This window comes from Gossypium arboreum, chromosome 5 (assembly GCF_025698485.1).
Source record: "Gossypium arboreum isolate Shixiya-1 chromosome 5, ASM2569848v2, whole genome shotgun sequence".
NCBI classification, from domain to species: domain Eukaryota; kingdom Viridiplantae; phylum Streptophyta; class Magnoliopsida; order Malvales; family Malvaceae; genus Gossypium; species Gossypium arboreum.
The window spans coordinates 7,838,955-8,082,218 of record NC_069074.1 but is presented as its reverse complement, the minus strand read 5'-3'; the positions used below and the strand labels follow the sequence as shown (position 1 = coordinate 8,082,218).

At 32.0% G+C, this 243,264-nt stretch overlaps 19 protein-coding genes and 3 long non-coding RNA genes across 45 annotated transcripts; 17 read left to right on the top strand and 5 right to left on the bottom strand.

The window, feature by feature from the left end:
• Window positions 1-4,742: 4,742 nt before the first annotated feature.
• On the top strand, window positions 4,743-13,158 carry LOC108485130 (BEL1-like homeodomain protein 2). The gene is made up of 5 exons (XM_053028927.1): window positions 4,743-4,990; window positions 6,065-7,720; window positions 10,738-11,171; window positions 11,248-11,308; window positions 11,490-13,158. Exons 2-5 carry the CDS (start codon window positions 6,266-6,268, stop codon window positions 12,000-12,002), a joined length of 2,463 nt encoding a protein of 820 aa, XP_052884887.1. The 5' UTR covers window positions 4,743-4,990; window positions 6,065-6,265; the 3' UTR covers window positions 12,003-13,158.
• A 4,802-nt stretch (window positions 13,159-17,960) lies between these two features.
• On the bottom strand, window positions 17,961-20,222 carry LOC128293321 (uncharacterized). The gene is made up of 3 exons (XR_008283496.1): window positions 20,078-20,222; window positions 19,527-19,610; window positions 17,961-18,316 (listed from the first exon to the last, which is right to left on the bottom strand). It is a non-coding gene; the product is annotated as an uncharacterized LOC128293321 (long non-coding RNA).
• A 3,830-nt stretch (window positions 20,223-24,052) lies between these two features.
• LOC108485873 (alpha carbonic anhydrase 7-like) lies at window positions 24,053-25,974 on the top strand. Its single transcript, XM_017789720.2, has 7 exons — window positions 24,053-24,225; window positions 24,320-24,537; window positions 24,795-24,901; window positions 25,074-25,176; window positions 25,285-25,452; window positions 25,563-25,616; window positions 25,715-25,974. The coding sequence occupies exons 1-7, from the start codon at window positions 24,138-24,140 to the stop codon at window positions 25,799-25,801; spliced, it is 825 nt and encodes a 274-aa protein (XP_017645209.1). The 5' UTR covers window positions 24,053-24,137; the 3' UTR covers window positions 25,802-25,974.
• A 35,535-nt stretch (window positions 25,975-61,509) lies between these two features.
• LOC108466737 (alpha carbonic anhydrase 7-like) lies at window positions 61,510-63,447 on the top strand. Its single transcript, XM_017767108.2, has 7 exons — window positions 61,510-61,637; window positions 61,732-61,949; window positions 62,204-62,310; window positions 62,476-62,578; window positions 62,687-62,854; window positions 62,965-63,018; window positions 63,145-63,447. Exons 1-7 carry the CDS (start codon window positions 61,550-61,552, stop codon window positions 63,229-63,231), a joined length of 825 nt encoding a protein of 274 aa, XP_017622597.2. The 5' UTR covers window positions 61,510-61,549; the 3' UTR covers window positions 63,232-63,447.
• Window positions 63,448-63,608: 161 nt separating this feature from the next.
• Window positions 63,609-65,635, bottom strand: LOC108466877 (lysM domain receptor-like kinase 4). Its single transcript, XM_017767230.2, has one exon. It carries the CDS (start codon window positions 65,633-65,635, stop codon window positions 63,773-63,775), a length of 1,863 nt encoding a protein of 620 aa, XP_017622719.1. The 3' UTR covers window positions 63,609-63,772.
• Window positions 65,636-69,615: 3,980 nt separating this feature from the next.
• Window positions 69,616-71,080, top strand: LOC128292760 (uncharacterized). The gene is made up of 3 exons (XR_008282669.1): window positions 69,616-69,696; window positions 70,160-70,246; window positions 70,873-71,080. It is a non-coding gene; the product is annotated as an uncharacterized LOC128292760 (long non-coding RNA).
• Window positions 71,081-76,078: 4,998 nt separating this feature from the next.
• LOC108466923 (helicase protein MOM1-like) lies at window positions 76,079-93,972 on the top strand. Of its 2 annotated transcripts, XM_053027825.1 has the most exons (21): window positions 76,079-76,366; window positions 76,744-77,205; window positions 77,311-77,523; window positions 77,731-78,250; window positions 79,950-79,998; window positions 80,844-80,989; window positions 81,383-81,573; window positions 81,808-81,938; window positions 82,054-82,332; window positions 82,628-82,765; window positions 83,492-83,746; window positions 83,998-84,138; window positions 84,222-84,533; window positions 85,224-85,397; window positions 86,094-87,018; window positions 87,115-87,347; window positions 88,009-88,113; window positions 89,330-91,180; window positions 91,515-92,093; window positions 92,171-92,396; window positions 92,656-93,972. In XM_053027825.1, the coding sequence occupies exons 2-21, from the start codon at window positions 76,746-76,748 to the stop codon at window positions 93,780-93,782; spliced, it is 8,055 nt and encodes a 2,684-aa protein (XP_052883785.1). In that variant the 5' UTR covers window positions 76,079-76,366; window positions 76,744-76,745; the 3' UTR covers window positions 93,783-93,972. The 2 variants fall into 2 exon arrangements, with proteins under 2 accessions (XP_052883785.1, XP_017622787.2); XM_017767298.2 differs by having other exon boundaries at window positions 76,744-77,523.
• A 15,008-nt stretch (window positions 93,973-108,980) lies between these two features.
• LOC108467042 (E3 ubiquitin-protein ligase WAV3) lies at window positions 108,981-113,951 on the top strand. Of its 3 annotated transcripts, none has more exons than XM_017767501.2 (2): window positions 108,981-109,635; window positions 111,453-113,951. In XM_017767501.2, the coding sequence occupies exons 1-2, from the start codon at window positions 109,381-109,383 to the stop codon at window positions 113,379-113,381; spliced, it is 2,184 nt and encodes a 727-aa protein (XP_017622990.1). In that variant the 5' UTR covers window positions 108,981-109,380; the 3' UTR covers window positions 113,382-113,951. The 3 variants fall into 3 exon arrangements, with proteins under 3 accessions (XP_017622990.1, XP_052884433.1, XP_052884434.1); XM_053028473.1 differs by lacking the exon at window positions 108,981-109,635 and adding an exon at window positions 109,652-110,401; XM_053028474.1 differs by lacking the exon at window positions 108,981-109,635 and adding an exon at window positions 110,411-110,777.
• A 714-nt stretch (window positions 113,952-114,665) lies between these two features.
• On the top strand, window positions 114,666-121,420 carry LOC108466973 (receptor-like serine/threonine-protein kinase NCRK). 14 transcript variants are annotated; one of them, XM_053028470.1, is made up of 12 exons: window positions 114,666-114,843; window positions 116,080-116,140; window positions 116,613-116,699; window positions 116,960-117,070; window positions 117,896-118,006; window positions 118,225-118,506; window positions 118,660-118,901; window positions 119,020-119,316; window positions 119,423-119,656; window positions 119,747-119,974; window positions 120,068-121,061; window positions 121,172-121,420. In XM_053028470.1, exons 3-11 carry the CDS (start codon window positions 116,630-116,632, stop codon window positions 120,404-120,406), a joined length of 1,914 nt encoding a protein of 637 aa, XP_052884430.1. In that variant the 5' UTR covers window positions 114,666-114,843; window positions 116,080-116,140; window positions 116,613-116,629; the 3' UTR covers window positions 120,407-121,061; window positions 121,172-121,420. The 14 variants fall into 14 exon arrangements, with proteins under 14 accessions (XP_052884430.1, XP_052884426.1, XP_052884428.1 ...); XM_053028466.1 differs by having other exon boundaries at window positions 116,608-116,699; XM_053028468.1 differs by having other exon boundaries at window positions 114,666-114,888.
• Window positions 121,421-126,308: 4,888 nt separating this feature from the next.
• LOC128293017 (uncharacterized) lies at window positions 126,309-128,205 on the bottom strand. Its single transcript, XR_008283035.1, has 2 exons — window positions 128,170-128,205; window positions 126,309-126,537 (listed from the first exon to the last, which is right to left on the bottom strand). It is a non-coding gene; the product is annotated as an uncharacterized LOC128293017 (long non-coding RNA).
• An 8,991-nt stretch (window positions 128,206-137,196) lies between these two features.
• On the top strand, window positions 137,197-140,359 carry LOC108450595 (exosome complex component RRP41-like). Of its 2 annotated transcripts, XM_053027690.1 has the most exons (8): window positions 137,197-137,456; window positions 138,108-138,186; window positions 138,333-138,435; window positions 138,578-138,698; window positions 139,023-139,111; window positions 139,743-139,892; window positions 140,082-140,185; window positions 140,294-140,359. In XM_053027690.1, the coding sequence occupies exons 1-7, from the start codon at window positions 137,318-137,320 to the stop codon at window positions 140,169-140,171; spliced, it is 771 nt and encodes a 256-aa protein (XP_052883650.1). In that variant the 5' UTR covers window positions 137,197-137,317; the 3' UTR covers window positions 140,172-140,185; window positions 140,294-140,359. The 2 variants fall into 2 exon arrangements, with proteins under 2 accessions (XP_052883650.1, XP_017603772.1); XM_017748283.2 differs by having other exon boundaries at window positions 137,202-137,456; window positions 140,082-140,359.
• A 6,413-nt stretch (window positions 140,360-146,772) lies between these two features.
• LOC108457247 (putative cyclic nucleotide-gated ion channel 15) lies at window positions 146,773-151,321 on the top strand. The gene is made up of 8 exons (XM_017756205.2): window positions 146,773-147,330; window positions 148,071-148,165; window positions 148,292-148,871; window positions 148,972-149,184; window positions 149,350-149,642; window positions 149,845-149,956; window positions 150,151-150,387; window positions 150,480-151,321. The coding sequence occupies exons 2-8, from the start codon at window positions 148,137-148,139 to the stop codon at window positions 151,155-151,157; spliced, it is 2,142 nt and encodes a 713-aa protein (XP_017611694.1). The 5' UTR covers window positions 146,773-147,330; window positions 148,071-148,136; the 3' UTR covers window positions 151,158-151,321.
• A 12,777-nt stretch (window positions 151,322-164,098) lies between these two features.
• Window positions 164,099-168,018, top strand: LOC108452071 (cytokinin riboside 5'-monophosphate phosphoribohydrolase LOG1-like). The gene is made up of 7 exons (XM_017749809.2): window positions 164,099-164,571; window positions 165,180-165,277; window positions 165,405-165,435; window positions 166,155-166,254; window positions 167,237-167,307; window positions 167,394-167,537; window positions 167,662-168,018. The coding sequence occupies exons 1-7, from the start codon at window positions 164,260-164,262 to the stop codon at window positions 167,752-167,754; spliced, it is 849 nt and encodes a 282-aa protein (XP_017605298.1). The 5' UTR covers window positions 164,099-164,259; the 3' UTR covers window positions 167,755-168,018.
• Window positions 168,019-171,502: 3,484 nt separating this feature from the next.
• LOC108452203 (uncharacterized) lies at window positions 171,503-175,536 on the top strand. Its single transcript, XM_017749971.2, has 4 exons — window positions 171,503-171,631; window positions 171,729-172,865; window positions 173,485-174,155; window positions 174,287-175,536. The coding sequence occupies exons 2-4, from the start codon at window positions 171,760-171,762 to the stop codon at window positions 175,309-175,311; spliced, it is 2,802 nt and encodes a 933-aa protein (XP_017605460.1). The 5' UTR covers window positions 171,503-171,631; window positions 171,729-171,759; the 3' UTR covers window positions 175,312-175,536.
• A 1,026-nt stretch (window positions 175,537-176,562) lies between these two features.
• On the top strand, window positions 176,563-181,932 carry LOC108489921 (uncharacterized). 4 transcript variants are annotated; one of them, XM_017794669.2, is made up of 15 exons: window positions 176,563-176,807; window positions 177,775-177,886; window positions 178,147-178,258; window positions 178,338-178,442; window positions 178,730-178,834; window positions 179,150-179,233; window positions 179,338-179,453; window positions 179,634-179,735; window positions 179,828-179,941; window positions 180,058-180,114; window positions 180,259-180,325; window positions 180,750-180,803; window positions 181,041-181,115; window positions 181,423-181,458; window positions 181,600-181,932. In XM_017794669.2, the coding sequence occupies exons 2-15, from the start codon at window positions 177,867-177,869 to the stop codon at window positions 181,690-181,692; spliced, it is 1,140 nt and encodes a 379-aa protein (XP_017650158.1). In that variant the 5' UTR covers window positions 176,563-176,807; window positions 177,775-177,866; the 3' UTR covers window positions 181,693-181,932. The 4 variants fall into 4 exon arrangements, with proteins under 4 accessions (XP_017650158.1, XP_017650157.1, XP_017650155.1 ...); XM_017794668.2 differs by having other exon boundaries at window positions 176,565-176,807; window positions 177,737-177,886; XM_017794666.2 differs by having other exon boundaries at window positions 176,565-176,807; window positions 177,732-177,886.
• Window positions 181,933-182,381: 449 nt separating this feature from the next.
• Window positions 182,382-185,777, top strand: LOC108451854 (UDP-xylose transporter 1-like). Its single transcript, XM_017749545.2, has 9 exons — window positions 182,382-183,129; window positions 183,232-183,274; window positions 183,705-183,825; window positions 183,960-184,144; window positions 184,234-184,301; window positions 184,400-184,532; window positions 184,651-184,812; window positions 184,922-185,188; window positions 185,419-185,777. The coding sequence occupies exons 3-9, from the start codon at window positions 183,705-183,707 to the stop codon at window positions 185,503-185,505; spliced, it is 1,023 nt and encodes a 340-aa protein (XP_017605034.1). The 5' UTR covers window positions 182,382-183,129; window positions 183,232-183,274; the 3' UTR covers window positions 185,506-185,777.
• Window positions 185,778-190,636: 4,859 nt separating this feature from the next.
• Window positions 190,637-198,029, top strand: LOC108449969 (protein ENHANCED DISEASE RESISTANCE 2-like). Its single transcript, XM_017747370.2, has 21 exons — window positions 190,637-191,130; window positions 192,128-192,202; window positions 192,319-192,372; window positions 192,461-192,526; window positions 192,618-192,676; window positions 192,927-193,057; window positions 193,131-193,177; window positions 193,256-193,353; window positions 194,001-194,096; window positions 194,185-194,249; window positions 194,351-194,422; window positions 194,865-195,011; window positions 195,179-195,489; window positions 195,714-195,777; window positions 195,897-196,072; window positions 196,429-196,530; window positions 196,681-196,731; window positions 196,828-196,971; window positions 197,078-197,173; window positions 197,382-197,483; window positions 197,603-198,029. The coding sequence occupies exons 1-21, from the start codon at window positions 190,975-190,977 to the stop codon at window positions 197,693-197,695; spliced, it is 2,205 nt and encodes a 734-aa protein (XP_017602859.1). The 5' UTR covers window positions 190,637-190,974; the 3' UTR covers window positions 197,696-198,029.
• Window positions 198,030-198,684: 655 nt separating this feature from the next.
• Window positions 198,685-202,088, top strand: LOC108450221 (GATA transcription factor 11-like). Its single transcript, XM_017747745.2, has 3 exons — window positions 198,685-199,047; window positions 199,665-200,000; window positions 201,081-202,088. The coding sequence occupies exons 2-3, from the start codon at window positions 199,698-199,700 to the stop codon at window positions 201,759-201,761; spliced, it is 984 nt and encodes a 327-aa protein (XP_017603234.1). The 5' UTR covers window positions 198,685-199,047; window positions 199,665-199,697; the 3' UTR covers window positions 201,762-202,088.
• A 526-nt stretch (window positions 202,089-202,614) lies between these two features.
• Window positions 202,615-207,026, top strand: LOC108450182 (auxin response factor 10-like). Its single transcript, XM_017747691.2, has 4 exons — window positions 202,615-204,693; window positions 205,491-206,380; window positions 206,488-206,553; window positions 206,667-207,026. Exons 1-4 carry the CDS (start codon window positions 203,644-203,646, stop codon window positions 206,746-206,748), a joined length of 2,088 nt encoding a protein of 695 aa, XP_017603180.1. The 5' UTR covers window positions 202,615-203,643; the 3' UTR covers window positions 206,749-207,026.
• Window positions 207,027-209,041: 2,015 nt separating this feature from the next.
• LOC108453372 (uncharacterized) lies at window positions 209,042-215,961 on the bottom strand. Of its 2 annotated transcripts, none has more exons than XM_053028052.1 (20): window positions 215,625-215,961; window positions 215,443-215,522; window positions 214,798-214,901; window positions 214,522-214,608; window positions 214,315-214,390; window positions 214,148-214,222; window positions 213,980-214,033; window positions 213,497-213,556; window positions 213,274-213,390; window positions 213,068-213,162; window positions 212,752-212,960; window positions 212,546-212,643; window positions 212,283-212,386; window positions 211,981-212,146; window positions 211,734-211,856; window positions 211,352-211,434; window positions 210,910-211,048; window positions 210,801-210,830; window positions 210,496-210,566; window positions 209,042-210,310 (listed from the first exon to the last, which is right to left on the bottom strand). In XM_053028052.1, exons 2-20 carry the CDS (start codon window positions 215,479-215,481, stop codon window positions 209,491-209,493), a joined length of 2,550 nt encoding a protein of 849 aa, XP_052884012.1. In that variant the 5' UTR covers window positions 215,482-215,522; window positions 215,625-215,961; the 3' UTR covers window positions 209,042-209,490. The 2 variants fall into 2 exon arrangements, with proteins under 2 accessions (XP_052884012.1, XP_017606926.1); XM_017751437.2 differs by having other exon boundaries at window positions 213,497-213,559; window positions 215,625-215,955.
• Window positions 215,962-218,346: 2,385 nt separating this feature from the next.
• LOC108450303 (CASP-like protein 5A2) lies at window positions 218,347-221,706 on the top strand. Of its 3 annotated transcripts, XM_053029160.1 has the most exons (5): window positions 218,361-218,446; window positions 218,572-218,614; window positions 218,892-219,226; window positions 220,169-220,301; window positions 221,198-221,706. In XM_053029160.1, the coding sequence occupies exons 3-5, from the start codon at window positions 218,982-218,984 to the stop codon at window positions 221,387-221,389; spliced, it is 570 nt and encodes a 189-aa protein (XP_052885120.1). In that variant the 5' UTR covers window positions 218,361-218,446; window positions 218,572-218,614; window positions 218,892-218,981; the 3' UTR covers window positions 221,390-221,706. The 3 variants fall into 3 exon arrangements, with proteins under 3 accessions (XP_052885121.1, XP_017603354.1, XP_052885120.1); XM_053029161.1 differs by lacking the exon at window positions 218,572-218,614 and having other exon boundaries at window positions 218,347-218,446; XM_017747865.2 differs by having other exon boundaries at window positions 218,358-218,614.
• Window positions 221,707-222,532: 826 nt separating this feature from the next.
• On the bottom strand, window positions 222,533-228,895 carry LOC108450068 (homeobox-leucine zipper protein REVOLUTA-like). The gene is made up of 18 exons (XM_017747512.2): window positions 227,782-228,895; window positions 227,535-227,700; window positions 227,003-227,082; window positions 226,821-226,911; window positions 226,584-226,679; window positions 226,375-226,488; window positions 226,201-226,284; window positions 225,911-226,066; window positions 225,753-225,827; window positions 225,517-225,623; window positions 225,209-225,392; window positions 224,896-225,084; window positions 224,549-224,629; window positions 223,984-224,118; window positions 223,526-223,860; window positions 223,269-223,374; window positions 222,990-223,139; window positions 222,533-222,887 (listed from the first exon to the last, which is right to left on the bottom strand). Exons 1-18 carry the CDS (start codon window positions 228,012-228,014, stop codon window positions 222,738-222,740), a joined length of 2,532 nt encoding a protein of 843 aa, XP_017603001.1. The 5' UTR covers window positions 228,015-228,895; the 3' UTR covers window positions 222,533-222,737.
• Between the last annotated feature and the right edge of the window lie 14,369 nt (window positions 228,896-243,264).

Here is a 243,264-nt window from a genome sequence, read left to right as displayed (position 1 = left end):
CATTTTCTTACTTACAGGTAAATGAAACCAACATTTATATATAAAATAATTTAATATCAATTTTAACCCTTTTATGTGTTATGAACTTATGATATAAATTTATTTAAAGTATTTTCATAAAATCAAAAATCTGAGTTATAAATATGATATATCAATAATACAATGAACAATAAAAGCATATCGATTAATTCAAAAGTTTCTCTATATATAGAAAAAATTTGCCCTTCAGAAAAATGTCTCTAAATTTTAGTGCATTTTTAGTATTGTAACTTGAAATTAGGTAAAACAACATAAAGTGACACGCATTGATTATGATCATAATACAAACATAATATTTTAATTAAATTTCAAGCAGGATGAAATATTATTTAATATTATTTATTCATTGCTTTCCAACACATTTAAATGCGCAAGATTCATTTATGAAATGTTAAAATCAAACTTACAAATGATGATTAAAATTCTATTAATCAATAATGGAGACAAAAGTAATGGATGGGAGGCTGATGAATTTTACAGTCATCTATTAACATTGGAACTACAAACATGAGATTCCTCCTGGGGTTAAAACCAATAGGTTTTATAATATTTAAATTAAACTAATGAACCCGTTTAATGATAATTACTGGTCGTCTCCAATCCTTCACTACTTATTCTATATGTAGTGTTTTATATATATATATATATATATAATAACAATTATTACTTGGCTTCGTTACCTTCTACTCCTATTCTTTTTGTTTCTCCCGTTAGGTGCACATATCATAATTCTGGGGCAAAACCTTATAGCCAATGAAAACTATCATCACATCCTATTTCACTTCACGCTTGCCAGCCAGTCAGCCCAACCCCCTTAGCTTTGCCCCACAGCCAGCACCTCATTATTTTGTCATTCCATTAATAAGAAAAAAAGGGGATTAGGGTGGGGCCATAGCCCACCCTTTCCCTTCATTTGGAGCGTGCAAATGCAAATTTCTTCATTATATATTTGATTCTCCATCTTGTTCCCCACGCAGACCAAGATGGGATAGGACCTGTATTTTCATCCTCTTTCTCTCTTTAACTGCCAAATGTGTGCCTCATTCCTCCCCAAACCCACACTTTCACTATATCCCTCTTGGATTTTATATCATCACTTTGCTGAATTTAGTATGTGGTTGTCCATTTTTAATTTGTTAGCCATTTTTTAGGGACTTTTTTCATTTCCTTTTTGTGATTCTCTCATATCAATATCATCAAGCACATGAATGGTCAATCTGACTTGTGACCTCTTAATGCCCTATAATTGCAACTGAAATTATACTTTCACAACATAGAATATTCTACTTCTTTTAAAACTAAAACCAGCAATTTAACTTCCTATAGTAACCCAGGTGGGTGCAGAAATTGAATTATGCTATAATTAAAATTTAGAATCAATCATTGAAAAAAAGAAATTTCAAGTTGACATATCTTTGTGGTTACAAAGTTAACAGATTTCTATCATGTGATTATGGAATCAAATCTTTTTTCCTTTCACGGGGAAACCAGTAAAAAAGTCGAAAGCACAGTGACAAAATGCTTGAATCAGAATAGTATTTGATTCCCCAAACCATACAATGAAATGAAATAACTATCATCATGATCAGCTTAGATGCTCCTCAAGGACAATTATGATTATTCAAGGTAATTTTTTCATCACTGTTCATAGATAAATTAACTATTATTGATCTGTACCAAGAAAAGGGGAACACTAAACATTCCTTTTTCTGATGATAAAAAGATAAACTATGATTGATCTGTAAGATCAACATATTACTCCTTTGGACTAATGTACAAAACCTAAAATGATGACTGAAAAGTAGCGCCACCCCCCAAAAAAAAAAAAGAAAAAGCCAGCGTTAAAAATTGAATCTGAACTCTCCTAATTTCATGGTACTTATGTTATTTAATTAATTTTTACATATTTTTCATTGTTCTGAACATTGAAATAAATCATGTACTTAGACCTCATCATTTTCTTCGTTGCATCCCCGCAATTAGTATTGTCTCTTGCGACTGAGCAACTGCACTGAATTTTCAGCCATATTGGACAATGAATCTTCATATCAAGTTAAAAAAAGAAAAGAAAAGAAAAGAAATAGGTTATCGGGCCAGCAATTGAATTAGATATATGGTTGAATGATTTACACAGAGGAGGCACATGATCACACAGGGGCAACACAATGGTAGTTGAGTAGTTTCCATGAAAGGCAGAGAGTCGCACGTAGAGGGCAGTTGAGTCAATTGAAAGCAGTCCGAGAAAATAGTGGGCAACTGAGTTTTACTGAGGAACAAGAGAGAAGGGGCAGGGCAGCTACGTTATTATTCCCCCACAAAGATAAAAACAAAGCTGTAGGGCATCAAATGATGTGACCGCCATAAATGAAGAGGAGACAACCCTTACAACAAAAAAAAAAGCAACAAGGAAAAGAAACCTAGGGACCGTAAAAACCAGTTTCTGTGCACTGACCACCTAGGTCAGGCTGATGTCAAACTTCAAGGGCTATCGTCAAGCTGCCGATTGTTCCTTTCGCACTTGCTTTTTCTCTATCCTTATATTATCATTTTGATATATATTTCATTCACTAAAAAACTTAAGATATTTATGGAGAATCGAGCCGTAACTCGGGCTTCGCAGTCGCCGGAGTACTGTTTGGTTCCAATATGTATATATGGTGGAAAACTTGGAAACAAAAACATGACAATTGTTTCTAAATGAGTAAGATTTTATGTAACCCAACTGTTTATACATCATATGATAAACCATAATATAAAGTGTCCCTGTTCTGCTGAGAGTGTCTAAATACCAGACAGAAATGGCAGAAGATTTGATTGGGATTTTTAATTATAAATCAAATCACAGATATATTTCCTTCAATGTCGTAAGTTTTTCTTCTTGTATTTTCTTTTCTTTTTATGATTTAACTCTTTCTGCCTTTTGTGTTTTTCATTATTTGAATCAGTTGCAAGTCGATAGGTATATTCCATATTTGAGTAAATACATTATATATCACTTCATGAACACCAATGCAGCAATGTTTGCAGTTTAGATTACATGACGTGAAATCTTAGGCTTACTTTGTCCAATTGTATACATATATTTTAATATGAATAAATTTATTAGTGGTAAATTCTTATTCGTAAAAATTGTTTTTCTTGAGGGTTCCACACGAAATGACGGTTCTATCCTTGGGATGTAAATTTGTGAAGCAGTCTTTTAAAAAGGTGTTGCTGCTAAATTAAATAAATAATTTAGACCCAAAATGGGCAACCCTGTTAATCTCTTTGATTTTGATTAGACCGTTACCCAGAGAAAAGCTATGGGCCGTAAACTTCAATCAACAATGGCATCACGACCGTCCACTGATATCTCTCAATATCGGCATTAAAATCAGACGGCTGATATGGCTTCTATAATCTGGTTAGAATGCTGACGCATGTGCAACAGAGAGAGTAGACTGAAAGGGGCTTAATATTGCCGTACTAGGAGGGGCAGTGATTTAGGGGTTGGCTTTTTTTTCCTCCCTTTAAATACTGACTGCTTTTATCGGTAATCGGTAAGAGGGAAGAGTTTATAAGCAAAAGATATGTGTAGTGGTCGGCATCGAAAGCGGGAGGGGAGAGGGAAAAAGGGCGGACAGTGGCGGCAGTTCCTAGGAGAAACACCGGTTGCTGATATCATCTCCAGTATTCCGTACAGATAATTGAACTCTATTCAATGAATTCCTATCCAACCAATGGCTTCTTTTCCGACTATTTTGTTTATTTTTTAATGGAGCTCGAGATAAATTCTAAGACTAATGTTATGTGAAGGTTATGAAATTAAATTTAATAAAAATATTTATTTTAAATATATATAAAATAGATGTATTAGTATCCATTTTGTTAATTTTTGGGTAATACATGACTGTTTTACGTACGTGTCACGAATAAATTTACATAAATGCTCATAACTTAATGTTAGATGTTCCTCGAGGTAGGGTAAGTGTCTTCATAAATATAGATTTTTGTCCTTGAATCTTTTAAAGAAAGAAAATTTTCTTATTTATGTATTAATTTTCATGCTTTACCATGCATGGATCACGATGAATGGGAGATTTCAACTTAAAATGCCACTACGTTTTGAATGAGAAAAAAAAGCCTAATAGGAAAAAATGATAACCTTCAGAATATCAGACCTTTCAGTGAGTATGTTGAATGTTTAATTCTAACAAAATTTCATATGTATATGTAACCTAATGTTTAAGTGTGGAAAGTAAGAGTTCAATATGGGCTATTTTAAAATATGAATTCATTGAAAAGAAGTCTACAAATGGTCTAGTCCATTTATGAGGAGGAAAGTGTGGTTTGTGCTTTTATTCTAGTTTAGTGGCTGTCATTGACTCAATACAGACACAACCATTGGTGGTTAAGTTTGCTATATATAGAAATTTGTATACACACTGTGAAGAGCTTTTTACAGGTTCATATAATCCATGGTGATTACAGTTCAGTGTTTATAACAAAAAAAAAAAAACAATGGGCAGGAAGACGACTTGCAACTGCAGGGGTGGGGTATTTTTAATGTGTTTTATGTATCTTTTCACTAAATCAAAAATTTTTTGGTAAAAAAGAAAAAGTTGTAAAAGGTTGCATGCATTATTGAAGATGAGATCTGACTCTTGAAACAATGATTTGATTGGTAATTAAACTGATTAAGTCAAGGCTGTTCCTTCTAAACCCGCCCCCACGTATTTAGCTTTAAGCTGGGAAAATTAGGTTCAAAGGGACCCTGTGGGGGGACATACAATTTATCACCTTCACCTTTCTCTGTTAAATCTAACCTTCCCTTATAAACCCTAAAAAGCATGCTTAAAACTACCCATGTTCACCATTCTCTTGCTGTAATACTCTCCAAACTTTGAGAAATTTTCGTTTCATATTTGAGATCTATCTTTGTACAGCTACTCAAAAAGATATTTTATAAGAGGTAACCTAATTTTTTTATGAACAGAATCAAAAAATTTATGTAGTTTTTATTTTAATACTTTCAAGTTAGGGGAGCTGTTGGTTCTTTTTCTTGGTTGGTGAAGCTTGAGTTAAACCTTTTTTTTTTTTTTTAAGTTGAACCTACAGAATCATGACATATATTGAAACCTTTAACAATATGAATTAATATTTCATTATTTTTATATAAACAAACATTATTATTAGTGTTTTTTAAACTTTTGTTATTGTCCCACATGAGACAGTTCCTTCCTACCAAAAAAAAAATCATACAGAACTGAAACATGCCATGTAGGAAGCTTCTCTTGATCTTATTTTATCAAAGCTAAGTTTTATAAGTTGGGTGTTTTAAGTAGCTTGAAAGTTGAAATTGACAGGAGGCTAGGGTTCTGGGTTCGTCAACTTTGAAATTTTAGGGTTTCCAGTGAGGTTGACGTGAAGCTTATGATTGCTATAAACATGTACTTTTGGGGTGTAAGCTTTAGCTGGTTTTGTAAAAAAAGCATATATAGCTTGCTTTGATTACTGTGCTTCTCCGTAAGTCTCCGATCTAGTCTCTGAGTTCGCTTTGTTTGTGTTTTATTTAGTTATTTAAGTATTTACTTTGTCTTTTTCTCCTATTTCGGGATGGCTGAGTTTTTTTTAGTTGCTTCATGTGAAGCAATAAAACAATTAAGCGTTGGCTTCTTTAATTCTGAAGATTGCTTTCAAAAAGCATAATCAACCCAAGAAATGTAAATATCTTAAAATCTGAGGAATTGTAGAGAAGTTAAGTAAATTTGATAGCTAATCCATAGATTTCGCTTTCAATGCCTTTTGTTGTTACTATTTATTTTCTGGCTTCGTCAGTAAAACTTAGTATGCACTGTTTTTACAACTTCAAATGAATTTCTGTTCATGTTGCGGGTACTTCTATTCGAGCATCCAAGCTCTCTCTCTCTCTCTCTCTCTCTCCCCCCCATAGCGTCGAGGGCTAGCTTAGTTTTTTGTCTGAAATGTGTGGCCTTCTGCTTTGACAATTATTTGTACGTATAAAAAATCTGTCATTCTTTCGCAGGTCATTGATCTTGAAATGGAATATTATTAAGCTCGATGAATTGCGTTGTTTTTCTCCTGAAAGCTAGCGTTGCCCAAGTTAATTTCTAGGGTAGGCAAATCCTTGAAAAGGCCTCATCTACTTGTCTGATGATTTGAGAGATGCTTACTGTGTGCTCCTTGTTATCTTAGTTAAATCAAAGGAGCAACTGTTATCTTCGTTATGGATATGAGTAAGTTCAGACCTGAATCGCATGTAGCCCAGCAACGCCTACGAGATAAGTTGAGGGTTCAGCAAAGCTCCAAACTGGTCCAGCAATTGGAGGACTTTCCTAACAATTTGGAAGACGGGTGTTCCTCAGTTCTTCCGGCCCTAAACCCAGGTCTTGCTCATGTTCGAAATGTTCGAAATGATAATTTGTTATACGATCCAGATGTTTTCTCTTCAGACATCATCCATGTCTCATCAAACTCTTCTGTTTTACCTTCGCAAAGAGATACAATGCTACATCAGGAAATGCAAACAGCTCCAGAAAACAGGCAATTGCTTGCCGAGGAGTCCTCGTTTCCCGGTATGTCACAATCAAATTTATCTAAATTCGATGGTTCATCTAAGGTCTCCGGTGATCCACATGATTGTGGTAATTGGAGGGGTGTTGATTCACAGCATAATTGTGATTGGATGGTGGGTTATGCAAGTGGATTAGCTGTTAGGGAGAGTAATCAGGACCATAGGTTTGTTGGGGAAGTCATGTCAAATAATGCAAGGATTCTCAACAGTGCGTACCAAGATGTTCAGTCTACTCACCCCAATCCAGGGAGTGAAATTTATAGTCTGGAGAGGAATTTGCATTTTGTGTCTCCTTCACTTTATCAGAATTCTCTACAGGATGTTGTCACTACAGCTCAGGGACTTGAGGTTGGTTCTCATGAACCTCAAAATGTTAGAGAGGCTGCCAAAGGTTCAAGGACTGATTACTGCGGGAATGAAGCAAACCCTTTGCATTTTGGTAACGCCGGTACTTGGATGAATACGCCGCTGGGGGAGCATTCTCAACAATGGGGTGCTGAGTTGGGGTTTTTGGCTAGTAAGAGTAGCGTCGAACTAGGTGCCGCTGCGAGTGATGCAACTACTCAGGGGCTATCGCTTTCTCTTTCATCGTACCCCACACCAAAAATTTGTGGTGCAGATCCAGTTCAATTCACGGGGAATCAGTATGGTTCTGATGGCTTTCTCTCTAAGCCTGGTGAATTCAAGGAACTTCGAGATTCTAAAACTTCAAATATGGGTCATTTCTTTTCGATGCAAAAATCATCTTCAACATGTAAGGCTGACGGAAAGTCCCTTCAGGATGCGGGTGGAACTTCAGCTTACGTTCATCGTCAAACGATTCCCCTTGGCCCTTTTACTGGATATGCAACTATTCTTAAGAATTCAAGATTCCTGAAGCCCGCACAAGAACTTTTGGATGAATTCTGCGATATATCCAACTCAAAGCCTGTTAAAGTTTGTGACACATCCGAGGGGATCCCCGGCGAAGTCAGTGCTTGCAAGGAAAGTAATTCAGGGGCTTCCGCTACTTTTTACAGTTCTAATGAATCTTGTAAGCACGAGTACCAACAAAAGAAGGCAAAGCTTGTATACATGCATGAGGAGGTTGGTAATTGTCTCTCTTTTTCCATTTCTAATTAATTTGTATTGCAGTTAATTTTATGTGCATTTTAATGAATGTTAATTAGGGATGCTATGACTTAGGTTTATTATACGCAATTTAACGTAAAGCTTTGGAGATTGGAACAAAGTTGAAAGATAGAAAAATTAAAAGAAAAGATGAGTCATTTTCTTTCCATTTTTTTTATAGAGTTTGAAAATAAGAAGAAAGAAAATGGAATTTTTATGAAGTTGCATAATGTTGAGCTAACTTATCTCTCTTATTATTTTATCATCATTTTAATTATAAATGTATAATTTTATAATAGATTTCTTTTCCTTTACATTTTGTTTTTACTCTCTTACTATATTCTTATATTTTTCCTCCAACATAAGGTAAGGTGTTTATTTATATTGATTACAATGCCTATATACATACCGCTGAAAATTCATGTGGAAAGTGAAAAACTTTAAATGTTTAATGATGTCACCGGCCAATTGAAATGATTTTACTTTAGTAAAACTTTAAACTCAATACCTTCAAAAATAAAAAAAGAAACTTTAAACTTAATGATGTAGTAAATGAAATCATAACTCATGTTTCGAGATTGGTATGGTGGAGATCATAGAGAGAGATTTGTAGGGTGCCATAATTGGGTGAACCGTTAACTTCTTACCTATGAATGGGTCTTTAAAATAACCACATTAGTCATTTCCCACAATATTTATTTGTCTAATCCGCAATTATCTTTTCAATTTGTTGTGGACAAGTTATGATGTCCTTTTGTTGGTGTAGTGCTGTCCCACTAGCAATTAATATTGTTGATTATGAACCTTTAGCTCTCCCATATTTGTTTTATCTCTAATTTCCTCTGCTATGAAGTTTGAATTTCTGTTGTTCCATAATATCTATTTTCTTCCATTTCTCTTGTGTGGCGTTTGTTTGTCTAACTACAAGTCCTGTCAAAAACCTTGTCAAAACATATTGCATTTTTTTCCAAGCTTGTTTGAAATGAATGTTTTTTTATAATTATATTTGATTCACATTTCGCTAAGATTTGATCACAAAGTTTTGTCCACTAATAAAGCAAGTAGGGTCTTGGGATTTGTATAAATCTCATACAGCTAGGCAATGTCTTTTCAAACACGTATAGGGCTGTGCATAGCTTGTTGCCTTTTCAGTGAAGTTTCTGATATTGCATGTAGTTTGACCCCTACCCCCAAGCACTGTAGTTGCCTCTTCTACTTGCTAAGGATTTGTATTCGTGCAAGTTTACGCAATTATCACTTAGAGATACTATTTAGTTTTTCTTGTTTTGGAAAATATGTCCCTAAGTATGGTTAGATATGTATTTTGTATTTTGATGGGATATGATATATAAAATGCTTGTTTGCTTATACTTCGTGTAAATGTCTGTAAAAAGAAAATGCATCATGAATTTGGAAGTTGAATCGACTCATTATTCTTTCTTTCTCACTCCCTCTATATATGGAAAGGTAAATCTTATCGATATGAGAACAAAATACGTGCAGATACATGTATATACAAATAAAGTGGCTAGGCGAGTATCGGTGTTGTCCAATAAGGTGTTTGTCAAGATTGGTGTTATTTTGTTTTAGGCGAGTATTGGTCCTTGTATTTGAAGATCTTTAGGTATATACCTATCCTCTACTTTTGTAACCCCACTTCTAGACTGTCAGAGTAAATAAATTGTATTGTATCCTCTTTGCGATATAACTTCAATTAATTAGAAGCAAGTTCAGAATGCAAACACGGTACAGACCCAGAACTTGATATAGGAAAGCCTTCGTGTAATGTCTAATTATTTAAGGATTCCCCTTGGCCCTTTGCAATATATATATATTTTTTTGTTTGTTTCTTGATTGACGAATGTCGCCTGGTAATGAGTATCAGACTTTTTTTGGATTTGGTGCCAAAAGTATGTAAATAATTCATGCTTCTGATGTTTGCCCGCATAAACTTGTAATACTTGTGCAATGTAATGCTAACTGATATTTGGGAAGTGAAATGGTCAAAGCTACATGCTACTCCTTTACATAGTTTTACTTCTGCTGTCTGGTGCATAAATGTTATGTTCTTTTCTTCTCCATTTTGGTGATTTGCTTGTTAGGTTTTTCTAGTGCAATCTCAAATGCTGCTACTTTGATCAAAAAAGTTCACCTTTTGTGCTTATATTTTTTAAGGGTGTTTTCTAGCTTGCTATTAGTTTTTTTCCCTTTCTGGTAAGAAATTAAGTTCATGCAAATTAGAGTTGATGATATGTGCAAATTATCTAACCTCTAGTCCGCACTAGAACAGTGAAGAGGATTGGTGTTGCTACTGCTGTTAGTTGTTGGCATAGTGCCGCTGTTTTCTTAAATTTCTTGTGTCAGGCTGCTATACAAGGGTTGGAATTTGAAACAATAAAAGTAGTCCGCATTGAATAACTTAACAGTTTTTTTTTTTCCCCAAAGAATAACTTTAAAGTTGGAGTTAGCCGCAGGCAAGGACAGACAATGAATGCGGGAGCCTATGCTTTCATTTACCGTCCAATAAATTCCAAGGATGTTTGTCCTAATTTAGGAACGACAGTTAATTGTTGGATGTCAATACAATAATCATCTTGCCATTTCAAATCAAGTTACATTTCAGTTAACAGTGCAGACCACTCTTTCAAAGCTACTTTATTAAAAAGTTTCAGCACCAATAGGTTGTTCTCTTGCTTTGCCCGAGGGTCCCAATCATAGGTCTAAACAATAAGTTGCGCAGTTGCCGAAACACCCATGTTTTGTATCTTTGTTACTATTGATTTACCTAATTTGGCGAAGCTGCATGATCAGATAATGAAGACTACAGTAATGTTGCTGTTCTCCAATAACTCCCACCATGTTTTCCTTGTTCTGAATTATTATTGTTATTGGTCTTACTCCAAAAAGCATCAGTTTTCATCATGGTAAATTAAAATTTGTGAATAATCTTCTCAATTATCAGAAAGTTGCCTATGTGTGTTGTATTTTTTGTTGATGGGTGATATTATTTTAAGTCCAAACTGAGGAATGACTTGTCTGGGACTTGCCATGGAAAGGTTTGTAGAAGATACAAGCTATACCATCAGCAGATGCAAATGGTGGTTTCTTCATTTGAGTCGGTAGCTGGACTTGGAGCTGCGATTCCCTACGTTCCCTTGGCTCTCAAGACAGTGGCTAGGGACTTTCGGTGCCTACGGAATGCTATACTAGACCAGATTAAGCACGTATCTAGAGCTCTTGGGGAGGACTTACTGTCCCCAACTACCGGTACTAGCGGCAGTAAAGGTGATATAAATATGTCTAGGCTAAATTGTTTTGGTCAGAAATCTGGTGGGGTTAACATGGGCTTCCTTGAAGCCCAACAACATAGCTGGAGGCCCCAGAGAGGCCTACCAGAACGTTCGGTGGCTATTCTTAGAGCTTGGCTCTTTGAGCATTTTCTTCATCCGTAAGTCTCCTGGCCTTCTTTCTAATTTTGTTTCCTTTCATTAAATGTTTAATCTGATGTGATTTTTCCTGTATAGGTACCCGACAGACACGGATAAGCACATGCTGGCCACTCAAACTGGTCTCTCTCGAAATCAGGTGAGTTATCTCTATCTAATTCTTTGATTGTTGTCTAATTATTTAGATCAACACTGTTTATGTGATTCGACTCGAATGTAGTACAGTTAATGCCTTGATTGAAGCATCTTTCCTTAAATTTGCAATTAATATATCTTGCAAATATCAAGTTTATGTGATCATTTTTTATTTGTTAACGTAGGTGTCTAACTGGTTCATAAATGCACGTGTTCGGGTTTGGAAACCGATGGTGGAAGAAATACATATGCTTGAAAGCAAATGCTTGCCAGAAGGCAACCAAAACTCGAGCAAAAGTGAGGGAAAGTCTACTAGTGAAGGACGTATTAGTTGGCCTAACGATGGCCAATCTATCAACAGGTCATGTGTAAATGCATTGTCTGACAAGCAATTGGCCTGCGCTGATATGCTCGTAGCTGATGCACATGATTTGGAACACTGGAATCATGAGAAACGTTCAAGCATGGATTTTCATATCCCAACCAGTATGGAGGGTTCGTTGATGGGATTTGCACCCTACCAGCAAAGCAGGCTTGAGAATGGGGGGCTTGGAGCCGTCTCACTGACCTTAGGACTTATGCATGGTGTAGAAAGTGCACAGCAGCAGCAGCGACAACAGCAACAACAATATCAACAGCAAGAGCATCATTCGAGGCGGCAATTTGGAGGTCATTTGATTCATGACTTTGCCGGTTGAGATTATATTGATTTTATTGAAGTTGAAATGAGCCTGTGATGAGGTAGCTGTTCTTTGTGACAATGTTTTAGACGAAAAATCCTGCTATGCGGGTCACCTTAACAGATTTTCTTTGTCACGTTCAATTTCGAATTAAAGTGATGGCACAACTCCATCGTTACTGCTTGGTATTGACATGGCAAGAGTAATTGGGAATAAACGTATGGTGGTGATTTTTTGTGAGATTCTGTTTGGATTTGTGTTGGTAGGATTTAGTTATAGCACAAATGTATAGAATTTTAATTTCCAGGGTCATATGGTTTCGACTTCCCTGATTCGTCATCAATAAGTTGCACTCTAGAAATTATGATTTTACTGGCAATCAACTTGGACTTGTTTTTTGCCTGGTAAACCAGACGCCCTGAAAGAACTGTTGCTAACAAAAGTGACCTGAAAATTCGATTTTTGAGCCGGAACTGTGGTTTTATTTTTGGGTGAAGAAATTGTGGTTTTCGCTGCATGTAAACTTGTAAAAGGTGTGGGAAATTGCCTTTGATATATACATATATATATAAATCAGTCATATTTAGACAACATTTTGAGGGCGGGGGGATTTTCTTAGGCTTTTAGACCAGCTGATATTTAGGCTTCTTGTTGCTGCTTGATATTATGGGCCTTACAAAATGGCTTGTAATTGAAGCAATCTTGTGGAAAACCTATCCAATCACAAATGGCAGATCATCGAAGTTATGAGGCCCAAGCATGAAAGCGGCCCTAGCAAACCCGTCTTTCTCCGACCCTCTTTCGGTAGTTGATGTAAATTTGGTCTTGTCATGCAAATTGCAATGCAGTGCAGCAAGCCATGCATGCAAGCAATATTTAGCAAATTCTACTTACTATAACAACTCGTGTATAATAGCAAAAGAGAACAATAGTACAAAGCCACAAAGAGAAGCTAATTAGATCACACACACATATATAGAGAAAACCTAATTAAGCATGAAACAGCGTCGTAGTATCATTGTCGATAATTATTCCATATAACATGACCATATAGGCGTAGCAATACTGATCTAATTATTTGAACCGCTTCCATCTCCAGTACCACCACCGGGGAAATCCTGCCTAGGCCTAAAATGATGGTTGTTTGTACTGCTCGATGGATAGCTGGCTCTGTCACTCCCACTATCATCAAGCAGCTGACGGCCATGGACACTGATTTGTTCATGCTTGAGCCCATCAACTTCTACTTTTATAACTTTTCTATTTGTTGCCAAGCAGCAATTCCCCATCATCAAAATTACTAAAGCAAGTGCCATAAGTTTCATTCTTGCCATTGCTGTTTTCCTGCCTACAAATTAAATTCAACTGAGATATCCAAATCCGCTATATATATATATATATATCAAAATTAGAAATGTTTTAATGAGAGCGATTAATTTAGATAGACGATTACTTACCCAAGTAGAGAAAATGGAAGAAGAATTTAGTTGATCAGCTTGGGGAGAGCCTGGAGGCGGGGAGAAGAGCTAAGCTTTATATATGGAGACAAGGTAGGTTCATGTCATTGATTTTTGAGAGAATTAATATAAATTTGGTGATGGGATGTCCACCAGATGAGGCAACATTAAGTGGGATGACCCTATTGTCTCATTCTAGTTTTTAGAAAAATATCTGAAAATGATGAGATTGAAAGAAACTTTTTGTCCACATTGGCACTAGCCATAAATAGGAAAATTCCACATTAGGAGTGGATTTATTTGGTTGCAAAAAGTCAATGAAGCACGATAAGCAGTGGGTGTTCTATTGCCCGCTGAATGGTGATGTCAAATTTAGCATAGCGACCTAAAAAACAGTAACCCTGAAGTTTCTTGAAGCTTGAAAAAGTTGAGCCTAGGTCTAATTCGGGAGAGAAGCTTGGATTAAACTTGATAATTAGTCGGATTCAAAACCATCTATTATTTACATATCTGAGTATCAATCTTACCATCAGGCAGCCTTACGTGCAACATATATATATAATATACAGCTTTCCTCATCATCAATATTGCCTGTAACTACAATCTTCTCTTATTTCCAGGCTTCATCTGAGAAATTACATGAGCGAGTTTTATGTATCACCCAGATAAAATAGTAGGGTTCGACATCCATTCCCCAAATTAAATTAAAAGAAAAAAAAATGTTATCTGCAAATTGTGCTGAAGTTCAGTGCTCATTGCAAGCATGGCGGGATCATATCATAAGTTAGTTCTCGAAGTTTTCATTTTATTAATATCATCCACAACTGATATATTAAAGAAAATTATCACTTTAAAGTCATAAAAGATCATTCTATAAAGTGAAATGGGCTGAATTATTGCAGCCAATTGCAATGCTGTAGTTACTTTAATCAATGACCTTTAAAAAATTTGGAAGATTTGATACTGTTGACTTAAAATTTAAAAAAAAAAAAAAAAGACAGCGCAAAAACAAACAAAACATTCTCAGCTCTCCATCATTCTATTGTCATTATACTTTTTATCTTTCAATTGAGGACATCTGAGGAAGTAAGAATCTATATTTCATGATTTGCACCAATAGGAGAAAACTGCATAATCAAGAGGCAAGAAAGATTAGCTTGTTTTCTGTAGTGTGTGGAGGTATGTGGTTCTGACACGTGGCCGGATCCGCTAAGCAGCACCTTTTCCACTTAACTTGTGTATTGGTCGAGTTGATATTACCTAGTTGCCCTTAGCTGGTCATGGATGCATCATCAAATCCAAGGGTCGGCAAATGGCAATTCCAGTAATTAATTAAAGTGAACTACTGTTATATCACTCCTGTAATAATGATCGACAATGTTGATTCTATCCTCGGGCAATTATTATACCTCTACTCTTACCACTAGTAGGCTAATTAGATTGCCTTTATTTATTGTGATGCAGCTCCCAATAAGATTGTTCCCAAAACCATGTACCCTCGATTTCGTGTTCCAGGGAATAATAATGTATCCATTGAATTTCTTGGGACTGGATCGATTTTGATTTTTGTTGATCAGAATGGATTACTTCTTCTCCAATGTTGATATGCACTAGCAAGAATGACTCTGGTAATGTAGTAGTAGTTCAATCACCAAATTTAACTTTGCCTTTGAATTTTTTTTAAAGTTAATAAATAATACTAAATACATCATTTTTACTGTTAAGTGTTTTCTTCTCAAACAAACGCAAACCATTAAAGCTCAAAATTAATCATTTATCCTTATTTAACGGTACTTTTAATTCTCATGACTATACTGGACACCACTTTCCCCTCTTCAAAGGTGTATGGGTCTATCTTTTTTAAGTAAAAAAATACGTTTAACCATTTTTATTTTTTTTCATTTCTTTCAACATATTTGGGTTTGTATTTGTTTAGTAGTAGACTGTATGTAATATAAAAATAATGAAAAGAAGATGAGGTGAATAATGAAAAAATGTGATATGGAGAATTAATCAATTTATTTGATTATGAAATAGAATTAGTAAGGATGTCATAGCTTATAGTGTAATGAATTCATTTTAAACTATAAATATTAAAGAGCATTTGATTTACTGAATTTTAGATTACATTCCTGATAATATTATGGGAATATAAGATTATGGATGGAATGTGAGATAATTTTGTTTGATTCATTTGGTTATAATGTAATATTCAAGTATTATGGTGATAGAATATAAGATTACCTAAAATAATTTTTACTATATTGTTATTGTTATAAAAATATGGACTCATTAACCAAATAATTAAGCTAAAGAATAAGTTAGTCTACCAAATTTCTAACCTTTCTATAATCTTAATAGTTGAAAAAATAACTAAAATCCTATAAATAAGAAAATAACTTGATTGAAAGTTATGAACTTAGTAAAATCTTCTATCAAAAAAGATGTTTATGATTAGATGACTGGATTGAGGATCAAAATCTAGATCTAGGCCTAGCCCAAACTTTTTGGCCGAACTCAGCCGGAGGGGCAATGCAGGCTCTAACCCGCCTGCGCCAATCGTGTATTGGTATTAAATAGAGGGAGATCAGACCATATTTTTGGGTCTAACACGATTTACATAACCCATACTTTAAACCCAAGAATTATCTCAATACATGGCATCTTTTTTTTTAATAGTGGTTAATTTCAATTTTGGTCCTTCTATTATGCCTACATTTGTGATTTAATATTTATACTCTAATTTCTAACGTAATTTGATTTCTATATTTTTATAAGGTTATTAATTAGCCGAAATAGTTGATATCATTAACTTTTCAACTAAAATATTATGTGGTTATATATAATTTGAAAGCAAAATTTCAAATATGAAAAGTAGAGGGATTCCATTTTTTAAATTAAAAATAGGACTCAATTTTAATTGTATGAAGTGTATAGAGAATTGTTTCAATCGGACTGGATCGAATCGGATGATTGGAACATTTGGATTGAGAACCCATCAGGGTGTCGATCTGAAGAGACATCAATCCAACTGACCCGTGAACTAGTACGAACCGTTTGAATCAGGGCAAAAACCAATTGAATCGAGTTTTTTTTGTGAAATTTAATGAATTATTTAATTGAACCAATGAACTGGTGGTTGATTGATATGTTAGTCCAATTCTGAAAACCTTGCTTAGTGTACTCTATAATTTGATGCAAACAAATAATCAACTCAGCGTAAAGTGTTACATAATAGAAGGGCTTTTATTATAATAATAATATATTTATATAAACGAGAATGTCAAGACTTTAAGGCTTTGTTAGAGTGACAAGAAAATTGAAATGATGAAAAATTATAGTATAGGGGCCAAAAATGCGATTTTGGAATCTCATTTTTGTAAACCGAGCCCGTAAAGATAAAATAGGAAGATGAACGAAGTTCATATGAAAATATATTGATGATCGTTCAAGTAATTTAACCAAGAAAATCATTAATTAAAGCTCAATGACTAAATTGTAAAAGTCTAATCACTATTAAGTTTTAATTTAGTAAATGCTTGAGGGCTTAATTAAAAATTATTCAAAGGGCCAAAATGATTATTAAACTATTTTTCTTTTATGAGCTAATGGGAAATGATTATGAAAGTCAATTAGTGGATGTAATTGCAATTAAGAAATATAAAGATGATTAATTAAAGAATAAACTATGATTAATTAAGTTAATCAATTCTATTAATTATAATGTAAATAGAAAAATTAGTGGAATGAAATATGAAAATATATCATTTTCTTCCTTCCAACTATCCAAGCTAAAAAAGAAAAATGTCTCTGTTTCGATTTTAGGTTCAACATTAGTTAAGGTAAATGACCAATTTCTTTGAAATTTGTATAGATTCTTGATCATGGAAGTTTGATTTAGCTAATCCATGTATCAATTTCTTGAATTGTTAAGTTTTTAACAAGTAACCATTAGAATGAAATTGAAGAGATTATTAGATAGTGAACTTAAATTATGTTAAGGATTAAGTTAAACTTGTTGAAAGATTTTGAGACATTATGTAACACCCCTCGCCCTCATCCGACGCCGGGACGGGGTTCGAGGTGCTACCTGACTTTTACTAACACTTCCATACTAAACAGGGCCATGAAATCTCAAATAATTAAAAACTTTTCTTTTCACATGCAATCTGTCCCTTATGCGAGCTTACGAGGCCCAATACATGCATTCAGGTTCAGACCCAATCGAGAACTCATGAAAACTTAGAAAAATCTCTTGCGTTAAGGCTTCACACGCCCATGTGCTCAAACCGTGTGGCCAGAAATAGGCTAATTATCAAGCCTTTTGTCACTCTCACACCACATGCATAGATACATACTTATCCAATAACATACAACGTGGCATAAATGAGCTCTTAAACATCTACAAACATGTTATGCTCAAGTTATTTTCTTATGCAATAAATATTATAGAATTTGCCCATATCATTACCACATACTAGACATAACTATCATTACATCACAAACCATTCATGAAGCATTATTAACTATTTACCAATCACTTAATCCTGCATTAGTTACTAGCTCATCAATGAATCTCAATTCAATCTCTAGGTATACATGTTGTAAGCCACATCACAAGAGATAATAACATACATGCATAAGAATAATCATATGGGCCCATAATGTCATTAGCCGACATAGGCCAATTTACATGACTAATACTACCTTAATAACAAGCCAATGCCTTTGGCTAAATCATAATATTACATACTCACATTAAAACCCTATACATGCCATAGACTCGAATCACTTGAGTTTACTTACTCCGATAACGTTAACTCGATAGGGTGATAATATCTCTGACGGCCTCCAACCCGAGCTAACCTGGAAACTCTAGAAAACATGGGAAAGAAGGGGGGGTAAGCTTTCGCTTAGTAAGTTCATATGAAAACAATAAGCAACTCATTAACTTGTTTTATCAATGTTTACAACATATTTTCAAGTTCACTACAAGCTGTCTTTCTGAGCAATGGTCACTAAATTATTTATATCTGGAGCTACGAAACTCTGAATTAAGTTCCGTTAATTTTCCCTGAAACTAAACTTATTTTCCTTTCTTCCATAAAATTTCCAGAATTTTTGGTTAAGCCAAATAGTACAGTTTATTAGTTAAAGGCTCCCCTATTTTAGGGTATGACCACTCTGACCCCTGTGCACTACAAACCGAATTTCTCCCTGTACAAAATTCCAACGACCATGCCGTTTATTTCCCATAAAAATAGACTCAATAAGAAATCCATTCATGTAAGGTATAACTCTTAATAATTTTTTTACAATTTTTGGTGAATTTCTAAAGTTAGAACAGGAGATCTCGAATTCATCCAGACCCTGTTTCACAAGAATTCAAATATCAAACAATATGGAATTCTTTTTCTTCCTCTGTTTCTTTCATGTGAAAATAGACTCATTAAGCTTTAATCCCATATTTTATTCTGCCTCTAACTCATTTTCCACTATTTTTAGTGTATTTTCAAAGTTACACTACTGCAGTAACTCAAATCTGTCAAGGCTAAATTACTCATTCATGATCATTGTTCATAATATTAATACAACACCATTTTATCCATCATGGTAAGAACACATATTATGCATCATAGATCATCACATATCAAGGCATTCTCATAGGATTAGTATACATACTTGCACAACTCATAACATAACTCGAAAGTGCATACTCACCAATGACTTACCTCATTGAGACCATCATTAACTCTTTCCTTGGATTGCCCGTTGAACACTTGGAATACTAATTAGATACTGGAAAAGCCTTTGCACATAAGTGCCTCAATTGTAGCTAAAGCTACCTCATATCTCATGACATTTCAATGCTCACTCGAGCTAGTCATCTAGAGTCATAATTCCTAGTGACATGTCACTCGTATCCTATTCTATTCCTAAGGTTCAAAGCGGATTTTTCCTCGTCTATTAAGGCTTTGTCTTATCATATTTCTATTAATTACATACACATTAATATCTGTACAATTCATGTAATGATAACATTTAAATACATGTATAGCATGGTATTGTTTACATACGAACTTACCTCGATACCACAAATGTGAAAAGGACATACTCGTCCATAAATCGATTTCTTTCCGTTCTAGGTCCAAGTCTCAATTTTCATCATCTATACCATCACATTTAGCCTACCAATCAGTCACAATATTCATATGGGTCTAAAAATCATATTTTTACAAATTTTCATTTTGACCCCAAAACTTTTACATATTTGCACTTTTGCCCCAATGCTCGTAAATTAATTTTTATTCAATTTCTATAAGGTTTAAGACATGCTGAACATTTTTCTCTTCTATGGCAACTCCAAATTTTCACTAATTCACACACTTATGACCAATTTGTAACTTTCACAATTTAACCCCTTTTTGACATTTTTACCAAAATTCATTGAATAAAACTCATATTTAACACATCAAACATTCATTATCCACTATAAATCATAAAACACAACCATATCATGAATGGGTAAATTTTTAAACTCTAATTGCTCTTCAATCAATTTGGTAGAAATAGAAAATTTAAGCTTCGGGGATCTCAAAAATACGAAAATCATTAAAAACGGGACAAAAACCGCACCTATATAAGCCATAAAAGCTTGGCCGAATGGAGCTCATCCATGGCTGCTATTTTCTGTTCTTTCCCACGGTTGAAGAAGAAAGAATGAAAAAAAATGATAGCTTTTATCATTTGTCTTATTAGGTTATTTTAATTAATTTACAAAATTACCCTTTTTATTTCAACCAAATTTCAAAAATACCAAACAAATATCCATTCACTAACTTATTAAAGGAATAATTGTCACATAAGGACTTTCAATTTAAAACTCATAACAATTAGGCACCTCATATATAAAGAACTCAACTTTTGCACTTTTTACAATTTAGTCCTTTTGACTAAATTGATCGCTCAAACGTCAAAATTTTCGAATGAAATTTTTACGAAATATTTTCATAAATTTATAGACTATAAAAATATAATAAAAATAATTTTTTTTTTCTCGTCGGGTTTGTGGTCCCGAAACCACTGTTCCGACTAGACCCAAAATCGGGCTATTACACATTAGGGATTAAATTGAATAAATTAAAAATTATCATGAAATAATAGTATAGAAATCAAATTTTAATCTAATGTTAGATATGGATAAATGTGTGTATCCCAAGTATAGGGGCTAAAATGAATAAAATGTAAAATATGTGATTATGTGTTGAATAAGATTTGAATATGAACTAATATCGATTTTATGATTGAATTATCGAACGTAGCTAAATATGACATTAGGTCGTCTCGAGAGAAAGGGAAAACGAGAGTTGTAAACGATTAACGAAAAATTTTGATATGTATTTTTATGATTCGAGTTCAATACATTAACACATATACATATGTATACATACATATATGATTGTTGCAAAACTACCTACCAAGGTAAGCGTATTAGTAATGCATGTCTCGGTTTATACATAATGATCTCAAGTGTCAAGAATTGAATTGAATATAGTTAAAAACGAGCATAATATGAAGTATGTTGTGTGATTATGGTGTGTATTGATTCATTGGTTACCCTATTAAGTGTCTCAGGCAGAGTTGGGTATAGTTGGTATACCATAGGGTCACCGGTATAATGATTAGAAGTCATCATTGTTGGGTAATCCGAGATGACATAAAAATACAAATCGAGTTTTAATTGCACGAGAATGTATATTGAAGATACGAGAAGTGCTTCACAAGAATCACATCAACTCTCAAAGTTTCAAAATCTTTTGATATATGATTTTGGGCTTTAGAGATGATATGTACTTAGGTTGGTAATGTAAATATGACCTTTAAATGTATATTAGAAATGTTATAAAGCAAATGTATGAATGTGATTTCAAAAGATAATTGTGCTTAAATGTAACATCTTTTGCTCGGATCTCTGTTATTGGATCGAGTGAGAGGTGTTGCATATTGTCTCTAAATTACACATAAGTAACTTTTTCTAACATCTCATCTTTAGAAAAGAGAGTCAACGACTCTAAAATATTTGTGTGTTAATTTTGACTGTCAAAATTACAATATTTGAAGGTTTTAATATATCAATGAATTTAAATACATTTCCACATTTAATTTTATTATTAATGATCTGACAGATTTTAATTTATTAAATTTGATATCAATGTTTTACCGTTGTAACACAATCATCATACAAGAACTCAATATTACATGATAGAAGATGTCTATATATAAAAGTCAAAAGTAAGAGGAAGGCAATGTTGTAATTTTCAACCTAATATTTTATTTTTCTTTTACTGTCTCAGCAATTGTTTGGTTAAGGCGGTTGTTGAAGACAACTAGTTAATTTTTTTAAAATTATTTTTAACCAGTCATTTTTTTTTTTAATATAAACTTGCGACATTGTCACCATTATAATCCAAAAAAAAAGAAGTAGCTTTTGGTAGATATAGTTGTAGTTTCTTTGCTGGAAACTTGGAATATTATATATGAATGAAAGGATTTGAGGCAGACTTAGTCGACGACTAGAAAGATAAACTTATTTCTTGTTTAGAGAGAGAAAAAGTGGAGTAATTATTTCAGAAACTTTGAAGGTTAATGCTCCAACCCCAATGTTTGAAACGTGTGCAATGACTGGATTAACGTCAAAGGCGAATCCCATTTTGCTTTCGAACCTGATGTCATGTACCTGCACTCACAAGAAGAATTCATTAATGAGGTATTTAAATATTAACACATTTTCCCTTGTTCTCGTCAACTATAACATAATCACCACTTTATTTTCAAATAAATCCGGCATTCGCTAAAACATTTCAGGAACCGCTAAATTTAAGGGTTTTGAATCCACCATTTTTGTCATAAACAATCGGATTTGTTCATCATTTTGACAATAACTGTCAATTTGTTTTCCAAGTTTGGTGGTTAATCATGGTTATGTTTGATTTTTTTTATATTTAATTTGTTCAATTAATAAACATTAATTTTTTTAAAGGAAAAATGGTATGAAATGGAGAAGTCACGTCATTTTATATCTCTTACTCATTATTTAATGCTATTTTAATTTTTTTTTCATATCATTAACATATTATCTTGATAATTTTACATTTTTTAACCTTTAAATATGAAGACAATGTGCTTCCTCCTATACTGACAACAATACTCTGATGTCAGTTAAACTAAGACTGAATCGATATTTATGTAACTTATCTCAATAAGCTATTTTATTATAATTACATATATATTTTATGCAAAATTGCAATGTTTTTTTTACTATTTAATGCTGATGTATACAACACACCGTATTTGAATTCGTACAATGGGGAAAACTAGTTGATATTGAAAAAGCAGAATTTTAGGATTATTGTTGAGGATATGACAATTAATATTCATATATTTACCAAGAATTATCCCATTCTTCACCACGATTCATTCAAATTGTTATAATCAGGTATTGATTTATTAATAGGTAAATAATTTGCAGCATCCGGTGTTGAAAGAGCTATATTTGACCCAAAATATTGGTATAAGATGCATTGCAAACGTAAATAAAATACTTCACAAAGGACTAAATACATAAAACACGTGATTTTTTTACTTTTTAAAAAAAAATTACTTGCAGCTTATAAGATATTACTTAATTTTAAAATCAAATATTCAAACATCTATGTTAGACTTTAAAATTAAATACAACGAATCCGTATTTTATACATGAATGTAATATTTCTCCATGTCTAATATATTAATTGATAGAAGCTGAATGTTTCTAATCTATATTATGGTATACAATTAGATTAAATAAATGCGATAATTGCAGAAGGTAATGACTTTAGCAATCAAAAGATCCAGAGATGAGAAATAATGTTGTTAATTTGAAATTAAATTCAAATTTTTATATCTGATGATATTTTGGTTAGTTGGAAATTCGCATTAAAAACAGCACTTTACTTTGCCAATTGGCAGCTCCTACTTCTTTTTTGACCCATAAAGTTACTACAATTAAAAAAAAAAAGTATATTAATATTTGAAAATTAAAATATATTTGAATTCAAACCATAATAAATTCAGATAAAATCTACTCATAATAAAATTTAAATAAAAAATAATCTAAAAGAAAAATTGATATATAATATTTGTATAGGATGAAACTTCCACCTCAACGCAAATCAAAAGTTTTGCTTAAATTTTGTACTTGTTAGCCTCTTAATTTTGTACATCATTTAATTTTAAACGACCAAGAAATGAACTAGAATGGTCTGAAAATGGAAATATGCCTACTTTTATGGATTAAAAAACCCATGGGTTCAACCGTCACCCAACACGTCAACCGAAAGATATAATATTTTTTTTAAGACAAAACAGAAGAAAAAGGCAGGTACTACGCAAAGAGCCAAAGACCACCTGAGTTTACTTCAAAATTGAATTCCATTTTTTAGTATGACTGTCTAATGCCCTGCTATCAGCTTTTTGATTTCTTGTGTTCATACGGCACAATTCTAGAAAGAAATTAAACCCCCAAGAAACCCCCTTTTTTCAACATTTTCAAACGATATGAAGTACAACTCAACCTATATAAATCAGTCTCCCCACTTTCATTCTTTAACCACAAATAATTTCTCTTGGACATTGTAAGCTACGTACCTTCACAAAGATGGTAAAGCTACCAACCCAGTTCTTGGTTTGCAGTTTCTTCATTCTTCTTGCCTTGCATTCGTTCTCGGTAAGATCCCAGGAAGTCGGTATGTGAGGCAACTTTGGCTTTTGGTTTCCGATTCCCATATTTACATCAGAAACCAGACTAACTTTTCATTTGAACTCTTGTTGTTGTTGCAGAGGATGAAAGTGAATTTGATTATGGAGCAAATAGTACAAAAGGGCCAGCAAGATGGGGAGAGATTCATGCAGAATGGGGTGCTTGTAGCAATGGGACCATGCAATCTCCCATTGATATGTCCAATGAAAGAGTTAACATTGTTTCCCATTTAGGGAGGCTTAAGAAAAGCTACAAGCCCAGCAATGCCACTTTACGAAACAGGGGCCATGATATGATGGTAATTGAACTCTCAAAATTTTCAACTACTCCCTTTCTCTTCCCATAGTCGTTGTTTAATCAGATGCTGTTAAAAGGCTATTGTTCACTTTTCATATTTAATCATTGTTAAGTATGACTTGAAAAAAGTTTTATTAGGCGAGATGTTGATGTTATATGGTGCAAAATCTGCCTATTTTTTCCGTCATTTACAGCTATAGATCATATTACTAAATTATCAAAGTTTTCCAATGATCTGAACCCAATTTGTGTATTCAGTTGAGATGGGAAGATGAAGCAGGAGCTATAGAGATAAACGGTACGGAGTATGTACTCCACCAGTGCCATTGGCACTCACCTTCCGAGCACACTATCAACGGAAGGAGGTAATAATGCAGACGAGGATCAAGTTACACTTTTTTTTTGGGGGGGGGGGGGATGTACGTTAAGCTAAGAACATAATTATGCATGTTGTGCATCGATCCCTTATCTATAATGAGAAAACTGTATTTTTGTCTTGATGATATATGATATAGGCATTAATTGTAAAATTTTCAGGTATGATTTAGAGCTACACATGGTTCATGAAAGTGCAGATGGCAAGGTTGCTGTAATAGGTATCATGTACAAGATTGGAAGACCAGATTCTTTCCTATCATCGGTAAGTTGAAACGAAAAGGAGTTTTGGTGCTTTGATATCTGAACTTCTTTTTTCCTAATTTAATCTAATATTGTAAGACTAATTGCTTATGGACTTGTGGATTACCAGCTGATGGATCATTTAGAAGCCATTACTGATATCACAGACGGAGAGAGAGCGGTGGGGGTGATCGATCCAAGGCACATTAAATTTGGCAGTAGAAAATATTACAGATACATCGGCTCTCTTACTGTTCCTCCTTGTACTGAAAATGTGGTGTGGAGCATTGTCAGAAAGGTTTGTTCGATTAACCTGCTCTCTACGTGATTTTTCTTAATTTAAATATGACGTGTGTAGATATACGTTATAAATTGGCTAATGTTCGTTAATTAACCATCCTTTATCAGGTGAGGACTGTAACCAGGGAGCAAGTGAGGTTACTTCGTGTGGCTGTTCATGATGTGAGTTTATTTCCATTTAATCTACTTAAATTTTCCAGATAAATTATCAGAACAGAAATTTTATATGATCTCACGTATGATCAATCTTCATTTTGCAGGATTCGGATACGAATGCAAGACCACTTCAGTCAATAAATAATCGATCTATTCAACTTTATAGACCAGATGATAAAGAAGAGAATTAAAAGATGAATCATGTATTAAACAAACATAGGTGCATGTCACCATTTGATTATTTTGAGGAACTATGCAGATTATATACTGACGGATTAATAAGCTTAGGCTGAGGTAATCCAATCGGTACCATATATTGTATTCATACTCTTCAATTTATATTATTTTTCCTATTTGCTATTGATTTTAACTTTTATATTTTTAGTAAGAGGTAAAAGTATAAAATTATGTTAAATATAATTAAATTGATAGATTTTATAATAATGTTAGTTAAGTTGAGATATATTAAATTAATATATTATTATTTAAATCCTAACAAGTTAGTATCATGAGTTAATCGCATTAACTTAATTAGAAAAGTTACGAAAATATTCCTCCATAATTAAAATATGTTATATTATTTAAGGGTTGTTTAGACTTTTTTTTTTCAAAAGCTAATAAAAATTTGCATGTGGTATTACATCGATAAAATATTAATTTTACCACTAAACTAACCTCTATTTTATTATATACATACATTTTAAATGTATTATACATACTTAATTGTCTCCATTAATTCTATATTCTTACTATTATTAAACTCCTAATCGAGTTGATGTCACAAGTCAATCGGGCATCAACTTGATTAGGAAAATTACAAAAATATCTTTTATAATTAAAATAAGTTATATTATTTCGGTACTATAATTTTTTTATTTAAAAACTAATAAAATTTGCATCGGTGAGATTTGAACCCATGCTATTTACATCAATAAAACACTAATTTTACCACTAAATCAAAACTCTATTTTATTTTTAAAAATTATATTTTCCTAAACCCTATAAAGATTTGAACCCATGACATTTGCATTGATAATAAAATTTTAATTTTACTACTCAACCACTGTTATATTTTGAAATGTTTTGTACATTTTAATTTTATTATGCACACTTTATTAACTCCATTAATTGTATGTATCGATAATATTGTTTTATTGAGTTTATGCTATAAGTGAAATTGACATTAACTCAAGATTAACGACTACATCATGATAAAAATTTATAGTATATTTAGTATTCTTAATATGATATATTTACATAGTTAAATTTCATATTATTCACAATTTAATCTTTTTTATATTAATATCGTATATATTTTATGTGTTATTATTAATTAGATTCAAACCATATGTTTCATTTTTATTGTATGTTATTTTTAAACTAGCATGTGTGTTCTAAGTACATAGTTTCCACGTGTGATATAATGTGTGATATAATTTTAGTATGGTTAATATATTTTCTAAATTTAATAAATATAAAATGTTAATGTTAATATATTTTAAAATAATTTTAATAGTGCTCCCAAACACTAAATGATCAGATTGAGATTTAATGGTAAAAAACTTTGAAACAAAACTAAAAAATGGTATGAAATTGATGAAGCCAAAGTGATGATTGAAACAAAAGACAAAATTTAATTTAAAAAGTCCAAGTCTATATCTCAACCTAAGTAACAAAACAATAATTTGTGTTTTCTCAACCTAAGTAGAATCATCAATTATTAATTTATTATAATACAATATCTCAAAACCCCAAAACTATTATAATAAAAATCAAACAATCTAGAATAACTGACATAATAAAATTATTATTAAAGTATTAAGACTTTAATTAAGATTTGACTAACACATACCTCTGGAAATAAAATTATTATCTAAATCAAGCATAGTATATATGAAGAAATTAATATAAAAATAATGTGTTTGTTTCGTGAAAACAATTTATGAAAAATGTTTTTTGTGTGTGTTTTGTTTCATGAAAACAATTTGGTAAACAGAAAATAAACTTATCTTTTTTAAAGTATATGTCATTTTTCGAATGAATAATTTTATTTTTATGTAGAAATTAATTTGAAATTAGCTTAATATTATTATATTAATAATAAATTTTAACTTTGATTTTAATAATATTAAATATTAATATCACATATTATAATGTTTAATAATATTAAACATACATGTTTAATTATTTATATTTAATAATAGTACAAATATTAATATAAATTATTTAATAATACAGTTTTATTTTAACAATAATAATTTTTAAGTTTAGAGTTTAAATATTCTTAATATATTATTGAAAAAAATTATATTAATATTTTAACAATAAATATATATTACGATTTATAAATAATTAATAATAATTAGGCCAAAATAAAATTCATGTATGAAATTAAACATTGAACTAAAATTTATGTGTAATTTTGATATTTATTTAAATAAATAAGACTTCAGTCTAAACTTAAAATAGTTTTAAAAATTAAATTCAAAGTAATATATAAAGATTTCAGGATATAATATTGAACCTAAAATTAGGTTAAATTTAAGGTTATAATTTATACTGATTTAATTAAACGTTTGAAATGGAAGCCATTAAAATCATTACACATGTAAAAAAATTGAAATTTCAAAAACAAAATTAACTTAATTTTTATAAAAAGAATTAACTTACACTATCTAACCTTAATACACACATGAAAAGAAACATGAATTTGTGTCAAAAAAATATGGCATGCACGTAACATTAAAATGACTATTAAAATTAATTTTTTGTAAATTTTAATGGAAAATCATAAACATTATTTTTTACGATATAATTTAAAAGTTAATACCCACATATATGTGATATACCACACACGTATATATTTATTTTAAAAGGAACTATTTAAATACAAATTTAGCATTTATTCTCTAGAAGACTCTTAGGCTAAAATCTATAAGATGAATCATAAATATTAACCGTCATACCAATGATTTTCAATAAAATAAAACTATTATTTAAAAAGAAATTTGTTACAATGTATTTTTCGTTAATTGACTTTTGGTTTTATATAGAAATCAAAATATGACGGATAATATTAAACTTAAGTTACTGTTATAAAATTATTTTCATATATTTGGTTTTCAATACAATCATTTTAACTGTACATCAAATTTTCAAAAACCTTTTCAATTTTCTTATTATACTAAAATTAATTTGAGTTTAAATTGATTATTTATTTATGTTAAATTATGGAATATAAATTTAAAGGTTAAATATATTTTATGTCTACTTTTATTTAAAAAATTTAAACCCTTTATTTTTCTAGATTCAAATATTTAGGTTCAATCATTACCATTATTATCTTTTTAATTCATTGGTGGGATATTTTGAAATTAAAAAAAATCACTTGATAATCATGAACATAAAAACAACATTGAAAATGTTTTTAGATTTTTTTCTTAAAAAATTCATTCAAACTCATAATGATAATTTTTTTTTTGTTGGAATAGTGTTCGTAAAAAAAATGGCATCAACATTTTGATTAAAATAGTTAACAATATAACTTTACATACACAAAAAGTAAAATTTAAAAACCCTAGCCAAGAGTGCTTTGCTTAGTATCCTAGAGAGAACAGATTTCTGTGGCTTAGGATGGAGGAGAGTGGTGGCGCAGAGGGTTTTAAAGGAGACGAGATCTCCCTGCTGGCTAAGGAATTAATCCAAGTACCAGTCAAAAGTTCGATGGTGGTACCAAGTGAAAAACCTACCTTATTGTGCACAAAATGGACGAAGAAATTCTATAATCTAAAAGTATTTGGAAGACAAAAAAGAAGTTCGAAATTAAATTGGAAGGGCAGAATCTATTTTTGACCATGATTGAAAATGAAGAAGATTTGGAATTAATTATGGAGGGGCAGCCATGGCTATTCCGAAAAAATTTAGTAATTCTTGATCGGTTGAATAGATCGATAGAAAAAAGTCAAATCCGACTTAACTTATCCCTTTTTTGGATTAAGATTGGACCATGTTCTCCAGAATTTGATGCATACTGTAGGGGTTACTTTTGGAGCCGTCTTCAGATCCGAAATAAATGGAGAATTCTGTCGGCTGAGAGTCAAGCTAGATGTACAAAAACCCTTGCGAAGGGGTATTTTCGTCTCAACAGAAAATCAAAGTAAGTTCTGGACTCCTTTTAAATATGAAAAATTACCTACATTCTGTTTCGGTTGTGGAAGGATTGGGCATGGGCTCATGGATTGCCAAGAGTTTTCACCTGAAGAAAGAAACAAAATCAAAATTGATCCTCCTTTTTCATTAGCTTTGAAAGCAGAATTAAAATTAATTGGAAGAGAGAGTCGTGTTTAATGCCAGTTCAAAAAAGATGCAACCCCAATGTTTATACGTAGGACATACTGAGATTTTTCCTGAATTAAATTTACAAGTGGAGGAAAATAATATTCTGTCCCAAGCTAATTCACAAAACACTGAGAAAGAGCTAGCGTTGAAGATACAGGAGGATAAAATAAATGCTAAAGAAAAAGCGATTGGGGCAATTAAAAACTCTACAGGAATTCTGAAATCAACAAAGAAAGTGAGTTGGAAACGAATCGAGATAGAAAGAGGGGTGGATGCTTATAATAGCGAAAGTATATTGAGGAAAGGGAAAGCGGAAGAGGTTGCTTTTGAAGGAGATGATCTAGAACTATCTCGTTAAGATGAAACAAAAAGAATGAAGTATGATGGCAAAGAAAACCAAACTACAAACGATACAATTTTGTCGGATGAATATTTCTCCCAGAGTTATGATTTTCACCAATATAGATCGGCGGCTGCCAAGAGGCATGCTGACCAGGCACAATGAAAACCATATGCTGGAATGTCCGTGGATTGGGGAATCCACGGCCAACACGAAGGCTTCGGTTTTTGCTGAAGCAACATAAGCCCCAAATGGTTTTCTTTATGGAGATCAAAATTGATGGAAGGCGTATGGAAAAAATTCGAAGGAGATGTGGTTTTGAGAATGGAATTGATGTAGGAGCAGAAGGTTCTAAAAGGGGAATTTGTATGGCGTGGAAAACAAGAATTATTGTAGCTCTTAAAAATTTTTCAAGAAATCATATTGATGTGTTGGTAAAGGAAGAAAATGTCAATGAAGAGTGGAGATTTACTGGATTCTATGGTTCGCCTTATGTTCAAGATAAGAACGCCTCATGGAATCTATTAAGGCAATTGGGTAAAAATCAAAATCATCCTTGACTAGTTTGTGGTGATTTAAATGAAATAATGTATTCTTTTGAAAAAAGTGGTGGTCAATCGAGGGAAGAAAAAAGCATGGAAGCTTTTCGCGAAGTTCTTAATGAATGTCAATTAATGGACATAGGGTACATGGGGGTTTGGTTCACATGGGAGCATGGAAACTTGTTGGAAACAAATATTAAAGAGAGACTTGATAGAGGTGTGGCAAATGAGAAATGGATGCAACTTTTTCCAAATAAAACTATTCATCATTTAACACATACGATTTCAGATCATTGCCCCTTACTTATAAGTACTAATAGTGAGAAAAGCAGTAATGGAAGTCAAAGTTTCAAATTCGAGGCATGGTGGATTATGGAGGAATCTTTCGAACAATAGATTAGAAGAGCGTGGGAGTCTTCGGATGGATCTATAGGCGAAAAGCTAGATAGAATACAATTTAGCCTAGCGAGGTGGGCGAATGTAATAAAGAAAAAACGAGTTGGTTTAAAGAATAGGCTTACAAAGGACCTTGAAGAATTATTGGCAAGCGACGGAGATGATACCACTATGGAAAAGCTAATCGATACTAGGATCCAACTCAATATGGAGATTGATAAAGATGAAATGTATTGGGAACAAAGGGCACGAGCTAACTGGCTTCAATTATGGGATAAAAACACAACCTTTTTTCATAAGTATGCGCCAGTACGTAAACAAATAAACACTATTAATAGATTGGAAGATAATGGAGGACAGGAAATCACTGATGAATTGGCAATTAATGAAACTGCTTCAAATTATTTCAAAAATCTATTCACATCGAAGGGTGTGGGAAATTTATCCCATATACTAGAAGGAATAAATACTAGTATTTCAGCTGATATAAATGCAATGTTGCTTGCACCATTTACAGCAGAAGAGGTTTTTTCAGCTCTAAAATGAATGGGGCCCACTAAAGCGCCAGGTTATGATGGTTTTCCAGCACTATTTTTTCAAAAATTCTAGCACATTGTAGGTAAGGATGTTGAGAAATTTTGTTTTTGGAAGTCCTGAATAAGAAAAAGAATTTTGATTTGGTTAATATTACCGATATTGTACTTATCCCAAAACTACCAAAACCTACAAGTCTAGCTAATTTCAGACCTATCAGCCTATGCATAGTTCTATACAAAATTATGGCAAAAACAATTGCTAATCGTTTTCAAGGGGTCATTGGAAGAAGCATAGACAGGGCCCAAAGTGCTTTTGTTCCAAGAAGACTTATTACAGATAACGTGTTAATAGCTTATGAACTCATCCACATATTGCGGAAGAAACGGATAGGGAAAAAATGGCTTATGGCAGTTAAACTTGATATGAACAAAGCTTATGACAGAGTTGAATGGGTTTTTCTAAAGGAAGTTATGCTGAGAATGGGATAGGCAAAGGAATGGGTGCCATTGATTATGAAGTGTATCTCCACAGCCTCCTACAAAGCCAACATCAATGAAAGAAGAGGAATTGTTCTTAAACCCACCCAAGGGCTCCGTCAAGACGATCCACTTAGCCCTTTTCTGTTTCTAATTTGCAGTGAGGGACTTTCGTCTTTAGTAAGAATGGCGACAACTGATGGTTTACTAAGAAGAGTAAGAGCAAGTCGAAGAGGGCCAACAATTTCCCACCTACTGTTTGTAGATGATAGTATAATGTTTGGCCAAACGACAAATAGAGGAGCACGAATCTTAAAAGGTATCTTGAAATAGTACGAACAGTGTTCAGGACAGTGTGTGAATTTCAGTAAGTCAACAATTTTCTACAGCTCAAATACAACGGAAAGAGACAAAGCGGAGGTATCAACAGTATTAGGGGTGAGATGCTCCACAAATCTGGAAAAATATCTTGGACTCCCTAATGTGGTAGGCAGACGAAAGAAAGAAGCTTTTCAAAATATAAAGGATAAAATTAAATTAAAAATCGATGGTTGAGCACAAGATTATTGTCACAAGAGGGTAAGGAGGTTTTTATCAAGTCAGTGCTTCAAGCAATTCCAACATATGCTATGTCATGTTTTCTCTTACCAAAATCTTTTTGTGAAGAGTTGAAAAATATTTTTGCAAAATTCTGGTGGCAAAAAGGGAAAGGTAGAAAAGGGATACATTGGTGTCAATGGAAATATATGTGCCGCTCAAAAGAAGAAAGGGGTATGGGGTTCAAGAATATGTTGCAATTTAATATCTCATTATTAGCCAAGCAAGGATGGAGGATTATTAATAATCAAGATTCACTGGTTACAAGTTTTTAATACAAAATATTTTTCGAATGAGCACTTTTTAAATTCTCGATTGGGAAAAACTAGCTCCTACATCTGGAAAAGCATATGGGCAGCAAGGGGAATTTTAGGAAAAGGTATGTGCTAAGGGTTGGTACAGGTTCAAATATTTCCATTAATGATGATGCGTGTATTCCAGACGCTATTAATTTTAAAGTATCTTCGGTTGTTAATACTATGCAAGATGCAAAAGTTAATGAGTTAATCGACAGTAATGCGCGAATATGGAACAGAGAACTCATCAACAATACCTTTTCAACGGTCGATGCTGAAAAAATTCTTCGGATACCTTTAGCATGCACACCTCATGACGATCTGCTTGTGTGGGGAGGTGATTATTCGGGGGAATTCTCGGTACGCAGCGCCTATAAACTATTACAAATTTTTGATGAATTTCCTAGAGCTTATGCTTTACAAACCAACTATGGAGATTTTTACAAAAAATTATGGCGACTAAATTTACCGACCAAAATAAAGATTACAATATGGAGAATTGCCTGGAACTATCTGCCTACGAAGGTGAATATGCAACATCGGAAACTAATTAGTAACACAGACTGTCCCCGATGTGGAGAAAGGAATGAAACTGTAATACCCCTACCCGTATGCATTACCGGAGTTTACGAATTAATTTTTTTTTTCAATTCAACATATTTTCATGATAGATTCATGCATTTATATAATATAACGTCATCACATATCTATAACCAGGTTTGTTAACCATACTAATGGCTAACTTTACATTCATTTCACGTTAACATTTACTCTGTTAGCTTATACATGCCATTGATTTCCAAAATAAAGTTTCTTTATATACCGAAATCTCGAGGTTGATAAAGGTGATGTGTCTCCACCAAATCCGACCTTCGAGCTCTTAACACTATAAAACAGGGAAAAAGGAAACGGGGTAAGCACTTTGTGCTTAGTAAGCTCATGTAACAAGAATTATACTTACCTAATATTTTCAATACAATACAATAAACATCCATATATCCATTCAATGCATTATTACCCTAATATGCACAAACTCAACATTCAAGTTAGTACAATAATTTCCATGTACCAATAATATATACTATGATTGATGAGCTCGTCAATACCATGATTTCCATTTCCTTGTTATTTTTCCATATTTATCCCGTTGAATTTATCAGAATTTCGATGGATTTTCAGAGGTACACTTTTAGTGTACAATTCGGTCCGTCAATTCATATTCATATGCGACATTTCCATTTCGAGAGCACACTCATGAACCTCAACCTTGCAGTGGGATTACCAGTCCAGGCTAAATCCCCTGCAATATAAACTCATAGAGTATTGTCGGGATTACCAGTCCAGGCTAAATCCCCTGCAACGATAATTACTCTAATGAGCTTGGATCTGAATTACCAGTCCAAAGCTAAATTCAGACCTAATTCGGATTACCCGTCCGGCTAAATCCATTTTACACATATTCTTCGGGAGGGCTATATCAGATAGGATCACCCATCCGGCTAGATCCTTTTACCGTCAATTCCTTTTCGAGATCCATCGAATTTTCCTTTCATTCAAACGGATTTCTTCCCATTTTATCAAATATATCAAGGTTTCATAAAGTTTCATACAATGAACATTCAAATCATATTCATATCAAAAACATGCATTTCAAGCATTTAAGAATATAATTCAAGTTACACGAACTTACCTTGATACTTGTTTGTAAACAAGAAAATCTATTAATCCCGAACTTTTTCCTTTCCTCGATCTAGCTTCAGATTTGAATCTTCTGGATCTAAATAAATAAATTTAATTATCAATTTAATACATTTCATGTTCATATGCAACATTCACTATAAATCAACTATTATTTATAGTTCATTCAAAGCTGTCTACTTGAGTCATAGTCACTAAATTATTTATAACTTGAGCTAAGGAACTCCAAATTAAGATCCATTAATTTTCCCTGAAACTACACTCATATATATTTTTACCATAAAATTTTCAGAATTTTTTGTTTATCCAATCAGTACAGTTTATTCTTCAAAGTCACCCCTGTTCTGTTGTCTAATAGTTCTGACCCTTCTTCACTAAAAATAAATTATCTCTTTATACAGAATTCAAATGATGTTCTTGTTTGTTTCTATTAAAAATAGACTCATTCAGAATTCTAGACATATAAATATAAGTCCCTAATTATTTTTATTCAATTTTTATAATTTTTAAAGTCAGAACAGGGGAACCCGAATTCATTCTGACCTTGTCTCACAAAATTCATTATATCTCAAAATTTACAAATCCATTGCTTACAATATTTCTTCTATGAGAAACTAGACTCAATAAGCTTTAATTATAATTTTGTTCATCTTCTAATTCGATTCCTATAATTTTTGGTGATTTTTCAAAGTTAGTCTACTGCTGCTGTCCAAACTGTTTTAGTGCAAGCTGTTTATTACCATTTTTCCCCTAAGCTTTTAATAAATGATAATTTCATCCCTACTCAATTAGCCTCTCAATTGAGCTGATTTTTCTCAATTAACATTTTATTCTATCACCTTAAACTAGTTTACAACCTTTAGGAATCAGAATTTCAACAATAGACTTTAATTCCAAACATTTTCACAATTAGGTCCCAAAAATCAATTTCCATTGAAATTGCCTAATAAAATCATCTCATAAACAAATTAAAGCTTTAATTTCATTCTATTTCATCATAAACTTACAGCACTCAACCATGGTGACTTTAAATTTCATCCATGAAATCAAAAACTAATGAATTTAATAGTAGAATCTAGTTGTAAAAGTCTTAGAAACACAAAAATTACAAGAAAAAGGCAAGGATTAACTCACTTGGTGCAAAATTATGAAATACCAGCTTAGAGAACCCTCCTATGGCGTTTTTAGCTGCTGGAATTGAAGAGAAATGAAGAAAATCTAGATATTCCTATTTAGTCCTAGTTTTATTTAGTTAATTTTGCAATATTCCAATTTTACCCTTAATTTATCAATTTTTCTGCTGATTTCATACCCTTGCCGTCCAGCCCAAATAACTTTTGGGTCTAATTTCCTTTATATCCTTTCTCATTAGACTAATAAGCTATTTAATCACTCTAGCAACTTTTACACCTATTACAATTCAGTCCTTTTCATTTAATTGACTACCCAAACATTAAAATTTCCTAACGAAATTTTAATACCACATTAATAACATTTCATAAATATTTATAAAATTATTTTTGACTCGGTTTAACGAGATAGAGGTCCCGATACCTTATTTTACCCAATTTCTTCAATAATTTATTTTTCTAACTAATCACTAAATTGATAAAATTTTCCTATCAATATTTTCATACGATTTTCCTATCATATAAAATTTCAAGCAAAAATATTGAAATAAATTTCTCTTTAAATCGGATTTGTGGTTACTGAAACCCTTTGTTCGATAACATTGAATTTACGCCATTACAACTCTCCGCCCCTTTTAAGGATTTTCGTCCTCGAAAATCTTACCAGTAAAGAGGTTTGGGTATTGTTTCCTTATTGCCTCCTCCGGTCCCCATGTTGCTTCCTCAATCCCGTGCTTTTGCCACAATACTTTCACCAAATTTATCTTTTTATTTCTAAGCTCTTTTGTCTCCCGTGCCAATATCTTGACCGGTTCTTCACTGTAAGTCATATCCGGTTGAATCTCTACTTCTGTCGGAGAAATAACATGTGAAGGATCTGATCGATATTGTCGTAACATAGATACATGAAAAACATTATAGATTCTATCAAGTTCCGGTGGTAATGCCAATCGATAAGCGACCGGTCCAATTCTTTCTATGATTTCATAAGGCCCGATAAATCTTGGACTCAATTTACCCTTTCGACCGAATCGAAGAACTTTCTTCCAAGGAGACACTTTTAGAAATACCTTGTCACCGACTTGAAATTTAATCTCTTTTCGCTTAAGGTCGGCATATGATTTTTGACGATCGGAAGCTGCTTTTAGACTATCTCGAATAACCTTTACTTTTTCTTCTGTTTCCCGGATCAAATCAACCCCATGTATCTTCCTTTCACTGAGCTCTATCCAATATAATGGTGTTCTACATTTTCTACCATACAAAGTGTAACGACCCGAATTTTACCGTTACCGAAAAAGTGTATTTTCGGGTCTCCGTTTCTGAAAAATGGATTCGTAAATATTTATTAAAAATATTTACGAAGTCAATTGAGTGGTTAATTAGAGTTTAATTAAGTAAATTTAGTTTAATTAAGAGTAATTAGGAAAAATAACTAAATTGAATAAAGGATGAAAGTTGAATTGTAGATTAAAAGAAAATGAAAAGGACCAAAACGGCAATTATGCCATTTGTCCTAAGTGGTGAGATAAACATAAAAATCTGCGATTTTATGTGTTAAAATATATATTAAATTATTATTATATTATAGTATAGTATATTATATATTATATTATATAAATAAGTAAAGAAACATAAGAAACAGAATGAAAGCAAACGAAACAGAGAAGAAACAGGGAGAAAGAAAGAAAGAAAAAGAAAAGGAAAATTTGGGTTTCAAGGCTCAAAGTTTAATTTGGTAAGTCAATTAAGTCATTTCTTCTTAAATTTTGATGTTTTAGAAGCTTTGGAACAAGACTTTGATGAAATTAAGTTGATATTTTGAGAGTTTATAGATTTTCAAGTATAGTTCATGTTGAATAAAATAGTGAATTAAGGGTTTAATTGAGTAAATTTCAAGCTAGAATTGATAATAGGATCAAATTGTAAAGTAAGTTATAAGTTTTATGTTGTAGGGACTAAATTGATGAAATTTTGAAATTAGGAAAGTATGCTGGAAATTTAATATTTAAATGAGAGTATGGATGAAATTTTAATAGAAATAAAGTATGAATTAAGATAGAAAAGTAAGTGAATTTAGTTAGAATTAAATTGAAATTACAAGAATCAACATTTTGTACTAAGACTATTTTGGACAGCAGCAGTAGTCTAAGTTTGTAAAATCACCAAAAATTGTAGAAATTGAATTAGAGGATGAATAAAATATGAAATTAAATATTATTGAGTCTAGTTTCTTATAGAAGAAACGATATAAGCAATTGAATTGTAAATTATAAGATATAATGAATTTTGTGAGACAAGGTCAGAATGAATTCGGGTTCCCTGTTCTGACTTTGGAAAATCACCAAAATTGAATAAAAATAATTAGAGGCTTAAAGTTATATGTTTAGAATCCCTAATGAGTCTATTTTCATTAGAAATCAACGAGAATGTTATCCGAGTTCTGTACTGTGAGATAATTAATTTTAGTGAAGAAGGGACAAAACTGTCAGACAGCAGAATAGGGTGAATTTAAAGAATAAACTGTACTTAATGGCTAAACCAAAATTCTGAAAATTTTATTGTAAGAAGATTTGTGAGTCTAGTTTCAGGAAAAATTAGCGGATCTTAATTTAGAATTCTATAACTCAAGATATGAATTAGTAATGTATTAATGATTATGAGTTGTATTAATTTCAGTAGTCAATGTGGTACCGTAAATCTCGGCTAAGAAAGGACAAGACAAAGTCAACGGAGTTAGCTCGAAAATTACGGTTTGTATTTCTATAATCCGAACCTAATACTTAATTGTTGAATTTATTTTTAATATGTATATTAAGTGTTTTGAAGTAAGAATTATTGTGTTTTGCAAATGAAATGGATTGATATAGTAAGTGATGAATTTATTGAATTTATATTGATTGAATTGGCGATATATATATAGATATATATATTGAATATTGAATATATATTGATTATTTGAATTGAATTGAAATATAAATTGTTTGAAAATTTTAAATATGAGATTTGTGATATTTGGATATTTGTTATTGAAAAGTGAATTGAATTGTATTGAATTATGAATTTATGTGATTAATTAAAATGTGTATTGATTGAAAAAAATTGAAAGTGAATTGAATACCCTATTAACAAAGATCGGGCTGAGTCGGATATAGTTGGCGTGCCATAGGATTGGAAGTGTTCAGGATTCTTCGACTCGAGTCGATGAGACACTTGGGTGTCACTATATTTCTTCGGATAGATTCGATGAGGTACGGGTACCAACTTTACTTGGCTAGGCCGATGAGACACTGGGTGTCAAATATTGCTTGAACTATCCGATGAGGCACTTGGGTGCCATATTGGTGTGTTTGGTTGGATCCGTGTATCCGCCAAGGTCCGAGTCTTGTTAATAGGGTAAATAAGTGAAAAGATAAGTCGAGTGAATTTGATTGATTGAGCTATTGGAATGAAACGAGAAATTGAATTGAGAATTGAAATTGAGATATGAGATTGAAAACATGAACCAAAAGGTTCATGAAATGAGTGGAGTTCAAATGGACGATGATTGATGTTAGAATGAATTAAAATGGTATATTGTTAAGAAGTAAAGTGTGAAAACAATTGAATTGTGAATATATTGTATAGAATTTATACGGTAAGTAAATGAAAAGAATTGAACAAATATGTTATTGTGTTTGTTATATGACTTGTATAGAATTTATATGGTAAGTAATTGAAATTTTATCTATAAAACAAATAAATGAATACTTAAAATTGTTATTGTGATTTTAAGTTTAATTGTTATATTATTAAGTGTTCGGATTATGGAAATACCACTGAGTATACCATACTCATTGACGGTTTGTTTCGATGCGCAGTTTAGTAAAGATAGAACGTTGAATCAGCATCCGATTCGATCCCGAATTCATTAAGGTAAAGTGTGTTAATTATTGGTAATGGCATGTACCTAGGATGTTTTATGAGAGTCATTTAGGTTGTAGATGTACTCATGAAATGAGTAAATTATGGTTGGCAACGGTATGTAGTATGAATTTTGAAATTTACTAAAAATTCGTAGTGATTCTAAATTAGTCCCGAATTGAATTTACTGTTCATATTAGACCGCGAGGGCCCATTAAAAGGACGATATCTTAAAACTAGGATGTGTGTAAATATTTATTTTAATTAATGACCGAAATTGGACTGTACTGACTGGTAATGTCTCGTAACCCTGTTCCGATGACGGTATAGGGTTAGGGGGCGTTATATTTAGTGGTATCAGAGCTATTCAGGTTTAGCCGATTCTCGGACTAAATCGAACTCGGAATTGAGTCTAGGGGTACATGCCATAATTGAGTCGAGATCGGATGCTGATATATTTGTTTGGTACTGTTTTATAGTGAAAATGTTAGACAAAAATATCGATGGTATTGATTATGAAATGTGTACTGGAGACGAATAGTCTCGTGAATTAGATGAAAACTGAATCAACAACACTGGGTATAAACTCAATGGGTAATTAATTACTGAATGATGACTGATGAAATAATAGAAAAAAAAAAGGATACATAATTATTTAGAATTATAACTGATGTTTTTCAGTGAATAGAAGAAATTGTATTTGTTATGATATCTACCCCTCCTGTTTCTCAATCGGTTCCTGAAGTGCTTCAAGGTATAGAGCTTGTCTGAACGGGTAAGTTATCTGCTGTTAATGATCTGGACATGTATATATATGGTGTGGATGAATTGAGAATTACAGTTGAGAATGATCTTGAAAGAAACTGAAACCTGGTTAGAGAATATTATCGGGATTGTAAATGAATTGTTCGATCACCGATTAAATGTTAGAAGGGTATGATATTTCATTAAAAGATTCAGCTTACCGGTGGTAGAAAACATTGATTATGTTGTGATTAATAAAGGGTTATTTGAAAGTTTTCGAGATGAGTTCGAAAGAAATATATATATATCGATCCGAGATTTCTTGATAAAAACGCATGTAATTCTTGAAGCTTAAACAGGATCATATAAGCGCAATCGTGTATGAAGGAATTTGTTTGATTAAATAAATATATCGAGGTATATTCCGATAGAAACTGTATGATACAAATGGTTTGAAGATGGTTTAAATGAAGATGTAAGTGAAGAATATAGAATAAGGAATGGAATATGTGTTAGACATGATTCTCCGATTATTATCTTAGTGATTGCTTGAAGAAAATTGAAAAAAAAACATTATTCGAGTTCAAGACCGAGTAATGTAGTTAACAGAGGTAGGTTACCTGTAATATCAAAAATACAGTGAAAGCCAAGTGTGACAAATGACTTCACTTGTAAAATCTGGAGAATGAACATCGGCCGGGGTATATGTTAATTATATATGAGAAGATTTATCTCTACGGATGTCATTACGGTAGTTTCTTCTTTATCGACACTAATATGATTATTTTAAATTGATATTGGTTTGACTATTCCTATGATTACATAAGTTCAAGATCTATTAAAGATTTGCTGTTGGGTTTGCTGAAATTTTGGGTTAAAGCATTAAATTTTCAGATTAGTATTTATGAGCTGATAAGATCTGCAGGAACTGTTTGATAATGATACTACTGTTTTCTGAACGATTTGATGTTCTTACTATTTGATATAATCTCAATAATGAAATGGTTAATTCTGCATGATATGGTGGTAAATTATAAGCAAAAGTATAATATGTTGCAAGATCAAGATGATGAAATGTTTTGTTGAATCAGAGAAGAGTGAGCTAATTGTCTATTGTGATATTGAACATGCCAACATAGATATATGCCGGAAAGGGGTCATGGTATTTACCTTGTTTATGTATTGAATATTAAAATATTTAAGTTAAAGTTTAAATCAGTGGCAATAGTGCAAGAGAATTCTAATGTGTTTCCAGAAGAGTTACCCGAACTCATGTTGATTGAAGAAGTTGAATGTGCTATAGATTTTGTAATCGAAATGATAGTGAAAAAAAATATATTTGAAATCAGAGGTTTTCTAAAACTAGTCGGTTATTATAGTAAGATGTGGAATTGGAATGATCTGATAGACGTTAGCAAGGTTCTGATTAGTTGAAAGCTCAGTTAACTGAAGCACTAGTTCTGGTTCAGTCTGAAATCCGATGAAGAAACTTGTGGTTTACAGAGATAGCAGTGTTTTGATGTAAAAAAAAAAGGAAAGAAAAGAAAGCGAAGTAATGGTTTATGTTACGAAATGTTAGAATCACATGGGAAGAATTATTTGATACCTGATTCGGAAGTGGTAGTTATTGTTCTTGCATTAAAAGATCAAGATATGATAATTAATTATCATCCAAAAGACAATGAATGTATGTATATTCAAGTTGAAAGCTTTGTTTTGTGTTATGAGCTATGAACATCTGGTCATTATCATTTGAAGATGGTTCAATTTTGGTAGAGATAAAAAAAATTAAACCGACTTCTTTACAGCAGATCTGCAAGCTTCGTAAATGTGGTAATGAGTTATCGATTAAATGGATATAGTATCTGAGACTTCGATTAAACATTTGATTGATATGATGGTTGTTTGCTATTTAGAAATAAAAGCTAAACAGAGAGATTCGAACTTATACTGGAGAATTTGCATGAAATTATAGTAGTACTATGTCTATGCATTTTGGAAGAATAAGATGTACAAATGATTTGAGGAAGATGTGTTGAAGAATGGAAAACAAAAGTAGTACTTTGAAATTGTATATAAATGTTTATATCGATATGATATCTTGTAATCTATACACTAGAAAGGATATCGAATGGAAGTGGGATATAATTTCTATGGGTTTGAATTGGAATTATCTCGATCTTTGAAAAGAAAGACGGTATTTGAGTAATCATCGAAGGTATGGTGAAGCTTGTATATTCTATTCTAGTATGAATAAGTTTCTTACTCAATAATTGTTTGAAATCTAGGTTTCGAGATTATCGATTACATGGTATGGTGGTTTCTATTATTTCGATTGAGACGTGGTTTATACTCTGATTATAGAACAAGTACAAGAAGTTCTGGGTGCGTAATAATAGTTTTCAACACTATATGAAGTTCTGAATAATGATTGATGTAAAACTGCATGGGATTTGATTAAATACAGTGAGAAAATGAATATGCAGAGTTGTTTAATTCGTGAAATTGAAGAAAAGTGGAAGTGATTCGAGATAGATTGAAAGTAATTTTGACAGATAAGAATCATATGTGGACTTGAAACGTTGGGATATTGAGTATTTAATTAGTGATATGATATTTCTTAAAGATCCACCTTGGAAGAAAATTTTAAAGATCAAGGTTGAAAAGAAATTGAGTTCTTGTTCATTGGGCTATGTGAAGTTGTAGAAAAGTCAAATTGGTAAAATATTGCTTGGTTTTGCTTCTAAAGTTACGAAAGTTTATGATAATTTTCATGATTTAAAGCTCGAAGATTATAGAGATCAAATCTCTTGCATGTTATACCGACAAAGGATATTGAGATTTGATGTAATTTATAGTATGAAAAAGAGCCGGTTGAGATACTAGCCCGAGCGGTAATGTCATAATATTGAAGAAGAAATATGGGAACCGAGAGGAACAGCGAGATCTTTGTACTTATACCCCCACCTCTCTCAGGTAAATTTTGAGGACGAAATTATAAAAGGGGGGGAGAATTGTAACGACCCGAATTTTACCGTTACCGAAAAAGTGTATTTTCGGATCTCCGTTTCTGAAAAATGGATTCGTAAATATTTATTAAAAATATTTACGAAGTCAATTGAGTGGTTAATTAGAGTTTAATTAAGTAAATTTAGTTTAATTAAGAGTAATTAGGAAAAATGACTAAATTGAATAAAGGATGAAAGTTGAATTGTAGATTAAAAGAAAATGAAGAGGACCAAAATGGCAATTATGCCATTTGTCCTAAGTGAGTGACATAAACATAAAAATCTGCGATTTTTATGTGTTAAAATATATATTAAATTATTATTATATTATAGTATATTATATTATATATTATATTATATAAATAAGTAAAGAAACATAAGAAACAGAATGAAAGCAAACGAAACAGAGAAGAAACAGGGAGAAAGAAAGAAAGAAAAGAAAAAGGAAAATTTGGGTTTCAAGGCTCAAAGTTTAATTTGGTAAGTCAATTAAGTCATTTCTTCTTAAATTTTGATGTTTTAGAAGCTTTGGAACAAGACTTTGATGAAATTAAGTTGATATTTTGAGAGTTTATAGATTTTCAAGTATAGTTCATGTTGAATAAAATAGTGAATTAAGGGTTTAATTGAGTAAATTTCAAGCTAGAATTGATAATAAGATCAAATTGTAAAGTAAGTTATAAGTTTTATGTTGTAGGGACTAAATTGATGAAATTTTGAAATTAGGAAAGTATGCTGGAAATTTAATATTTAAATGAGAGTATGGATGAAATTTTAATAGAAATAAAGTATGAATTAAGATAGAAAAGTAAGTGAATTTAGTTGGAATTAAATTGAAATTAAAGTAAATCAACATTTTTACTAAGACTATTTTGGACAGCAGCAGTAGTCTAAGTTTGTAAAATCACCAAAAATTGTAGAAATTTAATTAGAGTATGAATAAAATATGAAATTAAATATTATTAAGTCTAGTTTCTTATAGAAGAAACGATATAAGCAATTGAATTGTAAATTATAAGATATAATGAATTTTGTGAGACAAGGTCAGAATGAATTCGGGTTCCCTGTTCTGACTTTGGAAAATCACCAAAATTGAATAAAAATAATTAGAGGCTTAAAGTTATATTTTAGAATCCCTAATGAGTCTATTTTCATTAGAAATCAACGAGAATGTTATCCGAGTTCTGTACTGTGAGATAATTAATTTTTAGTGAAGAAGGGACGAAACTGTCAGACAGCAGAATAGGGGTGAATTTAAAGAATAAACTGTACTTAATGGCTAAACCAAAAATTCTGAAAATTTTATTGTAAGAAGATTTGTGAGTCTAGTTTCAGGAAAAATTAGCGGATCTTAATTTAGAATTCTATAACTCAAGATATGAATTAGTAATGTATTAATGATTATGAATTGTATTAATTTCGTAGTCAATGTGGTACCAGAAATCTCGGCTAAGAAAGGACAAGACAAAGTCAACGGGAGTTAGCTCGACAATTACGGTTTGTATTTCTATAATCCGAACCTAATACTTAATTGTTGAATTTATTTCTTAATATGTATATTAAGTGTTTTGAAGTAAGAATTATTGTGTTTTGCAAATGAAATGGATTGATATAGTATGTGATGAATTTATTGATTTTTATTGATTGAATTGGCGTATATATATATAGATATATATATTGAATATTGAATAGATATTGATTATTTGAATTGAATTGAAATATAAATTGTTTGAAAATTTTAAATATGAGATTTGTGATATTTGGATATTTGTTATTGAAAAGTGAATTGAATTGTATTGAATTATGAATTTATGTGATTAATTAAAATGTGTATTGATTGAAAAAAATTGAAAGTGAATTGAATACCCTATTAATGATGATCGGGCTGAGTCGGATATAGTTGGCGTGCCATAGGATTGGAAGTGTTCAGGATTCTTCGACCTCGAGTCGATGAGACACTGGTGTCACTATATTTCTTGGATAGATTCGATGAGGTCTTGGTACCAACTTTACTTGGCTAGGCCGATGAGACACTGGGTGTCAAATATTGCTTGAACTATCCGATGAGGCTTTGGGTGCCATATTGGTGTGTTTGGTTGGATTCGTGTATCCGCCAAGGTCCGAGTCTTGTTAATAGGGGTAAATAAGTGAAAAGAGAAGTCGAGTGAATTTGATTGATTGAGCTATTGGAATGAAATGAGAAATTGAATTGAGAATTGAAATTGAGATATGAGATTGAAAACATGAACCAAAAGGTTCATGAAATGAGTGAAGTTCAAATGGATGATGATTGATGTTAGAATGAATTAAAATGGTATATTGTTAAGAAGTAAAGTGTGAAAACAAGTGAATTGTGAATATATTGTATAGAATTTATACGGTAAGTAAATGAAAAGAATTGAACAAATATGTTATTGTGTTTGTTATATGACTTGTATAGAATTTATATGGTAAGTAATTGAAATTTTATCTATAAAACAAATAAATGAATACTTAAAATTGTTATTGTGATTTTAAGTTTAATTGTTATATTATTAAGTGTTCGGATTATGGAAATACCACTGAGTATACCATACTCAGTGCAGACGGTTTGTTTCGTCGCATGAGTTTAGTAAAGATAGAACGTTGAATCAGCATCCCAGTTCGATCCCGAATTCATTAAGGTAAAGTGTGTTAATTATTGGTAATAGCATGTACCTAGGATGTTTTATGAGAGTCATTTAGGTTGTAGATGTACTCATGAAATGAGTAAATTATGGTTGGCAACGGTATGTAGTATGAATTTTGAAATTTACTAAAAATTCGTAGTGATTCTAAATTAGTCCCGAATTGAATTTACTGTTCATATTGGACCGCGAGGGCCCATTAAAGGGACGATATCTTAAAACTAGGATGTGTGTAAATATTTATTTTAATTAATGACCGAAATTGGACTGTACTGACTGGTAATGTCTCGTAACCCTGTTCCGATGACGGTATAGGGTTAGGGGGCGTTACACAAAGCTTCATACGGAGCCATTTTAATACTCGACTGATAACTGTTGTTGTAAGCAAATTCAATCAAAGGTAGATACCTCTCCCAATTACCTTCAAACTCTAGTATACAACATCGGAGCATATCTTCCAATACTTGAATTACACGCTCAGATTGACCATCTGTTTGAGGATGAAATGCAGTGCTGAAATACAATTGAGTACCCAAGGCTTCTTGCAATTTGTCCCAGAAACGAGACGTAAATCGGGGATCTCTATCTGATATAATGGAGACAGGCACTCCATGTAACCTGACAATCTCAGATATGTATAGTTCAGCTAGTTTATCTAAAGAATAATCCATACGTACCGGAATAAAGTGAGCTGACTTTGTCAATCGGTCTATAATCACCCAAATAGCATCTTTTTTCCTTGGAGACAAAGGTAGCCCCGATACAAAATCCATAGTGATTCTTTCCCATTTCCATTCCGATATAGTAATTGGCTGAAGTAACCCCGAAGGTACCTGATGTTCAGCTTTAACTTGTTGACATATTAAACACCTTGATACAAACTCAGAGATATCACGTTTCATTCCCGACCACCAGTACATCTTTTTCAGATCATTATACATTTTATTACTCCCCGGATGTACAGACATAGTACTACTGTGGGCCTCGCGTAGAATCTTCTGTATGAGCTCTGAATTCTGAGGTACACATACCTTACCTCTGAATAATAAACAATCATCAGAACCAATCTGAAATTCAGAATCATTACCTGACTCACACTGTGTCCGCTTAACTGTAACTTCTCATCATTCTTCCGAGCTTCACATATTTCTTTGTAAAAATGTCGGTTTAGCTCTCAATTCAGCTAGGATTGAACCATCATCATCAATGATAACCGAGTATTCATAGCTCGTAAAAGCAAGCAGAGATTTCCTACCAAAGCATCAGCTAGAACATTAGCCTTACCGGATGGTAATCAATAATCAAATCATAGTCCTTTATCAGTTCAAGCCACCTGTGCTGTCTCAAATTCAAATCTTTCTGTGTCATCAAATATTTCAAGCTTTTATGATCAGTATAAATATGACATTTCTCACCGTACAAGTAATGCCGCCATATCTTCAATAAATACAATAGCACTAATTCAAGATCATGTCTTGGGTAATTTCTTTCATGTGGTTTAAGTTGTCTTGAAGCATAGGCTATTACTTTACCTTCTTGCATCAAAACACAACCTAAACTATTTAATGAGGCATCACCTTGTAAATAACAAATTCCTTACCCGGTTCATTTGCACTAATACAGTGCTTTCGTTAATAGGTCTTTCAATCGGTTGAAACTTTGTTGACATTCATCAGTCCACTAGAACTTTACATCTTTCTCGCAATAATCGAGTCATTGGAGAAGCTATCATAGAGAATCCTGCACAAATCTCCGATAATAACCACTAAACCAAGAAACTTCTAACTTCGGATACATTCTTCGTGGACTCCAATTGACAATAGTGAGATTTTACTTGGATCTACCCGATGCCTTCTTGGCAGATACAATGTGTCCAAGAAAACTCACTTCTCAAGCTAAAATTCACATTTCTTGAATTTAGCATACAACCGCTTCTCTCGTAGAATTTGCAACACAATTCTCAAATGTTCGCATGTTCTTCTTCATCCCGAGAATAAACCAAAATATCATCAATGAATACTACTACAAATCTGTCTAAGTACGGTCTAAATATCCGGTTCATCAAATCCATGAATCTGCGGGTGCATCGGTTAGCCCAAACGGCATAACTAGAAACTCATAATGCCCGCACACGGTTCTAAAGGCTGTTTTTGGCACATCCGACTCCCTTACCCGAATCGATAATAACTCGATCAAGATCAATCTTTGAAAACATAGTAGCACCTTTCAGCTGATCAAATAAATCATCAATTCGGGGTAACGGGTACTTATTCTTTATGGTTACTTTATTAAGCTGCCGGTAGTCAATACACAATCTCAAAGACCCATCTTTCTTTTTCACAAACAGAACCGGAGCACCCCAAGGTGAATGACTCGGTCGAACAAAACCCCTGTCAACAAGCTCTTGCAATTGTGTCTTTAACTCTTTTAATTCTATAGGAGCCACCCGGTACGGAGCTATGGAGATCGGAGTAGTTCCCGGAATCAAATCTATAGAAAATTCCACTTCTCTTTCTAGTGGCATTCTGGTAATTCTTCTAGAAACACATCGAAAAATTCACATACCATCGAATCGCTCAGTATCTTTGACTCGAGATACCTAGGTGTCGAGTACATAAGCCAAGTAAGCATCATACCCCTTTTTGTCATACCTCTGTGCTGCCATTACTGAAATCATATCAGATAACCCCTCTGTCTAATCAGATTTAACCCGGAGCAACTCACCATTCTGACATTTTAACACAATATATTTTTGCTTACAATTTACTACCGCATCATGTTGGGTTAACCAATCCATACCCAATATCACGTCAAATTCATCAAATGGCAGTAACATCAAATCAGCTGGGAAACAATAACCTCTTACCATCGGTGGACAATTTTACAAATTTTATCCACTAACACAGACCGCCGGGGGTTCGAGACTTTAACCACAAATTCAGTAGGTTCAACATAAATTTTTAACAATTACAAGTTTAACACATATATATGAATGCGTAGAACCAGGATCAATCAATGCAGTAATATCAGTATCAAGTAAAGAAAATGTACCAGTAATAACATCGGGTGCTGAAGCATCTTCTCTGGCACGAATGGCATATGTTCTAACAGGTGCTCATACCTCAGGCCTACCTATAGTATCTTTTGTAGCTCCTCGACTACCACTGACATTACCGGATGGTCGAGGTGGTCGCCCTCAAACTAGATTACTCGGCTCGATATATGTTCAACTTCTTTTCAACCCTTTCGGACAATCTCGAGGAAATGGTCAAAAGAACCACATCGGTAACAAGCCCCACTCTTAAATCGGCATTCACCAAAATGAGCTTTATTACAGATCGGCATCTCGATTTAGAGTGCCAACACCGCCAACACCGGTCACCGATGGAGTAGAAGGCCTTGGATTAGTGCGTTGAGAACCTCGTTCTTTACCCGAATACCCAATGGTGAAGTAGAACGATCTCGATATTTCTTCAATTTCTTTGAAGCGTAAAACGGGATTTTCCCATCGGTCTTTTACTAAAATTCGAGCTTCCTCTCATTTGTTTCTTTTCTTTGCTTAATTCTTCGCTTTATAAGCTCTCTCGCCAATGTAGCAAACTCTCAAATTTCAAGAATTCGATCAAGAACTTAATGTCTTCATTCAACCCTTCTTGAATCGTTTGCACATTTCAACTTCGACTGTACCCATTCTCGAGCATATTTACTCAATCAAACAAATTCTCTTTCATATTCAGACATCTTGATCTATTGCCCTGTTTTAGCTCAAGAAATTCTTTTCTTTTACGGTCAAGGAACCTCTGGTGATATATTTTTTTCGAACTCGATTCGAAAGAATTCCCATGTAATTTCTTCTTTCGGAACAACTGAAGCTTTAGTATTCCACCAATGGTAAGCTGTATCTTTTAGCAGTGAGACGGCACATTTCAGACATTCTTCTGGTGTACAAGATAATTCTTTCAGGCAGATTTAGTACCTGTACCTTGTGGGATCTCGAGAACCGGTGAAGGAGCAAGAGGGGGAGCTTGAACTTGCTGCACTACAGGGTTAGTTCTTAAGTATTGATTAAACCATTCATTCATCATTTGAAAGAAGGTGTTTTGCCTCCTCCCTCAACCCTCTGTCTCGGCCTTCTATCGCTAGTTTCTTCTCTTTGTCTTGAAGTCGGAGCATGACTCCCACTTCCTCAGATTGAGCTCGGTCGGATGACATTACTATAAGAAAAACACATTTTAAATGGTCGGAGATATCACACTATCAATAATAATTTAAATGGCATGTATAGCTAATCCGTATTTGCTACATCGGTCCTAGAACCGCTAAACCGTAGCTCGATACCAATAAATGTAATACCCTACCCGTATTCATTGCTTGGAATAGGTACGAGGCATTACCAAGTTTCTGAATTAATTTATTTTTTCAATTCAACATATTTTCATGATAAATTCATGCATTTATATAATATAACGTCATCACATATCTATAACTGGGTTTGTTAACCATACTAATGGCTAACTTTACATTCATTTCACGTTAACATTTACTCGTTAGCTTATACATGCCATTGATTTCCAAAATAAAGTTTCTTTATATACCGAAATCACGAGGTTGATGATGTGATGTGTCTCCACCAAATCCGACCTTCGAGCTCTTAACACTATAAAACAGGGAAAAAGGAAGCGGGTAAGCACTTTGTGCTTAGTAAGCTCATGTAACAAGAATTATACTTACCTAATATTTTCAATACAATACAATAAACATCCATATATCCATTCAATGCATTATTACCCTAATATGCACAAACTCAACATTCAAGTTAGTACAATAATTTCCATGTACCAATAATATATACTATGATTGATGAGCTCGTCAATACCATGATTTCCATTTCCTTGTTATTTTTCCATATTTATCCCGTTGAATTTATCAGAATTTCGATGGATTTTCAGAGGTACACTTTTAGTGTACAATTCGGTCCGTCAATTCATATTCATGCGACATTTCCATTTCGAGAGCACACTCATGAACCTCAACCTTGCGGTGGGATTACCGGTCAAAGCTAAATCCTCGCAATATAAACTCATAGAGTATTGTCGGGATTACCACCCAGGCTAAATCCGCAACGATAATTACTCTAATGAGCTTGGATCCAATTACCAGTCCAAAGCTAAATTGAGACCTAATTCGGATTACCCGTCCGGCTAAATCCATTTTACACATATTCTTCTGGAGGGCTATATCAGATAGGATCACCCATCCGGCTAGATCCTTTTACCGTCAATTCCTTTTCAGAGATCCATCGAATTTTCCTTTCATTCAAACGGGATTTCTTCCCATTTTATCAAATATATCAAGGTTTCATAAAGTTTCATACAATGAACATTCAAATCATATTCATATCAAAAACATGCATTTCAAGCATTTAAGAATATAATTCAAGTTACACGAACTTACCTTGATACTTGTTTGTAAACAAGAAAATCTATTAATCCCGAACTTTTCCTTTCCTCGATCTAGCTTCAGATTTGAATCTTCTGGATCTAAATAAATAAATTTAATTATCAATTTAATACATTTCATGTTCATATGCAACATTCTCTATAAATCAACTATTATTTATAGTTCATTCAAAGCTGTCTACTTGAGTCATAGTCACTAAATTATTTATAAATTGAGCTACGGAACTCCAAATTAAGATCCGTTAATTTTCCTAAAACTAGACTCATATATATTTTTACCATAAAATTTTCAGAATTTTTGGTTTATCCAATCAGTACAGTTTATTCTTCAAAGTCACCCTGTTCTGTTGTCTAACAGTTCTGACCCTTCTTCACTAAAATAAATTATCTCTTTATACAGAATTCAAATGATGTTCTTGTTTGTTTCTATTAAAATAGACTCATTCAGAATTCTATACGTATAAATTTAAGTCCCTAATTATTTTTATTCAATTTTTATAATTTTTAAAGTCAGAACAGGGAACCTGAATTCATTCTGACCTTGTCTCACAAAATTCATTATATCTCAAAATTTACAAATCCATTGCTTACAATATTTCTTCTATGAGAAACTAGACTCAATAAGCTTTAATTATATATTTTGTTCATCTTCTAATTCGATTCCTACAATTTTGGTGATTTTTCAAAGTTAGTCTACTGCTGCTGTCCAAACTGTTTTAGTGCAAGCTGTTTATTACCATTTTTCCCTAAGCTTTTAATAAATGATAATTTCATCCCTACTCAATTAGCCTCTCAATTGAGCTGATTTTCTCAATTAACATTTTATTCTATCACCTTAAACTAGTTTACAACCTTTAGGAATCAGAATTTCAACAATAGACTTTAATTCCAAACATTTTCACAATTAGGTCCCAAAAATCAATTTCCATTGAAATTGCCTAATAAAATCATCTCATAAACAAATTAAAGCTTTAATTTCATTCTATTTCATCATAAACTTACAGCACTCAACCATGGTGACTTTAAATTTCATCCATGAAATCAAAAACTAATGAATTTAATAGTAGAATCTAGTTGTAAAAGTCTTAGAAACACAAAAATTACAAGAAAAAGGCAAGGATTAACTCACTTGGTGCAAAAATTATGAAATACCAGCTTAGAGAACCCTCCTATGGCGTTTTTAGCTGCTGGAATTGAAGAGAAATGAAGAAAATCTAGATATTCCTATTTAGTCCTAGTTTTATTTAGTTAATTTTGCAATATTCCAATTTTACCCTTAATTTATCAATTTTTCTGCTGATTTCATACCCTTGCCGTCCAGCCCAAATAACTTTTGGGTCTAATTGCCTTTATATCCTTTCTCATTAGACTAATAAGCTATTTAATCACTCTAGCAACTTTTACACCTATTACAATTCAGTCCTTTTCATTTAATTGACTACCCAAACATTAAAATTTCCTAACGAAATTTTAATACCACATTAATAACATTTCATAAATATTTATAAAATTATTTTTGACTTGGTTTTACGAGATAGAGGTCCCGATACCTTATTTTACCCAATTTCTTCAATAATTTATTTTTCTAACTAATCACTAAATTGATAAAATTTTCCTATCAATATTTTCATACGATTTTCCTATCATATAAATTTTCAAGCAAAAATATTGAAATAAATTTCTCTTTAACTCGGATTTGTGGTTACGAAACCACTGTTCCGATAACATTGAATTTACGCCATTACAGAGACAACCGATCATATCTTCAGAATGTGCCCTGTCACAATGGAAGTTTGGGCACTATTAAAACTTCAGAATATTCTCAGCAATCCAGACATGGATTTTATACAATGGATTACCTGGACCTCTGGTTAGCTTAATACGTACCAGAACAGACTCTTCTGCTGTGGCCTTCAAGCTATCTGGGGTGAAAAAAACAAAAGAGTACATGAGAAAAAAACCAGCACGGGGCAAGAAACAGTGAATTTCATCAATAACTACCTTGCTGAACTTAATGGTCTTGAAAAGGCAAAGTCAGTAAGAGAATAGGAACATAAAAGATGGACTCAGCCACCTAGCCAGTTCGTCAAAATTAATTTTGACGGTGCCTATGATTCGACTCATCAACAATCTGCCTCAGGAGTTGTAGCTAGAAACATTGAAGGAATCGTTTTACTTACCTGCTCAGAGATTCATCACGATGTAACGTCAGCCTATGTTGCTGAAGCAATCGCGTGTCGAAAAGCTGTTCAAATAGGAGTAGAACAAGAATGGCCGATGATCATCATAGAAGGAGATTCCCTCACAACAATAAAGAAATGTTTGTCAGAAAATCAAGATCGATCATGTATTGGAACATATATTCACGATATCAAGCAGATACTAAACAGATCTAGGAGTGTCATGTTCAAGTTTACACCAAGATCGAAAAACGCTCTCGCGCATATAGTGGCAACAGAATTGTTAAAAAGGAAAGAAGAGTTATACCTAGAAATGACGGTCCCAGAATATGCTGAGAAACAACAACAAATCAACCAGAGAAAGGAACCAGACTGAGGAGGAAATGAAGAAGAAATACATAAGAAGAAAGCAAATGAGCAGAGGCATCAGTTTTGAAGAACACCTTTCCATAAAACTGAACCGTCAAAAGCAAAGAAAAGTAATTAGATTTTCAGATGAATAGACAAGGTTCGGCTGTCTTTGACTGGGCATTAATTAGAAGCAATAATGAGGAACTCTCTAGACTCTTAGGAAAATATCTAGTTTTTTAAATCTTCAGCTCCATTGCATTGGGCCAATATTAAATTGATTAAGTTTGGAAAATTGGCTTTTTCTTTATTAGGATCTTGTTTGTATTTCAATTCACATCAATAAAACCCAATTTGAAGTTTCAAAAAAAAAAAATAGTTAACAATATTAAATAATTAGACTAATTAATGAAATTATAAAAGTAGAAAGATCAAATTATGTCACAAATAAGGTATGTAGATTAAATCCCAAATTTCAGCATAATGTAAGGGCTAAAACTGAAGGTTTATCATTGTCTTACAATATATATTAACAAAAAAAAAAAAAAAGCAAAGCAAAGCAAACCTAAAAGGAATAAAAAGCCATGTACCCGTCTCTAAAACTTTTAGGCATTCAAATTGTATATAACCATGTAATATTTTAATTGAAAAATTAATGATATTAACTATTCAGACTGATTAATAACGTTATAGAACTACAGTGACCAAATTAAATTAGAAATTAAAGTTTAGTAGTTAAATCTCAAATTTAGGCATAATAGAAGGACCAAAATTGAAATTTAATCATTTTTCTAAAACTGCAAAAAGAGAACTGTAAGCACCAGCAAAAATCTAAAAAAAATGAAGTCACTTGTTAGTCTCTAAGATTTTAGGATATTCAAATTATATATAATCACAAAACGTTTTAACCAAAAAATTAACTATATTAACTAGTTAAACTAATTAATAATATTATAAAAATATAAAGACTAAATTATATTAAAATTAAAGTGTATATATATTAAACATGAATTTTAAATATATTAGAGTGAGTATAACTGAAAATTAATTATTTTTATAAAATAAAAAAAGATATTAGAGGGACCAAATGTAAAATTTAATCAATTCTTTTAAAATGAAAAAAGAAAGAAGTATGGTGAGAGAGCCGCTAGTCAGCAGAAGGAAGGTCAAAACATATAGGGATGAGTATGATTTCTCTCTTTGTGTTGCGTTAATTATATATTTGTATTAATTTATGAAGTGAAATTTTAAAAAGTTAAAATATATTCTAATCGTACTTTTATTTTTAAAGATTTAGACTCTCTAGTTTTTCAATTTTAAAGTTTAGGTTTAATTATTGTCACTGTTAAAATTTTTCCATTAAATTCATTCGTGTAATTTTTAAAATAGGTTGATTATTTGTTTGTATCAATTTATGGAGTAAAATTTTGAAGGTTAAAATATGATTTAAGACCTTATATATTTTATGCATTTGAAATTTAGTCTCCTTATATTGTTCTTCACAAATTTAGTTCATCTACTTTTCAAAATTAAAAATTCAAATTCAATTGTTACTATCATTAAAATTCTTCAGTTAAATTCAATAGTGTCACATTTTAAAATTTAAAAAAAATCACTCAATAGTGATGTAATATAAAATTTATGTTGAAAATGCTTATGTGAATTTTTTTTCTTCTTAAAAACACAGTTTCGAACTCGTCATGATAGAATATTTTTTGTTGGAATAGTGTTCTTAAAAAAAAGACTACAGCAGTGTAATTGAAATAGTTAACAATATTAACTATTTAGACTAATTAATGACATTATAAAAATAGAAGGACTAAATTATGTCAAAATTTAAAGTATATGGATTTAGTCCAAGTTTTAGCATAATAAAGGGCCAAAATTAAAAAATTACCATTGTCTCATAATGTGAAAAAAAAAACAAAGTAATCCCAAAAGATGTGTCTGTACCTAAGACCCTTAAAATATTCAAATTACATAATCATGTATTATTTTAAAATAAATTTTAATTATATTAACTGTTTAGACTAACTAATAATATTATAAAAATTATAGGACCGAGTTATGTTAGAAATTAAAGTATAGTGATTAAATTTTAAATTTAAATATAATAAAAACTAAAATTAAACTATTTTTGTAAAATGAAGAACAAAAGAGCATGGGTGTAGGAGGAAGGTTGTTTCCACCATCCTTTATATATATATATATATATATATATATATATAGTTATATTGATGTTGAAATTTCATTTAGAATCTCATTCCATTGACTTAGACAAATTTATAGATAATTAAAAGAAGCAAATAATTGTTATTTAATGCTAAACAGCGAAAAATAGTTATCGTGATTTTGATGTATATTATTTTAATTGCATATTTAATATCTTTTAAATATGAAAAGAGTTATGATAAGAAGTAAACTCCAAACCCTAAATAAATTAAATTGATATAACATAAAAATTAAATTAGCCTAATAATATATTAGTTATATAAATGTAACGAGTTAATAAGAAAATGTATTCATAATGATATATAAAACATTATCGACAGAGGCATATACATCAACATATAAACAGTGGCGCGCCCGGGGTTAGTAGGGGCTTAATAATGATAGAATAATATTTTTACTTTTAAAAAATATAAAAAAATAATTTAATTTTTAATAATTATAAAAATATAAACTACTAAAAATAAAATTATATTTTAACTATCATAAAAATATAAAATTTAATTTTAACCTTAAAATATTTTTCCTCGCTCTGCCACTACATATAAACATTATCCAATATCATTAAAACATATTGCTATCGAAAGAGCCAAACTAAGTTGTTTGTCAATACTTTTGGGCAGAGTCAGAATTTCAGCTTCAAGCAGCCACAACTTTCAACCCCATGGCCAACAACAACACAAAACACATTTAAGTTATCATTCCATCCATTAACTACACCCCAAGCTAGCAATTTTCCTTTTTTTTTAAAAGAATTATCATTAATAATAAAATGATGAGTTAAATAAAACAAGTGGCAATATTCGATTATGTAAATAACATAAATTCTCAACTATGAAATAAAAAATTATAAAGATTATAGAGAAAATTGTCTTTTCATTATTCTTCTATGAAATTTATTTGTTGAACATTTATAATTCATTTTTATATTTAATTGTAAAGTTATTTTATTTTTAATTTCATTTGGTTTTTATAAATTATGTTTTGTTTGAATTTTAGGTAATAAATTAATAAATAATTTAATTTTAAAACAGATAAACATGGAGTTTCTTTTTCAATTAGATCCTCACTAGTATGGGCACAGAGTAGAAAAATCAACAAATATTTGGATCGTAAATGAAAACAATGTTCAATTTTTGCCATATCGTTTATTTGTTAAAGAAATGAATAAGAATTTCATACTCGTTTATTAAATGAATCAATCATAAATAATAAATTTTTAATTAATTTGTATTTATGAATTAGTTTCTTATTTCATGTAATACAGAGTTAGTTATATATATTAATTCTCAAAAAATACAATACATTAAATTTATTTTAAAATTTTAAAAATATATCTTTTCACAAATAATATGAAATAATATAGTATAAATATTGCATATTGTTCAATCCACCAGTTGGTTGAATCAATGAAATCTTCTTGATAAATTTTCATAATGTTCTAGTTCATTTCAAGCTCTTTAACAATTTTTTCATTAACTTTAAGTTGCTTGTGTATAATGTCTTGTAGATCTCAACCTAGTCACGTAGTTGTTCAATCACTTTCTCGTTGAATTCATTACTCAAATCCTTGGTGGAAGATTCCCGTCCATGACCTTACTCTAAAAAATTAGAGAATAAATAATGTTAAAATTAATTATGTAAAATAGAGTTAAAAGATATGAAGTAAGATAAGATAATCTTTTAAAATAATATTTGAATCGGATTAATATTATAAATAAAAATATTTAGACTATTATAATTCTTTATTGCATTTCATTATCTCTACACAAATCCTATTTATAAGCCTTTATACATGCATAAAATGGAAGAATGGAAGAAGAGTGAATTGAATACTTAATTTTATTTAATATAAATTATTCCTTAATTGTTTTGGTTTTATTTCCCATAAAATTTACCTTAATTTTCATAATCAGATATTAAGGATTTTGTATTACCTTTTCACATTTGCATTTAAAAGTAAATATTTTTTAGGGTAATTGATATGTATTTTAATGTATTTATTATTGTATATGACATTATATGTTTATGAATATATTTATTTAATATTTATGAATTAATTCAAACAAATGAACACGTAAATATGTATTTTAAAAAATAATAAATAAATATAAATTAAAAATTAAGTAAATAAACATTAGATAAAATTTTATTCCTTAAAAAAACTGTGATGTGACATCCTTAAATTTCATCCCTTTGACTTCGTTAAATAATATATTTGTTTATTTGATATCTCAACAAAATTATAATGAAGATAAAGTGTATCTAATAATAATTTTTTAACAATCTCATTATATCTTTTCTTTTTAATACAATATTTAGAACTATATAGGAGGATATGCGTTGAAGCACACTCAAATACATATTTTTCCGACAACAATATTCATACCAACTGAATTAAGACTCAATCAATATTTAATAATAATGAATTTCTAGCCTATGTATTTCGCCTAAAATAAACATCTGTCGTATTTGTAGATAAGTCAGCAGTGGAGAAACCTTAAAATACTTGTATTGTTCTATTTCCTAATTCTAATAATTCTGCACAATAAATTATATATGGTAAGGTCTCTTTCCACCGTTGCTTCCTTCATACCATCATTCCTGCATTGACTTTATAGCTTTATGATATTTTAGAGCACCTTTCTATATTTAAGAATTTAGGTTATTTACTTTTCATATTTTTAAATTTGAATTTAATTATTAACACTATGATTTTTTTAATTTATTGGTGTAATGTTTTAAAAAAATATTTACTTAATAGTTATGTAATTAAAAATTAACATTATATTCTAAAAATTTATATTGTAATAAATTTAAATTGAACAAAATAATTTTAATAGTATTAATAATTAAACTTTTATTTTAAATTAGAAAAGTAATATGACTAGATTCCTTAAAATAAAAATAAGAAGATTAAATTTTAAACATATATATGAAAAGTACAAGAACTTTAAGTATAGTTTTATATTTTAGAAGATATTATTTACATAAAAGGTGGGATGTTGAAAAAAGAAAAAGAAAAAGTGGGATTGTGATGGTATATTTAGTTAATCGTTATAATATTGGGAAAAGAATTCTTAAACAATGTTATTTAAGTGCCAAATAGTAGCTTTACTTTATTTCAAACAAGAAAGATATTATTAGATTGCAACGCACTCACAATATGAGTAAAAAATAAATTTATGTAACAATTATATAAATTAAGCTTTGGTTGAAACAATAATATATAAATATTAAAAGGTTACAGAAGTTTAGGTTTAAATATTATTTTGTGTGTATATTTTCTGTTTTTCTATTTGAAAGGTATACAAAATAAAAACCCTCATAATAATATAATTTTTTGAAAGGATTCAAAATAATACAAATTACTGTGTAAAATAAGAGTACTTTTATTATTACGCACCCAACTAAATTTGATACTCGAGTGACTTGTGATATCAACTTAGTTAAATACTTAATGTATAAATAAAATATGGCGGTTAAATAATGTTATCGATATTTGATATTTTGGTCACTCTTTCGCTAAATTATTAATGGATCTTGATGTGGTCTTTTCATTGACATAATAATAAATTTTACTCTCTAATATTTATATATTCTATTAAATTAGTCATAATTTTTAAATTAAAATAAAAAATTTAAAATTCCTTTTCCATAAAAATACATAAATTATGCTGTAAGAATTTTAACCACAATAAAATATTAACATGCGGTAGGGGTACTTTTATTTTAATTTTTAGATTTGTTATAAAATATATAAATTTAAGAATTAAATTTATTAAATTTTTAAAATTAAAATAAAATTTATAAAATATATAAACGTTGGAAGGTAAAATTTGTTATTATGTGAATAGAAAAAATCACTAAATTTTTTAATTTCTTAATATTTAAGGATAATTATCAAATACATTATAAGCGAAAATATAAAATTTCATATTTGACGTGTCTTTATGAAGATATATTTAAAATATATATATATATAACTATAGGTAATGTTTTACTCTGTTCTTGACACTTTCAACTTACCAAATAATAATCATTTTAAGGAACACTTATGTTAGACATCAAAAAATAAATGTGCGGAATTTGTCTTTTATACATCGATGCATAGTTTCTAATCTATTTTATTGTATCCAATTAGATTAAATAAATGCATAATTAATTATCAGTATAATAATTTATTTGATTGTTCAGTTTTATAATAATATTATTTTAGTCTTTTATTTGATTTTTATTTATTTTAATTATTAAATTTATATTTGTTGTTATATTATTTTAAAATAGACGAAAAATTAATGTTTTTAACATTGCTGATATGGCATACATGTGGATTGTTACATGGATGACACATCAACATTTACTTAAAATTTTAAAATGTTAAAGAAATATTTTTTATAATTTATAACTATTTAATAATTTTAATTTTTTTATTTTAAAATATTTTTATAACTTTTTGAATTTTTAAAATTTAAAATTTTATTAAATGCTAATATGTCATTCATGTATATTATATCAACAAAGTTAAAAATATTAATTTTAATAAAAAATACAAAAAACTAAAATAGATGAAAAATTAAATAAAATTTAAAATAATTTAGATGTTAGGAGAGAGGGAGAGATACCGTATGCGATAGCGGTAGTTGATAATCACTTTGGTTATAAAATATTACAAAGATGTAAATGTTAAAATCAAGAATTGGTAACATCTTTTTTTTTGGAATCCAAGACTTGTTAATACTTTAAAAAAATTACTGTTACTACATGTGTCTGTCGTATTAATTACAGTGTAATTTAAGTATCGGAGTCGGGAATTGGCGTGCTTTACTAGTACGATTAAAAAGTAGTAATTATTATTAAAAAAGAAGAAGCAAATATTATACTTGCACTTAAAATATGACTCGAAAATCAAAATATAATTGTAACAAGTTTCATGTAGGATGAAATTTAAATCTAAATTAATCCCCCCAAACGATATGAATTAACTTCAGCCTTTATAAAGCAGTCTCCCCCGCCCTTTATTCTTTAACCACAAATAATTTCTCTTGGGTGATGGAAAAGCTACCAAACCAGTTCTTGGTTTGCTGTTTCTTCATTCTTCTTGCCTTGCATTCATTCTCGGTAAGATCTCAAGAAATCGGTACGTGAGGCTGCTTTGGCGTTTCGTTTCTGATTCCCACATTTACATCAGAACCAGACTTAAGTTTTCATTTGAACTCTTGTTGTTGTTGCAGAGGATGAAAGCGAGTTTGATTATGGAGCAAATAGTACAAAAGGGCCAGCAAGATGGGGAGAGATTCATGCAGAATGGGGTGCTTGTAGCAATGGGACCATGCAATCTCCCATTGATATGTCCAATGAAAGAGTTAACATTGTTTCCCATTTAGGGAGGCTTAAGAAAAGCTACAAGCCCAGCAATGCCACTTTACGAAACAGGGGCCATGATATGATGGTAATTGAACTCTCAAATTTTTCAACTACTCCCTTTCTCTTCCCACATTCGTTGTTTAATCAGATGTTAAAAGGATATGTTTCACTTCTCATATTTAATCATTGTTAGGTATGACTTGAAAGAAGTTGTATTAGGTGAGATGTTGATGTTTCATGGTGCAAAATCTGCCTATTTTCTGTGTCATTTACAGCTAAAGATCATATTACTAAATTATCGAAGTTTTCCAATGATCTGAACCCAATTTGTGTATGCAGTTGAGATGGGAAGATGAAGCAGGAGCTATAGAGATAAAGGGTAGAGAGTATGTACTCCACCAGTGCCATTGGCACTCACCTTCAGAGCACACTATCAACGGAAGGAGGTAATAATACAGACGAGGATCAAATTACACTTTTTTTGGGGGAGGATGTACATTAAGCTAAGAACATAATCATGCATGTTGTGCATCGATCCCATATCTATAATGAGAAAACTGTATTTTTGTCTTGATGATATATGATATTGGCATTAATTATAATATTTTCAGGTATGATTTAGAGCTACACATGGTTCATGAAAGTGCAGATGGCAAGGTTGCTGTAATAGGTATCATGTACAAGATTGGAAGACCAGATTCTTTCCTATCATCGGTAAGTTGAAACGAAAAGGAGTTTTGGTGCTTTGATATCTGAACTTCTTTTTTCCTAATTTAATCTAATATTGTAAGACTAATTGCTTATGGACTTGTGGATTACCAGTTGATGGATCATTTAGAAGCCATTACTGATATAACAGACGGAGAGAGAGCGGTGGGGGTGATCGATCCAAGGCACATTAAATTTGGCAGTAGAAAATATTACAGATACGTCGGCTCCCTTACAATTCCTCCATGTACTGAAAATGTGGTGTGGAGCATTGTCAGAAAGGTTTGTTCGATTAACCTGCTCTCTACGTGATCTTTCTTAATTTAAATATGAAGTGTGTAGCTATACGTTATAACTTGGCTAATGCTCATTAATTAACCATTCTTTATCAGGTGAGGACTGTAACCAGGGAGCAAGTGAGATTTCTTCGTGTGGCTGTTCATGATGTGAGTTTATTTCCATTTAATCTACTTGAATTTCCCAGATAAATTGTCAGAACAAATTTTATATGATCTGCATCAATAATATTTATGGTGAAGCCGGTTTTGATGTATACAATCTTGGTTTTGCAGGAGTCGGATAGTAATGCAAGACCGCTTCAATCAATAAATAAACGATCAATTCAACTCTTTAGACCAGACGATAAGGTTGAGAATTAAAAGATCAATCTTATATTAAACAAACATATGTGCATATCACCGTTTGATGATTTTGAGGAACTATGCAGATTATATGTGGGGTAAATAATCTGAGTTTCCCAACTCTTTTTTCAAAAGATTTTTATTTCTTCTTTATTTATTGTTTTCTGTATTTCTTATTATTGTAACTTGTAAGGTCATTAATAATCATTTACGGTAACTGTATGTTCACGATAATTCTTCTTCTATGACTCTACATCTACAAGATATATGCTTCCTGCTGAGGACAGTAACCAAGGTCAAAAGTACAAAGTGTTGAAATAATTTTAGGAATGCATATACATATATATATAAGATTTCTAGATGTAAATGTAATAAAAGAATCTTAGCTAAAATAGAAAGATGCTCAACATTTCAGGAATTCATTCGCCAATTAAGCTTTTTGGGGGAAAATTTTAATTATCCCATATACAAGCTACCATCAAGAAGACTAGTCAAAATTAAATTCCTGGTAGAAAATATAATATTTCTGATGTTTTCTACCATATTTGCTTACAAATTATTACACCATTCTTCCAAGAACTTTGAGGATATCATCCATGGATGGCCTTCTGAGAGGGTCATCCTCTATGCAAGCCTTGGCTAAAACTGCTAAACATAAAGCTTCAGCTATCAGATATTCATTTTTCAGACTTGGATCGATGAAACTCCTCAATTGCTCAAAACAACCTTCTTCATTTGCTCCCCCTCCCAAAAATCGAATTGAATCTTTAAGGAAAGTTCCTTGAGCGGCCTCTTTCCCTGAGATGAGCTCAAGCAAAACAACCCCAAATGCAAAAACATCCACTTTCACTGATGCTGCTTCATTCATGGGATTCTGTGGTGCTACCAACCCATTGACAGTAACAACCTTGTCATTCATTGTCGATGCGCTGACAGCAAGAGTCGATCCGATATTTGCTAGCTTTGCCCTCCATTTCGATGTCACGTAAATATTCCTGCTATTTACACTCAAATGAGCGTACGAAGGGAAAATACAGTAATGTAAGTAATTCAAAATGGTTGCTACATCAAAAGCTATTTGAGTCCTTCGACGCCAGCTGAGACGATTAGCCTGATTCGACAAACAGTTCCTTAAGCAGCCATTGGTAGGGAGTTCAAAAATCAGATATGACCAGGCTAAGTCATTTTCACCATAACAAACACCATGGAGGCTCACAATATTAACGTGATTTATCTTAGAATGCATATCTATAACCTGGCGGGTGTCTTCACATCTCATCTGCTTGATCATTACACTTTCATTGTCAATCAATCCCTTGTAGACTTGCTCTCCAATCTTATTGGTATCTTCATTGAAGTCATTTGTAGCTCTTTTTATATCTTCTATGCCATAGTTGTACAAAGAAAATTTAAGCCCGGCTAGAAGATCAGGTGATAAACAAGAATTTGTAGAGCTTCTACCAGTTTGTCCGGATCGAGGAGAGCTTCGGGCTGTTGAGCAAGAGAGTACAGAGTTTCTATCTGTAAAAGACTGTAGTCTCTCTCCCTTCCATTTCTTTACGGCCTTCACATAAAACCCACAAGCAAGCAATGCTACAACAATCAGGAAAAACCCAACAACTGATCCTGCAATATACAATTTCCTCAATTTTGTATTCTTTGTTTTTTCAACTGTGATGGTGGGAAGAAAACCTGGAGTTGGAGGTGGAGAATCTGGTACGTTGAGGTTTATTACAGGATCTGATTTCAAAGGAACTAAAACAGTTGTGTTGGGATAAACAGTCGACTTGGGTTCCAAATGGTTAGCGGCCAATAAATCTTCAGGAGCGATGCTAAACTTCATGCTTAATGGGGTTATTCCATCTCCTTCCAGGATAGGGTATGTTACAAGATATTTCACTCCATTAAAACGAGCAAAACCACCAGGACAGGCACATCTCAAAGGAACATCAAGCTTAACACCAGTCTCAACATCAGTCCCTTGAGATGGGTTTTCCTGGAGCAGCGTTAAGGATTTCAATAACCCTTCGAAAACTCCACAAGCAATCTCTGGAAATGAAGTTCTTTCAGAGACTATGTAGCTTAAACTAGCCTGAAAGTATTCTCCAGAACACGAACAGTTTATAGGGACAAGAACTTCTCTACCACGTTTCAGAGTTTCTAAAGGCGAAGCTATGTTGTTCAAGTCTAGCAACTCGTCAGATTCGACCTGAAACAAGGCAGAGATATTCAGCAGGTTCTGGTGTCCGAAATGTTGGTTGGCCCTGTAAACTAAGAATGTTCTGCATGGCTGTTGGGCAGAATCGCAGGTGTACCTTGAACCTTGATTACTGGTATCGGAAGAACAATCAGATGGGTCATAAAACTGTTGAGCAGAGCTTGAACTGGCAGCAACCCAGATGAGAAACAAGGCATAAATCATTCTTGCGGGTAAAAAATATGTGACATTTCCGTCAGGTGTTCAAAGCAACAAGGAAAACCAGACCTAACCTCAATATACTCGAAAAAAGACACTTCAAATGATTGAAGCAAAGACAATGGTGATCAAGGAATAGTTACTTTATTTTATCGTGTAGGGTGTTGTCAAAATCAATGGTTTTACATAAAACCAAACTTAAAAAGAAAAACCCAGTGACCAAATTTCGAATCAGAATCAGCTGCCGGCCTAAGAACTAGTGGCCAACTGCATGTTCATTGAAAAATATGATTCAATAACAAATTTTGGAAGTTTTCTTCTTGTCATTTATTGATCATCCATCCAAATTTGTTTTTCTTTAGGAAAAAGCTCAGCCGCTTTGCTTTTTAAGTAGATCATTATTTTCACCGACCTGCAGTTAATTCCTCTTCAAACTTCACCATTTCTTGTTTAAAATAATGGTACCCGGTTGGGACTTTGCATCTTCAATATTTTGACTCAAAAGTATACAAGGGTTTGACCAGTTTCTAAAACATGTTCAAAATATCTTAGAAATTTTCTTTTAAAAGTTACAACAGCTTTTTAAGTATATATTATTGGGATAATATCACATTTGGGGCTTGTATTTTTATAAAAATATCTAATGTGATATTTGTACGGTATTTAAATTATTGGTATATGTTTTTGTTATGGTACATGTACCTTCATAAAATATCCGATTTAATATTGTACTTTGAAAATATTTAATATAATACTTAAATCATCAATATATATTTTACTATGATACTTATATTGCAATAAACAATAAAAGTATACAAGTTAAAATTTATTTCAAAAACAATTGAAAGAAATTATAAAGCACAAACAAACAATTGATGGTCTTTTCTCTTAAATGGTTGAGGTAAAATCTTGAAATATGAAGCCAATATTGAGATTAATTTAAGCACCAATTTCGTTGGTTTTTCAACTCATAAATTCTTTTGCTTTTTCCTGCAAAGATAATTGCTTTTCGTTCGATTATGGGTTTTACGGGAAAGTAATGGAGACGTGGTAATATGTAAATTCACTTATTATAAAATAATGATTTAATTATTTGATGTTGTTCTTTTTGGTTATTCAAATATTTAAATTTTTCTTTTTGTTATCTGTAGTTAAAAGGATATATAACTTAACAACTTTTAAGATTAATATAATAATTACTTTAACCTTCGATATTTACATAATGGGCTAATTTAGTATTGATTCCAGAACAATTAATCCTTCAAATTTACACATTATGCAAGTTTGCCTTTTTTTTTGCAGTGTTAATTTTTTTGTGATATTGAGGGTTAATTTTAAAAGAATGAGAAAAGAAGAAATTTATTATATTGAATTTTTTGTGCTTCTATTTTTGTGTATATCTGATTAAATTTAGTAGATAAATTTATTTTTAAAACTTTTAGGTGAAAATGTTACAGAAAAAAATGAAAAAAAAACAATTTACACTATGTGTAAACATTAGGGGTTAAATTGTAATGACTCAAAATTTACGGGCATCAGAAAAGTACATTATCGAGCCTCCGTCTTAATAAACCGAATTCTTAAATAATTCTTAAAAATATGTATGAGTCTAGTAGTGTGTTTAATTAGACTTTAGTTAGGTGAATTTAGCTTAATTAGGAGAAATTAAGAAAAAAAGACTAAATTGAATAAAAGGTAAAAGTTTAATTACAGATTAAAATAAAATAAAGGGATTAAATAGGAAATTTTGCCTATTTCATTAGGCGAGGAGGCAAATGGTTGATTTTTCTTAGATATATAAATATTATTATAAAAATATTATTAAATAAATTAAAATCGTGACAAATGTATGGTAATGATAATAAACATGTGTAAAATACATGAAAATACACTTGTAATATATTTGTATATTTTCTTAAATAATAAGTAAAAGATGTTTATTAATTATTATTATATTATGAAATAAAATAAATAAAGATAAGTGTAAGGTGATGATAAAATACAAGTGTGTTAATTATAATATGTACATTTGTAATATATATATTTAATTTACTTATTATTTAAGTAATAGATATTTGTTATAATTATATATTATATTATTATTAAATTAATAAATAAATATAATATAAAGAAAGTAAAAAATAACTAAAAGGGCAATTAAACTAAAAGCATAAGTTGAGGCGGTTAATCCTTAAAATTTGAGATTTTTAAATTTAATATATATTATATTATTAAATAATAAATATGTTTATTATGTATTATTATATATTATATATTATATTATTATTATATTTTTATATATATAGTAAAGTAAAGAAAGCAAAGAAATTAAAACAACATAATAGTAGGGACGAAATAGAGTGAAAGAAAAGAAAAAGAAAGAATTTAGGGTTTTCAAGGTTCAAATTTAAATTGGTAAGTCAATTTAAGTTATTTTCTTGTAATTTTGAATTTTATGAACCTAGAACAAAATATTATTCAGTATATGCTGAAAATTTTGGAAGTTATTAGATTTTTAGACATTAATTTTGCTAGATAAAAGTGTGAATTAGAGATTGAATTAATAAAATTTCTAATTAGAATTGGGAGATGTATTAAATTGTAAAATAAGTTATAAATTTTATATAATAGGGACTAAATTGCAAGAATTTTGAAATTAGGAATTTATGAAAGTTTAGTTGAAATTTGAGTAGAAATGAGGTATGAATTGAGATGGAAAAATAAATGAATTTAGTTAGGGATTAAATTGAAATTGAGATGAAAGTAGAATAGAAATTCAAGTATTAGATGAAAAATTAATATTTTATTAATGATTATGAAATTTATCTTAATTTTTCATAGCCAATATCGCACCCGAGGCATCCGCGAAGAAATGAAAAGAAAAAGTGGACAAGGAGTAAAAACGAGAAATCACAGTTTGTATTACTATAATTCAAATCTATTTATTATTAATTGTTATATTTTAATTAAAATGCATGGTGAGTAAAATTAGGTAAGCAATTGAAATGATAATATTGATTTGAATGAAATTGATTAAAATTGTTTATAGCTATTAAAATTGAATGTGAACAAATTGGAAATTAAAAGTGATTTGAATTATAAATTATGTGAATATTTGAAAGTATATTGATTGGAAACTAAAAATGATTTGAATTGAATGAAGACAATATGTGAGTATTTGAAAAGTAATTAGTAATTTGAATTTGATTGGGATATGAATTGAATAAAAGTGAATTAAATTATGAATATGTGAATTGTGTATTGATTGAAAAGTGGTTTTAATTGAATCCAAGTATTATTATATCTGAATATCTTTAAATATGTATCGGTATTGAATTGTATATTGATTAAAAAGTGGAAAGTGAATTTGAAATAGAAAAATAATTTGAATACCCTATTAACTAGTCAGGCTGAGTCGGATATAGTTAACATGCCATACGATTGAAAGAGTATGGGAATTTATCGGCTTTGCCGATCAGGCACTGTATGTGCCATATTAAGTACCATGTGTGTTGTTTCAGGCACTTTATGTGTCGTATACTACTTCTGATATATTGATCAGGTAATGAGTATTGTTTTAGGCACAATGTGCCATACTGATGTGTTTTGTAACATTCCGAAATAGGGCCTAAACGGAACAGTGGTTGCGAAACCACAAATTCAGGGTAGAAAAAAAATTTATTTTATTATTATTTTGAGGTTCATGGTATGATTACATGATTGTGCGAAAATTTCGTGATAAAATTCTATGCATAAAGTGCTTAAATTGAGGTTAAGGACTAAATCGAATAATTTGCAAAACTTACATTCTAGAAGTTTTAGTATGAAATTATTTTGGAATATTAATTAGGAGATCTTAAATGGTAATTTGACCAATTTTAAGTTCATGGACAAAATTAGGACATGGAAGGAATTTTTGAAAGTTTAGTAAGGAGGGCATTTTGGTCATTTGGTTATTAACATTAATAAAAGGTAAAAGATGATAAATTTGTATCATCTTCTTCAAGTTACCAGCAGAACCTTACCTCTCTCCATAGCTGGGGTTTCTTCAACTTTCAAGCTTCATAGTAAGTGATTCCAAGCCCGCTTTTAATGATCTTTACGTTTTTGAAGTCCCTTAGCTCGATAAAGCTTATGCTAGCAATAATTTAAGTTAGGAATCAAATTTGGAAAAATACTCATAGGTAAAATTTGTGTATTTTGATGTTTTATGATGGAATATGAGGTTTTAAATTATGTTAGACAACTTGTGCTACTTGGTTTTAAGTGAAAAGCGAGTAAAAGACTTAATCGGTAAAAATACCTAATAGTCATAAGTACATGTTAGTGTGTGAATTTGATGTTGCCATAGAAGGAAAAATGATCAGCATGTCATAAAACATAAGAAAATAGGATGAAGTTTAATTTACGAGCCTTGGGGAAAAGTGCAAATATGTGAAAGTTTAGGGCAAAATGTAATTTTGCCAAAGTTTGAGTAAAGGGTTGTTTTGATAAATGTTGATATTAAATAAGCTAAATTTGCTATTATAGATCAAGAAGAGCGAAATTCGAGAGTAGATCGGGGAAAAGAAAAAGTAAAGGACTAAATTGTAAAGTTTAGTCACATTTTGTATCGAGGTAAGTTTACAGTAAATAAATGCAATATTATTTTATTTTACATTATTATTGTCAATTTCAGCATTTATATATTTATGTTATGAAAACATTTAAAGTCGAATTTAAGGTGAAGTGACAGAGGAAAAGTGTTAGAAAGCCCGGTTGAACCCTAGGAATGTTAGGATATTAGGGTTGACAGACGTAATGAAATGAGCCATGTAAGCCCATATTAGAAATATGGCTTTGGAGACAGGATTGAGCCATGTAAGTCCATATTATATATGGCATTGGAGACAGGAATAATTCATGTAAGTCCATGTCAAAGACATGGCATTGGCAGGATAATATTGATAGACAGGAACAACCGTAGTATCCTTAGTATTCCGAATGGTTCAACGGGTCAGGATAAGAGTTAAATTACAGTGAATTAGCAGCAAAGGAAAAGTAGATTATACTTATGAAAAATGAAAGGTCAGGTAAGAAAGAAGGTAAGGGAATAAAGAAGAAGATAGAAATTGAGAAGTAAAGAAATTTATGATGTTAGATGATATTATGCATAATTATCCATTATGTTGAATGTTGTGATTTATTTGCTTGTAAGCTTACTAAGCCTAGTGCTTAATCTCTTTATTTTCTTCTTCTTATAGTACTTATCTAGCCACTCGGGGATCGAAGGAAACGTCGGAGGCCGATCACACTATCAAAGAAATAACTCGGTATAATTAGACGTTTTGTTTTGTGTATGGCATGTATAGAAACTTAGCTACTTTTGGTATAATATAAACAATGAATGATGTGTAAATACTTGCTAGTGATTAGCTAATAAAAATGGCCGATGATATGCATGTTTATTAATATGTATGATTGAATGGTGATTATCACATGAAAATTATGAAAAATGTGAAAATAACCTAAAAACAGATTCAAGTAACAAAAATGACGTAACTTTGAAAAATCACTAAAAATTGTAGAAACATAGTTTGAAGATGAATAGTATATGAAATTAAAGCTTATTATGTCTATTTTCTTATGAAATAAGAAAAACAGGTAAAGGTATTGTATTTTATGATATATTTGAGTTTTAGTGAAACAGGGTCAGAGCGATTTCTAGATCCTCTATTTCAACTTTGGAAATTCACCATAAATTGTACAAAACTAATTAGAAGGTATACTTTATATGGTTATAATCCTTGTTGAGTCTAGTTTCAGGAAAAATTTACGGATCTTAATTTCGAGTTTCGGAACTCAAGATATGAATTTTTAGGCGACTACGACGCAGAATGGCAGCACATTCCGAAATGCTTAAATAAACAATTTAAAACTATTTAAGTGATAGATTAAGTTTAGTAAGCCTCATGCTCGATTCTGACAACAGTCTCGGGTAAGGAGTGTTACATGTTTGGTTGGAACCCGTGTATCTGCCAAGGTCCGGGTTTATTAATAGGGTGAATAACTGAAATGAGAAAATTAAATAAATTTGATTGATCGTACTATTAAAAATATGAGAAAGAAATTATGAGTTGAATTATGAATCGAATTAAGACGTGAGATTTGAAGCATGAACTTAAGGTTCATGAATTTGTTAAAATATCGAAATAAGAAGTGAAAATAGAGTGAATTGGAAATAATGAAATAGTGTATGAGTTAATTGAATATGATCATATGAATTTATTATAATTATTTTTATTGAAAATATTGGTTTAAATAATTATTGAAAGACTAATGTTGTAAGGTTTTAGATATGAAATAGAATAAGTTATTGAATTGAGATATAGAAATGAAATATATGAAATAATGATTTTATGAAATGATTATTGATGAAATGCATGAAATGAATATTGATATAGTAAGAAGATATATAAATTAAAAATGAAGAAAAGCTATTTAAGATACATATTACTAAGAAAATTTAAAGTTTTAAATACATGAATGATTTATTGAAAGTAAAATAGTGGTAAGATTAATTGTGCATATTTATTGTTTTTACTTTAAGTATTTGAATTATAGTAATACCACTGGATGTATACTCAACGTACAGTTTGTTTCCGCGTGCATATTAGAATCAGAAATTTTGAAGAGTTGTATTTGAGATTACGAGCCATCATCTTATCACATCTTCAAGCAACAAGAGGGTACGTTTTAAAATTTTGAATAGGATGCCATATATTTAGGAAAAATCAAGTAGGTTCCAAGTAGTAGTAGTAAGGACTAAATTATAAATTATTTAAATTTATTATTTGTCCGTTTTATGTTTTAATATATTAGTGATTAGCTATGAATTACTTTGGCACCAAATGTAATATTCCTATATCAGTTCCTTGAGTCGAACATGGTATAGGGGTGTTACATAATTTTTTAGAATTAAGATTAAATTGACACAATATATACATATTGAGGCTTAAAATTATTATTATGCTAATTTTAAAATTGTCATGTCATCTTTACGCCAACTATTTAATGATCAGTGACCAAAAAATATTTACTGATAATCGAGTGTTTAAAAGTACAATTTACCCTATATAAAACAAATTGTATGCTCATAAAATAAGTATTTAATATAGAATAATCTAAAAAAATTATCAAGTAAGTAAGATGTTTTGAAAAATTAGGTTTTAAATTATTATAATTTATTAATCAATGACATTATTGTTACAATCGTAAAATAAAATTTGGTATAAAACTTAATAAATTATAAATCAGGATCTATCATGTCAAACTATTAGTAATAAAATTAAATGTGGAAGCGTACCTAAATTTATGATTTATTGAAATCTTTGGATCCTCTGGTTTTGATCTTCAAAATTAGCATACAAGTAATTCAGAGAATGTGACTCTTTTTTTAAGATGAAAAGTTAGAAAAGTTAGTATATGCAATTTGCAGACTATAACCCTAATATATAACTTTTTACATTAACCCTAATTTCTAATTAATCATCATTAATTAGAAATTAGTTATTAGAGTATCTACACATATTTAGCATATACTTTATTTAATAACTAAAACCCAATAAACCTTAATCAAATCAAATCACTTTAATAACTAAAACCCAATAAACCTTAATCAAATTAAATCACTCTTAATTTAGGTTAATATTTTATGATAATAAATAATAACATGCAATTATGCTTATTATATATGTAATGTCTATATTTTTCAACAACAATAATAAATAGTCAAATGATTTGACCCGTCAAGATAAAAATTTTAATTTTAATATCTTTAATACAATAATAAGTTTGCATATTGATCTCTCAATATGACAAATTTTTAGTGTGATATCTTTAAAAATTTTGAAACAATAAGATCATACAATAATAAAATTATATTTTAACTCCTATTAAAATTTTGGCATGATCAACAAGTTTGCTTAAATATATATTAGTTATTAATAGTAGAAAAACAATTTAATATAAAAGAAAAATATTTAATATATTATTAGTAGAATTTTTATTTTAGAAAAGTATAATTAGAAGGATGACAAGTGCCTTATAAAATATAATATAATACTAAAAATATATATAAAAAATACATGATATTTTTTAAGCATATTTGTAAAATTAAAAAGAAAGTACATTATTAATGTACCAAATAATAACTCATAAAAGTAAAATCATGACAAATTTAAGATTCTATCAGTTTTTTTTAGCAAAAGATCCTATTAGATTTAGTATAGTTTAAATGTTTTAAAGATCCATGTACTCTTTTAAATTTTAAAATTTAGTTCTTATATTTTAATTTTAAGATATTGAGTCTCTATACTTTATTTAATTTAAAAATTTTGGTCCCTCCGTCTAATTTTGTTGTTAAAATTAATGGCATTAAAAGTAAAATAACTTTTTAACCTTGTATATTTTAAATAAAAACATAGAAATTATAATTTTAAATAAAAATCTATGAAATAAACTCTTTAATTTTCAAAAATAAAAATAAATTTTTTTAAGACATAAAATTTTCCAAAATCCATTGTCATCTTTCATTGTGTGTAGACACCAAAATAGAATTTTAAGTAAAATGTTAATCATCATTGAAGACTTTGAAATTCAAAAAATTATTAAATTCATCAACAAGTTCCATGATAATCCTTATTGGGTTGTGATTCATAAGTTATTGACATCTCGGCCGATAGTCAACTAACCCTTTCATGTATTTCATCCCTTGTTTGTATTTTAATTTAATGTTGATGAATCTCAATTTCTTTAACAGTCCACTTTTAGAACTTAATAAGAATATGCCATTTCAAAAAATTATGAAGATGTTTAAGAAGTTTAAGTTGGAGATAGAACCTTCTAATGAATTCAAGTGTTGTGGGCAAGTTGTGACATAAATTGGCTTCGTCTTCCCACCATGATATACTAGCTAGTTATTGATTCAACCAGTCTGATTTAGATAACAGTAAATTTTGAAACTTTTATATTTTTAAAATCGAATTTTATAAAAAGAAAATTTAAAAGTTTTAATTTTTCATAAAATTTTATTTTTAAATTATTATGTTTTTATTTAAAATATATAATTTTAAATTAAAAAATTATGTACTTTTAAAAGGTAAGGATCAAATTGACAAAAGAACAATAAATATTGAAGGCTAAAAAGTTATTTCACCTTTGACCGCATTAACTTTAATAAAAAAATTGGACAGAGGGATCAAGGCTTTTAAATAAAAAATACATAATTTTAATGTATTAAAATTAAAATATAAAAATTAAATTTTAAATTTTAAAAGAATACCAAGACCTCGAGCATATTAAAACCATTTTGCATTTACGTGGGTGTTATCTACGTTTATTTTGACTTGCCAGTTTGATAAAGAATGCGCTAGACCCTTTTTTCAAAAATTAAAAAAAGCATGTGATAGACTTTTGATCACTAAAATTTTAATTTTATTAGTAATAAAAATTATTTAAATTACAAGTAAGAATTTTAATTTTATAAAAATATTGCTAAATATATAAATTTTATAATTAACAAAAAGTTGAAGTTTGTATTAATTATTTTATTATTTAGATGTTAATTTTATTAACCTTAAAAGTAAATAAATTTATTTCATATAATATTTTTGGATAAATTTTCATATAAGAAATTAAAACTTCCATTGCATTTTATTTATCTCGCTGCATTTGATTTCACATTAATATTAAAAATAATAAGTTTCATACTATTTTGATATGATTTATACACAAAACAAATTTTATATGTTAGCCATTTTCAAAAAAAAAAAAAACAAAATTTCTATGTTAATATAGAATTCGTCATTATCAATTTTAAGCATATAAATAATATATTAATAAATATTAATTTAATTATCACAATGTTTCATAAAAATAGCTTTTAGAAAATAAATTAATTTTTTTGAGAAAGTGATATTTTTTATATTTTTCGTTTTATAATAAAATTTCTTAAAATTATTTTTAAAAATCTTTTTAGTGAAACAAACGCAACATAAATATATAATTAAACAAACGCTAAGTAAGATTTAAAAAATATTTATATTTATATAATTAAAGTATTCATATTTGATACTATAAAACATTTATTGTTAAATATTTATAAATTGTAATATAATTTATTAGGAAAAATTATTATAAATAAAATATTATTTTTAAAATTTATTAAAATAAATTATTTAATATTAATAAAATAAATAATAAAATAGGTATGTTTAATAATAATGAGTAGGTTTAAATCAACTTTTATATAAAATAAAATTACTATAAATAGTTTTTACATTTTTAAAAGCGTAAATCAAAATTAAAAGTTAATTAATTTTTCACTTAATCAAATTATATTTTACGAAACAAATAGGTAAAAAATAATTTCCGTAAATTTATTTTTTTTCATGAAATAAACTCACGCCATCGTTGTCTAATGTGGCAATTATAAGAATTAAAATTTGTTCAGTGTTATGTGTCTTCCGAATGTGAGTATACTTCCTTAAAGGATTAAACTTCCCAGGAGAACCCTTGTTCCAGAATCTGCAAAAACCTCAGGTGCCTGCCTTCTTTCTCATTCGTTTTGTCGGAGAAACAAATTGGTTTAACTTGCTAATCAAGACTGCCTGGATGGAAAACCTAACCAAACAATAAACCAAGAAAGAAAAAAGAAAATTCTAGAGGAAACTTTTTCGTCATTGGATTCGCATGCAGGTAAGTCCGTACTTCTCTAATTTGGAAAATCACAATCGCGTTAATTTTTTTTCTGGGTCAAGTTTTTCAGGGTTTTACTTTGAACTGGGTGCGATTAGATTGGAATAACTAAATTTGTGTATAATTGCTGGTGATTTTGTTTATTTAGTGTATTGGTGGCTTGGGTTAGGTTTTTACTTTTAAAGGTACAAACTGTGACATTGTTCTTATTCATATGTTCGTCCGAGTTTATGCAGATTTTATGTTATATTAATATATTATCGACTATCAAGTTTATTTTGTGAGCAGATTGACTTTTGATGTGAAATAATTGTGAATTTCTGCTTCATTCAATATACATTGTTGTTTTTAAGATCATCTTTTTATTTGCATTGAAGGTATGGCGAATGGCACTAGGTTGTCTAGTAGGAAAGCTAAGGATGATGGAGATGGTACTAGATCGTCTGATAGGAAAGCTAAGGATGACGGAGATGGTATTAGATCGCCTAGTAGGAAAGCTGAGGATGATGGAGGTGGTACCAGATCCTCTAGTAGGAAAGCTAAGAATGATGGAGATGGTACCAGATCATCTAGTAGGAAGGCTAAGGATGATGGAGATGGTACTAGATCTTCTAGTAGGAAAGCTAAGGATGATGGAGATAATGATTTAAAAGGAAGTCAAAATAGAGGTAAAAAGTCAGTGAATTTAGGTGCTGCTACAGCAGAAGCATCTGGTGTTAGGAGGTCACCTAGGGAAACCATATCTAAGAAAAACATGACTCCACCAAGTTCTTCTGGTACACGGAAGTCGGAACGTCTTGAGAAGCAGACTGCAAATTTGAATTCAACGACTTCTTCAGGTAAGAGGAAATCTGAGCGAATTGAGAAGAAAAAGAAGAAGAAGAATGCGAGTCCTTTGAGGAGATCTGACAGGGTTAAGATGCCCTCCTCATCTGCTTCTTCAGGTTCAAAGAGGTCTGATAAGAGCCTGGATCTGTTGAATACGAAAAGGAAGAAGGAGAAAAAAAAGAAGAGCGTGAAACAATTAACAGGAACTGTAGAAGATAACAAAATTGAGCGAGAAGTTGAGCAAGCCAATGAGAAACAGAAGAAAAGAATGGATGCTCGTGCCTACAAAGCATTGTTCAGGAAACAACCCAAGAAAGCTGATGAAACAGGTAACGGAATTCGTTTTATCATTCTTTTTATTATAAAGGAGTAATATAAATGGGACCATGCGCTGTGCTTTTTGTGATTTGCTCTGTAAATGAAGTTTTCTTCTGTTGCTTGCATGTTTATTTAAGATATTCCTGTTTTGTTCTTTTTGACTTGGTTTTTGTTTGATTAAATATATCATTCTTAGTTGTTTGTGCTTCTTTTTATAGATCGTAACGAAGATCTGAATGGAACTAATAGTGGAAGGAGGGAGGAGGACGTTTTAGAAGAATTCATTGAGAGAAGTCATGAAAGGACTGAGGTGACAAGTACAAGTCAACCTGCGGAGGAAGCACTTAAAGGAAAGAATGAGCATAACTTGTTTCTCACTAGCGAAAAGGATAGCTGCAAGGATATCTCTTCAAATGGGGGTGATCTACAAATTCCTAAGAATGGTTTGATAACAGAAGAAATGAATGATAATGCTGAAAAGGCTGCCCAGGATAATCTGCAAAGTCCTCATTTTGCAAAATCCATTATGCCAGGAGGGGTCCTTGGTTGTGATATCAGTGTGGAGATGGTCATGCCTTCTGAAAACAAATGTCATGATATAGACATTGATTCTGTTGCTTCTTCAAAAATCTCAAGTAATAATATTGCTACCTGCACTGCTCCTGGACCTTCACAATCGTCTGGTTGCAAAAGAAAAGATTGCAGTGAGACTTGTGGAATGAGTTCTAAAAGGCAAAGGTACTGATTTATTATTAGTTTGATGATAATTCAACATGTTTTTCATTGAGTTCATCGAACTTAAATGATTAATGATAATTTGCTTGCTATTATTGTATATTAGTATGTACATTCCTAGTTCAATTTGATTTGATGTCATTCATATGCATATACCGTTTAGCCATGTACACATGTAAATTCTTTTTTTACTTCCATCATGCTTTTGGTATTGGCTACTGTATATGTAGGTACAGCTTTTGTTGGTAAGTAATTATGTTATTCCTATACAAATATCATAATTGTACACATCTCTAAGTGCTTTGAGCATCCATCTTCTGCAGTTGTTTGGAGATTTGTTCAATCTCCTAACCATATCCCTACTAAATTTAAATCATTTACCCGGGTTAGATGATGATTGGCAAGTTATCATTAGAATATCACCCAGATGAGTAATTTTGATAAAGTGCCTCCTGAAGAACTACATCACATACAATCTATATGATACAAAATTGTCCAAATTAGTTGAAATGTACTTTTTTGCTCCCCTACATATATCTGAAACTGCCATAAATTGTTATGCGTTTCTTTTTCTTTTTCTTTTCTTAGATCATCTTATCATTGCAAAATAGTACAACCAAGATCTGCATGGATGCTGAGTTTGTATAGTGATTTGTGCTTTTTTGCCAATGGTGCCTTTTGTACATTTCTTTTAACTTTTCCAGGGGGAGTCCTGCCATGTTAGAATTTTTCTAGTTGATTGAGAATGCTAGTTTGGTTAATACATTGGTTGAGGACCTTTGAGGTAGAACTGCCTTAAATTTTCTGAACTTTGAGATAAATACTAAATAGGATGTTTTGCTATACATATTTGGGAGCATATAAGCTTGACTTTAAGGTTATGGGGATGCTTATTTCTAAGCAAGAGGGAAAGGAATTGGAACTTTTCCAGGTTTAATCTGTAAGATCTGGGGATTATTTGGGTTAGGAACATGATGCATATAAATGCTCAGTTCAGGGGCTGTTGGTGTTTTTGACTGGTCCATATCACACCAATATAAAAGTGCTCGACTGCTTGATGAATTTTGATTCCAATTGGTTGGGATCTATTCCGTTTGTTAGTTTGTTTTTGTGTTTTTTTTTTAAGGATGGGATTTATGTAAAACAAAAGCAGAAGTTGAAGGGCTTGATAGAGCTGGACAAATTTCTTGTTCTGTATCTATGCTTGCATGATAAAAAAGAGAGTAGATACAACAGATTCTGTTGTATCTTGCAATGATCTTAGAATTTGAATGGATATCATGACTCACTTTGAGAAGTTTTAATGACTTCTGGTGAATGATTTGTATGGTACCTGCTTCTGTTTTAGACTTTTAGTGCTAATTTTGTAATGTTCCTTGTAACTAATTAGACAAATTAATTAAAAAAAAAAAATTTACCACACCTACAACCAATCATCCATGGATTGAGGTACTGGCAATTCAATTTTTTGAATTTGGAAAAAGTATACCTGGTCACTTGATTATCAAATAGTTGCAGTTGTAAATTAAATGTCTCTTTCAATGCTGCCCATGCTTATTGTTACAAATAAAAGAACTCATAATAATGCTGAAGCCTTTTTTATGAGCACTTAGCTTACATTTCCAACATTTGGGGAATGCCTTTATAATCCCAGTATTTGGCCACATAAAGTATTAGAAAAATATATCTCCATGTTTTGCAGGGTTGACTGCAATTCGACAAAGCAGGAGATTTGCTCGTCTAATATTAAGGTTAGTTTTTGTCTCTGACCTTTCTTGTCTTTGAGTGTCTGGATTCACACACCTGTTTTAGAAACTCGTTTTCCTTTTTATATATGTTTGTATAAGGATGGCTTTGCGCATTAGAAACCAAGTAGGATTAACATTTTACTCTTCTAGTTAGCTAGGACTAAATATAAAGAAAAGGAAGCTTATAACTGAAATAAGTATTGTCTTGGTTGTACTAATTGGGAGAGCCTTGACTTTTCTTTACGACATCTACATCTTTTCCAAAAATGTCTTGATTGGAGAGTACTTGAGCGGGTTTTCAGTCTTTTTTTTATTCTCAATTATGACATAACAGCCAAGTTCACACTTTTTTTCTTCTTCCATTGATTAATTGATATATTGTCAACTGGAGAGTTACCTAAGCTAACTTAAATGGAGAGAATTTTCAGGTTGATTGATTAAAGTGGTATATATGGTTATCTGAGTTGGTCTCGGTGTTTGATTTATCTTTCATAAATGTAAAGCTGGATTTCTAATAATTGAAGTTAAAGAAATTAGAAACTAGCCATCTGATTATTAACTTATAAATGATCGATTTAGGAAGGTTTACTGTAAACTTTCTTGGCTGATCTTTTGGACATATTCTCCTTCTTTACCTGTCTGCCTCCCTTCTCCCCCCATCCCTACCCACATGTCTCTCTCATACTACTTGTCCATCTCTGCGCCAAGGAATAAGGATCTAGTTTTCTACTAAGGTCTCATGAATTTTATTGCCATTGTTACTATGTTTTTATCTAATATTAAATGTTTATACTTGCTGCCATTGACCTTGTCATAACTGTTTCCTTTGTGTTGCTGCATTGCATTAGGATAGAGAGAAACTTGATGTTGGTATGAGCACAGGATATGTTGAAAAGCCCTGTAACTATATACAGCAACATATGTCCTCTGCAGATCTTCAAACAGGCCGTGATCGAAATGCTTGCATCATATGCAGTCTTGATGGAAAGCTCTTGTGGGTAGCTCTTTTCTATTGCTTTATCTATATTGTAATTTTATATAGTTGATAGGTGAACTTGTTAATGAGCAATCATTGGCAGAGTGTGTTGTTTTGTTCTGTATTAGATGCTTTTATTTGTAGCATATTTGGATTCGATATGCTTCTAAATCTTTTGAGTTGCTCTTATTGATATATCTTCTTGTCCATCCTTGCTATAGAGGATTCATACCGTTCATTAAATTTGTCACTACCGACTTTATGTTTAAAAAGAATTTCACTCAATTAGATAAGAGACATTGGAAAGTTGCGGGTTTTTTATTGTCTTCAGTGTGTCTTCATATGTTGGACCACCCTTTGTGAGTATTTTAGATGTATTTTGTTATCTAACACTCTGCCATCCTATTTTAGATGTTGTTGTGGAAAAGGGTGCCAAAGAAGCTACCATCTTTCGTGTCTTGAACCTCCCCTTGAGGAGTTTCCTCTTGGAGCTTGGTACTGTCTAGCATGTGTGAGGAAAAAATTAGAATCAGGGATTTATTCAGTTTCGGAGGGAATAGAAGCAATTTGGGATTCTAGAGAACTGGAGGCTTCAGAGGATGGTATGGGCTCAATGAATAGTCAGCTTATTTCCATGACTTGTTTTTCTTTGCTGACATATTTCTATAAATTGTGCCATAGTTGTTTACTGACTGCTCTTGTGAATTATATTGCTAAAGATCTTAGCATGCTATAAGTAGTTAATTTGTTTGATTGCTATACCTTGTATTACTAACATGTAGGATGAAGGAGTAATTGCTGATAATAATTTCCCTCCATTTGGTATTGGGTTATAGGATTGCAAAGACAGAAGCAATATTTTGTGAAATATGAAGGTCTTGCTCACATTCATAATTGTTGGCTATCAGAGGATCAGGTGTTGCTTGAAGCTCCATCACTCGTTGCAAAATATAACCAGAGAAACCAGGTTTGCAGTTATTGAATATGATTATTTCAACCTGTCATATTCCTTTGGTAGAGTATCATTATATAAAAGATTACTTGAAATGCACTTAGTCATTCAGATGGGCTATGTTGTTCAGGGTTCTGTTTGGAAGCAACAGTGGGTGGTTCCACATCGTTTGCTACAGAAAAGATTGTTGATGTTTCCCAGGGAGTGTGATGAGCATCATAATAAAGAGCACAATGGTGATAAGTTAAACTGTCATGTTGAATGGCTTGTGAAATGGTGTGGTCTTGGTTATGAACATGCTTCATGGGAGTTCGAGAATGCTTCCTTTTTCAGTTGTCCAGGAGGTCAGACCCTTATACAAGAATATGAAACTCGCAAGAAGGCCCAGAAAGCTTCTAAATTTGATAAGGTGCCTTAAGAAAACTGTGGAATATGTTGAATTTTACCAGACTCAGTCCTGCATATATAGTTGGTAAATTATTGTAGTGAAGACTGAAGAGTCATCTGTCATGGAAGATTGATATAACCTATTTGTTAACTATTTTCATGCTTGAACTAGTGAACAAATAACTTAGGATTCACGCCATTTTTTTCTGTAGTGAAATAAGTATGTTGCAGGCAACTCGATGGTGGTAGTCCTCTCTAAAGACATATCATACTTTTATTTAAATAGTTTGTTTCTAACCAACTAGGAACATGTGCAGGAAAGAGCAGTTGCATCCCTAAAAATTTCTCAATTACCAGCTGCAGCTTCATCTGGACTGGATGCTAATCTTGATCCTGTTAGCAAACTATGCAACTATTGGCGTAGGGGCCAGAATGCTATTATTTTTGATGACCAGGTATGTCTGAAACTATTTTTTTATTTAGGTTTGTAGTGCATCTGTAAATAAGGTTATGCATTTGGAGTTAAATCGTGATAGTTACCTGGACCCATCGATATGTTGCTTGAAAATCTTATTTGTGCTTGGTAATATGGCCAAAAAATGGTCTCTGCTTATCTAGGCACTCGCTCATTAACTTTATAAAATTTCTGACGTAGCATATCAATTAAAAAAATATGAAAAATGCACCCTATAATGCTCTACATTTATGTATTCATGTACATGTATGCATGTGCAGTTATTAGGTTATCATGTCATAATCTGACATGTTACATTTTGCCAATGCAAAATCCTACCTGCTAACACAGTTGCATGCATGTACACAAACTTGGAAATAAAAAGATATAATACCTCACAAGATCAATATTACACCGTATACATGTATATGTGTTCATATAAGTGCTTTCATATATCATCATGGTCTATTATAAGAAGTTTGCACGTTTACATAAACATTAGCAACATAATGTTCTATATTAGGCTTTTCCTTGATGCACAAGTCAAATAATGCCTGTTATCTTCAAAATACTATTTATTGGTTTTAAAAGATAACGGACATCAACTATTTGATGTCTATGGTTGCTCAGACCTTCATATTGATTATCTCTTTGGTATAAATCCATGATGGTTGTAAACTTCATATTTTCATCTTTAGTGGTTCTGAATTATCCCTAATTTTTGCAGGAAAGAATATCAAATGTTATTTCTTCCATTCTAGCTTTTCCGTGTGATATCTCTAGTCCTTTTCTCATTATCTCTACCCCTGCTTCGCAATATTCATGGGATGAGGAGTTCTTGCATTTAGCACCATCTGCTGATATTGTGGTTTACAGTGGCAGTAAAGAAGCTCGGAATAGTATTAGGAATCTGGAGTTTTATGATGAAGGAGGTTGTATAATGTTTCAAGTACTTATAACCTCACCAGAAGTTATCAGTGAGGTATATCCCTGCTTCTGTGATAAATAAAGTTTTTGAAGTTTGTTGCATGTGTTTAACTTCGACAGGTTTTGCAAGGATCAAACAATGTATCCTTGTGTGTGAGGGTTTGTACTGCCTGTGCATCTTGTTTTAGGTTATGGGTTTACTTGAATTTTAGTTTTCCTATTATCAATTAGGGAAAAAAAAAAAACTGTTACAATTTTTATTTGTTCGACTTGGTTTTGGCTGTTAATTTTAATGTGCTTTTGCAGGACTTGAGCTTGCTTTGTTGTATAGGATGGGAGGCAATAATAGTGGATGAGTGCCAACGTCCAAGAATTGCTTCTTGTTTTGAACAAATTAAGATTTTAACTTCCAGTAAGAGGCTTCTAATAATCAGCAGTCAACTGAAGGTTTGACATTTCTACATTTTCGCTTATTGTTGCTGTTATATTCTTATGCAGGTTGATTTATATATGCTACATGGTTTCTGCAGGATAATGTGGCTGAGTACCTTAATCTTTTTTCTTTGCTTGATTCTCAAAGTGGTTCAAATGGTAGTAAGAGCTTGCTAACGGATTCAAGTGATGATATTGACACTTTGAAGGAGAGATTGGCAAAATATGTTGCTTATGAGCGCAAGCTAGAATCATCTAGGTTTCTAGAGTACTGGGTTCCTGTGCTCTTATCCCATGTGCAGCTAGAGAAGTATTGTTTTACTCTACTTTCAAATTCTCTCTCTCTTTGTTCCCCTTCAAAGAGTGATCCTGTTGGAGTTCTCCGTAACATTCTTATCTCGAACCGAAAGGTTGAGTTACTTAACTTTTTGCTTCATTCACATGATTCTGTGAGATTTGGGCTCATTTTCTTAATTTATACCTTCAATATCAAGTCATCTAATTAAAGTATTCATGTTGCCTTCCTGACATTTTGTGTTTGCTTGCTGTATGGACTTTGGAAACTAGGACTAGGTTATGTTCCAACTATAATCTTAGAAATTTTGGACGCTGTTATACTAAGGTTTTCCATTTGGAGTTATTAATCTGATGATGCTTTTGGAAAATCTCGAAATGCAATTCAATTTATTTATATTTTGGACTGCCATGGTTTGTGACAGCTAAAACCTAGGATCTTTACCCAATACTCATCCCAGTCTTACCACTTGAATTCTGTTGTTTGAAATTATTTTATTTATTTTGGATGTCCAAAAGCATAAAATACTACTTGGTTTGTCTTTTATCATAAACCTAGGATCTTTACCCAATACTCATCCCAGTCTTACCACTTGAATTCTGTTGTTTGAAATTATTTTATTTATTTTGGATGTCCAAAAGCATAAAATACTACTTGGTTTGTCTTTTATCATACTGTCAAATTAGATAATTTTTTCATTGAACTTTTTTAATGATACATTAGAATGAGGATAAGTTGTATAGAAATTATCACTATGACATCATATTATGGGTTGATATCTTCCTTCCATGGTAATTCTTGACAGTGTTGTGATCATCCGTATACTGTGGATCAATCCCTTCAATTGTTGCTCACTAAAGGCCTCCAAGAGGTTGAGTTTTTGGATGTTGGCATAAAAGCGAGTGGCAAATTACAACTTCTTGATGCAATGCTTTGGGAGATCAAAAAACAAGAGTTAAAAGTGCTTATTCTTTTCCAGGTACATTTTCATCACAATTGGTTTTTAACCAATTGTATTTAGTTATATTATGTATGCTGTAGATAGATTATTGATATTCTATAGCTTATGATGATAAAGTGATTAATGTACACGAAAAGCTTGTAAATATTTCTGACCGGGACCTTTATCACCATTTATGAGTTTGCAAAAAGCAGATGACTTAAATACCCTGGGTTCTATATGTTCAAGTTCTATATCTGCCACACTATTTTGTAGCTTTGACAGGTGGCAGTAAGGGAAAAAAGGATCTGATACTTGTCGAACACGTAAAAATAATGTGAAGTTTCGTACCTTTTTATCTTGTTTTTGGAGCAGCTTCTTGCTCCAAGAAGCTGAAGTGGCCAACAAGGTCTTGAGCATGAAATTTTAGATTTTGCAGAAGTTAAATATGAGCTTCTAGAGGCTATAAAGTTAAAGAGATCAATTTGACAATAAAGCAAAGCTGCAATGAAAAACTTATTGACAAATTTTGTCAGAATTTTAATGAACAAGTTATATTTTTAGTGATTTTAGATAAATTCTAGTATAACAGCTCTTGGAATAGTTGTATTTTCAGCTGCATTTTCTGATGATACTGCAGCTGGCCGAACTATATATGTGGACAATTTAGAAATTCTCTTGCAGGAACAGATTTAGGCTATTTTATGTTTCTCATGTAGATTGTTTGATTGACAGTACATTGGAGGCTCTGGAAGGGATTTAATGGGAGATATTTTGGATGACTTTCTGCGCCAAAGATTTGGTATAGATTCTTATGAACGTGTTGATGGTGGTGTCACCCCTTCAAAGAAGCAATCTGCTTTGAACAGATTCAATAATGAGAAGCAGAGATTTGTCTTTCTATTAGAAACCCGTGCTTGTCTTTCCAGCATCAAGTTATCTACAGTTGGTACTGTCATAATATTTGGAAGTGACTGGAGTCCAATGAATGATCTAAGAGCCCTGCAGAGAATAACACTTGATTCTCAGCTCGAACAAATAAAAGTATTTCGCTTATATTCATCATTTACCGTGGAGGAAAAACTTTTGATGCTTTCAAAACAAGATAAGACAATTGATAGCAACATAGAGTACATACACCCCAGTAGTAGTCATATGCTGCTTAAATGGGGGGCTTCATACCTATTTAGTCAGTTGGATAAGTTTCATGGTATTACAATACCGGATGCAAGTATCTTGTCAGAGCAATCACATTTAAAATATGTGATTCAAGAATTTTTTACCATACTGCACCAAACTGGGATTGATGATGATGCAAGCAAGTTGTCCCTAATTTTACAAGCCAAACAAAATCAAGGAACGTATAGGACAGAAATGCCATTGTTTGGTGAGCAGAAAATTCAAGTGATGAATGAAGATCCACCTCACACATTTTGGACAAAGCTTTTTGATGGAAAGAGTCCAAGGTGGAAGTATTGTACTTCTTCATCTCAGAGGAATCGGAAAAGGGTTAATTATTTTGATAATTTGCAAAAAGAACCTGAGGCTGAAAGTGCTGAAGTTGCAAAGAGGCGCAAGAAGGTTGTAAGTGATGGCAATGATCATCCCTCTCCAAAAGCTGTGTTGCAAGAGGGGAAATTGGCTGCTGGGTACAGGAAAGGTAATGGGCAATGCAAATGCAATGAAGTGCAGTATTGCTAGAAGAGAATTCTCCTTAACAAATACTCTTTCCAATTCTCTCTTTTACTTTTTGCAGGAAGCTCAGGAACCCTACCATATGATTTTACTCCTTTGAGTAGATCAATAGCTTCTGGGAGTGATACAATTCACGCAACCTCTAACTCACTTCATCTAGACAATAATGTCTCAAAAATACCAGCTCTAAAAATGGTTGAATGGGAGAGAAGAAAACAGCGTGACTCACAGAAGAATCTCCATGTTCTTTTGAAGCCACAAATAGCCAAACTCTGTGAAGTCCTTCATCTCACAGTATGTACCTTATTTACCACTGGAAGGATTAAATTTAGATAGGTTTGAAACTTGCTGTTAGTTTTTTACCTTGTCAGCCTATTTTGTTTACTGGAATGAAAATAAACCAAAGGAAAGGGTTTTGGCAGGAGGGGGATACTTAACTTCCTTAGAGTTTTCAGAATATGTTTTTGCTGAGATCGAGTTCCCTCTCAGTACCGAAAGTAGAACAAGAATAGGCAGCAAAAATCTGGTTATAGATATAGTCCTAATAAATACTCTCTATCTTGAACTGCAGTTATTATTGTCTATTATTTTCTTACAAAACATTCCTGGCTGAGTAAAATGGATCATTCATGTTTTAATTTATTCATTTGTCTTAATGTGATTAAAAATGGAAAAAGTTCTTCAACGGGGTTTTGCAATACAGAAAAGTTTAGCATCATGTTTTGTGCATAAGTTACCCTGTTTGTCAATTTCCCATGGAGATATGGTGAAAAAAAGGATCTTTGTCTATTTTCTAATACAAGGAGCTAGTAATTATAGATATTTTATTTGTATTTACTTTAACAGTGGCCTGCACTTCTCTTTATCTGCCGTGGTTTTACATCAATGCCTTACTATTATGTGAATGCAGTATTTATAGCAGCCTGCTTTATGGTACATTTTATTTGTGTTGCAGGAGGATGTTAAGGCTATGGTTGAAAGGTTTCTTGAATATGTTATGAATAATCATCTGGTCAATAAGGAACCAGCAACCATTTTACAGGCATTTCAAATTTCTCTGGTTAGAGACTTATTCTCATGTATTCTTAAATTCATACTGCAACTGTCGATAATGGTGTCTTTTATATGCTTGATTGAATGTTTTAGGCAGTCCTGTGTGCACTAGAGGATCATGTTTTGCTTTTATTTATGCTTGTCTGTTTCTTCAAGTTTCATGTACTTTGACTTCTATGTTCACTCATAGTTTTAATAGAAAGCTTCCACAGAATTTGCAATTGTACCTTTTTCTACAAGTTTTGTGCAATTTGACCTCAAATTTGTCCACTCATCTTTCTCATAGACAGCTTTTGTAGAATTTGCAATTGTGTCTTTGTACTGCAAGTCTGTACATACAGAACCCCTTGCTTAGGACTCAGAATTTGCATCTTTCAGGCCTAGATTTTTATGAAAATTGAGCTATTTTTCCTTGTTTTGGTAATATTTTTGAATCTGTTTTCGATTTTGTGGCGATTGTCCTGGTGGAATTCCTAATTGATGAGTTTGTAATTGGTGTAGTTAATCTGTGAAAATGTTTTTATTTTGTAATATCTGTGAAAAAAATTTGCTGTTTAATCTTGATGTGAAATGGTGCTAACACAATAAAGTAGATGAAACTTCTATCATACCTTTGAGAAAGTCGTTTTCTTAATTAGAGCTAGCACTCAAAATGTTCTACCAAGTTTTTGCTATTGAATTCTAGTGATCAACTCAAAAAAGTAAGACAGAATATAATTTTGTTGGAATGAGTTGATACATTGAGCTTCAATCTTGAGAACTATTTTAGATTTATATCAAGTATTTCATTTGTAGGCAAGTGAAAGTTAAGTTGAGGCAGAATTACTAATATATAGAGAGAGAGGGAGAGAGGGAGGTAAGAACTACATAGGTTGTGTATTTCTTTGGTCTAAAAAATAATCAAATGAGCTGGTATGTCTGTAACTCTTTTTCCTTCCCATCATCCTTTGATATAAACCACCTTGTCTGGATTTATTTATTAATATATTATTTATATGTGCTTATGTATGTCCCTCTATGAGTTCACTTTGATGCATAAAAATATTCATTGAACATTGAGCGCCTATTGGGGTTATGTACTGCTGCTGCATTTTTGTGTAATATGCTATTAGATATTCTAGATTTCCAAAACCTTTTCTGTTGCATGGTGCTTATACGTAAAGCATGCATTAATGGTATTCTGGTTTTTTAACATCTCATGCTTCTTGTCTCTGTCTATTCAGTGTTGGAGTGCTGCTTCTTTGTTGAAGCAGAAACTTGATCACAAAGAATCACTTGCACTTGCAAAGCAGCATCTAGGTTTTACTTGCAAGAAAGAAGAGGCCGACTATGTTTATTCAATGTTGCGGTGTTTGAAGAGAATGTTTCTATACCGTACAGGGTATTTGAAGGTCCCAAGCTCTCCTAAAGCTTCTGGATTACCAGGTAAATCTGTTGGAAGAGATTATTCCAGTGCAGCTTCTTACCAGCATAAAATAAAAGCAGAGACTGAAGATTTGTCGGATTTTCGAGAAGGTTCTGATATACAGGCCATTTCAGAGTCTAGACTTGCCCCAGAAATTCAATTGGCACAGAGAGATCTTCTGAAAAGCATAAAAGAAATTGAGAAAAAGTGTGATAAGCAGATAAGAAAACTAATTGAGAAACATAAGCAGGAAGTGGAACAATTTAACCAGAAGTATGAAGACGAAAAGGCACAACTGGAAAATAAGAAAAGGACAGAAGCTGCGGTTATCCGTTTGCATAGTAATGTCTCAATGAGGACTGATAAGCTCAAGAATTTGGACACTGAATATGCAAGGAAGTTTGATGAACTCGAACAGCAGATGGATTTACATCTCAAGAATCTTGAGGCACTGCAGGTGGCAGCAAGAAGCAATTTTCTAGAAAGAAAGACTCGTTGGGTAGAATCAGTTAAGTCCTGGGCTAGGGTTGAGTTAGTGAAGCCACCTGTAAGTCTGGCTAATCTTTCTGAAGGAAGGAGTTCTGCAGGCATTATTCATTCTGCTTCTGGAAGTGAGGTAAGACCATCGAAAATTGATCACATTGTGAATGACGAAGTTATGGCATACAGTGATCCCATCAACGAGGCTAGACCCTTCAAGGACAATTCTGAGGTAGCATCAGTTGAGAATCTTGGTTTCTGGGAAGGACAGGAGAACGTTGCCTCGTTGCGGGCATCATCATCTCAAAACTATTTTGATATAAATTCATTAAGAAAGGTTGATGGGGAGAACCCCTTGAGAGAATCAGGAACTATCATTTCTAGTGAAGGTCAACAGAACTTTGTCTCATTAGAAGCGTCTCCATCTGCTGAAATTCCCGAGGAATCCAATTTAAGGGAAACTGATGTGCAAGTTCCCTCAAGAGAAATTGTTGTTGTCAATTCCGGTGAAGGTCAGGAGAACCTTGTCTCAACAGAAGCACTTTCATATGAAGAAACTAGTGATGGAGCTGTATTAAGCAATTTTGATGGTGAGGTTCATTTGAGAGTACCTGAGATTGTCTGTTCTGGTGAAGGTTACGAGAATTTACCATCGGTGGTTGTCTCTTCAGCTGAAGAAGTTCCTGGTGGAACCACGTTAAACATGGCTGAGGGGGAGCTTCCCATTAGTAGACCTGAAGCTATCGGTTCTACTGAAGGTCAGGAGAATATCATGTCTGCTAACTGTTCATTTGAGAAACAGATTCCTGGTGGAGCCACGTTGAATGTGCCAGATGGAGAAATTCCAAGGAGCACAGCTATGATTGCAACTTCTTGTGATGGTATGGATATTATTGTCTGCACGAATTCCTCTACATCTAAAGAACAAATACCTGATACAGCTGCATGTTCTATGCCCACTAAAGAGGTCTCTTTGGTGGAACCTGAAACTGTTCCTAGTGAAGTCCTCGAGGGAATCAGTGTTCAAAGAGAGAATGAGGGAACAAGTCCCATCGAAAATGACCAGCTGGATGGCATACAATGCACAATGAACAGCGAAGCTGAATTCCGAGAAACATCTCTGGGGGATCTATCTTCAATGCAGCCCGTGCCTACCTCGGACCAAGGTGGTCTGCAGCCACCTGATCTGGTATGTAAGATTTTTATTTGTACCTTTTATTATATTAAGGTTCTGAGTACAGATTCTTTTGGACTATTCTATTGGGCTTTTTCTATTGAAAGCTTCACACTGTAAAAGTATAGCAAAATAGTAACAATAAGGTAGATATCTGCATTGTTATTATGGCTGCCGTACATTGTAGTTTTATTTAACCTATACTTGTGGTAAGGAGACTATTTTGAGATTTGGAGAGATTATATCTATACTTGTGGTAAGGAGACTATTTTGAGATTTGGAGAGATTATACTTTCAATACCTAGCTATGGCGAGCTGCCAATATAGTGACAATTTCTTGTTTGGGCAGGTATCCCCAAATGTGGGTCCTCTTCCATATGCTTCCTCTGAAGCGCAAGCAAGATGCATGTCAAACAATGAAATGCGAAATGCTTCAGAGTTAGCTGAAACTTCACCATTTAATGGCACCATTGCTGCAACCTGCAATATGTCCAATCCTGACACCACAGGTGTGGAGCTTAGAGAGCAAATGCAGCAGCTGAGATCCTCTGAATCAACTTCCAACCTCTCTCATCCCGATCTACCTTCTGTTACTGCAGTTGAACATCAATTAAACAATGAAGGCCAAACTGCCAACCAGAGTTCTCAGTCTCCAACTCAACCGGTGGCAAACCATATTGAGCTCTCCAACCAAGATGTCTTGCAGCCTCTGCATTCACCCATTGATGGTGCTGTTGACAGGCTTGTGAGACAAGCTTCAGAAACGAGGACAGCTTCAGTCCCTTTTGTTTCTAATGGCCTTCCCTTGCAGACTGCACCTGCTGTATCATCTCGGATGCATCCAACTTTTTGTCATGACCCACTTCAAAATGAAATGGAAAGAATACTGAAAGAAAAAGATCAAACCGCTAAGGTTCATGAAGAAATGGTTAGTTCCTGTTTGCTTATCTACTAACAGTGATATGTAGCTTACTCTCCGCTGAGAACTTCCTCTCTTTTGAGCAGAAGCTGCAGCTGAAATTGGACTGTGAGAACGAGATTAAGGAGGTTATCGTTCAGATTCGTCAAAAGTATGAAGCTAAACTTAAAGAGAAAGAAGCAGAATTTCATCTGCATAGAGCGGAGCTCAGTGAAACTTACAACAAAGTTCTCTTGCATAAGATCTTGGCGGAGGCTTTCAGGTCTAAATGTATGGATAATAGGGCATTTGGTTCAGCAGGAACAAATAAAGGTGAATATTACAGTTACTCGGTTGCTTTGATTACCACTACTTGTTATATTGCAAGTTTAAAGAGAGTGCCTGTTAACTCTCTCTGCGTGAGTTCTGGCATATAGGCTAATGTCCACAAGTGCAAGAAATGATTGCTAAAAAGTTAACCAAAGATACAAATACATATGCCTTATATGCATGCATGGATAAAATTTGCCTTTCTGTAATGTTTACCATACAAATTGGGACTAAATAGTTTCTTTTTTTTCCCCCTTGGCAGAGGCAAATTCTAATTTCATGCTGCAGCAGGTTCAACTTTCATCACAACAGATGGTGCAACAGCCTCCTGCTGCTTCTGGTCTCCCTTCAACTGGCTCAGCTTCTAGTATGCGAACTGTTTCACCTGCTGTAGTTAATGCACAAATATTGCAGCGTTCTACTGCTTCAGGGATCCCTTCAACTGGCTCAGCTTCTACTATGCAAACTGTTTCACCTGCTGTAGTCAATGCACAAACATTGCAGCGTTCTACTGCTTCAGGGATTCCTTCAACTGGCTCAGCTTCTACCATGCAAACTGTTTCACCTGCTGTAGTCAATGCACAAACCTTGCAGCGTTCTACTACTTCAGGGATCCCTTCAACTGGCTCAGCTTCTACTGTGCAAACTGTTTCACCTGTTGTAGTCAATGCACAAACTTTGCAGCGTTCTACTACTTCAGGGATCCCTTCAACTAGCTCAACTTCTACTGTGCAAACTGTTTCACTTGCTGCAGCCAATGCACAAACCTTGCAGCCTTCCACTGCTTCAGGGATCCCTCCAACTGGCTCAGCTTCTAGTATGCAAACTGTTTCACCTGCTGTAGTCAATGCACAAACCTTGCAGCCTTCCACTGCTTCAGGGATCCCTTCAACTGGCTCAGCTACTAGCATGCAAACTGTTTCTCCTGCTCTAGTCAATGCGCAAACCATGGGTCCACATTTGCAGGTTGTTAAGTCTTCGGCATTATTCTCAGGCACTCCAACTAGATCTCCCCATATCAGCAACATCTCTTCTACAGGAAACCTTAAAATAGGCACTGAGATTCGTGCTCCTGCCCCACATTTACAGCCATTTAGGCCTTCATCATCCATTTCCCCAAGCAGTCTCCCATTGCATTCTCATGTTAACCACCTTGCACGTAGGCAGGCATCAATTACCAGCCAATCTGGTAGGATCCAACATGAAGTTGTTGGAGGGTTGGCAGCTCCACCAAGTTCTTTCTCACCTGGTGGCAATGCAAATCCACCAGGTTTTTTGCTGCCAGATGTTAGTTCAAGGTCGGAAATTCAGATGCCAAGTAGTCGGTCTAACTCAGCACAGCAAGGCGGAGGAGCAACTGATGTTGTTTGTTTATCAGATGAAGACTAACCATAACCAGTAAAGGTAATTTTGTATAACATAGATGCAGTTATATGCAATGCCTGATCCATTTTGAGTCAAGAGTAGTAGTTGAAGGTCAGAAATTGAAGTGGGAATTTATGGTGAATAGTTATTCAATTTGTAATATATACATATTCTTTTAGTTACTGTTATTTGTTAATAAGTAAATAGTTTGAAATTTGCGTGAGTGAGAGAGCGGTGTCTGCTAATTACTCTCGGGGGCTCAGACGAATTTCTTAAATCAGTTATATTCCTTCGTCTTTGCTGGATTACTGGTTTCAAAAGCATTTTCGGCTTATTTGGGCAAGACTAGGCTAGGCTAGGCTGTTTATTTTATATAAAAATATATAATATTTGATCTATTGAAAATATACATACATATATGTTAATGTCAAAGACGAACGTTGTATTTAAAATAAGATGCAATCTTGATAAAAGTGGGCTTAAAAACTTGAGACCTTCAAATCAGGAATTTGACAAGCAACTGAAGAAAATAAAAGTTCTAAACATCATCATAATAGACAAATAAAATTAAAAATCGTTTGGTTTTGTAGCCGTAGTCTGCAGTTCTATGACTTGCTTCGTATAATATTTGTGTTATTCCAAACTCGTATCCAATTTAGAAGCATTTTTTTTCCATTCCAAAACACCTAACCCACTAACTTTACAAAAATAATAATAATAATAATTTTTCATTATTTTTTTTAAAAGTAAATTCATTAATTCATTCAATTGAATCATACAATTCTAGAAAAAAAAAATAACAAACACTCATCATAAATAGTAAAGGACAAGTTCCACCAACACAATAAAGGCTTTAGTCTCATCATCAATAAAACATCACGACACGTTAACAATTGGCTTTGTCACAACTCAAGCATAACATATCTAGACTGATTGCAAACACTTAATACAATAAAAAAGTCAGCCCAGATGGTTCAAAGCGGAGAGCAAAAATATACAAAAGAGTCTAGCATTCACTAAATTAGAGAGAACGACAACAAAACGATTCCTAAAATCACTTGTAAAGCTAAGGTTACATGCATAAGCAAACTAAAAAACGTGCTACAAGGTAGACAAAAACCGTGCTACAAGAGTAAACAAAAATTCTAAATCTAAAAATTTATTAAACAATGAAAAAATAAACAAAAAAAAGTATAAAACTTAAGATAACACGAATTCTAAACCAGGCTGTTACAAGTTCAAATTGACTAGTGAAATCATTTATTATTCTAAAATACTCTCAAACAGAAATAGATTAAGAAACTAACCAAGAGCTCCCACTTTCTAAGAAAAAACTACTGGTGGTTGGTGAAGTTTTAACGAACGACAGGCACTGTCATCTGTCCATCTCAACTTGTAAAGACAACGAAGATACTCACAAAATAGATCTACAAATTGAAAATGGTGAAGACACGTGGAGTGTATGATAAGAAGAAGAAGAAAAAGAAAAAAAAGGTTGGTGGTAGGGAGAAAAAGATGGGTGATAGCCAACCCAGAGGCTAGCTGCTTGGAGAAAAAAGATAAAAGTTATTTTTTATTACAAGAATGGGTGACCTCTTTGGGACTCCTCATGTTGCACGGCTCACATTTTTATTTTTATTTTTTTAGGTTTTAAACTTGCATCAATTGTCAAAATAGCTTAAATTAGATGAAAAATTTAATTGTTCCTGACGTGATATCCATATGGCAATACATGCGTATGCCACATTAATAATTAATTAATTTTTAAAAATATATAAAAAATTGTGTAAAGATTTAAAAATTAAAATTAAGAAAAACATAAAATCTTATAAAAAGAATATAAAAATTATTAAAAATTATTAAAATTATAGAATATTATAAAAGATATTGGAATTATTTAAAATTCAAAAGAATTGCTTTGAAATAGTATTTCCATTTGAAACAATTCTGGAGTTAAAATGTATCTTTTCTGTGGGTTAAATTTAAAAAAATAATCATATATGTTTTTTAGTATTTGGCACATTTGTGGAAACTTTTTATTCCACAAAAATATTAAAAATTAGCATAAAATTTTCTTTTAAATATTTTACTATACCTTATTAAAATTACTTAATATTTCTCAAAAAAATCTTGAAAGTATATATAATTTGAAAACAAAATTACAAAATAGAATCACTTTTTATGTTTATTTTCTTTTTCATATTTTTGAAACAATTCATAATTTTGATCTTAGACTTTATAATATCATGAAAGTTATCCACATCCATCCACATCAACTTTGATATCCTATATATTATTTATACTATACTATTATTTAAGCCCCTAATTAAGTTAGTGTCACAAGTCAACCAGACACCAACTTGATTAAAAAATTATAAAAAATTCATTATGTATTTAAAATAAATTATATTATTCAAGTGTAATTTAGTTTTTTATTAAAAAATCAAAATAAATTTCAAACACATATGCTTGTGATAGAATTTCTTATATATATAATTCTTTTGACTAAGTTTGGTGTCACTCACAAAATGGTTAAAGTCTATCAAGAATTCTTATACTACAATATAAAATTCATTTTAGTCATATTAAAATGACTTCAAATTAATTCTTATACATTAAAATTTTATTCAAATCATGATATTACATTACAATTCATCATAAAATTATCGATAATTTAAACAAAACATATCATACAAAATAAATTTATTCATTGCCCGACCCGACCCATAAATAAACCCCATCACTTACAAATAATTTATGTATGTTTGAACTAAGTTTTGTGATACTTATAATTCGAATGCAAGAAAAATATAAAAAAATGAGATATATCTATTTTTAAAATTAAAATTAAAATTGTTCAAACTCCTTGAAATTAGTGTCACTTTTAAGATTTAAGATTCGAACTCTAGTATTGTGTTTTTAAGTATTCCTTTTAAAGATTTTATATAAGCTATTAAAAGAGATAAATATCCTTGTGGTCTTTTCTTTAAACTTTTTTAATTAAATTAGTCTCGATTGTAATACTAACTTAATTAATCATTTTATATATAATATTAATAAATAGATTATATATTTTCAAAACATTTCAATCATTTATATGACAAAAGGGTCTAAAAGCTCTTATTAAATTATTAAAATCAATTGAGTCCTTAAAGAAAAATATTCTTAATTGAATTTTTAATGACAAAAAATTAATTAGGCTTTTTTCTTAACGAAAATTGTTGTTGACCGGTTTGGTCGATTTGACCATTAACAAATTTTGATGTAGTTGACGAAAGCAATAAAACACATAACATGTCACATGAATAACACGTGTCATTCTATATCAATATATATTTAAAAATTAAAAAACTTTAAAAATTACCGAAATTGCACTTCAAAAACCAAATTCATTAACAAATTTATTTTGGGTGAGATTCAAAATATTATAAATATCATAAAAAATATAAAATTATAAAAAATGGTAAAAAGAATCCAAATTGCACATAACAGGATCAAAAGTCACGCTTAATTGTAGACCAACCCACACGTGTGATTATTTGATAATGTGCAATAAATTATTTTGATATTTTTAATAATATATATTTATTTTAAATAATTAATAATTTTATAAAATTTCACCACATTTATAAATACTTATATTTTTATAATATTCTAAACAAATAAATATCTACATTCAAATGAATTCTAATATCTACATTTAATCTTATTTTTGTATGTAAATTTTAAATAAATTTTAAGATTTGTTTTTTAAAATATATTGATTTAACTATATCAACATTTATCAGTGGTTAAATCAATCAATAATTACCAAAAAGGTTTAATTGATTTTATTTTTTAATAAAAGTTGAATTAAAGTAACAACATTTGTATTAAGTTTGTTTCTGTAGGGATATAAAATTGTGGGCTATAAAAAATTGAGTACACCATTAACCTATTATAGTTCAGGGTGGGTAATTGGTGTTGCTGTCGTCAAAAGCAAAGATCTAAACAGCTGTAGATGTGTTGCTTGTATCCTAATTCCATAATATACAGTTTAATATTGGGAGGTATTGTTTAAATCTGATTGTATTTGACTTTGTACTGACAAAGATGTAATATTTGAGTTGAAGGAGCACCATTTTGGTTTCTTTAACTTAGGTTGATTCAATATCATCTAAAATAATAAATAAGATCTTATCAACTTCAATCCCAGTGTCACAGGAATTAAGAATTTTGTGAATGTGGCTGCCATTGACTTCTCCACCTTTTTTAGGGTTTTGGTTTGGTTGGGAAGCAACAAAGTGGCAGAGGCAGGCAGGCTGCCTCCATAGTCGACCAAGAGTTGAGAAATAGCAAACACTACATTCATGCGTGACAACCTGTCATCTCATCATCCCATTCCTATTCAAACTTTGCGACTTTTCCTCACTTAATTAAAAAGTTAGGTGTTAGAGCATTCAAAGTTTCCGTCCACATATCCAGGCATCGCATATGCATGTTCCCCCGCTTCCATTTCATTAAACCTACTCTCAGCAAAATCTCTAAAACCCCACCTATAAACAAATGTATTAGTTAAAAATATTACAACATATATATCTCATGCATATATTATTCTGAATATCACTATCTTTTATGAATTAACTACATACACAAGGCCTACGCCTTCAAATACATTAAACATTAACATTTTTATAAGCTTAAAATCAATTAAAGTGTTAAATTTACAATTGACAAGAGTTTTAATAATCTTCAGGAACGAATTCTATATAAAATTAAATGTTTTTTTCAATATACAAAAAGAATAACTAATACTATACTAAAAATTAAATTAAAAAAATTTGGCCTTAATTCTATTTCTTAATACTAAACATCTTAAATTGCACATTCCGTTTTATCATAAGATTAAACTCATCAATGATAGAATTTAAAATTCCGTGTTTTGATGAGTATCAAATTGATAATACTCCAATTGAACCTTCATATATAGGTATGAGCCAAATCAATTAATTATAGAATTTAATTTTAAAGCTCATGTTGGGTCTCTAAGTTTAGTCTTTTAAGGCCCATCTGTATTAATATTTGATTATTATTAAAGTTATATAATTAAAGCTGAAAAATATTTTATTAATATAAAATATAATCTTCTTACTTAAGGGGTGAGTTATATGACATACAATTTGGCCAATGAGGTTAAATGTTATATAATATGGATATCAAATTTAAAATACATGATAATTTATATATAAAATTAAAAAAATTAAAGATTTCAAAGGAGTAACTGCCCCCTTCGGATCTATCCCTGACTCGTACAAGTCAAGACATAAAATTATTTGTTTAGTTCAATAAAATTAAGTATTAAATATAATTATGTTACTTAATAATAATAAATCTTGATACTTAAAAATAACTTATTTTCATAATTTTAATTTTATTAATATATTATTTTTATAGTTTTAGAATGTTTTTTTAACAGAGATAATTTATTTTGAATATAGTTTTTAAAAATAAAATCGATCTAATTTTTTTACAGTAAATGATAAGTAATTATGTATATATTTTCTTTTTAAAAATTGAATATAAAATGAAAATTTTAATAGTTATCAAAACACCAATAAGTCTTACTTTGCAGCTTTGCTTATCCCTTTTAAGGGTCCCAAGCAACACAAAAATACGATATTTTTTCATCTTTTCGCTTTGGTTCACTCAAGAACTAACCTAATTAGTAAGCTGAAAGTTGATAAATGCGTTTGTTGAATAATTTTTGCTCATCTGAATATTGGATAATAACATTAGCCATTCTTTTATTACTTTAATCCCAAAGGTGGCCTCCCCGGAGTCGGTCGAGGATTATCACCCAATAAGTCTCATTGGGGGCACCTACAAGATCTTTTCAAAAGTGCTTGCCAAGTGGTTGTCTAAATGCATCAATGAAGTCGTAGGGGAGACCCAATTTGCTTTTATTCCTGGTAGGCAGATTCTAGATTTCCTCTCACTGCTAATGAAACAGTTGATTACTTGGAGAGGATTGAAGGGGGGTAGTCTTTAAGGTAGATTTTTGGAAGGTGTATGACAGGGTCGACTGGAATTTCCTCGATTTCATCTTTGAGAGAACAAAGTTTGGAGCTAAAGGGGTGTGCTTTCATCAACTTCGAATCTTCGTTTTTCATAAAAAAGGGGTCTTCGTCAATGGTGCCCTTTATCACTTTTTCTTTTTAACACTGTTGTTGAAGGTGGTGTCAATTGGAGTATTTAGGAGCGCTCCGATTGGCAATGGGGGACTGAGGATTTCCCACCTTCAGTTCGCTGATGATCTAATCCTCTTTTGTGAAGGTAGTTGCATGCAGGGGCTTACTCCCCTAAAGATTATTGTGATATTGTAGCTATAGGGGTCATGAATCTAGGCCCGTTAGGGATCTTATTTGGGCTGGAATTTCTCCTCCGAAGGTTGAGTTTTCCATGTGGAGACTTATGTGGTGGGGGATCCCCACGAAGGTCAAATTAGCCAAAAAGGGGTGATTTCTTCTTTGTCTACAACATGTTACCTGTGCTATTCGGCTCTTGAAACAGTCCTTAATCATTTTCTTACTTGTGAGATTTCTTAGCACTTTTTGCAAAAATGGACGTGTCTATGAGGGATTAATTCGACTCTCCCATGCAAGCCCCGTACTTGTATCGAAGCTTAGCATCTAGTCCAACGGTTGAATAGGTATTAAAATGTTTAAAGGATTTAAAATAAATGTGAATAATTTTTTAGTATTAAAAAAATTGTTATTCACCTCACAAATATCACAGTGTCATTGATTATATTAAAATATTATTTTATATGAAAAGTTATTCAAAATCAAATCCAATAAATGAAATCATAAATCTAACGCTCTATTAATAACCACACATCCATTCATCGACATTATTTTCAGATTAGCTTAAATGAATATAAAATTGACATTTTAATGATTACATATACTTATCGTTTTGAAGTAATCAATTAAGTCAAAACGATAATCAAGGAAATTATAGGAATAATTAAGTAGGAAAAAAGAAAAAGAAAAATACTATATAGAAAAACGATACCGCATGTGAGATTGTCTCAACGGGTCTAGAAGGAAACAAGCAGAAGATTACTTTATATAATCCTAATCCCAAGTTGTTTATGTAATTGTTTTCATGCATATAGAACTGGGGCCCTTAAAAAAGGGTAATAATAGGCTGTATATTGTAGATGTATAAATAAAGCTACTCCTTTTGAGATCACATTTATGTTTCCAACTTGTTTCCCATGTCCCTTGTACACTATATATGCAGTGAGTGGGTGAGAAAGAAAGCGAATCATTAATAAGTAAAAAAAGAATCCTATTTGTGGGTCTTTAGTAACCCTAGCTACACTTTCTGAGCCAAAGTCAACAAAAAAAAAATGCAGGCTTTTCCGACGGAAGACAATCAAATATCCCCTCCTAATTGTGTCCCTAATTTTGCATTTAATTTTAGACCTATGGATTAATTATAAAACTAGATCGTAACATAAGCTCAACTTTATACTTTATCACTTGAGTTAGCAGGTTTGTTATCACCTTTTTTTCTTTCTAAATAATACTATGAACTGATTTGCATGAGTTGTTAATAAGACCTAATGGTGCTCTCGGTTCTTGTATTTTTTTACACATTTTAAATTTAATTCTAATTTTAATCTCAAAAATTTAATGTCTAATATTTTTTAATTAATAATTGAACTCTAGAGTAAATGTATATCGGGTAATAGTAAAGAGATGAACATCTTTCTTTGATTAAGCTTACGAGGTGTCAGTGAAGACCGAGGACTCACCACTTTAATTATTTCTCAATATTAAATGTCACAATTGAATTATATAATATGTTATTAACACATATCACATATATTAACCTCTACAATCAACTTTTAAAGTTACCAACTTTATTTTTGAATTTAAAAAATATTAAAATTTGTTGGCATTTGGATTCCATCCAATTGAACTTATTTACAGCCTACATTTAGTGACATTTAGTGAATGCAGAGTGTATGTAAGTAATAAATTTTTTATGTTATTACATTAGTAACCAAAAATTGCATAAATATTTATGTAATAAATGTTTGATTGAGCTGATATTCTTATTTATAATATTTAATTTTTAAAATTTTATTAAAGTTTTATTTTATCTTAATATCAGATTTTTATAAAAAATTGTCACAAATATGTCATAATTTAATACTATTTACGAAGAGTTGAATGAGTTTGGTGTCACTTAATTTGTTGACACTAAGTCAATAGTAAAATTATCAATAAACATAATACGCTTATCAAATAAAGATAAAATATGTAATTTGCTTTTAAAGAATTATACACTCTTTAAAAAACCAAACCACTAAGTCTTTTTATCTATAATAATAAATAGCAAACATTTTATTATTCACTTAAAATAATTAATTAATTATCAATTAAGTCCTAACTCAGTTAAATTAGTAGTGTAATAACTAGAAGAATGCATATTTAACTGCATATTATCGTTGGATTTGAAATTTAAAAAATTATGATATTATGAATACTATCGCCCAAAGAATTATTTCTCACCCACAGACAAAGTGGGTGATAGGAATTGTTAAGGATATAAAAAGAATACACTTTGATTTGCAAAGGGAGTAATGAGTGAAAACCCAATTACCATGAGTGGCCATTATTTGAAACCACCCATTTTGTCCTCAATCATCACAATCACCCTTCCAATCAAATTAATTAAATATCAGATCTCTTATGTATTGAAAGATGACAAATTTATTATCGATGGGTTTATTGATGAAAATTTATTCACTGCACCCACTCACGTTCCAAAATTAAACCTACACTGAAACTGTTAATGCCAGTGCGGTGATGTTGTTTTAGGTCGAACGTGACTTCAATTAAACGCACTAACGCATTCACCAAATTTAAATGAAAAAGCAAGTTATACTCAAAGGGTTAGTACTATAACCAATACACTCCTACACCTAATCACCCAATTTTTTCCCTTCATGGTTTTATTAGATAGCAGTAGGTTACCTATATCTGGAAGGATACGTTTAATTTGTGGTTAATTTTACCAAACATACTCTAACGATCTCTTAAATTCTAAATTGCCCCTATAATTGAGTCTTTGATATTTCAAAATCATTAGTTTCAGCCTTAAATGTTAGCTCAATTTGAATTTAAAACATATTTAAAATGGTTAAAATATATCATAAGTTTTATACTTTTTCATAAATTTGGAATTTAGTCATTGTACTTGTTAATCATGTAATTAAATATGTGACTTTGTAATGAAATTGAATTTAACAAAATAATTTTAACAATTTTAACAGTTAGACTTAAATTTTAAATTTTGAAAAGTAGAATGATGAAATTCTTAAAAAAAATATTGAGACTAAATTCTAAATTTACAAATAGTACAAAGAGTTATAATATATTTTGACCATTTAAACCACATGAATCAAATTATAATCATGTGTATAGTATATCTACCGTATAGACAATTTGAACTTAACATGTTCAAAACATACTATAAATAAAATTTAGGAGGTTATATATTTATTTAACATGTCAAATCCTAGTTATTTAATAAGTAAATGCATGTATGCTTGCACTGGATCACATATTTTAAATATACTTCATGTTATTTAAGATGGTATTTAACATTCAATCTAATGGTTAGGTTAACAAAAAAATTAATTGATATAATATAGATATTTTAAAGACTCAATTAAAATATTTCAAAGTTTATATCTAATTAATATATACTTGATTGTTGTTAATATTTAAGGACGTGAGTTTGAGCGTGCTAAAGCTTGTTTATTTTCTTATTCAAGGGTTGCGAGGATTATGTGTAGTTTTAGGTTTGTATAAAAAATTTAATATATACTAAAATATGTTTTTTTTTCTTACAATTGGAGTTTAGTTCCTTACTATTATTTTCTACTCATATTTCATGAAATTTAACTTTTTTACTTTTTGAATTTAAAATGAAAATTCTATTATTAATATTGTTATAATGTTTTTGTTAAATTCAAGTTTAATACAATATTATTTTTGTACATAGTTATCAAGTGAATTTTTCTTTTTAATTTTAAAATATCACACTAATGAATTTAACAAAATATTTTAACAATGTTAACAATAGGACCTAAATTCTAGAATGAATAAATAGCAAATTAAATTCTTAAAAATAAATATTAAAAAACTAAAATTTAAATATATGGAAAATTAAAAACTTTAATTATGATTAACTAATATATATTAAAACCAAGTAAGTATGAAGTAATTAATACAAGTAATACAAAACTGTTATTTAAAATCTATAGTACTTAATTAAGTTTAAAGAATGTACGTTTACAAGGCAAAAGCTTTTAACAGAATAGACAAGTAATTATGATGATTGAAATCTAACCTAAAAGCTTAAGAAGCTGGGAAAATGAGTTAACGAGGAAGGACAAAAACACAGTGAACAACTACATTATGGGTTTTTTTTTTTTTGGTTCCAGAACAACTACATTATGCGTTCAACAGTTTAGTGCATATGACATAATGACACCAACATAAAGTTTTATTATAATATAAAGTCTTTGTTTCAATAAGACCTAATGGTGCTCTCGGTTCTTGTATTTTTTACACATTTTAAATTTAATTCTAATTTTAATCTCAAAAATTTAATGTCTAATATTTTTAATTAATAATTGAACTCTAGAGTAAATGTATATCGGGTAATAGTAAAGAGATGAACATCTTTCTTTGATTAAGCTTACGAGGTGTCGGTGAAGACCGAGGACTCACCACTTTAATTATTTCTCAATATTAAATGTCACAATTGAATTATATAATATGTTATTAACACATATCACATATATTAACCTCTACAATCAACTTTTAAAGTTACCAACTTTATTTTTGAATTTAAAAAATATTAAAATTTGTTGGCATTTGGATTCCATCCAATTGAACTTATTTACAGCCTACATTTAGTGACATTTAGTGAATGCAGAGTGTATGTAAGTAATAAATTTTTTATGTTATTACATTAGTAACCAAAAATTGCATAAATATTTATGTAATAAATGTTTGATTGAGCTGATATTCTTATTTATAATATTTAATTTTTAAAATTTTATTAAAGTTTTATTTTATCTTAATATCAGATTTTTATAAAAAATTGTCACAAATATGTCATAATTTAATACTATTTACGAAGAGTTGAATGAGTTTGGTGTCACTTAATTTGTTGACACTAAGTCAATAGTAAAATTATCAATAAACATAATACGCTTATCAAATAAAGATAAAATATGTAATTTGCTTTTAAAGAATTATACACTCTTTAAAAACCAAACCACTAAGTCTTTTTATCTATAATAATAAATAGCAAACATTTTATTATTCACTTAAAATAATTAATTAATTATCAATTAAGTCCTAACTCAGTTAAATTAGTAGTGTAATAACTAGAAGAATGCATATTTAACTGCATATTATCGTTGGATTTGAAATTTAAAAAAATTATGATATTATGAATACTATCGCCCAAAAGAATTATTTCTCACCCACAGACAAAGTGGGTGATAGGAATTGTTAAGGATATAAAAAAGAATACACTTTGATTTGCAAAGGGAGTAATGAGTGAAAACCCAATTACCATGAGTGGCCATTATTTGGAAACCACCCATTTTTGTCCTCAATCATCACAATCACCCTTCCAATCAAATTAATTAAATATCAGATCTCTTATGTATTGAAAGATGACAAATTTATTATCGATGGGTTTATTGATGAAAATTTATTCACTGCACCCACTCACGTTCCAAAATTAAACCTACACTGAAACTGTTAATGCCAGTGCGGTGATGTTGTTTTAGGTCGAACGTGACTTCAATTAAACGCACTAACGCATTCACCAAATTTAAATGAAAAAGCAAGTTATACTCAAAGGGTTAGTACTATAACCAATACACTCCTACACCTAATCACCCAATTTTTCCCTTCATGGTTTTATTAGATAGCAGTAGGTTACCTATATCTGGAAGGATACGTTTAATTTGTGGTTAATTTTACCAAACATACTCTAACGATCTCTTAAATTCTAAATTGCCCCTATAATTGAGTCTTTGATATTTCAAAATCATTAGTTTCAGCCTTAAATGTTAGCTCAATTTGAATTTAAAACATATTTAAAATGGTTAAAATATATCATAAGTTTTATACTTTTTCATAAATTTGGAATTTAGTCATTGTACTTGTTAATCATGTAATTAAATATGTGACTTTGTAATGAAATTGAATTTAACAAAATAATTTTAACAATTTTAACAGTTAGACTTAAATTTTAAATTTTGAAAAGTAGAATGATGAAATTCTTAAAAAAAATATTGAGACTAAATTCTAAATTTACAAATAGTACAAAGAGTTATAATATATTTTGACCATTTAAACCACATGAATCAAATTATAATCATGTGTATAGTATATCTACCGTATAGACAATTTGAACTTAACATGTTCAAAACATACTATAAATAAAATTTAGGAGGTTATATATTTATTTAACATGTCAAATCCTAGTTATTTAATAAGTAAATGCATGTATGCTTGCATTTGGATCACATATTTTAAATATACTTCATGTTATTTAAGATGGTATTTAACATTCAATCTAATGGTTAGGTTAACAAAAAAATTAATTGATATAATATAGATATTTTAAAGACTCAATTAAAATATTTCAAAGTTTATATCTAATTAATATATACTTGATTGTTGTTAATATTTAAGGGCGTGAGTTTGAGCGTGCTAAAGCTTGTTTATTTTCTTATTCAAGGGTTGCGAGGATTATGTGTAGTTTTAGGTTTGTATAAAAAATTTAATATATACTAAAATATGTTTTTTTTCTTACAATTGGAGTTTAGTTCCTTACTATTATTTTCTACTCATATTTCATGAAATTTAACTTTTTTACTTTTTGAATTTAAAATGAAAATTCTATTATTAATATTGTTATAATGTTTTTGTTAAATTCAAGTTTAATACAATATTATTTTTTGTACATAGTTATCAAGTGAATTTTTCTTTTTAATTTTAAAATATCACACTAATGAATTTAACAAAATATTTTAACAATGTTAACAATAGGACCTAAATTCTAGAATGAATAAATAGCAAATTAAATTCTTAAAATAAATATTAAAAAACTAAAATTTAAATATATGGAAAATTAAAAACTTTAATTATGATTAACTAATATATATTAAAACCAAGTAAGTATGAAGTAATTAATACAAGTAATACAAAACTGTTATTTAAAATCTATAGTACTTAATTAAGTTTAAAGAATGTACGTTTACAAGGCAAAAGCTTTTAACAGAATAGACAAGTAATTATGATGATTGAAATCTAACCTAAAAGCTTAAGAAGCTGGGAAAATGAGTTAACGAGGAAGGACAAAAAACACAGTGAACAACTACATTATGGGTTTTTTTTTTTTTTTTTTTGGTTCCAGAACAACTACATTATGCGTTCAACAGTTTAGTGCATATGACATAATGACACCAACATAAAGTTTTATTATAATATAAAGTCTTTGTTTCAACTTTCAAGGGTCATATAGTCATAATCCAGCAGTTTATTTTATTTTATTTTTTAAATTATTAATGAAATTTAAAGCTCCAATCTTATTAAAAAGGAGGTTACGAAGTTGTGAGATAAGACAAATCTATCTCTTTATATGCCTTTAGATTATTGGTTTATGCTACTTAAAAAAAAAAAAAAAAAAAAGGAAAGAAAAGAAATGATCATATTATCATTGCAACCCAAATTTCTATGATCTTCAAATGAATCCAAAATTTGGTGTTTGTATGTGTACAATCTTATATATAAAAGAAATGTAAAAATTAAGCAGTAGTTTGACCTAAAATAGAAATATATGAATTGTGAAGTTAGGGAGCAAAATAACCGAAAAGCCAAACGAAAGTTTGGGTAAAAACCGAAATAGATGCGTAGTGCTTTAATAGCCTACGAGTTGATGGATTTCCTTTTCCACAAATCCAACATTTTGGTTTTGAATACCTCCAAGTTGGATGAGCCAATCTACCCTCTTTAATTATATCTATTTATTACGGTGATTTATTAGGTAAGACTTTGAGTTGCTTAGTTGGCTTTACGTATTACATTACGAATTTCGCTTTTTTCTTCCTTTTTTTTTTTAAACGAAAAAATAAGGATATAAGTCGTAGAGAAATAGAAATATTAAATGTTAAAAAAAAATAATGGACTAATAATATTTCTTCTTCTTAATATCATATTGAACACTGTCATTAAACCTAGATTTACATTAAACAATTGATTTTGAAAGTCAAAAACTATGGTATCTTATTGTCATCAACAATTTTTTTTTTTTTTTGAAACGGCAAATTGGACAAAGGAGAAGAAGTATTGGATTTTGCTTTGAGTTTTTCAGTAATCATAATCTCAGTAAATAAATGAGAAATAAATTCATATTTAAAAGTAATTTTAATTTATATGAATTTTATATCTTAATAATTTTATTTTGGCATTATGATCAAAAAATACATAAAAGACAAAGCAGCATTCTTTTAGAGTAAAATGATAACAGCAATTCCTTCCTCGATAAACTTGATATAATAAAGCTTAGAAAATGACTGGTTGGAATTTTCTGGACCATCTTAATTAACAACTTTGACTAATGGGATTCTAAGTTAACCATATCATGTTATTATCACTACTCTATTAAGTTACATCAACAGTTGGGTTTAACAGTAACTGCATGTATTTTTTTAAAGTTGAGTTTGAGTTTTATTTATTTATAAAATGTTAAATTTCATGTATTTGACATGCAAATGTAAATTCTGTAATACATATGGTGGATGCATAAACTGATAATGCATGAACTGGCCTGCACTAATTAGTGGCAATGATGAAAACGAACGAAGCAAAAGCTGAGGCCAATTTTCAAAGCTATGAACATAAGAAATGGTTGCAAGGATATAAAAAATTGTCATATATATATTTAATATATTTTTAAAAAAAAAATAGATAAATAAAACAGACAACAAATTTTTAACTTCAAAAAAAATTATTATCAATATATTGATGGAAGTTGAAATAGAATAATATTTGTGCAAGATTTTACGGAGTAATAATAGTTTAGTTTAATATGCTTATTGGAAAGTATGCCTTTTTCTATTTATAACTACAAATTGGTTCCATCTCCAAACCAGATTAAAAAAATTCCGTAAATGAATAAAAAGGAAAAATACGAATAAAAGGAAGGCTGCTAAATCTCTGACCAATCTCCCAAAGCCAAAAGGTCAAAAGCTTCCCCTAACTCTTCTCTTCTCTTCTATTAAGTAATACAATTAGCCTCACTTGTAATTCACTCCAAACCTTAATAGTATTTTTATTTACACCTCAAATCCTCTGAAACAAATGTTTGCCTTCTTACAACTACCATCTCTTCATCTATTCTCAACCAAAATGCTACCCCTGCCTACCATCTTCATCTCTGGTTTTCAAACATCCTAAAAACCAACAACTGGTTTGTACTACATCAAAGGAGAAATCTTGAAACTTGAAAAACTTGTGTGTTTTTTGGGGCTATGATGGGGAGTAAATGGAGGAAAGCAAAGTTGGCTCTTGGCTTGAACATGTGTTTGTATGTACCTCACCAAAAACTTGAAGATTCATCACCATCATCGTCCATTAAGCATCACCCTGATACTGCTAATGTTCCTTCAAGGTTTTCTTCAGATGCTGTTCCTCTGTCTCCTTCACCCAACGACTGTCGCCCCACTACTCCTACCCCTTCCTCTTCCGGCCTCCGCCTCTCCAAATCCGTCCCTAAATCTTCCAAGGTTTGCATTTTTTTTCTCATTACCATTCTCATATCTTCATTAAAAAAAAAAAAGAGTTAGGAATAAGGATTTGTTTATCTTTTTGTTATATTCTCTAAAGTGTTTTTTTGGCTAATTTTTGTTGATTCTTTTTAATTTCATATGCAGATGCAATTATGGTTTTGTGGTTTTATTGTTTTTGTGATCTCTAACTAGATCTTAGAGCAGATTCTGGTTGTCAGTGATTAGCTTATTTGTTTTATTAATTAACTTAATCTAACACAGCACTATCATTTATTTGAATGGTTATACCTTTTACATTATTTAAATACAAATTACTGTTGGTGTCAATTTCGGAGGGTTCTTGGTGGGATAAAATATTGTAGTAATTATTAGGAAGCATTTGTCTTATCACTATAGTAATTTTGAACAATGAAGGCGTTATTATCATGTGGGGTAGTGATGGATGGTGGTGATTCTGAAATTTCAGTAGGATGTGTATTTGTTGTTGTGTTGTTTTCAACTCTCCAATAACAATAAGGCCATAGATGGAGCCAACTGGGGATAAAGTGGACTAGTCCCTTTAAGGACCATTATTCTTTGCCTTGGTAGAAAAAGGAAATACAAAATGCCCTACTGCGTCTCTACTCTGTACAATGTACTCTCTCTCTCCACCTTGAAGGAAAAGTGCTGTCTGCTCAGCATAACTCCACTTTTCCACACACAAATATTTCCATCTCTCTCTTTTTGATGATCGTTTTCGTAAAAGCCTGTGAACCGTTGATTGGTGAGCTTTTGCTCTAATAAGCTTCAGAAAAAAGAAAGAGTGACGGGAAATAGAAATTAAAAATTTTGGGGCAAACCCCATCATTTCCACTTCTTTTGATGAACTTTACATTATTTTTTTATTTCTCTTTTTGGGTTTATTTTTTTGTTTGAAAGGTTCATCATTAACCTGAGAGGGTTTTGGCTGATTATTCTTTGCCTTTTGAAGTCACCCCTTTAGTTTTTAGTTTGTTGAGTTCCTGATATATCCTTCACAATGCTTTGACTATTTACCATTGACCTACATTTATGGTTTATTACTTTATTAGCTTTAGTTTGTTTGAGATTTCACTGTAGTTAAAAGTTAACCCCTATCTAAGGCTTTATCATGTAGATAGGTAAGGTTGCATTATATTTCTTCTTTTGATGTGCCAGTCAGTCTCAATAATAGGGCAGTATGATGACAGAAAGAAAGAGCCAGTGATGGGCACTGTACACTGACCTTTGAAATATTCACGTTCCTACAAACTATATAATTATTATTATTATTTTATATAAAAGTAGTATTTAGATGTTAGATGTGGATTTTGACGCCCTTGAATTCCCACTTGCTCCCTTTTGTACTTTTTTAAAAATCTATGGGCTCTTGTGGGGATGGTTAATGAGGGCTATGCATCAGTTAAGATCCTGTTTTGCGAAATGTTGTTGTAATTTGGTACACCATTTTTACTTAATTTAACATCTTAATTTTTACTTAATTTAACATCTTACTGATAACAATTTGGATAGTGCTGGCAATACATGAGATAAATGATTGTCTGGTATATTGCTTGGTGCTGCTATGGTTTATAAAAAGAGGAAGCACGAATTACTCTGCTGTGATTGTATTTAATGCTGTGATTGTATTTAAGGTGAAGCCATTTTTGTAATCTTGGAGTAATTAAATGTTACAAAGAATGATTTGGAATAATGCAAATGTTGTAAAGAAAGAATTTGATATAGTAAGTGCTTTAAATCTTTTTTTAGACCTTGCTTGTATCATCTTCTTACCTGCTGATACTTTCAAACTGCAGAAAACCTGTTCGATATGCCTGACATCGATGGAACTAGGGCAAGGCCATGCCATTTTCACAGCAGAATGCTCCCATTCTTTCCACTTTCACTGTATAGCTTCTAATGTAAAACATGGAAATCAGATTTGTCCAGTTTGCAGAGCAAAATGGAAGGAAATACCCTTTCAGAGGCCTGCTTCTCATCTTCCCAATGGAAAATCAAGAATCAATCCAGCAGATTGGCCCCGGGATGACGCCTGGGCTGTTAGACGCCTACCTTCCCCTAGGTTAGATTCAACTAGGCACGTTTCTTCACTATTCCAAGTCTCTGAGCCAGGAACCTTTGATGATGATGAAGTCCTCGATCAGCAGCAAGAGAATCCTCAACAAAATGTCTTTGAAAAGGATGCTTCGAAGAATAATTCCATTGGAGGAATAGAAGTTAAGACATATCCCGAAGTTTCAGCCGTTCCAAGAGCTAACAGTCACAATAACTTTGCCATACTAATCCATCTCAAGGCTCCCCACACAAGTGGAGGGCTAAATAGCAGAGACCAAACTATATTTTCCCCCTCAACTCAAAATTCTCGTGCCCCAGTTGACCTTGTCACTGTCCTTGATGTTAGTGGTAGCATGGCCGGTACCAAGCTTGCATTGCTAAAACGAGCTATGGGTTTTGTGATACAGCACCTTGGATCCTCCGACCGTCTGTCTGTAATAGCATTCTCTTCCACAGCCCGTCGCCTCTTTCCTCTTCGTCGGATGACTGAGACCGGACGGCAAGAAGCGTTGCAGGCTGTTAACTCTCTTACTTCAAATGGTGGGACAAATATTGCTGAAGGGCTTAGGAAAGGTGCGAAGTTGATAGTAGATCGGAAGTGGAAGAACCCGGTTGGAAGCATCATACTGTTATCGGATGGGCAGGATACTTATACTGTCTCAAGTCCTAGTGGATCTCATTCCCAGACCGATTATAAATCACTTATTCCTCCCTCGATTCAGCGCAATGGTGGGACAGGTCTCCGTGTCCCTGTGCACACCTTCGGGTTTGGTGCAGATCATGATGCTGCTTCAATGCATTCGATTTCTGAAATATCTGGGGGCACCTTTTCTTTCATAGAAGCCGAGGGTGTCATCCAAGATGCTTTTGCTCAATGCATTGGAGGGCTTTTAAGTGTGGTAGTGCAGGAGGCATGCGTTAAACTGGAGTGTGCTCACCCAAACTTGCTAATCAATTCGATAAAGGCTGGGAGTTATCGAACCAGTGTGACGGCTGATGCTAAAGCTGGTTCTGTTGATGTAGGAGACTTGTATGCTGAAGAAGAACGAGACTTTTTGGTGACAGTCAATGTTCCAGTAGATGAATCCTGTGATGAGATGTCATTGCTGAAGGTTAGATGTATTTACAGAGACCCCATATCAAAGGAAATGGTGTCATTGGAAGAAGACAATGAAGTAAAGATCCAGAGGGCAACAGTAATAGGACAGCCAATAGTGTCAATGGAGGTAGACAGGCAGCGAAACAGGCTCCGCGCTGCAGAGGCAATGGCTGAGGCAAGAGCCGCTGCTGAGCATGGTGATCTAACTGGTGCAGTCTCTCTGCTCGAGAGTTGTCGCAGGGCTTTATCAGAAACAATTTCTGCACGGTCTGGTGACAGGCTATGTGTTGCATTGTGTGCTGAGCTAAAGGAGATGCAAGAAAGAATGGCAAACCGTCGTGTGTATGAGTCATCTGGAAGGGCTTATGTTTTGTCAGGTTTGAGCTCACATTCCTGGCAAAGAGCGACTGCACGAGGCGATTCCACCGATAGTACAAGCCTGGTTCAAGCTTACCAGACCCCTACCATGACAGACATGGTGACTCGTTCCCAGACCATGTTCTTTGGGAACCCACCGCAGCGAAAGCTTCGACAAGCTCAGTCATTCCCAGCCCGTCCACACCCAAGGTAAACGTAAGCTTCTTTGACAAGCTCAGCTCAGTCCATTCCCATCATGTCCACAGCCAAGGTAAATCATTGGCGAAGTCTTGGAAAATTATCCTCAACCTATCATTTCCTATATCCAATAACCTTTTTGTGTTGTGGAAAATTTGCATTTTAATTTTTGTGGCTTGGGGAAAGCAGGGTGTAAACTGGAGTAATAGAAAGAAACGAGGCTCGGTGTCTTTTTCAACTGGTGGGTATATTTTCTTGTTCTGATATGTGAAGTAATAAAAACTTGTAGACCATTGAAATGACTGGTTCGGGATTGGGAGATTAATGGAGGTGAGAAAAAGGGAGAATCTGGGAGTTTAGTTGTTTACCTATTTTGATAATGGAGCATTGTACATAGGGAGCAATGGTTTCCTTTGTCCTCAAAACAAGGTATAGCCATGTAATTGTGGGATACTTTGGGGTGAATTCTTCACTAAATATATATGATATGGTGGTGGTATATCTGTTTTTTATTCTTTTCCACAACTTTTTTGTATTACTCTTTGAGAATTTGCTTGAAAACAAAAAGCCAGCCATGTTTAATTCACTTTGATTCCAAATTTTGGTCTTGAGACATTTTCAAGTTCTTCCTCTAGGAATGAATTCTTCAAGAAATGATGTAAAATATCAGCGAACTACATGGTCAATTGGCTAATCCAAGCCCTTGGATTAGTTGACCAATCTTTCACAAGCACTCAGATTTGCATCCTACGGTCAGGAGTCGCAAGGCCCCACCTTTGCAAGTGATTTATCTACGTGACATGATCAATTAAGTTGACCTCTTTTCCGTTGTCTCTAGCTACACGCAACGTTCGAAAACAAAATTAAGTTTTCATTAAAATTAGTTCAATTTAAGATTTCAATCAGGATTTATTATATGTTTAATTTAAGAAATTAAAATAAAAGGGGTTTTTTACCAAAAGTGTTTTATTTTGCTTTAGGTGAAGTGAAGGACATAAATAAAGCCATTATTTTCTCAAAGTAGAGGTAAGCCGAATTTTCATGATTTCTTTTTGGCTTTTTAGCTTTTGATTCTTTTTAGTAATTACAGCAGTAATTTAATGACATTTGTTTAGATTACCCATAAATCCTATCGTTTTAGAAATCGAAACCACGTGATCATAATGATTGACATTCTTTGATCCAATGGTCTATATCAACTTTTATGCCCCCACAAATGACGCAAAATCAGGACGACGACACTCGACAAAAAGTGGGACCTCTAACCACGTTCAAGTTTTAACTCTACAAACGTGCTTTTACTTGCACTCCCCAACGTATGCATTAGCAGACTATGTCGGTATTCTATCTCTTTGAGCTAAACTAAGCCGTTTTCTAACCGTTGAAAAAATTCCGCAAAATTGTAAAATTTATTTAATATTTTTAATTTTTACAAAGAACCCAGTTTTTCTTATCCTGAACCTGAAGGCTGAAAATGGGTGAGAAGTCACTTTCATGTTGGCAAATGGATAGTTTTCGGAGAGGTGGTTGATGGATTTGTTCTCTTCTTATTCTATTTTCTGGATGGTTTCAAAAATCATTAGTCTTTGTCCATTTTTTATGTGTGCTGTTTTCTGTCTCTTCTTCATTTGCAAAGTTCTTTTTTTCAACTTAATTACTTTCCTATATATTAATTCTGATTGGTAAATGCTAGCATTTCCATTCTTTTGAGCTTCTCTCTGGAGGTTACACTGGTTTTTTTCTTTTCTTTTTGCTTCAGCTTTTGCCTTTCTATATATATTCCCAGGTTTGAACTTAAACATCCAAGCAATTTATTCTAGTTTTTATACTTTTTTTTTTCTCTTTTAGTTTGGTGATTCTATTATTGTTTGAAGTATCATGTTCAGTTCATGTTTGGTATGGTCTGGAAACAAGCCATAATTGAGTTTTGTAGATAGGTATGTGTCTTTTTTACTCCATTAATGCAGTTGCAGCTGGACTGGTGGAGTGGGGAAGTAATGCCTTCAATGCCATTACTTTGATAATCAATAATACCACATGTTTGAAGTAACTACATGGGTTTTCTTAATGACTGCCTTAGGACTTCATATATAATAATATTTTTACTTAAATGTATTGCAAATGGTATATAGACAATATTATTATTATGAATAGTATATAAGGTAGTCTTAAAGAGTGCCGCAATCGTAAGCAAAATCCATACTAAAATAACAGCTGTAGAGCTTTTATGTTTACCCTTAGGACACCTGTGCAACGGAGGCCTTTTCGTTACTTTCTTTTGCTTCGGTGTTGCTTTCCCCGGAACCGTAGATAGATATGAATGAATTTTGTGAAGTTTGTTATAGAATTTTTGGTAGAGAACACCGGTATTCAGTGTTATTTGCTTGCTTGACTGATTTACTCAAGGGTTGAAACAACAGAATTATCAACGTAAGCTGTTGGTTGGCCAAACATGAACTTGGCAGTACCTATCATGCTATATTTATTTGCCTTCTTTTTGGTATTCTGATCATCAGATTTAAGAGTCTCGGTATGAATGTGGGGGCATCTTTTTTACTTAGTTTGAGATTTCAATGCTATATCATATACGATCTTTTAGTCTGTTCTTCATCTTTGCTACTTGTGTCTGTTTCCATATCTGCAAATTTACGGTATCATTTGATTCATTTGTCACATCAGTTTTCAAGCTTTTTTCTCTCATTTGGTTTCCGCAGATTGGAGGCATTAAAAAATCAGGGAAGTGTAACAGTGTCCTTCCTCTGGCTTCTAATGAAGGTTTATATATAAATTTATGTGGTTATTGATTTTATTATTTCATGTTAGTTACGCATCTGAAATACTTCAGATAAATCCTATTTCGTAGTTGAGATTACTATTTTCATGCAAAAACTGAGGTTTTGCATGAATTTAGGTAGAGTCATGATGGCCATTCCAACAGTCTAAGTGAAACTGGAGTCTACCATGTGGTTCACACATAGAAACGAATACCTCGACCAATGTGCTGCATTTAGCACGGTGTTTTACGAATTTTTAAGGGAAATCTGCCCGTCTCTTCGTTGCAAAGCAAGATTTATGGTTTTAATTTCTTCCGCCAAGAATTCAAATGCGGATATACCCATTCCATCCTCCTTCCTTAGTCACATTGCTTTCACATTTGCGGTCAATTTGCATCTTGTTGAAGCATCACCCCACATTCATTCTGAACTTATAACCTAGAGATAACTAGATATTTTTTTCTCCAGTTTAGTGTTCGGATCTGGATAAATGAAGCTCGAAGTGGAAGTTGTTGTTGTTTGTATCATTAGTTTGATTTGGATTCAGCAAAGCCTTTGTGGTTAGTATGAATAAAACTCTCTTTAAATCTCTTTCTCTCTCGTCTCCCATTTTTTTTTAAAAAAAAAATTTAATACCATATTACCATTGGAAACACTGGGTTCTGGCTGCACCTTTGCTGGGTTATGTGTTGACAACCTAAGTCTAGCTCTCCTTTTAACCATTTGCAGACCTGAAGAACTGTAAACGCTTCTCATGGTTTGTTTGCTATTTATTTAAATGCTACTTAGCTGAATTTCCTTTTGGATCACTTAATGGCAGACGAATTTTCTAATACATCGGGTTTAAGCAACTGGACATGCACATGCTCTTCCGGAAACCAGAGCTATATCCTTAAATCTAACTGTTCTAGGTCCTGTGATTGCAATCCAGGTAATATATTTTTATTATTTTGGTAGATTAATTCTGAAACCTTCTAACCGCTTTCATATATTTCTGCCGGTGCTAGGAAGGGCGAATTTAGGGGGATAGCAGGCCAGCCCCTATAAATTTTGTAACGATATTTTTCATTTGAACTCAGTTTTTTCTTTTTTCTTGAAAATTTATTTTAACCTTCTAATTAATGTCTAAAAATATGATAATTTATGTCTAGCTGTCAAAGTTTTCAAAAGATTTTATTAGCTTGATTTCTTTTATAGAATATAAAACTTTTTTTGACAATAGAATATAAAACTATTTTATATGAGAAATTAGATAACATTTTTAGTTTAATTTGATAAACTAATACAAACATATATAACCTTTTTTTTATTGTCTAGATACTAATTTGGGTGTCAAGATTAACTTCAATTTAAAATAAGGTTAAATAATCGCCTTATTTGGTTCTCTACATATTAATTTGGATGCCAACATTAACCCGAACTTAAAAATACTAAGCCGAGCCTACTTTGAATAGCTTATTTTATATAAATATATAGGCCCCTTTTATAAACATTTTTTACTTCACCCTTAGCCATGTGCTTATTCCTTTGCTTTGCCAAGTTACAGTCTCATGAAAATGCCGAAGTAGTAGCATTTTGACAGATGAAAGTAGGTCATTGGGTTAAATAAGCCTGAGAAAAAAGGAAAAAAGAAAAGAAAATTATTGCATAAGATTCGAAGCATAAATACTTATGTTGAGAATGTTCCATGCTTTATGTAATGTCCTACCACCATCTTGTTGCATCTAAAACACCAAATTGTGTGGCACCCTGACAGTTGAATCAAGTGGAGACAGGTGGACATGCGTATGTGCCACTAATGGATTTCCCGAAGTAGCAGTCGACAATTATGATACTACCTGTTTTACAGCCTGCAACTGCACTGCTGGTATTTTCTTCCGACTCCGAACTCCAAATATAAATGTTTATTTTTGAAGAATCCAATATAGTTCAGCTGCTGTTTTGTACCGTGAACCTCACAGTTGATCTGATTTAGATAAAAGCAGCTTTTAGAACAAATACTATGGCTTGTGATTCAAAGAAGTTGGCCGGTGTTGATATCAAGGGTTAGCTTATTTAGTGGATCTTTATTGTATTTTTTGATAGGGTCTCTTCCAGAGGTGCCAGCTTCAAGAAAGCACTACACTAACAGAGTTGTAGTAATTGTTCTATTGGTCTCTGTAATCCTCACAACTCTGTCATTTATTGCTTCGATAACATGCTATTTCTATCGGAAAGACAACTGTCCGGAATGCCCCATCCAACCCTCAATATTCTTGTCAGATAAAGAAACTAGTTGCAATGGTGCTACCAACTTACTAAGTCAGAAGAGTTCTTTGCTGTCGGAAACTAAGATTAACATCGGCTTCCCCACAAGGCCTCTTGCAGGTATGTAAGCTGTCACATGTTATAACTTCCCTTTCTTTGATGAACATGATTTACTTTCAGCTATGATTCGATTTTATCGTTTTTCGCAATATTGGCACTCAGACTGGATTTATGTTGTCTTCTAAACCTTGTTCTGAACTTGGTTATTTCCAGGTTGCTTTCAGAAGGTTTCATTCCTTTGTCCAAGCAAACCGGGGACTGTACTCGGGACAGTTTTCCAGTTTGCCTACTCTGAACTGGAAAATGCAACCAATAAGTTCTCCGATTCCAACCTCATAGGAGTTGGAGGAAGTAGTTATGTGTACCGAGGTCAGCTCAAGGATGGAAGAATTGTTGCAGTAAAACGACTTAAAGTTCAAGGAGGTCCTGATGCAGATTCTATCATTTCGACAGAGGTACAATTTCAACTTTCTTTTTTTTGTTTTACTAGAACTTTTTGGTTAATGGAAACTCTCAATTCAAAAAAAAATACTTCATGCACAACAAGGTATTTTACAGTGTTTTTGTGCTTAGGTTGAGCTGTTGTCAAGGGTACATCATTGTCATGTTGTACCTTTGCTTGGCTACTGTTTGGAATTCAGCGGGAAACATGCTGAGAGACTGCTGGTATTTGAGTACATGCATAATGGTAATTTGAGGGAATGTTTGAATGGGATTTGGGGGGAGAATCTGACTTGGGAAACTCGTGTTTCGATTGCTATCGATGCCGCAAAGGGCTTGGAATATCTCCACGAAGCGGCTGCTCCCAGAATTTTGCATAGAGATATAAAATCCACAAACATTCTTCTTGACAAGAACTGGAGAGCAAAAGTAAGGATAAACAAATAAACACGTATTGAGTACACTTGATAATGTGAGGCTAACATAAACTGTAAACTTTTTTTTTTCCTGACATAAAAAAACTGAACATGTTCAGATAACTGATCTCGGTATGGCCAAACGTTTAAGAGCTGATGGAGTTCCCAGCTGTTCCAGTTCTCCAGCAAGAATGCAGGGAACCTTTGGTTATTTTGCACCCGAATATGCAATTGTTGGAAAAGCCTCACTTATGTCGGATGTTTTCAGTTTCGGCGTTGTTCTTCTGGAACTCATCACTGGTCGACAACCCATCCATAAATCAAACAATAAAGAAGAAAGTCTTGTTATATGGGTATAGTAGCTTGTTTTCATGTGCTACAATACCAGCATGCCGGTTGATGTGATGCTTAAAACATTTCTTAACACTTTGTCTCCCATTCAGGCTACCCCTAGGTTACAGGATTGTAAGCAGGTGACCCCAGAGTTACCTGACCCACGTTTGAAAGGCAATTTTCCAGAAGAAGAGATGCAGATAATGGCTTACCTAGCAAAGGAGTGCTTGCTGTTGGACCCTGATGCTCGACCGACAATCAGTGAAGTTGTTCAAATCCTCTCAACTATTGCTCCGGATAAATCTAAAAGAAGAAATGTTCATGTCAACTTTCTCCAGGTAATGATTTTAAATCGGTTTTAGAAGCTGATACATAATCTGCTGACCTTCTAAATGGATCCGATAATACCACTATTTTTGTTAACTCTGCAGATGTCATCTGCCCATAACATGAAGAATGAAACTCTTGTAGAAAGACATCAAAGTGTAATTGAGGCTTTATACGACACAGATGAGTACATGCCAACTGAATCTACAAACTCAACCGAAATCTCACTGCCATTACGCACAGACGGTATTGGAACTGTTGGAAAACAAAGGGATACCCTTTCTGCTGAGTGCTTGGAGAGACTGGTTCTTTTGAGTTCCAATACTAGGAGTTGGGGTGTCCCTGATGATGAAGCAGTGGACTTAACTGAACCTCGACTCGAATCGTTCGATGTGGCAAATATCAAGTCCCTCAGAGAAGAACAATCCTACGGATTGGCTTAACATGCTATATACACAAGTTAGCCATTGGATTTTTGAGAAAATATTTCTTTGTTATTTTATTTGTTCTGGAGAGTATTTTTGGCGGAATAGGCCAAACATAGGTAGGTTGTGTTAGTACTAGGTCACAGTTTATTCCTTGATTGGATTTCATGCGTTTGTACAGAAAATGAAAAATCAAATGAAGTTTGTAGATGAGAGTGCATTGGTCCTCTTTCAGCTTTCTTGATGGACCTCACTAGCTTGTTCCTAAGCAAATATATGCTGGTAATTTTGTCATATTTCTCCTCATTTTAGCTTTAAACCAGATGAGTTGTCATCAAATATTCAACTCCCAAGTTTTAAATTGTGTCTCACTCCACCTATGCTCTATAAAAATAATTTTAACCAGTACAAAGTTCCTGTGTTAGTTGGGTGTCATTTACTATTATTATTGCAGAGAGTTGAAATCTCCCTTTGAATGGTAGTTGTCATATGACTTTGAGAAAGGATGGTGTAATTCATCAACTTATATAACAATCTCACCGGATATAAGATATCTTTCCAAAGTCTTATCTCCTCAACCAACAATGGATCCACCTCCTCTACCTCCAACTCCACCACCGACGACACCGCTGCTAGCTCCGTCACCTCCAGAAGGAGGGTTATGGGAATCATGGTAAGATGTTCTCTCCATTGTTATTGCATTTTACTTGTGCATGAAGAAACAAACAGGGAAACATTTCTGACATTTCAAGGGCTGCTGCCTGGTTCCCTATCTGTTTGCAGTTTGTGGTTTCTGTGTTGCTGTGGAATATTCAGAAGCTGCTGCCCTCCACTGTTTGAACCAGGGCCACCTCCTCCGTAGATCTGCATTCTTTTTTCTCTTTTTGGAATGTATGAGTATTTTACAAGGATTTAATTATTTGGAACATGATGATTGGTTCTTGTGGTTTGTCATTCTTCTTATTATCTGCTAATCTATGTAGCAACTGAGATTAGTGATGCAAAATTTATGAATTTATAGCTTTCTTCTAATTTTATGTCTTCAATAATATATTAAAGATAAAAAACAATGTCGTTTAAATGTTAATAATCATGGAATCAATTGATTAAACCTGTCAGCAAATTAAGCTTCTTATTCTATTTATGCTAAATTTTGTTTTTAATTAATGTAGTATGTATAAATTACAGATTTAATCCATGTAATTTAATTTCATCTATTTTAACTCTTAATACTTTTTGAATTTTAAAAATTTAATCTTAACCTAAATGATTAAATTCATCATGTTAAATGCTGATATTTCCAAAATATTATGTAGCAAAAATATTCCCATATGTATACTGCCATACCCGACTCTTATTTCTATATAATACTTGCAAAATAGTCGTATGATCTATATTATTAATATTTTTATTAAATTAAAAAATCACTCTTCAATTGGGTCCTAACATAGTAAAGAATTTATTAAAAGTTACTTATTTTTACAAAACAATAAATATTGTTTTGAGAGCAATTGTAACGCCCCTAACCCGAATCCGTCACCGGAATAGAGTTACGGAGCATTGCCGGAGTTACCGATTCATTTATCAGATATTTCATTAATCCGATATCTTTTCTTTTCCACGTTCAAGTCTCGTATTCAAGTCATCCGGATCTTTATAAAGAAATTTGATCGTCGTTTTCATTTATTTCATGTTATAATACATTTAACTAATGCTCTAAACAAAATTATCATTTTACCCCTAAACTTTTAATTAATGACGATTTCATCCTTAGGTTAAAATAAAATAAAATTATTGCAATTTAATCCTTATTTCCAGCCGTTATTCTCACACAAGTTGATAACAACCTATGAATTCTCTAAAATGTAAGAATTTTCCATAATTTCAACACTTTTCAATTTAATCCTTAAAACATGTTTTTCCCTTATCTTGAGCTAAATTAATAATTTCATTCAATTTTATAATTTAAATAATAAAATAATCCATTTCATGCAAATTGGTCATTTCTAACTTTTTTTACAAAATTGCCCATAAAATTTTACTTTTATTCAATTTAGTCTATGAGTCTAAAACATACAAATTAGCCATGCTAGCTGAATATTCATACATATTTTTCTCCTCCTCCTCTCCATTCCACATCCTTAATTTATATAACATGCAACAAGTAACATTATCAATAATTTCACTATTTACTTATGTATATTCAAAACTGTCCATTTGCGTCATAATCACTAAATTATTTATATCTTAAGCTACAGAACTCGAAATTAAGATCTGCAAATTTTCCCTGAAATTAGACTTACTTATCTTATTATCATAAAATTTTCAGAATTTTTGGTTTATCCAATAAGTACAGTTTATTCTTTAAAGTTGCCCCTGTTCTGCTGTCTGACAGTTCCGACCCTTCTTCACTAAGAATTAATTATCTCATCGTACGAGATTTGGACGATGTTCCCGCTTATTTCTATTGAAAATAGACTCTTTAAGAATTTTAAACATATAAATTTAATCCCTTAATTATTTTTATCCAATTTTTGATGCTTTTCCAAAGTCAGAACAGGGGAACCCGAAATCATTCTGACATTGTCTCACAAAACTTATTATATCTCATGATTTACAATTCCATTGCTTACATCGTTTCTTCTATAAGAAATTAGACTCAATAAGCTTTAATTTCATATTTTATTCATCCTCTAATTAAATTTCTACAATTTTTGGAGATTTTTCAAAGTTAGACTATTGCTGCTGTCCAAAACTGTTTTAGTGCAAAATGTTGATTTTCATTTTGCCCCAAATTTCTGATTCATGCAATTCAGTCCTTACTTAGTTAACCCCTCAATTAAACTAATTTTCTCAATTAATACTTTTCCTAGACATTATAAGTTATTTCATAACTATTGAAATTCAGAATTTCCACATAAAACTCTAACTTCAAACTCTTTTACAATTTAGGTCCCAAACATTCACTTTCTATTCAATTCTTTCAATAAATCAGCATATAAACAATTTAAAACTCTAATTCTATATCAAATCATCATATACTTCCAGCACATATCCATAGAAACTTTCAATTTCTTTCATAGAATCAAGAACTAATGAATTCAACAAATGGACCTAGTTGTAAAAGTCACAAAAACACAAAAATTTCAAGAAATAATCAAGAATTGAACTTACTTGCAGTAAAAATATGAAAAAAAAGCTTAAGGGAACTCTTCCATGGTGTTTTTGCTGATGATAATGCAGAAAAATAAAGAGAAATCTAGATAATTCCACTTTAGTCCTAGCTTTATTAAGTAAATTTTGCAATTTTCCAATTTTGCCCTTAATTCCCCTTATTTTCTTGGTGATTTCATGCTCTTGCCGTCCAGCCCAAATAGACCTTTGGTCTATTTGCCTTTTAAACCCTTTTTCTTTTATCATTTAAGCTATTTAATCATTTTCCACAATTTTGCATTTGATACAATTTAGTCCTTTTTGTTCAATTAGCTATCAGTACTTTAAAATTTCTTGACGAAACTTTAATACTAACTTATTAACACTCCATAAATATTTATAAAAATATTTATGGCTCGATTTAAAATTCCCGAGGTCTCGATACCTCGTTTTCAATTTTAATTATTTTAATATATATATTTTAGTATATTTCACTATTTCAAAATTTTTCCTAACTTCACATTTAACTTATACTCACTAAATTAATAATATTTCCTACTCATTTGTCGGATTTAGTGATCTCGAATCACCGTTCGACAAACACTCTGAAAATTAGGTCGTTACAACTCTCCCCCCTTTAGGGATTTTCGTCCCCGAAAATCTTATCAGAAGAAGTTACTTTCAACACTCATAAAACACCTTTACTAACTTCTCAGAATCACAATTTGATTTAACCTCGAATATCTTTTTCCATTCACCTTTGAACTCTAGAACACAATGTTGGAACATACTGTCAAAATTCTAAATTACCCTCTCAGGAATACATATACTCAGCTGATCTATCAAATGAAAACTCTGTACCTACTGAAATGATTATACAGATCTTTCTTTGTCAAATGAACAACCATAAACTAAATAACATTTTCCTTTCCGATGTTAATGACAATCCCAATTTGAAATCTATAATCATTCTATCTCATAACACACTAGTATTATCATTGACTGCAATAATCCTAAATGTTCTTAATGTTCGGCTTACTTGCTAACAAATAGACATCTGAACATGAACTCAAAGATATTATGTAACGCTCGTGCAATCACTAGTACATCTAACTCACAAGAAGATAATAAAGATCTTGATAATTTCTCAAAGAAAGCCGGAAGAAAAACACGCCACTCTACGGACTTCCATCATAACAGAGATAATATATTTCCGCATGTATAAAACAAAATCATAATTAGTAGAAACATAAGAATAGTCTCACATAAATTTTACCATTAACTTCATTTCCAACACATTAAAATAGAATTCCAAGAAGATGAAGAAATGACGATCATAAACCGACTGCACCAATAGGGCTTTCGTCTAACATCATAATTAACTAGCATTCTCAAAACATCGAACTCCACCGTGAACAACCACACACATATCTCTGAGGATAAAAGAATATATAGAATACCGAGAAAAGATGATCATATTCGTTTCAACTGTAACTATCACACACAGACATCTTTACTACTCAATTATCATTTTTTTTTTTACTAATTCTGTCATCAAGAACCCCGTATCATTCCATTCACTAACGAAAACCAATTCGGGAAAAATTTCAGCAAACACATACTTCAGACATCGTATCTGAATAAGTCGACTAGCCGAGGTTAAGACATCGTATCTGAATAAGTCGACTAGCGGAGGTTAACTTTTTCTTTAACCGTGACATTACGTAATCTGGATGATCTTTAGAATAATCTGATATCTTTTTTTTTTTCAAAAGCGTATTCACTTGTCAAACTATTTTCAACTCCGCTCGCATTATTAATTATTCCATTCTGTACTCATTAGTTTCATATTTGTGAACTTATTCAACATTTTTTTGTAAATTTTCATTATAAAATACTACATTGGTAAGAGGGTGAGGTCGTAAAGCCTCTAACGAGTTCTCATAAATACACACATATAACTTAGCGTTTATCATCAACATCATATCATCACAATTACATAATTCACTTCAAGCAAATTAACATACATGATTATGTTACACGAACTTTTCAATTATCCATTTCAAACTAGTGTACTTAAACATACATTCCATAAATTTTGAGTAAATTTACTCATAGCATTTACTTAACCAAACAAGTCAGACACATAATATCATATGAATGCCACACAAACATAGATAAGTTTATCACAATATAAACTTTCATTTCATTCACGTTCCATCATTTCTCAACTTTTGATTATCTCATTTCGTACATTGTCACATACATATCATGAACTTCTATTCTTACATTTCTAAGTTCCTTCTCATCATAAACACATTTCAAATATCTCAATATCACTAACTCATACTTCTCTTACCATATACATAATTTAAATTTAACATTTAATAATAAATAATTTGAATTATAGTAATACAATCGTACGTTGAGTATGTTTGTACTCAGTGGTATTACCATAATTCAAATTATAAATACTATAATAAATAATAGACATCAAACATGTAACAATATAAGTCATATGTGCTAATTATGCTTTAATTTCATATCTCGTGTAACACTCCTAACCCGTATCCGTTGCCGGAATAAGGTTATGAGGTATTACTTGACTGAACAAAACTTCTATAAGGTCAAAGATACTTACCAGACATAAATTATCAACAATGTAAACATGTCTTATTGATTTTCCATAGGAGCTCTTATAAATTTCCAAAATGACTCACTATCAAAACATAATCGAATATCTAATAACAATTTAAATACTATCAAGTTATAACTAAAACATTTCACCACATTAGTTCAATTATAAGGCTTCTCTAAACAAAATGAGCAAGCCATCTTCGCATGGCTACAATGTATACAAGTCGAAATATCATTCTACCTATAGTCTATCCTATACATGCCTTAAACCATGATGATATACAATCTTCTCAACTCACATAATGACTCAATAGTGTGATGATATCTCCGGCCCTTCCAACTCGAGCTAAAGTATAAACCTATAAGAAATGGAAAAGAGAACACAGAGTAAGCTTCAATGCTTAGTAAGTTTTAAGTAATGCAAACATTTAATTTACTTATAGATCGATTATTCAAATTTTCAAGAAATCATTCCTAGATAATTTCCATTTTGGCCAAGTATCCATGAACATAATGCATATGTAGCAAATTCACCTCACTTGAATCTGAACTGAATTAAAACCAAATATTGAAATCAAAAATAAGATCATAAGAACTCGAAAAGCATATCATTAACAAGTTTTAACCAAGTTTGCAACAAAATCACAAATTCACTACAAGCTGTCTTCCTGAGCAACAGTCACTAAATTATTTATAACTGGAGCTAAGAAACTCCAAATCAAGTGCCGTTAATTTTCCCTGAAAATAGACTCATATATCTTCCATCCATCAAATTTTCAGAATTTTTGGTTTGACCAATCAATACCAGATCTTTCTTGAAGTTTTCCCCTATTTCACTGTTTGACTATTCTGACCACTCTTCACTACGAATCAAATTTCTCATTATACAGAATTCAAAATATGTTATCGTTTATTTCATTTGAAACTAGACTCATTAAGGAGTCTAAGAATATAAATTTTATCTTATAACCATTTTTGTACCATTTATAATGATTTTCTGAAAACAGAATAGGGGACCTCGAAGTCATTTTGACTCTGTTCCATGCCACTTCAAATATCTCATTATTGGCAATTCTTTTGCTTACACGGTTTCTTTTATAAGAAACCAGACTCATTAAGATTTCATGACATAATTTATTCAGCCTCTAACTCAACTCCCACAATTTATGGTGATTTTCTAAAATCACGTTACTGCTGCTGTCCCAAGCAGATTTATTACACATTCTTTGCATTCATATTATTTAACATGTATATCACCAAATCAATCTCATGTAACCTTTCACCATAACCGAATACACACATACACATATGAGATTTTCACATATACTTCTCATTTCACATTCATGATTCAATTCCGATCAATCTAACATATAAAAGTATATAATACATACCTGACCAACTTAATGCATTGAACATATTCAATGGTAGTTTACTACGAACATTCAAAATCATAATCTTACTCCAATCATCGGCATTAAGTCTGCTAGGTTTAAAACCCAAATCCAATCACCACCACAAAGCATGCGGGACTTTAAGCCCGGATATAACACCAGCACGAATGCCTTCGGGGCTTAGCCCGGATATAACACCAGCACGAATGCCTTCGGGACTTAGCCCGGATATAACACCAGCATGAATGCCTTCAGGACTTAGCCCGGATATAACACCAACACGAATGCCTTCGGGACTTAGCCCGGATATAACACCATTATAAAGTCGTCTCATAAACAATTCATATAATATAGCATGTATACATGTTCACTTTGCTCTATTTAATCATTCAATACTTTGCACACTAAGTTTCATTCTCAATATCTCGCACATTAAGTGCCATTCTCAATATTTCGTGCCATATTTGATTGCCCCGCACACTAAGTGCCACATTTTGTCGATATGTCGTCAGACATTAAAATATTCACGTATATACAATTTATATGATATCAAAGCATTAGAAACATAAATTTAACAATGCTTATTGCATACGAACTTACCTGGCTAAATTGTAGAGATACCAAAGTTCAGGGGTATTTTGGTAATTTTCTCATTTTCCTCGATTTTCCACCCGGTCTTGATCTAAATTAACAATTTCATTCAATATATTAATTTAGACAGTAAAACACCTCATTTCATACAATTTGGTCATTTTTTTCATTTTTACAAAATTACCCCTAAAGTTTTACTTTTATTCATTTTAGTCCCTGAGCTCAAAACATGCAAATTAACCATTTTAACCATAATTAAGCTTAGCCAAATGTTCATGGTATCAAAACAGTCCATAATTCACTTTATCAAAAAATTATAGTTTTGCCCCTAATATTTCAACTTCTTTACAATTTAGTCCCTATATCATAAAAATGCAAATTCATGAAATTGAGTAAAATTCTACTATATAATAATATCACTAGTGTCTCTAGCAGCCCACACATTTCATTTATTTGACATTTTAACCACAAAGTTTTCACATTTATCAATTTAGCCCTTAATTGTCAATTTCACAAAAATTCACTTAACAAAAAGTGTTTAACTATCAACAAGGACTCATATTCTTCCATTAAACTTCAAAACCCTATTATACTCATCAATTTAAAATATCAAACTATTCAATGGTTTTGCAAAATAGCCCCCTCATTAGATAGATTAAGCAACAACGATCCCGAAAATATAAAAATAATTAAAAACGGGACTAGAAATGCCTACCATGCATTAGCCGAAAGTTGGAAGCTTCTTCCATGGGTTCTCAAACTTCATATTCGGCTGGTAAAAAGAGAATGAAAAAGATGACACCTTGATTCTTTTATTTTATTCATTTTATTATTATTTTTAACCAATTTACAATATTAACCTTTATACACTTTATTTATTACACCAAATGCCAAGCCATCATTTCCCACTATCTCTTTAATGGGCTAATTACCAAACAAGGACTTTAACTTTTAATTTCTATATCTATTTAATACCTTTAGCTTATAGAACAGAACTTTTGCACTTTACGCAATTTAGTCCTTTTTGCTTAATTAACTATCGAAACAATAAAATTTTTCAACGAAACTTTAATACCATCTTATTGCCACTACGTAAATATTTATAAAAATATTTACGACTCGGTTTATAGAAACAAGGTCCCGATACCTCATTTTCTAAACCCACTTGACCTTAGAGTCATACCACTTGAACTTAATAAATCGCTTATAAAACAAAAATCACAATATCAAAAATATTTTTTTTTTAAATCACAATTAGCTCGTAAATATTAAATATAATATTTACAAACCTACTCGTCGAATTTGGTGGCCCCGAAACCACTGTTCCGATTAACCCTAAAAACGGGCTGTTACATATCGGCAATAGTCTTTCATCAAATGGCATCATATATCATCTATATTCTCTTTAATCAATTCATGAACCTTTGGTTCAAGCTTTCAATCTCATATCTCTATTTCAATTCACAATTCACAATTCTTTTCATAATTCCACTTTTTCACACTTTCAATAGTTTAATCGATCAAATTCATTCGATTTTCTCATTTCATTTACTCAACCCTATTAACATAACTCGGACTCAGACGGATACACGGATCCAACCAAACACACCAGTAAGGCACATTGTGCCTAAAGCAGTACATAGTACTGATCGAATACGACACATAAGTGCACGAAACGACACACGAGGTGCTGCTGCGACACACAAGGTGCACGAAATATGACACATAAAGTGCCTGATCAGTAAAGCCGACAAATCCCGTACACTTCCAGTTCCTATGGCATGCCAATTATATCCGACTAGTCCGATAAGTTAATAGGGAATTCAATTCTCATTTCAATTTCACTTAATATTCATATTTACCCCTATTAACAAGACTCGGACTTTGGCGGATACACGGATTCCATCCAAACACACCAAAATGTCCAACCAAAACACACAAGTATAATCCTCCAAAACACACCAGTATCATATAATGTAATACCCCTACCCGTATTCATTGCCGGAATAGGGTACGACGCATTACCGGAGTTTACGAATTAATTTTTTTTTTTTCAATTCAACATATTTTCATGATAGATTCGTGCATTTATATAAGATAACGTCATCACATATCTATAACCAGGTTTGTTAACCATACTAATGGCTAACTTTACATTCATTTCACGTTAACATTTACTTTGTTAGCTTATACATGCCATTGATTTCCAAAATAAAGTTTCTTTATATACCGAAATCCACGAGGTTGAAAAGATGTGATGTGTCTCGACCAAATCCGACGTCCGAGCTCTTAACACTACAAAACAGGGAAAAGGGAAACGGGGTAAGCACTTTGTGCTTAGTAAGCTCATGTAACAAGAATTATACTTACCTAATATTTTCAATACAATATAATAAACATTCATATATCCATTCAATGCATTATTACCCTAACATGAACAAACTCAACATTCAAGTTAGTACAATAATTTCCATGTATCAATAATATATATACCATGATTGATGAACTCGTCAATACCATGATTTCTATTTTCTTGTTATTTTTCCATATTTATCCCGTTGAATTTATCGGAATTTCGATGGATTTTCAGAGGTACACATTTATTGTACAATTCCGGGTCCATCAATTCATATTCATGTGCGCACATATACATTTCAGAGAGCACACTCCCGCGAACCTCAACCTTGCAGCGGGATTACCAGTCCAGGCTAAATCCCCTGCAATATAAACTCATAGAGTATTGTCGGGATTGCCAGTCCAGGCCAAATCCCCCGCAACGACGATTACTCTAATGAGCTTGGATCTGAATTACCAATCCAGGCTAAATTCAGACCCTAATTCGAATTACCCGTCTGGGCTAAATCCATTTTACACATATTCTTCGGGAGGGCTATATCAGGATAGGATCACCCGTCCGGGCTAGATCCTTTTTATCGTCAATTCCTTTTCAGAGATCCATCGAATTTTCCTTTCATTCAACCGGGATTTCTTCCCATTTTATCAAATATATCAATGTTTCATAAATTTTCATACAATGAACATTCAAATCATATTCATATCAAAAACATGCATTTCAAGCATTTAAGAATATAATTCAAGTTACATGAACTTACCTTGATACTTGTTTGTAAACAATAAAAATCTACTAATCCCGAACTTTTTCCTTTCCTCGATCTAGCTTCGTATTTGAATCTTCCGGATCTAAATAAATAAATTTTATTATCAATTTAATACATTTCATGTTCATATGCAACATTCTCTTTAATTCAACTATTATTTATAGTTCATTCAAAGCTGTCTACTTGAGTCATAGTCACTAAATTATTTATAACTTCAGCTACGAAACTCCAAATTAAGATCCGTTAATTTTTCCTGAAACTAGACTCATATATATTTTTACCATAAAATTTTCAGAATTTTTAGTTTATCCAATCAGTACATTTTATTCTTCAAAGTCACCCATGTTCTGTTGTCTAACAGTTCTGACCCTTCTTCACTAAAAATAAATTATCTCTTTATACAGAATTCAAATGATGTTCTTGTTTGTTTCTATTAAAAATAGACTCATTCATAATTCTAGACATATAAATTTCAGTCCCTAATTATTTTGATTCAATTTTTTATAATTTTTCAAAGTCAGAACAGGGGAACCCGAATTCATTCTGACCTTGTCTCACAAAATTCATTATATCTCAAAATTTACAAATCCATTGCTTACAATATTTCTTCTATGAGAAACTAGACTCAATAAGATTTAATTCCATATTTTGTTCATCTTCTAATTTGATTCCTAAAATTTTTGGTGATTTTTCAAAGTTAGTATACTGCTGCTGTCCAAACTGTTTTTGTGCAAGCTGTTTATTACCATTTTTCCCCTAAGCTTTTAATAAATGATAATTTCGTCCCTACTCAATTAGCCTCTCAATTGAGCTGATTTTTCTCAATTAACATTTTATTCTATCACCTTAAACTAGTTTACAACCTTTAGGAATCAGAATTTCAGCAATAGACTTTAATTCCAAGCATTTTCACAATTAGGTCCCAAAAATCAATTTCCATTGAAATTGCCTGATAAAATCATCTCATAAACAAATTAAAGCTTTAATTTCATTCTATTTCATCATAAACTTACAGCACTCAACCATGGTAACTTTAAATTTCATCCATGAAATCAAAAATTAATGAATTTAATAGTAGGATCTAGTTGTAAAAGTCTTAGAAACACAAAAATACAAGAAAAAGGCAAGGATTAACTCACTTGGTGCAAATATTATGAAATACCAGCTTAGAGAACCCTCCTATGGCGTTTTTAACTGCTGGAATTGAAGAGAGTCCAGCCCAAATAACTTTTGGGTCTAATTGCCTTTTATATCCTTTCTCATTAGACTAATAAGCTATTTAATCACTCTAGTAACTTTTACACCTATTACAATTCAGTCCTTTTCATTTAATTGACTACCCAAACATTAAAATTTCCTAACGAAATTTTAATACCACATTAATAACATTTCATAAATATTTATAAAATTATTTTCGACTCGGTTTTACGAGATAGAGGTCCCGATACCTTATTTTACCCAATTTCTTCAATAATTTCTTATTCTAACTAATCACTAAATCGATAAAATTTTCCTATCAATATTTTCATACGATTTTCCTATCATATAAATTTTCAAGCAAAAATATTGAAATAAATTTCTCTTTAAATCGGATTTGTGGTTACGAAACCACTGTTCCGATAACATTGAATTTACGCCATTACATATAATCCTCCCAAACACATCAGAATAATATAATCCATCCAAAACACACCAAAATAGCACAAAGTGCCTCTTCGGATAAATCCGAAGGATATAAACATCAGCATATCCAAATCTCATCTCCAAATCTCTTCTCAAAATCCTATGGCATGCCAATTATATCCCACTCAGTCCGATACAGTTAATAGGGTATTCAATTCACTTTCCAGTTTTCAATCAATACACATTTCAATTAATCACATATTCATATCAATTTCATCACATTCCCAATCAATAAAATTTTCAAATATAACATATATCCAAAATTCTATTTCCACATCAATCACATATATCCATACAAATTTAATTCAATATTTATACTTACCTTAAAATTTTACTTACTATACACATAAATTTAAATATAACATTTATTCATACCTTTATGAGTTCCAACTCATCATAATCTACTTTTGCTCATATATTTGAGTATCGCTTTCAACATTATCGTAATTAGCTCGGTTGGGAAAGTATCTCTATCTTTAAGTAAAATAAATCTCATCAGAGCTGGAAGATATTAAATTATCTTATCACAAGTTACATAATGGCATGTATTTCTAGACTTCACATATGCTACGTTTGGTCCGAGAACCGACTAAACCTTAGCTTTGATACCAATAAATGTAACGCCCCTAACCCGAATCCGTCACCGGAATAGAGTTACGGAGCATTACCGGAGTTACCGATTCATTTATCAGATATTTCATTAATCCGATATATTTTCTTTTCCAAGTTCAAGTCTCGTATTCAAGTCATCCGGATCTTTATAAAGAAATTTGATCGTCGTTTTCATTTATTTCATGTTATAATACATTCAACTAATGCTCTAAACAAAATTATTATCATTTTACCCCTAAACTTTTAATTAATGACGATTTCATCCTTAGGTTAAAATAAAATAAAATTATTGCAATTTAATCCTTATTTCCAGCCGTTATTCTCACACAAATTGATAACAACCTATGAATTCTATAAAATGTCAGAATTTTCCATAATTTTAACACTTTTCAATTTAATCCTTAAAACATGTTTTTCCCTGATCTTGAGCTAAATTAATAATTTCATTAAATTTTGTAATTTAAATAATAAAATAATCCATTTCATGCAAATTGGTCATTTTTAACTTTTTTTTACAAAATTACCCATAAAATTTTACTTTTATTCAATTTAGTCCATGAGTCTAAAACATACAAATTAGCCATGCTGGCTGAATATTCATACATATTTTTCTCCTCCTCCTCTCCATTCCACATCCTTAATTTATATAACATGCAACAAGTAACATTATCAATAATTTCACTATTTACTTATGTATATTCAAAACTGTCCATTTGCGTCATAGTCACTAAATTATTTATATCTTAAGCTACAGAACTCGAAATTAAGATCTGAAAATTTTCCCTAAAACTAGACTTACTTATCTTATTATCATCAAATTTTCAGAATTTTTGGTTCAGCCAATAAGTACAGTTTATTCTTTAAAGTTGCCCCTATTCTGCTGTCTGACAGTTCCGACCCTTCTTCACTAAGAATTAATTATCTCATCGTACGAGATTCGGATGATGTTCCTGCTTATTTCTATTGAAAATAGACTCTTTAAGAATTTTAAACATATAAATTTAATCCCTTAATTATTTTTATCCAATTTTTGATGATTTTCCAAAGTCAGAACAGGGGAACTCGAAATCATTCTGACATTGTCTCACAAAACTTATTATATCTCATGATTTACAATTCCATTGCTTACACCGTTTCTTCTATAAGAAATTAGACTCAATAAGCTTTAATTTCATATTTTATTCATCCTATAATTAAATTTCTACAATTTTTGGAGATTTTTCAAAGTTAGACTATTGCTGCTGTCCAAAACTGTTTTAGTGCAAAATGTTGATTTTCATTTTGCCCCAAATTTCACAGTTCATGCAATTCAGTCCTTACTTAATTAACCCCTCAATTAAACTAATTTTCTCAATTAATATTTTTCCTAGACATTATAAGTTATTTCATAACTATTGAAATTCAGAATTTCCACATAAAACTCTAACTTCAAACTCTTTTACAATTTAGGTCCCAAACATTCACTTTCTATTTAATTCTTTCAATAAAATCAGCATATAAACAATTTAAAGCTCTAATTCTATATCAAATAATCATATAATTCCAGCACATATTCATAGAAACTTTTAATTTCTTTCATAGAATCAAGAACTAATGAATTCAACAAATGGACCTAGTTGTAAAAGTCACAAAAACACAAAAATTTCAAGAAATAATCAAGAATTGAACTTACTTGCAGTAAAAATATGAAAAACCAGCTTAAGGGAACTCTTCCATGGTGTTTTTGCTGATGAGAAAGCAGAAAAATAAAGAGAAATCTAGATAATTCCACTTAGTCCTAGCTTTATTAAGTAAATTTTGCAATTTTCCAATTTTTCCCTTAATTCCCCTTATTTTCTTGGTGATTTCATGCTCTTGCCGTCCAGCCCAAATAGACCTTGGGTCTATTTACCTTTTAAACCCTTTTTCTTTTATCATTTAAGCTATTTAATCATTTCCCATAATTTTACATTTGATACAATTTAGTCCTTTTTGCTCAATTAGCTATCAGTACTTTAAAATTTCTTGATGAAACTTTAATACTAACTTATTAACACTCCATAAATATTTATAAAAATATTTATGGCTCGATTTAAAATTCCCGAGGTCTCGATACCTCGTTTTCAATTTTAATTATTTTAATATATATATATTTTTTAGTATATTTCACTATTTCAAAATTTTTCCTAACTTCACATTTAACTTATACTCACTAAATTAATAATATTTCCTACTCATTTTTCGGATTTAGTGATCTCGAATTAGTGTTCCGACACCACTGAAAATTAGGCTGTTACAGCAATTTTGTTTTTTCATTTAAAATTTAAAAAGGTACTTGTACAAGATAAGATTCGAAACCAAAACATCTTAAGTTTTAATAATTTAGCTTTATCAATTTAACCAAAATCATATTTGATTATCATATTAATTTTTCTTAAATTTTGTTATATAAATTTTACATCTACATCCGAGTTTACTATCATATAGTTTTAATTAATGAATTTAATGAATATAGTCTAAAATAAGACTCAAATTTTAATTTTTAAAATTATGAAATACATCGTCAAAAATTGAATTCACATGTCACAATAGAAAGATAAATAGATTTTATGGTAAATTAAATTCATGGTCACTTTAAAATAGAATTTGTTTTCTTTTTATCATTTTAATTATTTTTCAATTTAATTACTCTAATTATGATATTTACTTGAATTAGTCACTGTCATTAAAAATTTCGTTAATCCACCAACGGATTGTTGATGTGGCATATTAGCCCGTTGAGTGACTAATACGTGGTAATGAAGTAATGAGAAAGTTAAAAGGAGAAAAAAAAAATTTTGGACTAATTATAAAGAAGTCCCTAAGTATTGGTAAAATTAAGAGTTAGATATTAGTCACTCAATGAGCTAATGTGTCATATTACTAATCTATTAATAAATTAACAAAATTTTTAAGAGCAATAACTAATTTGAATAATTACATTAATCAGATTGACTAAATTAATAGAAAATAGAATGATTAAAATAACATAATTCTATTTTAAAATTACCCTGAATGTGGATTAAGCTAGATTTTAATCCCCAACAATGATTGTAAACTTGTCCATAGGTTGGGCCACTCAGCTCAGCTTTAAGGCCCACTTAAAAAGTGAGAGGGTTTGAGTAAAAATATAGACCCAAAAAATAGACTTGGACAAAAAAATAAAGTCTACTTAAAAAATAGGTCAAGCCTTGAGTAAGGCATTTTTGGCCCGAGCCCAGCTCAAATATGCAAAAAAAAAGATGTTTTTTTTACTGTTTTGCTGTTATTTTCTTTTTTTTTCATTATTTTACTACTATTTTATTATTATGTTGCTATTATTTTATTGTCATATTGTTTTTTAATTTATTGAAAAATTTTATTTTAATATTTTTAATGTTTTAAATATATTTTGAAAAATTATATAAAAATTTTAATATAAACAAGTCTGAATGAGTTCAGATTTTAACATTTTATCTTAATTAATTTTGTGCAAAATTTAAACTCATTTTTAAGATGAGTTTAGGCCTATTAAATGAAGTTAAAATTTTGGTTATGCTGCACGTGGCTCATTGACACCTTTTAAGGGGAGGTAAGCAGGAGAATATCAGCTGAACGACACCGTTTTGCCTTTCCTAGTGAAAACGCATCGCGTCTTGACCTGGCATCAGAAGCAATAAAACCTGGAGCTGCGACTGAAACCAAAATAGTAAATAGAGGAAAAAGAAACAAGAAGAGGAAAAAGCATGGCCGCAAAGCCCGGTTCAGCTCCGGTAACGTATTCGCCGAATCTTGGCCAAAAAACTCGCCCCCCTATTTTCAAAGACAACGATCTCGATTGGGTCCGACCTGATGGCCGTGGCTTCCACCAGTGCCGACCAGCATGTAAAGCTTCCTTCTTTTTTCATTTCATTTTTAAACCTATCTCCTTTTTATTTTTCTCTTTTTTTTAACATTATCATGGTTATTTTTATTTGGGTTTTAATTTTACATTTTATTTTGCCAATAAAGTTGAAAAGTTTGATATCTTTTAGATATTAGTAAGCTTTCTATCCATTCTTTGGTAATCATCCATATGGGGAAAAAAGTTTCATTTTTCTTTTGTGCCTCTGTGTATGTTAGTTTGATTCATTACCTGGGTATAGGAATAGGCTAGCGTTCTCCATTGCTCTCTAGATTAAGGCCATTTCAATGAGTGGCTAAGTGATTGTGCTTCTTCATGATTTGTTATTACTTGTGCCAGCATGTTCTATATTTGGTTCTTCTGACTACGTTATATATAATTGAATGTTCATGCTTATGATAAAAGAGAGCATTAGGTTTCCACAGTGGTATAGTTGTCATGCTGTGTGATCATCTTTCCCATTACTACCACGATAATGGGTTTTCTTATAGTTTTTAGGCACCTAGGAGCTAGGGAAAATGTGTTTTCATGGAAAATTTATGGATCATTCATCATATCCTCTTGTAAATGAAGCTTTCTTAGATTCTGCTGTGCTGAGTTGAAATTAATCGTAAAATGTTGGTGATTTGTAGTTTTCAGGACAGGTGCAGTAAATTCTGCTTCCGGATCTGCTTATGCAGAGCTTGGGAGTACCAAGGTCATTGTATCTGTGTGAGTGCATATCTATGTTAAATTGTCATGTTCTTCTTTATACTATTTTTGGGATTTTATAACCCTTATCTTTCTTTAGTAGAATTTTCTTTCAAATACTGAGACTGCTTTACATGTTCATCTGTTATTTGTGTTTAACTATTTAGATTTGGGCCAAGAGAAAGTAAGAAAGCAATGATGTACAGTGATACTGGGAGATTAAATTGTAATGTCAGCTATACAACATTTGCCACTCCAGTTCGAGGACAGGTATATGAGATGATTGGAAGTGTGAAGCTTTAGTGGTGCTATTAGATTATATGCATAACGTAGTTGATTTAGTGTCTTTATCTCCCTTTTAATTATTTTCTTCAAATTAGTTGATTCTATTTCTTGGTCTCCCTTTCCATAGGGATCGGATCACAAAGAGTTTTCGTCAATGCTTCTTAAAGCTTTGGAAGGTGCAATAATGTTGGAAACATTCCCCAAGACCACCGTGGATGTTTTTGCATTGGTGTTGGAATCTGGGGGCAGTAAGTCATCTCATTGATCCTTTGTAATTAGGCTTGAAATTGGCCTATTATTTTTTCTGATTCAGATGCCTTTATCAGTATTTTTTTTTTTTCCTTCCATTTCTTAACCTATCTATTCTTTTGCACCTTCTAATGGCCTCTTGTAAATTGGTTCTCATATTCTTACTAGTGTTTCACGTAATGTTCTTTTTAGCAAATAAATATTTAACAATGTTGTAGAGCGTCAAAAGTTTTATCTAATCAATCAAAATTCTTATGCGTTATGGATATGCCCTAAACTCTTATATTGCCATTTCTTGATAGGCTTCATAACATTGGTTACAGGTGATCTTCCTGTGGTGATATCATGTGCTAGTCTTGCCCTTGCAGATGCGGGGATCATGATGTATGACCTTGTTGCTGCAGTTTCTGTGGTAAATATCTTTGGTTTGCATTAAGCATTGTTATCATTATGCAGGCATAGGTTTGAGCCCTCCTTCCTGCTCATTTGTACTCATTTTACTTTGCTTCAGTTCAGGTTGGCTGCTACGTTTCTCCAATTCTTCATTTTCATTGAAATACATGTGCCTGACATGTATTGAAACATCAGGGATAGTCCTCTAAATATATGGAAATTTTAGAAAAATAAGAAAAAAGAGCATGCCAGTGTCAATGTCAGACATGTACCCATTTCTGGTACTCATTCCCTGGGTCCTAGTAACATAGACCATTACTATCTTATGACTATGCTATTATAATTATGATGCTATTGCAAGTATATCAGTTACATGCCTACAGACTTTGTCTTATACGTAAATGTATTTGGTGTTTGAGATTGTGTGACAATTAAAGTATGATTGATAACAAATTGCTACAAACTGGAAAACGAAAAGGCACATTGATATTCAGAAGCTTGTCCTTTGCTGCATGGCATCATACGATTCTTCAAATCCATGATAGAATGGTTTTGTCCTTTCTAAACTTGAACAGTGAATACTGATTTAGTTCCACTTTGAAGAACTTTATCTTTTCACATGTGTTTAATGCGTAAATTTTGGTTTCAAGTCCTGTCTAGGGAAAAACCTTGTGATTGATCCTGTTCTCGAAGAGGAAAGCTACCAAGATGGAAGCTTAATGCTTACATGTATGCCTTCTCGTTATGAGGTCACTCAACTAACATTTACAGGAGAATGGTCAACCCCAGATATTAATGAGGTATGTATTTTGATCTACTTCTCATCAAGATTTGCTGAAAATTCAGGCAACTGATTCCTGCAAATCAAAATGCTAGTCATTTAAAAAGTACCATGGACTATTCAATACTTGTTTCCCGTAAAATGCTCATTTTCTAGATAACATAAGCTGCTATAGTTATGGGGCTAACGGTTGTAATGTTTGGTTCAGGCAATGCAGCTTTGCCTTGATGCTTGCAGTAAGCTTGGTAAAGTGATGAGGACATGCTTGAAGGAAGCCGCGTCTGCCTCACAAGAGTAGAAACCAAAGAAGATGTATATTTCTAATTTTGTTTTCATTATACAGTCTTTCTTTCTTTTTACGTTTTGACCGTTCCTTTTTCACGAGAATTTTGTAACTGAGTTTATTTTCCCCCATTTCAGATATTATTCATCTTTTATTCCAAGTTTGAAGTGGAAGCTAAATCTTTTACTGAATTTCACCATAAATTGTATAGATAAATAAATAAAAACTTTGCAGTTGGTTTTGTTTCTATTATCGTAAGGGAGATGCCGACAAACCATCAATCTTCAGGCCGGTTAATCTTATTTTGTTGGTCAAAAACTGGCTAGGAAAGTCATTCTCTAACCGCAAACAAGAAACAAACATTTGTAAAGGACGCAGCAAATGTCCCGGGAACATTCAAGGAAGAGGCTGATGATAAAATGCCCCTTTGAATGCTATAGCTTCCGCTATCTCAATGGATCCCACCAATTTCATCCACCCCTGCTTCCCGATTAACATGTGCAATGTCAATCATAACCTCCGAAGGCCTCGCAGCTGCTGGCTTCACAGGCGGATTTCTTACCTACCCTTAAAAATCAACCTCTGGCTTTACTATTAAAGAAACTACTAGTGTGCTCTCAAAAAAGAAACTACTAGTGAAAGCTTAATTATACTTATTGATATCACCTCCATAATTTAGCGTCGACGTTCTGTTTCGGCCAAACTTCTCTACAGAACGGGCCCTGGCAGCTGCTCATACTTCACCATCTGCTGATGGAATCCTTGGTCCCAGTTTCAGGCTGGCCCTAACACAACATATATTGCAGTGAGTGCAGTCATGTTCTTTGCTGGTGGTTGGGGTGTAATTTAAATTATTTATGGATAATACATATATTTTTTGACACCCATACAAGAACACAAGAATGTGATATGTTAAATAAACATTAAAATAGTAAAATAGATACTGTACAATATGTTTTATATATGAATTCTATTTCTGCTTTGCATTTGAAAATATTTATACTTAGTTTACTATTTGGTCAGTTTCTTCTTTTATATAATTTTATTACCACCCATAATTCCCTTAAATCTAGATGTAATATGTGTTCAACCCACATCCTCTTAATTATTGCAACAATAATATTACATAAATTAATAATAAAATTTTGTTTGATACTTTTCAGTTATTCACATAACTTATTTTCAGTGTAACAAAAAAATGTTTTACTTAATTTGAATTAACTTTTTAACTAGAAGTTGACTTATCTTTCTAATTTTAACTTAAAATGTAAATTTTTTTAATATTTATGTAATAATAATCTTTTCCTTATATTAATACATTAAATAACCGAAAGATTAACATAAAAAAAAAAAAAACATTACAAACGCATACATTGATCGTCTCGTCATAACTATTAATGCCCAAGAATCTTTGAATGGTTGGATAGGAATTAGGATGGAATGGATGAAATATTACTAATAAAATACCATTACCAAAAATTTAATATCCAACCATCTTAAATGGGTAAAATTAGTATTAAGAAATTATGGTGATTGCTTTTACTTCTTTTATTGAAAAATAGTAAATTAATATTTATACATTTCAAAACAAGTAAATGGACCTTCCGTTAAATTTTATTTTTAAATGGTAATTGAAATTTTTTTATGAGAAAATTATAAAAATGTCACTTAATTATGTCTTTCATTCTATTTTGGTCACACACCTATAATTTTTTTGATTTAGTCACAAACCTTTTCAAAATTAAATATTTTAGTCATTCTGAAATGATGTGGGCTTTTTTTTTATTGGTTTAGTAACAAAATTAGCCCCCTAATGTTTATACATTCTATCAATTTGAATCTAAGTATAAAAAATTTAACAAATTTAACCCTCAATGTTTACAAAATTGGTCATTTTAGTTATAATTCTAAAAAGTTCAATCAATTTGGCCCTCAATATTTTCGGAATCTGTCAATTTAGTCTTAGCTCTAAAAATTAAAAATATATTAAAAAAATCATTTTTAGCCTTTATAGCCCATCGGCTAACCCATGTGAGATATTAAAATAAGAAAAAGAGTATCCTATTTCAAGCCACTTGCAAAAAGAAAAAAAACTCTAAAAATTTCGGATAAAACAAAAAAAAATTAAGATCGAAAAGAAAATAAATGCATTAAGAAAGTTATCTATTCAGGTAGTAATGCAACCAATTATTCCATATAGGTTCCAAATCAATTGGTTTGATCCAGTGTGAAGTCTAAATTATAGTAAAAGAAATTGTTGCAAGTGACTTGAAAGAGGGTACTCTTTTTTTTTTTTAATATCTCACACGGGTTAGTCGTTGGGTTATAAAGAGGTAAAAATGATTTTTTAAAATATTTTTTTAATTTTTTGAGCTAGGAGTAAATTGATAGATTTTGTAAATGTTGAGGAAATTGACAAATTTTGTAAATGTTGAGGGTAGGGGTGAGCGTTCAATCGAATCGAATGAAAAAAATTCGAGTTAATCAAGTTAACGAATCATATTTTATCATCCTAATTTGATTTGAAATTTTCTCGAACCGAGTCGAGTGAGATGGAATTCAAATTGAATCGATTATATTTGTTCGAGTTAAATTTTTAAAAATAATTTTGGGTCCTTATAACCATGTCACCTATGATAATAAAATTTATCCACCTTAATCAAATTTTTTATTAACTTTCATCACCTCACAATTTATTTATTAATCTTTTATATACGGCTTAGCTTCTTTGCTTGCTTAGTTGTTTCAATTATCTTCGATTCTTGTCACTATGTATTTTGGAATTAAAAATATATTAAATGTAAAAATGAGATTTTTAATAAAAGTTATTTTAAAGATAAAATGTGAAATTGATACCAATATAAAATTTTAACACGAATATTTTATGGCATAATTAATAATTCAATTTTAATATAAATATTCAATATGAATAAACAATTCAATAATATAAATAATATAAAATGTGAAATTTAATTTAATAATATAAATAGTATATATAAATAAAAATATTACTATTTATGTTTAGTGATTTTTTGGATAATTTTGATTTTTATTTGAGAGTAAATGGTGAGAAGTAAAAGTTTAGGGGGAATATAAAAAGTTTTGGGAATAAAAGTTTGAGGGAAAGTAAATGGGGGAGTAAAATTTTGGAGGGAAAATATTAAAAAAAAAATTGGGGGAGGGGGATGAGTTTGGGGTAGATGGGAGGTAGGATGGGAAGGGAATAAAAGTTTTAGGGGGAAAGTGGGAGGGAGTAAAAATTTTGGGGAAAAATAAAAAGTTTTGAGGGTTTTTGGGAGTAAAATTTTGAGAAAAAGTAAATGAGGGAGTAAAATTTTGGTGGGAAATGGATTTTGGGTAGATTGGAGGGTTGGGATGGGAGGGGAGTAAAAGTTTTTGGGGGAAAATAGGAAGGAGTAAAAAGTTTGAGAGTTTAGGGTAAAAATGTAAAATATTATAGTTTGATATTCGAATTATTCGAATAATTTGAGTTACTCGAATTCGAAAACTCAACTCAATTTAAACTCAAAATTCAAAAAAATTCGAGTTGACTCGAATAACTCGATTCGTTTAACTCGAAATTCGAGTTTTTTTTTTATTTTTTTTAGTTGAATCGAGTTTTACTCACCCCTAGTTGAAGGTCAAATTTATTGAATTTTTTAGAATTACAGTTAAAATGAAAAATTTGTAAACCTTGAGGGCTAAATTTGTTAATTTTTTTATATTTATGGTTAAATTGATAGAATGTGTAAACATTAGACAGTTAATTTTATTACTAGGCCAATAAAAAAAAACTCAAACCAGCTCAAAGTGACTAAAATATTTAATTTTGAAAAGTTTAGTAATTAAATCGAAAAAATTAATAGTTGAGCAGTGGTTGAAATAAAACGAAAGTCATAACTGTGTGACCATTTTTATATTTCACCCATAAAAAGAATTTTCAATCATCATTTAACATGTACATTAATTTACACATTTCAAAATATATAAAAATTAATTTTTTCATTTTTGAGTAACTCTGTGTAACAACCCGATATTCGGTGATGTTGAAAACAGTGGTTCAAGACCACTAAATTTGACAAGTAAGTTCGTAAATTTTATTATTTAGTATTCATGAGTCAAATGTGGTTTTAGAAAGATTTTTGAACCGCTAATTTAAGTTTTATAATAAATTATTAGGTTCATGGCGTAGCATACAGGTGTGTGGCATAGTTGTGTGACCCTTGCACCTTAATATTACAAGTCAGTATGCTCACACGGCTTAGCACACGTTCGTACTTGGCCCTGTGACCCAAGTCAGTAAGCACCCTAAATTGGACACGGGCTAAGACACGTCTATGTGCCCTTATTTCGACAGCCCACACGGCCTAGCCACATGGGCGTGCATCCCTTGCTCTTTTGAAAATTTTTGATATTTTCTAAAATTTTTTTTGAGTACTTAATTTAGTCTCGATTTATGTCTAATGTGTATTATGGGTTTCAAAGACTCATATAATGGATAATAAGATTGATTTTAATTTATTTCTAATATGTTTGTTAAATGATATGAAATATTCGTATTTGATCTAAAAAGTCTAGTAATATTTTGTAACCCTATACTAACTACGAATAAAGGTTAAGGGTATTATCCTCCTATATTAAATATATGGTAGAATCGGTTATGTTATATATGGAAATGTGGGGCATGCATGATCCATGCAGAACACTTTAAGATGTTGGTGGGACCACTATATTGCTAGCTTCCAAGATATGAATGGGCATGATTTAATTTCTTGGCTCTCTCCCCTGCTGTCGTACCATCATCTAACATTGAGCTGGCTTCATTCTGGCAGTTAAGTATCAGTTACATCTATACATATAGATCGAAAAGTTGAATTATCGTCACACGTGTAACTAACTTTTTTCTTCTTAATTGGTATATTTATTTCTGATTTTTTTAGTATTAGATACCTCCTTGTTTTTATTCCATGAATGAATTAGGCATCATTTCATCCCTAATAAATTTTTGAACAAGAAAAAAGATCATTAATATTTATCCCCTTTTAGAAATGAGTTGGAGCATTTTTAAGAGTGCAAAAAATAAAAGGTCATAAAATGAAGCTGGCAAGAAGCGAGATCTCGGTGGCTTGTCGGAATCCAAATCTTTTATTTCTCTAAATAATCCTCATGATTTGAAATAAGTAAATAAATAAAAGGTTGGTGAGGTTAAGCTGACAATGTGAACAAATAAAGGAGTAGTTTGAAATTGAATGGATATTGGAAAATGTCTGCACCGTCACGCCAGAAGAAAGACATGGTCAGGCTGGCCACCAACATCACAACACACTTTTTACTTCAACTGTTTCAACCTGTGACTACTTCTTTACTTCTTTCAGTTTTTCAACCTTATTACTATTGGTATAACTGAATTTATGGGAAGGACTCGATTTATTATAGTAAGTGTTCAGGGGAAGAATTATGAAATGAATAAAAGCATATAGTTTTAAGATACACACTTAACATTGTTCCAAAAAAATTGGATTGCGTCAAAAATTTTAAACACCTTTTGTAATATGAAAAAAGTTAAAGAAAAGAAAATGCAGATGTTGAAGCTATAAATTCAACACATGTGAATGGAAAAAGTGAAAAAGAAAGGTTCATGCACTCACCCCATTACCAATCTAAGACTGTAATGATTGATACGTTATTGTGGGATCAGAACCCTATGAGGAAACCAAAGCTACTTCAGTTGATGCCAGTTCTTAAAGCTTCAAGGTTCTAATGTAATATCTATGTCAGCATAGTCAGTTTTGTTAGGCTCTTTTTTTTTTCTAATATTTCTTTTTCTTTTAATATAAAAACCGATGGCATTACCTTCATTCAAGTCCTTGACGAAGTTGCATGATTTCAAGTCATCATCAAATTCCTTTTCTGCAACTCTTAATTATTTTATTTTATTTTTACAAATCACTAATATAATTATCTATATAGAATTGCTTTACATTTACATATAAATAATTATATTTATTTAATTGAATCAAAATTAAAATTTTATATATGTACATATAAACTACAATCAAAGTTTTATTTATATGATTTCACTAAATAAAAATTTGTTTATCATTACACTTTTAGTTAACCTACTGTTAATATCAAGATTCAAACCCTAAATCTTGAAATATTAATAAATAGCTTTAACCAGTATTAGTTAATGGCTGATTTGGCTTGTTTGTTACTATTTCAGAATTGTTTAAGAAAAAGTTGATAGAGTTTTATATTTATTGGAATGAGTATTATTGTTAATTTAAGTGGTTTCAGAGCGTGCTAAAGTATTAAAAGAAAAAGAAAAATTAAAAGAATTAATATGGTAGTAACTTATAATTAAATTGATTAAAAAAATTAGTTATAAAAAGAAATAAATTTTAAATACTCAACACATAATTTGGATCAAAATATAAAAGGAAAAAAAAAAAGGAAATTTTTAATTTCTATTACCGACATCTTGCGGTTGTAAACTAACCGTACATTACTGGACAAACACGTTGCAAGATTCCATAGGCATCGTATCTAACGTAGTCAACGCCTTGGATCTTACATAAAAATAATAAATAAAACTATAAAATTAATGACAAATCATATACGGATTTATGAATACAAAAAATAGAAGTACATAAACAGAAGTACAGATTATGGAGCCCCTCTTCTCCTAACGATTTTCTGGTTCTTCTTTTTTGGTTTATAAAGACACACTCATATGATGCTGTCTCTCTGTCTTTTTCTTCCCACTTTCAATTATTAATTTTATTACTAAAAAAGTTGAGCAAAATAATTACTATATAATATATTTTTTTATTACTTGGTATGAACTCTTTTTGTCACTTTCTTGGAATTCTTTGGTTTCTAAGTTACTCAAACTTGTAATAATTGTTAACAGATAATAAAAAAAAAAAAACCAATCAATTTAAGGCGTGTACATCGAGAAGGGTTTTTTCTTCATTGTTCTAACTGTGGAAAGTGTTGGTTTAAGCTTTCCATTTCCTGATAGTTTACAGTTATTTTGAATGTTTTTCATGTAAAAAAAAATTGGGCGAACATTTTCGTTCTTAGAAGATCATCGTCGGATCAGTTTGAAACTGAATTGAAGTGAAGAAGAAAACTGAGTCTTGAGGATTTTACATGGTTTGGCCTAATGCTTGTGAGTATTCTCTTTTTTCTCATGTCCCTGTTTGATAGAATGAGTCTTAAGGATCTAACCTTTAATTGTGTATTCAGAATCATATTCCATTCAACTTTGTTTTATTGACTTATTCTCTTCCAAACTGCTAATTCTTTCTTTTAAAATCCATAAATCAAGAAAACAATGTCATGGTCAATGTTCTCTTCCATATTTCTGTTGGAATCAAGCTGACTAAATTTCTAAAAAGAAATGGTGTCAGCAATGAATCCATGACCTTTAAGCCATTTATTTGCTTTTGTTATTATTTTTTTTATTTTGGTTTAAGGAAGGGTATCAAAAAATTTAAAATATTTGGGTGTTTGATCTTGATCCAATATATACAATAAAATATAGAGAAAGTTTCATGGATATTTCATATATTTTTCCTGCTTCAACTCGTACTGACAAATATAGAAAATCAGACATATTTTCTATGGTGGTCTAGAGGAAACCCTTTATGAAGTTTTGAATAAAGAAATGGGTCACGTGTTTTGACCAGTTCTTTCGCCCTAAAAAAGGGGGAGGATGGCCTTTAGAGCTACTTCATTTTCAAGCTGAGTTAAATCTTTTATACCAGAGGTCACATGATTCCTGGTTCAAGTAGCCATTAAAGGGCATTTGCTGCTTTTGTATGGCTTTGAGTCCTTGCCACTTGCCTACGTTAACTTCAGTTTATTCATGACCTGATATCCATAAACTGTTTGTTTTTTGACCAGCAGTCTCTCGCCCTTCTACGGATCCAATCTAATAACTGAAACGACGGCAACAGCATTATAAGACAAGCCATGGGGTATGGTAATTCGAGATCTGTAAGGTTTGTTCCGTCTTTTGTTCTTTAATGGTTTCAGTAACCTCTCATTTTACTTAGCATATCAAACCAGCAATGGAACAATCAAATTGATATTCCTGGCTTAACATATGTCTTTTTTTTTTTTTTCAGATTTCAAGATGATCTTGAATTGGCAAAGCTCCACAACACCATTAATGGAGATGGTATGAATATGATAAAGCTGAAATTCAACATTGATGGAACCCAAATATCAGAGCCCGGGACCAAGAAGGGTGACAAGGAGTTGCCTACTAGTAGCAGTAGTTGTAGGACAGGCAAATCCTTAAAAGCTAAAGTACTGTCCAGGGTATTCTCAGAGGACTTTGAGAGAGTGAAGAAGAAGATTTTGGATCCTCGGGGACCGGTTATTCACCGGTGGAACAAGATTTTCCTAGTATCATGCTTAGTGTCTTTGTTTGTGGATCCTTTGTTCTTTTATTTGCCAGTAGTTTGGAAAGAAGTCTGCATTGATATTGGAATACCACATGAAGTTATCCTCACCATAGTTAGATCATTGGCTGATGCCTTTTATTTGATTCAGATTTTCATTCGGTTTCGGACAGCTTATGTTGCGCCTCCTTCTCGTGTATTTGGGAGAGGAGAGCTTGTAATAGATTCCAGGAAGATTGCTTCCAGGTACCTCCAGAAAAGTTTCTGGATTGATTTAATTGCTGCCCTGCCACTTCCTCAGGTATAAACTCATTTAAATATTTCATCTTTTAATAAGAGTATTTTAATGATTTAATGTGTAAAACTAAGGCATCGAATTTGCTCTATCTTATCATCCCCAGGTTTTGATCTGGATTGTCATTCCAAATCTTAGAGGTTCAACGATGACAAACACGAAAAACGTACTCCGCTTCATAATCATTTTCCAGTACCTCCCCAGACTTTTTCTAATTTTTCCACTCTCATCACAAATTGTCAAGGCCACTGGTGTTGTTACAGAAACAGCATGGGCCGGCGCTGCTTATAACCTCATTCTCTACATGCTGGCTAGCCATGTAAGTGATTCTGAAACCTATAAACTACGAGTCTACAAGTAAAAATGGCTGGTTTTAGCTTGCAGTATGTTATTCTACTCAAAAGAACCATATTCAGTATGGAAAACGAAAAAGGCTGCCAATTCAGAAAAAAAAAAAAAGCTTAATTCAATCTTTTTTGAGAAGGTTTTAGGAGCTTGCTGGTATCTTCTCGCAATAGAGCGACAAGAAGCATGCTGGAGGACTGCCTGTGATGTCGAGGATCCATGGTGTCAGTATAAATTTTTTGATTGCCACAGGGTTAAAGACCCTGGCAGGGATACCTGGTTCAAGTCCAGCAATATTACTAACCTATGCAGTCCAAGTTCCAGCTTCTATCTGTTCGGTATATATGGTGATGCCTTGACATTTGATGTTACAACTTCACCATTCTTCAACAAATACTTTTATTGCCTCTGGTGGGGTTTAAGGAACTTGAGGTCAGTTGTGTCACCATAAAGTTTTCATTAATCAAAACAAAAAAGAAGAAGAAGAAGACGAATTGTTTAACAAATCAATAAAAAAGAACCTTATTTTTCAAGTGTATTTCCAGCTGCAGTATGGCTCTGGGATTTTAGAGCTAAACTTATTGCAAACATAAAACATTAAACTCTGACGCTCTGTCTCCAACATGCATTGCAGTTCACTGGGACAAAATCTTGACACAAGCACTTATGTGGGTGAAATAGTTTTTGCCATCATTATTGCAACACTTGGTCTGGTTCTCTTTGCGCTGCTCATTGGGAATATGCAAGTAAGTCCTTTCCCCCAATACTTTTCATGGAAACGCAAGCATCTAGCTTTTGTTCGTAATGATTGATTAATAACATATAGACACATCTCAAAACAATCCTTGAGTGAAATGTTTGACATGATCTTGGAGTTACCAAAAAAGTTTGACATCATGGTTGTTAGCAATTTCTAACTCTGATAATGTTTCACTGGCAGACATACCTCCAATCGACAACTGTCAGGTTGGAAGAATGGAGAATTAGGAGAACTGATACAGAGCAATGGATGCGTCACAGGCAACTTCCTCCTGAGCTAAAGCAATCTGTAAGAAAATATGATCAGTATAAATGGCTAGCTACAAGAGGAGTTGATGAAGAAGCTTTACTCAAAGGCCTTCCCTTGGATCTACGTAGAGACATCAAACGCCACCTCTGTCTCGACCTTGTTCGGCGAGTAAGTTTTTAATATCTGACTACACTAGAGATTAGACTTCATGCAATAACTAAGCTTGGTATGTAATGCAACTATATTTACGGATTCAACAGGTCCCACTGTTTGATCAAATGGATGAAAGGATGTTAGATGCAATCTGTGAGAGACTTAAACCAGCCTTGTGCACTGAAGGCACTATCTTAGTCCGCGAAGGTGATCCTGTCAATGAGATGCTCTTCATAATTCGAGGCCACCTAGATTCCTATACCACGAATGGTGGCCGTACCGGATTCTTCAATTCATGCAAGATTGGCCCAGGAGACTTCTGCGGTGAGGAACTGCTTACATGGGCATTGGATCCTCGTCCGATTGTCATTCTCCCATGCTCAACTCGGACAGTTAAAGCAATATCAGAAGTAGAGGCCTTTGCTCTTAGAGCCGAAGACCTCAAATTTGTGGCATCACAGTTCAGAAGATTACATAGCAAACAACTAAGACACAAATTCCGGTTTTACTCACACCAGTGGAGAACATGGGCCGCCTGTTTCATACAAGCAGCATGGCGTCGGTTTAAGAAACGAAAGGAAGCGGCTGAACTTAGAGCTAAGGAGAACTTGGTGATGGCTGCAGAACCTGAACCACCGGCACCTTGTTCAGGCTTGGCTATGTATGCAGCCAGGCTAGCAGCAAGCACTAGGATAGGTGTTAAGATGCATTCAGGATCTGGCTCTGGGGTTGTCAGCTCCTTGCCCAAGCCAGCAGAGCCTGATTTTTCTGTAGACGAGGAATGAATTTGGTAACAGTCCCAACTGGGGATGTAGTGTGTAGGTATCACCGAGCAATGCCTGTAAATTTTCTTTGATTTCTTTACTAGCCAACCTGTAAACAAAAAATGGATTGAATTATTATTGGCTCAATATTTTATCAAAAAATATATACATTACAAGGTGGAAAACATAGTTTACAAATTTATAAACAGGATAATTTAGTGATGTATTCTGGGAAAAAAGTTGACAAATTTTTAGTTTTGTCAACTTCATTCAGTGTTCTGCAATTCAAGTAATCAACATCCTTCCATGATATGTATGCATTCTTGGTTGAACTCTCAAGGGTTCCCCCACCACAATGCCCTTCGGTGAAGCGCCATCACAAATGGGCTTTAAAAGCATTTTAAGGGTAACATTATAGGTTACGACTCGTAACTTACGAGGACTTAACTGGAAATGATATATTTGGGCCTTGAATGAGTTCCCATGGACGGAAAAACATTAAAAAATTTGTTTAAATTAATTTGGGCCATAGGTCCATCATTATCATCATCCATGCATAACCATCAAATTCTCGGATTAATAAAGCATGGCACTGCCATTGGATTTCGTCCCATTAAGGGAAAAGGTAAACCCACATGTAACCTTCCTCGTATCTTAGAAAGAAACGGGAGGCCCAAAGATAAACCCATAATATCTCTTATGAATATTTTGTAATTGTTAATGTCAAAATTAGAGTTTAAAAAGCTTATATATATTATATTGATTTTTAAGTTAATTTAAAGAGCACATATTATTCTATAATTATATTTTTGGATTTTTAACTTTTTTTTTTTATTTGACTTCTTCTCCTTCAATGTTGAAGTAGCACCCCAGCTACACATCTTTAGCTTTAGTTGGCATATGACTTCTTAAAAGTTAATTAAAAAGCCCAAAAACAGATTTAGCTCCCATTTAACTTTTCATATTTTTTAGCTTTTAAATTTAAGTTTCTTTTTATCAAGTCATTCTAAACTAAAAGAAAATTAATATTTTTTAATTTTACTGATATGACATACAAATAGATTATCACGTGGATGATACATCAACATTTAATTATTTTTAAAACTTTAATAATTCAAAAAATTAAAATCATTAAAATTATTTAAAAATATAAAATGTTTTTAAAATTAATTAAACGTTAATATATTATCTACGTGGTAATCTATGTGTAAACCATATCAACAAAAGTTAACACATGTTAATTTTTTCATTCATTTTAAAGTGATTTTTTATAAAATTAGAGGGGAAAATAATGTATAATGTGAAACAGAAATAAATGTGAAAGTGTGAGGAGAATGATTATTATATAACTTTAGGTGCCCATTTTCTTTGACTGGACTAAATAACTTTCTTAGCCCTTCAATGCACCAATTTCTTTCCCCACCAAATGGGATTCTACCAAAAACATTTCTTTTAAGTTTTCATTAGGTCAGTCCCTTTCTTTTTCAACATACAAGTAATAATTAATCTTTTTAAAAGAAATGAAAAATAGCTAACTCTTTGGAGTTCAAAACTAAGAATTTTGTTATAATCATTCTATAACTATTTCTTGATTCTACAAATTATTTTCTTTTTTTTGGGTTTTTGTGCCTCCATTTCACATGGTTAAAAGATTTTAGGTTATCATTGCTGCTGGACAATGTTTATAAAATATAAAGCACACATTTTTACGGTATGAAGGAAGAAAAAAAAAGTGCCATTTACTCTGTTTTTACAATGAATTAGAGAGAAAGGATGAAGAAAGACTCAAACTTTTTACATGATAAAGCACTAAAAGCAGACACATGACATTGATGGAGTTAAAAACATTTTAAGTTTAGCTGTAAAAAGAGGGACAGTTATAAGTGGTAACATTCAGTAAACACACAAATAAACAGAAATGGCCCCCAACAAGTTGGTCAGAGTCCCACATTCCCTCTGCCAGGTAGAAATTTATGGGCCCAATCCCCTTATCATACCCAAAGCCATTCCTTTTAGTTATGGGCTTAGTCATTAGGTATGGACCCACTTTGACTATTGGCCTTGCCCAGTCTGCCTTCAGCTGTGTACTACCCAAAATTTTCACAAATAAACAAACATACAAGTAAATGAATAATGTTTTCCCATAAACTATCAAGCTAATTGAATTTTTCAAAAATGATTTAGAAGCCAAAGCATTCCCTATGCTCTCTCTTTTTTTTTAAAAAAAAAATTGAATTCAATAAAATTTTAAAATAAGATCTCTTAATCTGATGACAATTTTTTTAAAAAATACATGTGATTTTACTTTATTGAGTCACTTTGATGTTCCTCCAAAAAGACAACTTGGGGTCTATGAGTTATTAAAGCCAAATTCATTGGAACAAATCTCTCGAGGCACCCTTAATTATGTCCTTTGACCATTGACAAATTAGCTTGACGACAAAGAGGGAAGTTCTGAATTTTGGATGTAAAAAAGAGTTGATGACCTAATCCAATCTTCCTTTAATTGAATAAGAGATCAATATTTATATGCTTATAAATTATATAATTAAAAAACCACTCTGATTTAAAGATGATAAGTATTCATTTTGAATCTAAAAGTTGTTTTTTTTTTCCCTTTAACAATGGAGGTGGGGTGGGATAGTACAACGTAAAACATGTTTTTTGGTTTGGAAGACAGGTTGCTCGCTTCAACTCACCTGCTTCAATATTTTAAAATTACTATTTTATTTTTATTTTATATATTTGATTTTTAAAAGGATAAAAATATAGTAATACATCACTAAATAAATTATTAAATATTTAGATGAGATATTTAACTTATTTGTTAAATGTACATTGAAATCTTTAAAATAACTAATAAATTTGAAATAAATTGAGGTAATTATAGATGAAACGCAATGCATGAAATAAAATCATGCCACCAATAAAATAATAATAATTTGATAATATTTACTTGCTCCACTTTATTGTCACTCCTATGTACGGTGACGGAACTAGGGATACCACTGCCAATGGTTTTAACCCCTTTAAAATAATTTTTTATTTAATTTTTTTATAATTTATAAAATTTTAAATTAATAATAATAAAATTATAATTTAATTTTTAAAAAATAAAATTTTAATTTAATATTATAAAACTATAAAATATAAACTATTAAAATATTAAAATTATATTTTTACTATCGTAATAATATACAATTTAATTCTAACTCAAAAATATCTAGATTCACCCTATATCTAACTAAAAAGTGAACATGTTTTTGAATTTTCTGACCAGGGATGCTGGATTTCAACTTTATCATTTGTTCTTTTTAAGAAAACTGTCATTTGCTGAGCTTGTAGTAATCATTACATTAATGAGCTAATTAGAAATTTTGGTAGAACAAAACCAAATTTCTTACTGTTATTTCCCTTGAAAGTGGGGAAACTTCTTTTTCTATTTAACCTTGTTCCAACCATGTAATAACCTCAACCTTCCATTTTCCCTCGGTTTTAACAAAAATATTAATTCATTTTTTATATATATTCTCTTTAATTATATCAAAGACTAAAGCTTGATTACTACAACGAAAAATGTTTAGATATATTTAAAATATTTTTAAAGTTTATTGACTCTGACTAGGTTTGAATTATTATGGAACATGGGGATTTTACCTTTTTTTTTGGGGGGGGGGGGGTTTGTAGGGCTAAGCACAAAATGAACAACAATGGAGCAAGGTAGCAAGGTATCCACCAAACAAAGAATGATAATGTTGGATTTCTTGTTCCAATGACAGACAAACAAACTCGAGTGGTAATCCCATAACATAAACATTTCTTTCTTTGGCAGCTGAAAGAAAAAATAAAAAACAAAATTTCGGCGTCATGTTCATGGGATTCTGACTCAACTCGAATGCAGCCCATTTAAACTTTCACAGGTGTTTTTTCGGAATCCACCCAAAAAAATGGCTGCAGGCAGTTCCCCATATGACTGCATCGGGATTGGCTATTGTTCGATTCAACCACCATCGTTTCCTTTTTACTATTGACTGAGCAACATTTTCAAACACGCTCTCGAGTTGTCTTAGCTAGCATCATGTCAATGCCACTGCAATTATTTGGAAGACAAGATATTGAAATCAGACAACCTTCTCTTCGCTTGCTTATAATTATGTTCTCTTAGACGTTTTATTTGTTATAAATAAAGTGTTAAAAGATCACGAATATTCTCATCAATTTTACAATTTGATTATAGTCATGTTTGAATATTAATTATTTAAAATTTTTTCCTTAAAAAACTATCAATCTAAAAGATTTTCAAAATATTCTGTGAAAAGCTTTCCGCACGCTGTTTCAAACGATGCATGTGAGAAATTCAACAAAGTCCTAATACTGAAATTAATAACACAAAGAGAATAGCAATTTAAAATGAACCTTACTAGAAATATATTGGGATCAAACATTGCCTCGTATCCGTACTCTAGTATTAAATATTAATGAACCGACTGATCCATTGATGTCAAATATCCCAAACTTGTGTGCTGCGGATTTTGAAATTTGAATGATACGACCGAAAAGCAGTCCATGCATGCAGATATATATAGGTTATACTTTAGTTTAAGTCAAAAGAGCTAAGCCTTTAATTAATTAGTCCACCGAAATGCACCCTATCCCCATTCTAGATCTTCTAAAAGCAATGCATCAGTGGGAAGTTTTGACCTTCAGTTCCATGCATGCATGCTTCAATCAAGTATCTCAATAACTTGTACTTGAAGCATGTGACTGGGAATTGGAATCAAGTCAAAAGCCCTAATATTTGTTCACTATAATTATAACAATAATAATTCATGAATATATATTTATATATAATAGATTGAATTTCCTGTGTCATTAGTAGTCGTCGAAGCCACTTTAATTTCCACGATTCATTAACATACATTCATAGTTATAGGATGCATAGCTAATATAATATTTATATTAACAATAGCTGTGTACTCATGGGATTCACAGCTGCATAACATTAGGTGAGATATGTTAAGCAGCATGTGACAATATGCAAGCAAGCAATGCCAACTATTATATTATTATTGTTTGCAGTAATATTTTTCACATACGAATTACCAACTCTAATGATTTTTTTAATAATTATGAGTGTTTTAATTCGTTTTGAGGTTTAAAATTAATATTGTTTGAGTTTGGAATAATATTTAAATAAAATATTTCTAATAATAATGACTATAACATTCAGAGAAGAGATTGTATGAAACTGTGATTCCACATCATCCCTGTTCATTTTTAATAGGAGAATGACAAATCAATTTTTTTATTCTGATTTTTAGCATTTTTAATTGGAATTGAATTTTTTAGGAGGAAAATACTAAAAATTAGAACGAAAAATCTAATTTGTCATTCTCTTATTGGAAATGGATAAAGATAATATTAGATCACAATTTCATATAATCTTTTTCATAAGATTCATACTTAGCTTGTTAATTTAAATATGAATTAATCAAATTTAAATTTTTGTTTTAATATATTTGTTGTTCCCTTTTATGGTAGGGAATTTAGTCTTTTAATGTACCAAGTCGTAGCCAAAAATGCGACCAACAAAGTCATGTTAATTTGAAGCAAGAGTCACATGCAATTAGCGAATTAAATCAACCGTTTCTATTTTAAGCTATACACATACAATTTCCGTATATAAATTTGCATCTCAAACTCTCCTCCATCAATTCAATTTTTTTTTATTTCTGTATTTTGATTAATGACATCATATATATAGTCGAAGATGGTAGCTTTTTATTTATTTATTTTTGTATGATATTGAAATGGGAAAAAAATGAGAAAACATAAGGAAAACAACGTGACATTGAATTGTCTCACTCGACAAAACAGAAGTCGGTGGTACTGGTCTGGCTTTTCACATTAAAAGAAGTAAGTTTGTTTTAAGTTGAAAACCACTAGACCTCTCTTCATCTGATGTAACACTTTCTTTTTTCTTTCCACTAATTTAATTGTTTGACTCTTGTACAAGTACCAATTATTCTAATCAACACACTAGTACTCTTTTTTGGGAGGCAGGTTATGGAATCATTAATCGTCTGAATCATATTCGTCCACGAATACGGCTTAAAATAACTTTTTTAAATGTCCATTTCTACTTTGTTCATCATTCCGTTAAAATCAAATTAATAGATTGAACTAATCTAATTCGGTTAATCGGTTAATATATTTTCATCTCTATTTAAAATTTTTGAATTATTTAAAAATAAACATTAACAATGTATTTTTTATATGTTTTATACTCATTTTAACCAAAAGAAAAATATATATAAATTTGATTAACCGATGAATTAATCGAAATATTTCGGTTTGGTTAATGTATTTAAAAAATTTGATTCGATTAACGGTTAAATATTTTTATATTTCAAATAATTTGATTCGAATATTAATCGAACCGATCGTTTGATTCGTACACTTCACATTAGATAGATATATATTAACAGATGATCCATACTTCATATATATATATATATATACATATGCTATTAAAATTTGAATTTTCAAATAATATAACAAAATAAATTATTCACTTTTTTTTTTCAAAACATAAGTTTTCTTTACATTTTAATTATGGGGTGTCAAAATGCTAATAATAACTAAACAACAAATAATTATTTCGATTATTGTTATAATTGATTCAATGATGGATTTTGTAACAAGTGTCCTGCTACATGCACCCAATAGAAAAACCTTTGGAATAATCCCTTGAGGCCTTGATGGCTACAGGCAACCAACTTTTTTATCCATTTTCATTAATAAAACAAATAATGCATCATTAATAGATGAGATTAATTAAGTAAACAAAATGTTGAGGGTTGATTAATTGAGAAATAATGAATGATTCATGTGATGTTTGAATCTGTCCCTAAGCGACTTTCTGACGTAATTAAAAACAAAAACACATATATCAATTAATAAACAAATATCGTAGAGATAGAGGGATGGGTCATGGCCTCATGGGTGTGTTGGTGGCTTGTAACAAGCAATAAATCCCATCATTAAGACTTATTGGGAACATCATTTGATGAATTAATAAAATGTGGTAAAGTCAAGAAAGCAACAAAGATTCCAATAGTATTTTTTTTCTGAATGGTGGTGTGACAAAAGGAATTGGTTTTTTTTTTTTGAATGAAAAAGAAATAAAAATCAATATGAAACCATAGACCAAACATGAGGATCAATAGATAATGAACAAAATGTAAATGCAATGTAATCAATCTATTAGGAATATCCCAATGATAAAAAAATAGTTTAATTTTACCGAAAAAACAAAACAAAGATCAAAAGGAAACAAGATTAGAGTACTCTTTTCAAAAGGGAATTTGAATCAAGTCTTAACTTTTTAAAGTTTGAAAATTCTTGTAAGAAAACAAAAAATAAATTAATTAAATTTATCATCTTTCTAGTTAGGTGAACCGTCTTCTACAATATGCCCGAACCTAAGTGGATGCTATGGGTATATAAGTAGGCAAGATTATTAATTTATTAATGTTATAAAATATAATAATATTAATAATAATAATAATTGTGACAGAGATATTTGCCTTATCCCAAAAGGTACAACGGCAACCCAAATCTTTTGTTCCTTAGGATGATGCAAATGAAAAATAAATAAAAAGCAAAGCTTTGTCTTTGCCTTCCCTCCCCCTCCAACTTGGGTGCCTAATCAACTCATCCCAAAATTCCCCAACTTCAAGGGAATTAATAACGTTGAAACTTTAGCTCTGGGGCGGCTTTTGGATCCTTCTCATATATTCCTTGCTTTCTATTTACAATTAATTGGATTTTGGAACTGTCTGTCTCCAGAAATTATTATTTTTTTATCAATTTGACGAAATCAGTAGAAGATATTGCACGTAAATGAATGAAGTAAATATATTTATATATATATTTATAATTATGAGGAAGTAAATAGAAGAAACTTCATGCAAAATATTATCTCTCATCGTAAAAAAAGGTTGATGCTAAAACCAGGCATTTATTCATATATTTGGAGTAAAGGATAAAGAATACAAGTTTCTAAATATTTGATTGGTGTATGAAAATTGGAGGAAATTGTATGAGTTGGGGGGTATATGTTGATGTTCCTAAGATAAAGAGTACGTAGGGACAAGATGTGAATGGGGTTAGCATATGTTGTGTTAGTGGAAAAGACAATGGCCATATAACCCAATGACATGTCCTATGATAAAAGGTTTTTGTTTTATATATTTCATATAAAAAAACATGATATGATCAATCGATGACGGAAAGTGGGGAGAGATGGAAAAGCAGTGGAGATCAATGACTTATCTCCGACTAGGAATTCCACCATTTTTTTTAAGTGGAACTTATGAATATTTTTTTATATCAATTTAAACCAATTATTATTATTATTAATCAAATGCATTGCTCATGGGAGCTTATCCAACAAAACATGATAATTATGAAATTTCAGAAATAAAATGATATAGGAGTATTTTTTAAGCAAATCTCATTTTTCACTGATTTTTGCATGCTTTCTTTGATAGCCTTCCCATTCCTTACTATCATCCTCTTCCAATTTTTTTTTCTTTATTACAGCTTGAATTACAACATTATCCAAAACTCGATATTCGAATAAATGATATTGAGTATCAAACTTTAATTAAGTTCACTTTCATCATCTTTTTTGCATCAAATCTAAAGTAAATAGGTACCAAAAAGACAAGAAAAAGTGATGGGAGCGTTGCACTTGCCACAATCTAAACCACAACGTCTCACCTCAGCTAATTAAAATTGGGCAACCATCCATATTCTTCTTATTACAAATGCCCTAATAAGCTCTAAAGGCAAATTTTTTTGTTGGGTTATTTTTGGGGCAGGCAAAGGAAAAAAAAAATAGGTCCATTCATATTCTGATATGAATGAAAAGGGGCCTTAATTTTTCAATCTTGTTGGCACAACATCATCTTCAACTTCGAGCTCAAAATTTACTTTGAATGTGTGAAGAGAAAGAGAGGATGTGATAGACAACAACAAAGTGTGTTGGTGTTTTACTAAATTTGGATAAAGCCAATTTCTCCAAATTTAGGACCAAGTCTTGAATAGGTGTCAAACGTGGAGTGGCGAGTTTTGAACCTTTTCTTTTTCTTTTTTTCTTTTGGAGAAGAATTATAATAAAATGTCTTGCATGTTTTATTGCATGATCATTTTCTTACCACAGAATTGACAAGGGTAGGAGTGGCATATCCACATGTCTATCCCCGTGGTTTAGATGGGGGTGGGGGGCCGGTGCACGTGTCGACCAAGGGAGCAATCTTTAACGTATCACCAGTGATAATACTATTTAAATTTTTTTTTTACGTAGAAATTATTGTATGTAACTTAAATCGTAAAAGAGTTTGTCATTCGAGTTTAATTAACATGTTCTTTTTTAGTTAACAAAAACTTAAGAAATGTTTTAATTCTTGTTAAAATAAACTTGAGATATTAAAATTCAGTTCTTACAATAATCAAATAGAATTTTCTTTTTAAAATAAGCTAAAATAAATTGTAATACGAATATTTTATACTTGATAATTTTTGAAAGTGTCAACTCAATCTAGCAATTAACATTGCACGTGAAAAATGTTACGATATGCTTCCCTCGAAAATTTAGAGGGCACTGAAAAAATCACCCAACTTATACTGCACACCATCTGCTTTCTGCTTTGTTTTGTTGCTATCAATTAAACGGCAAAAGTGCAGCACACCATCTCCAAAATAAATAATTAAAAAAATTAGCTGTTTTAAAGGAATGAAAACTAAAGAAAAGAAGTTATAAATTTAAGATTCGAAGATAATTTGTTATTGGGTGATCGCGCGTCAAAAGACATTTATTTTCTTATTTTTATACTATACATCGAGAATAGTAATAAAATTATCATAAAGTAATAAAAAATAAAATAAGACCAAATAAATTTTACGTAAAAAATTCTTATTTGGAAAAATCATGGGTAAAAAAAATTATTAATGTTGAAATACAAAATATAAGATATAAAAAGTTTTCGACTACACATTTTAAAGGTTAAACAATTATATTATAATCAATGTCTAATAAAAAAGTATAGTTTTATATGGATTCAATTTGTGCGGCATGATCAATATCGCAGGGACTTCGACCCTCGTTCTTTCGCCCCCCACAGATTCCCCATTTTGACTCTGTATTTTATTTTTTATAACACATGAGTTGTACCTCGAACTTTTCAGATCAAATTAGATAGGACTGGAATCACATAAGTTTAACACTTATTTTGATTTATAAGAAGAAAAAAAGGAAAATTAAATAAATCGTTTATAAAATATTGTTAAAATCAGAAAAAAAAAAAAGAAAGAAAAAAAATGGAAGCACTTCAAATTCACATCCAAAATGGCTAAAAAATTATACAAAAGTCATCCATACAAAATTTGATAAAATTAAAGCAATAATGGTAAAACAAGATGCTCCAAAAAATTGGTAGAAGATGAAAAGGAAGTCGAGGAGTGGGGTTGGAAGGACAGCATATATGATTGGTCCAGCAAACAGTCCTGTGAGTATGCGGGAATTGGAGATACTTTTGTTTTATTATGCTTATATATGAATATATTATATAAAGGTTAAAATATGGTCTGAATCCTGTATTATTTACACATATGGATTTTAGTCCTTTTACTAATATATATATTTTAAATTTAATTCCTATACTTTTGAAATTTATAAATTCAGGTCAAATTGTTGACACCCCCCTATTTTGTTAAATTATCTAGTGTAACATTTGAAATTAAAAAAAGAAGAAGAAGAAACTCACATAATCACTATATAACTAATAAAACGGTATTGCAATACACATGAATTTTAACAATTTTGACAATTAAACTTGCATTTTTGAATATGAAAAGTAGAGAGACTAAATTCTTGAAAATTAAAGTAAAAGAACTAAATTCTAAATGTATAAAAAGTACAGGGACTTAGAGTATATTTTAGCCTTGTATAAATGTTTCCTTTGCAAACAACATCGATGTTGAATGGAGGTGGTGGAGGGTACAAATGAAATGCGTCATTGCCTAATTGGCTAATCTCATCATGCACTCACGACCTTTCTCCCTCTCTACTAATTTTCTAGACCCTATACTATACACTCTAAATCTTAGCATCAAACACTTCACTTTTTTTTTTTTTTTGGGGGGTTCTTTTTCATTTTCATGCTTTTCATTTTAACTTTGTATGTATCATGATCTTCTTTCTCAAGCATCTCTCCATTCACCACAGAAAATAGAAGGAAAAAAGGAAACAAAGGACAAGAGTCGTGTAATGGTTAGTAAACTGGATTCCATATTGGGGGAAGAAAGGCAAATGACCTGGGAGATGAGACCCTAAAATGTGTCTAAATTTTATTGGTAATTTGATACCCAAACAGAGAATCTTAGGAGATGAACTTGGTCTATTCAGTAATTTTTTAATGGAGGATATTCGATAAGGTAGTATTCCTTCAGTCTCAATAAAGATGTTACGGTTGACCGTTATGAAATTGAATTTTAAAATATATTTAAAATTTACTTCATTAAAAACTTAACAAATAAGAGTCAAAATGTGACAAATTTAATGGAATGGAAGAAGTACTTCAAATTTAATAAAAAATATCTATGTTGTCGAAAACTCTTAAAATGTATAAATTCTCGAGTATAATTAATTATTAAATCAAAGGTGTAGAGTTAGTATTTATAAGGGTAAAATAAAAATAAAATGTTAATAGATTACATCAAATTGGGGGGGGGGGGGGGAGAGATATAAAGTGATGAAATGAATAATGTAAGTAGCAAAATGTGAAAACATAGTTTGAAGAAAGTGATATTCCTTTCACCGAAGCACAAATTATGTGAAGTTTGTTCCAATTAATGGTATTAATTTGCCAAAGAACCTGAATTTTAGAAAATGTCAGAATAAGCATCAAAGCATATGAAAGCATCTTGAAGGGAATTGTTTTTGGCAAGTATTTATTACACTATTCACAACCCAAAATCCCCTCTTTCTCTATTGTTTCAAACACACATAAATTTGTACATGTTCATTTCTTCAAACAAGAATATATTGAAAAACAAAACCTCTTTCTCTAAAAAGAAAAACCGAAAGCTCATGTACACATCTTTTTAAGAAGTTCTTGAACTCATGTTCAACAAATCTTTATTCCTTCCATTAGAAGATAGAGAAATTAAGGATCCCATTTTTTTTAATGGTTAATTAAAGAGATTTTCAAACTTCAATTAATCTTCTTATTGAAGAGACAAGAACTATCATTTGAAAAGAAAAAAAAAAACCTTTTAACTACCATGATTTGTCACTTATTATAATCTTTTATTTTCTTGAAATTTAATTATCATATTTATAATTAATGAAAAATCCTCAACACGGGTTTAAAATGTTATTATATGATCTAATAATACATAAACAAAAATAATAAAATGAGACATGTGTTACTAATTTTTTCCTTTGATTAAAATGAAAGATGACAATGAAGTGGGGTGAGAGCAAATATTTCTAAGTTCATTATCGTTCCACAATTGGCATGCTTTGCTCCGCCACTTACCTTGCTCTATTATGGTTGTATAATCTTAAAAAATCCTCCCCTCTCATTTCGCTTCAATTTGATTTTTTCTACTTATCTTTAATATTTTCAATCTTTTAAAAGCTAAATAAATATTTTGATGTAATTCTTTAAAAAATATTTAAACATATATAAAATAGAGTGGGTCGGGGCAGAGTAAGCAATTATCGTAACATTTTCATTCCCACTATCTAAAAAGAAAATCTATTCTATTCTATCCTACATCTATTTTTCAAACAAAAAAAATAGCTCCATTTAAAGTGGATCGATTTAAAATATATGGGGCAGTATGAATTTTGCAATTCCTATTCAAAATGCATGTGAATATCTTATATGTGTTTGTGAAGTTGTATTTAATCCTAGAATAGTTATATGTATAGAATATGATTCTTTAAATATATATCTTAAAAAAAGGGGTAGAATTTTGATCCGAGGGTGAGTCAACCGGATAAAACAAAGGGTGTGGTAATCATCTCCCTTTTGTTCGTAAAAGGGAAATGGGGACTATTAAGAGCATGGAATTACGCATGCTAGTCTACAACTACAACCTTTGTGGCCTCTCCTACCGTTATATATGCTCACCAAATCACACCCCCAAATTGTCAATCTTTTTTTATTTTGCTTTGTTCATTGAAGCAGAGGATATTTCCTTTGTTTCTTCTAAAATTAAAAACACAAAAGTGAGAAAAATGGAGGGAGATATGGAAATGAAACCATCCAAGTTCAAGAGAATTTGTGTCTTCTGTGGGAGCAGCCCTGGAAAGAAGAGCAGTTATAAAGAATCTACTATTGAGCTTGGCAGGGAACTGGTACTTGTCCTGCCTCTGCCCTCTTCTGTTCTGTTTCACCCCTGTTTTGCTCTTGCTTTTATTTATCTTCTTGTTAAACTGGTTTCTCAACTCGTGTTCTTGAATTGCCTTTTTTTTTGTCTCTGCGGTTGACCTTTTTTATTTTTTCTTTAAAATCTGTCCTTATTCTGTTTTGGCTCTGTTTTGCTCTGTTTTCATGTATTGTTTCGAAGCTTATTTTGCATGTCCTTTCCTTTTAATACTTTCTAGTTTTTTTTTCCAATAAACTTGTTTCCAATGATTACCTTCTAGTGTGATTTTCTGCTTCTCTTCCTGTCTAGATATTCTTGAGGATTTAAAGCTTCATTTCTTCATCAAAACTGTTTGTTCCATTGCTAAATATTTGAACTTGGCCAAGAAATCAAATGATATACTGTTTATTGGTTTTTTAATCAAAGTTGTTAATCTAAAGATTCTGAATGAAGGGTTTTGGTAATTTATTTTAGTTTGAAGTAAACTAAAATGTACTATGGTGAAAATACTCGATGAAGCAGAATTTTGTCAGTTGATCCCAAACAACATACTGAAATGTTGAATTACCCCTTTACTCTATTTTTTTCGAAATGAAGGTTTCGAGAAACATTGATCTGGTCTATGGAGGAGGTAGTATTGGATTAATGGGTTTGATTTCTCAAGCAGTTTTCGATGGTGGCCGCCATGTCATTGGGTAGGCATTTCCTCTGTTTTTTGTATATTCCATTTTCATTAAAATAAACATGTAACTTAAAAATGGATAGATTGAGTTTGTTCTAACATTGTGTTGGGTTGTTGTTCATGATGTTCAATGTCTGCAGAGTGATTCCCAAGACACTTATGCCAAGAGAGGTATGATTGTCTTCCATTTGTATTGTATGTTTTTTGAAGCATTTTATTAAAGTGACCTTCAATAAACAATAACCTCTAGAGGATGAAGAAGAAGAACATTATCTGCTGCTCTTTATTTATTATATATGAAATAGGTATTATTTCTTTTTCTAGTGGTAGCTCCCATGACATGAATTTCTACCTCACTTTTGTTATCTTTTAAACATGGGTTTTCAGACTTCGTCTCTTTTGACACTCATGCAAGATATGCAGGTTCCAATTTAGACTTTTTGGTTGGTCCTCAAATTATCTTTTCCCTGGTTTTTTTTTTTTTCTTTTCACATTTCTTGGTCTCCTTTATTTTTAATGAAACATTATCAATGAATTCCATTCCACCTGAGTGTATATGGGTCTTCACCATTTTTTTGTCCCCTCTCCAATGGTGTTAATTTGCCCAACACCAAGATTCTCATTCTCTTAGTATAATATCAGGTTTATATGGTGCATGTATTTTCTTTTTTCTTTTTTCTTTTTGGGCTGTGAATTGAGTGCTGACTTGCCAAGCAATTTCCTAAGTAATAGTGTGATTTTTAGAATAGAGCCCACCACTTGTGCTACTCTCATAATTGCTTTTTCCAGTGAAGAAGGTTTTTTTTTTCCTCACACTAAAAGTTGGTATGATGAGAGGGCATCTGGGATTGCTCTGTATTGATTTGGGTGTTGGTGGTTAACATTTGCAGATAACTGGAGAAACAGTGGGGGAAGTTAAGGCAGTAGCAGACATGCACCAAAGAAAAGCAGAGATGGCTAGACAATCTGATGCCTTCATTGCCTTACCTGGTTGGTATACTAACCCCCGAGCCCTGCTCCTTAATATCATCATACAACGTGTAAATACATATATATATATATGATTTTCTTTCATGTAAAACTTGTACATGCCTGGTTTCATGTTCATTTCAGGACAGTTGACAATTAAAATGAAGGGGGGGGGGATAAGCAAACCGTTTGTTTTAGCTGACTGTCTGTTTTAAGGGTATAGAAAACTCTTTGCAGCTTCAACTACCAGAGTTTGGTCTCCCTAGCCCCAAGAAAATGTTATCAAAGAGCTACCCTTCAAGCTCTAATCTCTGACATCACAACCTTCCGTCACTGAAAATTAGGCTGTCCGTATTTTAATTATTGTATATTTATGTCATGTGGAACCGGAAATTATCAGTGTCACTTAGCCTAAAAACTTCACGTGGTGAGAATGCAATGATCCATCTGCAGCAGTAGTCCCCAGCCCGTGGTTTAACAGTACCATCCCTTAACCAGATATTATGAACTAAAAAGAAAAAAAAGAAGAGAATAATTGTGAAACTCTTGATTTATCTTTATCAAAATGGTCCATCCTCTATCTTTTGACAGATTACAACATAATAATGATAGGTTTTGCAGAATTGTGTACCATACCCTTAAGGCCTTAACCAATCTTTGTTTGATAGCTTCTGTTGTTGATGTTGATCCAATCCCTCAATGGGGGGACCTTGGGGACTATGGTCCTTTTTCCCTGGACCACATCCGGCTCACTCCCATGCTTTTCAAGGCCTTCCTCCTGGCTCTCAATCGTAAAAGGAAAAAGGCCCTTTTGCCATACAAATTACATCTTCAACTTTTAGGGACTCCCTTTCTCATTTCACCCAAACTTGCAAATATATTGGGTAAATGGGCCTATATATAATCGGAACCTAAGAGTATTGGACTTAAATCATTTAGCTCTATGTGGTATTAGGCTAACATGAAAACCCATTAATTTACAATCAATGTTTTTTTAATGAAGGTGGCTATGGAACTCTTGAAGAACTTCTTGAAGTCATAACCTGGGCCCAACTTGGAATCCACGATAAACCGGTATTTTTTCCTTTTATTTAATTTTCGAAAAAATCATGTTTTTAGCTTAAAAAAATATTAAAATAATTTATTTGTTGAAAATGAAGGTGGGATTGTTGAATGTGGATGGATACTACAATTCGTTGTTGTCATTTATTGACAAAGCAGTGGAAGAAGGTTTCATCAGTCCCAATGCTCGCCATATCATAGTGTCGGCTCCCACTGCAAAAGAATTGGTCGAAAACATGGAGGTGCTACACTTCTTTCCTCCTATCAATTTTCTATTTATTTAGAAAAAAAGAGAGACCTGTTTAGAGTCAATTTTGATGGGAAACTCGAAAATCCTAATTGTCCTTTTGTTTGGCGTAAAATTAGGAGTATGAACCACAGCACGAAAGAGTTGCTTCAAAGCTAAATTGGGAGATGGAACAGTTAAGCTATCCAGCAAAATGTGAAATCTCTAGGTGAATTGAGAGATCCGAAGCATTGGCAAAAAGAAAACAGAAAGAAATGCAGATTTCGTGGGAACTAATTTTAGGAGATGAAAATTCTTCCTGATAGGTATTGTTAATTAATTACTCATTTTCTGATAAAACTATATACTACCCCCCATTAACCTTTTCTATCATTTTGAAGTTGAATTTTGATTATGTAATGCTCAACCTTTTGTGACAAAGTTGCTGTGAAATGAAAAAGAAATTTGTCCCATGGTTTGGAATTATGTTGTATAAAGTGCTTCTTCTTGTTTAATTTTATGGGTTTTCCATTTTCTTTTTCTAGAATATTGTTGGTCCTACAACTTCTTAATCATGGATTAAATTACCAAAAATAAAAATAAAAACCTACATTGAAAAATAAATTAATTTATTTAGGGTGAGATAAGCAAAGAAAAAACAAACATTTTTTTGTTTGGATGGATTTTTTCTTGTCAAATTTGTTCGAATTTAATAAGGAACATCCTACTTACAAATTTATTTATTACAAGTTAAATGACAATTGTGACAATAAATTCAATGTGGGAAGCAAACAATATTTAAGCCCATCTCAATGATAAGGAAAATATCAAATTCTTATAAATAAATAAGAATCGAAAACAATTAAATAAGTGTTAGAAAAGTTTATTCGGTATACTTAATCTTAAATTTTAACACTCTTATCAATAAAATTCAAAGACTAAATATGAATTATATAATTATAGACTCGTATTTCAAATAATATAGTCGGCATAACATAGAATCATCCTACAAAAAGCATGATTGCTTTATTAGCACAATTTAATTTATTCAAATCTATTCAAATTTTATTTATCCAATTTTGGGAACAACTACAAAGATTTTTTTAAAATATTATCATTTCAAATTTTATATAAATTATTTTATAAAATGATTGTAATTGTAAAAAAAAAAAATCCTTTCCATTCTATTTCTTTTCCGTGAAGTCTAATTCTTTCCATTATTTAATTAAATAAAGATTATTATTTTATTATTTTATTAATTTCAATTGTAAAAAAAAATAATAATCATTTATTTTATTTTTTCATTACATAAGAGAATTTAAGAGAGTTGAAACGATATTTGTTGTTTCTATAATTTCTTGAATAAATTTACAATTTAACTAATTTCTAGAAGTTATAGATAGTCTAACACATAATTCACTCATTATTGCTATAATGCAGGTGATTTAATGCAAACATTATTAAAAAAATTATAACAAAATCGAACACAAAATCTTTCACTTTTTCTCTATTTTCCCACATTGATAATTTCATTTCTATAGATGACTCACATGAAACCCACCAAGTCTACATGAATCCAAAAAGAAAATTGAGAATGGGTCAATTTTGAAACCTTAAAACTTTTTTTTCCTTATCGACCTGCCTGTATTTAGGCATATTTCCACTTCATTTTTTTAAAACTAAAACCAAAAATATTAAACTTGACTACCCACAATTTCAATATATATATTTATTTAAAAATAAAAAAATAAAGATCAGCTGCACATGGAGATTGAAGATTAATATTTTATGGGAGAATTTTGATTTAAAATTTGAAAGATTTTTCTATTTTTGTTAGGTGATATAAAACAATAGCACCCATAAATTTGCTTCTTTGCTTATGTGGTTTCCACTTCATTTATTTGTGTATCGTTATTTTTCTGCCTGTCAAAGTCGACCAGTCAAAATCGTCTTAGTGGATTTGATATTGAAAAAGGTTTGGCTTAATATTTCGGGTTTTATTATTTGGATTTTGACCAAGGGATGATTATTAAGTGGAAAAATGTTTAACATTTTGTTAGCTGTTTAATGGGTTTTTTTTCCCAAGTAAGTATAATGATCGACCTTATTACCAAATATATATAATGATTGTTATAGGCATTTGCACACGTGTGTGTGAGATCTAATTGGGGCAAGTATTCCATTGAGTCAATTCAAATTGAGTTAAAAAATTTGGAGTTAGTTGAATTGAGAAATCTTATTTTAACAATCGAATTCAATTTGAAATTTTTTCGAATTAAATAGAATCAAGTTAAAAAATTTCAAGTTAAGTCCAGTGGAGTTAACGAGTCTTATTATGTTGCGTTTACATGGATCGGTTATTTAACTAGTAGACGAAGTACAAGATTATTTAATTATATAAACGATATAGTGGTTTTACCTTTTAACTTAATAGGTAAATATTTATCAAAATGACGTAATTTTGTGTTTTAATTTAATGATTTTGATTTTTAACTTTAAAAATGGTAAGCATTTATCAAACAAGTAGTTTTGTTTTTTGTTATTAGGATTTATGGATAACTCGAATTGTGTAATTCATATTTGAGTTAAACCAAAAAATTTAATTTTTTATTCGAGTTGATTTCAATAACTCAAACTATTTAATTTAAAATTTAAATTTTTTATCAAATTTTTTATATTGAATCGAGTTTTGCTCTTTCTAAAATCTAAGTTGCATGTTGTTAGTGATTTAAAAATTGTAATTAATAAGGATAAAAGAAGAGGTCTCTTTCGTATCATTCCACGTAACTGTGTAATCAAAATGATATTTGGAGATAAACATTCATACATCATTGAGAATAATAGTAAATTTCTTTTCCTTTTTCAGTAACAAAAAAATGATAATAAGAGAATAACAAGCGTTGATCTGATTCCTTTTGGATTTGTTAAGCGATGGACCCAACCCTTTTGAATATTTTGGGATTGTCCATTGTTGAAGCAAATCCAGTCAAGGCTTTTCTTGCATTATTTCAGATTTGCTCCAAAGTTTGGCTAAAACCCATTACTATAGCAAAGAGCTTGCTGCTATCTTCATCTACGACGTATTTACGTGCAAAGTCAACCCTTCCTTTCTCTCTCTACTCAGAATTTATTTCACTTATAATATAAATACCCTTCGAATATATTCGTCTTATAAACTCAATCTTCCATCTCCCTAGTATATAACTCCCTCGTCGACATCTCTACGCGCATCTTTCTAGCCATTGGCAACACTTTCTTGTTGAATCCATTAAAAAAAAAAAAAAACTTTTCTCTTGCTTCATTTGCTGAAGAAGAAAAGGCTCCCTCTCCTTGTAATTAACACATTCTCGGTGGGTTTACTTTCTTTCTTACCAAGGTAATGTATATTTGCTGTATTATATATGTTATTCGGATTTAAATGGAAATGGATTAAAATATGGATATACATGCTTTATATTTAATTTATTCATATATGTAAAAGATGATATTTTTATATCGATATTTAATATGAATACATATTTAAAAAATTATGATAATTCCTCTTATTTATATGATTCTTATATTAGACTTGGTTGGACAAGTAAATATTTATCTAGAAAATTGTCAAATACAAGTACAAACTTAAATGTATTTGTCCTTATTGTACATTTGCTTGAATCTCTTTGGGACATCTACTTAAGTTTCAGTGTTTAAATGGTTTTAGAGAGAGGAAAAATAAATAATAAAAGGCATATGAGAGTATGTGGGCAGTGCCAAAAACGCAGGGGTAGCCCTTTTCTACGCCACTAAAACTGGCTTGTTTTAAGTATTGAGACAAAGAGAAGTGTAGTGAAGGCAACGCTTCAAAATTAACAATATATTGTTAATTAACTTTATTAATCTAAACGTTTTGCCCCATGTGACCGTTGCTGCATTTCTCACGGGCTACTTCACCTTCACTTTTTTCTCCCTTTATATATATACAATAGCGCAGATTCCATTACTCTATGTCACCACCTTCTTCAACACCCTCACCTTGTCTCCTCCATTTCTTAGATCTTCAGACTTCGAATTCTTTAAAACATTTGCGACGAATTATCGAGATATAGAGATATAGACTTTGAAGTTTTGGTCAGTGTCAAGCTTAATGCTGTGTTAATGTTGATCGTGTTTTGTACTTTGTTTTTTACTGATAATTATTTTTTTATTTTTTTATTTATTTTTGTAGGTATAGTTCTCTGGGAATCTGAATTTGTGAAATGAGATTTTCCCGGAATCCAAATAATAGAAGTGGGGATTACTTGGAAGGGATGCTTAGTGATTATGTTGGAGGGAAGGCCAAGGTTAAAGCTACTAAGACAGGCTGTTCTTGGCTTGTGACAGCTCTCACTTGCCTGCAACTTGCCTTTGCAGTTTATGCAACGATCCTTTTGTATTACATGAGTCCATCGGTGGAGTTAAGAACCAAACCAGAGTTTACGTGGGCAACAAGAATAGCAAGAAACATGAAACAGTTCATCATCCCACCACATGTTCATGGTCGCTACCAAGAGGCTGCTTCTTTAATCACAGCTGAAATCTTCTCTCCAATTACCCCATCACAAGTTTGTGAGCATGAGAGGATCGATTTCGAGCAGAAGAAGTCCAGCGATGTTCAAATGATCAAGTTGAAGAAAGAGTTGTATGATGAGATATTGGATTTTCAAAGCAAGATCATCGGTACAGAGACTCTGTCCGAGTTAATGGCAATGAAATCCCAATGGGATATGCGCGGTCCCAACCGACCCAAAGTGACAGTGCTCTTGAACCATTTCAAGAGAAAAACACTTTGTTCTCAGCTCGATTCTTTGCTTCAGCAGTCGCTTCCATTCCATCAGGTTTGGGTGCTTTCCTTCGGGAGTCCAAACGAACACTCTCTAAAGAGAATCGTAGAGAGCTACAATGATTCAAGGATCAGCTTCATTAGTTCAAGCTATGATTTCAAGTACTATGGCAGGTTTCAAATGGCTTTACAAACAGAAGCTGATCTTGTGTATATCGTGGACGATGACATGATTCCAGGAAAGAAAATGCTACAGATTCTATCTCATGTAGCAGGAACTGAAAAGTATAAGAACTCTGTTTTGGGTAGCATTGGAAGGATCTTGCCTTTCAGACAGAAGGATTTTACGTTCCCGAGCTATAGGAAGTTCCGATCGAAGGAGGCAGGGCTTTACTTGCCTGACCCTGCCTATGATATTACTGTCCAGAAAATTGTGCGGGTGGATTTTCTTTCCAGCTCTTGGTTTTTATCTGCTGAGCTTGTCAAGGCACTCTTCATTGAGACACCTTTCACATTCATGACTGGTGAAGATCTTCATCTTAGGTACGTTTGCCATCGGCTTGTTTTGATTGGTAATATATTTTCATGGTTTAGTCACCTGTTGAATAATATATAAACGATATATTCATCTAGTGGTGATAAAGACTAATGTTTCATTGCTGAGTATGATTTAATTATATGTTGAGGAAACTGATTATATCAAAGCGGTCTCTACATTTTGAGTTAGAATAAGAGGGATCGATGCAATGGAAAGTTGACCATGCAACTAATTGTTGAGGGTATTTAAAGTTGACTCAGAAAGCATTTGAAAAACTAATTCTTTACTGATTTGATCAACTTCTTTCTGAATATTCTAATCTCTTTGAGGGAAATGATGGATATTTTATTATTAGTTCCGGTTAAGGATGGATACTCTGTATCCTGTTTCCACTACTGAAAATATTAGTGTCCGGGTTCTATAGTATAAATCTTGCATGTTACTCCTACCAATTACCCTTTTCGAGTTTATCACGTCATGAGCTCTTATGCATTCACTTACACGTGCGGGGCATGTTAAAGTGGCGCTATCCCACAGTGGTTAAATCTTCAATTGCCTGTGGTTGCATACTTAAATGGATATCAGATTTTTTATTCTAAGTTCTACTGTCGTTATGATGTGCAGCTATCAGCTTCAGAAATATAGAAATGCAGGCTCATTTGTTCTTCCCGTTGACCCGACCGACAAAGAAACATGGGGTGATAGCGAACATAGGCTTGCTTATGTATCAGAAACTACTGTGATCTTCAAGGACATAGTTCAAGTCCGAGATGACCAGTGGTGGAGGGCGCTAAGTGCCGGTTATGTAACTCAGTGGGCTGCAATGTACCCTCAAAAGATTGATGCTCTCTTTTATGCTCACAGTATTGATGAGGTCAAGGCACTTGCACCGCTACTCGAAAAGTTCAGGTCTTCTGTTGGTAAGAAGGCTTACATTGTAGTTTCTGGAGGCAATTTCTGCCCTTGTGAAGATGCTGCAGCAGCTCTAAACTGGGCAAAGTCGGTTTGCAAAGAGCGAAGATTTAAGATTTTCGATTTGCAAATAGGGGCACTTTCAGGAGCATCGAACTCCGAACTCCCGGTTCTGCAAGCAGTATACTCTAGTTTGAAAGGATTAATCAAAATTCATAACCCCAGTGTGATTATCACGGTGACAGACATTGATCCCATTGTCAAAAAAGCTTTGAAGATGGCATCCGAGACGAATGCAAATGGTACTGCACTCGTACTTTTACCGAGGTCTTCAGTCTCAAAGGTTCTATGGATGGCTGATCTAAGATCAACCGCATTACAAAGTAAGAATGCCAACACTCTCTTCTTTACACCTAATATCTGTATATAAATAACTGAATATCTAGAGATAAACAATTAACGCGAGTAAAAATGAACGGTAGAAGACTACATAATCAAAACCTTTGTATTGCAGATTGGAACCGGATGCGGATCTCCGTCAATATAATTACTCAAAGCCGTGCACCTTCCTTAAGAAGGCTTCTTAAGTCTCTGAGTGATGCATACTATATTGGAGATGAGATCCCTATCAGCTTCAATATGGACAGTAAGGTGGATGAAGCAACTATTAAGGTTGTTGATTCATTTGAATGGCTTCATGGCCCTAAAACCCTCAGAAGGAGAATCATTCAGGGAGGGCTGATTCGAGCAGTTAGTGAGAGTTGGTATCCAACATCAGATGATGACTTTGGGTTACTACTTGAGGACGATATCGAAGTCTCTCCTTACTACTATCTATGGATTAAATATGCTCTCTTAGCCTACCACTATGACCCTCAAGTATCCCTTCCCGAGCTCTCCTCGATCTCTCTTTACACCCCTCGATTAGTTGAAGTTGTGAAAGAAAGGCCGAGTTGGAACCCAACTGAATTCTTCAACCGCATTCACCCGAACACTCCTTATCTTCACCAGCTACCTTGTAGTTGGGGTGCAGTATTCTTCCCCAAGCATTGGAGAGAATTCTATGTATACATGAACATGAGATTCACCGAAGACGCCAAAGCAAATCCAGTTCAAATCCCAAAGTCGAGAACGAACGGTTGGCAAGCTTCATGGAAGAAATTCCTCATCGACATGATGTATCTTAGAGGATATGTTAGCCTTTACCCCAACTTCCCAAACCAAGCTAGCTTTTCAACTAACCATATGGAACCAGGGGCTCATATCAGTGCAAAGGACAATGTGGTTAGGCACGACAAAGCAGATTTTGAAGTCCCATTGTTGACGGAAGATTTTAGAACCCTATTGCCTAATGGGAAATTACCTCCAGCTTCAAAGCTGCCATCACTTAACCTTTTCAATCAACCTGTGTCACTGATAGGGCTCAAAGCAGCAGGAGCCAAGTTGGGTCAAGATGTATTACCATGCAACAATGCTACAGAGATTGTCACAGTTGATCATATTACAGGTCTGCCACGGCAATGCTCCAAATTCATATGACTGAACCCTTTCTTCTTTTTCTATTCTTTATTTCTTCCATCCACCCAAGTCTGATATTTTTGTTTGTTTTTTATATTTTGTGTTGATATGAAAATCAATGGAACCATAAAAGGGAGAGAAAAAAACAATGGGAAACAAAGGTTTTACCGATGTTTTATTTCTGTGGTGTAAATTGTAATTATTTGTATCCAACAATGAAATTAAACCAGCATTTCTTTCTATAAATATGCATTTAGACATGCTTGGATCTATAACTATAACAGCCAATATTGTAAAATCATTTGAGAATAGCTTGAAGATAAAGATTTTAGTGAGGATAACTTAAAAATCAAGATTTTTGGGTAGATTTTGTCAACTGCATATACACTTATTTGTTTATATCTCTTTATGGGATTTGATTGATCACCAAAAACCCATGGAAATGCCCATTGGTATTATAATGGTTGGTGGTGAGCCAAGCAAATTTCATGGGCTTTGAAGTAAATTTTACATTTTTGTCGGATAGCCCTAAAGTTTATATTTTTATTTTTTGACATAATGATTAATTTAGCCGACCCTTATTCTTTTTTTAGATAAACTTGACTCTTAATCTTTTAGAGTTAATTTGTTTTATTAAACGAAAATAAAAATTTATCGTTTTAGTCAATATTTCTGATAAAAAGAAAACAATAATTCAACTTTTTCTAAAAATTGATTGTCAAATTCGATTCTTTTTAAAAGATTAAGAGTTAAATTTAACTTAAAAATAAGAGTAAAATTGACAAAAAATATAAATATTAAAGGTTAATTTTATTATTATGCCTAAATTTTTATATAAGAGATGGGTTTTCTATTAAATTTATACAAAAATCAATGATTTTGCATTGTTACTGTTAACCCAAATCTACGAAATAATTTACTGCATTCGTTTATCGGAAAAGAAAAAAAAAAAAAAACAGAAGACCGTGCCAAAACCCGAGTCACAGTGACAATAAAAAGGGTCAGATCTGTAGTCAAATGTTCCCAAAATATAGCTTAACCTTTGAAAAAAGATGATGTCTGACAACTGTTAACTGATGAATATAATAATTAAAATATAATTACACAACAAAACAAATAGTATTGAACAAAAAAAAATTCTCAAATATTTTAATGGAGTAGATAAAAATGATTATCTCAGAATTATTTGATTGAAGAAAAGTAATTGCCACCTTTTTTAAAGTACAACTGAATAGCAGTCATTTTTAATGAAAAATAAATATCAAGATTAGAGTTTTTAGCTTTTTAATTAAATTTTAATGCTAATTAATTAGTTCGGTTGTAAGGCCAAGCCCACCCAGGCATAACAAAAACCAGGTCAAGTGAGTCGTAAAAATTTTCTACTCCCATTCCCTCTGCGTCTCTCTCTTAGTCTTCAAGCATAAAATTTTATTAGAAGAAGCACTCTATTGCTCTGTTTCTCTCGTTGTAGCATAAGATCAAGATCAACTGTTCTTCAACCAAAAGGGAAAAAGCTGGTAAGTTTCTAACCCTACGATTTTCTTGTCGAAATTTGAATTTCTTTGATGGGTCCTTTGTCATTTTTACAAATAAAAATTACTTGAAGTGTAAAATTTTATGTACTTATTTCCCTTGTTCTTGGATTTGATCTTGGATTTTAATATTGTCATCTTTTTGAAAGAAAAAGGTGCTTTTAGCCTTGAATTGAAAACTTTTTGTTGGTTCATACATCTGAGTTTTGTTGAATGTGATCAGGAAAGTTTCTATTCTAATTATGCAGATCAGGAATTTGAATGAAAAGGCTGAACTTCTTTTTTAATTAGATGATAGTACGAATGTTATCATTTTAGTTGCAAATTTTGATTTCTGATTGATTGGGTGTTCATATTTACTTTGTAATATGGCGGTCAGTTTGGGATTTAGAAAAGATGTAATGAATCCGGGATGGTGAAATGTTTTGAACCCAAAAGTGGTTAAAGGGTTATGGTGTTCCTCTGGAGAATAAAACAGCAAAAACAGAAGAATTTATGACAGTCTTTATTTAAGAGTCGGTAGTTTTGCATGCATTTTTAATTAATTCTTTTTACAGTAAATTGTAATCTAAGAGTAAAATAAAGCTAAAACATGTTGAACTATAACGTTTGAAATTTAAATCATTGGTTAAGGTAAAACAACAATTAGTGGTGACTTGCTTGTTTAGTTTGTTAAGGTTTCAGATTTGTTTTTGTTTTTTCTTTTGCGTTTTCTTACAAAATATATGAAACTTCTAATCGATGTTTCAGGTTTCTTTTATAGCCGCCTATAATGTTGTACGTTTATTATATTAGTCTAATGTGTGGCGCCCTTTTAAAACATCAAGTGTTGCAGTTCTTTTGTTTTTAGTTTAATTCCCTTTGTAATATATACTGAAGCTTGGAACGTTGCACTGATAAACAATCAAGCTCAGTTGAAGAGTAGAGTAACTTCGCATTGGTGTTCTTGAAGGTTCCCCCATTTGCTCCCAAAGGTGCTTATGGGAGATTATTGTTTTTGTGGGCATCTGACCTTTTAAATCAATTACAAGAGAGAATACAGATATGGGCACCATACACCGCAGGTTAGATTTTATTAAGTTTTTGTCTTTCACTATCAGACACTAGAAAGATAAAACAAATAGATGAGGTAGGGTGAAAAGCATAATCTTTGGAAATCCATTCTTTAATTTGTTTTCCTTCTTTTTTTCTTTTGTAGATAACTGTTTTGAACCTTACAACAGTATTATGTTTTGATTTTTGAATTTCTCAACTTTACTGGTTTATTGCTTAGGATGACAGATTTTTGGGGCTCCTTTTACTAAACTATTACTGTGCTTTACAGTGGAGTTTTTAAGAAAACAAATGATAAAGCCAGGCTCGTTATCGCAACAATTCTTGGAATTGTGATTGGATTCTTTATTGGTGTTTCATTTCCGTCAGTTTCCTTTTACAAGGTATGTTTTGCCTTTATTAATAACGAAGCTATGCTGCAGTCAATCTGTCAACCATATGATTTGTTTTCAATCGCTGCAGATTCACTTACCTTCAAACCTTAGATCGTCTTTTGATGCATCCATAGCTAATGACCAAGACTTTATGGTCAGGTCTCCTGAGAGAACTGCAGACAATCTTCCTAAGGTGCCTGTTTGCTTACTCTCTGCCCCCATTGCTCTTGTAACATTTTGTTATTTGTAAGGAGAAGACATTTTATTGATGCTTGCCGGATTATATATATTTCAAATTATAAGTGAAAGTTTTGTTTACCACTGTTTTTGAACCATTAGATTTTGTCTCAGATCAGCTTGAGTCTTATATATCGTTTTTCTGGGTTCTTGTGTGGAGCAGAGCTCTTTGTTCTCAGTTTTTGCACGGTGCTTTGTTTTTGATCCATTTTGTTAATTGTTTTCTGCTTCCTTGTTCTCCAGATATATGTTCCTACAAATCCTCGTGGTGCAGAATTGTTACCTCCTGGAATTGTTGTTCCAGAATCTGACCTTTACCTGCGCAGGTTATGGGGTGAACCTAGTGAGGTATGATCCATAGGTTATATTTACATATAAACATCATCATCCTTCTGCTATCTTTTTCTTTCAATATCTTCACTGAGTAGGAACTTTTTTTTTCTTTTAATATCTTCACCAACTAGAAATGTTACATGCAGCTTATCGTGTTCTTTCCAAATTCAATAGAAAAGTTCTGATGCATGAGGGCCATTTTGCCCATTTATCACTATCACTGTCAGTTTTGGAACATACACCTTGCAGGGTGCTAAAATATACATTTATGCGTCTTAATATCCTTGATTAATGGGTATCTCTTATCATGGTTTTTCCTTAACTCTGCAGGATCTGAAGAAGAAGCCAAAGTATTTAGTGACATTTACGGTTGGCTTTGATCAGAGGAATAATATAGATAAATGTGTTAAAAAGGTTAGACAATGGGGTCATTTCATTTTTCTTTTTATTTCTTTTCCTTTTCCAATTTTGAATTTCCAGGGTTGTTGACACTTCTGTTTTCTTGCTTGTTGAGGTAGTTTTCTGAGGATTTCCAAATTTTGCTTTTTCATTATGATGGCCGGACAACTGAGTGGGACCAATTTGAGTGGTCAAAGAACGCAATCCATGTTAGTGTAAAGAAGCAGACAAAATGGTAAGCTTTATAGCGATCACAATGGTTAAAGATTTATGTATGTCGGGATCCTTCTAATTAGAGGGAATTTTTAAGAAAGAATAAGCCTTTCCCTGTTCCTTGCTTCCTTGAATTCCAGACGCTACCTGGTCAGGTGGATGATAGTTTGCTGCTAATATGTGTGTGTGTATATATTACTAGGTGGTATGCGAAAAGGTTTTTGCATCCAGATGTTGTCTCTGCTTATGAATATATCTTCATTTGGGATGAAGACCTGGGAGTGGAACACTTCAATGCTGAGAGGTTTGTCCTATAAAGCAGCGACATTATTCACTTGATTACTTAATTTCACCATGAATATTTTTCTTTCTTATCTTCTCTGCACAAATTACCAGATACATAGAACTTGTCAAGAAGCATGGTCTGGAGATCTCACAACCAGGTTTGGAGCCCAATAATGGATTGACATGGCAGATGACAAAGAGGAGAGGTGACAGAGAAGTTCACAAGTAGGCTCTGTCTCTCTCTCTCAGCCATATGAAACACTGCAATTGCTTAGCGATCATAAGAACTTTTTTTTTTTTTTTGTCATCTGAAATTCTCTGCATTTGAACTTGGTTCACAGGTTTACTGAAGAGAAACCAGGCTGGTGTAGTGATCCGCATTTGCCACCATGTGCTGCGTATGCTTTCTGTCTCTTTATCTCTCATATTCACACATATGTGTCTTTCAATGAAACACTCCAATGCAATTCACTGTTGAGTTTCCTTCGATCAGATATCCTCCTTTTCTCTTGGTGCATTTAACATTGTTTGCTTTGTTTCAGCTTTGTGGAAATTATGGCACCCGTATTTTCCCGGGAAGCTTGGAGATGTGTATGGTATATGATTCAGGTAAAGTACGGTTAAGAATTCCTTGGACTCTAGCCAGATTGTTTACATTCCATGGATTTGCTGACTAAATAGGTAGCACATGCTATCTTCTTCTTTGCCTCACAAAGCAGATACTTGTTAATATTTGTTCAGGCCATTGGGTGAAATGTTGCCTGTCTGAGGTTCCATTCCCCAAGTAAATAAACTTATAAATATAGATAACTGTTAATTAATGAACTCCTTGTTAGTTCATTAGAATTGGCTAACACAAGCACCTTTTGGGATGAGTTCCCTACACTACTCCAATGACGGAATTAAGAATGAAGACTCAGATTAGGAGTGTAGAATACTGTTTGCCAAACTTTTACTTAATAACTTAGTACAATCTCTTGAACTCCTTCCATTTGATACTTACCAAAATGCTTACAAATTTGTGTTGTTGTAGAATGATTTGGTGCATGGATGGGGATTGGATTTTGCTCTCAGAAGATGTGTAGAGGTTAGTGGATTCTGTCTCTTTTTCCATTTCCTTCTTGCTATTGACTGTTCTCTAGTGAACACAATGAGAACCTATGGAAGTGTTTAATTGCTGGAGAATCCAAGCATACATAAAATGTTTTAGAATTACGGCTCTTTATGGCAATTCTTTCTATTTATGAAGGCATTTGTACTACAACTATCTCAGCCTGGCCTCTTTTGGTTTTTTGGTACTAAATTGCCATTTTCTTCTTCACAGCCTGCACATGAAAAAATCGGGGTGGTAGATTCACAGTGGATTATTCATCAAGTAATCCCTTCTCTTGGTAGCCAGGTGAGTTGCCATCAGCTAGCCAGATAATTATGGCTACATTTCAATGTCGAACTATGTTTTAGCTTATTTCTTCATACTGTTTTCGTAAGTGTTTTATGTGAATTATTAATTATATGAATATAGCTTTTAGTTTATTATTGAACGTTTTTCACTAACTCAACTTTGATGTTATCTCTTGTTGTGTCAATGTTCTTGCTTGCATTGCGTTGCACCTATTCTATCAGTTTTGGCATTTCTTTCCCTCATTTGTGCTCAACATGGCTGTCCTGATTATAATCTCATAATTATGTGTTTTGTCGAATTTCAGGGCAAATCAGAGGATGGGAAACCTCCATGGGAAGGGGTATGCATGTTCATGGGCTATCATGTCATTTTATATACCTTGTTTTGAAAGTTATTCATGGATTTGAAGCTTGTTTTTTTGTAAAAGAAAGATTAAAATCTCTAAACCAACTCATATCTTTCTTCCGTTTTCAATTCACAGGTTAGAACGAGGTGCAAAAAAGAATGGTCGATGTTTCAGAACCGACTCGCAAATGCAGACAAGGCTTACCTTGCTCAGCTTGGAAAGGAATAATTATTTACTCTATTTTTATTTTATTGATTTCTTTTACCCCAACCCCTCCCTGATTTTCAACCCCGTTTGTACATGTATAATATCTCACTGACGTTTGTTAGGGTTCAGTTTGGGTGACATTTTATTTTATTTTTGTTGAACGAGGGTGGACTCATTTCCCTGGGCCACATTTTTTTGTACGTTAATATTTTTGTACGTTAAGATTTCCACAGCTATAGAAAAGGGGGAGTAATTTTTTTATATCCATCTTCCTCGTCAGTTGCTCATTTTTCTACTTCCTTTTCTTTTAAATTTATGGTACGATATATAGAAGGGCAACAATGCTTTATAATGTAACTGCCTGTCCACTGCTGCATGGACATTTAAACTTCATTTAGAAACTCCGTTTCATTTCATGTGATGCCCGTAAGCAAGTTGTAAAACCGGTTTCCCCGGGATCTGATGCTTTTTACTCAGCATATTCCTCGTGATACGAAGGACGTGAGATCAACTTCACCCAACTTTTCATAGTATAGAATCTGCTAACAATGAACCATCCGGTATAATAATAAGCTTTATTCAGCATGATCACTAAATACCCATAACGGACGTAACTGTCAAAAGCGTTGAAATAGTAAAACAACCATCATTTTATCTCACTCCAATAGCTATTTAAATAGCTTATCCTTGTCATTCTTGAGATTAACCGAGGAGAAATCAACAATATGAGAAAGGGTTTTTCCTGATTTGGCTGGTTGGTAATGGTGATGTTGATTCCTAAAGAAAGCCAAGTAAAGGCCTCAGTTGAGGAGTGAAAGTGAAGGCTTTCTTGTGTGTGTGTGTCTGTCTCGCCAAACTCCAATTGAGTTTGAGGAAGGCAAGCCGTTTTGCTTGCATTAGCAGGCAGGTACCACACTTACATATTACCTTCCTGCCTTGTGCGCTAAGCCTCATTTAATAATTTCTCCCTAAAGGCTTTAACATTATAAGATGATTTGGAAGACCCAGTGGACTGTCAAACTAAATTTGAAAAGCTTAAAACATTATTCACTTTGACCAACATCCACAAATGCACCCCTTTCACTGTCTCCTTGCTTAAATTGATCGTTAGCTTTCCTTCTGGAAGAACAAATACATTAACAATACAAGTAAAGTACTTGAAAAAAAATTAGAACAGCGTTAGGCACCAACCCATTTAAGCTATCTAACATAAAAATATACATATATAGCCTTCTTAAAAACCTACATTCTCATACAAGCCAAAACCAACTCTCTTTCTATCTCTCTTCTCTAAGCTAATTTTGCATCTCTCAAACACTCTTCTTTATCCCTCTCACCTTTTATTTTCGCTAGTTGTTGATTGTTTGTAACCTGGTCTACATTTCTGGTGATTTTTATGGAGTTGTAATAGGAAATCTCTGTCAACTATCCTGTAAACTTACTTGTACTCATTAAAAGGTCTCTTTCTTTGTTCATTTTCATATCTTTTTTTTTTTCTTTTAAATGTGGGAATGTGTTTGATGAAACCAAGTTGGTTTTCTTTCTTTGAATCTTTTTCAGGGGCTCATAAAATAAAACTCCATAGTTTCCACTTCTTTGCAAGGTAACATTAGCTATCTCTTTGCTCTATTTGTTTCCAAAGCAATCATTTGTTTTGTTACTGCATTTTGCCTCTCTTAAACATGCAAACCATGAAAGCTTTCATCAATGTACAGTCTAGAAATGTTTAGAGAGTCTATTTCCATAGTTTGCCAGCTTATAAAGCATTTGTTTGTAAGTAGTTAATTCCAAACTTGTTCTTCTGTGAAGTTTGTTAAGTAACATACACGCCCATAATTTTTTATCTATAGCAGCAGAGATAAGTTTTATTCAAACTCGGGCTTAGCTAAGTTAATTCATGCAACTATATCTACCAAAGAAAATAATAAAGCTTCAACAAACATTAACTTTTCAATTTTCAAATTGGCTTAACATATTAGTATCGATTTAGCTGATATTTTTTTGTTGTTGTTATTTTGTTTGTTTCACCAAAGATGGGAGAGATGTCAAGCTTCCAATTGGGTGTTATTGGTGCCCTGTTTCTTTCAGTTGCATCATCTGTCTCCATTGTCATATGCAACAAAGCTTTGATGAGCAATCTTGGATTCCCTTTTGGTAATTTCTCTATTCTTTCTCCATAGAATGAATCCTTTTTTTTATATTCCTTGTTTCAAACATCACTGTTCATTATTATATCAGAAAGATGGGATTAATTTATGGTTTTTCTTTAATCCCCATTTCTCCTTCAGCCACAACACTCACTAGCTGGCATCTAATGGTAACATTTTGCACCCTTCATGCCGCACAACGCTTCAATCTTTTTGAAAGTAAACCCATTGACATGAAGACCGTGATGCTCTTTGGCGTCCTCAATGGCGTTTCCATTGGACTTCTCAACTTGAGCCTTGGGTTTAACTCCATTGGATTCTATCAGGTTAACTTCATTTTTAGAAACATACATCATGTATCATCCTTTTAACCCATAATTGTGTTCTCAAACTTTGTGGTGCTTTCTCTTGGCAGATGACCAAACTTGCAATCATACCATTCACGGTATTATTGGAAACCATCTTCCTTAAAAAGCAATTCAGGTTTTTATTTTTATTTTTTTCTCTTTTTTACTCTTGTGATAGTTGAGCATTTTGAAATTCAAAGCTTGTGAGTACTTAGTGTTTCTACATCGGTGCAGCCAAAACATAAAGTTGTCCCTCTTACTTTTACTTGTTGGAGTTGGCATTGCTTCCATAACTGATCTGCAACTCAATTTTGTCGGGACAATCCTTTCTCTCCTCGCCATTATAACCACCTGCGTTGGCCAAATTGTATCCTTTGATTATCATTGCTTCCTTTTACATATAATTAGTCTCTCAACTTATCAAACATTTACATTTCGAGGCCATATTCCAAAGGAATGAAACTTTTTTAACTTGATGAATATAGCTGACAAACACAATACAGAAGAGGTTAAATGTGTCTTCAACGCAGCTGCTCTACCAGTCAGCCCCATTTCAAGCAGCAATTCTTTTTGTCTCAGGCCCTTTGGTAGATCAATTACTCACCAAACAAAATGTGTTTGCTTATAATTATTCTCCTATAGTCTTGGTATTCAACCTAAACCTCTTCTTTTTTTTTCCTCAGCTTTTCACTGACAGGATATAAAAAGAGAAATATCTTTTTCCTGAAAACTAAATGGGTTTTCAACATTTTGCAGGCATTTATCATCCTCTCATGCATTATTTCAGTATCTGTCAATTTCAGTACATTTTTGGTTATTGGCAAGACATCCCCAGTGACATATCAAGTTCTTGGTCACCTCAAGACTTGCCTGGTTCTTACCTTTGGCTATACATTGCTGCATGACCCTTTTACAGACAGGAATATCGTTGGAATCCTCATTGCCATTTTTGGGATGGGCTTGTATTCCTATTTTTGCACCCAAGAGAACAAAAAGAAACAAGCTGATCCTTTGGGGTCACAGGTATATATATATATTTCTTTAAATATCTATGTCGGACATCCTTATCTAACATATCCCCAGGCATGAGTACTGAGATATACCGCTCCTTGCACCATCCAAAACATGAACAAATTTATAAAAAGAAATAGATAATTCCACTCGATACTTACAACTACACTATAATTACCTTCTCTCCTTGTCTTTATCTCCCAAAAATGGTTTGTTAACAAATGTTTGTCTTGTGTTTTCAGATGAAAGAAAAGGATGCAGCACCATTTCTGGGTCCACAGAAAGAAGGCCATGAAGTTCAAAACTTGAACAAAGATTCCGTTGTCTAAAACAAAACAGGGTTTTTGTGTATTAAGGTGTTGTTTCCAACATTTTGTATCTCAAGCGTAAACCAGTTTTTGATTCTTTAAATAAACCACACATTCCCACAGTTCATCTCTATGTTCTCTTTCTCAGCACATAGTAACAGTTATGGAATCATTAGCAAATTGTAATTGATCAGCTTCATATTTGTTACTATTATTTCTTTGCCTGTAAAAATTTATGTACTTAAATGAAATTAAAGCCCCACTTTCTTTCTTCTTTGGCAAAAAAATAAGAATCAGTACCAGTTTAGTATACTTATCTCACATAGATTTTGGAGGTTTGTGATTTTATATTCAATTGTTATCAGTACTTTTTTTTTGCAATCATTAAATCTGTCATTTTTGTTTTGTATTGAATTTATAGAAATTCATAATTTATAATTTGTATCCAACAACTTTTAATTATATACCAATCAATGGAGGGTTTAGATGATGATTCAAACTATGATTCTGCGGAGGGCAACTGAAGTATAGGTCGGGGATTATGGCAGAAGTTTGATATAGTGTCCTCCTATCTAATAGTCAAATATCCTAACCAGAATGGGTTTACATATCCTGTAATTAAAAGAATTGATCTCATAGACAAGTGTCTATATGGGAAGATTTAATGGATGAATTATAATAAGACTCTTGCACATTTCGTCCTCTGCGCATTTTCCAAGCTAAATGGCAACTACTCATGTGTTATGCTAATGAAAATTAATGTTCATTCTTTTGATGAGATTTCTTATGGGATTATAGATAGGATCGTATGAGAAAAATAAACAAATAAGGTCTATATTTTCTATTTCTTTTTTTTTATAATTAGAGATTGGGATTGGAGAATTTATTTATACTTTAATTTTTAACATATTTAAGTATTTTATTTTTATAATGTCAGTTAATACTTTATTTTGATTAAAACATTGATATAAAATTTTATGAATGGTTAATACTGTTAAGTTTTTTATTAATTTCAAGTCTATTATTTTCTTGTTATATGACTATTAAGTAATTTTTTTTATTAAAATATCAAGTTAAAAAGAATTTAAAGGTATTAACAATTAAATTTGAGTTTTAAATTGAAAAATAAAAAATTAAATTTCTTAAAAATATAAAACTAACCAATAATTATATTAAAAAATTATCGAAGGAAAGAAGCATGAAGAAGCAACAAAAGATTTTAAACTTTCACGAAACAGATAATGTTCCTGACCATATGAATTTCAACGCTTTGAAACTAAAATCAAAGAAGTTAGGAACCCAAACTAGCTGGCTAGCTTTACCAACCAACTTGGCGGTGACCACATGTTTTCAAACACAAGTCACAATTTATGTATTTACCTCACTTTTGTGTTTTTCATTAAAGAAACTATAGATATATACAATGTCAACAAATACAATATAAATACATGTTTCGTAAATATTATATAATTATATGATTATTCAAAATTATCAACTCTATTAATACTTACCCTTCACGTTAGGTAGTTTGGTAGAAATTTCTACTTAAAATATAAAAAATCAATGTCTTTTCTTTCTGGTAGACAACAATTACAATAATACTATGGAAAGTATTAAACAGAGCAGCATGATTGGGCTTCTTCTGAGATTCTTGTTATAATGAATGTTTCTGGTTTTAGATTGTTAACGTTACTTTGTTCTACCTTTTCGTTTCATTATACATATATAATTTTAAAAATTATATTCATCTGAATCACCTCTATAGATATTGAAATGATTAGGTTTTGTCATCCCTTGCTAGCTATAATGGTTTCAGCTTCCAGCGAGCTTTGTTTTTTTCATGTAGAATCCATTTCCGGTCATATATAATAATGCATATAGATGATAAGAATATGTAGCAGTAGTGTTGATGTTGCGTGAATTATGGAGTTGGCTTGCATGTAATTAAAAGTTATCCCAACTGGCGTTTAACTACTGCAATTCCTCCAGTCTATTCCTTTTAATTGGCAGCACCAAGGTTGGTTCTATTGTAATTCACTATGGTTCTCCACTTGTGTGGTTCCTATATCCGGTAATCTTGTACTGTTGGCTATCATAACCTTTTCTTGATGTTTTCAATGTATGTGTTTGCTTGATGACTGGACTTGGTACCCTTCTTTTTAATTTCACTTCCTTCCAAATCATAGTGGTGAGAAAGGCGTGGCAGGATCTACCATGTCTGAATCCAGCTTTTGAAGGGTTCAACTTGTAACGTGTCAATAATAGTTTGTGCATAACCAAATCAATTTCACAATCTTAAATATTAATACCTTTTAATGTTTTAATAGTTTACCATTGCTAAACTATAATATTTAAATATTTAATATTGCTATTAAAAAATAATTTTAAGAAATAAAACGTTCATTTTAAATATGATGTAATAAAGTTAAAAAATATTCAAATAATGTTTAAATTCATAAATATTAAGATATTTCAATAAAATATAAAAATATAGTGACTCATAATTAATATTTTGATATATGAACTTTAGAATTTATATTTTTTTTATATTATTCATGCCCCTATATTTGGAGTTCGTGGTCACTCCTCTCAATAATATTGCCTCTAATGTTGGAATCTAAATCCTTCTCTTACAAGTGCAATGTGTCTTAATATTATACTCAACCATTTGTTGGTAAAAATATATTTGAATATATAAACTATATTTTTAATATTAAAATATAAACATTACAAATTTAAATATATAATCTATATTTAAAATAAAATTTAATAAAAATTAATTTTATATCCAATATAAATATTACATACAACACATTAAATTATAAATAATGATTAAAAATATCATTAGATTTCAAAATCTGCGAAAGTTATTTTATGTTTGAGTTCAAAAATCACTTTTTAACTCTAAAATTATCTGTGGCTAGATACTTGTAGATTGACATTAAAGATACAATTTCATGTTCTGGTAATTTCATCCTTTTCTCTAAATTAATAATGATAAAAGATATAAATATTAGGTATTTAGGTTTGTAAGGTAGATAAGACTTTTGAAATTATTATATAAAAGGGTGCAAATAGCAAAAACTATTTATATTTCAGTGAAGTAATTAATTATCGAGTAAAATTCCAAAGCTAAGATTTATTTAGTCAAGATTTGCCAAATATTTTATTCTTATTTTAGTATACTTTATGGGATTATATAGCTCAAGTACCAGATTCTGAAGTCACCAAAATACGACAAAATTGTTAGTTCCATCTGTGAAAGTGATATTTTCCTACAACCTTACCTCCAAAGAAATAATTTTTTTTTGTTCAACTTTTTTTTTTTAAGATGTTAATATTATTACGTCATTTATTTGTTTAATTTGATTTTTTAGTTTATGTTTGATGACACACAGGGCGAAGCCAGAACAAATTTTTAGGAGGTCGAATGAAATTTTAATTTTCTATAGTCTATATTTTTATAATTTTTAAAGGATTAAATCGATTTTTTTAATTTTAGGAAGATAAAATATAATTTTACCTTTACTAATTTAAAATTTTAAAAAAAATTTAAGGGCTTAAATATAAATTTTGCATTTTACCTTTACACATATGGAGTTTTAGTAAAATAGAATTATTCAATTACTTATTTGATATAAAATAAAATAAAATGACATATATATTTAAAATAAATTTGTTTTGCCCGAAGAATGTTGTCGGTTCGGTTAGCTATTGCTCGCTTTTTTCTCATTCCCATCAATCTTTTCTTCTTCTTCTCATTCACTCTACATGTTTCCCTTTTCAGTTTATATATCTATTTTGTGGATATCTTTATTGTCTTCACAAGTTGTGATGGACAAATGGCAGTGATTGTCCTTCGCTAAAACTCTACTGGTCACTAGTAATTTTTCTTGGAAAGTGAGTGGCTATTCGCTAGCTTCTTAATATGTTTCTGTTTTGGGAGTATTTTGATAATAATAAATGATTTCGCGCAGGGACGAAGCTAGAACAATTTTTTAGAAGGGGTCGAATAAAATTTTAATTTTTTTATAGTCTATATCTTTATAATTTTCAAATGATTAAATCGAACTTTTATAATTTTAGGAGAGACCAAAGTGCAATTTTACCTTTACTAATTTAAAATTTAAAAAAAATTAGAGGACCTAAATAGTAATTTTTCATTTTAGAGAGACTGGCCCATGTCAACCTTTGTAGATTTGCCTCTGATTTCACTAGTCAATTTTGACCTATATTATCTCAAGTTTTATATGTTTTTTTTTTGTTTATTTTTCTATTGCTTGATAACTTTTCAGTTTTAGAAGTTTTTATTTGCTTTTATAGCAAGTTTTTTAGTGTTACTTATACATGTAATCTTAGTTTTACAAGTGATTTTAGGGATGATTTTGTTGTCGTCTTCTCTAGTTTAGTGAATGCTTGATTCTTTAGTCGATTTTTTCTTGCCGTTTTGGACCATCCGAGGTTGATTTACTTATCATATTAAGTGTTTGCAATCACTCCAGATATGTCGTACTTGAGTTGTGAAAAATCAATTGTCAACATGTTATGATGTTCTATTGATGCTAAGGCTAAAACTCTTATTATATTGATGAAGCTTGTCCTTCATCATCTACGACAAATGTTTGTTATTTTTTCCCCTTTAATTATATGATTCTAGTCATTAAAAAAATTAACAGATTTACCTTTTAAAAAAAATTAAAAAAATTAAAGATGAAACATTAGTTCACTACCTTGTATAAAGTTTTAATGTTTTTGGCAATTGCACTACGTTAATTTGTATAATTATATTAAGTTAAAACTTGTCATCGAATTGTTGTAAATTGCAATGAATTAACGGAGTATCAAACCAATTAGAAAATTATCAAAACAAAACATTTTTTGTTTTTTTTGCGATGTAAATTATATTAGTATACAAATGTTATTGTTTTTTATATAAAATTAATAAAATAATATATATATATATAGTGATTAGAAGATAAAACGCTAGAATTTTTAAGATTCCAATTTTATCATAATAATCAAAGTTCGATTTAATTTTATATATATTTTTAAATCAATTTTTTCACTTGTGTTATAATATAATTAATAATTTGGAAAATGAAATCAAAAGGCGAAAAGCGGAAGTAAATGATTGGGTGCATAATTTTTTAGCGTACTTTTTAAACTTCAAATGAAAGGATAAAAGGGTAATAAGGTAAATTTAAAGCATCCAATATTCGCCTGGCAAATACCTGTCTCATATGCGTTCGAGTCCGTTTCTGTTTTCTTAAACAAAGAGAAAAACGTTTAAAAAATAAAAATCCACTGAGGCAAAGAGAGAGAAACCGAAAGGCAGAGAGGAATTTTTTTGGCATCTTAAACTCCAAAGAGGAGTTTCACTAATTTCACCGCCCAAAAAGAAAAATATTGACTCCCTTGTTTATTTTCAGTTTACGAATAACTCTTTTTTTCTTTTTTTCTTTTTTTGCTTAAAGAAGAAAGAAAAAAAAAATGGCCGGTTCACAGATCGGAGAATTAAAAATGGAAGGATGGTTACATATAATTCGTTCGAATCGGATTGGATTACAGTACTCAAGGAAACGTTACTTTGTTCTTGAAGATCATCTGCTTAAGAGCTTCAAATCCATGCCCGTTTCCAATCTCCAGGTTTTCTTCCTCTCTCTTTTTTATTTTTTTTGATTGTTGAGAAGCTTATCTTGCAAGTTTCGTTTCTCATTATACGAATGTTCTAAAGAAATAATGGCATTAAAATTTAATATCATTATCTCTTTGTTTTTGTTTTTGTTTTTGTTTTTTCGAATTTTGTTTTTTATTAGTCGGTCCAAGGCAACCGCTCTAATAAGTGAATAACTAGTTTTTAGTAGTATGACGTCTTCTTTTTTTAATTTGTTCATTTATTATTGATTTTCTTCTACTATTTTATTTATATATTTACTAATCATTGTAGTTGCTTGTAATGGATTAGTTGAATATGATTTAATATTTCATGACAAAAGCGTTTTCAGAGAGTACTTTAATAGTAAGGAGAGAGAGCTTGATTGAGAACATATATGCTTTTTTATGCAGCTGATTTCTTTTTCTCCTTTTTTTATTTTTTCCCCTATTGAATTGGTTCTTTCGATCGAGAAGCCTTTCAGGTTTTTGCTGTTTTTTTTTTTAATCGCCTGATAGAGATAACTCTTTATAGGTAAATCTGGAGAATTGTAACGTCAGCTTTTGGTCAGGAATATTTTACTTTATCATTCATACGTCGCACAGTCTTTGTGCCGTTAAATCTTTAGCTTTTAGAGAAAGCTAAGTTGATTCGATGATAATCATAAGCCAAGCAAATCGTTAGATACACTTTAAGCATAATTATACAATGTGGCACATCTTCGCTTTAATCTAAAGTGTCTTGGAAGAATACCCAATGGTCGAGCTATCTAGTGCATTTGTTTGTTGCTGTTGCAGTTCATCTTTAGCTGTGCGAAAGTTTTTTGTATATATCGATGAATTAATAAATGACGATGCTAAGACTGTATCTGGGCTCATATTCATTTTGAAGTTAATTTTTCTATTGTTTATATTTCTTAGTTGTAGACTGTGCTTTTGACGCTTAACAATTTTAATAAGCCTAAAAACTGAACCTTGATTTACCTTTCAGGAACCTGATCGAAGTGTTATTATTGATTCCTGCATTCGAGTTACAGACAATGGGAGAGAGAGCATTCACAGCAACGTATGTGAATTATGTTTCCTTTTTTCTTGGACAGTTGTAATTTTATTGGTTTGTGTTTTCTGATTGGTTCACCCCATTGGAGATTTTTTAAGGACAGTTCTTTGTTTGGCTTGTAGGTATTCTTCATATTCACTCTTTATAATAGTTCTAATCACAATGATCAACTTAAGGTGCGGCAAATATTTTACAAAAACAATTGTTAGTCAGCATGTATGATAATTTCACCTTCACGTATGACATATGGAATCAATTTTTCAGCTAGGAGCTAGTAGTCCTGAGGAAGCAGCAAGATGGATTCAATCCTTCCAGGAAGCAGCTTTAAAGGTCTGAAATGAACTGCTTCCCCTTGTTAATGCACATCATAAGTTTCCAACACAATATGAGATGAGAATTAGATTTTATTGTATTTATACAGGGTGGTACATACCCTGGAAATGATGTTGCTTGTTCAAAGAGCAGATGGCAGTCCTTTAGGTAAGAAGTAACCATCCATTATTGCTATGTAACATATATCCAACTGTTGCTTTTTTTCTGTCTCTTCACCTATGCTTGGGCATGATTTGATTCTGTGCTGATTGCTTGAGTAACTTAAGTTGCATTTATTTAGAATATTTACTACTGATGACTGCGACTGGACTTAATGCTTGTTTTACTATCAAGTATTCTCTCATGTTTATGCTCTATTATTATATATCAGTTTCTTAGAAGGGCTCCTTGCATGCAGATCGACTGGTTCCAGTAACACAAATCATAACAATTCTATTGACTGGACTCTTTGTTCATCCACAAAGATGGACAGAGTGACATCTGATGTTGTAGCACCTTCACCTTGGACAATCTTTGGCTGTCAGAATGGTAATTACGGAACAAATATTTGTGATTTTTGAGATAACCATAATTGTTTGTCTAAAACCATGATGAAACGCAGGTCTTAGACTGTTTAAAGAAGCTAAAGATAGGGATTCTCATGGAAAGGTTGGTAGCTTTTGATTTGCCTGTCAATGGATTTCATGCAATTGCATTTTGACACTTTTCTCCTCCCTCCATTGACAGTGGGATGATCATCCTGCGATCATGGCTGTGGGTGTCATAGATGGAACTTCAGAAGCCATTTTCCAGACACTTATGTCTCTTGGACCCTCAAGATCAGAGTAAGCTGCCAAGTACTCTGTATTTTCCTTGAAATGAGCTCTTAAATTCTTTTGCAAGAACCATGGATTGATTTCAATCTCAATGGTACTTTAATTCTAAGTATATTATTAATTGTAGTGGATCTAGCATTGCAGTTCAATGGAAAAGACCGCATTGTGATTATTATTTCCCATTGGACAATCTTTTGTGTGTAGTTAGTGCTTTTTTCTCACTGAGGTTGTAATGGAGAAGAAATCTCAACTCAAATTTGATGCATGATAGAAACAGCAGCAATGTAATCTTTGCCCTTGTTGATACAGACTCAATTTGCCTAGAAATTATTTATACATTAGTTTAATAGCTCCACAAAAACCATAAGAAATCTGCATTTTGAAGATGATACCATGCATGTAGTTGACATCTATATTTGGTGCCCTTTTAACGCCTCTATTTTATTTACTATCAGTCCTCTGATGCTCTCTAGTGTGCTTTAACTTTTAAAGTTTTGCAAAATTAGAAATATATATTTCATTTATTATAACTCTTCTTTCTAGCATGTTTTAAAGTTTTACAAAATTAGAATTCTATTCATCTAGCAATGTATTTGTCTTTTCCTGAAATGTTTTCTTTTTCTAAGACCAAAGGAAATTTGCAAATATCCTTGCAGATGGGATTTCTGTTTCTACAAGGGTAGTGTGATTGAACATCTTGATGGTCATACTGATATCATTCACAAGCGGCTATACGGTGATTGGTTACCTATGTCAGATCCAAACTTCTGATTTTGTCATTATGTTTTGCAAGATAGAGGTTTCTGGTTATATAGTTTCACTAACTCATTATACTTGCAGGGGAATGAAAAGGAGGGATCTCTTGTTGCGCCGCTATTGGAGAAGAGAAGATGATGGAACATATGGTAGTAATTGCTTTGAGGAGATTCTTAAAAGTTCTATTCGGAAGTCACAACAAATCTAGTTAAATTACAAACTAACTTCTTTTTGGTTGATTTTATAACAGTTATTCTGTACCACTCAGTGTTTCACAAGAAGTGCCCCCCACAGAAAAGCTATATCCGTGCCTGCCTTAAAAGTAATGTATGCCTGAAACATAAGTAAAACAGAACTTCTTACATCTTTCTGAGTTCTCTATATCCTACTTTCATGCATAAATATATACATTATAGGATGCATGAACTGTCCTAATCTTCTAGATTTAATTGAGCATACTCTTAACCTTGTTTACTAAGCATCTCATGTGTGCATTAAAAAAAAATGTATTTATTCTGGTTTTTTTATATGTTTGAAAGTTGAAGCGTTGTTTGACTTCAGTTTGAATACTGCAGATAAATGTCTATCCCATTGCTTTATTTTGATGTGATAAATTTGTCCTTGTATGCCACAGAGAAATTTATAGGTTGCGGTATATGATGCACTCTTGAAATTCTCTATAAAAGAACAGGAAGATGTTTATATTAAAAAGCAGAAAAACTGAAAGTTAATCTATGAGGTCAATGTCCGGCACTTATTTGCAGGTGGTGGATATGTCATATCTCCTCTGAATGAAGAAAAACACTCAGTTGTAAAACACATGCTTGCAATTGATTGGAAGTTCTGGAAATTTTATCTTAAAACTTCTGCAGCCCGATCTATTACCATCCGTATGCTTGAGAGAGTTGCTGGTAATCATATATTGTGTTATAATTTCATGTGATATATTACCCTTAATCCCAACTGCTGTTATAATCTTATTTATCTGTTCAATATCGTGTGTGTGTGTGTAATGTTTAATGATTGTGTGATCATTTGAGGCATTAATTTGCTAGGAATTAATTTCATGTACCTGCAGCGTTAAGAGAGTTATTCAAAGCAAAACAAGGAAAATATCCTTCTGCTGATATTTCATCTGGAGAGTTGATACAGGCTGTTAGGTTGCAACGGAGTGAAGAGGACTGTGTAGTTGATATGTGCACACAGATAGAGGCTGGAAAATCAAAGGAAAATTTGAGTGAAGGAATGGAAAAGGCATCTTCAGAGCACTCGAGTCTGGTAGGTCTTAATGATGCTGCTGATGAATTCTTTGATGTTCCAGAACCAACAGACTATGATCAATCAACAGATGGGTGGGATTCTGACTATGCTCCTGAAGTATACTCTCAGGTATAAGTCAAAGTAATTTATCATTGATTCTTACATGCAAACTAAGTTGCAGTTAGTGGTGCTTCATATCTCAGAGGATGTGACCAACTATAGAGTCTCTATTTTTCCTATTATGTTTCTTAGTATGGCTGTATTACTCTAGAGTTTTTCTCCCCTAAAGGATTTGTGTGTGTATGTTTTGCTCGAAGTTTCTCACATGACATCTATGTGACTGAAATTTACAGGATACACGCCAAACAAAGTTATCAACTGCTGCTGTTTTTGTGAAAAAGTTACATGATCTTGCAGGTGGTTCCTATTTGGATGATCAGTATTCCTTTCTATAATATAGAAACAAAGAATTTTCTTTTCAATAGAATTTTTAGAAAGATAATTGCTGATGGCTTCCAATTCCTTGTATGTTGCAGTCCAGAAAAGGGGCTACATGGACTTACAAGACATGACGAAGGAAGATGGCATATGTTGCTCCTATGGAAACACTCTTCCCAAAGATCCAACTTGTACATTACCCTGCAGTTGGACAGCGGCAGAACCCTCCACATTTTTAATTCGTGGGGAGAATTACCTAGAAGATTGTAAGAAGGTATGAAGAAAAATATTTCAGTGACACAAAGCTGAATTGTACTACAAAACTTAAGATGGTGTGTTCTATGATGGTTTATTGTATGCCTTGTTGCATGATCTTGCATTAACAGGTGCTTTGTCTCTGACGATCTCTAAATGATATACATGTCCTTCCATGTTTGCCTAGCATGTTTAGGACACAGTTAATTGTCGGGTTTTGTAGATATCTTATGGTGATCAATTGCTAGGAAGTTTCTAGTCCTGGATATCCAAATCAAATTCACTTTGGCTTTACTTTTGCATAGCCCAACTTTTAGTTTTCCTTAAATTTCAAATCCAATTTAGAATTACATCTTTGTTCTTTTTTTCTTTCAGTTTAAGGCAAAGGGCACATTAATGCAAATGGTCGCTGCAGATTGGCTAAGATCTGACAAACGCGAAGATGATCTAGGAGGGCGTCCTGGGGGCATTGTTCAGGTTTTCTTTTATATAGGCCTTTCTTTTTCTGTCGATTGAGATTTAGAGGTCATGCTCATGGGTCACCTATAAGCTCAACTGTACTTGTTGTATTTGCTATATGTTGCCTGCAAATTGAGGAAAAAAGTTACAAAAAATGTTTATCTGCAGAAATATGCTGCTCAGGGTGGACCAGAGTTTTTCTTCATTGTAAACATACAGGTACTTTGCCATTTTGTTTTACATTTAATTCTGTCAAGCTGTATTCTTTTTGGTTCTTAAGCATTTAACATAACTGAATTATTTACCATGAAACAGGTGCCAGGTTCAGCAACATATAGCCTAGCACTATACTATATTATGAATACTCCAGTCGAAGATTCACCCTTACTGTATAACTTCATCAATGGTGATGACGCATATAGAAATTCAAGGTTTAAGCTCATTCCATATATATCAAAGGTCGGTGCATGCAGTATTGTGTAGTTGACATTGAGAATCTTTGATGGAAGTGAACTCACCAGTGGGTTATAAAGCAAGGTTCTGATAATTGAGTTTGTTTTGTTAGGGGTCGTGGATAGTCAAGCAGAGTGTCGGAAAGAAAGCTTGTCTCATTGGCCAAGCATTGGAAATTAATTATTTCCGTGGGAAGAACTACTTGGAGGTAGTAAACTTTCATGAACTACATTTATATATCTGTCAGGGTCCAAGCACTATTAACCTGGAGAATGCATTTGAAAATCACTTAAATTTTCTCCGAGTTAGATTCATTTCTCTTCTAGCTAGCCTCTCCACATTTGCAAGTAGGAGAGTAGAAAAAGCATGAAAATCTTTTGTGGCAATACTGAAATTTGATTTATCTGTCATTTCAGCTTGGGATTGACATTGGGTCATCGACGGTGGCAAGAGGCGTGGTCAGTCTTGTGCTTGGTTACCTCAACAATCTGGTTATTGAAATGGCATTTTTGATACAGGTAAAATCAACCCTAAGAAGAACAGGAATTGGATCACTTTATGGAATGATCATACACTTTTTAACCAATATAGAAATGTGGATTTTCTTTTGTATATATATATATATATATATATGCAGGCAAATACAGAAGAGGAGCTACCAGAGTATCTTCTTGGAACATGCCGGCTGAACCATCTTGACGCATCAAAATCTATTACAGTAAAAGTATGAATAATTATTTATTCTCAACCTGATGTTTACTAGGCTACACTAGGCTGGTTAAGAAGCTTGGGTGATGATTGATGAAATTGAAGAATACCAAAAATCATATTATTGCATTATGGCATTGCTGCTGCCGCTGCTGCCGCTGCTGCTTCCACAGATAGAATTGCATTCTTTCTTTTTCTTTTTCTTTTTTAATTATTTTTATCAAATGGTCATTATCTACCTAACCCTTGGTGCTCTGTACGTATCATCGTAGTATTTAAAATGGAAAACCAGTTTTTGTGTAGAAATATGACACCCTTAATTAGTGTGTATTTAAAAAGAATCCCAGTTTTTTAAATTTTATTTTTATTAATATGTTGCCTTATTTTCTTATTCAGATAGAGTTCACCCTATGAGTCGCATCTATTTTTCACTAGACTAGAATTCTAAATTTAGGAGATGTTGTCCAAAACAAAAGTCGGCTGGATTTGCGTCAGATTTACGGATTTGACGGATCATCAATCCAATCCATGAATGAAGTATAAATCAATAGAGTAGTACTAACGTACATAACTTTTCTACATGTATGACGTCTTTACTAGGAGCGAAGTACTTTGCACATGAGTATAACACATGATGCGGAACTAAAATCGTAATTTAATATAAATATAATTAATATGATATATTTAATAATTTATTTTTTTCATTTCGGTAACACGAAAATAGATAACTGAATCTAATAATATAAAAAAAGCAAATAGAAATAAGGTTCAAAGTTCCAACCCCCATCTCAGGGGACCCACAGCAGCATGTGGGGAGAAGGTGGAAGTAAATAATTGGGAATGGGACCCAAATTGCAATACCAAATCAAATCAATCCTCCAACTCGTCGGTGATCTCTTCGATCTTTTCTTTTAACATAATTTAAAACCCATTTTAGATCTAAAACCTTGCCAGTTGCCCACCCTCCAAATCATTTTCATTTTAATTAAATTTTAACTCTATTATTAAGTGTAACCCCCTCCCACCCTGGCATTTCAAATTTACAATTTAAAATATCATTTACTCCCTCCCTAGTCCCTACCGTTTGGTTTTATTTGCTAACACTAACAATATAGTACAAACATTTTCCCAACATTTGATGAAGATTGAGAGAGGAGTGAGCTGTGATTAAATTTAAAAGGCTAGGGAAAACCGTAGGCGCACAGCCACCTCCCATGTGCGCCTTCTCACATGAACTTTTACTCTCTTCTTTTCACTAAAATCCCTAAAAGTTCTACAGATTCAAAGGAATCCCTATCCCTCCCTCCTTTCTCATTTTCCTCTGATCCAAACAAGAAACAACGAACTCGCCTTCAACCTTCTTCTTCAAACCAGGTCCCCCTCTCTCTCTCGCTCTCTCTTTGATTTTTTTCCCGCTTCTTTTTTTGTTTTTTCTTAGAAAAAATTTGTTTGCGTTTATTTGCATTTTTCACTTTCTCTTCTGCATTTCAGTTACGTTTTCTGTTCGTTTACTCAGAAAATGATACCACCTTTTTCTATCTGTTATCATTTACTAACGTTCAACTTTCTCTTTTGCTGCATTTCATTTTCCATGTATCCAAACAAGCTCTTGTAATATAAAAAAAGTTCTTTGAGCTGTTAGTACTGGTGTTATTATTATTATTATTTTGGTTAATTTTCATACTAAAATGACGACTTAGAAAGGGGCTTCACCTAAATAGGGTAGGGAACTTTATTAACAATTATTAATATTATTGCCTAAATATTACTTTACTTAATTGCTTCAAAATTGTTTAGATTTTATACGATACAGAAGTTATTGCTGAAGATATTACTGCTTTGTAAAAAAAACATATATATTGATATAAACCCGTAATTTTAGATAGATAAGCTCGTTTCCTTATGAGATAATGACTCTTTACTTAAATTAAACGCGTTTACATTATCGTATAATAGTAATTAACTTTTTTTTTCTTCTATATTGTGAGCAGAAAAATAGAGAATAAAAAATTCTAAGATAAATTATGAGTAAATCTTGGTTTGACAAAGGCTACAATGGGGTTGGGACCAACGATGATTTCTTTGATGACGTTATAAAGTATTTGGATTTGCCATTGGAAGACGTTGAAGGACCTGATGGCAATGGTAGTACAGAGGACGTAAATAATTTTCTGCTGCCCGTGGAAGAGAACAATGATGGTGGTGAAGACTGGGATTGTGATTTTGAAAACTTAGAGCCGCCACCTACCAATGTTTTGGCCAGCTTATCTTCCGGGTTCTATGGTGATTTCTTCAGTGATAGTTTGGCCCAAAACCTTACCGATTCTGTGAGTTACACTTGTTTTCGCTTTCTATACCATTTGATGTGCGTGCAGCTGTTAATTTACTATTGGCCTGAATTTGTTTTTCAGAAGTGTTTTAGAGTTGAAAGTCTTTGAAGTGAACGCGAGTATTAGTGCATCGATTCTTTTGTAACTTAAGTATAAAATATTTGTTGAAAAAATCTAGTTTACGAGCTCGTAATGACCCTTTTCTACTTAAGGAGCTTTTTTACTAAGAAACATTCAAAATATCAATCATGACATGGACTTAACTGTGCCTTGCATATCATGATTTTATCTTGAAATTTTACCCTCTAATGGATTAATTTTGTGGAGGTCTCTATTACGTTTGGGCTAGAGTTTATGATCTACTTTGTGCATGCTGTCATACCAACTGCTTAGTTGACTGCATGTGAGCAGCTTTCGTAGTTTTTTTTTTTCAGAGTCAACAACTGTAAGATCTTTCATTCATGCTTCATTAAAAAGCAATGTTATGGTGGAAGTAAATTTGCTTCCAAGATATGCAGTGTTTCACAGCCCCTGAGTGCAGTTGCACATTCTGTGAAGGATGCTCTGCCAGAGCCTTGGCTAAAGCAGGTTATTTAATGTGGCAATTGATTATGGTTCAAGAGATTGAGACTATAATCAAATGTTGTACTCTGCAAAAATTTTGTGCTGCTTTGCAATAAGAAACATGGGCATATCATGTGGACTGGTGCACCACATGCTGTTGCACAGTGGTACAGCTGTATGGTCCAAGCAAGCAAGTAGGCCCAACCAGTGCCTGGTTTGCGATGCCAATAAGTGTATGGGACCACCTGAAAATGCTGTTGATTGTGATATGATTGATGTTCAATACCAGAGTGGTACCTTTTCTGCTAAATTTTATAAGAAATTTATGCAATTGTTGGTTGTCTTTCTGTTACTATTTTCAATTGAACCCTCGTACAACTGCCATAAAGATGAATAACTAATCTTTTGAGTGGCTTTTTTGGCCTTATCATTATTTTATTGCAGAGAAAGATAGGCTAAATCTTCCTTAACCTCATATCTGACTCTTTACCAAATTCTTCTTCCCCTTTGTAGTGTGATGGATCTTCACAACTAAACCAGCTCTCAAGCACTACCAGCATTACCCCACGCAGCGACTGTACTGATGTGAAAGGTTCGACCTGGTTCCAGACTTCCAGTCCAGTATCCGTGCTTGAAAGCAGTAGCTCTTGCTCCGCTGCAAATCCCACACCTATTGACCCCAAACTAAGTTTCCTGGTGAAGAAGCGAGGTCGAAGCAAGCGCAGACCAGCATCTACCTTTAACCGGCAGTTCATATTTCCTTCAATATCCTCCACATCCTCTGCCTCCAGAGGAACTAATTATGTGGTTGGTTCTGAATCAGAATCAGAAAACAATCCTACTGAGAAACCTGCCAAAAAGAGACAGAAGAAGAAAAAGAACCTGACATTGCTTTCGGGTTGCAATGAGACCAAGAAACCCCCTTACCTACAGCCTGTTGTTATTATGAAATGTACGCACTGCGAAGTTACAGAAACACCACAATGGAGAGAAGGGCCAATGGGACCCAAGACCCTTTGTAATGCATGTGGTGTTCGGTACCGGTCTGGCCGCCTTTTTCCAGAGTATCGTCCTGCGGCTAGTCCGACGTTCGTTGCATCAATGCATTCCAACTCTCATAAGAAGGTGGTAGAGATGAGAAAAAAAGCCAAGTTGCCGTTGTCGTCGATCCCACCCAAAGTGTCATTCCGGTAACAGCTGCAGATGCATTGGTCACTATTAGTTCAGAAAAAGCTTAGTAGAGTGAGCTTCTCCATTGTTGTGTCTTTTTTATATACATATATTTTCTTTTTCTGTCGTTCCTTGTTTCTCAGTGTGTACATTGATGGAATAAGTAGGATGTTAGATGATTGACATGTTTGGCAGGCAGGAAATATCTTAGTGAAGTAGAGGATGATCGAAGGGTTGATTTTTCAAAAGTTAGGTTTAACAAGTTTGTGTTTGACAGTATCAGGTCTCTCACCTCATTCATTTATTCTTGTAACTGTTAAATCTAATCTTTTTTTTTCTTGTTTTTCAGAATACATGTCTAAGATATTTTGTAATCTAGTAGGAAACTAAATGTAATATAGGCCAATTGGGCCAGAACCCAAAAGTGGCCCAAATCTTGCCACGTGGATCATTACAAGCCTTAACTATGTTGGGTCTCGGTCTGTCTATTCAGACTTTAGAACGATAAGGTCTATTATTATTATGAGAAACCAAAAAAGAAAAAATGAGAAGATTTTATTTTGTGAGAGAAAAAGGAACAATAATAGAAAATTTAAGAGGAAAAAGATTATGTTTTAGCCAATTGCTTTGCTATTTGGACTGCTTTCATGTGACGATTTCGTTTTGGTTTTAGAATTGTTTGCCTAAGAAAATTATGGCCACTAATTTTCTTAATATAAAAAAATTACGTACTCAGTCAACAAACAGTAACTCATTTCTTACTCACGCAGGACTACCATGCCGTCTCAACAGTAACCATTTCCTTTAATATTTTGTAAAAAGTAATAAAAAATCACATTTATTTATATAATTTGAAAAATATTATAAAAATTCTGTAAAATATTATCACTCATGTAACTAGTGTGTAACCATCCACTTTTTCCTCGTAACCTCCGACCAAAAAATCGCAAAATCCCCCACAAAAACAAAAAAAGTTGCTGCTCATCAGCCAGATTCGGTGAAGAAATTGTCGAATCACGCGCCTGAAAAGTGGAAACATGCTGAGAAAACAGAACCAAGTCAGTCAGTCCAGTTCCAATCCAATCCAATTAGCTAAGTTAACTATCGTTTAAACTACAGTTTAGTTTATCAGGAAAATTAACTATAGGTAACCGACTTCTAGCGGTCTCTCTTAGGTTTGTTTCAGATTACTGTACGGTGACAACAGACGAATTTTCTTCTCTCTTTTACGCCATATTCTGTCGCGGCGATATTCATTTTTATTCACTTTTCCTTTTATGTCATCTCATGATATTTTAGCCCCATAATCTATTTTCTAAAAATTTTAACCTTTTTTGTTTGATCTGGGATCTCTTCTTTGTTTGTTCTGTTCCTGTTGTCTAGAGAGAGTTCGGTTTAAAGATCTTTAAAAGGTTCAAAAGATTCCACAAACAATCGGGTCTTCATAGAGAGAGAGAAAAAAAAAAGAAAAAAAGAGAGAGGAAGCTTTGAGTTTGGACTTTGGAGTTTTGGATATAAATATATTATGGTGGTTGTCTCCATACCTGATTTCTGATAAGGGATCAATGTTCTTTTCAATCTTTTTCTCTCTCTACAATTAAACCAAACCCCGTTGGTTTGAAAAGCCTGCAAAAATGTTCTGTCTCCTTCGCTTGTCTTTTTCTTAATACTATTTGATCGTCATGCAAAGATGAGAGAGAAAAAGGAAAGGAAGCTTTGCATTAAAAGGGTGTCTTCTTTTTTTGGGGGGTGTTTTAATAAAAGGGTGAGAGAGGTTTTTAATTGATGTCCTAAAATTTAATGAACTGGTTTTCACTTCCCAGTTCATGTTTCTCAATCTTGAATTTAATAACCAATCCCTGAGTTGTTTGTCCCTAAAACCTAAACCCCAACTTGAAAGAAAGAAATGAGAAAAGAGGCAGAAAAGAGCTTGGATCCTCAGCTATGGCATGCCTGTGCTGGATCCATGGTTCAAATTCCACCAGTGAACTCCAAAGTCTTCTACTTTCCTCAAGGCCATGCCGAACACTCTTTATATCCGGTCGATTTTTCATCTTCTCCTCCAATCCCGGCTCTACTTCTTTGCCGGGTGGCTTCTGTCAAATTCTTGGCTGATGCTGAAACCGATGAAGTGTATGCCAAGATCATGCTTGTACCATTGCCCAACACTGAGCCTGATCTCGAGAACGATGCCGTTTTCGGTGGTGGGTCTGATAATGTGGAAAAGCCTGCTTCTTTTGCTAAGACATTGACTCAATCCGATGCAAACAACGGAGGTGGTTTTTCGGTTCCCAGATATTGTGCTGAAACCATATTTCCGAGACTGGATTACACTGCCGATCCTCCGGTTCAAACTGTGATTGCCAGGGATGTTCATGGTGAGATTTGGAAGTTTAGGCATATCTATAGGGGAACCCCTAGGAGACATTTATTGACTACTGGCTGGAGTAGTTTCGTTAACCATAAGAAACTTGTTGCTGGGGACTCCATTGTGTTCTTGAGAGCCGAAAACGGTGAGCTTTGTGTTGGGATAAGGCGGGCCAAGCGTGGGAATGATACTGGAGCTGAATCTGGTCTTGGAAATGGAAACTACGTTAGTCCTTATGGAGGGTTTTCAGGTTTCTTGAAGGAGGATGAGAGTAAGATAACCCGAAAACGGAGTCCGAGAGGGAAGGGAAAAGTGAGAGCAGAGGCTGTTGTGGAGGCAGTGGCGCTTGCCGCTAATGGCCAGCCTTTTGAGATAGTTTACTATCCGAGAGCAAGCACACCGGAGTTTTGTGTTAAGGCATCTGCAGTAAGGGCGGCAATGAGGGTTCCTTGGTGTTCTTTGATGAGGTTCAAGATGGCTTTCGAGACCGAGGATTGTTCTAGGATTAGTTGGTTCATGGGGACTGTATCTTCTGTTCATATTGCAGACCCCCTTCGCTGGCCTAATTCCCCGTGGCGCCTTCTTCAGGTACTTTAACCCTGTTCATGTTTATTTGGTGGTGTTGAATCTTGTACCTTTAACTCAGGAATCCCTTAGTGTAAATCGTGTCTTTGGAATCGACTAGGTGAATTAAATATAGGCGTTATTGAAGTACAGATTAGCATTAGCTCTTGCTTGCAGAACTATAATGACGGTTGGTGTATTATATTTCCAACTTTTGCGGGTCCTTTTCAAGCTTTGCTATATCAGCTCTCTCATCTTTATTCTCTTGCATTACTTCTGACGGATTCAGTCGATTAGTTGCAGACATTATGTGACCATAAATACTCTGTTTCTGGTATGTTATTTCCTGGATTATGGTCATGTCATGAAGGCCAATTTAATCCTTTCCTTACTTATTAGGCAAGTCAAGTGTATGTCTTGCTTCACCATTGCGGGACTCACTTGCTAACACGATTGTCAGTGATTCATGTATCGTTACAACAAAAATGCTACTCTATCTTCTTCTTTTTTCATTTTTCTCCATTTAATTGATTTCTCCTGAATATTATTTGCAATTTGGTTGTTTCTGGATTCTGGTGCATTTGCTGAATTAATTTCAGGACAATTGTAATCTGTTTTCTGACAAAGATATCAACATGTGTTAAATTGTGACTATATTTTTTCGTTTTGGATGAAAATAGTTTGATTTGTGCTTTCATTATATAAAATGAAATGCTCGTTAAAACAGGAATCTGATGCAGCTTAGTTAATTTTTCTGTACAAGGGCCGTGTTTCCGTTTGGCTTTTAGCAGCCTGCACTTAATTTATAATCACTATTGCAGGTAACATGGGATGAACCAGATTTGCTGCAAAATGTTGAACGCGTGAGTCCCTGGTTGGTTGAATTGGTACCGAACATGCTTCCCGTCCACCTGTCACCCTTCTCAACAGTGACCCCCAGAAAGAAGTTGAGGCTTCCTGAGCACCTCGATTTCCCCCTTGTCGAACAATTTCCGATGCCACCGTTTTCCGGTCATCCCCTCAGGTCAAGCAACCCCTTACGTTGTTTATCTGATAATGCTCCTGCAGGCATACAGGGAGCCAGGCATGCTCAATTCAGATTATCTTCATCAGATCCTCATCTTAATAAACTGAAGTCTGGACTGTTTCCGTCTGGCTTCCAGCTGTTTGATCCACAACCTCGAGTTCCCAATGGCATCTCAATGACAAAGCACACAGACAGTAACGATGATAATCTATCGTGCTTATTAACAGTAGGGAATTCTAGTCCAAAAAAGAAATCTGAAAACGGAAAGAGACACCAGTTTTTACTCTTTGGTCAGCCGATACTTACTGAGCAGCAGCTTTCTCATAGCTGTTCAACTGGAGTAAAAACTTCGGTCAAGAATGAAGACAAAAGAAAAGATTCTTCCAATGGTTCAGGATCTGCTCTTGAGAATCAATTGTCTCCAGAGAAGTCATTTACTACCAGATTATTGTGGCGGCAGGACTATCAAACCCCAGAACCTGGCTCAGCCACTGGTCATTGCAAGGTATTCTTGGAATCTGAGGATGTGGGACGAACTCTTGACCTCACAGTTCTCGGTTCTTATGAAGAGCTATACAGGAGGTTGGCTAACATGTTTGGAAGAGAAAGATCAGAGATGTTGGGCCATGTCTTGTATCGAGATGCAACAGGTGCTGTCAAACAAACTGGAGATGAACCATTCAGGTATCAACTCGAAAAACCTCGTTTATCTTTTTCTGTCTTTTGGTCTTTGCTAGTATGAAATTAACGAATTTTAAATCTTCAAAACTTCCTTCTTATTGGTACCGTAGTACTTTTATGAAGACGGTCAAAAGATTGAACATAAGGATGGATTCACGCAATGATGCCGATGGAAGGTGAGTTAAAACTTTCTCAATGCTCCGTTTCCTTTTCCTCCAATGAGTTTCGAGTTGAATACAAGCTTGTAACTCAACTTGTTCTTGACGATCCTGATAACATATTTTCCCAGGTCATGGCTCACAGGTATTCGAACTGCCGAAAACAGACTAGAAGGGCCAAACAAGAGAGGTCCCTTGAGCATATTTGCATGATTCAGAACACCAGTATTTGAGAAAAACATGGATGATGATCGCTCTAGAAATTGCACAACACCATGAAAGAGTGTTTTTAGTTCCTCTAAGGGGGGATGTCTGTAAGAAGTTTCTTAGTCAAATATTTGTGTTCAAAAGGAAGATTTATGACTTAGAATTTGCTGAATGTTTTTTATGAGTTTATGTTGATGATGGTTATGAATCCATCAATTCAAACTTCAACTGTTAAGGATTTCTGTTTCTTAATGCAAATCAAAATAACCCCTTCTGAGATAAAACCAGCTTCTTCCTTTTTTCTTTCATTCTTCACCTATAACAGACGTGAAAAAACTGTGAATACTAGTATTTATCAGTACAAGTGTGTTAAAAGTATTCATATTATGAAATTTCATTTTTAAAGTATTAAAAAATTATTTTGTTTTTTCTATAGTAATTATTTTGAAGTGTATTTAAATAAACAATTCATCAATTTCATTAAAAAGGAGAAAAAGGGTCGTTCTCATAAACAAGCATGCATGTAAACGACAGAGATATGATGACGTGGCGTTAAATCCCCGTCCGTGCGGTTCATTTTAGTGTTTTTGTCATTATGGAAGGTGAAAAACGTAATTTTCTAAATGTGGTGCGGCTGAGATTGATTTCACAGTCAATGATGTAGGATCGTGATTTCCTCTGTTTTAACTTCAAATAGGAAAGAGACTATATCATTATCTCATCTCATCAAGATCACAGTCTAAAAAAAGAACAGATTACAAATATGCTGAGATTTTAACTTCTCGTGATATTTTCAACGCTCTTACTTATATTAGCATGATAGTAAAAAACATATTTTTTTTTGGTGAAAACATGGTAGTAAATTTTTAGTCTCATACGTTTTAACTTTTTTTTGACACATTCGCCTTAAAAACAATTTCAGCTTTAATCATTAAAATAAAACATTAATATGCATAATCAATTAAGCTTTTAAATTTTAATATGTAAAATTGATTAAACTCAACTACTAAAATCTTAATAGCATTAAAGTTGTAACCTACAAGACTTTTCACATATAATTCGTTGTTGAAGTTATTTTATGAATTTTTACAAATTACATGTCAATTGTCAGTTAGATTATCATATTACTATTAAATTTTTAATAATCTCGTCAATTTATTATTCTACTAAAACTATATATAAAACGCACGATTTGATTTATAAATTATTTTTCACTTTAGTACTTAATCTTCTTCATACTTTAGTACCTCAATTATCATTTCTTTTTTTTTTTTTTTTTTTTTTTTTGTTTGCTAATATATTCACTAGAGCAAGTCAAGTGATTAATCCTCCACGTTTGTAGACTCACTAAGGGGTAAACACCGACTACGAATATTAAAATTGCCCCATACCTAAGGCGAGGATCAAACTCTCAACTACTTATTAAAGTAAGAGAGACTCTTACCATCTCACTTAATTGCTATGATAATTTTTATCTATTTTAACTAAAGCAAATGCAGTTCAATGATCATATCATAATTAAGCCAATTATTACTATATATAACTTCTTTTAATTTTAATTAGAAAATTAGAATATCTTAAACAGATTAGAAAACAATACTATATTGATAGGAATGGGTGATGATAGAATTTGAAAGGATTAGTTTGGCGTTGCCAAAATCTTATGATTTTTAGATTAAAAGGATTAAAAAGAGACATAATTGTTAAAAGCCACTACCATTAAGAATATCTGTAATTTCCTTTCAAAAACAAAGAATATCTTTAATTTGTAGTGGAAGATACGTGTGACCAATTAATGATAAAGGTATTCATGAAACTAATTTTAATATATTAAAAGGTAAGTTTAAGGAACTGGTTAACAAAATTCAAATTAAAATAGTAAGAGAATACCTCATCCTAAAAATACAATAAGGTAAGGTTTGCGTGACATCTACCATTCAAGAAAAGGACGGACCAACGACAACTGACTGGGGGTATAAACATACATACATAATTTTGGAGGTCGATGAAACAGGGAAAAGCCTTTGAAATAAATGAAAAAGAACATTAATCACTTAATGGACATTGTGATAGTCAAAATACACGACTACGATCATGATTAAGAGCAAGAAAAGAGATAGTTGGTATCTCATTATTCAAACAAGCAATGAAGGTTTGAGTAATGCTCATACAGCCAGGTTTACCTTACACGGAACTTCTGGAATTGTATATTCTTTGGTAACATGAATAGACTGATGAGAGCAACAAAATACCATGGGCTGTTAAAACATGCCACTTAGGTGGCATCTTCATACTTGGGTTTTGCAACCGATGTTCATATTATATCCAACACGTACATGATCCGACCCTCCCTGTCTATTACAGATACAAACAATCAAACTGCAAAGCAAAGAATGCCAACATTAAAGAAGAAAAAAAACCAACGATTTGGACAACTGCGGAGTTATTCCAGCCATTGAAATTAATTAAGTTTAAAAATTTGACGTGACAGGGAACCCTAAACCCTTGAAAATCAGACTAACAGGAAGAAAGAAACAAAACCTTGAATAATAATAACAACGACGGCAGCAGCAGCAATAACTAATGAACAGTACTAATCATTACCATACCACGTGGAAACAAAATTATAATGTACATATGAAGTATGCTTTACAGCTTCAGCCCTCCTCACCAACCAAATCTTCGATTCTGGGTCCGAGATTCAAGTCCAACTTTCAGGTTCAGCTGAAAACATCTTTCATCCAAGCATTATTCTGAAACAGAAACCTCTTGATCAACCCTCCAATAGTTTGAATCATTAAACTCCTTCATTCCAGCTCCATCATTATCAGGATTCTCCTTTTCCGGTACCTTTGGAACACTGCTCCTCTTCAACGGCCCTGCTTCCCCAACTATCCCTTCTTTTAATGCTTGTTCCATTGCCTTCTCTGTACCTTCTAATTCCACACCTACAAATTCAACATCCTCTTCAAACAAAGAGGGCACCGATGGTGGAGATTTCTGATTTGTATCACTGCCCTCTGATCCTTCACTTAAATCCATGGAATCTGAGGAACCACTTGGAAGTACAGATTCCCCATTTAAGGGGGCGCCAACATCAGTTACCATTGTCTCAGTTTGGCTGGGTAGGTTGACATCTGAGCTGTCATCATCAAGAAACGGATTCTTGCTTGAACCACCTACTTGCAAGTCTGGATATTCTCCCCATCTCACCCACTCAGGTAAAGACCTGTCTCCAAACAACTCGTTTTCTGTTGTCTCAAACCTGAAGAATCCCATATCTTGAGTAGCATTGGCTTTCTCCCCTTGTGGACTCAAGTCTCCATCGCTCATAAAATTGTTAAATTCATTCATCACATCTGAAGTAGATGTGCTATTCACTGACTGGCTGTTTTCATTCAACTCATCTTCCTCTCCAACTACCACTTCATCATCACTACTGCTGTTACCACCATTTGCAGTGCCATTCAAGTTCATCTGAGTCATCACATCTGTGGGCGACGTGGTTGCAGGTGCATTACCGGTTCTGTCATCTTGGAATGCAAACCAGTTGGAATTTGTGAACAGGCTGCTCATTAAACATGGGTTGTAATCTCCATTAATATGGCTGCTTTAACAAAACAATATAAACTGTGCTGATATGAAAGCTAAGGCAATAGGATGGTCTTCCACAACATTACCCATCGGCTGGTCCAAAATGAACCTCATCAACCAATTACTCCATTACTATTGAGTAATGACAAGAAAACTCACCTTCCTTGTTCATCACCAAGCCTCAAGGATGATATGACCACCTCAGCAGATTCATCATCAAAGTATACATCCTGCAAATTGATAACATAAATTAACTATTGATTTGATGCCAAAAACTGAAGAAAATTTTTTCCTATTTGTTTGGTTCTCCATCACTCATGCTGATCTTAACATCTACCCTAGCTTATATTATCATCAGTGTCTTAACAGGCAAATAGAGAAGCCATTGGAAAAACGACTTATTGGCCTTATAAGCAAACATAGAGAATCAATTTCCAATTAATTAAAAGAATTCAGTCTCTGACCTCATCATCTCGATCAAGAGCACCTTGCTCCTGAAAGCAGTTAAATAAAAACAATAAGTAGAGAAAACATGTGGAATTAATAGACTGTTATAGAAGCCAAACTACATACTTCAATATCATCATTCCCATGCATTCTGTATCTGAAAGCCTGGCTTAGGTTATTTGCTAAAGCTGCAACATCATAATCTCTATCATGAAGATCATCTTCAACACTATCCCTCGTTCTGTCTTGCAATGATGTTGGGCGGCTGCACATGAGAAGGGAAAATATATGAGACTCTTTAAAAGACTATTCTGTTAGCTCTGCACCGATACAGTTTCTGCAAACAGCAATAATGCTTTAAAAAGCCATAGATAATTTAAAAGAGAGAACTATAAGTCAAATTTATGTCATTATAAGCTACAAATCTGCCATTAACCAGAGTCCATGAGTGCGAGCGTGCTCACAAATGCCATATCAAGCACATATAGAATCTAGAGATAATTGACCTTCAATCATGTATCCTACTCATCTGGCTGCAATGCATATCAGAAGTGAAGCAAGAGCATACCCACAAGCCCATCTATAAACATTTTCAACTGCATTACGCTCTTGCAGAACCTTAGCTTGCCATTCATTCCATTCACTATTTTCCTGTACAGAATGTATGAACTTGTGTCAGCAAATCCACAAAAAATAAGTGATAAAGAACCCAATAAAATTGCCTAATCCAACATACATATCCAACCATGCAAGTCCAGCCAATGAAAGATACCACCAATGTGCCAAATAACACAACTAATTGTCATGAACTTAACTAAGATCTATCAGACAGCATAAACAGGTTCATACCCCAATTTTATTTATAACAAAAGTTAATTAAATAAAAAAATGCACCCACTGGCCATAAGATCTTGAGCACTCATACAACATTAACACAGCAAATTCCATACCTGTAGACATGCCTGAATGCAGCTGTTGCTGCATCCCAACTGTACAAGTTTATTTGAAATACGTGTAATGTGCCCAATGTTCCCAACCCGTGTTGCACGTTTTCCAGCAGCAACTAAAGTTGGCTGTTTGACCAAAAAAAGGATTAGGCCAACTGCTTAATCAGGTAGCATTCGAAACGGCTTCTGATTAAACTAGTTATAATGCCTGTTAGCTGAATAGAATAATAGCAACATGATTAACATCTACCTGATTACTGTTACTGGAAAGAATTTGATGTTTGTCAGTTTGGAGAAATTTCCCAATCAAATCACATTCTTGAAGAAGATGATCAACTATAGCATCATTCTTGCTTTCCAAACAAGATAATATTATACTCTCCACATGATGGTGTAACGCATTGTTGTATGGGTACCTGCATAATTTCAAATAAGGAGAATGAATGTTAGCCAGCTAACAAAATGATCCAACAAAGTACATTCTTCTAAATTCAAACTTGCAATTAAATGCTTTCACTTTAATCAAGATGACAGTTCTAAGCATGAGCTTACTCAAAGAAAAGATCAAGAACTCGTCGAATAGCTCCTGAGTTGACCAATTCATTCTGTGCAGCTTCATTTCCAGTTCTCAACAGCACCGCAATGAACTCCACAATCTGAAATAAATAGAAAAATAATGCAAAAATAACCCGATAAACATTCAGGCAAGGCCACACAAAATCTGATATTGTGCAAAAACACCAAATAAGTCAAACAGGCTTCGAGTATTCCATGTTGGTTGGCTCATAAAATTTATAACAAGAATATAAACGAACCTTTAGACGATGCTTCCCGAGAGGTGGCCTCAATTCTCCATACGTGGTAGGCAAAATTTTCTCGTCAGATGACACACTCAAAAGCATGAGCAAGTCACCTGCACAAAACAAGCAGCCTTGATCACCATGGCTAAATTGCACATTAAATGCACCTAAGATATTTGAAAACTATCACATACAACTTGCAGCGAAGGAAATCCACTCACCAAGCTGAGGCAGCGTTGCATTGATAGTCTCTGAATTTACAGGGATTGGAGGCTCATACATAAGTTGATTTCGGAAAGAATACATCAAGGAAGAATTAATTGCTGATCTTTTTGGATCCAACAATGAGATGCAAACTGAGAGTGAGTTTACAAGGCCAGATTTGGAATGTGAATCTTCCAATGCATGACCAAATATCCTTGCAACAAAGCTGTTCATGAGCATATTCAAAATTACATGTCAAATCACATAAACAATAGAGAATCGAAATGGTGATGCAGGTAGCAAGGAGACAGGAAGGAAGTAGATCTCACAAACCTTGGACTAGAGAGTTTTGTGGCTAATGCTGATGGCACATTCCGAGTTATTGCACATAATGTTTCTGCCGCATTAGCATGAACTTCAGGAGCACACTGGTTATCATAAAAAACAGGTCTGACACTCATTACAAAGCATGCTATGCCATGCAAATATTAGTACAGGATTATGTCATAAAAAGAATAAAACTAAACTTTCTCACTTACTGATGGACTCAATTTATCCACAATCATTTCCAGCAAATTGCTATCAGCTAACCATTGCATTACATCCGAAAAATTTGGATATACATGATCATCAGCAGCTACTAACCGAACCAAAACCTGTGAAAAGGTACATCTCATATCAATGTTCAACCCAAACATATTAAATTCCAAACCATTTAAATCCATTATTGCAATAAAACAATGAAAAGAAAATCTATAGTACCTCCATGATGGATGTGATTCCTATCAAATCAACCAGTTGGCAGAACACATCTTGATGCACCTGCTAATAGTCCATCTCAGTAAATTCATATGAATAAATAAACAAATCCATACTTTGTAGTTCATAGATCATAAACCACTGACAAACCCAATTTTGTCATGCAAGCCACTAGTCTTGTGGGGTTTTACATGTACTGCACAGATAACAAACTGACCAGATGAAAAAGGCTTATAATCCACGGAATAAATTACACAACTAATTCAGTAGGATTAACAAACTTGCAGGTGAGAACTTTTCTAAGTGCAGTATGCATGCCCATGTCAAATAATTCAACCAAGGAAGAATGAAGGGCAGACTCACATACCCAGTCTGAACTACACTCGTTATCCAGATTTGCAGGTTATTTAACACATCATCCAACAACACAAAGACATATATGAACAGATATGCAGGAAGTCTAAGAATGTAATACAGCTTACTTACTTGAACGTAGTTCATAAGTGGAACAGTCTTCCGTAGCATAAGGCATACAACAACCTAAAATAGCCATGCAAATGAAACCAGTCAACTGTTGATAATAAAAAGGGGGATCCAAAGAAAACATAACAAAAAACAGCACAGAAAAACTTATCAGAACGTGAACCAGCACACCTTACTGAAATAACCAGCTAGCAATGCACTATGAAGGCGGTTCGGTTCCAAGAAGGAGAAAAGTAAGTTCATCAACTACATCATACGGAAAACCATATGAAACAAATATGACAACTATTTCAATAATTAAATATGCATGATCATATGATTGAAAATGAAACTAATACCTCTTCCTCCTCAGCTAAAGTCCTCAAAATGACATCAATCTCACATGTAAATATCTCACAGGCAATGAATGGAAACCTAGATATATAATTAATAAATCATCAGGAAAGTGAATAATTAATATCAGAAAGGTTACAAGGAACCAGAAAGAAGTCTAGTTCCTGATTTTATGAAAATGACTAGCTCCTGATTTTATGAAAATGACATACTTGAAGGAACGTTTGTTGTCAGCATCCTCTGGTGGTTCTTCGACAATATATTGCAACAACTGCTCAACTTGGGCTCTATCTCGTAGACTGCACTTAAAAATATCAATACATGATGAGCATCAAACAAGAGTAACTCTCAATCAGATTATAGAAACACTGAGCCATTTTAGTTACAGAAAATCAACTTTAAACTTTGAAGTACAACCAATTGCACCAGACTAGAAAAAAAAAAGGGAAAAAAAGGAAAAGCTTAATATAATGTAATGACAAAATTACAAATTGATGAGTCGACTATTCAAAGCTTTGCACTCTTGGATTATTTCTTCCTCATCAAGAAGCTCTTCCAAAGTAAAGTTTTCCTTGTCTAATATTGAATCCACCTACAAAATTATATCACAGTCAATGAAAGTACCATAATCCTTGTAAACACAAATTTAATAAATCAGTCAACAATACCGGAAACAGTGGCCAAACATCAACCTAGAAACCAACTACACCATATCAACATAGCTTAAAAGATTTCTGCGAAATAGGATCAATAGCAGTTATCACAAATAAGATACTTCAGCTTCGAATAAAAAGAACCGGCCACTTCCTACTTCCAAAACTAGCATAAAAATCAAAACGAATTCATAGAATTGAACAATTAATTTTCCAACGAAAACAATGCTGACAAATCTAAGTCACTGAAATTACTTTGATACGTCATTAACGAAAACATAGTAGATTCCAAATTAAGAAAGCTGAGAGAAAATAATTAATTTGAGCCTAATGAAAAATTAACAAGTTCATTACCTGGAATAAATTAATACCGAAGGAAAGGATAAAATAAAATAAAAAAATCAAAGTTTCGAGTAAGGATTACAGAAATCAATAATTAAAATACAATTAATTAAGTAGCACAAAAATGAAATTACTCACGGGAGAAGAGGCGGATAGAGCTGTGAGCTGCCAGAACATGGTGAATGAGAGGAAAGATTAAGCAGAGTAGTTGAATAGATCTGTAAACCCTAAAATAATCAGTGAATCTAGGAATTGCCGAAGGAGCCGCGAGATTCAAGAGTAAATATGAGAACAATTTTTTTCTAAAAAAAAAAACTAACTTTTGCTGTGGTTAACTAAAGAAAAAGGTCCACTAAGCCTGAAGATCGATAAGCCCCTAAAAAAATTTTGTAGCAGTGGCTGAGGCGATGAAGAAAAGAGGCATTCCGAAATTCACAAAATCATGGGATGGGTATGTCAGATCTTCATGTAAGTATGTTGAATGGATTGATGGATGCATGGACTTTGTGAGCTGCTTGTGAGAAACTGATCCGCAAGTTTTAAAGAAATGAAAATCTAAACTGACATTTCAAGCCTTTAAGGTCACAACTTTGACTTCGGTTGAAGAAAAACTCAAATGTAATAAATTCTTCAATCATTTAAGTATAAAATGTATTTTTTTTTTCCATTATAATTTATTGTAAAATATTCCCTTCGAAATATAATTGACCATATCTTTTTTTTTATTAAAAGAATTCTGAATTTGGTAAAATAAATAATTGTTGAATTCAAATGGCGAAAATTTTGAACAATTTTAACATGTTAGCCGAACTCGTTGATTAAAATGGTAGCCATTGCAATTTGGTAATTGCTTTGTTTGATTTAAATAATTGTTTTAAGCTAATAAAAAACAATTATAAAAATAATTATGTTAAAAATAAATAATATAAAAATATTTAATGTGAATATCAGATTTGAAAAAATTTATAAGGTAAAGAATATGGTAAGTTGCTTAATTATTAGTAATTTTTATCACCTAATTATAAAATAGTAACCTAAATATTTAAATTTTAGTTTTTGTCACTAGCTGTTAAATTATCAACGTGAAGATAACTTAGTAACTTTTAAATTAGTATAATAACAACTTTAACCTTTAACATTTATACATTATATCAATTTAGTCTTGTTTTTAAAAAAATAACCCTTAACATTTACACATTGTTTACTTTTTTTTGCAGCTTTATTTTTATTTGTAACATTAAGAGTTAATTTAAAATAATAAGAAAATATTAAAATTATTATATTGAATTTTGGGTGTTTCTAGTTTTGGTATATTTTCAATCAAACTTAGTTGATAGATTTATTTTTTAGTTTTTAGGTGAAAATAGCACAAAAAAAAGTAAAATTAAGAAAAGGATCAAATTACACAATGGATAAATATTTATGGTTAAAGTTGTTATTATGTTAATTTTAAAAGTTGTGACTTTATCTTTTCATCGTCTATTTAAAGAATAGTGATCAAAAAGAAAAAAATTAAGTATTAGATAATTATTTTGTAATTTTTCATAATTGAGTAATAAAAAACTTATAATAGTTGAGTGATTAGAAATATAGTTTTCTCAAATTTATAAATATTTTTAAGATAAATTTAGATTGAAATCACTAAAATATTAATAAATTTATATTTTAACCACTTAACTTTAAAATATTATAAAATAATTACTAAATTAAAAGTTTCATTTAAAGCTCCTCATTTCCTTTATAGATCATGGGCAGTCATGGTTAGCAGTACCAAATCCAAATTTTAGTAAAATTTAAATATTTGTGTGTGCTTTTTAACCACACCCAAAAATTTTCGCTTATTTTAAATTGTTTTACTTTTTGTGCTTTCTAGACCTGACTGCTGTACATGTTACTTGTGATAGTTTTATAAAATTATATATATCCAATTCAACAAAATATTTGTCAGCATTATAGTGATAGCTTGCTTTTTAGACTCAAACCCCAAAATTCAAACTTTGATTTTGATTTTGAAAAATTGAACTAAATTTCTTTCCCAGCCAACAAAATAGATAAAAGTAACTTAAATACAAATTAAATCAAAACAAAACATAAATTATATATTAAAGTATAAATATGATATGGGTAAAAAATCTGTTACATTAATATGATTAATTAAATACTGGCTAAATTATTTAGTTAATTATTCAAATTTTGTAGTGCTTTTATTTTGGTCACCTAAAATGAACTTTTTATAGTTTTATCATCCATCTTTTAAGGCGTTTTCATTTTAGTTATTCAAATATTAAATCACTTACAACGGTTGACTATATACGTCACATTATATTCACGCTTTCATTTTAGTAGACCAATTTCTAGGCCGCTTTCATTTTTATCACAAAAAAAATTAAGTATTGATCTGGATAAAAATTAAAGATTAAAGTGAAAAATAGTAAAAACTAAAATAATTAAAATTATCGAATTGTACTTGTTTACTCTCTTGCGAAATTCTAATTTTTTCAATATTAACATTTTAAATTTTAAAACATCAAAATCAATTATATAAATGATTAATTTTATTATCTCTTGATATTGTTAGTCTATTTATTGCTATAATATTGAAATTACTTAAATTAAATAAATTAATCTCCTTCTATATTTTATAATTTATTTCTAGAATATCTTTAACGAAATCAACTCAAATAACTCATATTTAATAACTTTATTTTGAAATATAAAATTTTGATATTGAAAAGAAAAGAAATTTAGTACTTGATAAGGCAGTAAACAAGTACAATTTGAATTTTTTAAAATATTATTTTAATTTGTATTATTATTTTATTTTAATCTTTAATTTTTATTTTTATTAATATTTAAAAATATATTTTATGAGTGATTAAAATGAAAGTGACTTAAAATTAATTGACTAAAATAAAAATATAAATATAATATGACATGAACAATTAATCTAAATAAAAATACCCTAAAAATTAGGTGAGTAATTGGTAAGTTTACCTTTAGATATTTTGCGTTTATATTTGTTTGTTTTTTTTTTTTTTTTTTCGTGAAAGGGTTTATATTGGTTTTAAATTGTTAAGAAGTTGACGTTCTGGTAACTCAAAGGCTCAAAGCAACGAAAACAAAGAAAAATAGAGTTAAAAGAGTAAAGGCTCTCTCCCATTAACTTTTTTCTTCTCCCTTTCTTTAAATTCTTATTATTTCCTTTATTGCCACTTAAAAAAAAAACCCGGAAGAGATCACCAAAAATAATCACTTTCTTAATGCCAGATTTCTCGCCTAATTTTTTGGGATTCATTATTTAAAATTTCAGGTAACTATGCAAATTGCTTTGTTTTCACTTGCCGAATCTCAGCTTTTATTCGGAAGCTCTGATTTTATTTTTCATCAATCCATTGTTAGCAAATAATAGTTTAGTTAATCTTTTGGTTTGTTAATTTATCACTTATATATATAAGTTAGATGACTAATGTTTCAATTTTTGACAATTTTGTGATAACTAATTTCACTGTTTAAAAGCGATAGTTTATCTTTTTTGCTCTTTGTTTTTTGTTTTTTAAATAATTTGATTGAATTCCGTTTGATTATAGCAAAAACTAGAAGTAAAGGAAAAAGAAGATTGGTTATTTGATAAGTTTTGGGAGCTTTGAGTATGAATTGAAGGAGATTTAGTTGAAGAGATGAACGTGAGCCATGCCTCAGTCCACCCAGTGGAAGATCTACCAACCACGGACGGAGGCGTAGGTATAGGCGGCGGCAACAACAACAACAACAACGAGGTGCCTAGAGTGAGGATGAAGGATATTCAGGGGATGCCTGGAACGGCAGGAGGGCTCGCGTTGCGGATTTGTCAGTTTGTTTCTGCAGTTATGGGACTTTGTATTATGGCAACCACCAGTGATTTTCCATCTGTTACCGCCTTTTGGTAATTCTTTTTTGCTTAATGTTTGCCTGGATTTTTTAGTGATGAATTTTTTTATTTGCAAGCTCTAAAACTCGTATGTAAATAATGCTATAAATTTAATGTCAAAAACCTTATCTTGTCATCCGTATTGAAATTTTACTACTTAAGAAATGAATATAGAAAGCTGCTAAATTGTCAATTTACATCTAGTTCAAACGTAAATTAGTTTGTATATCTAGTGAAGGGAAGATTTCTTTTCTTTCTAATGGAATAAAACGTTAAAAGCCCAGTCTGAAAAATGCATAGAAGTAGTATGATTTTGTGCCTTCTATGTAGGTAAGCTTTTTGGATAAGCATGGGAAAGAAACCAAATTTTCATCTGTTTCAAAGATGAAAATACTTGTCTTTCGCTTTACACATGCTTTCTGTTTTTGGTTGGTTTCAAACCTTGGGGTAATTTGCTAATTTTACATGTTTTACATGCCAACTGATGTCTAAGATTAAATAAATCTGTGAGATGTCAAACAATTAGAGCATCAGTTCTGAGAAAATGGCAAGTGGCGATAGTAGGATGTCTTCTGCCACACTCTTTAGGTACTCTATTTTCTGCATTTTGATACTAGTAAGGGTTGTGTAAGAGATAGGTTCCCTTGCTGGTAACGATGCAAGGAGGGGAGAACCTAATTTGTTTTAGACCTCTTTTCTGCTTTGAAATGAGATTGTAAGATCTTGACTCTCACAGTTCGATTTTGTCCTAATAAGATTATTTAAATGTATATTATTCAGTTCTTGTTTCCTATATGCATCACTTCTTGAACTTCTTCTGGAGTCCGCATGCAGTCTTTTCTGTATTGACACTGATATGATTAGCAAAGTGTGAAGCACCTACAATGGTTTTGGTCTGTATTCGATGTTATCATGACTCTTTCATAACATTGAGCTTTTTGTTATTTTTTACATCAGCTACCTTGTAGCTGCCACTGGCTTGCAGAGTGTGTGGAGCATGTCGCAGGCTATAATTGACATTTATGCCCTTTTAGTGAGGCGCTCATTGCAGAATTATCGTGTTGTTAGTTTGTTTGCTATTGGTGATGGGGTAAGCTGTTTATTTTTTGCAGTTACAAATGAAGCTAAATGGTTGGAATACACGTAATATCCTCTTTGTCTGCATGTCTAGCTTCCTCAGAATTGTACCACATTCTACCTCCATTAACTATAGATTTAGTGCATCTGCTTTGGCCTTAATGATTTGCATTCAAAGCTGCTTGATCTACCTTGTGACTCCCTGTGGTGGAAAGCTTCTCTCTCCTCTTTGAAAAGTTCAGTTAATCATTACTCATTCCAATATTCTTCAACTTCCTTTCCTCATTGAGCAATTTGGCTTTTAAAGCAATAAAACTGTATTAACAATGCAATTTTCCCTATCAAAGTTCATTGACTTGCTCTGGGTTCTTTGTATGCTGCTATAAGAAATTGGTGTTAGCATGGCCAACAAGTAGTAGAACCCTAGAATACTTGTAGTCATCAACAAGTCAAAGTTATGCTGGATGGATTTGAGATCCGTTCCTTTCTTTTCTTTGCCAAAAACTGGATTCAAGTTTTGGTTGGCACTTTTTTATGAGTTTTACTCAAACTGAAAAGAAAAGCCTACATTTTACTAGTCTTTGTTTGAAGAAGCCTCAGGATTGCCATAGTTTTCCTGCACCGTTCACAATGAATATGTAGAACTTATTGCTAATTCCTGTAGAAGAATCCAGTGTTTGTTTGCATACTTTCTGCATATGCCATGTATCTGGAGTAAATTTGAACTGCAGAACCTTTACATGCACTTGCATTAGTTAAGAGCTCAAACAATTCTAGTTTTTTTCAACACTGCTTGCTTTTTATCTGCCCATTGTGTTAGATGCAAAGCTCCCGAGATTTTGGAAATTTGTTGTCTGCTCTTTCTTATGTAGTTTCTTTTGTCTTGATCATATGTTTTTTGCGTTGCAGATCACATCCACTCTGACGTTTGCTGCAGCTTGTGCTTCTGCGGGCATTACTGTTCTTATTGACAATGATCTAAATAGTTGTGCACATAACCATTGTTCACAGTTTGAAACTGCTACTGCAATGGCCTTCATTAGCTGGTTTACTTCATTACCATCATTTCTCTTGAACTTTTGGTCGCTGGCATCCCGGTAAACAGGTAACATGGAAAAAAAGAAGTCGATGGGAGTATTCAGATCATTTCAGAATGCCATCCAAAGCATTTTTTTATTATTATCCCAAGTATATTCCTTCATAGCTTTCTCAGATGCCTTGAAGATACAGGAACTTGGTTTTGTGATTTTAAAGTTGTATAGTTTGTATTCTATAAATTGGTCTTGTGAGAAAAATATCTGGGGCATTGGACATTATGAATACCGCCAGTTGCATCTTTTGGAGATTGAATGATTCGATCACATTATTGTAAAACATGTATAATTTTTAATACTAGATGGTGTGTTTTACTGGTCGAATTTTATGACTTTATGTACCATTGAGCTTCTCCTCCTGATCACCGACTGCAGGATTCCAGTTCCAGACCTGTGTTCTTTTGGTGCAAGTTTCCTTTCCCCTAGATCGGGCTGAGCTTTTATGAGTCTCGCCTCTGTCATCTTGAGTTACTCTAGTAACAAGCTGAACCAGATTTGCATATTTTAGTTCCGACACTAGATGAGAAACTACAAAAACCCGTGTATGAGTGTTCTCCTTCCCTGCGTATGCATGTAGAAATTTGTGTTTAAGAAAAAACATACAATATAAGTGTAATATGTACAAAATTAAAATAAAAATTAATTTAAATTGTGAGTGAAAAGAAAATTTAAACAGATAAACTTATCAAATTAAGAATATTAAATGTATTTTAATTGTTTATTATGACACAATTATCATTTTTCTTAGAATTAGTATCGAGTTAACACAAACAATAAAAGTGAAACAAAGTGCAATAAAATTGAAATATATAAAATATAATTTATTTAAAATATGTTTAATAATTTTTTAATTAAATTGGTGTCAAGCTGACTCATTATTCATGAAATGAGAATCAAGTTCAAACTGAGCGACACAGAATATGAATTATACTCCAAATCTATAAATTATTATCAATCTTTTGCGCTTATATTTTACTGTCAGTACTTCATTTTAGATTTAATACAATTTGGTAGATGGAATGTTAGTTCTAAAACATAAAACAAACGTCAATGCGTGGAATATCTCCATATTTATTATATTCAGTGCGTTGATTTTGGGTAGAATACCAATATTTCGAAATGATTTGCAGGCCTGTGGCTGTTAGCAATCTTTTTGGTGCACTAAAAAAATGGATTAAATTTATATAATGCAAACCTGAACTGTTCGATATTACAAAACATATTTTTTCTGTTCTTTTCCATTTCATCTAAAATTTCCCTTTCATTTTTCCTGATCTGTTCATCATTTCCATTTTCCGGGAGCAGCTATGGGAAAACCTTGGTTTTCAGATAAATAAATTACAGTGAAATGGTGTTCACACAAAAGACCAGTTAACAAAGGAGAAGGCCAGGCAATGGACAGTGGACTCATCAGCTTCAAGGACTTTCCAGGCAAAAGCTTGTTCATACGAAACATGGCGTCCCATTGTTGATATGCAGATTCCCGCCGGCAAGCAAGCATATCCCTGCCATTTAAGTTGAAATCTTTAGCCAACCACACATTTACTTACATAACCCCTTTCCTAAATGGTCTAGCCAATCTATGTTCTAAATGGTTTCGGACTCACCTGCTGCATTAATTTGCCAAAATCAGAGCACAATGCCTTGCGACCGGACTCGTCAAACAATTTATCGAGTGTGATGTCCTGAAGAGCCACTAGAGTTGTCTCAAGCATGTCAAGCCCAGCTTGATTTGCAAAGATGAAATCCGGTTGTGACTGCAAAACCAAAACAAAAGTATTACTTGATTCGAACAATTATGAAGAATGCACCTGAAGGACCTGATAGACAAAGTCCAATGATATGCATCTAGCATTCTAGATTTTTCAAAGGAGTTGTCGCCATACCTTCAACGAACAACACAGTATCGCATCCTGATGTTGCCAGAGATTCTTCAATATCGAGTCACCGCCAAGTGATTCAGATCTCAACAACTCCGCCCCTAAATGGTAACTGAGTAAAAACAAATGGAAAACTCCACATCAGCAACTAGAAAAGGAAGAAGGATGAATGAGGTGATTTGGTAAACCATGACGGCAGATATAATTTCTAGTGTGGTATGTTAGCAAAAACTACTATGTATACAAGAAATGAAGCAACTCGCCTGTAGCTCCGGCAAATCCAGTGAGCCAGTGTAAGCGCTTCTGGAGAGCCTGGAGATAGCTTTGATCCGACAGCTGGGTTCAATCCAGACGGCGATATGGCCATGGCAACCCTCTGGACAGAAGAAATGACACTGCGGACATACTGGCGTGCCATGGTTGCAACATTATCCCGAAGATTGCTTTCAAAGGGAAACTGGAAGGCAATTGTCAACACTGATCGTGTGTTCCGACACGATGAAGTGTCTCCTGCAGCATGATTTGTTGCAGGTCCTACCTCGAGACTAGAAGTCAGATCCAAAGTCCGATTTGTAGTCAATGAGTCCTGTGTATCAGACTGAATAGTAACAACATCAGTACCTCGTTTTTTATCTAAAGACCAATGGAAAATCAGAACAATAATAATATTGACAATGACTAAGCGTGGGAAAAGTTCGGATGGAAGGCAGTGAAACCTAACTGATTTTGAATCCAAAGGGATAACACGAAATCCAGAAGGTAGTAGGGGACCATCATCCGGAAACATTTCATCAATTGGGGCAAAGACAAGCTCCGAACAGGCTCCAACAGCATTCTCATCGATTCCACTACATATCTGCAAAAATGATAATACAGATAAAACGTGCCTGTATATATATAAGGTCGGGGTCATATTCAATCAACTTCATTACATATTGAACATTACATACAGCTGTAAATATGAAGGAAATTCAAATAAATTGAAAGCATGATTTAACCATTAGCTGGAAGGACATAAAGGGATTTTAAATGTTGCACGGATTATCAATATAATTAATCAGGATGAAATTTATTGTAAATGCCTCAAAAGTTGTTAAAGAAAGATCAAAGGTTCAAAATTTTTTACCAGAAATGCAGTTCAGAGGTTTTAAGCAATAAAAACATTGGTTTCAAGTTTCATGCTAAAGATGTAGAAAACCAGTAAAATGGCAGAAAGTGGGTTTTATATTTTCAGTTCAACGAGTAAATAGACACTGACACTCAACAAGGCATTATGAGAGAAGCACCTGCAATAGATGAATATCCCTTGATACAAAGGCATCTTCTTGCACAAAAGAATGGCCTTCAAGTCTTATCACTTCGAGTAGCTGATACACAATAAATACAACATTAGCAAAGTTTATCGACAACTGAGACAAGATGACACTTGCAATTGAAAACAAGAGAATAGAAAGGTGAAGATGCATCTTATTGGAACTCTCTAAGGAAAAAAAAAAGAACAAAAAGATTAATCATTTGAAATAAGGGCAACAAAGGCATTTGAAGTAAATATCAAATTATAGATCTCCATTAGCTTACACAGCGACCATAAAACACACCGCAGAGGAATCAAATGACCACATAGAAGATATACCTCCTCATGTTCAATGGTGTGGCCAAGTGGCATGATGATCTGACTCCCCGTAAACCTTGTAGGTCTCATTCCAGGATAAGCATTTGTTCCAGCCTTCAACGATGCAGCACAATAAGCGTCGACATTGAAATCAGCCCACTCTGACCGATGCTCCCTAAGAAAACGTACAAGCACAGCAGGCGCAATATTCTGACAAAGAAAAAAAAAACCATTTCAACTAAAATTGCAATGAAAAGAAATGCTATATGTAATATAGTCAGCATTATAGAATAAGAAAACAGCTTTGGATTGTTAAGGGCTGTCTAGAACTTACTTGAAGCAACATGGATGCCTTGGCACACAGAACACCCCCAAGGAACGAGAGAGCATTGGCAGGATTTGATGTGCTGCTAAAGCTCTTGCTTGAATTAATTGCAATTATCACATCCTCAGTTCCATCACAATTCATTATTGACCATCCATCATCATTGAATCCATTTATTGCATCATTGAAGCCTCTACAAGTAAATGATAGAGACACAAATATCACAACGAAATACAGCGCATGACACCAAAATACAGATGCTGCACATTTGTACTCAAAATCTAAATTACGGGGCATAACATAATCCTTTTAGCTACCTGCTTAATCTTTGGCTAAAAGTTCTGAGTACAGCCGGCTGCCTGCCGAGACTGTAAACCACCTCACCACTTGTCTCCTGGGCAATCTGCCTGATGTAACGTAGTGCCTTTGCAGAGATCAAACAGTCAGTGCTTTTAGCAATGCCTTTTGAGGCAACACAAAAGAAACTCTCCATATTTCAGTAGTTTTAAAGTTAAGAGGATAACCATATTGATAAATCAATCTATCTACTCACCGCAATTGTCATTTTCTGTGCAATTACTTTAGACGATTCATAAAGCGGGCGCAGCACCTCTGGCACACTCCATGCCTGCAGTAATCGTAGAAATGAAGACTGCCACAAAAGATACAACTAAAGACATCAGGAAAGTACCTACTCATCAGAAGTTGTACCTCAAGATTCAGGTGGTCAACGATATGGATGATCGACCCTCCACCCTCACAAGGCCTAATCAAATAGCCACTAGGAAGCACTTCAGCTCTCACAAATTGAGCCGCTGCAGCTGCGCTTGGGCCAGCACCCGAACCAGAAAGAGACCTCTCACAGACCTTGGAAAAATAGAGCAAAAAAGGTAAATACTATCAGCAAGCCTAATCATGTTATTCTCAAGAAGCATGCATATGAAATTACATAGCACTGCTATACATTATTTAAATAAATAACAAGTGCAAGACATGCATACCACAAGACTTCCATTCTCTAAAGTTGTAGTGTATCGTAGAGTCCAAAAGTCCCTTGCAGGAGCCAGCGTAGTTGGAGCAAATTTCTAAAACAGATACAATTTTAGTAATTCCTCAAGAAAAGAGGGTAAACATTCACTCGTAAATAAAAATACAGTGGAATCATTCTTCTTAACCTGTGCATATACAAGTTCGATTGTTCCGCCATTGCCAGCTGGAAACATGGTAAAAACTTCAAGGTTTCGGCAGTCTCGAGACCAAGATGGACGATCTTTAAGAATCTCCGCAATCTATTAACAACAATTTAATCATGTTGATCAGATCAAATAAATCTGGTACGATAATAAAATGTCTCGATTCTTTATAACAACACTAGGATTCATACCTTTATAGGTTCTAAGCTTACAAGACCACAGGCTCGAGCTGCCACTCCACTACAACTTTGGGAAATGGTAAATATCCCAACCGAATCCGGACCAGGCTGACAACAGTTTTAAACAAACAGGCTCAGAGAAACTTCTAATTCTTTAAAGAAAGAAGAAAAACAATTATCACTAGATTCATATGATAAAATCAACAACAGAAACGGAAAATATAATCGGTATACAAGTCACTGACAAACCTTCATCCCAGGCATCTGGACCCAATCGACAGCAGTTCCCGTAGCCTTGGAAAGGAACTCTGCCAAGGTCTCCTCTGCAATGGAGAGGAGTCTGCCAACACCATAACAAAATTCACAGTATTTATTAGAATACATACAAACAGATAGAGAGCTGGTTCATTGTAGTTAAAACAGAAATTTACCCAGCAGGGCTATTGGTATCTCTGAGTGAATGCTGAGGAGTGGTGCCCAAGGAATCACAGTTTGCATCAGCTGCTGACGTCTGTAAAAACATCCAAAATAAACAGCAATGATGTCAAAATACTTACAAAGGGACCACAGAAAATGCATAATATATGTTTATAGAAAAAAGGCCAAAACAATCCCATAACACAAAGTAAATAGCGAGTGGTGCAATTACAATAGACGCGTGGATAAAAAAAAGTTAGAATTGTGCATAAATAGAGGGGAACCAAGAACAAATATATATAGACAAATTAAGGGAAACACCACATGGGGAGAATAAGACACAAAAGCTGCATATAATTGGTAAGATGTATCTGATGCCTAACACCAAAAGAAGGTATAAAAAAAATTATGTTTACTATATTAACTGCTAAATCTAACTTAAAATGCAAATAAAGGGCATATATTTTCACATTAAGCATTTTGATACAGTTCTTTAATATGAATTGAAGAGAAACAAACAAAGAGGTTGAGACTAAAAGAAGATACATTTACAGTATGCAGTTGTTGCTTCATATACCCATTCTCGCAGACCAGCTGAGACACCTGTTTTTGCAACCGATCGTTCTCCTCCATCAACAGCTTGTTCATTGCTGTTAATTTTCTATTCACAGTCTGCAGCCTTGAAGACTCTTTTTTTTGCTTCTCTCTACACCTGCACATTCACAACCCCATTACTAAAGTTTTTCTAGCTCCAAAAAAAAGACCCCTTTTTTTTTAGTTTATAACAACTTACCTGCGATTTTGAAACCAAACTTTGATCTGTTTAGGTTCGATGTTTGAAAGAATGGGGCATTCCCTTATCAACTGTTGCCTACGCAAGGAGCTGGGCTTGGGGCACTCAGCATAGACCCGTTCCAAAGCTTCAACTTGCTCAGCCGTGTATCTAACATACTTGCCACCATCAAGATGTTTGTTGATGCTACTGTCACTGCTGCTTTCTCTATGTTGGGCCAACGCCATAGCCATTTCTAGCTAAAACCAAGATTGCAAGAACCAATCTTTGTTTATATATATGAGGATTTGTCAGACAAAAAAAACACGCAGTGAGGGTGAGTGAAAGAAAGCCGTGAACTGAGTGATAAAAGATAACAGCCTTGTTGTGGAGGATTTGCCTATAGAACTAAAGATTATTTTGTTTCTTAGTAAAGTCCGTCCCTTTTCTACGGTATGTTTGAAACTGAAGAGAGAGAGAGAGAAAAAAAAAAAAAAAAAAGAGAGAAGCTAAAATGAGTAGTTCTAATTTGAGACAGCCTCACGTAAAAGCCAAGTGGGTGGTGTTTTTTTTTTTTTTGTGGGTTTTTTGTCTTCTGTTTTCTTTTTAGCTGACGATGAAATGATTATCTAAAAAAAAAAAAAGAGAGCCTAAAATCCTCCCCATAGATCCAACTTTCAAAACGTTCTTCAAAAGCAAAACGCCAAGAAAACTTGATCTCAACACCAAAGTGAAAACACTTCTATGAAACAAACTGGATGTAACTGAAATGGTTTTCAAGGGGGAAAAAAAAGAGCTTTGAAAGGCTCTCTCAAAAAAGAGAGCCCAGAAACAGTAGCATCACAGAAAAGCTGGTTTTTTGCAAGAAAACACCACAGAAACGTGAATAACAACTAAAATGCTAACCATGTTTGAAGATGAAGAGAGTCCTTAATAAAAAAAAAAAAAAGATCTTCAACTCTTCTCAAAGAGCATTACGAAGAAATAATTTCTTTAAAAAGAAAAAGAAAAACCCAACAAATATAAAAATTATGTCAAAAGAGAATTGAAGATAGAGAAATGGAAGGAAAAAAGAAAAGTTGTGACAGTGAGTGATCTAAGTCTGAGCTTTGCAATAGTTGGGGAAAATCAAAAGGGTAAGAAAAAAAAAAAAAAAAAAAGAGTTTCATTTGCTCACAAACCGACAAAATTACAAGAGATAACTTTTTAATATTAATTATATATTTCAGCAGTCTCCCATTTTCACTTTTATTGACTGGTTAAAATACATTTCAGTATAAAACATATTTTAGAAAACTCATAAATTACATTCACAATTAACATTAAAAACAAATAGGGACCAGTTCATATTGATCATTTAAATCATGAATATGATAAACATTCAACCAATAATTGTCTATCTATTTGTCTGTATTATTAAGTAACATAACCAAATTCAATTTAACAGAATTTGTCTTTTGTCTTTTAACTTAGTTTCATCTTTGTATGGTTAGGTGTTTGATTACAATATTATCAACTAATTAAAAAACAATATTAATTAGTTGAAAATATTTGTTTTCTTTTCTTCTTCTTTTTTGTCTAATTATCCTTTTAAACTTTCCATTATTAACTTCAATTATTGTTGTTCATGCATGAATTTGAGTGGAAGGATAGAGATTTTTATACTGGAGCTAGAACAAAGCAATTTCTATAAATACAAATAAAAGGGACCATTGGCTTTAAATAATGTGTATAGTCATAGATGTGTGTGTTTCTTAATTCCAGACAAACAATTATATAAAGTGAATATGCGCATGAATGAATTCTATGAAAAGTAAATTTAATTTCCCATATAAATTAATATATTTTTTATACATGTTTTCTTTTTGTTGTTTATTTGTATATATATATATATATATATATTGATAGGACAAAATAAGATTATTGCTGTGATTTGAATTCTGATATTTTTTATTTATATTTTTTTACATATTTAAAATTTGTGTACGTGTATAGAAATTAATGAGAAATTACTTTGTAGTTTAATTAGTGGATAGCTTTTTAACAGATTTTTCAAAAAGTAAATTGTTTAATTTTAATTGAAAATTAAGTGATTTATTTTTTAATATATGTTATTTAAAAATTTTAATTTTAGTCTTCCTTTTAAAATTGATATTTAATTAATTCATGATATCAAGTTGGTCAAAACATTTATAATAAGACCTATAATAATAGATGTTTAAGTTTTTAATTATTTATTTAAAATTGTTAAGGTAAATTACATCAAGTTACTCTAAAATATTGTTGTTATTATTTTGGTAATTTTAATTTTTCATTCACTCATAATTGTTTGAATTGGTTAATGCCGTTAAAAATTTTGTTAATCCACTAACGGATTGTTGATGTGACATTTTTTTACTTTTAATTAAAGTTAAGGACTTCTTTATAATTAGTCTAAAATATTTTTTATTCATTTACAACATAAGAACCATCAATCTTTATCACTGCCCAACACCCGTCATAAGAACCACCAATCCTTATCGCTACCCATCCCTTGCTCCCTTATCTCTATCGCTCCTCACTTTGTCTACGTTGCACTATAAAAACCACCTTACACATTTGCTTCTTTAGCATGGGTGATGCAGTAATAAAATTCAAAAAGACATCACCCTTTATTTTTATCCAGTTGTAATATCTCTTCGATTTTATAATTTTAGCACTCATGTTGGAGAAGCAATCATGTAAAGTAGTTTTTACAGTGTGGAGGCGACAGAGTAAGGAGTAATAGATATAGGGAGCAAGGGATGGACAATGATGAATATTTTTTATTCTTATAGTTGTGTTGGGTAGCGGTGAAGATTGTTGGTTCTTACGTTACAAATAAATCAAAAAAAGTATTTTAGATTAATTATAAAGAGGTCTCTAACTTTAGTTGAAAGTAAAAAAATGCCACATCAACAATCCATTAGTGAATTAACGGAATTTTTAACAGCAGTGACCAATTTAAGTAATTATCTTGATTAGAGTGACTAAATTAAAAAAAAACGACCAAAATAAAAATGATACTATTTTAAAACGACTTGGTTAATAATTTACCCAAAAAATTTATTTTAGGACAAGATGTCCGATCTATCCCTTTGGTCGGTCTTGCTTTCCGTATTACAAGGTAACGGTATCTAAGGAGACATTTCGGTTCCTTTTATTTTTAGTGAATAAGAAAATGTTACGGGTAAGATTGGTTTTATATGAAATTATTATAGTAATAATTGTTATTATTGTTTCTTAATAGGAAATCATAATCAATTTTACTTAACTAATCCTGTGTAAAAAAAAAAAGAAGGTTTCTAAATAAAGTTGAAACTTGAAATTAATTTTTTCATATACAGTTAGTCAAAATATCCATTCCATTTTAACTGTTTGACTGAAATTTAGATGTTAAATCTTTATTAAGTGATGGAGTTGAAGTCTCATTTTATAGAAATTATGTTTGTACCCTTCTCTATTTTTTTTTCTTTTTAAGTAAATTATATTTAAGTTTACAATTTATTATTAAGTTCACGTTTTGATTATTTAACTTTAAAAATTATCAAATAGTCATTAAATTATTTAAAAGCTATCATTTAAGTCCTTGAATAATTTGAAAGTTTTTCTTTAAGTCACTAAAATATTAATTTTTTTTTAGAGAAAAGGTTTAGCTAATAAGTTTTAATTGACAATTCAACAATTCATACGGTGGATTAGTATCCATCGACAAGTAAAATAACATATCTTAAATTCAAAATGATCTGACAGTCAATGCAAAAAATCAGAAAAAGTTGTTTGGATTTTCGTTCACAAATCTTTGATGTTTAAAGTTGTTTTATAAAAAAATAAATTGTAAAAGAGAAGGGGATTGAGAACTTTCTATTGGTGTAAACGATGCGAAAGAGAAGGCAATACAACAATGGTTTTAATAGCTAAGTGACTTAAATGAAAATTTTTAAATAGTTTAGTAACCATTTTGTAACTTTTTAAAGTTGAGTAATCAATACGTAAACTTCCTAATAGTTTAGAGACTTAAATGTAATTTACCTTTTTTCTAAAGAGCAGTTTAACCTCAACTAATGCCACTTTGCGTAAGATAAGAAGGGTAAGTTAAGGGCAGACCAGACATAATTGAAACCAAATCTTTGTTTAGATCTGTTAATGGAAAAGCCTAAGATTCAACCCCACCCCCCACCTTCTTATTTTTACTAAAATAAAAGATTTTTTTCCCAGTCTTCCCTCTATGGCTATTGCTTTGCTGTGATCCTCTCATTCTCTCACCGAAGCTGTAGTTCCAAAAACAAAGCATAGTGCTTCTGCCAATGCCTTAAATCCATCTGTACATATTTCAATTGCAGTAAAACAAAAGCAATTGCATTTGACTTTCAAACACTGCAACAAACAAAAAAGCCAACCGCTTTCTATTCCATCATCTTTGGTGCTGTCGCTATATAAGTTTTCACCTCAGACACAAAAGCAACCCTTTTTTTCTGTCTTTCAAAATAACATTACAATTTCATTACGTAATTTTATTGTAAAGATGAATCTAATGGATGGGTATTGTATATTCTTGATGCATGATGCATGATGTTTGGTCTCGAAATAATGTTTTGAGATATGATCACTTCTTTTTAATCTAATATTTAGACATTTCTTAATCATTATAATTAAGACATACGTTTTTTACAGTAATAGAGAACTGAAAAACACAAGCTTCACGATTCATGGGAATCATCACATCCTCCTCCTTTGTCAAAGATTTCACTGCTCAGCCTTTTCTTTGCTTTTGCCCTGTCGGCTATTAACCTATCTATTATAACATCTTTTCATGTTGGTGAATGTCAAATGTTTATCTTCACAAGTCAAAAAGGTTGGATCAACTGTATACTCCTCTATATCCCACCGCTTCCCAAAGTTTTATATACCCTCTCGAATATCTAATCTTATTTATATACTCAAATTTATGGTAAAATAAATATTTTATTTATCAAAGGTAATAGTCATATATCATACATCAAATAGTGATTCATTTTGATAGTTGCAATTAAAGGAGAGAATATAAGGGGCATGCATGAAAATGAATTACAAAGTCCCATCTCACACAAAGTTGAAGTACAATCAATGGCATATATATGATGAGTGAGCAATATATAACAAAAGTCAAAATGGGTATTTATATATACATATTCTTTTTTTCTTTATCTTTTGTGAACTTTAGGTGATGGGATTAACATTCTTCCACTTTGTCCCCCTCCTCCAACAAATGTGTTTTCTTTTCATATATACAATATAATTATTTTAAATTATATGTCATTGTTATTTCTTTTCTTGCAATGGGCTATGACAAAGGGTGGAGGGTTCCTATCTTCTTTAGGCATGAGCTATTGCTTTACTTTTATCATAGCAAAGGAATAATGCCACTGCTTCCTTAACCCCTTTGGGGCCCCATTTCAGTACAATCGTGTGGGCCCATCCTGTCTGGCCCCATACTAACAAACCCAATTTAAATAAATAAAAATAAATATTTCTCCCCTTCCTTTTTCATTCTGTCAATTTCTCTCTCTCTTCCTCTCCCTTGCTTTGCTTGTTTGGCAAACTTATTTTTTTTTGTTTAAATACTTTTCTGGTTATGTCTTCACCATAAATTTTTAACACACAAATGGATAAAGTCTTGAAGATGGGAATGACAATGGCATGCTTGGATTCTAGGGGCGGTTAGGGGGTAGTGTTGCTCAAGCAATAACATACTCAATGGCCCCGCCCCCCTCCCCTCCCCTATATCATCTATATATAGGCCTATAGGTAAAAGACGAAAGAAAAAGAAAACAAACTTGGAAAGCATGGTGCTCCATATAATATGACAAATCTCTTTTTCTATAGTGGTGATTTCTTTTAATTTTCTCTTGCTTTAACCAATTGATGTAAAAGTAAAAGTACCATTCTTGAGCTTTCACCAAGTGAAGTTATAACCATAACTATGGACATTATGTGTGTGTCTGGAAGTTTTCAGCAAAACTCTTACCCTTTTTGTCTTTAGTTTGTTTTAAATTTTAAAAGTTCTTTCTTTTCAGACAGAAACGGTTGGATTTGTAAGAGATCAGTTTGGGTCTGGCTACCCAACTTTTTTATTTTCCCCCATTACGTTTTAGTCATTTGCGGGATAGTAGTGATTATGAAACTTAATATATTACAACCACAAATTTGGGACATATGTTAGAACTGCTACTCAGCCCTAATTTAGCTTTTATGACTTGTTTTGTTCTTGGTCAAAAGAAAGCAACAAGGAAGTTTAAAGATAAACATTGCAGCTGTTTTTTATCTGATAGTTAGGTGAGGTCCCATAGTGAAGACCAGCGACTAAGACGATGGATTTCGGTGATTGGAGATGTTGGGTCGTGTTTAAACCAGTGAAAAGCCTGCTCTTTTTTCAGCTTAATAAGACTACTAAAGAATGTTCCTTTCAGATGAATAAAAACAACCATTTTTAATTTGCTGTAACAAACCAAGATATACTTTTCAATTCATTTATTTACTATGTCCCAAAAAAATCATTTATTTACATCGTCTTCACAAGAGGCCACTTTTTGGTCAATTATTTTTTTTCCTGGTATGACTTGCATTGGTACGTAACTGCTGATATATATTAACTTGAACTGTAAAAACTTTAATTTCTGAGAAACATAAAAGGAAAAAAAAAACCCAGAAAGAATATGATAAAAACACATTTGATGAAATGACAGAAAGGTAACAAGGTTGATAAAGACAAAACTATAACTGTTGTCCTATTGCCTCAATATGCTCTTTCGCTACCATCAGATTTTTGACATTCTGTACCGTCTCAACTTCTTTGTTGTTTTGCTTGCAGCTTCATCTGATTTGTAATTTGTTGGGCAGGGCGGGCAGAACTTCTTCATTTCTAATTCTAACGGATGGCAGCAAATAATGGAACTACTTGCCTAATGGTGACAAGTGGGGGCAATATGGATGGAGGTCGTGGATTGTGATAGCTGATAAGGTACTTGTGATGCTGGTTGCTGAGGGGATACTGCAGATGGAGTGCAGGTGCTTTCAGTGATGGCAGTACGGGCGGATTAAGGAAAGGATTTTTTGAGGAGGCTGTGGACTTGTTGGTCTTATTGGATTCTGAATAGGGAACTTCTTAGTAAACGATACGAGGAATTGGAGGAGTTTGGCATAGCCACCCATCTTTTCCTTTACTTGGTAATTTAGCAATGCCCGAGCTACTATGATCTGTTCAAACTCATCCTTGTTTTTAGGCTCCGAAGAACTAGCTGCTTCTTTTGCCATTGTAAATAAAGATGTTACACAGTTTTGGCGCAAATGTTATTGTTAATATCGAGATAAGTAGTTTTAAAAAAAAAAACTATAATAAAAAATATCCTGTAATACCTAAAATCAATATAATATAAAAATAGTATTAAATTAAATGATGTATAATAAGAAAATAACCTGTAATACCCTAAAATCAATATAATATAAAAATAGTATTAAATTGAATGATGTATAATTGATTTTTCTGGTAAAGTGAGAAAATGATATAAAGTTATAAAAGAAAGGTTGAGTGATGTCAAGAAAAAAAAAATTGAATGAAGAAGTATGTTGTGATACATTATTTTAAAGTAAAGACTAAATTGTAAATATATGAAAAGTTTATAGATTAAGTGTAATATTTAAAATTTGAGGGGCCAAAGTGTATAAATGAGTAAGTTAAAGGACCACGAAAAAATAACCAAATTTGTTATGTCGTGGAATTGTCATGCAAGGACTAAATTGAATAAGTATAAAAATAAGAGGGACTAAAATTTAAATTTTACCAAAAGTGAGTAGTGACTTAAAGATGAGATTTTGAAAAAAAAACATTAAGGGTATAATAATTAAGGAGGAAAAGTGTTGAAATTTGATTGATTGAATATTTTATTATTTTATAATATATTTTAACATTTAATTAATTAATTAATTAATATATTATTAAAGAGAAATATAGAAATTTCTCCATCCATCCATTGCTTTTCAAGCTGGCTATAAATTAGATCTGTTTATGAGTTCACTCAAAAAATGAGAGGGTTTGAATAAAAATATAGACCCGAAAAATAGGCATGAACAAAAAATAAGGACCATTTAGAAAATTGACTAGGCCTCGAGTAAGCCTTTTTTGGCCCTAGCTTGGCCTGTCCCGAATATGCAAAAAAATTTGTTGTTTTTTTTTCTTGTTATTTTTTACTATTTTGTTGCTATTTCTTATTTTTTCACTATTTTGTTGTTATTGTTTAGATATTGTATAACTCTTATTTTATTGTTAATTTTGTTACTATTTTAAAGTTATTTGCTTGTTAAGTTGCACCTATCTTAGTATTATTTAAGTATACATATATAGTTTTTAATTTATTTTTAATTTGTTGAGGAACATTTATTTTAATATTTTTATTATTTTTAATGTATTATATATTTTTTAAATTTATATAAAATGTAATAGGATGGGCCGAGCCCAAGTTTTAACATTTTTATTCAGGCAAGGCTTTGGCAAAATTTTACACCCATTTTTCGGGTTGGGCTAAGGCCTAACAAACGAGTCTAAATTTTGGTTAGGCCTGACCCGAACTCAACTCGGCCCATGAATATCTCTACTATAAATAGATGAAGAGGGGTTTTCATTTTTTAACAATTTGGTCATCTACCATGAAACCCCACTTTCTCTCTCTCTCTCTCTCTCTCTCTCTGTTTTTTTTTAAATTTTCATAGTCACCAAAAATGAGAAGTGAAGTAAAGATACTAAAGAGGTAGAATATCACCTTGGAAGAAAGAAATCGAAGTTGGAAGTGAAGAAAGTTGAGGAGAAAGTGAAGAGATTAAAGAGACATATTATGTACTTTAAGAACTTTATTTTATTTAATTTTAATCTAAATGCAGAGAATGTTAAATAGTTGAATTAATTATGAATGTACAAATATTATGTATGAAATTGAATTAGTGCGTTGAAGTAGTAGAAATTTGACTAAGTTGTAAAGTAAATAAAATAAGTTATGTGGAATTGAATGTTAAAAAGAGAACATAAACAAAGTGTGACAGAATAACGATTTTATCAACTGTGATGGTGTGATGAAATTACCAAGTTAAATTGCAGTTATGATAATGGTGACTAAATTATAAAGTGTACAAAAATTTATAATTTAAATAAAGTATTACGATGAAAAGTTTAAATGAAGTGTTCTGTGTTAGGAGGATAAATTGCAATGTGATAGTAAAATAAAATTACATTAAAAGATGAATTCTCATTATGTTAAGGACTAAATTGTAAAGTTATGAAATGTATACAATTGAAACAAGATAAATTATGATAAAATTATATGTTAAAGATATGTGAGCTTTAAAGATTAAATAGAATAGCAATCAAAAGCATAATGATTATGTATGTTAAATGAAAGTTAAAAGAATCATGAAAAAGTAAATATTACCACTAAAACAGTTTTTGGATGACATCACTAGTTCAACTTTGAAAATTCACCAAATATTGTAGAAATTGAATTAAAGGTTGAACCAGATATAGAATTAAAGTTCATTGAGTCTAGTTTCACATACAGGAAATGGTGTAAGTAATGAAATTTTAGATTATAAGATATAATAATTATTGTGATACAAGGCGAAAATGATTTCGGGATCTCCTGTAATTACCCAAAATTCACGGATACCAGAAAAGTGAATTATAGGGCATTCGTCTTAGTGAAATAAGTTCGAAAATAATTATTAAAAATATTCATGAGCCTAATGGTGTGTCTAATTAGGTTTTAATTAGGTGAATTTAGCTCAATTTAGAGTAATTAGTAAAAAAAGAAAAAAAATACTAAATTAAATAAGGGTAAAAGTTTAATTCTAAAGTAATAGAAAATAAAAAGGATTAAAATAGTAATTAAATCATTTACAAAAGTTGAGGCGGCATATATTAAAATCTAAGATTTTATTTAGGTTATATTTAAATATTATATATAATTATTATAATTATTAATTGACATTATGGTTTTATATTAGATTATTATTAGTATTATTATTAAATAAATTATATAGTAAATAATTGTATGGTAATAAAAAATATACATGTGTAAAAATTATATTGGTTCATTTGTAATTTAAATACTCAAATTACTTATAATTTAAGTATAAAGATATTTTATAATAATTAATTGTATTAATTATATTATGAGATTTTATATAATAAATAAATTAAAGTTATGACAAATATATGAGGATGATAGGGTACAAATGTAATAATATGTATGTGTACAAATGTAATATATGTAATTGATATTAAAATAGATAATAATTATTATTATTATGTTAAAGATATTTATTAAATTAAATAAATAAATTATGAGATTTTTTTGAAAATAAATTAGATAATAACATTTGTAATAATATAAATATGTACACTTGTTATATAATTATTAATTTACTTAATATTAAAGTAAAAGATATTTTAATATATGATATTAATATTATATTATGTTAATAAAATAATAAAGCATAAAAGAAATAAAGAAATAAAGAAACAAAACAAAAGAAGCAGAGAGCATTTCGAAGATAGCAGGAAAAAGAAAGAAAGAAAAGAAAAAGGAAAAATTAAGGGTTTAGGATTTAAAGCTTTGATAGGTAAGTCAATCAAGCCCTTTTCTTTTAATTTTGATGTTTTAGAGGTCTTAAAACAAGATTTTGATAGAATTAAGTTGATAGTTTGGAAGTTCATAAGTTTTTAAGTATAGTTTATGTTGAACAAAAAGAAGAGTTAGGGATTTAATTGAATGAATTTTAAGTTAGAATTGATTAAAGGATTAAATTATAAACTAGGCTATAAGTTTTATGTTGTATGGATTAAATTGAAGAAAATTAGAAATTAGGAAAAAATGCTGAAAATTTAATACTTAAATGTAAGTATGGAGGAAATTTGAATAGAAATAAAGTATGAATTGAATTAGAAAAGTAAGTAAAATTATTTAGGATTAAATTGAGAATAAGGTAGGAATTGATTGGAAATTCAATTATTTATTTTAATTAGTGTTGTAATTAATAGTATAATTATTTTAATTTTGATAGCTAACAATGAACCAAAGATATCGGCTCAAAAGGAAAGGAGAAGATTACCGAGGAGTAAATCAAGAATTTCGACTTTGTATTACTATAATTCAAGTTATTTATTTTAAGTATTAAATTTAAATTTATTTATTTTATAGTAATTCAATATTGAGGTAAGTAATTTTATTGAATTGAATTTAGAAAATTGAATTGAATGAGAAATATGTGTTAGTATTACTATATTCAAATTTAATTATTATTAATTGTTGAATTTTAAGTTAATATGCATGGTAAGTATTAGTATTAAATTGTATGAAATTAAATTGAATTGTGATTATATGTGACTAATTGAAATGCACATTGAATTAAGAAAGTGTATTGAATTATGAATATGTGAATTGAAAATTGATTGAAAAGTGGAAAATGATTGAATTGAAAATGTGAGAAATTGCGGCTGAATTTAATTGAGATTTATATGTGATTCGAAAACCCTATTAACTAATCGGGCTGAGTCGGATATAGTTGGCATGCCATAGGATTGGAAGTGTTCAGGGATGTTTCGACCTCGAGTCGATGAGACACTGGGTGTCACTGTAACAGCCTAATTTTCAGTGGTGTCGGAACAGTGATTCGAGATCACTAAATCCGACAAATGAGTAGGAAATTTATTAATTTAGTGAGTATAAGTTAAATGTGAAGTTAGGAAAAATTTTGAAATAGTGAAAAATTTTGAAATTGTGAAATGTACAAAAAATATATATATATTAAAATAATTAGAATTGAAAACCAGGTATCGAGACCTCGGGAATTTTAAATTGAGCCATAAATATTTTTATAAATATTTATGGAGTGTTAATAAGTTAGTATTAAAGTTTCGTCAAGAAATTTTAAAGTACTGATAGCTAATTGAACAAAAAGGACTAAATTGTATCAAATGCAAAATTGTAGGAAATGATTAAATAGCTTAAATGATAAAAGAAAGAGGGTTTAAAAGGAAAGGTCTATTTTGGCTGGACGGCAAGAGCATGAAATCACCAAGAAAATAAGGGCAAAATTGGAAAATTGCAAAATTTACTTAATAAAGCTAGGACTAAAGTGGAATTATCTAGATTTCTCTTTATTTTTCTGCATTCTCATCAGGAAAAACACCATGGAAGAGTTCCCTTAAGCTGGTTTTTCATACTTTTACTGCAAGTAAGTTCAATTCTTGATTATTTCTTGAAATTTTTGTGTTTTTGTGACTTTTACAACTAGGTCCATTTGTTGAATTCATTAGTTCTTGATTCTATGAAAGAAATTAAAAGTTTCTATGAATATGTGCTGGAGGTATATGATGATTTGATATAGAATTAGAGCTTTAAATTGTTTATATGCTGATTTTATTGAAAGAATTGAATAGAAAGTGAATGTTTGGGACCTAAATTGTAAAAGAGTTTGAAGTTAGAGTTTTATGTGGAAATTCTGAATTTCAATAGTTATGAAATAACTTATAATGTCTAGGAAAATTATTAATTGAGAAAATTAGTTTAATTGAGGGGTTAATTAAGTAAGGACTGAATTGTATGAATTGTGAAATTTGGGGCAAAATGAAAATCAACATTTTGCACTAAAACAGTTTTGGACAGCAGCAATAGTCTAACTTTGAAAAATCTCCAAAAATTGTATAAATCTAATTAGAGGATGAATAAAATATGAAATTAAAACTTATTGAGTCTAGTTTCTTATAGAAGAAACGGTGTAAGCAATTGAATTGTAAATCATGAGATATAATAAGTTTAGTGAGACAATGTCAGAATGATTTCGGGTTCCCCTGTTCTGACTTTAGAAAATCATCAAAAATTGGAGAAAAATAATTAAAGGATTAAATTTATATGTTTAAAATCCTTAAAGAGTCTATTTTCAATAGAAATAAGTGGGAACATCATCCGAATCTCGTACAATGAGATAATTAATTCTTAGTGAAGAAGGGTCGGAACTATCAGATAGCAGAATAGGGGTAAATTTAAAGAATAAACTGTACTTATTGGCTAAACCAAAAATTATGAAAATTTTATGGTAATAAGATAAGTAAGTCTAGCTTCAGGGAAAATTAGCAGATCTTAATTTCAAGTTCTGTAGCTTAAGATATAAATAATTTAGTGGCTATGACGCAAATGGACAGTTTTGAATATACATAAGTAAATAGTGAAATTATTGATAATGTTACTTGTTGCATGTTATATAAATTAAGGATGTGGAATGGAGAGGAGGAGGAAGAGGAAAATATGTATGAATATTCAGCTAGCATGGCTAATTTGTATGTTTTAGGCTCATGGACTAAATTGAATAAAAGTAAAATTTTTTGGGCAATTTTGTAAAAAAAAGTTAGAAATGACCAATTTGCATGAAATAGATTATTTTATTATTTAAATTACAAAATTGAATGAAATTATTAATTTAGCTCAAGATCAGGGAAAAACATGTTTTAAGGATTAAATTGAAAAGTGTTGAAATTATGGAAAATTCTGACATTTTATAGAATTAATAGGTTGTTATCAATTTGTGTGAGAATAACGGCTGGAAATAAGGATTAAATTGCAATAATTTTATTTTATTTTAACCTAAGGATGAAATCGTCATTAATTAAAAGTTTAGGGGTAAAATGATAATTTTGTTTAGAGCATTAGTTGAATGTATTATAACATGAAATAAATAAAAACAATGATCAAATTTCTTTATAAAGATCCGGATGACTTGAATACGAGACTTGAACGTGGAAAAGAAAAGATATCGGATTAATGAAATATCTGATAAATGAATCGGTAACTCCGGTAATGCTCCGTAACTCTATTCCGGTGACGGATTCGGGTTAGGGGCGTTACAGCCACTATTTTACTTCGAAAAGATTCGATGAGGAACTGGGTACCACTTTACTTCGGCTAGGCCGATGAGACACTGGGTGTCAACTTTGCTTCGAACTATCCGATAAGACACTGGGTGCCAAATTGGTGTGTTTGGTTGGATCCGTGTATCCGCCAAAGTTCGAATCTGTTAATAAGGGTAATTAAAAGAATAGTTAAGTTGAATAAAATGAATCGGTTGAGCCACTGTAAGAAATGTAAAAATAGAACATGAATTGAAAATGTGATTTGAATGTGAGTATGAGAATGGAAAGCATGAATTAATGGTTCACGAAATAGACAATGGCTCAACATTAATGTTTATGATTTCAATTGACGAATAGCTAAATTCAATTGTATGAATATATTGAGAATGACAAATTTATGTTTGAATTGGTTTAGTAAATATTAAAGTTAAATGATTTAATTTACATGATTATTATGTTTATAATTTGAATTATGGTAATACCGGCGTACGGTTGTTTCCATGCTCAGGTTAATAGGTATACAGAGTCTTGATTCAGCATCCAGGTGATCCCGACTCCAGCGCAAAACTCGGTGATGTATTCTTCTTTTGGCAAAAGTGACATGTACATATGTGTTAATTTCGTCACTTTAAAATGCTATATAATTTTTGTTGTAAAGAATGGTGTAACACCCCTAACCTGTATCCGCTGCCAAAACAGGGTTTCGGAGCATTACTACCATTTACAGATCACTAAAAAAAATTTAAATACTTACCGATTCAATGCATCATATAAATAAATATATTACCATTCAATCAACAGTTTGACAGTTGTATAAGCATCAAACAGCAACATTGTTAGTATACTTGCACATATCTCATATAAATTCAACACTGATATATCTATTTTCTCGACATATCGCACTTGAGTTTAATAATAGTCTCAATTACATAATTTCCTTGTATCAACATATCAAAGATAATCATATATGTACATGTCATGAAACATATCATGCTCTTACCGTTTCTTCATAAGCATATATCATTCATTTCATTATATCAATATTTCATGCTCCATCATTTCCATATATTTTATGTATATTTATTAGGTAATAGCTTATATCAAACTTAACATAAATTATATTTCATGTACTTATACTTATTTCGTTTATCTATCTTCATAATTATTTCATATAACCATTAGTCATCGATACATATTACACGAATATCAATTGTTCAACAGATGCTAGGCGTCTCCCATCCACAGTCTTATTTATCTTTGACATGATGCCATAGTGTCTTTCAACTATGGTCTTACTCATTTTCGTCATGTTGCCATGGTATCTTTCAACCATGGTCTTGTTCATTTCATATCACGTTGCCATGGTATCTTTCAACCATGGTCTTACACATTCATATCAGTTGCCATGGTATCTTTCAACCATGGTCTTACACATTTTATATCAGGTTGCCATGGTATCTTTCAACCATGGTCTTACACTCAGGTTGCCATGGTATCTTTCAACCATGGTCTTACACATTTCATATCAGAGAGCGCACTCCCGCGAACCTCAT

Excerpts from the sequence above, each read along its gene's own strand:
- LOC108450595 (XM_053027690.1), top strand. The coding sequence starts at position 137,318 with ATGGCCGCAAAGCCCGGTTCAGCTCCGGTAACGTATTCGCCGAATCTT. Across the intron at positions 137,457-138,107 it reads CCACCAGTGCCGACCAGCAT|TTTTCAGGACAGGTGCAGTA; the intron begins GTAAAGCTTCCT and ends GGTGATTTGTAG. Across the intron at positions 138,699-139,022 it reads GGTGTTGGAATCTGGGGGCA|GTGATCTTCCTGTGGTGATA; the intron begins GTAAGTCATCTC and ends CATTGGTTACAG.
- LOC108467042 (XM_017767501.2), top strand. The coding sequence starts at position 109,381 with ATGATGGGGAGTAAATGGAGGAAAGCAAAGTTGGCTCTTGGCTTGAAC. Across the intron at positions 109,636-111,452 it reads CCGTCCCTAAATCTTCCAAG|AAAACCTGTTCGATATGCCT; the intron begins GTTTGCATTTTT and ends TTCAAACTGCAG.
- LOC108450068 (XM_017747512.2), bottom strand. The coding sequence starts at position 228,014 with ATGGCTATGGCGTTGGCCCAACATAGAGAAAGCAGCAGTGACAGTAGC. Across the intron at positions 225,085-225,208 it reads AGGCATCCATGTTGCTTCAA|AATATTGCGCCTGCTGTGCT; the intron begins GTAAGTTCTAGA and ends TTTCTTTGTCAG. Across the intron at positions 223,375-223,525 it reads TGGATTTGCCGGAGCTACAG|TTACCATTTAGGGGCGGAGT; the intron begins GCGAGTTGCTTC and ends GTTTTTACTCAG.
- LOC108466973 (XM_053028470.1), top strand. The coding sequence starts at position 116,630 with ATGAAGCTCGAAGTGGAAGTTGTTGTTGTTTGTATCATTAGTTTGATT. Across the intron at positions 116,700-116,959 it reads GATTCAGCAAAGCCTTTGTG|ACGAATTTTCTAATACATCG; the intron begins GTTAGTATGAAT and ends ACTTAATGGCAG. Across the intron at positions 118,507-118,659 it reads CCCCACAAGGCCTCTTGCAG|GTTGCTTTCAGAAGGTTTCA; the intron begins GTATGTAAGCTG and ends GGTTATTTCCAG.
- LOC108466877 (XM_017767230.2), bottom strand. The coding sequence starts at position 65,635 with ATGATTTATGCCTTGTTTCTCATCTGGGTTGCTGCCAGTTCAAGCTCT.
- LOC108466923 (XM_017767298.2), top strand. The coding sequence starts at position 76,746 with ATGGCGAATGGCACTAGGTTGTCTAGTAGGAAAGCTAAGGATGATGGA. Across the intron at positions 82,333-82,627 it reads AAGCTTCTAAATTTGATAAG|GAAAGAGCAGTTGCATCCCT; the intron begins GTGCCTTAAGAA and ends GAACATGTGCAG. Across the intron at positions 87,348-88,008 it reads GTGAAGTCCTTCATCTCACA|GAGGATGTTAAGGCTATGGT; the intron begins GTATGTACCTTA and ends TTTGTGTTGCAG.
- LOC108452203 (XM_017749971.2), top strand. The coding sequence starts at position 171,760 with ATGAGATTTTCCCGGAATCCAAATAATAGAAGTGGGGATTACTTGGAA. Across the intron at positions 172,866-173,484 it reads GGTGAAGATCTTCATCTTAG|CTATCAGCTTCAGAAATATA; the intron begins GTACGTTTGCCA and ends TATGATGTGCAG. Across the intron at positions 174,156-174,286 it reads AAGATCAACCGCATTACAAA|ATTGGAACCGGATGCGGATC; the intron begins GTAAGAATGCCA and ends TTTGTATTGCAG.
- LOC108485873 (XM_017789720.2), top strand. The coding sequence starts at position 24,138 with ATGGTAAAGCTACCAACCCAGTTCTTGGTTTGCAGTTTCTTCATTCTT. Across the intron at positions 24,902-25,073 it reads CACACTATCAACGGAAGGAG|GTATGATTTAGAGCTACACA; the intron begins GTAATAATGCAG and ends TAAAATTTTCAG. Across the intron at positions 25,177-25,284 it reads CAGATTCTTTCCTATCATCG|CTGATGGATCATTTAGAAGC; the intron begins GTAAGTTGAAAC and ends GTGGATTACCAG.
- LOC108485130 (XM_053028927.1), top strand. The coding sequence starts at position 6,266 with ATGGATATGAGTAAGTTCAGACCTGAATCGCATGTAGCCCAGCAACGC. Across the intron at positions 7,721-10,737 it reads TTGGTAATTGTCTCTCTTTT|TCCAAACTGAGGAATGACTT; the intron begins TCCATTTCTAAT and ends TATTATTTTAAG. Across the intron at positions 11,309-11,489 it reads CTGGTCTCTCTCGAAATCAG|GTGTCTAACTGGTTCATAAA; the intron begins GTGAGTTATCTC and ends TTGTTAACGTAG.
- LOC108450303 (XM_053029161.1), top strand. The coding sequence starts at position 218,982 with ATGAACGTGAGCCATGCCTCAGTCCACCCAGTGGAAGATCTACCAACC. Across the intron at positions 219,227-220,168 it reads CCATCTGTTACCGCCTTTTG|CTACCTTGTAGCTGCCACTG; the intron begins GTAATTCTTTTT and ends TTTTTACATCAG. Across the intron at positions 220,302-221,197 it reads TGTTTGCTATTGGTGATGGG|ATCACATCCACTCTGACGTT; the intron begins GTAAGCTGTTTA and ends TTTGCGTTGCAG.
- LOC108450182 (XM_017747691.2), top strand. The coding sequence starts at position 203,644 with ATGAGAAAAGAGGCAGAAAAGAGCTTGGATCCTCAGCTATGGCATGCC. Across the intron at positions 204,694-205,490 it reads CCCCGTGGCGCCTTCTTCAG|GTAACATGGGATGAACCAGA; the intron begins GTACTTTAACCC and ends TCACTATTGCAG. Across the intron at positions 206,554-206,666 it reads CGCAATGATGCCGATGGAAG|GTCATGGCTCACAGGTATTC; the intron begins GTGAGTTAAAAC and ends ATATTTTCCCAG.
- LOC108453372 (XM_017751437.2), bottom strand. The coding sequence starts at position 215,481 with ATGTTCTGGCAGCTCACAGCTCTATCCGCCTCTTCTCCC. Across the intron at positions 213,163-213,273 it reads TGGATAAATTGAGTCCATCA|TGTGCTCCTGAAGTTCATGC; the intron begins GTAAGTGAGAAA and ends TATGATAACCAG. Across the intron at positions 211,049-211,351 it reads GTTTATAGATGGGCTTGTGG|CCGCCCAACATCATTGCAAG; the intron begins GTATGCTCTTGC and ends TCTCATGTGCAG.
- LOC108489921 (XM_017794669.2), top strand. The coding sequence starts at position 177,867 with ATGGGCACCATACACCGCAG. Across the intron at positions 179,234-179,337 it reads TAGATAAATGTGTTAAAAAG|TTTTCTGAGGATTTCCAAAT; the intron begins GTTAGACAATGG and ends TTGTTGAGGTAG. Across the intron at positions 180,115-180,258 it reads CATTTGCCACCATGTGCTGC|CTTTGTGGAAATTATGGCAC; the intron begins GTATGCTTTCTG and ends GCTTTGTTTCAG.
- LOC108452071 (XM_017749809.2), top strand. The coding sequence starts at position 164,260 with ATGGGGACTATTAAGAGCATGGAATTACGCATGCTAGTCTACAACTAC. Across the intron at positions 167,308-167,393 it reads TTGGAATCCACGATAAACCG|GTGGGATTGTTGAATGTGGA; the intron begins GTATTTTTTCCT and ends TTGAAAATGAAG. Across the intron at positions 167,538-167,661 it reads AATTGGTCGAAAACATGGAG|GAGTATGAACCACAGCACGA; the intron begins GTGCTACACTTC and ends GCGTAAAATTAG.
- LOC108450221 (XM_017747745.2), top strand. The coding sequence starts at position 199,698 with ATGAGTAAATCTTGGTTTGACAAAGGCTACAATGGGGTTGGGACCAAC. Across the intron at positions 200,001-201,080 it reads CCCAAAACCTTACCGATTCT|TGTGATGGATCTTCACAACT; the intron begins GTGAGTTACACT and ends TCCCCTTTGTAG.
- LOC108451854 (XM_017749545.2), top strand. The coding sequence starts at position 183,705 with ATGGGAGAGATGTCAAGCTTCCAATTGGGTGTTATTGGTGCCCTGTTT. Across the intron at positions 184,145-184,233 it reads ACTCCATTGGATTCTATCAG|ATGACCAAACTTGCAATCAT; the intron begins GTTAACTTCATT and ends TTCTCTTGGCAG. Across the intron at positions 184,813-184,921 it reads ATTATTCTCCTATAGTCTTG|GCATTTATCATCCTCTCATG; the intron begins GTATTCAACCTA and ends AACATTTTGCAG.
- LOC108466737 (XM_017767108.2), top strand. The coding sequence starts at position 61,550 with ATGGAAAAGCTACCAAACCAGTTCTTGGTTTGCTGTTTCTTCATTCTT. Across the intron at positions 62,579-62,686 it reads CAGATTCTTTCCTATCATCG|TTGATGGATCATTTAGAAGC; the intron begins GTAAGTTGAAAC and ends GTGGATTACCAG. Across the intron at positions 63,019-63,144 it reads TTCGTGTGGCTGTTCATGAT|GAGTCGGATAGTAATGCAAG; the intron begins GTGAGTTTATTT and ends TTGGTTTTGCAG.
- LOC108449969 (XM_017747370.2), top strand. The coding sequence starts at position 190,975 with ATGGCCGGTTCACAGATCGGAGAATTAAAAATGGAAGGATGGTTACAT. Across the intron at positions 196,732-196,827 it reads TCTTCATTGTAAACATACAG|GTGCCAGGTTCAGCAACATA; the intron begins GTACTTTGCCAT and ends ACCATGAAACAG. Across the intron at positions 196,972-197,077 it reads TCATTCCATATATATCAAAG|GGGTCGTGGATAGTCAAGCA; the intron begins GTCGGTGCATGC and ends TTGTTTTGTTAG.
- LOC108457247 (XM_017756205.2), top strand. The coding sequence starts at position 148,137 with ATGGGGTATGGTAATTCGAGATCTGTAAG. Across the intron at positions 149,957-150,150 it reads TGCTCATTGGGAATATGCAA|ACATACCTCCAATCGACAAC; the intron begins GTAAGTCCTTTC and ends TTTCACTGGCAG. Across the intron at positions 150,388-150,479 it reads GTCTCGACCTTGTTCGGCGA|GTCCCACTGTTTGATCAAAT; the intron begins GTAAGTTTTTAA and ends CGGATTCAACAG.